General features: G+C 47.8%; 1 protein-coding gene across 1 annotated transcript; it reads right to left on the reverse strand.

Moving 5' to 3' along the window:
- Window positions 1-67,205: 67,205 nt before the first annotated feature.
- Window positions 67,206-210,508, reverse strand: BAALC (BAALC binder of MAP3K1 and KLF4). Its single transcript, XM_075353027.1, has 3 exons — window positions 209,725-210,508; window positions 102,392-102,540; window positions 67,206-70,561 (listed from the first exon to the last, which is right to left on the reverse strand). The coding sequence occupies exons 1-3, from the start codon at window positions 209,915-209,917 to the stop codon at window positions 70,451-70,453; spliced, it is 453 nt and encodes a 150-aa protein (XP_075209142.1). The 5' UTR covers window positions 209,918-210,508; the 3' UTR covers window positions 67,206-70,450.
- Window positions 210,509-288,358: the final 77,850 nt, after the last annotated feature.

Genomic DNA, 288,358 nt, shown 5'->3' on the forward strand with positions numbered 1-288,358 from the left:
TACAATATTACAAAACAATCTGAACGGGCAAACAATTGGCAAATCAGGTTTAATGTTGATAAATATAGAGTAATGCACCTAGGACAGAGTAATCCTATAGCTACGTATACATTAAATGGAAGTAAACTCAGGACTACAGAACAGGAGAAAGACCGGGGATTCTGGTTACAAGTAAGCTGAGCAGCAGCACTCAATGTCAGGCAGCAGCTGCTAAAGCAAACAAGATTTTAGGGTGTATAAAAAGAGAGATTAGATTCTGTGATCCCAACATATTGTTACCCCTCTATAAATCACTTGTAAGGCCACATCTGGAATATGGGATCCAGTTTTAGGCTCCACATTTTAAAAAGGAAATTCAGAAGTTAGGAGTACTTTGCACGTTGCGACATCGCTACTGCGATCTCGTCGGGGTGAAATCGAAAGTGACGCACATCTGGCGCCGGTAACGACGTCGCAACGTGTAAAGCCTAGAAGCACCGATAAACGATCGCAAAAGCGTTGAAAATCGTTGATCTATGTAGTGTCGGTCATTTCCATAATTTCGCTGCAGCGACAGGTACGATGTTGTTCCTCGTTCCTGCGGCAGCACACATCGCTGTGTATGAAGCCGCAGGAGCCAGGAACATCTCCTTATCTGCGTCCCGCCTGCAATGATGAAGGAAGGAGGTGGGCGGGATGTTTATGTCCTGTTCATCTCCGCCCCTCCGCTTCTATTGGCCGCCTGCCGAGTGACGTCGCTGTGACGCCGCACGACCCACCCCCTTAGGAAGGAGGCGGTTCACCGGCCAGAGCGACGTCGCAGGGCAGGTAAGTGCGTGTGAAGCTGCCATAGCGATAATGTTCGCTACGGCAGCAATCACAAGATATCGCATCTGCGACGGGGGCGGGGACTATCGCGCTCGGCATCGCTACAATCGGCAAGCGATGTCACAGCATGCAAAGTAGCCCTTAGAGTCAATTCAAAGACGGGCAACTAGACTACTACAAGAAATGGAGGTCTCCCATTTGATGAGATGTTGGAAAATTTGGGCTTGTTTAGCTTAAAAAAAGATGTCTCAGAGGAGATCTCAATTATATGTATAAATACATGTGTGGTCAATATAAAGGACTGGCTCATGACTTATTCCTTCTGAAGACAATACTAAGGACCAAGAAGCAGTCGCTACGTGTGGAAGAAAGGTGATTCCAGCAGCTAAATAGGAAAGAGTTCTTTACAGTTAGAGCAGTCAGACTGTGGAATGCCGACCACAAGAGGTAGTAATGGTGATACTATAACAGCTTTTAAAAAAGGGCTGGATGATTTCCTCAGCAAAAATGGCATTGTGGGTTATAGTTTAGTGATAAAGAATGTATAATGGTGATGAAAGGTTGAACTTGATGGGCCTTGGTCTTTTTTTAACCTATGAACCTTTGTAACTAGATACTGTGGAATTTTATTTCTTGATGATAAAACAATGTTTTTGAGACTTTTCAGATGGATTTTTTTTATTGCGAACTGCAATGCTCATATAATAAAGCAAGTCATGGTGCCAGTACCAGTGCCCAAGAAAGGGGCTCCAAATACCCCATCAGCCATAATGATTTAACGAGGTGGTTCACTACTCTGCAGTAGTGACCACAACCCTGTAAAACTGATAAGGAAGGCTTTTTCTAAATACCTTGATTAACTAATTCTGCCTGTGAGCAGCGCAATCGCGGTCCGCTCTTCTCCATGCAGTGACTCCCGGGCTGCGTGACCTCTGGGATTCGGTGATGTCACATCAACTTCCATTTGACCTGACATCACTGAGGCCGGTCCCAGTCTCCCTGAGTGACTGGGCTGTGGGCAGAGTTTCACTGCTCATCACAGCCCAGAATCTCATGTGCGTTTTGCTTTAATGCGAGCACCGCTAGCAGGAGCGATGCTGGGATGTGACACTGGGCTGTGATGAGCGGTAAAATGCCGCCCATAGCCCAATCGGTCAGGAAGACTTGGACCGCCACGGTGACGTCAGCTGAACAGGAAGTTGACGTGACATCACCGGATCTCAAAGGTCACGGAGCCCTGCATCACTGGGTCAATGCATGGGGAAGAGCGGACCGCAATACCACCGCTCAGAGGCAGAAATGGCTGATCAAGGTATTTAGAAAAAGCATTCACTGTCAGTTTTACAGAGAGGTGGCCATTACTGCAGAGTAGTGAACCACTCCTTTAATAAAGGTGACTACCCCAGTCCACTTTTAGTCATACCAGTCACAAGGACAGACACAGACAGCAAAGTGTTCACAAGCGAGAACAGTATATGGGCCTCTTGGTTTCCAATATCTCATCATAGAGAACCACAATTATGTCCACCAGTAATTTTGACTTATACAGTTCCATAACCTTTATATGCAATCTAATAGACAATGATATTTTTGCTGCTTTCAAAAAAGGGCATTGAGAACATGTTGCACATAAGGCACGTTTGCATCTTAATACAGCAATTCAGTAAACAATATTTCTCCAAAGCCAATAGGCCGCTTTACACGCTGCGATGTCGCTAGCGAGATCGCTAGCATGCATACCCGCCCCAATCGTTTGTGCGTCACGGGCAAATCGCTACCTGTGGTGCACAAAATCGCGCGGATCCTTCACACTACTTGTGGAGACACGGGGGTCAGTGGGTGCTCTCGTCCACTAAAACCCGCCGCCTTTAGAAAGACAGCGTGGCTCAGGGCTCATCCCAACTGAACACCGGCCTCCTTAACCGTGGGCGTAACACTACTCAGACAACACAGGGTGAGGGAACCACAATAATTAGACTTTATTGGATCCCCAAACAATTAACGGCACATAACACATAACCAGCAAAACACACATGTAACAGGCAACAGAGTCTCACCCTTCCACTGGCTCACCAGGGATTTAGAATGTCCATGCCTCAGAGCTTCCAGGGCTATTTACTCCAATCCAGCAGCACCCCGCTTTTGGCGGGCACCCACTGAGAAAGGAATAATGAAAGATTTAGGAAGCTGTCTGAGGTCTGCAAAGTCTGTAACAGGTGACTGAACTGTCCCAACCTGAGTGTCCTCCTTAGGTAGTCCTGGTATGATGTTACAATCCTGGCAGCCGAAGTCGAAATCCCTAGGCTGTGGATATGGTCTCCAACCGAAACCGGAGTCCCTAGATTGAAGCCATAAGATATCCTGATCCTCTAGTCAGCTCCTTAGAGCTTAGACTGGATCCATCAGCATCCATCAACAACCTGGTGGCTTAAAGAAGTCCCTTTTATAGCCACAGCCTTCCACTTAGATACACTGCGTCCTCATCGATTGGTTGGACAAGAGCGCCTCTCCCATTGGATGAATCTCAAGCTGCATGGACAATGTTCATCCAAATGATGTCTACAGAAAGACTGAGGGTATACATGTAGTCTGGGAGTCACCGACTAGACAATGGCTACTAAGGTAATCACATTAGCAATACACAACTACAATACAATGATTACTGGAAAAGTCTGGAGAAACAATACGTCTGGCTTTCAGTGGCCAACACAATTACATGAGTCCAAAAGAGTCTTGTAAAAACAATGAGGGACTTATCCCCCGTCTATAAACAATCTATCATCTTGTCTGGCTGAATGTTAGGAAACTTTAACCCATGAGAGTCCATGTCGTCACATTCCTCCCCCTTCTTAATATTAGCCAGACATGATAGGCTTCCGATCATCCTTCTCCTCTTGACGGCATTGTCCCTTTTAATGGTGAGGTCAGCAACAGAGGCTCGCATCTATACACCTCCCCCTGATTTCCTCCCCCAAGTTGAGCAGCCATATTGTGGACAAGCACTAAGGTGGGGTCCATGAGTTGGGCCTGCACAAATCTCCCACTATCAATCCTCCCCCAGTCAATAGCCACAGTGTGGTTAGGCTTACTCACGGTTCTTGGCTCAGAAGTGGATGATGGAGACCGGGAATGCAAACCATCCCTGGAAAAGATGTTAGAAAGATCCACATCAGGGTCCTGCTTGGCTTGGAGGTGGGTGATGGCTGCTTCAAACTGACTGGATAGTCCTTGTCCTAGGTCATTCTCCAAAATGACTGGTGTGAGCAGGTAATTCACAAGCCCCACTTTCACTTCCCTTTGAGTGGTATCCGAAAAACAGGCTTGGTGGGGCCATCTATGAACCCCACTTCAACTTCCTCCTGGCTAGTCCCCGAAACAACAGGTGTGGGGAGGCTGTCCATAAACTCCATATGGACCTCTTCCTGGTCAGACCCCAAAGTAACTGGTGTGGGGACGGTGTCCATAAGCTCCACATCAGCATTGCTCTGATTAGTCTCCACAATGACAGGTGTGGGGAGGCTGTTCACAAGTCTCACATCAACCTCTCCCTGGTCCTTTCCCGAAATAACCGGTGTGGGGACGGCGTCCATAAGCTCCACATCAGCCTTGCTCTGGTCAGTCTCCACAATGACAGGTATGGGGAGGCTGTTCACAATCCCCACATTGATCACTTCCTGGTTGATCCCCAAAATACCAGGTGTGGGGAGGCTGTCCACAAGCTCCACCTCGACCTCTCCCTGGTCGGTCCTTAGGTCCAACTGCACACATGCCAGAGGAATGTCTGAGTGCTGGCCCTCAGCCAGGGAGATGGATAATTGGGAATCTGGTACAGGGGCTTCTGGTGAAACAATAACTGGGCTTACCAGGGTAATGGAGGAATCAGTGTCTCGTAGCCCCTGGCTCTTGACTGGCTGAGCTGGTAGAAGGGCTCCAAGCATGCGGCCTCGGTTTTGGAGACAATCTTTATCTATATGTCCATGGCGCCCACATGTATAACAGCGCCATAGATTGGGCGAGTCACAGGCCCTGTTTGTAGTCCTTTGTTTTGGCGCAGCTTCTGCTGGGTAGCGGGACCATCCTTCTCGACCGGCTGGTGTTAGCAGTACTGCAGCTGGAATCCCATAAACATATTCCAGAACATAAGCCCTCTCTTCTCTTGAGGATCTAGGCCCCAATGAATCCAACAACGCTGTGGCTTGGGCCATTTTGGACAAAGTTGATTCCCGATTGTCAATAGATCCATGATGTGGCACATAGTTTAAATCCTCTGGGTCAATATCGGCGGGATCCTCATCGTCCTCTGCATCATTCTGGGCATCCCAATGGACTAATTTCTGGGTCAAGTCTGACCGAGTCTCAGCGTTCCAGTGGATAATCTTTCGCCTCTGGCACAGATCCTGTAGCATCCATTTACTGCAGCGGTCGTAACTCCTCTCTTGTCCTTGTCCCATGGCTGAGCTGGTGGGGTTGGACATGGCAGCGTCCGAAACCTGAATGCCTCCCCTATGGCCTGCTGGGTATGCTTATGTGCCTCCCTGGTTGTTGAGCCCTGGACGGTGTCTGAAAACACCAGTCCGCTGCAGCTCTCCTGGGTAAACCAGGCTGAGTAGTATCCCACTGCTGCCGCCAATTGTGGAGACACGGGGGTCATTGGGTGCTCTCGTCTACTAAAACCCGCCGCCTTTAGAAAGACAGCGTGGCTCAGGGCTCATCCCAACTGAACGCCGGCCTCCTTAACCGTGGGCGTAACACTACTCAGACAACACAGGGTGAGGGAACCACAATAATTAGACTTTATTGGATCCCCAAACAATTAACGGCACATAACACATAACCAGCAAAACACACAAATGTAACAGGCAACAGAGTCTCACCCTTCCGCTGGCTCACCAAGGATTTAGAATGTCCATGCATCAGAGCATCCAGGGCCGCTTACTCCAATCCAGCAGCACCCCGCTTTCGGCGGGCACAAACCGAGAAAGGAATAGCGCCAAATTTAGGAAGCTGTGTGAGGTCTGTAAAGTCTGTAGCCAGGTGATCGGATTGTCCCAACCTGAGTGTCCTCCTTAGGTAGTCTTGGTATGATGTTACAATCCTGGCAGCCAGAGTTGAAATCCCTAGGCTGTGGATATGGTCTCCAACCAGAACCGGCGTCCCTAGATTGAAGCCATAAGATATCCTGATCCTCTAGTCAGCTCCTTAGACCTTAGACTGGATCCATCAGCATCCATCAACAACCTGGTGGCTTAAAGAAGTCCCTTTTATAGCCACAGCCTTCCACTTAGATACACTGCGTCCTCTTCAAATGGTTGGACAAGAGCGCCTCTCCCATTGGATGAATCTCAAGCTGCATGGACAATGTTCATCCAAATGATGTCTACAGAAAGACTGAGGGTATACATGTAGTCTGGGAGTCACCGACTAGACAATGGCTACTAAGGTAATCACATTAGCAATACACAACTACAATACAATGATTACTGGAAAAGTCTGGAGAAACAATACGTCTGGCTTTCAGTGGCCAACACAATTACATGATTCCAAAAGAGTCTTGTAAAAACAATGAGGGACTTATCCCCCGTCTATAAACAATATATCATCCTGTCTGGCTGAATGTTAAGAAACTTTAACCCATGAGAGTCCATGTCGTCACACTACTTACCTGCCTAGCGACGTCGCTGTAACCGGCGAACCACCTCCTTTCTAAGGGTGCGGTTCATTCGGCATTAAAGCGACATCACTAAGCGGCCGCCCAATAGAAGCGGAGGGACGGAGATGAGCGGGACGTAACATCCGCCCACCTCTTCCTTCCTCATTGCCGGCGGCCGCAGGTACGGTGAGATTCCTCGCTCCTGCGGTGTCACACACAGCGATGTGTGCTGCCGCAGGAATGACGAACAACATCGTACCTGCAGCAGCAATGATAATTGGGAATAGGGGGGCATGTCACCGATTAGCGATTTTGACCGTTTTTGAGACGATTCAAAATCGCTCATAGGTGTCACACGCAACAACATCGCTAACGCGGTCGGATGTGCGTCACAAATTCAGGGACCCCAACGACATCGCTTTAGCGATGTCGTAGCGTGTAAAGCGGCCTTATGTCTTCAGAAGGCTGATGTTTGAAGCTTAGCGGTTGTTATGCAGTGCAAGGAATGTTTAGAAATTTCTTCAATTAATTCTGCTGACTGTTCAGACATCAACATGCAGAGTAAGCGTCGCTGCTCGGGGATGAAAAACATCAGAAGTGATTATTTCTTCGCTCTGTTGCCTTTCTGTGAGCACAGAACGTGTCACCAGCTAAATCAAATGGTTGGAGAAGTGTGTATGCTTGTATGTGGACATTATGTTTACATATATAAACACACATACACACATGCAACTAAACACATACATACAATAAAACAAATACTCATTCATACACACGGACACATACCTAAATACAAACAAGATACTCGTGTTTGCACAAGTAGCATTCCAACCTAAATTCAAATAGTATGAGAGACTAGTCACTCCCTAGAATGTACATATAATATATTATCACAGCAAAATCTTTGATGGTTTGGTCTTGTCACTCAAGCTAGGGAGCCCTATGCTATCCTTATTCTCAGGGATACCCCTAATGGTGGGGATACCTGAGCCTACTTCCTGGCCCTGCTTCTGACCAGTCCTGATTTGTTTCCCCTTATTGTGTAATCAGACCTTCATCAGACACAGATTGCTGTAGTTAAATGGTGGAAAGAGGTAGAAAGGGCATCAATGGCAGTGTAATACCCTACACTAACATGGGAACACTACACTGCCAGTGCTACCCTATTTACCTCTTTCCACTATCTTACTACAACAATCTGTGTCTGAGGAAGGTCTGATAATACAATACTTAAACATCATATGATTTTTTTTATGGATTGTAATCACAATAAAATCTACATTCTTTTAAAGAGGATCAACCACCAGGATTTTCCTATCTAAACTAAAGCCAGTGCTATACTATCGCTATCATGCTGATTCAATACATACCTTTAGTTGTGAGATCGGGTGTATACTTTCTGAAATACAGGCAAGTAAAGTCTGTGAAATGCACTGTTACTTGAGTGATAGGTGCTGCAGAATATCTAATAGGTGGGTCGGGTTTTGCCAGTTATTCCCGCCCCTATCTGCTGCCTGTCCTTCCACCTCCTGTCTCTGTTATTACAGTAGGAGGAAGGAGGCAGGAAAGACAGGGAGAGGAAGGACAGGCAGGCAGACAGGGGCAGGAATAACTAGCAAAACCCGACCCACCTATTAGATATTCTGCAGCTGCTATCAATCAAATAACAGTGCATTTCACAAACTTTACTTGCCTCTATTTCAGAAGCTTTACATCCGATCTCACAACTAAAGGTATGTATTGAATTAGCATGATAGCGCCAGTATAGCACTGGCTTTAGTTTATATATGAAAATCCTGGTGGTTGATCCTCTTTAAGAACCTAGTCTCTCAAACATACCTAAATACAAACAAACATAAACACAGATATTCCCACGCACATACTTACAGCAACCTATTCAGTTAATCACACAGACATACACATATGTTTTTATACATATATATATATATACAGTTAGGTCCAGAAATATTTGGACAGTGACACAATTCTCGCGAGTTGGGCTCTGCATGCCACCACATTGGATTTGAAATGAAACCTCTACAACAGAATTCAAGTGCAGATTGTAACGTTTAATTTGAAGGTTTGAACAAAAATATCTGATAGAAATTGTAGGAATTGTACACATTTCTTTACAAACACTCCACATTTTAGGAGGTCAAAAGTAATTGGACAAAAAAACCAAACCCAAACAAAATATTTTTATTTTCAATATTTTGTTGCGAATCCTTTGGAGGCAATCACTGCCTTAAGTCTGGAACCCATGGACATCACCAAATGCTGGGTTTCCTCCTTCTTAATGCTTTGCCAGGCCTTTACAGCCGCAGCCTTCAGGTCTTGCTTGTTTGTGGGTCTTTCCGTCTTAAGTCTGGATTTGAGCAAGTGAAATGCATGCTCAATTGGGTTAAGATCTGGTGATTGACTTGGCCATTGCAGAATGTTCCACTTTTTTGCACTCATGAACTCCTGGGTAGCTTTGGCTGTATGCTTGGGGTCATTGTCCATCTGTACTATGAAGTGCCGTCCGATCAACTTTGCGGCATTTGGCTGAATCTGGGCTGAAAGTATATCCCGGTCCACTTCAGAATTCATCCGGCTACTCTTGTCTGCTCTTATGTCATCAATAAACACAAGTGACCCAGTGCCATTGAAAGCCATGCATGCCCATGCCATCACGTTGCCTCCACCATGTTTTACAGAGGATGTGGTGTGCCTTGGATCATGTGCCGTTCCCTTTCTTCTCCAAACTTTTTTCTTCCCATCATTCTGGTACAGGTTGATCTTTGTCTCATCTGTCCATAGAATACTTTTCCAGAACTGAGCTGGCTTCATGAGGTGTTTTTCAGCAAATTTAACTCTGGCCTGTCTATTTTTGGAATTGATGAATGGTTTGCATCTAGATGTGAACCCTTTGTATTTACTTTCATGGAGTCTTCTCTTTACTGTTGACTTAGAGACAGATACACCTACTTCACTGAGAGTGTTCTGGACTTCAGTTGATGTTGTGAACGGGTTCTTCTTCACCAAAGAAAGTATGCGGCGATCATCCACCACTGTTGTCATCCGTGGACGCCCAGGCCTTTTTGAGTTCCCAAGCTCACCAGTCAATTCCTTTTTTCTCAGAATGTACCCGACTGTTGATTTTGCTACTCCAAGCATGTCTGCTATCTCTCTGATGGATTTTTTCTTTTTTTTCAGCCTCAGGATGTTCTGCTTCACCTCAATTGAGAGTTCCTTAGACCGCATGTTGTCTGGTCACAGCAAACAGCTTCCAAATGCAAAACCACACACCTGTAATCAACCCCAGACCTTTTAACTACTTCATTGATTACAGGTTAACGAGGGAGACGCCTTCAGAGTTAATTGCAGCCCTTAGAGTACCTTGTCCAATTACTTTTGGTCCCTTTAAAAAGAGGAGGCTATGCATTACAGAGCTATGATTCCTAAACCCTTTCTCCGATTTGGATGTGAAAACTCTCATATTGCAGCTGGGAGTGTGGACTTTCAGCCCATATTATATATATAATTGTATTTCTGAACATGTTTTTGTAAACAGCTAAAATAACAAAACTTGTGTCACTGTCCAAATATTTCTGGACCTAACTGTATATATATATATATATATATATATATATATATAAAATTTATTTATTCATGCACACAAAAATAGATGTGATATTAGTGGGTGATATAAGTATTGATCACATCACCAATATTATGAGTGAAAAAATTTCTAAAGGTGCTATTGACAGGAAATTCTCACCTGATGTCAGCAACACAACAATCCATTCAATCCACACAGGCAAAGAAATCAAACCATAGATGTCCATAAATTAAGTTATATGTAATTATGAGAAATGACACAAGGAAAAAGTTTTGAACTCATGAAGGAGAGGTGCAAAAGCCTTGGAAAGTCATGACACCTGCTGAAATCTATCAGTAATTTGCAAACAATCCTGACACTAAGGGGTACTTTGCACACTACGACATCGCTAGCCGATTGTGGTGATGCCGAGCGCGATAGTCCCCGCCCCCGTCGCAGATGCGATATCTTGTGATAGCTGCCGTAGCGAACATTATCGCTACGGCAGCTTCACACGTACTTACCTGCCCTGTGACGTCGTTCTGGCCGGCGACCAGCCTCTTTCCTAAGGGGGCGGGTCGTGCGGCGTCACAGCGACGTCACACGGCAGGCGGCCAATAGAAGCAGGGGGGCGGAGATGAGCGGGACGTAAACATCCCGCCCACCTCCTTCCTTCCTCATTGCAAGCGGGACGCAGGTAAGGAGATGTTCCTCGCTCCTGCGGCTTCATACACAGCGATGTGTGCTGCCGCAGGAACAAGGAACAACATCGTACCTGTCGCTGCAGATAAACTATGGAAATGACCGACACTACACAGATCACCGATTTTCTACGCTTTTGCGATCGTTTATCGGTGCTTCTAGGCTTTACACCTTGCGACGTCGTTACCGGCGCCGGATGTGCGTCACTTTCGATTTGACCCCGACGAGATTGCAGTAGCGATGTCACAGCGTGCAAAGTGTCCCTTAGTGAAAGTCACATCAGCTGGTTGGCCTATAAAAAGATGTTTCAATACCAAGGTACCACATAAGAGAAACCTCATGATAGGTAAAACCAGTGAGCCGTCTTCTCAAGACTTTTCTAACCTTATTTTTTCAAAATATACTGATGCCACTTGCTACAGAAGAATTTCTAAACTTCTGAAGTGAGCACTGTTGGGGCCTTTAATCTGGAAGATGAAATAACATAATTTCACCATAAACCAGCCATGACCAGGTGCTCCCAACAAGATTATAGGTAGAGGAGTGAAAAGAATTATCAGAAGGGTTGTCCAAGAGTCACCTGTTGAGGTCTACAGAAAGGCCTGGAATCAGCAGGTACAATTGTTTCAAAGAAAACAAGAAGTAATGCAGTCAACCTCCATGGCCTGTATGCATGCTCACCACACAAAACTCCATTGATGAACAAAAAGCACGTCCAAGCACATTTATAGTTTGCTCTATAACATTTAGACAAGCCTGAGAAATAATGGGAGAATATAGTCTTGTCAGATTCAAAAAAATGGTCGTACAAAATACTAGATGTAATTGTTTTTGATGTTGGGTGTATTCATATTTGCATCAACTAATTTGAGTAAAACTGAAGACTTTGTAATAAGTTATATTATTTATTAACCTTACTTTCATGTTATGGGTTAAAAAATGTTTTATGACAGTTTTCTTAAAATTTTGGAAATTGTTCTCGTGTTCAGTGAAAGATTAAGGGTGGTTTTACACGCTGCGATCTCGCTAGCGAGATCGATAGCATGCGTACCCACCCCCATCGTTTGTGCGACACAGGCAAATCGCTGCCCATGACGCACAAAATCGCGCGGACCTGTCACACTACTTACCTGCCTAGCGACGTCGCTGTGACCGGCGAACCGCCTCCTTTCTAAGGGGGCGGTTCGTTCGGCGTCACAGCGACGTCACTAAGCGGCCGCCCAATCAAAGCGGAGGGGCGGAGATGAGCGGGACGTAACATCCCGCCCACCTCCTTCCTTCCTTATTGGCAGCGGCCGCAGGTAAGGTGAGTTCCTCGCTCCTGCGGTGTCACACGTAGCGATGTGTGCTGCCGCAGGAATGACAAACAACATCGTACCGGCAGCAGCAACGATAATTGGGAATAGGGGGGGATGTCACCGATGAGCGATTTTGAAAGTTTTTGCGATGATTCAATATCGCTCATAGGAGTCACACGCAACGACATCGCTAAAGCGGCCGGATGTGCGTCACAAATTCCGTGACTCCAACGAGATCGCTTTAGCGATCTCGTAGCGTGTAAAGCCACCTTAAAGCCTTACTTTCAAAGAGGGTGAATTCATTTCTTCTGAGCCCTGTACATACCAACACATACTCACCATTACCCATTCATCACACATATCTTGCCTGACCCATTCCTGTACCTGTGTGTGGGCAGGAGATGAAAACCATTTGATATGTAAGCGTCTTGATTTACGTAGACGGAGATCCAGATGAAATAGGATAGTACGTGGTCAGCGCGGCAGAGGCTTTACGGACTTTCAGAACTAATCATTTACGTTTTGCTTTTTTCACGATGTGACATTTATTTGTTCTCTGGTGCAGCGGTGTATTTCAGAGAAGCGATCCCTGTACAATAACCGTTCGTCAGCTCTTACCATCAAATTGTGTTTTTATAGATATTGTACGAATTAGAGATTAGCTGACTTCAATGTCTCAGCTGCTGCTCTGTAAAATGTTTTGTTAGGTCATAGTAGCTTTGAGCACAAATCTTTTAAATGGAATCAATGATCAGAAAATGATCTATTTAACCCCTTAATGACGAAGGCAATTTTTACCTTAACCCCTTAACGACCACGGGCAGTAATATTACGTCCTAGCGGTCATAGTGTTACTGCCCGCGGTCTGCGGCCGGCAGCATGCTGCGATCAGCGCACATCTCAGCTGATTTTCACAGCGGAGATGTGTGCTTGCTAGCCACGAGCAGAATCGTTATCTGCTCGTGCCATTTAACCCCTTAAATGGCGCTGTCAATATGTGACCGTGCCATTATAACGGCATGGGCGGTGAACATTTACTTACCGGCCGATACCAGAAGTCACGAGACGTGATCACGTGACTTATGGTGGTTGTCATGGTAGCACAGGGTCATGTGATGACTCCTGTAGCTCACATGATTTACTTTCGGTTTCACTCGGCCTGGAGCCGAGTGAGGCAGCATATCTGCTGTTTACAGCTGTGTAGCTGTGATCAGCAGATATGGCAGAGTGATCGGACTGTTGATCCATATAGCCCCCTAGGGGGACTAGTAAAATAAAAAAAAAGTTTTAAATAATTAAAAAAACAAAAAAAACTCTAAAAGTTCAAATCACCCCCCTTTCACCCCATTGAAAATTAAAGGGTTAAAAAAATAAAAATATACACACGTTTGGTATCACCGCGTTCAGAAACGCCCGATCTATCAAAATATAAAATCAATTAATCTGATCAGTAAACAGCGTAGCGGCAAAAAAAATTCCAAACACCAACATTATGGTTTTTGGTCGCCACAAATTTTGCGCAAAATGCAATAACAGGTGATCAAAATGTAGCATCTGTGCAAAAATGGTACCATTAAAAACCTCAACTCGAAATGCAAAAAAAAGCCATCACTGAGCCATAGATCCTGAAAAATGAGAACGCTATGGGTTACGGCATAAAACGTGCGCCACTTTTTTCAGACAAACTTCTGTTTTTTTAACCCCTTTTATAAAAGGAAACCTATACATGTTTGGTGTCTACAAACTCGCACTGACCTGAGGCGTCACACCGACACATCAGTTTTACCATATAGTGAACACAGTGAATAAAATATCTCAAAAACAATAGTGCTATTGCACTTTTTTTGCAATTTTTCTGCATTTGGAATTTTTTTGCCGTTTTCCAGTACACTATATGGTAAAATGTATGGTTTCATTTAAAAGTACAGCTCGTTCCACAAAAAATGAGCCCTCACATGACCATATTGACTGAAAAATAAAAAAGTTACGTCTCTTGGAAGAATGGCGAAAAAAAACAGAAAGCAAAAAAATCGGCCGGTCGTGAAGGGGTTAATGAGCAGGCCACATTTTAGTAATCTGATTTTAGAACTTTATAATGTAATAACTCTGGAACCCTTCCTTCCTCAAATCCCGGTGATTCTGAGAAAGTCTTTTTTTCATGACATATTGTACTTCATGATAGTGTCATCATTGAATGGCAGGGGATAATAGTTGACCAGGGCTCCTAAACTGACTCTCAGGCTAATGTGGCCCTAGCTGGCCCTCATCCCAGAGATACGTCTGATGATGATAATGTCTGGGCCGCCTTCCTACCCCTGCTCTGGCCAATACTCCCTTCTTCCTTACCCCAAAAGGGGTTGCCGGGACAGGAGCATGTAAACACCAACAGTAATAGACAAACAGGGGAACCAAAACTCTATCCAAATCTCAGAAATACTTCTGATGGTGACAATATCTGGGCCGCCTCCCTACCCCAGCTCCTGACCAGCCCTGATTTAGTACTCCCTCACTCCATAGACCGCAAATCAAAAAAGGTCTGTGGAGCCTCTGTTAGGAGTCTCGACACAGAAAATAGCCAGATATCCCTCCAGGAAGAACCTAGCCAAGGAGTGGCTCTTTTTAGGAGACCACCATAACCACCATATTAACCCCTTCACAACCACGGGCCGTAAAATTACGTCCTATTTTAACGTGACTTAACGACCAGGGACGTAATTTTACGGCCTAAACTTCATTTGATTGCCGTGGCCATAGCAACGGCTTTCAAATGATGTCCCCTGCTGTTACTTACAGCAGGGGACCTTTGCTTGACCCCAGGGGGGGCGGCATCGCCACCCCCTATCGACGATCGATGTGATTGGCTGTTCAAATCTGAACCGCCAACCACATCGATCGCACTAATTTCGGCAAAAATAATGCCCGAATTAGTGCGATCCTGTGAGATCCAGCTATGAGATGCCGCAGCTGCTGCAGCATATCATAGGTGGACCTCAAACATGCCGCCCCCAGCCCCTGCAGCACTGATTGGAGCGATCGTGCTATGACGCGCAATCGCTCCAATCAGTGTGCAGTGGGGCGGTCTGATCTGCCGGTGGCCGCCCTCCCCAGGCCTGTGCTGGCCTGCGAGCCCTCCCCCAACATGTCTGCAGCGTGCAGTGGCTGGTACTTGTGGTACCACGCCACCGCTGCTGCCGCCGCCGTAGCTGAGGTCACCGCTGCTGCTGCACGTGAGTACTGTGCTCACTTTGCAGCCCGTGCGCGCTCCTGTGGTGCCCCTGCGCGCTACCGTGATAGCCCCTGCCGTGCCCCCCCCCGCGATCTGCTCCCCCCAACCCCCCCCCATCCCGATCTGCTCCCCCCGCGATCTGACTGCCTCCCCCATTATCTCTGTTCTGCTTCTGCAGCTCCCTCTCCGGTCTCCCCCTCTGCTCTACCCCCTCCCCCTCTGCTCCCCCCCCCCGCTCTCAATCCCCCCTCTGCTCTCACCCCCCCCTCTCCCCCTCTGCTCTCCCCCGACGTCCTCTTACCTGTCTTCACCGGCCTGATCACATCTGCGTCCATCGCTGTGTCCTTCCTGGGCATTCTGCTGATCTGCCTGCTGCTCCTGTAAAGCTGTCCATCTCTCTGCCATCTGTTCCTCTGCAGCTCTTCTGGTCAGTGATCCTCCTGCTAGTCCTCTGGGTACTGTGAGTATAACTTTTTTTTTCCCTGTATCCTGTCCATTTTTACACCTCATCCGTCCGTGCGTCCCGCCAAGCGCTGATCAGGGATGCAGATAACGGATCGGCATCCCTGCTCAATTTTTGGCGTGACTTTTTTTTCCGTATCCCCGACGCTTTTTGTATCGCATCCGTCTGTGCGTCCCGCCAAGAGCTGATCAGGGATGCACATAACGGATCGGCATCCATGGTCAATTTTTGGCGTGACTTTTTTCCGTATCCCCGACGCTTTTTGTAACGCATCCGTCCGTGCGTCCCGCCGAGCGCTGATCAGGGATGCACATAACGGATCGGCATCCCTGCTCAATTTTTGGCGTGACTTTTTTCCGTATCCCCGACGCTTTTTGTATCGCATCCGTCCGTGCGTCCCGCCAAGCGCTGATCAGGGATGCACATAACGTATCTGCATCCATGGTCAATTTTTGGCGTGACTTTTTTTTTACGTATCCCCGACGCTTTTTTTTATCGCATCCGACCGTGCGTCCTGCAGCGGCCGATCAGTGCACTGCGTCTGTGCGTTTGAAAAGTCAAATGGCGCTCCTTCTCTTCTGAGCCCCGCCATGCGCTCAAACAATTACTTTCCACCACATATGAGGTATCTGCGTACTCAGGAGAAATTGCACAATACGTTTTATGGTGCATTTTTTCCTGTTACCCTTGTGAAAAAAAAAGCTACCTAGTTGAAGCAACCGTTTTGTGGTAAAAAAAAATATTTTTCTTTTCACGGCTCAACGCTATAAACTTCTGTGAAGCCCCCAGGTGTTCAAAGTGCTCACCAAACATCTAGAAAAATTATTTGAGGGCTCTAGTTTCCAAAATGGTGTCACTTGTGGGGGAGCTCCACTGCTTAGGCACCATAGGGGGTCTCCAAACGTGACATGGCGTCCGATAATGATTCCAACCAATTTTGCTGTCAAATGGCGCTCCTTCTCTTCTGAACCCCGCCATGCGCCCAAACAATTACTTTCCACCACATATGAAGTATCTGCGTACTCAGGAGAAAATGCACAATACATTTTATGGTGCATTTTTTCCTGATAGCCTTGTGAAAAAAAAAGCTACCTAGTTGAAGCAACCATTTTGTGGTAAAAAAAAATTTTTTTCTTTTCACGGCTCAACGCTATAAACTTCTGTGAAGCCCCCAGGTGTTCAAAGTGCTCACCAAACATCTAGAAAAATTATTTGAGGGCTCTAGTTTCCAAAATGGGGTGACTTGTGGGGGAGCTCCATTGTTTAGGCACCTCAGGGGGTCTTCATACCCCACATGGCGTCCGCTAATGAGTGCAGCTAATTTTGCACTCAAAAATTCAAATGGCGCTTCTTGCCTTCCGAGCACTGCCGTGTATCCAAAGATTTGATTTCCACCACATATGAGGTATCTGCGTACTCAGGAGAAAATGCACAATACATTTTATGGTGCATTTTTTCCTGTTACCCTTGTGAAAAAAAAAGCTACCTAGTTGAAGCAACCGTTTTGTGGTAAAAAAAAAATTTTTTTCTTTTCACGGCTCAACGCTATAAACTTCTGTGAAGCCCCCAGGGGTTCAAAGTGCTCACCAAACATCTAGAAAAATTATTTGAGGGCTCTAGTTTCCAAAATGGGGTCACTTGTGGGGGAGCACCTCAGGGGGTCTTCAAACCCGACATGGCGTCCGCTAATGAGTGCAGCTAATTTTGCGTTCAAAAATTCAAGTGGCGCTCCTTCCCTTCCGAGCTCTGCCGTGCGCCCAAACAATTGATTTTTACCACATATGGGGTATCAGCGTACTCAGGAGAAAATGCACAATAAATTGTATTGTGTACTTTCTCTTTTCTCCCTTGTAAAAATGAAAATTTTATGGCTAAAGTAACATTTTTGTGTTAAAAAGTAAAATTTTCATTTTTTCCTTCCACATTGCTTTGGTTCCTGTGAAGCACCTAAAGGGTTAATAAACTTATTGGATGTGGTTTTGAGCAGTGTGAGGGGTGTAGTTTTTAGAATGGGGTCACTTTTGGGTATTTTCTGTCACCTAGGCCTCTCAAAGTCACCTCAAATGTAATGTGGTCCCTAAAAAAAATTATTTTGTAAATTTTGTTGGAAAAATGAGAATTTGCTGATGACCTTTGACCCCTTCTAACTTCCTAACGGAAAAAAAAATTGTTTTGAAAATTGCGCTGATGTAAAGTACACAAGTGGGAAATGTTATTTAGTAACTATTTTGTGTGACATATCTCTCAGATTTATGGGCATAAATTTTCAAAGTTTGAAAATTGCGAAATTTTCAAAATTTTCGCCAAATTTCCTAAATTTTCACAAATAAACGCAAAAAATATCGGCCTAAATTTACCACTGACATGAAGTACAATATGTCACGAAAAAACAATCTCAGAATCGCCAGGATCCGTTGAAGCGTTCCAGCGTTATAACCTGTCAAAGTGACACTGGTCAGAATTGCAAAAAATGGCCCGGTCATTAGGGTGTTTTAGTGGCCGGGGGTGAAGGGGTTAAGTGGCCCTTTTAGTCAATATCCAACTCTTTGACGAGTTTAAAGATATGACAAGGGACATACCAAGGCCAGGTATCCATCCACAGACAGCTGTTTTGGGTTATTGCTCCTCATCAGTGTGGAGTAGGATTTTGGCTAGGTGGGAGCCATGCCTAGTAGACCAGCAAGACAAAACAATCACTGATCTCGGGAGACCAACCAGAGAAAACACTGCTGGCAGCCAGCAAAGGCGCTCAAAACAGTGAATTCCTAGGTGCATTCCCCCCTGGGAAGTATGCAAATCAAAAAAGGTCTGTGGAGCCTCTGTTAGGAGTCTCGACACAGAGAATAGCCAGATATCCCTCCGGGAAGAACCTAGCCAAGGAGTGGCTCTTTTTAGGAGACCACCATAACCACCATATTAAGTGGCCCTTTTAGTCAATATCCAACTCTTTGACGAGTTTAAAGATATGACAAGGGACATACCAAGGCCAGGTATCCATCCACAGTTAGCTGAACTGCATCAGTACAGAACTGGCTGTCAGTCAGTGCCGAGGGTGTGGTTCCAGCCAACGCCCCCCTATGACTGAAAGCCTGAGGCTCTCAGTGCGGCAGCCGCATGATGTCAGATCGATATTTACCTGCATATAAATCCCATATCTGCAGGTTAACATTGAGCATTGATTTCCTGGAATTTTGCATATTTTCTACTTGTTGATGGTGCACAGTACTCGGAAGAATTTTGAAGGCATAACAGCATTAGCATCGCTCATCTTTGCTGCAGAGGTTAGTGACACTGAGTAATAACTTTTAAAAAGTTTTATGGTTTTTGAAAAAAAGGTCTTTTTTTAAAAAAAAAACAAAAAAAAACCCCTGTACCGCTATGTCTATGAATAGTGTCTATTATTGCAGTTCATCTCCATTTAAGGAGAAACTATATCCCTTAGACTCTCCACTGAAAACCTCTTACCCAGTCAGCAGGTGCCCTACTTTGCACTGATAAGTGGCAAAATGCCCAAAACAGCTATCTGAAAAAAGCAGTTTTTTCTTTGCTTTTGGAGAAGATTCTGTCTAGGTTATGTAGCAAAGCTCTTTAAAAGGTCACTATTGACTGATAAGATTGCTATTTCCAACAGGTGGCTCTGGAGACCCTATCTGTTCCTCTGAGATGAAGCTTTTTGCATGTTATTGACATTACATATGACAAGCTCATCCTGCCTGTCTGTTTCCTGGCATTGCTGTATCATTAATGATAGGGAACAGCTTGTTGGAAAAACCAACATTGCACCTATTACTTAGTAACCAGATATTGCTAAAATCAAGCAAATTATCACACTCAGGGTTCACTCACATCAATGTATAAGTAATTGTTACGATACTCATCCAGAAAAGTGGAACGACTGTCATACACAAGACATCCGTATGCAATGTATTTTTAACATCATCTTTTACACCCAAGAATACTCTATGTAAATTCTTGGACTTATCAGAATTAATAACGCAATCAAATATAAACATAGATAGATAGATAGATAGATAGATAGGGAGATAGAAAGATGGATAGATAATAGATAGATAGAGGGATAGATAGAGGGATAGATAGATAGAGGGATAGAAAGATAGATAGATAGAGGGATAGATAGATAATAGATAGATAGATACAGGGATAGATAATAGATAGAGGGATAGATAGATAGATAATAGATAGATAGATACAGGGATAGATAGATAAATAATAGATAGATAGATAGCTAGATAATAGATAGATATGTGACACCCTGGACTAGCCAGGTAGTCACAGGTGACCCCCTGCACAAACACCAGCCCCTAATAAGGTGACAGCAGCCAACCTACAAACCCTTGTCACCTCTCTCAGTGTTCAATGGTCACACCAGGGGGCGGAGCCAGGCGGTTGGTCACGCCCACCAAGGAGCCCAGAGGGCTTGAGACAGGAAACAGTCAGTTCAAGTTGAGTAGTCAGTGCAGTCAGTCAGTACTGTGGTGTGGAGTTCAAGTGCAGCAGGCCTGTGGCGTCAGGTCTGCAGCAACAACACTGACCGGTGTCGTAGCCCTGGTACCGTGGCAAGGAGGCAGACGGTGGTTGCCGCCTGCAGGAGCTGGGAAGACGGCTGGTGGTGTCGCGGGCGGAGGAGGGGACACCGCGCTCTCCCCACTGCTCGGGTCCGGCTGCCGCGGCTGCTGCGGCCTACTGCTGCTCGGTGGCTCGAGCGATGGGCCGGATCCCGGGGACTCTGGCGGCGCTCCTCGCCCGTGAGTGAAAAGGGAGTTTGTTGGGTGTTGGAATTGTCTATTGTCCGTGACGCCACCCACGGTTGTGGTGATTTGTAGACACCACCGCTGCTCTGTATGGGGATCCCGGGAGTGATGGTATGGGGCAGCTGGATGTTAGTCCTCCCCTCCGTGGGTAGGGGGTTGGTTGTCCCAGGGCCCAGTGATGAGGTGGGTGATGCAGGGCTTGGTGGGGTGCAGGGATGCGGGGGCAGCTCTGTGCCTTGCGGCACTGTGGTACTCACTCAGCCTGAGACGATGACACAGTTCTCGGTAAAACACACGGCTGGAAAGACGGTTCCCACGGACGGCTGCACTTGCTTTCCCCAGTAGGTGACGGTCCCTTTTTCCTGCACCTAAGATGATGATGGTTGCGATGGGTTCCCACCGGTAACCCGCTCCCCGGCTTGGATATGGGCCGGAGGAGCCCTACTTTGCCCGCAGGCGCTGGCCCTGAGAAACTGGTGCCCTGGCGGTGGCGGTGTCTCTCTGTAACGGTTGGACTGTTGCCTTCAATCGGGACTTGGTTGTTGGGAGACAGTCGTCCCCTTCACTGACGGATTTGGCAAATTATGGCGACTCCTAGCCTTGCCGGGATCCGAAAGGCCCCTGCCCTGGTGCTGACTGTTCTTCGTATACTGCTCCAGACCGCCGGGTTACCACCCGTCCGCGGTCCTTCCAGCAACCTCCGAGCAGTCCCCCTGCAGACTATCACCGCCGTCTGCTGACCTTGCTGTCACAGTCCGGGGCACACACCCGGACCAGCTTCAGGCTTTCTTAACTGTCACTTCTTTACTCCTTCTCTCAAGCTCCTCTACCACTTCCCTTCCTTCTACTTTCACTTCCTAAACTCATCTGCCTGGTTCTTCCCGCCTCCAGGGCTGTGAACTCCTCGGTGGGCGGAGCCAACCGCCTGGCCCACCCCCTGGTGTGGACACTAGCTCCTGGAGGAAGGCAACAAGGATTTTTGGGTTAGCTTTGGTGTTCCTAACTGGGGTGTAGGGTGTGGTGGTGTGATGACCTGTGACCCCTGGCTTGCCCAGGGCGTCACAGTGGAACCGTAAGAGACCGAGACAGGGTAGTGGCCTGCCGGTACCGAACCGGGGAGCCAACTGGAAGCTGGAGCACCAGGAGGGGTACTCAGACCCAGAACGAGGTCTAGAAGCCACTGGACCACGTCAAATTCACTGATTGAGAAAGACGGCAACAGCCCACCGAGGGGGATAGAAAGCCACCGCACAGGTAGAGAGATCCTACGGGCCAGCGCCTGCTGGCAAACGGGTTCCCCAACACACATCAAGCCGGGGAGCGGACAACCGTTGCTGAAGCATAGGCAGCCAAGTTCTACCACAGAGGTGCAGGAGAAAGGCGGGAACCACCAACCTGAGAAAGGGGCAAAGCGCAGCCAGCTGTGGGCACTGACCACCATCCTTTTTGGTTTACCAGAGACTCCGGTGTATCTGTCATAGTGAGTACAACAGTGCCCTCGGGCTGCGCACCGCACCACACCATCTTGCCCGCAACTCACAACCACTGGGCCCTGGGACCATCACCCCCTGCCCACGGAGGGGTCAACACCAGGCTGCATAACACTGTCCCTGGGAGCCTAGTTAACGGCAGCAGTGGTGTCCACATTCACCACAACCCGTGGGTGGCGTCACGAACTTACACCCTTAAACTCCACGGCCTCGGCCGTGAACCTTCCCCACCGAAATCCCTACACATAGAGCCAAGTTCCTTTCAGAGCGACGTGACCCCCGGGTCCGGGAGGAGCTCGAGCCACCTACCGACGAGCATGGACCCGAGCGGCTCGGCAGCCGGCCGAGCCCCAGGGCGGTACAGATAGATAGATAGATAAAAGATAGATAGATAGACAGATAGATAGATAGATGATAGAGGGATAGATAGATAAATAGATAGATTGATAGATAGAAGATAGACAGATAGATAGATAGATGGAGAGATAAATAGGGCGGCACGGTGGCTCAGTGGTTAGCTCTGCAGTCCTGCAGCGCTGGGGTCCTGGGTTCCAATCCCACCAAGGACAACATCTGCAAGGAGTTTGTATGTTCTCCCTGTGTTTGCGTGGGTTTTCTCCGGTTTCCTCCCACACTCCAAAGACATACAAATAGGGAATTTAGATTGTGAGCCCCAAAGGGGACAGCGTTCCTGATGTATGTGAAGCGCTGTGGAATATGATAGCGCTATATAAAAATAAAGATTTATTTATAAATAAATGATATATAGATAGGTAGATATGTAGAACTAAGAGAAAAACAGTCGCACACTGTAATAGCAAACTAATATAAAGCATTTAGAGGTGTTTGGCATATTAGAATGGCCATTGTAATACTAGCCCAGCAGCCACGTCATGGCATCCTCCTTTGCTGGGTCCTACTCTATACTGCATCTGTCTGGGCTCCTAAAAACCAGTGATCCTGTGTCCTCTATACTCAGGGTACGGAGCAGGATGACCCCAGCTCAGTACTGTACACTGAATAGTCACCGTTCTTGGGTGCTGCAGTTCAGTCCGTATTGAAATGAATGGGAGCTGAGCTGCAGTACCTGAGAATGGCCACTACACCGTTTATGGAACTGTGGTCTTTCCAGCTAAGTAAACACTGTATTTTTTGCTGTCTACAAGACAGGAAAAGAGCCTGATTGCTGGGGATGTTAGGTGTTGTTCCCCCATTGATGTAATATCTCATAAATTAGAAAGATTTTTAAGCTATTGTGGAGTTCTTTAAATACAGTATTTGCAAAACTTGGAGCCAGAAAAATGAAGATCACAGAATGCTGGAAGCAGCCATATACTGCCAGTACATTACAAAAATCTTTATGCTCTATGTATATACCAGTCACCAATTGTGCAAGTTCTCCCACTTATAAAAATGAGAGAGGTCTGTAATTGACATCATAGGTAACCACAACTAAGAGAGACAAAATGAGAAAATAAATCCAGAAAATCACCGCGTCTGATTTGGCAAGATTTTTTTTTTTTAAATTAAGGTGAAAAATAAGTATTTGGTTAATAACAAAAATTAATCTCAATATTTTGTTATATATCCTTTATTGGCAATGACAGAGGTCAGATGTTTTCTGTAAGTCTTCACAAGGTTGGCACACACTGTTGGTGGTATGTTGGCTCATTCCTTCATGCAGATCTCCTCTATAGCAGTGATGTTTTGGGCCTGCCGCTAGGCAGCAAGGACTTTCAACTCCCTCCAAAGGTATTTTATGGGGTTGAGATCTGGTGACTGGCTAGGCCACTCCAGGACCTTCCTATGCTTCTTACGAAGCCACTCCTTCATTGCCCTGGCGGTGTGCTTGGGATCATTATCATGCTGAAAGACCCAGCCACATTTCATCTTCAATGCCCTTGCTGATGGAAGAAGGTTAGCACTCAAAATCTCATGATACATGTAGGATCTCTTAAGACTTGCACCCCGCAGGCAGATGGAATACACTGGTCAGCACAGCTTCCTAGCCTACCAGAAACGTAAAGCTGTTGGACATAGGAGGAGTACGGGCCTTGTGGTGGGTCCCCCATAAGAAAATGGGTATATAATGAGAACCTACTACAAAATAAAGGTTAGATACAAGTGAAACGTGCAATCTGCTAGAAAATGCCCCCATAGAAGAAGCCAACTCTATTGCGTCAGTTTGGTCAGCAGGATAGGCTCTGTCCGCACTTGCTGTCATCAGTACGTCTCCCATGTTGTTTCTCTGCATCCGTGGCTATCTGCCTGTCTGTTGAGCTGTACCACCTGAGCATGTTATTCCAAGTATGACTGTGTACCATTTTTGGCTGCTAATCAAGTAAAGTTCATCTGGTTTACTGCTAAAGTGTCTCCTGCCTCTCCTGTCTCCCTCCACCACATTAACACCATGGGGAATGCTACAGACAATCTATCACTCTTTTACACATGGCGGGTACGTTCAGACCAACAAATGTCTGACGCACAGCAAAAACACCCCACAACAACACTACAAACAAGGGGGACACCAGGAACATAATAACAATGGAAGGCCCTGGCAGTAGTGAGAGGGAAGATGGATACCTCCTGCCTTTACCTGCCGCTGTACTCTGCACTCCTAGTCAGACCCTATGCACGCTCCGCCCCTGTCGCTGAGCAGGAACTTGAAGCCCTGAAAAGATCCAAAAATGGTCCTGGCTAGTGAGTGGTAAAGGCAAGGCTCACTACGGTAGGTCCACCGCTGGACTATTAAAACAAGAGGGTAGGTGAGACAAACTGTCATGTGCTGTCTGGATCCACACACACGGATTACTTCTATGGCGTCAAACTCTGTTCCCATTGCAGTGTCCGACAGGCAACTTGGTGTCTCTTAAGTGCTTGGCTGGGCGTGGGCTGAGTTGTTTCACTGCTTCCAGCCATGCATGAGTTAATCCTTTTTGGAATAGTGTGCTACTCTTCTGAGAGCCAAGTTGCTGATTACATTCCTCAGCTTGTCCCCTCCTATTTAAGGCTGGGGAGTGTAGCTGGAGACCGCCAAAGATAGTTTCTGCTTGCATTTGCGATATCCCAGCGTCCGTGGAAATCCTCCATTTGGTGACCACTGCAAGCAATTTGTTGTCTGCGCTTTATGAGAGCTCCCTGGTGTGATTTTCTCCTTCCCCTTTGGTTTATTCCCTAGGGTGTCTTTTTTTCTCTCCTCTGTGGATATTTGCGGTGTGAGTGAGTTTCAGTTTTACCCCTTTGTCTTGTGAGAGGTGTATTATTTCATGTCCTTCCCAGCTCTGGGTTGGGGGTGTGGGGAGTATTAGGTCAGGGCCCTACAGAAGATCCTGACTACATTCAAGTCTACCATTGAGATAAGGGACAGCACAGGGTCCTCAGTCTTAGGGACAGCCTAGGAGCCGCTGTACCATCCATACTTCCCCAGCAGGGGGATAACAACCAGAATGGAGAAGATACAACTTAAGGACAAATCCACAGCAGCTCCTTCCACAAAAGTGACCAGTATACAAATGGTTTTGTATAATCAGCAAAGATTGCGGGAAATCTTGCTACTGAAACACAAAGGGGTGTGGCTACAGAGCACTTACAGCTGACCTGCACTGCTGGAAAGCAGCTAGCAGCAAAATAGACATTAAATGTTTCAGCACTAACAGAAACAAAACATTTAAATGTAGAGTCATAGATGGAGATGAGAGGATCTCAAGCCATAAAGCTGTCACTAGTCTATAAAAATAGGGAGACGACCCTGCTGTTGCACAGCTTCTAGCTTCCAGTCACAGAAGAAACTTCACTGAGCAGATTATATGGGATAAAAAAGCTTTTACTTCTCAGAACATGAGGTAACATGCATCGTCATGCAGCACTGCAACAAGAAGAAGGAAACAGGAAGTACAAGCACCTTTACAATAGAGTGAATGAGAAAAGCAACACAACATCGCCATCTACTGTCAGATCAGCATAAAGTCCTCCTTCACACAAACAAGTCCACAACTATTGCATATACCAACACCTGACACAACCACTACAGAAAGGGAACAGTAAGGCTGTGCTTATATCAGCGGTATTTTGCCGCAAAATCGGATCCGTCACGAATGTGTTTCAGCTCCTTTCATTTCCTATGGAATCGCGGCAACATGGGGTCACATGCGGTTGCGAAATGAATGGAGCTGAAACGCATTTATGACGGATCCGGTTTTGCGGCAAAATTCCGCTGATGTGAGCGCGGCTTAATACTGCAGCATTAACCCCTGCATTTCCCAGTCGGGCACGGCCATCACTAAAAAATGATATAAGATCTGACCCCTGCCCAGTGTCCTGAGTATACTGTGCTCTGTGTATCACACTTGTCATATCATACACCTTATTCTATGAAAAAAAAGAATATTCCTCGGGCAGAGATTTACAGCTTTGCAGGCAATTCCTTTTGTCTGCCAGCTATATGAGCACAGCATCATTTATCAGTTTGAGAGGCTCTACATCCAGCAGACAACAAACTAATAACATAGGCTCCCGTTAAAATATTTCTCCCTGGAGGCAATTTGAGAAAAACAAATTATCCTTGCCTTTACTGCTGACTCATTTTATAATTTCAACAATATTACATATTACAATGATAAAGATAATGCACAATAGAATTTGTTAAAACTAATAAAAAAAAGGTCGCCTATTCCACCCAGCCTGACTCATACTCTGTACTGCAAAGGCCGAGCTGCATCGCGCAAAATTGTTCCTGCAATCATGATTCAATTGCCTCTTCTGAAAGAGAAAAATAACTCTCAAGAACTTGTTTATGCCGAAAAACATTAGTGCTTTTTTTTCAACCAGATTAGGTAACTATTTTTATCTTTGTATTGTAGTAAGAGGTAAAATAGAGCGATACAAAGTGTATTTATACAAGTATAGCAATGCTTAGCCTATTACGTCATTACAAACCAGACATTCAGTTGGTGAAATAAGTATTGAACACGTCACCAATTTTGTAAATAAATATATTTCGAGAGCTCTATTGACATGAATTTCTCACCAGATGTCAGTAACAACCCATCCAATCCATAGACAAAGAAAGCAAACCATAGATATCCATAAATTTAGTGATGTGTAATAATGAGAAACAACACAGGGAAAAAGTATTGTACACGCTTACTGAAACTTATTTAATACCTCTCACAAAAGCCTTTATTGGTAATAACAGCTTCAAGACACCTTTTGTATGGAGAAACTAGTCACATGCATTGCTCAGGTGGGGTTTTGGCCCATTCTTTCACACAAACACTCTTCAAATCCTGAAGGTCCCATGTGCTTCTTCTATGAAACCAATTGGGTAATTAGTAAACTCTCTTTTTGATCAAAAAAGAGTAAACATCTTGTCACGGTGGGATGGCTATATGCTTTTATGATTAAAATTAGTGTTTACTAAGTAACCTATGTAAATTTATATGCACTATTGCTTTTACTTACTCACAGCAGGGTATATGTCTATATTATTTTGATCTTGGGTTTTGTTTATCTAATGGCCAGTTTGAACATGCTCTTATTACTTGCATGAATACCAACTAATGCTCCGGCTCATTTTTGTTATAATATCAGAATATTGCATTATATAATAAAAATCATGGTTTCCTATGAAGCTCAGTCTCTGGCTGAGCTTCACAGGCAGCTTGAAACACAGTAACAAAAAGGAGACAGTTGCACACTGCAGTGCTAAGTTATGTGTAATAATGAATATGGGAATATAGACATGCATTACTGCTATGAAAAATATTCAACAATTGAGATACTTAGCACACAAAATTGGCCAGATTTGTGTGAGCTCAACAACCAATGGCAAGGCAACCCTTTTTTTGTTGGGTCCCTACCAAACTAATGCCTCTGTCTGGGTTAAACCTTCTGTTTGAGCACTCCTGCTCTTCAGCCTCAGATGATTTTAATTCTCCATTTTCAGGTTCCTATCCGCCCATAAATTGTAGGTTTTTTTTTTAACCCAGAGAGGGGGATTAGCTTGGTAGGGTCCCAACAAAAAGTGGTCGCCTTCAAGCTGGCTGTTGGGCTCATATAAAACAGGCCAAAGCTACTGACCAGTAATATTTTCTGTGCATCTGATATAACATGCTTTCTATGATGCAGAAAATATTCCCTGCGGTATATTGCATCTAATATAATGTGCCATAGTGCAGAGTACAGACTTCCATAATGTGACAGCTTGTACCATAGTGTAGAGTACAGATTTACATAAACAGCTTACGTTATGCACTCCTGCAGAAGAAATCGACAGCACTGCAGGCACTAGTGTAAATGTTTTATATCTTCTCCTTTCTATTATTTTTTCCCTGATAGAGGACAGTGGTATTTGGCCAACTAGCTCTAGAAGCGCAATCTCACGTAACATCAGAAAGAGATTGGTTTTCCATCACATACTCGGGCAGGGTGGATACGGGAAGGTGGTGCTGGCCGAGGATGCTTCTAACCATCAGAATTTTGTTAAGATCATCAGCAAAAGATCCCTGCTCGCTCCTGGCAATGAGGTGCATGTGATGGTGGAGCTCCGGGTCTCACAGCCGGCATCTTGGAGCCCCTTCCTTGTCCACGTAGATTTTGCATTCCAGACCAAGGTACAGTAGTGACCACTTTGTTATTATCTAATGTCCCCACATCCAGGAGCATAGCTGGGGGACATACACAAGTGTGTAGATATAATGAGGATTTGGTAAAGGATTCTTGTCTCTCCTTTTGACTTCTCTGTAACAGATGCCTGCTCTACTTGGGTTGGAATGAATGAGCTGCGGGGACTTCTTTGAGTTCCTAGAAATGAAGGGGAGGCTTGACATTCCCAGTGCAAGGTAAAGTTTTACATAAAAATGTGGCTTCAAACTCCTTTAATAAAAAGTAAATCTTCGGTTATAGTATGTGAGTACTCATTCTCTAGTGGTCCCCGCTCTTCTTCTCCACTTGTTACCGTATTTTCCAGTGTATAAGACGACTTTTTAACGCCTGAAAATCTTCTCAAAAGTCGGCGGTTGTCCTATACTTTTATTTCAGACATTAATGCTACATGTGAAAATAAGCAACTTTTTAATATATCTTATCAGAAAAATCCACTTCTCTCTCCTCTTGAACTGATAATTTATTCTCAAAATTTTCAATTCACAGGTAAAGTTTGTATTCAGTAAAAATAGATTATTGTATAAGTGATATAGAAGATGGCAGCTGCTACTGATAAGCTCCTATCTCAGTAATGTAAAAATATGTCTTCATTGAATACAGATTTTACCCATGAGTTGAGAATATTGAGAATGAAAGATCAGTCCTGGTGAGAAAAGAAGCAGATTTCTCTGATAAGACATAATACAAAGTTTCTTATGTACTATTGATTTATGAAATAAAAATTAAAATGACGGTTAGTTTTACACCTCCTGACGACATTTGATGTAAGTTTACATCATGATCGGGAAAGAGTTTAACCTTACGTCATGGTGACTATGTGGGTTTAGTAGCTGTGCCTGCTCAAACGCTTCCGGGAGCGCGGCGTAAGTGATAGCCGAGCTATGGATGTTACAGCCAGGGACAGTAAATCAGTAAATGCTGCGATCAATGTTGATTGCAGCAATTAAGAGGCTGAGAGAAGGAGTGCGCTTCCTCTACGTTCTTTGCCATAGCAATCCGAAATCAAATCACGACCTCTAGGTCTGCTAGAGATGGTGGCCTATTAGACCATGCCAGGAGCATGGTCTAAGAGGCGTTTTGTCAGAGTAACACTGATAGGTGTAATGTATTGCAATGTATTATCATAGCAATATATTATAGCAACGGCCAGACTAGTAAAAGTCCCATAGTATGACTAAGTAAAAAAGTAAAAAAAAGTTGGCAAAAAAATTATAAAAATCTAAAAATGAAAAAAGAAAAAAAAATACTACTATACACAGTACATGAAGAAAAAACAAAAAAGCTAGCACTAAATATGCACTACAGCACTGAAAATTCCAACTGTACTTATTATAAATTTGAGATTTTTGGGAAAAAATTGCAATTTCTTGAGCCACCCCGCCACTCCACAGCAAATCTCATTTGGGGCAGTCCTAACACTAAAATATTTTTATAAAATGTGCTAAATGGCCTCACATATGAAATAGTAGAACTGCTCTTAGCAGCACTCACCTGGTCTATTTCAATCCCATACCCATCACTGAATCATGGCTGTGGGCGGGACAGGTCCAAGCAAATGCTGCATGAAGTAAAAAGCCTGTGGACAGGGTCTGATGACTGAATGTGAACAGTCACCAATCGCCAAAATCTAGACAGGTGGAATACATCCCAAATTGGGGTGCATAGCAAGGTGGGGGTCAGCCACCGACCAATTCAATGAAGAAAAAACAAAAAAGCTAGCACTCAATGTGCACTACAGCACTGAAAATATATATGTATATATGTAAAGAAAATATATATGTATCTACACGTATGTATATATATATATATATATCCTGTAATATATATATATATATATATATATATATATATATACACACACACACTACCGTTCTAATGTTTGGGGTCACTTAGATATTTCCTTATTTTTGAAAGAAAAGCACATTTGTTTTCAATGAAGGTAACATTAAATTAAACTGAAATACACTCTGTACATTGTTAATGTGGTAAATGACTATTCTGGCTGCAAACAGTCTATTCTTGTTCTTAGAAATGAAGGATATTCCATGCGAGGAATTGCCAAGAAACAGGAGATTTTCTACAAAGGTGTGTACTACTCCCTTCAGAGGAGAGCACAAACAGGCTCTAACCAGAGTAGAAAGAGAAGTGGGAGGCCGCGCTGCAGAACTGAGCAATGAGACAAGAATATTAGTCTCTAGTTTGAGAAATCGATGCCTCACAGGTCCTCAACTGGCAGCTTCATTAAATAGTACCTGCAAAACACCAGTGTCAGCATCTACAGTGAAGAGGCGACTCCGGGATGCTGGCCTTCAGGGCAGAGTGGCAAAGAAAAAGCCATATTTCAGACTGGCTAATAAAAGGAAACGATTATTATGGGCAAAAGAACACGGACATTGGACATAGGAAGAGTGGAAAAAAGTGTTATGGACAGACAAATCGAAGTTTGAGGTGTTTGGATCACACAGAAGAACATTTGTGAGATGCAGAACAACTGAAAAGATGCTGGAAGAGTGCCTGATGCCATCTGTCAAGCATGGTGGAGGTAATGTGATGGTCTGGGGTTGCTTTGGTGCTGGTAAAGTGGGATATTTGTACAAGGTAAAAGGGATTTTGAATAAGAAAGGCTATCACTCCATTTTGCAACGCCATGCCATACCCTGTAGACAGCGCTTAATTGGATCCAATTTCATCCTGCAACAGGACAATGACCCAAAGCACATCTCCAAATTATGCATGAACTATTTAGGAAAGAAGCGGGCGGCTGGTATTCTATCTGTAAGGCCCGTTTCACACGTCAGTGAAAAACAGTGACGTTTTTCACTGGCGTGTAAAACACGCACATGTCCCTGCGTGTGCCGTGAATCATCCGGGCTCCGTTCTCCGTGGCCCGTGATTGCACTTAGAAATCAACTCACCTGCGCCCGCTCCCGCTGTCCATGGTGCTGATCGCTCCCGCGACGCAGCATCCGGCCGGCGGTGACCCCCGCAGCAGCTGCTTCCGGGTCGGCTGTGTCGCGCATAATGAATATGCGCGACAGTAATCAGCCGGCTTAGAAGCAGCAGGGAGAACGGGTTGCAGAGGACATCGCTGGACGCCGGGTGAGTTAAAATGTTTATTATTTTAAATGCACGTTTTTTTCTGGCACGTGTTTCACGGACCACACCACTGCGTGGTCCGTGGAACATCAGTGATGCCAGAAAAAAATGGACATGTCTCCGTGCAGCAATCACGCACACGCGGGTACGCCGCACGGAGACACGTGCAGTGAAAAATCACTGACGTGTGAGCAGACCCATTCATTATAATGGGTCTGCGTATGTCAGTGATTCTGGGACGTTTAAAAAAAAGCACAAACGTACCAGAATCACTGATGTGTGAAAGGGGCCTAATAGAGTGGCCAGCCAGTCACCAGATCTCAACCCTATTGAGCTGTTGTGGGAGCAGCTTGACCGTATGGTGCAAAAAGTGCCCATCAAGCCAGTCCAACTTGTGGAAGGGGGGGGGGAAGCATGGGGTGAAATATCCCCAGATTACCTCCGAAAATTAACAGCTAGAATGCCTAAGGTCTGCAAAGCTGGAATTGCTGCAAAGGAGCATTCTGTGCCGAAAGCAAAGTCTGAAGGAGAAAATTATTATTTCAAGGAAAAATAATTATTTCTTTCTAACCTTGTCAATGTCTGGACTACATTTTCTATTCATTATGCATCTCATTTGATAGATAAAAGTATGATTTTTGATGAAAAAGACAAAATTGTCTGGGTGATCCCATACCTTTGAACGGTAGTGTGTGTGTGTATATATATATATATATATATATATATATATAAAAAATATACAGTATATATATATATATATATATATATATATATACTGTATATGTATATTTATGTACAAAAATACACATACGGTATTTGTCATCGCTACATCCGGACCAACCCAGTTTATAAAACTGCTTTTTCATCATATGACTCAAAGAAGTGAAATAAAATGCAATAAAAAAGTTGTATATAAATGAAAATTATATAGCTGAAAACATCAGCTTATTGAGCAAAAAACAAAACACCACTCAGCTCAGTCAGTGAAAAAAATAAAAAGCTACAGCTCTCAGAATACAGCAATGCAAAAAAAAAATATTTTTCTATAAAATTGTTTTTATGGTGTTAAAGAAGCAAAACATAAAAAAAAATATAAATGTAATATCGCTGTAATGGTACCGACACAAAGAATAAAGCTGTCTTATCAATTTTACTACATGGTGAACAGCATAAAAAATACAACTCCTGAATTGATTGTTTTTGTTCATTCTGCCTTCCAATAATTGGAATAGAAAGCAATCAAAAATTGTTGTATGTCCCAAAATAGTAGCAATAAAATTGTCAACACAACATGCAGAAAACAAACCCTCATATGACTCTGTAAATGGAAAACTGAAAAGGTATAGCTCTCAGAATATAGCGATGAAAAAACTATTATTTTTTCTTTAAAATAGTTTTATTGATTAAAAATGGCAAAATATAAAAAAAAATATCAATCTGGTATCGCTTTAATCACAGTGGCACAAAGAAAAAAGCTGACTTATCACTTATACTGTATGAAGAACAATGTAAAAAATAAATAAAACCAATTTTTGAACTGCTTTTCATTTGTTTATTCTGCTTTCCAATGATCGTAGTAAGGCTCGTCTACATTTATCATGTGCTCTCCGCTGAGTGCTTACACCAGGGTTTCCATGTCAATCTCTGAAATATGTGATTCAGACAAAACCCACAATAGAACATTCAATATAATGTGGCACAGGAAGTAATTTTGGATTCTCTGGACTGTAACTCGGTGGTTACCGGTGGTGTCCGTCTTTTTTGGCGCGCATAAAAGCGGTGTCGACCACAGTTTTGTGCACTTCTGAAAAAACGCACACCGTTAAACAGAAGCCAGATGTAACCCTGAGTACTTATTATACTTATTAATGCCTCAATATAGTGAATGGATCCCTTGGGGGTTTCATCTGATTCACGTCATTCGGAGATTTAGATGAAAACCCAGATGTAAGTGCTCAGTGACAGGAAAAATGTGTTCCAAAAGTTTACATAAAATGCTACTAATAAAAGCATCAACTCAATCAACAAAAAAAAACCAACATGTCCTCACTCAGGTCCATCACTTGTCAATGGAAATTGAGTGAGTTCCCATGGCTTTTGATCCCCGCCGTGACAGAAAACCAATGAATTCTGCACTCCCAAATCCAAATGTCCCCTTCCTTTCAGAGCCCCACAGTGTACTGTAGCAATAAGAGCCCACATCATTTACTGAGTCTGTGTCTCGTGAAGCACGAGCTGGGCGCAATGTTCTGGGCACTACAATGTACTTGAAAACTACAGTGATTGGGTACTACAATGGCAGATTTCTAATTTTCACTTAGCAAGTTGCACTACGTGTTTGTTTCTGGAAATCGCCCATGGAGTCAAAATTGTCATGACACTTGTAGATGAATTCCCAGAGAGGTGTAATTTCCAAAATGGGACCACTTGACGGGGCAATTCTGCTCTTACGGCACTTAGGGGCTCTGTAGAGAGTCTGCAAACTATTTTACAAAAATGTGTTCTCAAAGAGCCAAATCGCGCTCCTTGCCTTCAAGTCTCACCATGTGGCTAAGCAGTACTATACTGCCATGTATGGGGTATTGCCACATTCAGCAAAAATTGTGTGACAAGTTTTGATGCCATTTTTACCCATTCCCGAATGTGAAAATGTAAAATCTGGCAATAAAACAATATTTTTGTGACAAAAATGTAATTAATGTTTGTTCACTGCCCAATGGTATAAAAGTCTGTGATGCACCTGTGATGTCAATATGATCATTCAACCCCTAGATAAATTCATTGACAAATGTAGTTTCCAAAATGGGGTCACTTATGGGGTGTTCTGCTGTTGTAGCACCTTAAGAGCTCTGCCAATGTGACATGACACCCACAAACAATAACAGCAAACACTGCACTACAGTATGGCACTCCTTCCCTTCTGACTTTGCACTGTGCCTCAAAAGTAGTTTTTGACCACATATGGGGTGTAGTCAGGGGAAATTGCGTAACAAATTGTACAATTCATTTTCTCCTTTTTCCCCTTTTTAAAATCCAACACTTTTGACCAAAGCCACATGTTAGTGAAAAAAAAAAATTAAAATTTTTCATTTACTTAGCCTTATGTAAATTAATTTTCTGAGTCGCTTGAGGATTAAAAATGCTCCCTATTCCCCTAGATGAGTTGCTTGAGAGATGTAGTTTCAAAAATCGAGACATTTGTCGGCGTTTATGCTGTTTTGGCATGTCAGGGGCTCTTTAAATGTGACATGGCTTCTGCAATCTATTCAAGCCAAAATTGCGCTCCTTCCCTTCTGAGCTGTGTCTTGTTCCCAAACAGTAGTTTTCCACCACAAATGTGGTATTGGTGTACTCAGGAGAAACTGCACTTGTTTCATGTTCTTCTCTTACCCATGTGAAAATGAAAATTTGGGGGCAAAAGCAATATGTATGTGGGAAAAAATGTTTTTTTTTTTTCATTTTCAAGACTTAATATTATAAAATTATGTAAAGCATCTGTGGGTTCAAGGTGCTCACCACTCTTCTAAATTAATTCCTTGAGGGATCTAGTTTTCAAAATGGGGTCACTTGTAGAGGGTTTGAACTATTTAGGCACATTATTGGCTGTGCAAACGCACATGGCATCTGCTATTAATTCAAGCCAATTTTGAGTTCCAAAAGTCGAATGGCGCTCCTTTCCTTCCAAGCCCTGCTGTGCGCCCAAACATTAATTTTCCACCACATATGGGGTATCATCATACTCAGGAGAAATTGGCAGCAAATTATCTCCTGTTACCTTTGTGAAAATAAAAAAGTTGGTGCAAAAGCAACATGCTTGTGGTAAACATTTATTTTTTCTCATTTTCACAGCTCAACATTATAAAATTCTGTAAAGCAAATTAGGGTTCAAGGTGCTCACCAAACATCTAGATAAATTTCTTGAGGTGTCTAGTTTCCAAAATGGATTCACTTGTGACTAGTTTCCACTTTTCAGGCTCAGCAGGGGCTCTGCAAATGCAATATGGTGTCTGCTATCTATTCCAGCTGATTTTGCATTCCAAAAGTCAAATGGCGCTCCTTTCCTTCCAAGACCTGCTGTGCGCCCAAACAGTAGTTTTCATCACACATGGGGTATCGTCATACTTAGGAGAAATTGCACAACAAATTGTACTGTCCATTTTTTCTTAGGCTGAGACCGCACTTTGCGTTTCCACCTGCGTTTTAGGTGCTTTTTAGGTCCGTTTTGAGAAGCACCTTTTTCATGCCAAAAGGCATGCATTTTGATTTCACAGTAAAGTCTATGGAAAATGGGGATTCCTAGACCGCACTTTGCGTTTCTAAACGCTGCGTTTAATTTGCATATTTTGTGGCAAAAACCATGCGTTCAAAGAAGCAGCATGTCAGTTGTTTTTGCCATTTTGGATGCATTTTGGTAACATTGAAGTCAATGTGAAATGGCAAAAACCAAGATTCCTTCAAATTCCTGCGTTTTACCTGCTTTTTCAGTGCAGAAAACATGCGTTTTGGACTACCAAAACGCATGTTTTTTGGACATCAAAATAATGATTTGATATGTCCCTTTACACACACACATAGTCCGACAATTAAATTTAAGAAAAATATGCATTCATTGCTATTTTAGCGATAAAATGTATATTACCGCTATAATTTAATGAAATATATCTATTTTCATTATTTTTCCCATTAATATAGATATGATCCTTTTTTTTCTCTTTTTTCATTATGTTTGACTGTTTAAACTTTATTTAGCAGTGTCTTGATGTTCAAAACGCATCTGTCAAAACGCAGGGGAAAAAACATGCAAAAAGCGCTAAAAACGCATGCGTTTTCAGCACTAAAGTTCTGAAAAAGGCAACTTTGGTCAAATCAATTAAGCCAAAAACATGCGTTTAGAAATGCAAGTAGCTGTGTTGTGGCGCAGCTAGGTGTTGACCCCTCCGTGGGTAAGGGATGTTGGTCCCGGGGCCCGGTCGGGCTGTGGGCAGGGGTGCAGGGCGCAGTGTTGCAGTGCAGCGCGGTGCCTGATGGCACTGTTGTACTCACGATTAAACCACACAGAGTCACTGGTAAACCAAACGGAGGAATGAACGGGGCCCGCAGCTGGCTGCAGCTTCCTAGTTGGGTTAGCAATGTCCGCCTTTCTCCTGCACCTGTGATTGTAGTGTGACCACTGTGCCTGGGCACTGGTAGTCTGCTCCCGGCGTGTATGTGTCGTGTTGCACGCAGACGCTGGCCCTTGGATCTCTGGCCTCTGGCGGTGGCTACTATCCGGACGGGTTGGGCTGTTGCCTTCAATCGGGACTTTGATGGGAATGAACCCCTGAGGTCCAGACCACAATCAGTTAATCTGACTATGGTGGTGGCATATAGCCTAGTTGGGGTCTGAGTACCCTGCCTGGTGCTCCGGTATCCTGTTAGCTCCGCGGTTCAGTTCCGGCGGGCCACTACCCTGTCCCGGTCCCTTACGGTTCCGCTGGTCGTATTCCCGGTCTCCTGCAGGCGGCCACTGCCGTCTGCCTGTCTGACTGTTTGAACCGTCTGTCTGTACTGACTCACTGTCTGAACTCGACTGTTTTCTGTTTTCCTGCCTCAGGCCAGCAGACTCCTCGGGGGGCGTGTTTTTCCGCCTGACCCCGCCCACCTGGTGTGCCTGTCTAACACTGAGGGAGGTAATCAGGTCTTTGTGGTTGACTGGTGGTACCTTTCTAGTGTGGGGGTGTATGTGGTGAGTGTTGTGACCTGTGACCCCTGGGGTCCAGGGCGTCACACTGGTACCAAGGAAAATAAAAAAAAAAGAGCAGAGCTGTAGAAAAAGACATGAACTGCACATCCAAATCTTAAAGGGGTGGTTCACCCATATTTTTTATTGTCTAGATCGATATTATATTGAGAAACAATGTTTCTCTCAAATACCTTGTGTTGTCAATAGTGCCTGTGAGAGGCGCTATTGCAGACCGCTGTTCCCCGTCCAGTGACGTACCCGTCAAATGCTGCCATGTCACATCCGTGCGGCCAGCTACAGTCTTCCAGACTCTGAGCTGTGAGCGGTGTTTCACCGCTGTCACAGCCCATCTGCTCCCCCCTCCTCCTCCCTCCTAGCACGGCTCATCTCCTGCTCCCCCCTCCCTCCTCCCTCCTAGCACGGCGCATCTCCTGCTCCCCCCTCCCTCCTCCCTCCTAGCACAGCACGGCGCGTCTCCTGCTCCCCCTCCCTCCTCCCTCCTAGCACGGCGCATCTCCTGCTCCCCCCTCCCTCCTCCCTCCTAGCACAGCACGGCGCGTCTCCTGCTCCACCCTCCCTCCTTCCTCTTCGCAGAACGCTGCAAGCAAGAGACGTGCTGTGAGGGAGGAGGAGCAGGGAGCAGATGGGCTCAGAATGTAGCCGGCTGCACGGATGTGCAGCATTGTGAGGCAGCATTGGACGGGTACGTCACTGGATGGGGAGCAGCGGTCTGCAATAGCGCCTTTCACAGGCACTATTGACAACACAAGATATTTGAGAGAAACATTGTTTCTCAATATAATATCGATCTAGACAATAAAAAATATGGGTGAACCACCCCTTTAAGCATTGATCTAAAGCCCGCTTTACACGCTACAATAAATCTTACGATGTGTCGGTGGGGTCACGTCGTAAGTGATGCACATCCGGCATCGTAAGTATGATTGTAGCGTGTAAAACCTCCGTGCAATTGCGATTGAACGAAAATCCGTTCATCGCATGCACGTCGTTCATTCCTCAAAAAATGAATGTGAGGTTATGCAATGTTCCCGAGGCAGCACACATCGCAGTGTGTGACACCCCGGGAACATTGAATGACAGCTTACCTCAGTCCGCAGCTCCCACCGACAATGCGGAAGGAAGGAGGTGGGCGGGATGTTTACGTCCCGCTCATCTCCGCCCCTCCGTTTCTATTGGCTGTCTGCCGCGTGACGTCGATGTGACGCCGAACGTCTCTCCCACTCCAGGAAGTGGACGTTCGCCGCCCACATCGAGGTCGTATGGTAGGTAAGTACGTGTGATGGGGGTGAATCGTCGGTGCAGCACGTTCAACAAATTGAACGTGCCGCACATACGATGGGGGCGTTGCAAATCGCATACGATATTGTATGCGGAATTGCAACGTGTAAAGCAGGCTTTAGACCAAGGGTATGGATCTTAGAACATTCACCTTTCACAAAGTCTGTTACTAAGAACCTTATGTTCAGTTTTATAAATTTTGCTTAAAGGGAACCTGTCAGCAGGTTTGGGGCCTATAAGCTGCAACCACCACCAGTGGGATCTTATATATAGCATTCTAACATGCTGTGTATAAGAGCCCAGGCCAGCATGTAGAACATAAAAAACACTTTATAATACTCACCTAAACGGTCCCTGCGGTGGAGTTGGATCATAAGGGTGTCTCCGTTCTTTGGGCCTCTTCTTTTGGCCATCTTCATCCTCCTTCTGAAGCTTGTGTGCATTACGCGTCCTACGTCATCCACACTCACCAGTCTTGTACAGGCGCACTACAATACTTTGATCTGCCCTGCTCAGGGTAGATCAAAGTGCGCCTGCGCAGGACCTCAATGTCGGTGAGTGTGTGGAGGTGGCCTAAGCTATAGCTTGTTTGTTTAAACGTAATAAGAATATCTGTGTATGTAAATAATCAAAATATAGATGTAGTAGCATAATTATCTGTCTGTCTATGTAGCCATCGCATAGACCCATAATATAATTCTAAGCTGTATAGTCATGAAGGGGTTACCAAGGATAAGTGAACAGATGTACGAAAAATGAACAAAGAAAGTATTTGTGCTTATCAGTAGTTCCACACAAAGAAGGAATGCGCCATCTATGGGATGAAATGTGGGTACCTACACTCCCCAACCCTCCCTATGCAGTTTCAATGTGTGAGAGAAAACAGATTGATACTTTTTGTATATGTCTGAAGGTTGAAATGTAATACTAAAATCTGGGATATAGATTATACGAGTTCAGTTGGTGATGCTGGCTCAATGAGAGAACATGTCTGTGTGGTCATTGTCTGATTCATTAATATCGGCACTGATATACAGCTAATACGGCACTGGTCTCTGGATACCCTGTGTGAAGATACCATTAGCTATCTTTACCCAAAATCTCTACCTTGACAGTTTGGCGCACCAACGTGGAGCCCTTCCATGGACTCATTGCCGACCTGGAAATACCGATGCTTTGGACTTCGCGGACTGAGATCTCCCTCCGCTCCAATTAGACTGATCATCTCCAACTCGGTAGGTGTTACATACTGTGTATTCACTGCCGTTGTGGTTGGCTTGGAGAGGAGGGGGTGACGGGCTGTGTATCCTTATCAGTGTTAAAAGGTATCTGATTGTGACTTGGGGGTGATGCCCGCTGGGGCTCAGTAGCACGATCCCAGCCCTGAGGTGCGGATTGAGTGTCACACGGGATCCAGAGGACGGTTGTTAGGGCAGGAAAGACGGTGGTGGCCGGATATAGCTGGTTAGACTGACCTGGTCTGTAATTAAAGACGCGGGGGGGGGGTTCCCTTGACTGAAGATAGGGATTAGGACATTAAATTTGATACAGTTGACCAGTCCGGAGGTCGGGACATTCTTGTATATGCATGTACATTTTTGTACGTCCTACTCCTTTCATGGGATACATACCTGTGATCGAAGATAAGGATTAGGACAATAAATTGGTGCAGCTGATCAAGTCTGGAGGGAATACATTTTGTACCCCTCCTCCATATCACGGGATACCCTTTTTACTATATAGCTGAGGAAGCAGCTAGTATAGAGGTGGAGCCTTAGGTGCCGGCCGGACTCTAACGCACGCCGCATAGTCATAAATTAGTGTAATCCGGACACCACCAAGATAGCAAAAATGTTCAGACAGAAAGCTGAGAGGCCTGAAGGTAACAAGAAATTGTTAATTGATGCTGAATTGTTTAGCAGAATAACACAGATATTGCTATCAAAAGGATATATTGAGGTTAAAGATGAAGATGAGCAAGGGGATGTTGTGTTTTCATATAGGTCACCCAAGTCTGGGGATGGTTTTAGGAGCACTCGAGAAGGTTTTTTTGTTGCCACTTCGCAGCCTGATCCTGGACAAGTCCTGGAGCTACTCACAGATGTTACAGTCCCATCCCCTGGCCAAAATCCCTTAGGTCTTTCTGTACTGCCCACACCAGCCTTGGTTCCCTCTGTACAAGCATCCACATCACAGTTAGTAGAGCTATCCCCCACAGCCCCCAAATTGACCCTGCCCACTCCTGCCTCTATCCATCCAGAAGTACCAATTGAGAAGCCGCCCCCATACGACTCAGCCAGCTGCACATGTTACCAGTGTGGCTACCAAAACACAGATTGGAGAGATGGTTATCATAACTGTGCAGCCATAAGCCTGTCCCAATCCTCCCTGTTTTAACTCCCGGAGGAGGTTACTATGTGCCTCCTCAGTGTGGATAGCGGAGACACCCATATGACCCAACTCCACCGCAGCGACCGTTTAGGTAAGTATTATAAAGTGATTTTTATGTTCTACACAGCGGCCTGGGCTCTTATATACAGTATGTTAGAATGCTGTATATAAGAGCCCACTGATGGTGGCCACAGCTTATAGGCCCCACAACTGGTGACAAGTTCCCTTTAACTGCAAAGATCAATGTATAGTATTTGGATGTGCGGTTCTTGTTTTTTTTTTTTTCTACAGGCATAGCATTTTGCATTGTCTATCTTCTCAATTTTTTTAAATACTTTGGCGTAGTGTTGGGGCTCTATTGCATTGATCAATTCAGTAGCTAAATTTCTCTTGATTCATATGTTCATGGCAGTCATGGAGATTCCATTTTTCACACATTCACTCTTGCATATAGCTATTGGATTTTTCAAGTCAGTATTCACACAGCAGTTTCTGCTATTTCATGTATTCCCCTTACATAGTCACTGGTGTGCATACCTTATCTCCCCAAGTTCTCTTTAACTGCAAAGATCAATGTATAGTATTTGGGTATGTGCGGTTCTTGGTTTGTTTTTTTTTTCTACAGGCATAGCATTTTGCATTGTCTATCTTCTCAATTTTTTGTTCTTCTTGGTACCAGAACTTCTCCCATTTTGCCTATGTGTTTTAAAAATTAGCAGGAAACTACAAGAGGGATCCTTCCTATTTTGTTCTCAGCTTTTTGTCTTGCAGCATGGGTGCAGTGGGGCACCAGAGTCTCTAACCCTGCTGGTTCAGAATTGCTGAGGTAGTACTTGCAGCATGGTACCCACTAGGAAGTTTGCCATGATGTGGCAGTGGTCTTAATACATTTTGATCATAATGTTAAAGGAAATCAGTCAGCAGGTTTTTGCTATGTAATCTGAGAGTAACCTTAGGTAGACTCAGCCTCGAGTCACTGATTTCAGTAATATGTCACTTATTGGGCTGTGTGCAGGGGCGGACATATCATTGGTGCAACCTGTACGGCCGCACAAGGACCCAAGAGGTAAGGGGGTCAATTTCCACCTCCAAAGCAGGTGAAATTTTGCATTTTTATGAGCTCTTAGGCTGCAAAGGGCCCATGCATTTTTCTTGCACAAGGGCCCTGTTCTGTCTGTGTCCACCAGTGACTGTGTTGACGCCAGGCTGGCAGGCAGTAGTGGCTGTGGTTTCAGGGGTTAATAGGCTGCAGTGCGGCCGGCGGTTAAAGGGAACCTGTCACCTGTTTTACCCTATGCAACTAAAAATACCACCTTCTGCAGCTCCTGGACTGCATTCTATGAAGGTGCGCATTGTTGCTGGCCCCTTTTTCAGACCTCCAAAACAACTTTATAAAATATTACCTTTTCGTATGTAAATTATTTCAGTGGGCCTTATGGGCGGACTCTATTTCTCCTTTGTTTCCCCCTCCTGTCGCTGTACTCCGTCCCTTCTTGATTTGCATTGGTGACGACGTTCTTGTCATCCTCCATGCTGATGCCGAAGTCTAGCGCCGGGGATGTATTTGCGCAGGCACGAGATTATGGGCGGGTATTATCATGACGCTAGTGAGGTGATGCACAGCGCCACCCATAATTCGGTGCCTGTGCAAATACATCCCCGGTGCGCGTGAGGGATAGTTTCTGCAGAGGCCTGCAAGAGAGGATTGGCCCTTAGGGCCCACTAATCCCCTGATGTAAGGCTTCCTCCACACACCTCAGTCAGTCTGTAGGTCTGGGGTGGACTGAGCCTTGCACCTCCTTACAGCTGTGTGGTTTTGTTTCTATACAATGAGAGATTTATCAGCATAAGATTATTGACTGATCATGCCACCAACACTGATTAGCAGCTCACTGTCAATAGACAATGTACATAGAAATCTATAGTGTGGGCGGGGTTTGCTTTCTGATCTCTGTTACATACTACCTCTAAGAACTGTAATTGGGTAGCAACTATTGAACACAGTAAGTGACACATCGTTGGATTCAGGGTTTCTTTAGCTACCTTATGCTGCTCTCAGATGAGGTAGCAAAAACCTGCTGACAGATTCCCTTTAACTAAGAACCCTATGTTTAGTTTTTGGAAATTTTGCTTAGCTGTAATAGATCAGTCTATACAATTTAGTTCTGCAGTCCATGGCTTCTTATCTACAGCTATAGCATATTAAAAATAATTTTGTTGAGAAATCAATATTTTGCTCATTTGTTGGGTGATCGGCAGTCTGTTTTCTAGCATCGTTTATGCCCAAGAATAGGCCATAATGGTCATGTCAAACACAAGGACAGCGACGACGACGTCGCTGCTAAGTCACCATTTTCTGTGATGTAGCAGCGCCCTTGCTAGCGATGTCGCTGTGTGTGACATCCAGCAACGACCTGGCCCCTGATGTGAGGTCGCCGGTTGTTGCTGAATGTCCTGGACCATTTTTTGGTCGTTGCTCTCCCGCTGTGAAGCACACATCGCTGTGTGTGACAGCGAGAGAGCAACGAACTGAATGTGCAGGGAGCAGGGAGCCGGCTTCTGCGGACGTAAGTAACCAAGGTAAATATCGGGTAACCAAGCAAAGGCTTGGTTACCCGATATTTACCTTGGTTACCAGCGTCCGCAGCTTTTTGAAGCCGGCTGCCTGCTCCCTGCACTCGTAGCCAAGGTACACATCGGGTAACTATAAGCAAAGCGGTTTGCTTATTAACCCGATGTGTACTCTGGCTACGAGTGCAGGGAGCCAGCGCTAAGCAGTGTGCGCTAGTAACCAAGGTAAATATTGGGTAACCAAGCGAAGCACTTTGCTTGGTTACCCGATATTTACCTTAGTTACCAAGAGCATCATCGCTTCCACGCGTAGCTGCTGGCTGGGGGCTGGTCACTGGTCGCTGGTGAAATCTGCCTGTTTGACAGCTCACCAGCGACCATGTAACGACGCAGCAGCGATCCTGATAAGGTCAGATCGTCGTCGTGATCGCTGCTGCGTCGCTACGTGTGACCTAGGCTTTAAGGGAAAAAGCTAAAAAAGTTATCTTTATCTTATCTTAACACTTTATGCAATGACTGGAGAAACTCCAAAAACCACAAGGTAGAGTACAAGAAGATTTATTAAAATATCAGAAAAGCCTTATTTAATAGCAAGGATTGCATCTGTAAAACAGAAATACAGACTGGATTTAGTTTAATGCCTAGAAGCCCTGTAACGCAAGGAATAAACTTCTGCGGATGAGAATCTTTGGAGAAAACAATGACATTACACATCATACAAAAGGAACTGCGGAGACGTCCGCAGTGCAAAAATAACATACAAAAAGCAAAAAGAAATCAGACGGGAAAGGTTTTACCATAAAGGGGTGTTTATATCCAGACATTGCAGTAGCCCTTCATAAGAGTAACTTCATCCCCTCAGTGCAGGACGGGGCATAAAGAGATGTGTAGTAAGTCCGGGAGGAGTAATATGTCGGATATCTATTCAACTTCAACGGATCCTTCGTATGGACCTGACCAACCAAGACTAAAACCTCCCAATAGTAGTTTATAATGTCATCTTATAAATAATATGCAAACAGACATATCAGAGAGATATTCTGAAATGCCGCATGGTTAGATTAGACCTGAGTGAATTGGTAGGTTTAGGGCTGGATATAGAATAGCTGGGGAAAGGTCCCCGTCCGTTGCAACGCTGGCGAATGAAACAATGGCGGCACAGTATGCAGCATTTCTGTTTTAGGGTTTGGAATTCAACCAGAACACAAGAAGTAAATGATGTCTGAACTCGCCAACAACAACAGAGATTAGTCCATGATCTCATGTGGATGGGTCCTGATTTCTGACACTGAATGGCAGGAATTGGGCATGTTGGATTTTAACGGGAACCTGTGACCAGATTTGGCCCAAATAAGTTGCGGCCACCACCAGTGGGCCCTTATATACAGCATTCCAGAATAAAAATATGTAAAAACCCAGGTCGCACTGTATAACGTAAAAATTACTTTTATTATACGCACCTAGGAGGCGGTTCGGTCCGATGGGTGTCACTGCTCCCTGGTCTGATGGGTGTCACTGCTCTCTGGTCCAGCGCCTCCTCTCTGCGTCGATTGCTGTCCTCCTTCTACTCCAATTCATTCATCCTATGTATTCGACACAGGCCAGCATTGCAGTCCTGCGCAGGCGCAATTTGATCTGCCCTGTTGAGAACAGAGCAAAGTACTGTAATGCGCAGGCTTGAGGAAAGATGAAAGACCGCCCGTGCATGCACACTATAATAATTTGATCTGCCCTCAGCAGGGCAGATCAAAGTTCGCTTGCACAGGACCGTAATGCTGGCCTGTGTGGATGACGTAGGACATGTCATCCATACTGGTCTGGGAAGAAGAAGGATGGTGATTGCCCCAGAGAGGAGCCGCCGGATCGGAAAGCAGCGACAACCATTTGACCGAATCACCCCCTAGATGAGTATAATAAATCCTTTTTTTTACGTTATACAGCGCGGCCTGGGCTCTTATATACAGTATTCTAGAATACTATATATAAGAGCTCACTGGTGGTGGCTGCAGCTTATAGAGGTTAAATCTGGTGACAGGTTCCCTTTAAGATACCATAAGCACAGTGGCTGTATTTCAGGTGCACTCACCATTCAACATAAACCTTTCCAAACTTGCCAAAATTACAAGCAGCAATATTTTTCCTACATTCAGTATTTCGCAAAAATGGAATCTGCGCTAAATTTCTTGCATCTATTCCTTATGCAAATTTAGGATTCAGATACCCATCTTATCAGGAACTGTATTTAGTTACAGTATAACCAAGACACCCCATATATGTACATTATTTCCCCTAAATAATCTCAATTTTATACATTTCCAGGTTGGACATGCACCTAATTATAATGTCTTCATGGGCTTCTCTCATCTATTGTCACCTATGCTTCCTAATGATCAATATTAACACATTGGTTAATGATGTATTAATCACCATCTTCCCATTAACACTATGTTATAAAAATGTAAAATACTGGTCACCAACTTGATACCATTTTTTAGCTAACACCCTAGTGGTGACTTTCCATCTAACCATAAAAACTGGATTTTAATATTATTTTATATACCTGAAAAATAGAGAGAAGCCATGAATACAAATTATATGAACAGATTGGCTATGTCTTGATTGGAATTCCCCATTAGGTCAGATCGACGTAAAGGGGTTCTCCGGCCTTATGATATTAATGATGCAGGATAGGCTATCAATTTCGGATTGACGGGGTCGAGACACCGCAAACTTCCACCAATTTGCTTCTATTCAAAATAATGGGGGCTGGGGAGTCCAAAATGGCCGCGGTCAGCAGCAGACGTGCATGAAGGAGCTCCTGACCATCTGAGAGCATCCAGACCCCCAGCTGTTAATAGTCAGCCTAAGACCCTCCACCCATGCTGCGGAGACTAGGCGGACAGAAGGTGACCTTAAATTAAACAGCTGCATTGGTGCTGGGACCCCGTGGAGGCTCCTGGAGGCTGAGGCTGGGAACCACGCGTCAGGCCGCAGGGCCTAAGAAGTAACGCTACTGGGGGCGAGGAGTGCCTGGGCAGAGGCGATCCAGACGGCGGCAGGGGACCCAGGCAGAACAGATTGGGACCGCACTGAACCGCTGCATTGCCCCTCAGAATCGGCCTCACAAACCAGCAAATCCGGCAGTCAGAGTGAAGGAGGAGGGAGACCGCCGCCATCTTGGAATCCAGAACCCCCCCTCCGGATCCCGCAGACCAGAGGCAGGTGCGACTAACACGCAGCTGCGGACCACGGACTGGGTGATCACCAGGGAGCGGAGAGGAGACGGCAGTCTGCCCGGACGTCAGACTGGAAGGGCCGGTGCGGGGAGGGCGGTGAGACGCGTCGGGTCCTCCGGAGGCCGCTGGGAGATCCGAGGTCCCGACCGGAAACCCCGCGATAGCTGACGGTGGCGCTCTGAAATACCCTGCCGGGACCGGAGAGGAGTTCGGGGGGTAAGTGACCATCTCAGCGACTTCGGACGTCCTCTCGCGCCCGCGCGCCCACCCAGGGAGCCCCAGGAGAGGCCGAAATATAACCCGCCATGACCTTTATACACCGGGTCGGCGTCTCTCTTCTCCCCCCCCACCCCCGCTCCCACAGCAGAAAGCCGCACACCTGCCAGGGAGTCAGAAGGTTGCCAGACCTGGGCCCGTGGTGAAGCTGCACACAGGAACCAGATAGGGGAGCCCGGGGGACTCCTGAACCGAAGGCCCCCCTCTCACAGCATAAGGGACACATTCATAACGTATCAAGAGGCACCCCACGCCTTTATCCACCACCAGAGGGTCAGCCTGGGATGAGACTCTTGTATTAAGGGCCACAAACAGGGCTCTCTAGTAATATTCCCAGACCCGGAGCTATCTTCCTGGACTCAGGGGCTGCTGACGGGAACATACAGAAGAGAGTGCACAGAGGACACCCAAGTGGTCCCACATATAAAAAAGCACAGTCCTTCTGATACTCCCCCCCCCCCTCGCAGGGGCATGTAAAGTGGTGCACCCCACACTGCTCAGAGGGAGCGGAGAGACCGGACCCCCATTATACTTGAAGTAATATAATATCATAAGAGCTGACTTCGACATGGTCAAATTCGGTAATAAAATGGCCAGTGCTCTGCCTAAACCAGCGGCGACCACGACCCAAGCAGATGTTGATAAGTTTCTCAAAAAACATCTCCTGCCAGCGGAGGTAGGAACTGACTGTCTTCAAAATTCATCTGCTAACACCACACAAGAAACGGAGGATGACGCCAGTGACGCAGAAGACATGGACTCTAGCAAAAGCCTCCCTATCTCCAGGTCCTTTATCAAACGGATTCTCAACAAAGCCTTGGAACCGGTAGTGAAGGAGCTCACTCACATCAAACAGGATATTGGCCAGATAGGACACAGGGTGGAAACGCTGGAAGCTTCCCAGGCCACGATCACCACAACATCCAACGCCATCATCTCCTGTCTTCACCAACAAGAAGATAATGTCAACCAAATACATACTATTTTGGAGGATCACGAAAATAGGGAGAGGCGGAACAATCTTAGAATAAAAGGCCTGCCAGAAACGGTAGTAAATGAAGCCCTGACCCCAGCCCTTCTAAGCATCTTCTCTGATCTGATGGACACTGACCCTGCACCACAGATAGAGTTGGTCAGAGCTCATAGATCTCTGAGACCTCGTCCTAGGCAAGGGGAACCATCAAGAGATGTCATCTGCCGTTTCATGGACTACCGTATTAAGGAGCTCATTCTCAAAAAAGCAAGGGAAGCTGGCACCGTAAAATATGAAGAATCCGAAATTAGGATTTTCCAAGACCTAGCTGCCACCACTCTGACCAAGAGGCGAATACTGAAACCCTTCACAGAAGAGCTACGCCAACGCCAATTCCCATACCGCTGGCTATATCCATTTGGCATTGCAATAACAGCACAGGGGAAACACTATCAAGGCAAAACATCAGGCGAAATTAGGCGAATCTGCGAGGACCTGGGGATTACCTTGGAGAAGTATCCTGAATTGGAAATCCATAGTTCAGCATCTGCGCTCCAGCATCTTCCAGAGCCGTCACCCTGGCACAGCGTCATACCGAAGGCCCAAAGGCCTAGACGCAACGCGGCACAGAAGCTCCAGATGAACTCAGAAAGCAAGGCCTGTGAGAAGACCTAGGCTCCAGCCTACTATTGCCTAACATTGTTTATGCGTGTTGAAAGAATGAAGTCACACTAGGGGCTCTATACTTTCTGCTCCCTCTTGATGCGTATCTACTCTTATATAGATGTTGAAAATGTTGTTATTGTTGTCTTTAACATTTTGTTCTTTATCTGATCTTTTCTCCACCTCCCACCTTTTCTGCTCCCCTCTTTCCCAGCTCGGTCGTTGGTCTGGTCCATTCATCCCACCGGAAAAAGAGTCATACTTCTGCAACCGTCACTATGCAGACACAACATAAGGTATTTAATGTGACAAGCTTTAACGCTCATGGGTTGAATTCCCCCATACCAAGGGCACAAACTTTATCTAATTTTCACAAGAAACATATTGACATTATCTTTCTACAAGAAACACATTTTTGCAAAGGCAAAATTCCTAATTTTGAAAAAGCATACTATAATACGTGGTTTCATGCCCCCTCTCCAAACAAACGGACTAAAGGGGTGTCGATAGCGCTAGCCATTTTTGTTAAAGGCCTATTAGCGGGATCAATGGTAACGATGGGAAGTATTTATGCTCCAAATGTCAAGCAGGTGAGATGGCTGCTTTCCACACTCAAAAAATTCAAGACCTTTTCGGAAGGCATTCCAATACTCTGTGGAGACTTTAATGTAGCCCTGGAACCAAAATTAGACTCAACCTCAAAAAAGAGCCACATATCACTCAGGGATCTTTCTCGAGTCAAAACTGCTCTCCTCTCTTTATCCCTGACTGATGTCTGGCGACTACAACACCCAACAACCAAAGATTTTACCTTCTTCTCACACCCCCACAAATCATATCACAGGATAGATTACATTTTTTTACCTAGGTTTATACTACCTAACGTCACTGACACAATAATCCAATCTACGCCACACTCTGATCATAGTTATGTCACGGCAAGTTTCACACTACAGAAGGCATACCTGATTCACCGTACATGGAGGTTAAATGAGTCGGTTCTCTCCTCAGAAGACAACAGGAAACGTATTTCTGACTGTCTCCGCAACTATTTTGCGGAGAATAAGACACAAGACGTCAAAGCACCACTTCTGTGGGAAGCACATAAAGCGGTCATAAGGGGAGAGCTGATTTCCATTTCCTCACACCTCAATAAACAGAGGAAACTAATCTTACAAAATCTATATGAAGATATAACCATTTTGGAAACCCAACACAAAAAATCTCTATCTCAGCAGACTTTAGAATTATTGACTGCCAAACGGGTGGCACTGAGAGACATACTCAACAAACAATCGGCCAAGTTACACTTAAGTTGGAAAAATCGCATATTTGTACATGGGGACAAGGCCTCCAAACTTATGATGTCACTAATCAAAACAAGACAAGCCCGCACGTTTATACATACACTCAAGACGCCACAGGGACACCGCACTCAGGATTACTCACAAATTTCAAATGAATTTTTACAATTCTATAAGAGCCTATATCAATCCCGGCCAGAAGAGTCAACAACAGACAACGATAGGAGGAAACGCGGCATACATAACTACCTAACTAATCTAAACCTCCCGACACTTTCCAAAGCACAACAAGAATCCCTGGTAAAGCCATTTACTCGTGCTGAGGTTCAGTCCACCTTGTCCAGATGCCCCATGGGAAGAGCGCCGGGCCCAGATGGCCTACCAACCATATATTACAAAAAATTCTTTGATATCTTGGGGGACCACCTCCTGGCAACATGCAATGCTCTACTTCTGGGTGATTCTATTCCCAAACAAGCTCTGGAAGCTCACATATCATTAATTCATAAGGAAGGGAAGGACCCGGAAAGCTGTGGAAGTTATAGGCCCATCTCGCTTTTGAATGTGGACCTAAAAATCTACGCAAGTTTAATCGCTAACCGGGTTGCGGACATCCTTCCTGACCTTATATCTCCGGAGCAATCCGGATTTATACGGGGAAGAGAAGGGAAGGATAATGCGCTACGCTTACTTCATCTAATGCAATATGCTAGGACTAGGAGCTTGCCCCTTGTGCTCTTGGGAACGGATGCCGAAAAGGCATTCGATAGGGTGGACTGGACTTTCCTGCGGGGCACGTTGGAGGCTTTTCATTTTCCCCAGACTGTCATACATGCAATACTACAGATGTACACGTCCCCCACAGCCAGAATCAAAATAAACAACACGCTGACTGACCCCTTCGACATCAAGAATGGAACCAGGCAGGGCTGCCCCTTGTCCCCCCTACTCTTTGTCATGGTAATGGAGCCATTGATATGCTCCATCCAACAAAATCAGGGAATTGAGGGGATTAACCTACAGGGGATTCACCACAAGTCTGCCGCCTTTGCGGATGACTTGTTGGTAGTAATGTCCAGACCGGAAAGAGGCTTCCCTGCCCTCATGAACACACTAGAAGAATACAGCCAATGGTCCAACTTTAAAATCAATCTCTCTAAATCCGAAGCACTGAGTCTAAACATCCCGAGCAATGTCATCAAACATCTCCAGAAGTCGTTCCCATTCAGATGGCCAAAAAGCCACATTACCTATCTCGGCATCAAAATAGGGAAATCCCCCAAATCACTCTTTGACCTAAATTATAAGTCTCTCCTTCCCAAACTCACCACACAAATGGCCTCATGGAAAATGGAAAGCGCCTTTTATCTCTTGGATAGGCCGGAAAAATCTCGTTAAAAGCATCGTACTTCCAAAATTTATATACCTCTTTCAAATGTTACCTATACTAGTCCCCAAATCTTTTCTTTCTCAGTGTAATTCTTTAATTTCCAATTACATCTGGAACAAGCACAAACCAAGAATTAATTTCCATACTTTATGTCTCCCCAAGGACAAAGGGGGAATGGGACTCCCTAACATATCCATATATTATAAAGCTGCTGTCCTCTCTAGAGCAGTAGACTGGGTCAGATGCCCTCCGAATAAGCTGTGGATGACAATAGAGGAACACCTGGCCCCCTCCCCCTTACGAGCTCTTTTATTCGCCCCCCCCTGTCAGGGAAATAAAAGATTCTGTACCAACGAACTGACTAGAACACTTCTAGACAACTGGAACCGAAACATAGAGCTCCTGGCCCCTCCTCTTTCACCTCTTACCCTAATCTCTGATATACTAGACTCCAGCCTGAATCTCGCCAACACCGCGAAATCTCCATATAATAATAATGCAAAGATCCCAGCGATAGATCTCCTACAAGACGGTTCTTTGGTCTCGAGGCAGGAGATGGGTGAGATCCCCCTCCTCTCCAAACTCACATTCCTCCACTATATGACAATAAAACGCACAATTCAACCATTATTGCCACAGTCCAACCTCACTAGACCCTTAACCACATTTGAATCACTTTGCTCGCAAACAAGGCCTCCTAAAAAAGTCTTGTCTCGCTTATACAACACTTTACTTACAAAGGAATTGGTAGTAAAAAGAGCTTATATATTGAAGTGGGAAAAAGATCTGAACACCACATTTACTGACGCCCAAACGAGCCAAATTTATGGTTCTTCACATGGACCTTCATGTTGTGTGAGGGTTCAAGAGAGTTCCTTCAAAGTAGTTGCGAGATGGTACATAGTCCCGGACACAGCTGCAACTTGGCAATCTGCCTCTTCAGGCCTCTGCTGGAGGTGTGAGGGGGATAGAGGAACGTATCTACACATTTGGTGGACGTGCCCTCGTCTCCAGATATTCTGGAGGATGGCAATCCAGCTAATTCTTGATCTTACAAACAAAGGGGAGGGCCCAGAACCCATGCATCTGCTACTAAATTTCCCACTGTGGCCTAATGATAAGGCCAACTCGAAACTGGTGTCTTTTGTGAGCTCAGCCTGCAAACTGCTGATTGCCCAACTGTGGCGCACGACTAAGATACCCACCATATCGCAGCTGTTGCTGAAAATTGACCAATTATACTACGCGGAGGAGCTCTCTGCCCTCTCACGACAACAATTATTCTTCTTTGGGCAAGTTTGGAAGGCCTGGAAAGACTACAAATCTAAACCTTCCTTTCTGACGGCGGTGGCGCAGGAGACGCCATAAAGAAGCCTGGGCCGTCTTCTCCTCCCCATTAGGGAACCGAGGGAGATGATGGCCTAGTTCTGATGAATATAGACATATGATGAATGGACCCTAGACCAACACCCTCTCTCTACTCCATCCTCCCCCCCCCCACCCACATTTCTTCTTTCCTTCTCAAATCTCTTAGATCTTCTATTTCCCTTCCTAGGGGTGGACGGTGGGGGCTGAGAGGCCTTTTTCAGAACCATCAGTGGTTCCCCCCCCCCCCCTTCTACTTTCTGGTTTCCTCTGTACGTTCTCCCCCTTTTTCTTTTCTTTCTCCTTTCAATAAGAAAAAAGTTAAAACTGTTCCTCCTTTTTATAATGTCATGAGAGCAAGGCATGATATGGCTTGCCTTTCACTGTTTACCAGATATAATGACCTTTAATAGATCTGAGATTGTATCCAGCAGACGATATTTCGCTTGAAAGGCGGTGTAATGTGATTTAATGTAAGGTAGTTTAGATGCAATGCTAATAATGTCTAAGCTCTGTGATATGTGCATTCATTCTGTTTTTATTGGTTCAATAAACAAAATATTAAAACAAACAAACAAAATAATGGGGGCTGTTCTGCAGTACTGGGCCACCGGAGTTGATGACAACTAGTCATTGGGGGATGCCGGGTATCAGAACCCCACCAATCCGATCCTAGGCATAGGTCATCAATATCATATGAGGGGAAAACACCTTTACAGGGGTTGTCAACCTAAGAGGACATTTTTTTCATAATATTCTTTTTTCTTAATTGCATGTATTTGAGGCTAGGAATCATTTTTGCAATGAGGTTTCATTAGAAAGTTTGCACCGTTTTGGCGATTACAGGCTCTTTGTTACCCTGCGCATTCAACTTTGATATGGTCTGTGATAATAAATCAGCCAAGTGGAGCTAAAAAAACAGATGAGGGTTAGAAACTTTCTCACCTAACCATCAGAATGAGCTCATTAATAGAATCTCGCAATAGACAGTGCACATAGAGCTTATAGGAAGCAAAAGATGCAGCAATTTTAATGAAACCCAATTTAAAAAAATTACATTTTTAGGCAAAAATATATGCATTTCTGGAAGAAAAAAACCAGAGGCTATAAAATGCCAATGGTGCAATATTTTTGTGAAACCTAATTCTTAAAATTGTTGTTAGCCAAAAATGCATGCCTTTGCAGAACAGAAAAAAAAAATGACTCAAAAGATAGACAACCCCTTTAACTAATGTAGAACCTTGTCATAAAAATCTGACTCTTTTTAAAAAAATACATCATATCGCCATAAAATCAGTAAAATATTTATCTTTTTGGTTCCTGTTGTAAACATGGCTATTGGCTGAATCAAGATTTATATATCCCATTTTAACTAGAGGTGAAATGTTCTTCACCCAAAACTCAACTTTTTGAAGTTTTTTCACCCTAACCACCACTCATGGAATTCAAAGGAGCGCTGCTCTGAGGTGCTCTGACCAGTACAACTAGAGGAGTGAAAAAGCTCCGTTCGGCTTTGGCCACAAGGTTACGCTCTTTTTGTCCTGTTTAGACATTTTAATGGCTTTTTGAATGACCTGTCAGAGCATGAATCCTATTCCAAGGTGTTCAACAATATCAATAAATATATTCTTTAAGTAGAGCAACCCTTACAGACAAGGACCACCATCAGCGTAATACAACTGGTACTGCTGTAAGGGGCCTGAGTGACATGATTAAATAAAGATTATGCATGATCTTTAACCTGAGGAAGAGCATAATATGTTTGTGTCTACTAAATATTTGACAAAAGTTTATAAGGGTTACAAAGATATTTTCCTCTCCATACCCTGCTTTTACAGGGGGTAGTACAATATAATGTCTTTCTCTAAGGAGGGAAATTACGGGATTCATCAAATCTATAGTAATAGCTGGGTCCCAAACCAAGCAATTTACTATGCAGAAAACACTCCCATAAAAGTGCAATACAGTTAGATTTTTTCAGTTAAAAAATATTGAATCCCAAAATGTATTATAATATTTTGTGGACTCTATTTTAAAAAGAACCTGTCACTTGCTGAAAAACAATTGTTAAATACCTTAAAAAATCTATCCCTATTCTCCCCTAATTCTAACGCTTTTTTCAGATTTGCATTGGGCCAATCCATTGCAGAGATATTCACATTTGTTGCTTCGGAGAGCAGTATGGGAAATCTCTGCTTACAGACCAAGTGGGTCTTTCTTCAGAGTCCTTTCTAGGGGCTTGTCCCTCTCTCACAGCTCAGTAGTGTCTGAGATTTGTAGAAGGCTAGATTAGATGCTGAGTTGTGATTGGCATCTTCTGGGAGGAAGGGGTAAGAGTGCACGCCCCCCAGAGAAGACTCTAAAAAAAACGCTCAGTTGGACTGCAAGTGTGGCACCCGTGCGACCTCAGGCGCCACAGGGTATTGCACCCACTTAAGGTGTAATGTCTTCCTGAACTCCAAGGAACCAGTACCAGTATGCACAAGCCAGACCAAATTGCCCACCCCTGTTCAAGAGCAGGGGGGAGGAGTCAGTCTGGGGGACAAGAGTAGGAATACACAGGGGTTGAGGGCTGGAAGTCAAGCAGTTAGGAGCCCTCCTGGCTACCTCTGTGGACTGTGAGGAGAAAAGTGAACGATTGCTGGTGGAAGTCAGACAGAACTCCCAGAATCGTGTGTGCCAGGTGCAGAAATCTAGACCAGGGAGAAGTTCCAAACCCCTGGTAAATCTGCAAAGGGGAAGAGAAGGACAGAACGGAGTCTGCCCCATCAGAAGCCTGAGACCTAGCTGCAAGAGAGTGAGCCTGGGTAGAGAAGTGAGGAAGCTTACCCCAGAGAGATTCCCTGCTGCAGGCCAGTACTAAGATCAGTACAGGAATTGTCCCCCAAGAACCAGAGGTCACAGGGACCAAATTACTAGGACACAAAGCAGAAAGAGTCTGCAGGGAAGAATACCGATGTCGGAACCCGAGGACAGAGGGATCCTGAGGCCCACTTTGGTGAAGACCAGCCGCCGGGGCCCACCAACACTCCCAGTGAGTAAAAAGACTTTTAAACAACTTCCCTGTGTTGTCCCAGTGACTTTCGTGCACACATTTACACTGTCTACTACTCTCATCCTCCACTGGGGCCAGCCCTACCCACGGCTTACAAACCTGCTGCTCATAACACTGGCCCCAGCAGGAGTGAAGCACAGCAGCGGTGGCCATTCCACCTGGCCACACTACCGTGGGTGGCGTGACGAACTTTCCCACTTAAACTATTCTTTTTTTTTATTGTGAAGCCACCCTAGGGCACAGAACTGGGCACTGCCACCAGTGACCTGTTAAACTCAGGACCGAGTGACTATCCCTGATCCCTGGGACACGCCCCCTTAATACCGCAGGGCGACACACAAGCAGAGCTTTCACATAGTTCATTCCAAAGGCAACAAATGTGAATATTTTGGCAATGGAATAATGCTACTCAAAATGGAAAAGAGAGGCAGAATCAGGGGATTGCAGGAATTTTTAACCTTTTCGTATCCTGAATTCCCCCGGGGGGGACAATTCAAAAATTCCGTTACACTCCTTTGTCGGGCCACTGCCTTGTTTATCATTCACATGTGAATAAATTGATTTCCTGTTGATTTATTTTACAAAATTCATTCATATTGCAAAATTCTGTTTTGATGTTTTTTCCCAATTATAATAGGATTTCAATGGGCAGAACAAAATTTTATTGGATAGGAAAAGGTTAAAAATATATATTTGATTAAACTCTGCTATCTGTATCCATCACTTGTTTGATTACGATGAGAAAGTGCACTGTAGTAAGGGATAGGTATAGTATATTTAGAGTGTAAATGTGGGCACTTAATGTCTCCTGTATAAGCTCCAAATAAAAGTTCATATTATTGTACACCACTTTTATCTATCAGAGGATTTGGTTGGGACTTTAGAATAACTCTACAAGCATGGATCATACACTGTGGCACATAGCCCCTACAGTTCCACACAGACTCACCTCTAGTAAGAAATTATGGCACAAAACAATTGGAAAAGGTAAAGTCCTGTCAATTTCCAGTTGGCAAAACTATTTACAAACTATGTGCAGAGTTTGTTTAATCTCAAAGATATTACACTTGCTGACTATAAATATATAGATAAATTTGTTAACTTGCTGATGCAATATAGATGAAGCCTTGTATTTTTGTCTGCCAGTTCACCAAGAGATTTAGTTAGGCATTTAACATATTTGCCAAATCACATGTAACATCCTGACTTGATATGAGTGAACCCAAGGTTCGGTGTTTGTACTAAACACAGACTTTACAAAAAAACAGAGTTCATGTTTGGAGATTGGGCGATTTTGTCACAAGTGGAAACTGCACAGATGATCTAAAATCATCCAGCAACTGTGGTTTTAAGGCTACAGCAGGAGATAGGAAGTATCTGTGGCGCCCCTGACCTGGTCAGGCACCACTGAGTACTGCACCCATGCTGGGGACAGTACAATACAGGTAATCCAGAAGGCTGACCGAGGTGTGACTATGTGGCGCCCCTGACCTGGTCAGGCACCACTGAGTACTGCACCCATGCTGGGGACAGTACAATACAGGTAATCCAGAAGGCTGACCGGGGTGTGGAACACAGGCGCATAGTGATCAGGTCTCACACATGTACCCATGAGAGGACCCCTGGGGATCCCAGGAGGGGGAAAAGCCTTGACCTTCACTGGAATAGTGGAGGGGGCCAAAAGCCTCCATCTCCTCTCAAGGGGTGTGGTAAGAGAATCTGGTTGCTAGGTGGCGTAGGCAGGCACAAAAGGGAAAAGAGAAGGAGGAGTAAACAGTCGAGAGTCTGCAGCAGAGTGTGGAGGAGTGAGGAGCAGGAAAGTGAGGCTCTGACAGGAGCAGCAGCAGTGAAGGTCCCAGATGTGAGCCGGTTCAGAGCAGAGTCCAGGGAGCTCTGAGGAGAGCTGACCCCTTCCCCTGGGCTGCTGTAGTCTGAGAGCGTCCGCGCAGTGGCTACCGACGGGGGAGAACGGTCAACTAGGAGTGCTACCCGAAATCCATCTTCAGCTAGAGAGAGAGCAACGGAGTGGGAAGTAAGGAGACTGCTAGAGAGTACCAGGCCCAAACGGGCGGCAGATCCCGAAGCGGAGATAGATCCAGCTTTCTTTTGCTAAACCTGCCGGTGTGGGTCTCTCAAAGCCCACGCCACAACACCACAAAAAGCCGCAGCCACGTAGCCACAGTTAGGGCCCATAGCTCACAGGAGGCAAGAAGCTGGAGTGATCTGGCCCAGGCAACAAGCACACGGCAAACGAAGGGGAGTGAGGCTTCAGCAACTTCCCTGGGTGACCCCCATAGGGACTCAAAGTCGGGGTCACCCCAAACCACCAAGGGCTAAGGAAGGCGAGTTAGTAGTCACCCTCACAAGTCAGCCTGAAGGACACCTGGTTCCCGCCTGGTTCATCCCAGCTACGCCCGGGTTACTCACCCTGCCACCTGAAGTGAGTAAAAACCCTGAAAGACATTCTGCCTGTGTGGAGTTATTCTGCGCCTTGTGGTACTACGCACCTACACAGGGCCCTGGGGCTTGCCTCACTCTCAGGAGGCTATTCCAACTAACTGCACTCACCATCAGCCCCAGGCGTCCCTCAACCTGCAGTGGCGGTCCCTACTGGCCGCAATACTGAGAGTGGCGTCACGACAAGAAGAAGATCTCCTACCTGTGACCAGATCCAGCTGAGTGGAGTCCCTGAAGGTAATGCACCGACACTACACCGGTGGGGCTTCACATCTGGCGTCACGAACAGGATAAGGACTAGACCTGTTCAGACAGGTGACCATGTGCCTGGGCGGTCCGCTTGGAAAATTGGAAGCGCCGCCATATTGCCACCATGAAAAGCGCGCTGAAAAACAACAGCAGCCCGCGCTGGGAGAAGTTACCGCCCACGAAGAGGTGTGGCTACCCAGAGATCCCCTGCAGAGTTCTGACCTCGCTTGTGAAGAGAGCGGAAGCGTCCAGAGACGTCGGGACAGAAAGGGAGCCAGAAGCCTGCTGCTGGGAGAGGAGCTGCTGAAAGAGGCAGAGCGGAAACTGAACAGCTTGCTACTAGAGGCAACGGCGAGTCCACTGCTGGGAAATCGTGCAGAAGAGGGCGCAGAAGAAATGGCGTCTGACCGCAGAAACCCAGAACCGGGCTCCGCTGCCTGGTGGTATCGGGAGCTGGCCCAGTTCTGCGACCGACTGGAGACCCGGGTCGTGGAGCAGATCAGGGAAGAACGCATGGAACTTCTGGAGATGGCTGCCGCGGTTCAGGCCTATGAGAGGGGAACCGCACGACGAGTGCCAGACCGGACGGCGACGACTCAGACCCCGATGCTGCCACCGATGGGTGAGTCCAGTATTACCCCTGCCGGCCCGGATGCCCCGACCCCTGCTGCCACGCCCGCGGTCCCTGAAGAGGCGCCCGGCGCGGCGACGCTGAGCCAGGCCGCAGCCACGCCAGGTGCGGCCCGCCAAGCTCAGGCCGCCGCAGCGATGCCCTGCTCGGCCCGCCAAGACCCGGCCGCCGCAGCGATGCCCTGCTCGGCCCGCCAAGACCCGGCCGCCGCAGCGATGCCCTGCTCGGCCCGCCAAGCCCCGGCCGCCGCAGCGATGCCCTGCTCGGCCCACCAAGACCCGGTCCCTGCAGCGACGCCCAGCCCAGCCTGCACAGATCCCATCGCAGCTGCGACGCCGATCCAGGCCGCCGCCATACAGGGCGCGGCCCGCCAAGACCAGGCCGCCGCCATACAGGGCGCGGCCCGCCAAGACCAGGCCGCCGCCATACAGGGCGCGGCCCGCCAAGACCAGGCCGCCGCCATACAGGGCGCGGCCCGCCAAGACCAGGCCGCCGCCATACAGGGCGCGGCCCGCCAAGACCAGGCCGCCACCATGCCAGGCGCGGCCCGCCAAGAGATTGCATCACCATTTACCCCGGCCTGCAAGGCCAGAGCAGACACCGCTCCCCAGTCCAAAGAGGTCCCTGCTGGAAAGCCCACGCTGGGGGAGGACCCCGCATACTGGCAGCTAAAGGCTGACATGGAGGCCAAGTTTCCACAATGGTTGGTGGACCGGTACATGCTCCCTCCGCATACCCCCAAGAGGATTCCAGCAACCCCTGCAGTAACCACGCCAAAGAGTCCCCCGCCTGGGCCTGCTGAAGAAAGCCCATCCCCAGCACTGCCACCAAAGGAGTGCCAAGAAGAACTAAGGGGGAGAGGAGGCCAGGAAACTGAGGAGCTGACTCAGGAGCCACCAGCAGTGGATCCATGCCCCGAGCCAGAGATGCTGCCGTATTCCCGCTGGGACGAGGAAGACCTGACACCTTCTGCTGAGGAAGATCTGCCCCAAAGCCTCACCTGGGAGCTGGTAAGCTGCACCTCGCAGAATCCAACCCGCAAGATACAGCGCCGCAGTAGAACCCAGTCTTTCCCTGCACCGCCATCCCCAGAGCAGAGAGAAGTCACGGCCAGAGACCTACAAGAAAAACGGTTCCTGAGAAGGTCCAAAGCCCAGGTCAGAGGACCCCTTTGTAGAGGAGTAGTGGAGGACTTCAGCCTAAAGTCAGGATACGGGTTCATTGTTGCACCTGGTATCAAAGAAGGTATCTTCGTCAACAGAAGAGACGTCAGAGCTCATCTGCCCAGAGGACACCCTGGCAGAAACTTAAAAATGGGAGACTCCGTACAGTTTACCCTGCATCAAGGCGAAAGAGGCTGGTACGCGCTAGATGTAGTGCCATGTCCCAAAGAAGAAAGGAAAGACAGTAATAAAGAAAGAAAAGACCAAAGACCTAATGATGAGACAACTACAGATGAAGAAAAAGGTCAAGAAACCAACAGGTGCCGCAGCCCTACAGGCCCAAGCCCTGGTGAGGAGGAATCTGCATAAGTTTAAGTAAAGTACAGCAAGTTTTGACCAGTTTGGAAAGTTTGTTTTGCAACGTTTTAAAGTTCAAGAATGTGCCCACAAAAACTATTGTGAGAAATAAACCTTAAGGCTATGAACTGGCTATAGCCACAAACTCTCGCAGTGTAAATAGTTACACCAAAAGGGCACCACCACCACCAGAGTCAGCCTGTTTAGGGGCTTGGCTCGTCTGCAACCAGGAGGAGCCCGTCCGTATATAGGGCCTTGGCTCACCTGCGACCAGAGAGCATGCCTGTTTATGGGGCCTGGCTCTCCACCACAAAGAGGGTACCTGGTCAGCACCAACTGTGGAGGCCGCCTCTGCATCCTGCCAGAAGAGGCTGAAGGCGCGGATCCACCAGGCCAGGTATACCCTGAAACCACCAGCCCATGTAAGCCGCCTCTACATCCTGCCAGAAGTGGTTGAAGCCGCGGCCAACGTGAAAGGGTTTTGGGTGGGTTAACGGACTTGTGGGTGGAGGGTGGTGATGTATGGTACCTGGTGCTTTTAAAAATGTTTTACATGTTTTAATGTTTTATGCATTTTAAAATGTTGTCTTGCAGCCCGAGGACGTGCTGGTGATAACTAAGGGGGAATGTGGCGCCCCTGACCTGGTCAGGCACCACTGAGTACTGCACCCATGCTGGGGACAGTACAATACAGTTAATCCAGAAGGCTGACCGGGGTGTGGAACACAGGCGCATAGTGATCAGGTCTCACACATGTACCCATGAGAGGACCCCTGGGGATCCCAGGAGGGGGAAAAGCCTTAACCTTCACTGGAATAGTGGAGGGGGCCAAAAGCCTCCATCTCCTCTCAAGGGGTGTGGTAAGAGAATCTGGTTGCTAGGTGGCGTAGGCAGGCACAAAAGGGAAAAGAGAAGGAGGAGTAAACAGTCGAGAGTCTGCAGCAGAGTGTGGAGGAGTGAGGAGCAGGAAAGTGAGGCTCTGACAGGAGCAGCAGCAGTGAAGGTCCCAGATGTGAGCCGGTTCAGAGCAGAGTCCAGGGAGCTCTGAGGAGAGCTGACCCCTTCCCCTGGGCTGCTGTAGTCTGACAGCGTCCGCGCAGTGGCTACCGACGGGGGAGAACGGTCAACTAGGAGTGCTACCCGAAATCCATCTTCAGCTAGAGAGAGAGCAACGGAGTGGGAAGTAAGGAGACTGCTAGAGAGTACCAGGCCCAAACGGGCGGCAGATCCCGAAGCGGAGATAGATCCAGCTTTCTTTTGCTAAACCTGCCGGTGTGGGGCTCTCAAAGCCCACGCCACAACACCACAAAAAGCCGCAGCCACGTAGCCACAGTTAGGGCCCATAGCTCACAGGAGGCAAGAAGCTGGAGTGATCTGGCCAGGCAACAAGCACACGGCAAACGAAGGGGAGTGAGGCTTCAGCAACTTCCCTGGGTGACCCCCATAGGGACTCAAAGTCGGGGTCACCCCAAACCACCAAGGGCTAAGGAAGGCGAGTTAGTAGTCACCCTCACAAGTCAGCCTGAAGGACACCTGGTTCCCGCCTGGTTCATCCCAGCTACGCCCGGGTTACTCACCCTGCCACCTGAAGTGAGTAAAAACCCTGAAAGACATTCTGCCTGTGTGGAGTTATTCTGCGCCTTGTGGTACTACGCACCTACACAGGGCCCTGGGGCTTGCCTCACTCTCAGGAGGCTATTCCAACTAACTGCACTCACCATCAGCCCCAGGCGTCCCTCAACCTGCAGTGGCGGTCCCTACTGGCCGCAATACTGAGAGTGGCGTCACGACAAGAAGAAGATCTCCTACCTGTGACCAGATCCAGCTGAGTGGAGTCCCTGAAGGTAATGCACCGACACTACACCGGTGGGGCTTCACAACTACACAGGCGCATAGTGATCAGGTCTCACACATGTACCTATGAGAGGACCCCTGGGGATCCCAGGAGGGGGAAAAGCCTTCACCTCCACTGGAATAGTGGAGGGGGCCAAAAGCCTCCATCTCCTCTCAAGGGGTGTGGTAAGAGAGTCTGGTTGCTAGGTGGCGTAGGCAGGCACAAAAGGGAAAAGAGAAGGAGGAGTAAAGGAGTCTGCAGCAGAGTGTGGAGGAGTGAGGAGCAGGAAAGTGAGGCTCTGACAGGAGCAGCAGTGAAGGTCCCAGATGTGAGCCGGTTCAGAGCAGAGTCCAGGGAGCTCCGAAGAGAGCTGACCCCTTCCCCTGGGCTGCTGTAGTCTGACAGCGTCCGCGCAGTGGCTACCGACGGGGGAGAACGGTCACCTAGGAGGGCTACCCGAAACCCATCTCCAGCTAGAGAGAGAGCACAGAGTGGGAAGTAAGGAGACTGCTAGGGAGAACCAGGCCCAAACGGGCGGCAGATCCCGGAGCGGGGATAGATCCACCTTTCCCTGCTAAACCTGCCGGTGTGGGGCCCTCAAAGCCCACACCACAACACCTAAAAGCCGCAGCCACGTAGCCACAGTTAGGGCCCACAGTTCACAGGAGGCAAGCAGCTGGAGTGATCTGGCCCAGGCAACAAGCAAACGGCAAACGAAGGGGAGAGAGGCTTCAGCAACTTCCCTGGGTGACCCCCATAGGGACTAAAAGTCGGGGTTACCCCAAACTACCAAGGGCTAAGGAAGGCGAGTTGGTAGTCACCATCAGAAGTCAGCCTGAAGGATACCTGGTTCCCGCCTGGTTCATCCCAGCTACGCCCGGGTTACTCACCCTGCCACCTGAAGTGAGTAAAACCCCTGAAAGACATCCTGCGTGTGTGGAGTTATTCTGCGCCTTGTGGTTCTACACACCTACACAGGGCCCTGGGGCTTGCCTCACTCTCAGGAGGCTATTCCAACTAACTGCACTCACCATCAGCCCCAGGCGTCCCTCAACCTGCAGTGGCGGTCCCCACTGACCGCAATTCTGAGAGTGGCGTCACGACAAGAAGAAGATCTCCTACCTGTGACCAGATCCAGCTGAGTGGAGTCCCTGAAGGTAATGCACCGACACAACACCTGTGGGGCTTCACATCTGGCGTCACGAACAGGATAAGGACTAGACCTGTCCAGACAGGTGACCATGTGCCTGGGCGGTCCGCTTGAAAAATTGGAAGCGCCGCCATATTGCCACCATGAAAAGCGCGCTGAAAAACAACAGCAGCCCGCGCTGGGAGAAGTTACCGCCCACGAAGAGGTGTGGCTACCCAGAGATCCCCTGCAGAGTTCTGACCTCGCTTGTGAAGAGAGCGGAAGCGTCCAGAGACGTCGGGACAGAAAGGGAGCCAGAAGCCTGCTGCTGGGAGAGGAGCTGCTGAAAGAGGCAGAGCGGAAACTGAACAGCTTGCTACTAGAGGCAACGACGAGTCCACTGCTGGGAAATCGTACACAAGAGGGCGCAGAAGAAATGGCGTCTGACCGCAGAAACCCAGAACCGGGCTCCGCTGCCTGGTGGTATCGAGAGCTGGCCCAGTTCTGCGACCGACTGGAGACCCGGGTTGTGGAGCAGATCAGAGAAGAACGCATGGAACTTCTGGAGATGGCTGCCGCGGTTCAGGCCTATGAAGGGAGAGCCGCGCGCCGAGCGCCAGACCGGACGGCGACGACTCAGACCCCGATGATGCCACCGATGGGTGAGTCCAGTGATGCCCCTGCCCGCGCGAGTGCCCCGACCCCTGCTGCCACGTCCGCGGTCCCTGAAGAGGCGTCCGGCGCGGTGACGCTGAAGCAGGCCGCAGCCACGCCAGGTGCAGCCCGCCAAGCTCAGGCCGCCGCAGCGATGACCTGCTCGGCCCACCAAGACCCGGTCCCTGCAGCAACGCCCAGTCCGGCCCGCAAAGAACCGGCTGCCACCGCGACCCTCATCCATGCCGCGGGTGTGACGCTGACCCAGGCTGCCGCCTTGCTAGGCCCGGCCCGCCGAGACCCCACCGCAGCAGCAACGCTCGTCCGCGCCGCAAGTGAGGTGCTGAACCAGGCCGCAGCCCCGCCAGGTGCGGCCCGCCAAGCTCCGATCGCTGCAGCGACGCCCAGCCCAGCCTGCACCGATCCCATCGCGACAGCGACGCCGATCCAGGCCGCCGCCATGCAGGGCGCGGCCCGCCAAGACCAGGCCGCCGCCATGTCAGGCGCGGCCCGCCAAGATAAGATGGCATCACCATTTACCCCGGCCTGCAAGGCCAGAGCAGACACCGCTCCCCAGTCCAAAGAGGTCCCTGCTAGGAAGCCCACGCTGGGGGAGGACCCTGCATACTGGCAGCTGAAGGCTGACATGGAGGCCAAGTTTCCACAATGGCTGGTGGACCAGTACATACTCCCTCCGCATACCCCCAAGACGACTCCTGCAGCAATCATGCCAAAGAGGTCCCTGCCTGGGCCTGCTGAAGAAAGTCCATCCCCAGCACTGCCACCAAAGGAGTGCTCAGAAGAACTAAGGGGGAGGGGAGGCCAGGAAGCTGAGGAGCTGACTCAGGAGCCACCAGCAGTGGATCCATACCCAGAGCCGGAGATGTTGCCATACTCCCGCTGGGATGAAGAAGACCTGACACCGTCTGCTGAAGAAGATTTGCCTAAAAGCCTCACCTGGGAGCTTGTAAGCTGTACCTCGCAGAATCCAGCCCGCAAGACACGGCGCCGTAGCAGAAACCAGTTGTCACCTGCTCCGCCATCCCCAGAGCAAAGAGAAGTCACGGCCAGAGACCTAGAAGAAAAACGGTTCCTGAGAAGAGCCAAAGCACAGGTCAGAGGACCCCTTTGTAGAGGAATTGTGGAAGACTTTAGCCTGAAGTCAGGATACGGATTCATCGTAGCACCTGGTATAAAAGAAGGCATTTTTGTCAACAGAAGAGACGTTAGAGCTCATTTGCCCAGAGGACATCCTGGAAGAAACCTGAAAATGGGAGACTCCGTACAATTTACAATGCATCAAGGAGAAAGAGGCTGGTATGCGCTAGATGTAGCACCATGTCCTAAAGAAGAAGAAAGGAAAGACAGCGATAAAGAAAGAAAAGACCAAGAACCTACTGATGAGACTACCACAGATGAAGAAAAAGGTCAAGGAAGCAACAGGTGCCGCAGCCCTACAGGCCCAAGCCCTGGTGAGGAGGAATCCACATAAAGTACAGAAAGAAGCATAGAAGTTACCAGTTTGAAAAGTTTTTGCAACGTTTTACAAGTTTAAGAATGTGCCCACATAAACTGATGTGAGAAATGAACCTTAAGGCTATGAACTGGCTATAGCCACAAACTCTCGCAGTGTAAATAGTTACACCAGAGGGCACCACCACCACCAGAGTCAGCCTGTTTAGGGGCTTGGCTCGTCTGCAACCAGGGAGCACGTCCGTATATAGGGCCTTGGCTCACCTGCAACCAGAGAGCATGCCTGTTTATGGGGCCTGGCTCTCCACCACAAAGAGGGTACCTGGTCAGCACCAACTGTGGAGGCCGCCTCTGCATCCTGCCAGAAGAGGCTGAAGGCGCGGATCCACCAGGCCAGGTATACCCTGAAAACCACCAGCCCATAGAAGCCGCCTCTACATCCTGCCAGAAGTGGCTGAAGGCGCGGCCAACGTGAAAGGGTTTTGGGTGGGTTAACGGACTTGTGGGTGGAGGGTGGTGATGTATGGTACCTGGTGCTTTTAAAAATGTTTTACATGTTTTAATGTTTTATGCATTTTAAAATGTTGTCTTGCAGCCCGAGGACGTGCTGGTGATAACTAAGGGGGAATGTGGCGCCCCTGACCTGGTCAGGCACCACTGAGTACTGCACCCATGCTGGGGACAGTACAATACAGGTAATCCAGAAGGCTGACCGAGGTGTGACTACACAGGCGCATAGTGATCAGGTCTCACACATGTACCTATGAGAGGACCCCTGGGGATCCCAGGAGGGGGAAAAGCCTTCACCTCCACTGGAATAGTGGAGGGGGCCAAAAGCCTCCATCTCCTCTCAAGGGGTGTGGTAAGAGAGTCTGGTTGCTAGGTGGCGTAGGCAGGCACAAAAGGGAAAAGAGAAGGAGGAGTAAAGGAGTCTGCAGCAGAGTGTGGAGGAGTGAGGAGCAGGAAAGTGAGGCTCTGACAGGAGCAGCAGTGAAGGTCCCAGATGTGAGCCGGTTCAGAGCAGAGTCCAGGGAGCTCCGAGGAGAGCTGACCCCTTCCCCTGGGCTGCTGTAGTCTGACAGCGTCCGCGCAGTGGCTACCGACGGGGGAGAACGGTCACCTAGGAGGGCTACCCGAAACCCATCTCCAGCTAGAGAGAGAGCACAGAGTGGGAAGTAAGGAGACTGCTAGGGAGAACCAGGCCCAAACGGGCGGCAGATCCCGGAGCGGGGATAGATCCACCTTTCCCTGCTAAACCTGCCGGTGTGGGGCCCTCAAAGCCCACACCACAACACCTAAAAGCCGCAGCCACGTAGCCACAGTTAGGGCCCACAGTTCACAGGAGGCAAGCAGCTGGAGTGATCTGGCCCAGGCAACAAGCAAACGGCAAACGAAGGGGAGAGAGGCTTCAGCAACTTCCCTGGGTGACCCCCATAGGGACTAAAAGTCGGGGTTACCCCAAACTACCAAGGGCTAAGGAAGGCGAGTTGGTAGTCACCATCAGAAGTCAGCCTGAAGGATACCTGGTTCCCGCCTGGTTCATCCCAGCTACGCCCGGGTTACTCACCCTGCCACCTGAAGTGAGTAAAACCCCTGAAAGACATCCTGCGTGTGTGGAGTTATTCTGCGCCTTGTGGTTCTACACACCTACACAGGGCCCTGGGGCTTGCCTCACTCTCAGGAGGCTATTCCAACTAACTGCACTCACCATCAGCCCCAGGCGTCCCTCAACCTGCAGTGGCGGTCCCCACTGACCGCAATTCTGAGAGTGGCGTCACGACAAGAAGAAGATCTCCTACCTGTGACCAGATCCAGCTGAGTGGAGTCCCTGAAGGTAATGCACCGACACAACACCTGTGGGGCTTCACATATCCAGCAGTGACCCAGGGGATGCTGGGAAGCAGTGAGTGTGTATTTGCCTCTCTGCAAAAGGAAAAAGTGTTTGTGTCTCTCTGCAAAGAAGGAGCAGTACTCAGATATTGTAGTGTGTGTATCCTGAGAAGAGTCAAACTACAAAGGCCAGCCAGTCCACAAAGAGACTGTCAGGAGTGGAGAATAGCCAGGACAGTTCAAGAGCAAATTCTGTTGAGCAGAAGTATAGAGGAGAGAAGTGACCAAGTACAGAATTCACCCCTCTCCCCATCACCTCACTGCATGATAAGGTATAGTGTTCTGCTCTGTGTACATCCACTGTGTAAGGAGAAAGACTCTGTGTAAGGAGAGAAGATAATCTGTTAACATACTGTTATGTATGTTATGTAAGCCCTGTGTGAAGATTATTAAAGCCTTCCATCTACTACTTTCTGGATCAGTGTTATAAAGCAGTGTACTTGCTGGAAACTGTTACATCACCTCATGTATAGAAGATGCAGGTTAAGTGTGCCCTGATTTAATCCTCCAAATTTAAAAAAAACACATTGGCGAACATACAACACTTTACAAATGCAAACCATTCGTGCGAGCATCGCTGTTCTCATATACACTCGGTGTTCAGACCAGTGCGAGCCACTTGTAGTGTTTGATCCGCTCGCACTGGAGATGACAACATGTTATCGGATGTGTGCACCAATCAAAAAAAATTTGAAAAACCCCACCAACCTGCCCCTGGGATTGTTCTATTTATGGCTGGCTGCATGTGGGCGGAGACCCTAACTGCCCAATTAGTAACTTTCATTGAGGTTCAGGTAAAGTCCGAGTCCGATTAGGGCTGGTATCTGGGGCACATGTATTGCCAGACTCTCCCCATCTATGCCCCCACCATAGGCCATTATAGGACCATATTGTAACTTTGTGGTCACCTTTGATCTTATTCCAAAATATTTCACAAGATACATCATAATATCTGAGAAAAAACAACTTTAGCCATGTTTCATTACATGTATTATGAATGTATTTCCCCCTAGACCTACAACTTCTAGAGAACATGGTGATTTTCAGGGGTACTATACGGCAAAACAAAAGGGCCCATATTATGTGTAGAGCTGTCTTGGGACGAGAAAGGCTCTATTTGAAACTGTAGGGACTATATGCCACAAAACATGGATCATGCTAATGCTGTGCCAACCAAATGTTCTAATTTGTAGAACTGTGCAATAACCTGACCTTTTTTGGAGGCTATATAGAAGCTTCCAAATTTACTTTATGAACCTCTCCTTGATTAAAATGCATTTTCATGATAGACAAACCAAGGGCGGACACAGGCATCGGAGAACTTCTGTACACTATATGGGTCAGTAGTTCTCAAAATGTGTAGCTTTTAACATTCCCTTCATGTCTATGAATGTCCAAGGAAATTATTTTGAGGAAACCGACGGATAGCCTAGGTCTTGATGCCGCCATAGAGAAAGATGATTCCAGATATATTAATGAACGTGATAGGTTTCTACGCGTTTCAGAGCGCAAACCCCTCCTTCTTCAGGACAAAGAAGAAGGAGATGTTGGCTCTCCAAAACGCGTAGACATATATCAGTTTCATCATCTGGAATCATCTTTCACTTTTCACTACAGCAGTGCGGCATCAACACCCAGTCTCGACATTGGTTTCCTCTACTGACATGTGTAGCTGCAGCAGCCATGTGATCCATACTTTGTGCTGTTGGTTGGGACTCGCACAACCCTCAAAGGTGAGACCTCCTAGTGTCGTTTATCTCCTATACTCCTCGGATAAGACCTGATTTGCGCTCCCTCTTGTCTTCCAGCACTTTACAATTTATGAAATTATTTTGCTTGATCTCTTACATACAATCTAATATACAGTAGTAAATTATATTTTAGGGCCACAATGGACCTTATTCTCTACAGAGCCCCTGTGCATCTTTACAAATAGAATATCTGCCTCTAGGTTGAACATCTTAAAAAGAGCCATCACACAAAAAGCAAAAAGTTTCATGTCATCGCCCCTGAAGATCTAGAGTCACTGACGGAGATATATGATGTTACCATGAACCTGTATGTAGAAAAATTGGCTTAGCATCTAAATATCAAATGTTGTTAGTTATTGCATGCAGTGTCCAAGCCATTGGTAAGCACACATCCACTAATAGGAGTAGTAGTAATATAATCACGAAACACAGGCCTCCGTTTAGGTTACAATATATAGGAGAGACATTTTACTATCGGATTGAAAAGACTCGAAATGTTTTCAGATGTTCTGAAGAATAAACTCACGCCCAGACCCTGTAGATGGAGGTTCATACTAGGTATTAAATTGCGTCAAATGCTCTTAATATGATTCAGAAATCAAATTGTCCACATGATTTTCTACACTTCCATCAACGTGGCGTTCAACCTAATGCTCAGACGCTTTACTGAAGGCACTCAGCACCAAACTTCTGTGCCCAAATTTTTTACTTCCCGTTACCTTTGGCTCATTTATCTGCTTCCATAAAACATTTTTTTAAGAAAATAATCAGTCTTAGAATATTACACTTTTCTTCGCACCATTCAGCTCCTTCATTAAAGTGTGCAAATTGTTTCCAATATGCCCCCAGTGAACATCTTCCTCTTCCAGACTAATTAACGCAGTTCTCAGCAATTCGTCCATCGCTGTCTATTGGTCTTATGGTTTTTGATAAGTTGATGGTGACTTCTTTTTTGGGCATCCTCTTGCTGTCTCTTTTGCCCTGTTGAAAATAAGGTAGAAAAGAATATGAGCGCCACTTTTGCTTCGGCGAGTAGCACAATCTGTCAAAGACATGGCAAAAATTAGAGTTTGGCTCAGGCATTTAAAGTAAACTTGTCAGGTGCAAAATGCACCCAGAACCACGAGCAGTTCTGGGTGCATATCGCTAATCCCTGCCTAACTGTCCCTGTATCTAGTAGCATAGATAAAGACATCTTTAGAAAAAGCATTTCTAAAGATCCTTTTATGATATCTTAATGAGACCAGGGACTATTTGCAAAGGCGTTACTTACCTTGGCTAGTCGGCCCCCTTAGCATGTTAGTACGCCCCCATTGGCGTGCTAACATGCTAATGAATGCGCAGCATCAGAGGCATGGTCGCTTTCACCTCTGGTACCGCCGCTGGATTTCGACTCAGTGCGCATGATCAGAATGTCCCCGAACTTCCGGTCATGTGCACTGCACTAGTTTGAAGCCATGGCATGTACACCCAGCTTCATAGTATACAAACATGACTTGAAGTCTGGGACTTCTGATTATGTGCACTGAGCAAAAATCCAGCATCAGGTGTGGTTTCAACAGAGAGGTGAGCACGACCATCCTCTGACGCTATGCATTCATTAGCATGTTAGCACGCCCGCACGGGCGTGCTGACATGCTAAGGAGGTCGACTAGCCAAGGGAACTAACGCCCCTGCGACTAGTCGCTAGCCTTATTAGCATATGATAAAGGATGTTTAGAAATACTTTTTCTAAAGATCCCTTTATCAATGCTACTAGATACAGGGACAGGGATTAGCAATATGCACCCAGAACTGCTCGTGGTTCTAGGTGTATATTGCACCTGACAGGTTCACTTTAACTACTTTGCAGAAGAAAAATGCAATTTGTAAAGAGGTGAATGATATTAAATAAAAATTGGAGAGTTTAGAGTTTCCCTTAAGCAGCGGTAGCCCAATTACCACTTTATGGGGAACTCAGATATTTCATTTGACTTAAAGTGGTTGTCCGACTAACAGTATTTTTTAAAAATAATTGAACAAAGATTAAAAATAAATAAAATTCGAATCACCTGCTTTGATCATTCACCATCACTCCAGCACAAACAGGCCTGACTATATACTCAGAAGACGAAGTGATCGTGTTCATCTGTCACCTGAATGCTGAGGCATGTGATTGGCTGTAGTGGTCAAGTGACTGGAACAGGACTTCTCATTTGTGCATAACTTGACATCCATTTCCTGTCAGCTGACTACAGCAGCCAATCACTCATAGGTCTCAAGATATCATCACTTCCTCTCCCGGGAAATACCACCAGACCATCGTGTGCTCTGGAATTATGGGATAGAGGTGGTGACTATACCTTCTTTATTACTTTATAAAACTACCTGAGTTTGTTAAAAAAAAACAAAAAACTTTTTGTGAATTGGACAACCCCTTAAATCTGAGCCACACATCACATTCATCAATTTTCAGTGGAGAGGGCACTGCATACGTTTTTTCCAGTTGCTTTACATGTTAGTCTTATGTGGGCGTCACACGATACGATCTATCGTGCGATAGCACGAGCGATCGTACCCGCCCCCGTCGTTTGTGCGTCACGGGCAATTAGTTGCCCGTGGCCCACAAAGTCGTTAAACCGCCGTCACACGTACTTACCTGCTGAGCGACCTCGCTGTGGGCGGCAAACATCCACTTCCTGCAGGGGGTGGAAAGTTCGGCCGGCCAATAGAAGCGGAGGGGCAGAGATGAGCGGGACGTAAACATCCTGCCCACCTCCTTCCTTCCGCATAGCCGGCGGGAGCCGCGGGACGCAGGTAAGCTGTGTTCATCATTCCCGTGGTGTCACACGGAGCGATGTGTGCTGCCCCGGGTACGATGAACAACTGGCGCAAAGAAAAGTAAACGATTTTTTAAAAATGAGTGACGTGTCAACGATACACGATTTGCGAACTTTCTGCGTCGCTCATAGGTGTCACACGGGACGACGTTGTAAACTATGCCGGATGTGCGTCACGAAAACCGTGACCCCGACGACATATCGCACGATAGATCGTCTCTTGTGACGCCCGCATTAGGGTGATAGAATTCTCCTTGAGACTATGTTTTTGTGACTTTAATGTATTTTAATACTAGTTGGTGCAAATCGATTAACAGGAGCTGGTTCAGCGGCCACAGTTATCTGTGGCCACTGGAGGGAAGCCCCAAGAACCTTCTCTGACTTGATGACATACAGGGCTCTTATTTTAATTAGCCGATCCGGCCTGACGTGATCTCTGCGGTGTGATGCACATGTGATGTAGTCATGCCAGCCAATCAAATGAAGAAGTATGGATACTAGGAGGTAGGAGGCAGTTCTCAGGGCTCCATTTTCCACAGATTACTGATGGCAAATTACTGGACCAGGTCCTGCAAATGGATTGCTAATTTTAATGCATTTTACTATATAGACAGTATCTGGCACGGTGTTCAATGCTGCCTTCGTGTTCTTTTGCCCTCAATACATATTCTGTTGGCAAGGAAAAAGATTAGGTTGACGATGAGCCACAGATGTCTGCAGGGTCCATAATAATGGCATCGTAGATCACTATAGGTTATAATAAGTGTGTGTGGTATCCATGAAAAAAATGGATTCCACATGTACATGTAAAGGCGATCTTAAGCAGTGCCTCTCTCTGACTGGAAATGCAGTCAAGCAAATTTCCCATACTGAATTTAGTGAAAGGTACCATTTTCCCATTCTGCATAATGTGGATAACTAAGGCAGATAGTTTTTTGAGGGGATAACATGTGTCACTGGATATATGGAGACAATAAAGGGGCCCCTAGGCTGGCCCTAAGACTCCATCCTTCACTGTCTCTTATCTCGAAGGTAGGTTTGATGGTAGCCTGGTCTGAGCCCCCAACGTGACCCTGACTCCTGTACAAACCCTGATCTTACTCCTCCTCTACCACACCCTCAGGTCGGACAGGAAAACACAAATACAGAACCCCACCAAATGACATGGACAAGGGAGAACGCACAGGAGAGACCATATGTGAACTGGGGAATAACGAAAAAGGGGAGGAAGTAACGCACAACAGGGAAACACTCACACCACTCAGAATTGCAGCACAAATCACCATAAACAGGAGTAACAACAAGACCATGCTTGTAAAAGCTATCATCGGCACAAAAAGTTTGAAAGGCCTGCTTAATATAGGGATGAGACAGGTGCACACTGCAATCAGCAATCTGAGCACTTAGGTCAGGCTCACCAGTCTGCAGGGGTTAACTCCTGCAGAGCTGAAGATCAATGAACCTGAACCAGCCGACGCCCGGCTCTGGCTGAACATTCCAGAAACCTCAGGTTGCTTGTCAGACTCTGCAGTGTGAACAGAGTCTGAGGCCAAAGTGCTAGCATGTGTGTGCAAAGCTAAACATCCCATGACAACATGATTATTATGACTCACCCACCCCAGGGCTCTGGGACACCCGGTGCCGGGCCGGACTAGTCCGGGGGTAGTCAGTGGTGGTAGGGCCCAGCTCCATTACCCTGGCGGGGTCAACGAATATGGCGACTGCTGGGGATGGCGATTATAATAAAGTTTGTGGAAATATATTCGTGATGCCACCTGTGGATTGCGGCTATGGAGCCGCCGCTGCTGGATAGGGCCTCCAGGGCTGATGTAATAGCACCTGGGATGGTTCTGCTCCCCACAGGTGGAGCGGTACCCCGGGGCAACCGTTGGTGCTTATGAAAGTCTATGCAATGGTGGTGCAGTGTTGAACAAAAGGGAGGCGACACCAGGAGTTGCAGTTTCAAGGTTGCCAGGGCTGCAGCAGACTGGTTGCCGTTGGAGTGCTGGAATTCACTATCCGGTGCCTCCACCGATCCCAGGTAATTCTTAGGGTTAATACCGGTGCACCACTTTTAAGTCTCTTTCCTTGACTGACTTCTTAGCCTCAACTTTGGTAGATAAACTAGTCTTGGCCTCTGCCCAGAATCTGGTCAAGAGGACTTGCCTTACAGGACTCTTGACCTCTTCCCAGGGGATCTATGGCAGGAGGTGGCCCTTGGCGCTTGCAACCACCCTGGGCCTTCGGTGTTACTTTATGAGGAAATGTCTTTCTTCCCTCTGTCTAGGGACCATCCCCGAATGCAGCCAGACCCCTCCACCTGATCTTCCTGTGGAGCAGGCCACGAGCAAATATGCCCTTCCGTGGCCCTGGGATCCTCTCTTCTTTGTCTGTGGTGTCACCTGGGCCTAGCTGGGCCCCAGGATCTCCACCAGGAAACTTCTCTCTCTGTCACTTTCTCTTCACTCTGCTGAGGTAACTACCTCCTTCTCCTTCTCCCTCTCACTTCACTCACTGACTTCAAATTCCTGTTTCTACTCTCCCTTTCTAGTTGGCTTCTCCCACTTTCCTTGTTGCTAGGCCCCCACCCTATGGGAGGAGAGATGGGTCTTACAGCCCCCCGGACTATAGCACGGGGGTAGCTGCCACTATCTCCGGTCCCAATATATGCCTGACAATAGGTGTAGTGTGAATTTGCTTGTGAACCGGTACGTACCCTTGTCCTTACCCAGGATGGGACATCATACCTCTGGCTGAGGTGCAATGTCTCTGTGGCGACGGAAGCCTCAGGGGCGCCACAATTACCCATACCACATTCTTTTTTTCAACACAATTAACCATCTATATCCCATATTCGTCTTGTATGTGCCCTGTAAATGTGCATCTAGAAGCCAAGTCTCATGGCCATCCAAGACCTGTGTGATGGCAAAGGAAGAGTTGGGGGAGCTCCATCATGCATCTGGGAAACTTGCCAACACTTCTGGGAGTCTGGAACATCTCTTGGACCCTCTTGTAAGTTTTGGCATGAATCTCATAATATCCCCTCTTTCACTTGCACAATAAATCATAGATGTAGCTTATAGGAAGTGAAGGAGGGATATATTTATATATATTCTTTCAAGCCCTGATATTTGGTTGGTTTCTGGAAGACCGAAGAATATTTGGGTCCACTCCAGTTCATTTATTAGTTTAAATTCTGGTGTTGGTGGATGCCACCAAACAGGCAAGGCTGGGGCTCTTTTTTGGCTTATGCCTCTTACTACTGGGCCTTAGTTTGGCTCTGATATATAGCACAAATAAACAATTGGAGAAATATATAACCAGGCCACTTTGTTTCCAGCACGGTTATATTTCCTTGCTCAACATCCTTGTTAGGAAATGTTATAATCTTGATAACCATGAAGATTTGCAGTATTAAGGATATTATTAACCCAGAGTACTCAACTTTGATCCACTTCGGTCTCCATTACTTTTAATAGTTTATTTCTAATAGATTGGGTTATAACCACATGCTGGTGATGGGGAGGACAATTATGCTAATGGTATGTGTACTTGTAGGAGCGGACATACACAGGGCAAGTCTAGGAGCTGCTCTTGTTGATTAGGAGACATGTAAGATGCATTTTCATGGAGGCATAAATTAACATATTTATTCTGTTCTGCTCAAAGCATCTAATTCTCGATCGTTCACCTCATCCTCAGCCGAGTGTGAAATGAAGAACTGAAGATTAAATCTGATGCTAACGAATGTGATGGTGAGGTGTAAATTCTTCCGCACATCCAGATGTACTGTACCATGCAAAATACAGCAGCTGAAATATTTACAATGAGATTCTGTATTAAATTAATAAAGGCAATTTTTATGTCTGCTTACGACCAGTGCTGGAAAAGTCCTCGAAGTCGAAATCAGTCACAAAGAAATACCATTTTTTCCAGTTTGTAAAACACACTTTTTCCTCCCCAAAACTGGGTAATAAATGAGGGTGCAACTTACAAACTGCATATGGCTTACCGGCAGTGGTGGCAAAGGGTCGGTGATACTGCTGGTTCGTGGGGTGTCACGGCGGCGGGCGCTATTGATCTGACGGCGGGCTCGGCGGAGGGGGTGTCGCAGCTCAAGAAGGTCAGTGTGCGGTAGCGGAGGGTCGGCAAAACTGCAGGCTTGTAGGGTGTTGCGGCGGCAGGCGTCATTGGTCTGTGTGCTGCTTTGAATTGCTCGCTGTTGACGAGATGGACTTCAAGAAAATGGCTGCGGAGGCGACACAAGTGCAGATAGGACTCTGTGGCCATTTTCGTGAAGTCCATCGGGTCTGTCTGTGCACACGCCGCCTCCACTGTCATTGTCTTGAAGTCCACCAGCGATTCAATGAAGCCTGCAGTCTGCCAGCAGATCAATTGTGCTCGCCGCCGCGACACACCATGAGCCCGCAGGATCACCGACCTCTCCGCCATCACACACTGACCCTCTTGAGCTGCAACACCTCCTTTTCCTCCGAGTCCGCTGGCAGACCAATGCTGCCCAAAGCTGTGACACCTCACGAACCTGCAGTATCCAAGACCCTATACACACTTATCCTCTTGAGCCACAACACCCCCTCTTCCAGGCCCGCAGCATCTCCTACCCTGCCTCCAGTGACCTTCCTGAGCCGCTCCACCACTGTGATTTCCCCTGGTGAGTTAATATAAGACACACTAGGATTATAAGACGGATGCTAATTTTAGCAGTAAAAATTTATTTTAGTGATTTTGATATCAAGTTTTCTTCTGAGGTTTTACATTTGTAAAATGGGCAGGGGCGGTTGTCGTAGGCGAGGTACTCATGTACCGCCCCGCGGGCTCGGCTGCGACCGCCGAGTCACTCGGATCCGTGCTCGTACTGCGGATGGTGGCTTGAGCCTCTCACAGACCCGGGGGTCACGTCGCTCTGCAAGGGAGTTGGCGCTACACGCGGGGATTTGGGTGAGGAGGTCTGTTCTGTTGTTGTGTCTCTCAGTAATCACACTCAGTGGAGATGTTCAGGCTATTTATTAGGTGGTATTGTCAGCCATTGCATCTCTCCCTGCTGCCTGCACTCTGTCCCCAGTACCAGCGAGTTCCCACTTGCTTGTGAACACATACAAGAAGAGAGACCCCTAGAGGCCCCTAGGGGACATACAGCATATACATATTGCTACATCCTTTCTCTTTAAACAAGAATAACATTCAAACTTAATAAACACAAGTTAATCTGACCAAGTAAAAGAGAATTATACAATATATACAGTTAGATATAATCCTTGAGGTGCGCAGGCTTTCTGATCATTCTGCTGGCCCTAGTAACATAAGAAGAGTCAATGTCCACCTCTGGTAGTTGTTCTGATTCTGGTAATGTGCCTTCTGATATTGCCTGTCTCTGGTTAACAGTCTCACCCTGATGGTCAGCAGTCACTGTTGGTACTTGGCTTGGACTTGCTGCCTCGTTATCTTGGGTATCAGGATATTGTTCAAAAGGCCATAAATCATCTTGTTCTTGTGTTTTCCTCAAATATCTCCTATTTCTCCTTAGGCTTCTTCCGTCTTCTGTTACAATTTCGTAGGACCAAGGTCCTAGTTTCTGGACAATCTTTGCCTTTTGCCAGTGTTTGTCGTATTTGCTGCTTGGCTGCAGCCGTATGTTGTCATTCCTCTGGAGATCTGGCAGATCCTTTGCAGATTTATTGTAATAGAAAGCTGCCTATCTTGATTTTTCTTTAGTTGAGCTTTGATGTTTCCCACCAACTTTGGCTTTAACAGATGACTAGCGGTTGGTATGAGTGTCTTTGTACGTCTACTCATGAGCCTCTGTGCCGGACTGCTGTCTATGCCTTCGGTGGGTGTGTTTCTATGATCCAGTATAGACAGATGTACATCAGTACCTGCCTGTTTTGCTTTTTTAAGGAGTCTTTTGGCCGTTTTTACTGCGGACTCTGCTTTGCCATTACTCTGTGGATATCTTGGAGACGACGTCTGGTGTTCAAATTCCCATCTCTTGCAGAAATTTTTAAACTCCTCTGAAGTAAACTGAGCAGCATTGTCAGAGAACACGATATCTGGAATGCCATACCTGGCAAAATGGGCCTTGAGTTTTTTAATCACTGTTCTCGCCCTTGTGTCCTGTAACAAATAAATCTCCCAAAAGTTAGATAAATAGTCCACTGTAATCAGGTATTCTTTGTCATTCCATGTGAACACATCTGTTCCAATTTTTGTCCAAGGCCTCTGTGGAATTTCATGAGGTTGCAATGTCTCCTTTTGTTGCTTATCACTGCAGGATGCACATATTTCACATTGTGCTATATAGTTTTTAATGTGGTCATTCATTCCTGGCCAATAAATAGATTCTCTTGCTCGCCGTAGACATCCTTCCCTGCCTAAGTGCGAAGAGTGCAGTGTTTCCAGTATGTCTCTCCTGAGTGCTTCTGGTATAACAGCTCTGTCTCCTTTAAAGATGATTCCTTGCTGCACTGACAGTTCATCTCTTATGTGGAAGAATGGAGAAACTTCCCTAGGTGCATGCTGCTTGTATTTTGGCCAGCCCTGCAAGATGACAGTCTTTAAGATCTGGAGTATTTTATCCTTCTCTGTACAAGTCTGTATTTGCTTAAACTTGTCTTTTGACACCGCCAGATAGTCACACATATTGATGGTTTCAATTTCATTCTCCTCATCATTTGTGACAGGTAGGTATGCTCTGCTTAGAGTATCTGCAATCAGTAAGTCTCTTCCTGGACAGTAACAGATGTCAAAATCGTATTTCTGAAGTCGTAACAGCATGCACTGTAGTCTCTTTGGAGCATTTAGTAGTGGTTTCTTTGTAATGCTCTCCAATGGCTTGTGATCAGACTGCACTGTTACTCGTCGACCATAGGTGTACTGGTGACACTTCTCCATCCCAAATACCACAGCCAGTAACTCCTTCTCAATCTGAGCATATCCCTGCTCTGTTGTTGTTAGGGCTCTGCTTGCAAACGTGATTGGCTGTTTGTTCTGCATTAGTGTAGCTCCAAGGCCTTTTTCTGAAGCATCACATTGTACCACCACTTCTCGATCTGGGTCGAAATACTTAAGGGTTGCTGCATCTGCAATAGCCTTCTTTACTGACCGGAAAGCAGTTTCCTGGTTTTCTGTCCATTCCCAGAGCACATCTTTGTGGGTTAGCTGTCTCAGTGGCTCACACATATCTGACAGATGCTTGCAAAACTTGGAGAGATAATTTACCATGCCCAGAAATCGTTGTACTCCACACACATCAGTTGGGGTTGGCAAATCTTGAATTGCTCTCACCTTTTCTGGATCCACTTACACCATTTGAGGTCAGAAGATGTCCAATATATGCAACTTCTGTCATTTTCAATTTGAATTTGTCCACGTTCAGCTTTATTTGTTTTGCTCTACATCGGTCCAAAAATTGTATCATCTTCTGATCATGATCCTTGATTGCAGATTCCATATCTTCGCCTTCTCCCACTATAAGGATATCATCTGCTATTGTTTTTACTCCAGGAAGTCCTTCCTGGAGTAATCTTCAGGTTTTAGTCCCATGGGCAGTCTCAGCCATTTATAGCGTCCAAATGGTGAAGAAAATGTTGTCAATAAACTTGATTCTTCAGGCAGTTCCACATGCCAGAATCCATTTTTGACATCACATACAGAAAATATTTTAGCCTTTGATAGATCTGGGAGAACATCCTCCAATGTTGGCATCGGGTAATGATTTCTTTTCAGAACCTTGTTGAGTGGCTTCGGATCAATGCATATTCTTAACTTGCCTGATGGTTTCTGCACTATGACCAAACTGCTGATCCAATCTGTACTCTTCTGGACTGGTTCTATCATGCCTCTTTTCTGTAAATCTTGTAGCTCTACTTTCAGTGGTTGCATAAAAGCTACAGGCACCCTTCTTGTAGGTAATCTGGTAGGCTGCACGGTTTTATCAATTTCTAGCCTGTATTTACCTTCAAAACACCCATCACCTTCAAATAAATCAGCATACTCCATTTTTATTTTTTGAAAGTCCAAATTGCGCTCTGCATTTAGTTTGGGATTTGGTATATCCTGGGAAACCTCAACAGACATAATGTTCTGCGACTGTACTTTTATTAAGTCCATTGCCTGCACTGCTTTTACTCCCAGTATTGGTACATGGTTCCCACCATGCAGCACGGTAAATTCAGCTCTGTAACTTTTCCTGTTACATGGGTTCCGTATTTTGAGCTTACATGTCCCCATAGGTTTCAGAACACTTTTGTTGTACATCACCAGTACCTTGTCCGTTGGCTCAATGGAAACCTGTTTGTTCAGCAGAGCACTTGGAATTACATTGCAGCTTGCTCCACAATCCAGCTGAAATCTAATGGGCTTCTCATCCGACAGGAAGGTTGCATAGAGCTGCTTGGCATCCTTGACTATGGCTGCCTGATTACATTGATATTCTGTGTTGCAGGTTGCAGCTGTAGCCATGTAATGTTCTCTGCACTGTCAGTATCTTGTGTCACAGTGTGGACCTGTCTATGCTGTTTGCTTGTTCCCAGCCTGCAGACAGCTGAGAAATGATTCTTCTTGCCACATAACCTGCAGGTTTCGCCATATGCTGCACACTTGGTCTTGTCTCTCTCATGTCTCTTACCACAATATTTGCAGTGGATCGTGCTTATAGGGGAGCTTGGTCTTGTCTTTCCTCTCATAGATACTGCATGTACCTCATCATCATCATCATCATTCTCACTGGTGCCTGCCATCATCTTCAGGCTGCGCTTTGTCAGCTCTGCAGCCCTGCAGATTTGCATGCATCTCTCTGAGGTCAGCTCTTCGTCTCTGAGTAACCTTTCTCTGAGGCAAGTGTCCATAATGCCACATACAATTCTGTCTCTTATGAGGCTATCTCTGATTTCCCCAAAGCCACACGTTGCAGCCAATGTCCTCAGCTCTGTCACATATCTGTCTACATTTTAACCATCTGCCTGCTGTCTTGTGAAAAACTTGAATCTCTCCACAGTCTTATTTCTCTTGGGGTCACAGTGCTTATCAAATCTTGATGCTTATTGATGCCAATTTTTATTCATGCAAAGGTCTGTGCTATTATGACGTTTCGGCCATACAATTTTGGCCTTTATCAAATAAATGTACACAAGAAACGTACTTACGTTTCTTGTGTACATTTATTTGATAAAGGCCAAAATTGTATGGCCGAAACGTCATAATAGCACAGACCTTTGCATGAATAAAAATTGGCATCAATAAGCATCAATATTTTCGTTTTTTCATTTCTTTGAGTGCCCGAGCTGACTTTCTGCACTACTGACTTTTTCTCGGTGGCACCTAACTCATATTTGTGAGCCAGATTCTATACTATATATATAGTGCTTATCAAATGTCTCCACAATCTCTGCTAGGACGAGGTGGTCTGTGTCTGGCAGTAAGGTCTGGGCTAGTTCTCTGCCTTTTTCCCCAATTAAGTAATAAAAGAGCTTTACTTTACGTTTGTCATCACGGGGGGCCACTGTCAGATCCACATACAGAGTAAATTCCTCTTTCCAGTGTCTCCATGTCTGGGATAGATTACATGATGAGACATCCAGTTTCTGAGGGGGCTTCAGACCAGTCTCCATCTTGTATAATGACAGGAAATCTGTGCTCACAGTTGCTATGATGTTCTGTACAGTCCCAGTCTCACACACACGCTCTGAGGATTTGCAGGTGTCACATGAAGGTTCTGTGCCCAGCTGCCACCATGTTCTGTTGTTGTGTCTCTCAGTAATCACACTCAGTGGAGATCTTCAGGCTATTAGGTGGTATTGTCAGCCATTGCATCTCTCCCTGCTGCCTGCACTCTGTCTCCAGTACCAGCGAGTTCCCACTTGCTTGTGAACACATACAAGAAGAGAGACCCCTAGAGGCCCCTAGGGGACATACAGCATATACATATTGCTACAGAGGTCCACGGCTGGGGCCACGGTGGTTTGGTTTGGGATGTAAGTTCGTGACACCACCCACGTGGTTGTGGTGATTGTAGACACCACTGCTGCGGTGAAGGTATGGGGGCTCCCGGGAGCGGTGTAGTGGCGCAGCTAGGTGTTGACCCCTCCGTGGGTAGGGGGTGTTGGTCCCGGGGCCCGGTAGGCGAGGGCCGGGGTGCAGGGTGAAGTGTTGCGGTGCAGTGCGGTGCGATGCCTGATGGCCTGATGGCACTGGAGTCTCTGGTAAACCAAACAGAGTGATGAACGGGGCCCGCAGCTGGCTGCAGCTTCTCCCAGAATAGGTTGGTGGTTTCCGCCTTTCTCCTGCAGATGCTGGCCCTTTGGGTCTCTATGCCTTGGCGGTGGCTTTACCCTGTATGGTTGGGCTGTTGTGGGATAGGGGCTTCGGTGGGATAGGTCCTTAAGTCCAGTCCGCAATCAGTTGATTCGACTCGGCCCTGTCGGTTCAGGGCTTTGTACTGGATCTGAGTACCCTGCCTGGTGCTCCGGTATCCAGTTGGCTCCCCGGTCCGGTTCCGGCGGGCCACTACCCTGTCCCAGTCCCTTACGGTTCCACCGGTCATCTTCCCGGTCTCCTGTAGGCGGCCACCACCGTCTGCCTCCTTGCCAATGGCGACTGGGCTCCGACCCAGCCACCTGGTAGTCTCTTATCAGGGCCCGGACACAGGACTGTCCGAGACCTTGACTGCTCTCCACTCGTACTCGAACTTGACTCCTCTAGAACATGAACTTGACTCAATGTTTTCCCGCCTCCAGGCCTGTGAACTCCTCGGTGGGCAGAGCCAACTGCCTGCCTCCGCCCCCTGGTGTGGACATCAAACCTGGAGGGTGGTGACAAGGTTTTTAGTTTGACTGGTGTTACCTAATCGGGAGGGGGTGCGGTGTTGTGTGTGACTACCTGGGATGACCTGACTAGTCCAGGGCATCACACTAATATTCCACACCCTACCATGCTTCAGGAAAATGGGGGTCCTGGCTGGGTGTATGTGCGGTTGATATCTTGGCGATATACCTCTGTAGACTGCATACTGCTGCTGAGTGTGGCAGGCCAGAACCAGATTGTGATGCTAGTCACTACTTACGGGTAGTACAAATGGTAGAATAGTCAGGAAAGCCAGGGTCTAGTAATTGGAGGACACGTATGGACACAAAGAGTACACCGAGGCGTAGTCAGGTCAGAATCTGAGAGTCAGAATTACGGGAAGGCACGTAATCGATTCAGGGAGAAAATTAAGACATTGTCAGGTAATGATCCAAGGTCAAAAGCCAGGAGGTCACGACAGGAACAGGATGTGGGCAGAGAGGAGTCAAACAACAGTTCGGGGTCAGGAAACAAAGATCAGAGCACAGGCAGGAACACAGGCCAACAGCACAGCAACATAACTAGAAGTTCGACTGGCAAGGTTTTGGGAGAGCATGCTCACTAAAGAAGCAGAGCAATTACCCAAAAGATGGAACACCTGAGCAATCCGCACCTCCCAGAACCAGCATGAAAGCCTACACTGTCAATCAACCTGCCAGCTCAGTAGCCCAGGAAAACACAGCAGAGCATCTCCTAGTGTGCATGATGCTCTGCGCAGAGGAATCGTGACACAGATGGTAAAGAGATGAATAAGGCTGCTTTCACACATCCGGTTTTTCCTGTGCGGCACAATCCGGCACTTTTCAGGAAAAACTCAACCGTTTTTTTTTGCTGCCGGTTGCGTTTTTCCTGCATAGACTTTAATTAGTGCCGCATTGTGCCGCATGGGCTTGCGTTCCGTCCGGTTTTTGCCGCATGCGGCAGATTTAGCCGATGCGGTGGCCGGATGGAACGTTGCCTGGCACTTTTTTTGTGCGGCAAAAAAAAACCGCATCGTGCCGCATCCGGCCGATGCAGCGCATTTTTCAATGCATGCCTATGGACGCCGTATGCGGCGCGATGCGGCAAAAAACGGACGGGCCGCATGTAAAAAACTTATGCAAAGGATGCGGTGTTTTCACCGCATCCATTGCATAGGTTTCACAGCCGGATTGAGCCGCATGGCTCAAACCGGATGTGTGAAAGCAGCCTTAGGGAGACAAAAGTCCAAACAAACTTTTTACTGAACAACTTGGTGCATTGTTGGACATGTCGTATTGGCTCTTCTTTCAAGTGATAGAATATGAAAAAGCGTGCCTGCCACCCCTTCCCTATTACAGGTTCTTCCACCTTCCATATGTCATTTACAATATTGGGGAATTATGTGGCTGATAGTAAAGGCATCAGGACCCCGGACCAGGTGAGACAGCCATCTCTGTAAACCCTGTAACAATTTGCGAGAAAATTTTTATTTATTCTGCATGGGTTTCAGCTGCACGGCAAGAGCCACAGCTTAATAGTTGCATCTGAATAGACCCAATTAGCTAAATCTATGTGTATAATAGACTGATTCATTGTAAGTAAAGGAATTGGTGAATCACCAAATTAAAGACAACATTTTACTCTTTCAGCTTTAAAAAACTGACGATAGATTTTCCCATTATCATGGGCAGTTAGATTGTTGGATCACAGCCTCGGACATTTAAAGCACCACTCCAGCGGGTTTTTTTTCATTTTACCACTGAAATGGTGCTTTTAATCTAAGTTGACCGTATCCAGTCTTAAGGGTGCGTTACACGCTGCGACATCGCTAGCGATGGTTGGTATAAACAACAGTTGAAGGACTTCTTTATATGTGTAAAGGAGGACTTTATGCTGATCAAACAATAGATGGTGATGTTGTGTGAAGTTTACTTACTCACTGAATTGTAAAAAGTCTCTTGTTTTTCTTTTTGGTTTCACTTGCTCTTCCTGATGCAATGCTGTATGACTGTGCTTATCATTACTTCATATTTTCTCAGAAGTAAAGAGTTTGTTATTCCATGTAATCTGCCCCGTGAACTTTCTTCTGCAACTGGGAAGCTAGAAGCTGTGCTGTGCAACATCCACGGCAATAGCAGTCCTGGGAATCTTCCAAGGGGAAAACACCATGGTGAACATGAATCTAGGAAGCCAGGACTAAACTGGAGATGTTGGATTGCGGGCACGTTTGCCTTGTTTATGTGGTTAATTACTGTTCCGGTTCTGTTGCTATACATCCCTGGACTGCCAGCATCAAGGAAGGGAGAGGCTGCTGAGCCGGACAGCGACAGGACGATGTTCCCCAGTTGTAACATTAAAGATGTTGCCCGGGGAGAATGACTTGCTCCCCGAGAACTTACACAGCAGTATTTTTGGTTGATTTTTTCATTTTTGATGTGGTTTCGGTGGGGCTATATGCCCAGAAGGAAAGTTCGGCCTTAGAGGTCCTGTTCCAGTGTTATTTATTAAAAGTTTATTGCATTGATTTGTCTGCAAATGCTATGTATGGAAATGTAATGAGAATCTTTAGTAGGAAGAGTATTTTGTGTCATTTACAGGACCCAGCAGCAGAGGCGGTGACCTGGACCCCTGAAACAGTGTGAGAAGACTACTCGGTAAGCAGTGGGGGTGTCTGCTGGGTGGATTTTTATATATAGATTTTTGTAATTTTTTCACATTTTTTTTTTGGTAGTTTTATAGGAACAAAAGAATCTGACTTTTTTTCCTTCACCTACATAGAGATACAGTATATCTATAGCGCTATGTTGCTGAATAATCTGTTACTAGTTTCTCTGCTTGCAATACAGGTCAAGATTACCAAATCCTCCTATGCCAATTAGTACAGGCAGTGGCTCAATGGTAGAGCTGGACAAAGAGCTCACAGTTTCATGAGTTCTAGTCCCATCTGGAAAATCAGAGCAGATGAGAATTTAACTTATTCACTGCATTGAGAGGAGGAGCTGGGACAAGAGCAGTGAACACTGTGACTGCAGGAGTGAGCTCTCAAATCAGGACAGTCCCGTTGAATTTGGGACCGTTGGGAGATATGGTCATAATCAGCGGTTGCAGAGACCAAACTACTCGGGGCTTGGAACCACAGGGTAAGAACCTACAGATAATAATGTTCCGGATGAAACGCAAGCAAAAGACTGCGCCACCAAGGTTGAGAAAGAATTAAAGAGCAAGCAGCGAGTGTGGAAGTGAAAATCAGACATATACTGGAAGTAAAACATCACAAGAAAAAGTAAGTGAATAGAAAGTGTAAAGTAATTGTTTGACAATGCATACCAGAAATGAGTATAAATGAAAGTTGTAAAGATATGATCACAAATAAAATCTTAGTAAATGGCCAATGATTCTATCCAAATGTGATCGTGATATTTTTGGTAGATAGTAGTTATATCAACTATTAAACACGATTTTGCTCTAAAGTACCACTCCAGCGGTTTTTTTTTTAATTTCAGAGCAGCATGTACGTCTCCTGCTCCCCATCTTATACTCACCTGCCACCATCTTCATCTAGTTTCACTGTTGCTCCAGTCAGCCTTTGGCAGTTTGTGACCTGCTGCTGTTCCAGTGTTTCATGGAACACGTCGGAAGTCAGTACAAGACTATGAGAGCCTCGGTCTGGCCTCGATCTTGCTCTCATAGAGTTGTAATGAGTGCTTGTGTACCGCCCCTGCAACAATCGGACTGCTCGGACCTAGGGTTGCTGTGGCTCGAGGGTCTCTGGACCCAGTGGGGCTTATAGCCACTCGAAAATAAAAGGGGGACTATTTCCAGGGGATTAGTGTTCGTGACGCCACCCGTGGTTCACGATAAGGGTAGTACCGCCACTGCCGATGGGAGTACCTGAGGGAGATGGAGCGGGGCAGCCAGATGACGTTCCCTCCACGGGTAGGGTAGGCCCTAAGACTCTGGATGATGGAGATGTAGGGGAGCGTGGTGCAGGCAAGGCGGGGAGATTCAGGGGAGAGCAGCGTACTCAGGTCGTGTGGATGTTGGTGCGACAATTAAGCAGACTCTGACACAGGAGTAAACCAAGTCTCTGGGTGCCGCTGCCACTCGGGGGACCTCGTCCGGAATCCGTCCCCGTTGGTATTGCTGATGGTTCTGGACCTGCCTCCATGCACTATGTTTAGACGGTTCTGAGTGACCTCTTGGCCTGAACATTTCGGGGTCCCGCACCCTACGATTAAATAGAGGAGTAGGGATTTTAGGGATTTCGGTGGGGAAGGTTCACGGTCAAGGCCGTGGCGTTTAGGAATGTAAGTTCGTGACGCCACCCACGGGTTGTGGTGAATGTGGACACCACCGCTGCCGTTAACTAGGCTCCCGGGGACGGTGTTATGCAGTCTGGTGTTGACCCCTCCGTGGGCAGGGGGTGAGGGTCCCAGGGCCCGGTGGTTGTGAGGTGCGGACAGGATGGTGTGGTGCGGTGCGCGGCCCGAGGGCACTGTTGTACTCACTATAACAGATACACCGGTGTCCGGTATACACTCGGTAAACCAAAAAGGATGGTGGTCGGTGCCCGCAGCCGGCTGCGCTTTGCCCCTTTCTCAGGTTGGTGGTTCCCGCCTTTCTCCTGCACCTCTGTGGTAGAACTTAACTGCCTATGCTTCAGCAACAGTAGTCCGCTCCCCGGCTTTCTGTGTGTCGGGGAACCTGTTTGCCCACAGGCGCTGGCCCGTGGGATCTCTCTGCCTGTGCGGTGGCTTTCTATCCCCCTTGGTGGGCTGTTGCCGTCTTTTGGGTCTTGGGACGGGAAAGGACCTAAGGTCCAGACCTCAATCAGTGAATTCAACGTGGTCCAGTGGCTTCTGGACCTCGTTCTGGGTCTGAGTACCCCTCCTGGTGCTCCGGTTTCCAGTTGGCTCCCCGGTTCGGTACCGGCGGGCCACTACCCTGTCCTGGTCCCTTACGGTTCCACCAGCCGTCTTCCCAGCTCCTGCAGGCGGCAACCACCGTCTGCGTCCTGGTCACAGGGAATCTGGGCTCCTACCCAGATCCCTGACAGACGTTGACTCAGTGCTCCTACTCTCCTTTACTCCCTAACTGATCTGTTTGTGTTTTTCCCGCCTCAGGCTCTCCGAACTCCTCGAAGGGCGTGGCCAACTGCCTGGCTCCGCCCCCGGGTGTGAACTTCAAGACCTGAGAGGGGTGATTCAGGGTTTTTAGGTTGGCTGGTTACACCTTTTTAGCGGCTGGTGTTTGTGCAAGGGGTCTACCTGTGACTACCTGGCTAGTCCAGGGCGTCACAAATACACCTGCCGGAGGCGACCGGCCACTGACAATTTGGTTTACCACTGGACTTTGTGTGCAATTCTTTGGACCTGGGAGTACACCATCCATCCCCGGTCCACCCCTGCATGTCAGTCTCCGCAACCATCACTCCCGTTCACCTGGGCCCCGGGACTACACCTCCCCTACCCGTGGAGGGGATCCCACCTTGCTGCCTCGCTCCATGAGCCCCGGGCGTCCCATCACCAGGCAGCGGCGGTGCTACCAACTCTCACCGCAACCCACGGGTGGCATCACTGACAAACCAAAATCCCCTGTAAATACCCCCTTTCCTACGGTTGTGAGGACGGACGGCGTTGTGAGGACGGACGGCTGTGCGAGCCCGGGTCCAGCTACCGAGCAGCCCCTGCAGCGGCCCGGCCCCCGTCTGCAACACATAACCTAAACTTCTGTCAGGGACTGTATTTATATATATATTTTTATATATATATATATCTATATATATATATATATACACATATACATATATATCAGCAACCTGGAAAAATCCATGGGAAACAAATTCTGAACAAAATGAGAGCCTGGTGGAAACACCAAAGGCTCACAGCAGCTCAAAACACATTGCAAAAACAGGAGAACCTGAGCAATTTGCTGAAAAACAGTTTAAAGTTTTTATTGCACAAAAATATCAAAAATACAAGTATAGTACAATTAATCTCATTAATAGTCATACAAAAAATGGAGGACAGATGGAAGGCAATTAATAACAAGCAAAACAGTGGCCTGGTACGGACACCAGGGAAAAGTGTTCCAAAAATGAACTTGTAAAACCCTAAATCACTGGCTTGCAAGCATAGCAGATAAATTTCCCCCAAATCACTGGCATGTAAGCACTATAGAGCTATTGTGAGGGAATATATCCGAATGCATAGCCCTAAATCACTGGCACGTAAGCATAATAGGGCTAGTAAAAAAGGGGGGGGGGGTGGGAGGGAAAACTGGTGGAAGCATCAGACTTGGAAAAAGCTGGGCAATAATAACCCCGAGAGGGAGCAGACTTGACCCCAGTCCACATTGGCCAGATGTAGGCGATGGGGAAAGAGAGAATCCCACTCAAGGGTAAAATTCCCAGTAAATGTGCAGTAATGTTAGAATAAATCAAAAAATCCCAAGCAATGATGCATGTCCCAGTGGATAAGTAGTAATATCAGAGTGAGTAAAAAATGTTTTCCCAGATAGGAATGCACGACCTGACTCACTGTCCAAAAGGGCTTAGCCCCTGTTAGTGCCTGCTACAATTTGTGCACGCTTGGGCAACCCCATAAAAGACATCATTAAGTAAGAAGGCTAATGCTCAAAGTGAATGTGGGTGCCCAGCAAACCGCAAAGATATAATTTACATGGCAGCAGGACTAAGGATGATAAAGGGGTGACCAGTGCCCGGAAGCACTATATTGCAGATAAGCCCCCCTATGGAGGGTATGGGGGAAAGAGGGGAACCAAATGGCGGTTCGACCTCGGGGAAGGAACACAAATTACATGGGTGCGGTGGTGGAGAAGGCCGTGCATTCCTATCTGGGAAAACATTTTTTACTCACTCTGATATTACTACTTATCCACTGGGACATGCATCATTGCTTGGGATTTTTTGATTTTTTGATTTATTCTAACATTACTGCACATTTACTGGGAATTTTACCCTTGAGTGGGATTCTCTCTTTCCCCATCGCCTACATCTGGCCAATGTGGACTGGGGTCAAGTCTGCTCCCTCTCGGGGTTATTATTGCCCAGCTTTTTCCAAGTCTGATGCTTCCACCAGTTTTCCCTCCCACCCCCCCCCCCCTTTTTTACTAGCCCTATTATGCTTACGTGCCAGTGTTTAGGGCTATGCATTCGGATATATTCCCTCACAATAGCTCCATAGTGCTTACATGCCAGTGATTTGGGGGAAATTTATCTGCTATGCTTGCAAGCCAGTGATTTAGGGTTTTACAAGTTCATTTTTGGAACACTTTTTCCTGGTGTCCGTACCAGGCCACTGTTTTGCTTGTTATTAATTGCCTTCCATCTGTCCTCCATTTTTTGTATGACTATTAATGAGATTAATTGTACTATACTTGTATTTTTGATATTTTTGTGCAATAAAAACTTTAAACTGTTTTTCAGCAAATTGCTCAGGTTCTCCTGTTTTTGCAATATACATATATATATATATACGGTATATATATCTATAGCAATTAAAAACATACGCAACCTTATCTAATTGTGTAAACCTGTAGGAAAACTCATACGATATGTTTGTGTAGTGGTGGAGGATACATTGGCAGTGTCAGCATCCTTCCACAAGGGCCTCGTGGGGCGCTACACTGGTGATAAGACTCCCTGGTAGGGCTGGGGAGACAGGCAGTTTCTGGAAGGAAAGCAAAACCTGAGAGCCAGAGATCTCCATGATATTCTTGAGAACACTGTGCCCCAAAGTATGCAAACTGTCCTGTTTCACCGGTGTGTCGAATACCTGTGAAACGGGAACTGTTTGTGGAGCGTTTGCTGTGGTGAGACTATTCTTGGGGTGGCTATGGACTATTGTGGAGTTGAATCCCCTCAAGTTTCTTCATTAACTCGGCTGGAGGAATCACTAGTAGCTTGACAGAAGACGACCGCCGTGTAAAACGAGTTATGTAATCCAGCTCGATTCCACAGTTCACGGATGAGCATAAGATCTGCTGAACTCTTCCCCACGTAAGTTCTGAGCTGAGGCCCCGCCACAGACAACACTGGCGGGAGGCATGCATTCGAAGATAGTGTTTGGTGCCAAACCAGGTTAAATAGACTAAAGCCCTTGTAAGAAGAACTAAATACCTAAACCTACAACTTGTGGTTAATGTTTATGTTTGATGCCCAGGCATTATTTTGCTGTGTTCGGGTTCAAGGGGGGAAGGTATAGAGTTTTGTATATCTTTGTGAACTGCTGTGCCATTTCTACACGCCATCACAGTAGGTTGTGCTCTCCTATACTAGGCAGGGTGTACCATAGGTAAATATGCTTCTCACTTCCTGTAACATCCTGGGTCAGTGTCGTTAGGGCAGCATGGTGGTCCCGGTCAATCCATACTGGGTGCATGTTATGTATTTTTGGTGTTTTTTCTGGTTGCATTGTCAGAGATCCCCGTCTAATGCCCTTTAGGGAAAACATCCTAGTTCCCCTAAACTTTCAGGTCTCATTTCTGATCCGTGGCCCGTTGTATCCTAATACGTATCTCCCGGCACTGAGCTTACATGTTTATGAATGCAAAGACTTCAAGAATGCTGTAAAAATAGGATCTTTACAGCAAGTTCCTCATAAAAAGTAATTTACTTTAATAGCGTTTTATATGAGCCAAGTTGTGCTTTTAAAGCATTCAGAGTGACATAACGATGTTGAAAATTAATCGGTTTTCTTGCTGCAGTAGCTTTCTGTTATCTTACAGTGATTACGGAAATTCATACTAGGATGGAATAAATTAAATGTGAATGGTACCATCAATAAATTTTGCATAAATCAATTGCATAGGCGCTTAAAATAAATTTTCTAATCTATCTTATTGAAGAAATCTGCTTTTTTCCCACTTATTAGCCACTTCTTCCATCCTGCATCCTTACTTAAAGCACCACTCCAGTGTTTTTTGTTTCTTAATTTCACCACTGGATTGGTTCCTTCTAATTTAAGTCCTCTGCCCCCTGTCTTAGGCCATGTCCGCACGTGTGCTTTTTTCCTGCATTTTAGCACCGTGTCAATGACAAAATGCATGCGTTGTGCTTCCCCAGCAAAGTCTATGAGAAGTCAGAAAATTCCATGCGCACAATGCTTTTTTTTAGGCAGTGTTTTGTTTGTTAAATGTTTGTCAAAATCGTTGCCTAAAAAAAGCAGCATGTCACTTCTTTTTTGCGTTTTGGTTGCATTTTCCACCCATTGAAATGAATGAGGTGTGTCAAAACGCAACCAAAATGTTTAGCTGTGCGTTGGCACTGTATTTTGGTTGCATTTTGGATGCGTTCTTGTCAACAAAGACGCAGGTCTTTCGGTTTCTCTCTCTCTGTCGGTGTTGGTCTCTCTCTCTCTTTCTGTTGGTCGGTCTCTCCCTCTCCCCCTCCTTCATATTCACCGATCACCGGTGTGGCGCTGCACGGCTGTCACACTGCTCTCGCGGCTTCTCATCTCATATTCACTGCTTCTCCCGCCCACCGGTGCCTATGATTGGTTGCAATCAGATGAGCCCCCGCCCTGAGTGACAGCTGTCTCACTGTAACCAATCACAGCCGCTGGTGAGAAAAAAACGGCTCCAGCAGTTGATCAACCAACGAAAGTATTTTACTTCAATATGTGTATGAATGAAACCAGAATAGAGGAAAACACTCATGGAAAATCCAGAGTCACTAAGCCATGAGGCAGAGACCCTTGTGCTGTACAGTGTCGCTCCCTATCATATCTGTCAACTATATTCACTAAATACAGGCATACAGTGATAATACAACTGCCACCTCTCTATTAATACCCTTGAACCTAAAACAATTGTATGGGTGTGTAATTCGAGCCACCAGCGGTACAGCGCAACAGTTTCCAAACTTACGATAAATTCACTCTATTCCCCAACTGAATATTCCCCTGCCCCCCGTATAACTACAGTGAACATTGATGGAGGGTCATTCCTCAGATTCACCTGAAATGACGGAAGAAATTATTATATGCAACTGCTGCATAGCTAGATACAGAGTATAAAACCTTGAGCAAATAGCACATACTCATATTGTTCTTCACAAGCTCACTCCTGGATGAGCTGAAATATGGCTTAAAGTCTGTTACAGGCCTTGGCAACAACTAGATGAAAGATCTTTGTGTTCAACACAGGATCCTCAATGGTGAAGAGATGGTGATATAGCAGTGGAAACAGTGGTCCCAAATGGTAATCAGGGCAGTAACTGGGGCCTGACACAGTAACTATGCCTACCTAAACTAACTACAGGCCCTGCCTCAGTGTCAAGTATTTTGGTGCCAAACTGTTGAGAGGTGCATGCCTGGTTAACCCACCCAGTGGGCTTTAGTTATCTTAGCAACCTCAGTCTGTTCTGGACAATACAACTGAAGTGCGCAGACGGATGAAAGGCCTCTCCAACAGACGAGCAGTTCAGCTGGCAACTGTGGCTTGACTGCTTGGTGGCGTTCTGTCAGCAATTTGCTCCCATCTTGTAAGGATTTGGATATGGACAGGGTCAGCTCCACTCTGTCACGGCTCTGCTCTAGGTGAGAATCTTCTATGCGTAGATATTATTGACTCACTCTACTGCACATCCTATCTCTTTGTGTTCAGTAACTGCCAATTGCCCCCAAGATGGCTGCCGTTTTACTCCGCTTTAGCTCGGAGGAGGTGGGGAGCAGGGACTCCCATAGAGGAACTGTCTAGGTGACAGACGGTGGTCTGGGCCTAGAGGAGTTGGACCTTCGGTCACAGGGGATCGTGGCAAGGGGCTCGGATCTGCCGAGCAGGACAGCCGGCGGCCCATCACCGGACTGGGATCAAGGCACGACGGGGTACGTGGACCCTAGGTCGGGGAGTAGCTGCATGCAACCGATAATTTACCTGTGGAGAACGGAGCCTTCAAGATTCGTTCCCAACTGCTCCAAAATCGGGGCACTAGCACAACGAGGGGGATAGGACTTTCCATCCAAAACGGTCTAGAAAATCCCAAGCGTGAGCCCTGAGAACAAGCTCCCATACTTAGCCACAGTGGGGAGCGGGACCTGGCAAGTTTCACACTACCGGGACCACCAGAGAAGTAAACTTAGTGCCAGGAGGCAGGTCACAGATCACCAGGCAGAACCATTGGGGATAGGACCCAAACTAACTGCCCTCAGTGGCAGTGGTGTCCAGAGACTTGGTTTACCCAGTTGTCGGTGTCTGCTTATTGGACTGAGTGAGTACAAGAGTGATCCCTGCATTCCACGGCCTTAATCCAACACAGGTAATCTTATTCTACATAGCAGGTTCCTACGTGCCCATACACAGGAGGTTTTTAACCCAGAGAGAGGCTTTAGCATAGCGTTAGGGACCCAGTTACGAGATATGCCGTGAAGGGGCAACTGGGCAGATATACAAATGGCCATTTATATATGCTAAATATCTCATTTTTCTTAGATTTTCCTTAGCAGTAATGCAGGTCCATGTTCACACATTCATGGTTTCCATACTTTAGCATTATCAGAGTGCAAACTGTCTCTTTTTGTATTTTATGCCATGTTCAGTTATGCACCTGTTCACACCTCAGTTCAATGCGTGTAGTCAGTCTTTTTTGTCTGTCTTAATCCCACACCGAGTCCTGGGGCATTCTCCCTACCCGTGGACGGTTCTAACACTTTGCTGCCCTGTTCCATCATCCCCGGGTACTACCAACTACAGTGGTGGTACTCCTACTTACCACACACCACGGGTGGCATCACAAACTCAATAATCCCTTGTAAATACTCCCTTCATTTGAGTGGCTGCACGACCCCCGGGTCCGGAGACCCTCGAGCCACTGAGAACCCGGATCCGAGCAGCTCGGCTGCTTCCACGGGGGTGGCACACATGCAGTTGGTAAACATACAATAAGCATGATGTTCACACTTATGCAACATGCAACAAAAATGTGTACATCTAAACCATGCTGGTGAGATAGTACAGGGGCTTGCTATCTGCATCTTTAACCAGGTACATATTTCTGGCCAGGGGCAATGGGGGCTGTTTCCCCATCTCACACAGATACAGGGGTCATCAGCTGACCCCTGCCTGTCGTGGTAAGGTAACCCAGCAACACCCTATGATCACATCACATCACTGGAGCACAGATGGGAGTGGGAATGATGTACTCGCCACGCCTGCAGAAGTGGCCAGCACACAGAAAGGTGTATTATATATATTAATTGGTATTGTGTATTTTGGTAAATGGCAATGTGGCTTAGTGATGGCTGTCCTGGCATCTACTTAGGTAGGAAAAGGTTTAAGTGAAAGGAGGAGTATAGTGTATATATAGTGCAGGATGTAGAAGGAGGGCAGGAGAGTCCCCAGTAGGAGAAAGAGAGAACAAGCCCAAAGATTTAATTATAACAGATCCTAGGTCAACCCTTTGACACTAGACACGTGGGGTCCTGCTCTTAAGAGGACTGTTGGAACTGCGTCCCCAGAAGAGGGGTTTAGTCTGGTCGGTCAGGGTGGCGTCCATTCTTTCCTGGATTGAAAATCCAATGAAATCCGCTGTGAGTCCGAAGGTTAGTGGGCTCTTAAAGAAGAAGAGTAGGTCCTGGCCAGAAGAACGGGCAGAGGAGTGCTGTCATAATTAGCCCCTTCAATAGTGTCAGCTAAATCCCTGTGGGTGGGAAGGCGTGGCTAAAAGACTTTTTGAATCGGCTAGTGCAGTATGATATCAGACGGGAGAATGAAGGGCCTAGCAGTGTCCGGAGGAGCACAGGTGCCAGTAAAGCGGTCGGCCGGTAAATTCTATTATGGAACGAACTCTGGAGTGAACCCCGTCGAGGTCAGAAGCGGCGCCTGTGTCATGTGAGTTGAACATATCCCTGTAATGAAATCAAGTAAAGTTCCGCTGTTTGAAGAAAGTATATCTGTGTCTGATTTATTGACTCAGTGGAAAAATGGACTGTGGCGAAAGCTTCCATTCAGTGGAGTCGTGACTGGGAGACAAGGGGTTACCGAGCGCTGCGCTGTGGCCTGACAACCCCTGCACACATGGCTACTACTGCCTGCCCCGTCCCCTCTACAATCGTTTATAAGCAGGACCTGCCATGCCAAAAACAATGTGGACTAAAAGGTCCATTACAGCATCTGCAACAAGGTTAGTGTGACGCCCTGGCCGGGCCAGGTAGTCACAAACAGGACCCCGCATTACACCTTTCCCTCACAGGTAACACACAGCCAACCCTAAAACCCTAGTCACCCCCCTCAGGGCTTGATAGACACACCAGGGGGTGGAACCAGGCGGTTGGAAGACGCCCACCGAGGAGTTTAGACAGCCCGAGGGCAGGAAGCAGTAAAGTCAAGTTCAGAGACAGATCAGTGTGGAGTTCAAGGAGAATGGAGGTCAGGCCTGTGTCTGGGCCTGAAGGCAAACTGACAGGTACCAGGGTAGGAGCCCTTTGGCTAGGAGGCAGACGGTGGTCTCCGTCTGCAGGAGCCGGGAAGACGGCTCGATGGAACCGAGGTGGACCGGGACAGGGTTGTAGCCCGCCGGTACCGACCCGGTGAACCGACTCGGAAACCGGAGCACACAGGGGGATACTCAGACCCTGAAGCTAGGTCCAGGAGCGACTGGAACTGGTTAATTAACTGATTGAGGCCAGGACTAGAGGTCCTGTCCCACCCAAAGTCCCTAATAGAAGACAACAGCCCACCGAGGGGGATAAAAGGCCACCGCCACGGCTCAGAGATCCCATGGGCCAGCGTCTGCGGGCAAGGGCTCCATAGGCCACATCCAGCCGGGAGCGGACTCCTGGAGTTGCAAGCACAGGCAGTCCACTGTTCTAAAACAGGTGCAGGAGAAAGACAGAGACCACCAGCCAGGTGGGGGAACCAGAACGCAGCCGGCTGCGGGCACCGACCACCATCACCTTGGTTTGCCAGAGACTCGTGTGTTTTCTTAATAGTGAGTACACCAGCACCCTCCGGTCGCCCCATCTCCTTGCACCGCCAACCCCAACGGGTCCCGGGCCCTGCCCACGGAGGGGTTAACAACTTGCTGCACAACATCTCCCCTGGGTGCCCTGTAACTGCAGCGGTGGTGTCCAAACTCACCACATACCGTGGGTGGCGTCACGTACGGTCCAGCCTGTACATATATGTCCTACATCCACCATCCCATCACTCCCCTTTTTACTTGAAGTGACCGCGAGACCCCCGAGTCCGAGACCCTCGAGCCACCCACAGAAGGACCGGATCCGAGCAGCTCGGCTGCCGAGAGCGGGGCGGTACATTAGCATGGGCAAACAGGCTATTAAATAATCTCCAACTGGCCATCGCACAATGTTAATGGGTTAATGGACTCCTATGCTTTCCTCGTTTGCTGCACATCACTTGTCCCACTGGCGGACACAGACCGAAAAGGGCCCCTCTGCAAGAACAATATGTGGGCCCTTTGCAGCCTAAGACCTCATAAAAATGCAAAATTGCAACTGCTTTGGAGGTAGAAATGGGCCCCCTTATATCTTGGGCGCCTGTGCGGTTGCATAGGTTGCACCACTGATATATGCGTCCCTGACGTGTTCCACTACTTGCACTTATCATACATTTTTATTTACAGTTCCTCTCTGTTCACCATCACTGCATATTTACCCAATTTTCATTCTGCACTCTTCACACTATGTACAGTATGTTTTCTTATCTTCTCATCGTGTACTGGCACACATCATTATGTAGGCCTTGTCTGGTCACCCTTTAATCACAGTGTTACCCTTTTCACTCTAGTTTTGCTGCGTCCACTCACCGTTTTCCTACTTTGATACATGGGTTTGTGTTCTATACTATTTGTGCCCTTAGGTTCTTTTCCCCCGTGTGGTGCCTTGTATTTTGCCATCAGATTGTGAGTATGCCTATTGCCCTTATTGTTGGCAAACCTGGGATGTGACACTGTTGCTATCACACTGTTTGCTGACACCAGCCTGCTTCCAATCATATCATCAGTGATTTGATATTCAGTACGCAGATAAGATCTTTGTATAGAATCAGTGACCATTTACTAAGTTGTTTTTGAAGTTTTTGGTAGATGTTCTTATTTACAGTGGGGAAAATAAGTATTTGATACACTGATGATTTTGCAAGTTTTCCCGCCTACAAATAATGGAGAGGTCTGTAATTTTTATCGTAGGTACACTTCTACTGTGACAGATAGAATCCCCTCAAAAATCCAGAAAGTCCCATTGTATGATTTTTAAATAATTAATTTGTATTTTATTGCATGAAATAAGTATTTGATCACCTACCAACCAGCAAGAATTATGCGTCTCACAGACCTATTTTTTTTTCTTTCAGAAGCCCTCCTACTCTGCACTCATTACCTGTATTAATTGCACATGTTTAAACTTCCTTCCATATAAAAGTCACCTGCCCACACACTCAATCAATCACACTCCAACCTCCCCATCGCCAGGATCAAAGAGCTGTTTAAGGACACTATGGACAAAATTGAAAATCTGCACAAGGCTGGGAAGGGCTACAGGACAATAGGCAGGCAGCTTGGTGAGAAGACAACAAATGTTGGTGCAATTATTAGAAAATAGAAGACACATAAGATGTCTGTCAATCTTACTAGGTCTAGGGCTCTATGCAAGATCTCGCCTCATGGAGTAAGGCGGGCTTTGCACGCTGCGACATCGCAAGCCGATGCTTGCGATGCCGAGCGCGATAGTACCCGCCCCCGTCGCAGGTGCGATATCTAGTGATAGCTGCCGTAGCGAACATTATTGCTACAGCAGCTTCACATGCACTCACCTGTCCTGCGACGTCGCTCTGGCCGGCGACCCGCCTCCTTCCTAAGGGGGCGGGCCGTCCGGCGTCATAGCGACGTCACATGGCAGGCAGCCAATAGCAACGGAGGGGCGGAGATGAGCAGGATGTAAACATCCCGCCCACCTCCTATCTTCTCATTGCAGCCGGGACGCAGGTAAGGAGAAGTTCCTCGCTCCTGCGGCTTTACACACAGCGATGTGTGCTGCCGCAGGAACGAGGAACAACATCGTACCTGTCGCTGCACCGGCATTATGGAAATGTCGGAGACTACACCGATGATACGATAACAACGCTTTTGCGCTCGTTCATCGTATCAAAAAGGTTTTACACACTACAACATCGCAACTTGACGCCGGATGTGCGTCACTTTCGATTTGACCCCACCAACATCGCACCTGCGATGTCATAGTGTGCAAAGCCGGAAAGAAAAAGAGAAAGTTTAGGAATCAACCCAAGAACTACACAGGAGGACTTGGTCAATGACCTGAAGAGAACTAGGACCACAGTATCAAAGATTACCGTTAGTAATACACTATGCTGTCATGGATTAAAATCCTGCAGGGCATGTGGAGCACCCCACTGGGCCTTGGAAATGCCCGTCACCAGGCTGGTGAGGGTCAGGGGATGTCATGGGTGGCCCTGCCCGGTTTTGTTACCCAGAGGTGCCCAGGAAAGGGATGGATGGTGTGATGATGGTGGGGAGATGAGGGTGAAGGAGTTGAGGATGTTGGGAGTAGGTTTTTGTTGTCTCGTGACGCCACCTGTGGTTTGCAGCCAGGGATTAGCCACCACTGAGGGTGCTGTCCTCTGGGGAAGATAGTGTCGAAGCTCGGATGCTTCGGCTCCCCACAGGTAGAGCCAGGCCCCAGGGGAGAATGATGGGGGTGGCAGTGGCCGGTGGCGCCGGAGCGCGGGGCGACGGCACTGGCAATGATGGGCTGACACAGTGGATGCGGGTCAAGGTGTTTTACCCACTATTAAGTCATCACACTCAGAGTGCCGGTTTCCACCGTGATAGGCCCCAGCCGATCCCGGATAGTTCAGAGGCCACCACCAGTGTTGTGGAGTGTGAGACCTTCCTTCCTTGTGTTCTGTAGTGTGGATCCCCATGGCGTGAAGCTACTTGGGGACTTCAGTGTCCTTGGGTTTAGCTCCCATCCCGTTCGCAGGCAACGCAGATCAAATATGGGCCCAATCGTGGTCTTGACTTCTCACTCTATATTCTGCTGTGCCCCGGAACCTCTGTGGTGGGCAATGGGACATGAAATCCCCCTTCCCGGCAGATTCTGATAGCGCAATGTGGAGTGTACGTCACCCTAGGGTTCTGCACCCTGATTGCGCTGGTGCTGAGGGAGTTAGTGAACTCTACCTCCAGCTACCGTGTTGCTCCTGTGTCTCACCAACTCCACTAGTCGTCTCCTGTTTTTTCCAGTCGGGCCGGCCTTAACTGAGGAAGCTTTAAAGCACTCTCCTCAGTGGCCATGTTCTTCTGTGTCCCAGACTATTCTGAGGTAAAAGTCTGTGTTCCTCACTTCACTCATGCTGCCCCCACCTTCCTGATGACTCACTAGTGCTGGGGAAGTCCCGTTGCTATGGTGACCATCTCTAGTCCAATTCCAGTGGGAAAGCACCAAAGCTGTGTGTTGTGTAAGTGAACACCAGTGATTAACCTCTTCCTTAGCCAGGATGAGTACTGCACCTTAAGTGAGATGCAATACCCTGTGGCGACTGAAGTCTCAGGGGCACCACACATGCAGGGTCCTCTTGCTCATGCCAGCACATCTCCAGGCCTGGTTGAAGTTCACCAATGACCATCTGGATAATTTAGGGGAGGCATGGGAGAAGGTCATGGGGTTAGAGGATACCAAAATATAACTTTTTGTTATCAACTCCACTCGCCGTGTTTGGATGAGGAAGAAGGATGAGTACATTTCCAAGAACGCCATCCCAACCGTGAAGCATAGGGGTGGAAACATCATACTTAGGGTTTTGCTTTTCTGCAATGGGGACAGGATGACTGCACCGTATTGAAGGGAGGATAGATGGGGTCATATATACATATTTTATGTTACACTTACTGCATTCCATGCACTAGATAATATGATGGGTGTTTCAATTAATTAAATCTTTAATGGGATAAATGTTCCCTTGAGATTATGTAAAAAGTGATTTTTTTTATTATTAGCATAGATTCAGACTTGCCAGAATTGCCTGCACATTTGTAGAAACCTTTGAAGTCTAACCAGGTATGTTGAATAGTTTTAAATATAAAAAAAAAACTTTAAAAATATAAGACTTAAATATTTTATGGCTTGATGTACTCATATATAGTTTGGTAATTTTTAGTTATTTATATATTGGAGATTGCACTTATGCTTATTTGCACATATTTATATTCTGTCCATATCCCCTGTTAATTGCTGCATTGTTCCCACACTAGAGGTCTTTATAATTTTTTAACATATTGATTGATAAAATATTGCTCGTTATTTTACTTCAGTGTTCATCTTTTTCATCTGAGGTCAAAAATTCACAGACCTCAGTTCTTTTGGTTTTCTGAGTTTAAGGGGGCATTGCACACTTATTGCGGATTGGCACCTCTTAAGGGCGCTTTACACGCTGCCAGACCGCTAGCGATGTCGCTAGCGATCGCACCCGCCCCCATCATTTGTGCGTCACGGGCAAATCGCTGCCCGTGGCATACCTTATCGGTAGTGCGTGTCACACGCACATACCTTACTAATGACGTCGCTGTGGGCGGCAAACATAGTCTTTTCTTAGGGGGAGGGTCGTGCGGCGTCACAGTGACGTCACACAGCGGCCCACCAATAGAAGCGGAGGGGCGGAGAACAGCCGCATTAGCAACACTCCCATCTCGTTGCCGGAAGACGCAGGAACGCTGTTGTTCGTCGTTCCCGGGGTGTCACACTTAGCGATGTATGCTGCCTCAGGAATGACGAACAACCCGTGTCCCAGAAGATCAACGCATTTGGAAAATGAACGACGTGTCAACGATCAACGATTTTTGAGATAAGTGAGATAGTTAGCGGTCGTTCGTAAGTGTCACATGCAACGACGTCACTAACGATGCCGGATGTGCGTCACGTGACCCCAACAATATCTCGTTAGCAATTTCGTTGCGTGTAATGGGGCCTTTATTGTGAATTATAGTTTCCATGCAAAATCTCCAATTTGGCTTTCAGTATGGCACGTGATGGTGGCAAGACGGTAGCGACATCTCAAATATGAGGGCCTCAGGGTCACCTCTTTTTTTGATGTCACTAAAATCAGTCACTGCCCTCCAGTATTGCACAATTTCTGCACTATTTGCAGTTAACTTGTACACTTGTAGGAATTGGATTGGTACCTCTGAAGTCCGGCACACGCTCTTCGGTTTCTGCGCTTTCGTTCCTGTGGAGTAGACTGTTGGCTTTCCGCATTGTGTTCCTGAATTGGTTTTCTTTAGTGTTTCCTTGCCAGAGGATGTCTGAGTTGATTTCCCATCTTCCATAATACCTAAAACAAAAAGAATTAAAAAAAAAGTTTTAGGTAACTTGAGATAATATAGACATAATATAATAGGACCTCATGCTAACTGGGTAGTGACTTTTACAGTCTGAATCTGCGTGGTTTCAAACGTATCCGGATCCGGCAACTCAGGAAATAAAACAATAAAGGAAACATTTAAATAAAGCAAGCGCTTTATACTAACAAAGTCTCTGACACGGTTGTACCTATTTCTGGGCCGTTCCTACTTTTTCCGGGGCCACTCATTTACCTTCATGCATATGCACTGCTTCACCCGCCCACCGGAAGTCCTGGCAACTGTGATTGGTTGCAGTCAGACGCACCCCCAGCCTCTGATAGTGTCTGACTGCAATAACAGACTGTCTGTGGGTCACTGTAGTTTGTAGTTAAAATAAAGAAAAAAATTGGTGTAGGATCCATCCATATTATGATACCCAGCACAGATAAAGGAGACGGCTACAGGCTGCAGGGTCCAGCTGTGCACTTATCATGGCTGTATATTAAAATAAAAGGAACTGCATGCAGTTTTAAAAAAAATATTTCTTTAAATATTTATAAAAAAAAAAAAAAAAAGCTACATGTGGTTCTTATTTTGATACACAGCCAAGATAAGCACACGCCTGTAGCCATCTGTTTATCTGGGCTCGGTATCATAATATGGGGGACCGTACACCGTACGCCTTTTTTTTTTCATTTATTTTTATACCATGATATAGACCTGCAGACCAGGTCTGTGATTGGATGCGTCAAACACGATGCCCCTCAGGGTGGGGGTGTGTCTGACTGCAACCAATCACAGATGCTACTGGGCAGGGAAAGCAGTAAATATGTATGAGGCTAATGAGCAGCAGAAGTAAAATAAGCGGCCGCAGGAGCAGATGCAGCCAGAGACTCATTAAGTACAGCCCACTTGATCATATCCTCCTATCCCTTCTACCACCATTTTTAAGTGCCAGATTTGATTCTGGCCCTCATAGACTTATACGGGGACTGGCATCTGGCCAGATATCTGGGATCATTTCCGGGCCGGAACAGTTTTTTTCTAACCCGGGTAGATCTGCCAACCCCGGTGTGATGGTGGAATATGGGGGTTTGTGTATAATTTTATGTAGGGTTGTATTTTAGGCATGGTGCTCTGTCTATTCTGTGTACATTGTCCTGTTAAGTTAGGTTAATCACCCCCTGCCGGGCTTTTGTTCCTAAGTCTGGGGAGGGGGGCCTGGGATCCACCTAAACTCTCTGCTTACCTGGAAGATTATTCAGTCAGGCTGGGAATTTCAACAGACAAGCAGGAAGATTCATCCTCTGGGGGGAGAAGCTGTGGCTACAGGCAGCACCCCAGACAGCCGTTGAGAAACCCCAATTTCCCCGGAACAGGACAGCTGGAGGATTGTAACTGATTTATCCTCTGTGGGAGAATCTGAAGCTCCCCAGAAAGACCTAGACATTTAACCCTTACTGGACTCTATCCGTGTTTCTGGACTATTTTACCCTCTGTGTGATGGAATTATTTTATCAACCTTCTGGATTGCATGGAATAAAGGTTCTTTGGGTTGCTCACTCATCTCTCGCTGTTGATTGTGTGATATTGGACAAAGACCCCGTGACACCCATCTATCTGTAAGTCTGCCCATCACTATAAATGTATGATATGCATCTGGAGGTCCATCCACAGAAGATAACCTTTTATGCCCAGTAAACTTTCTGACTAAGTCCATAATTCAGTTGGTTAGAAAGGATCGTTCTGTTACTCTGGAGTCATAAATCCCTAATTTTCATTATGCTGGAAAATGATATCAGCTGTCAAGAGATAGGATGGACTCATATTAGCAAACTGATTAACCTAACCTAGCGCTGAAATATCCCTCTTGATATTTTCCCTTTTAATCCTTTGACTTTAGCAACACCCTTAAACAAGGTCACAACCCTTGTACTATACTGTTACGAACAAAATGAATATTTTCCGCATGACAAATCACACATTTCTTTGAGGCGATGCGAGTGCAGAAACGTAAGTACAAATTATTGCAGTAAAGAAATTTTTGTCATGAAAAATAAAAGATTCTGCCAGAACATCAAAGGTATTTTTTTCCAAGGTCAAACATTCAACAACCTCTGTGAAGCAAAGTAATTAGAGAGAAAGCATCGGGCGAATGGCTCCACTTATCAAGTGCGTAACAGTAATGTACAAATAATGGTAGAGACAATATGGAAGTAACATGTAAAATGTAATCATATCCTTGGAATGAATAGAAGGTGCTCTGGTCGGAGTCTAAGTGATCATGCACATATGGTAACCATGGCAGGCTATGTAGATATACCTTTTTCTCTGCCCCTATAATCGGCAAGCTCCATGTCTTAATACCTTAGTGAATTAGATGTTTAAAGGGATTTCCAGTTTTAGGAAAGTGGACCCCAAACACTCTATAAAAGTCAAAATAACAAACAGAGCAGGTAAGTGCCCTCCCCAGGTCCAGCAGCGGCTCCGCGTCACTGCTCAGCTTTGGCTGCATCAGTGACGTCACATCAACAACACACATAACCGCTGTAGCCAATCACTAAGCTATCGACTTCGGCACAGGGCTGAGCTCAGTGATTGGCTACATCGGTGCTGCAAACTGTTGACCCGATATCACTACTGCAGTTAAAACACAAAACCCAAGCAGCAGCAGAGGAGTGTTGCTGGACTCAGGGAGGAGAAGCATTCATTCTATTTTAGCTATTTTAGAGCATTTGGGGTTCACTTTAATGAAAGTGGGAAAATCCCTTTAGTAGTTTGTAAACAGGGGATGAAATTGCACTTGGGCGATGAAATCTATGATGCTCAAAAGGTCCCTTTAGACGATACACTGTGTGCAGAATTATTAGGTAAATGAGTATTTTGATCACATGATACTTTGTATACATGTTGTCCTATTCCAAGCTGTATAGGCTTGAGAGCCAACTACCAATTAAGTAAATCAGGTGATGCACGTCTCTGTAATGAGGAGGGGTACGGTGTAATGACATCAGCACCCTATATAAGGTGTGCTTACTTATTAGGCAACTTCCTTTCCTTTGGCAAAATGGGTCATAAGACAGATTTGACAGGCTCTGAAAAGTCCAAAATTGTGAGAAGTCCAAAATTGTGAGATGTCTTGCAGAGCGATGCAGCAGTCTTGAAATTGCCAAACTTTTGAAGCGTGATCACCGAACAATCAAGCGTTTCATGGGAAATAGCCAACAGGGTCGCAAAAAGCGTGTTGGGAAAAAAAGGTGCAAAATAACTGCCCATGAATTGAGGAAAATCAAGCGTGAAGCTGCCAAGATGCCATTTGCCACCAGTTTGGCCATATTTCAGACCTGCAACATTACTGGAGTATCAAAAAGCACAAGGTGTGCCATACTCAGGGACATGGCCAAGGTAAGGAAGGCTGAAAAACCACCACCTTTGAACAAGAAACATAAGATAAAACGTCAAGACTGGGCCAAGAAATATCTTAAGAATGATTTTAAAATGTTTTATGTACAGATTAAATAAGAGTGACTCTTGATGGGCCAGATGGATGGGCCAGAGGCTGGATCAGTAAAGGTCAGAGAGCTCCACTCCGACTCAGACGCCAGCAAGGTGGAGGTGGGGTACTGGTATGGGCTGGCATCATCAAAGATGAACTTGTGGGACCTTTTTGGGTTGAGGATGGAGTGAAGCTCAACTCCCAGACCTACTGCCAGTTTCTGGAAGACAACTTCTTCAAGCAGTGGTACAGGAAGAAGTCGGTATCGTTGAAGAAAAACATGATTTTCATGCAGGACAATGCTCCATCACATGCATCCAACTACTCCACAGCGTGGCTGGCCAGTAAAGGTCTAAAAGATGAAAAAAATAATGACATGGCCCCCTTGTTCACCTGATCTGAACCCCATAGAGAACCTGTGGTCCCTCATAAAATGTGAGATTTACAGGGAGGGAAAACAGTCCACCTTTCGGAACAGTGTTTGGGAGGCTGTGGTGGCTGCTGCACACAATGTTGATCGTAAACAGATCAAGCAACTGACAGAATCTATGGATGGTAGGCTGATGAGTGTCATCATAAAGAAAGGTCTCTATATTGGTCACTAGTTTTTTGGGGTTTTGTTTTTGCATGTCAGAAATGTTTATTTCTAAATTTTGTGCAGTTATATTGGTTTACCTGGTGAAAATAAAGAAGTGAGATGGGAATATATTTGGTTTTTATTAAGTTGCCTAATAATTCTGCAGAGTAATAGTTACCTGCACAAACAGATATCCTTCTAAGATGGCCAAATCTAAAAAAATCCCACTCCAACTTCCAAAAATATTAAGCTTTGATATTTATGAGTCTTTTGTGTTGATTGAGAACATAGTTGTTGATCAATAATAAAAAATCCTCTAAAATACAACTTGCCTAATAATTCTGCACACGGTGTATGAGAAGACCAGGTCTATTATATTCTGCCATGTTTTGTTATCATCATTGAAGCCAGTAACTGGATGCAACAGTCACGCGAATGTAGTACTGTATGTGATCAGTGCAAAAAGTTACCTCCAGAGCAGAGGAAGAAAACTGGAGACGAGAGAATCGGTTAAATGCGAGAAAACAATTATGTCAATGGTGACAAAATTATACTACAATGTAAAAAACTGACCAGCACCTTCAAACAGAATAAGACAAGTGTGAACAGGTGCAAGACTAGAATTCAATACGACGAAAAACACTAGCTGCTCACTGAAAAGCTAGAACATGCAAACATTGAATATTGGAATTAGGAATTGCATTACTGCTATTGAAACTATTTTTAAAAATTAGATACTTGGAACATAAAATCGGCCAATTAAAGAAAGCCCAACAGCCAGCGACAAGGCATATCTCTTTGTTGGGACTGTAATATATTATAATATTGTGCTTCACCAGGGCTAACAGACTACAATTTTATCGGCAGGCAGCATCTGAAACGCCCGCGCCGGGGCCTGCATGGATGGCACAGTCACCAGGCCGGTGGTATTCGGGGTCAGGCTGTGAGTGGCCCGACCCGGCTTACGTGACCCCGGCGGGTTTCAATAAAGGGAAAGTCCGACAGTCAATCCGGTGTGACAAGGGGAAAGGAAGGAGGGTGACGGGGTTCCTGGGGAGCATGCCATCGGTCGCAGTGGTCACTGAGGTCTCGGCCTCCTCTGCCGCAGCTCTCTCCCAGGAAACGGTATGGGAAGGGGACGGGGGTGCTAGCAGCACCACCCGTGGTATGCGGCCAGGTGTTCAGCCGCTGCTGCACAGTCTCTCTCCAGGGCAGGTGCTACAGGCAGCCAGATGGAATCGCTTGCCACGGGTAGAGTGAGACCCAGGGCAACAGTCCTCAGGGACACCGGGGGCACAGGGCGGTAGCATTACTCACACCAGTCACAGAGTGCGGGTTCCAGTTTCTCTTTATTTACAGTCCGTTCCACATCACACCTGGGTGCTGGTCCTCGCCGCCTCTAGCCTCTGGTCGGTCCCGGGCAGGTGGGAGGAAGGGTCCGGTGAGGTGTTCTGGGGGTCTCTCTCTTTCGTGTGTGTTAGTGCCATCCCCATGGCATAGAGCATCTTGGGGCCTCCCCAACATTCTGTCTCTCTCTTTTGCCCGGTAGCGTAGTACAGAACCGCTACCAGGTACAACACTCTCAAAGATCCCAAATGCCCGGCTCCATTCCCTTCCTCTAGATGTTATCAGCCCTGGTCTCGTGGCATCTCTTCAGCAGGAGCTGTTTCCCTGAGGTCTGTGCTCTGTCACAGCCTCTGTCATTCTGCTGAACTTCCTGTCTGCTCTGCACTGTACTCACTCCTCATTCAGGCCCCTCTCCCCTTAGGTTGTCATGGGGACCTGCACACCTGCTCATTTAGGAGACAGGATGAGTCATGCAGGCTCAAACTACATACTGAAAAGCTTTTAACTTCTTCCTGTCAGTGTGTGTGTGTGTGGACTCCACTCCTCCTGCCCGGGAAAAATGGGGGTAACATTCAATACCCTGTAACGACCCGGCTGCAGGGGCATTACAGATCCAGCATTAATTGAAAACTCCTTAGGCTGACAGGAGTTGTGCTTAGAGAGCAGTGAGGGAAGGAGTGCTCATTTAGAGAGCCCTGATGGGAGGAGTGCTTAGTCAGAGTGCACTGATGGGAGGAGTGCTAAGTCAGAGAGCACTGATGGGAGCAGTGTTCAGTCAGAGACCATTGATAGGAGGAGTGCTCAGTCAAAGAGCACTGTTTGGAGGAGTGCTCAGTCAGAGAGGACAGATGGGATGAGTGCTCAGTCAGAGAGTACTAATGGGATGAGTGCTCAGTCAGATAGCACTGATGGGAGGATTGCTCAGTCAATGAGCACTGATGGGAGGAGTGCTCAGTCAAAGAGCACTGATGAGAGCAGTGCTCAGAGAGCACTGATGGGTGGAGTGCTCAGTCAGAGAGCACTGATGGGATGAGTGCTCAGTCAGAGAGCACTGGGTGGAGGAGTGCTCAGTCAGAGAGCACTGATGGGATGAGTGCTCAGTCAGAGAGCACTGGGTGGAGGAGTGCTCAGTCAGAGAGCACTGATGGGATGAGTGCTCAGTCAGAGAGCACTGATGGGATGAGTGCTCAGTCAGAGAGCACTGATGAGAGGAGTGCTCAGTCAAAGAGCACTGATGGGAGGAGTGCTCAGTCAAAGAGCACTGATGAGAGCAGTGCTCAGTCAGAGAGCACTGATGGGTGGAGTGCTCAGTCAGAGAGCACTGATGGGATGAGTGCTCAGTCAGAGAGCACTGGGTGGAGGAGTGCTCAGTCAGAGAGCACTGATGGGATGAGTGCTCAGTCAGAGAGCACTGGGTGGAGCAGTGCTCAGTCAGAGAGCACTGGGTGGAGGAGTGCTCAGTCAAAGAGCACTGATAGGAGGAGTGCTCAGTCAAAGAGCACTGATAGGAGGAGTGCTCAGTCAGAGAGCACTGATGGGAGGAGTGCTCAGTCAGAGAGCAGTGATGGGAGGAGTGCTCAGTCAGGGAGCACTGATGGGAGGAGTGCTCACTCAACCTAAGGCATGGCAATTGCCCCATTTTGCTTCCTTTTGCAGCTCCCTAGCCTTTACTATGACCATTTTACAGCCATTTTACAGCCATTTTACAGCACCTATGTTCAGGTCCCCACTAACTTATATGGGGTTTAGGGTCCAGGGTCAACTTTGTGTCAAGTCCAAGTCCCATGTCCCAAACCAAACTTTTAACTAAAATTCATCCAACCTCGGTGAATCCGAAATCCATGGGTCCGCTCATCCCTATTATTAAAAGTTCTGCTATTGCTTTGCAGGGATTTCCAGAAGAGGAAGAGTTAACAAAACATAAACAGTTTCAGTATAATGAACAAGGAACATGGAAATGTGAACATGAAGGATTAGCATAACGAATGGGAGCAAAAGTCAAGTCTGAAACTGCTAAGGATTATACAAATGTGCTCTATGGGGGATGACGGTTTACATGAAAAATCCCATAGGACAGAAGCGTACCGCTACTGTAAACTCTGATTAGTCGTTTGATGACAAGTCTCCAGTTTATATCATTTGATTATTCTTATATTATTAAAACTGCTGAATTGCAACATATTTATCTGGAATTTGTCGACCTTCAAGGGGTATTCCGAGTTCAGTAAATGATGGCATATGACTAAGGGGTGCTTCACACACAGCGAGATCGCTGCTGAGATCGCTGCTGAGTCACGGTTTTTGTGACGCAGCAGTGACCTCATTAGCGATCTCGCTGTGTGTGACACTGAGCAGCGATCTGGCCCTTGCTGTGAGATCGCTGCTCGTTAGGGTACCATCACACTTTAGCGACGCAGCAGCGATCCCACCAGCGATCTGATCTGGTCAGGAACACTGGTGCGTCGCTACATGGTCGCTGGTGAGCTGTCGAACAGGCAGATCTCACCAGCGACCAGTGACCAGCCCCCAGCCAGCAGCGACGTGCAAGCGACCCTGCGCTTGCACGGAGCCAGCGTCTGGAAGCTGCGGACACTGGTAACTAAGGTAAACATCGGGTATGGTTACCCGATGTTTACCTAAAGGGGGCTTTACACGCTACGATATCGCTAATGTGGAGTCGTTGGGGTCACGGAATTTGTGACGCACATCCGGCCGCATTAGCGATGTTGCTGCGTGTGACACCGATGAGCGATTTTGCATCGTTGCAAAAACGTGCAAAATCGCTCATCTGTGACATGGAGGTCCATTCTTGATTATCGTTACTGCAGCAGTAACGATGTAGTTCGTCGCTCCTGCGGCAGCACACATCGCTATGTGTGACGCCGCAGGAACGAGGAACCTCTCCTTACCTGCCTCCCGGCCGCTATGCGGAAGGAAGGAGGTGGGCGGGATGTTACGTCCCGCTCAGCTCCGCCCCTCCGCTGCTGTTGGGTGGCCGCTCAGTGACGTCGCTGTGACGCCACACGGACCGCCCCCTTAGAAATGAGGCGGTTCGCCGGTCACAGCGACGTCGCCGGGCATGTAAGTATGTGTGACGGGTCTGGGCGATGTTGTGCGGCACGGGCAGCGATTTGCCCGTGTCGCGCAACAGATGGGGCGGGTACCCACGCTAGCGATATCGGGACCGATATTGCAGCGTGTAAAGTAGCCTTTAGTTACCAGCGCACACCGCTTAGCTTAGCGTGTGCAGGGAGCAGGAGCCAGCACTGGCAGCGTGAGAGCTGCGGAGGCTGGTAACTAAGGTAAATATCGAGTAACCACCTTGGTTACCCGATGTTTACCTTGGTTACAGCTTACCGCAGGCTGTCAGACGCCGGCTCCTGCTCCCTGCACATTCAGGATTGTTGGTCTCTCGCTGTCACACACAGCGGTGTGTGCTTATCAGCGGGAGAACAACAATAAAAAAACGAACCAGGGCTGTGTGTAACCAGCAGCGATCTCACAGCAGGGGCCAGATCGCTGCTCAGTGTCCCACACAACGCGAGATCGCTAATGAGGTCCTGCTGCGTCACCAAAACCGTGACTCAGCAGCGATCTCAGTAGCGATCTCGCTGTGTGTGAAGTACCCCTTACACACAGCCCTGGTTCGTTTTTTTATTGTTGCTCTCTCGCTGATAAGCACACATCGCTGTGTGTGACAGTGAGAGAGCAACAATCCTGAATGTGCAGGGAGCAGGAGCCGGCGTCTGTAAGCTGTAACTAAGGTAAACATCGGGTAACCCAGGTGGTTACCCGATATTTACCTTCGTTACCAGCCTCCGCCACTCTCACGCTGCCAGCGCCGGCTCCTGCTCTCTGCACATGTGGCTGCAGTACACATCGAGTAATTAACCCGCTGTGTACTGTAGCTAGGAGAACAGGGAGCCAGCGTTAAGCAGTGTGCGCGGCTCCCTGCTCTCTGCACATGTAGCTGCAGGACACATCGGGTAATTAACCCGATGGGTACTGTAGCTAGGAGAGCAGGGAGCCAGCGCTCAGTGTGCGCGGCTCCCTGCTCATGTTGCAGCACAGCGACGCTTGTGGTTATGATCGCTGCTTCGGTTGCTGTGTTTGACAGCTAAGCAGCGATCATAACAGCGACTTACAAGGTCGCTGTTACGTCACAGAAAATGGTGACGTAACAGTGACCTCGTTGTCGCTGTCACTTAGTGTGAACCAGCCCTAAGATACGTCATCACGGGGGATGTCCAGGACTATGATATTGATGACCAGACAGATCTATAAGCCTGCACCCCCATGATAACCTGTTACAAGGTCTCGTGGTGGCTGAAAGTGGAGAGTGTATAGAGCAAAGGCATAGTGCCCTTTGATAGCTATTGTAGGTCAGCTACCCTTGAAGATAAAATGATCAATGTATGGCACCCAAAAAATGGGCGCTACACAGTATATGCAGAGCTGTCGTTTTGCACTTTCATAGACTGTGTACTTCCAGCAGCCTCAGTTATTATTGGAGTTGCAAAGAGTTTGACACCAAGATGACATTGATGACCTAGCATCAATATTTAGTCCAGAACAACCCATATCATGAATACTGTGGTTTTGACCTTTGGAACCTCCATCAATTGTAGTCACAATTCTCTGCAGACTTTTCCTCTTCCCTTCACGTATGTCCTCACTTCAATGGACCGGCCATGTAAAGGTATTGCTGGACTTGTCTTTGAAAGAGCTACATGTGCATATACACGGTCCGTGGTGTATGTACTTATGTCCATATGTGTGTGTGTTCCGTGTGCTATTCGTGTGACATCAGGATTAAAAATAATTTCATTTTACCTTATGGCTTATCATAAGGTAAGCCATGAGTGCTAAATAGATGCCAATCCTGCCTCTGGGACCTGCATCTATCTTGATAATGAGCCCTCATCTTGCATTCCTGTAAAAAGAGAGGTGGTAACTCATGAAAACCTCTCTCCACTCATTTTTTTATGGGTGTTCTGAAAATACCACACACACTTCCACTAATGGTGAATCAGCATCTAAGGGTTTACTCACATCTACGTATAAATATTCGATCCAATAGTCATCCAGAAAAGCAGGACGAGTGGTATGCATATGTCACTTTGTATGTCACGCGAGTGCTATGCGATTGGGCAAAAAGCGGAATGTGGACCACATCTGGCCTTGTGGCTGTTCCAGTCTGGCCCCCGAACCGAGACAGCCGAAGGGCTGAAATCAGCGGCCCAGAGGCCACACCATGCCCTTCGCTACCACCAATCTGCCGTCGTTGCTGCTCATCACATGATATCACCACAATTTGCATTCACAGGTTGCAGATTGGTGGAAGATGGAGCCACTGGCTTCATCTTCCAACAATCAGCGTGAGGCACAGCAGACGCGATGACATCACATCATCGCTTCTGTTGTGCGGAACAACAGTGCACCTGAGGCTGGAGCAGTGCGCTAGGGGAATGGGAGTGAGTGGAGTATGTGGTGTTTTTTTTCATGTGTATAGAATGTTTGCTCGTATGTAGGGGGCTATGTGGGGACTCATCCTGTATATAGGGGCTATGTGGGAGCTCATACTGTATATAGGGGCTTTGTTGGAGCTCATACTGTATGTAGGGGCTATGTAGGGCTCATACTGTATATAGGGGGTTATATGGAGCTCACACTACATATAGAAAGGCTATGTGGGGGCTCACACTGCATATAGATGGACTATGTGGGGCTCGCCTTGTATATAGAGGGGCTATGTGGAGGCTCATATTGTATATAGAGGAGCTATGTGGGGTCTCATACTGTATATAAGGAACTATGTGGGGGCTCATGCTGTTTATAGAGAGGCTATTTTGGGGCTCATACTGTATGTAGGAGGCTGTGTGTGACCTCATAATGTATACAAGGGGTTATGTAGGGCCCATCCTATATGTAGAGAGCTATGTGGGGGCCAATACTGTATATAGGGGGCTGTATGGGGTCCTGAGTTCAAATCCCACCAAGGACAACATCTGCAAGGAGTTTGTATGTTCTCGTGTTTGTGTGGGTTTCCTTCCACACTCCAAGGACATACTAATAGGTAATTTAGATTGTTAACTCCAAAAGGGACAGTGCTGCTGATGTTTGTAAAGCACTGTGGAATATGTTGGCGCTATATGAAAATAAAGATTATTTTTTTTATTATTACAGTGGAACCTCGGTTAACAAGTACCGTAACTCAGTTAACGAGTATTCCGCTTAACAAGCAAAGCTTGCTCTAAATTTGTAACTCACTTTACGAGCAAGCTTTGCCGTACGAGCAAAATACTCACCGAACACACTTCCGGTTCCGTACATCCACCGCGCTCTGACCCGCTCTTACAGTCAGCACAAACACAAAAACATGCACAAACATGCACAAACATGCACATATTATGCTCACCTTACATTGCGTTCCATCGCTGGCCTCACGGTTCTTGAAGTTCGCCGCTACAGGATGTGTATCGGTAACCATCGCAATGAGGGAGGAATTTCCGCTGTCAGACGCTACTCAAAGGCAGTGCGCTGACCAAACAGAGGCAAGCAGCCCCTGCCTTTGACGTCAGTGCTCTGGCAGCAGAAGGTCCTCCCTCGTTGCGATGGTTACCCGATACACATCCTGTACCGGCGAACTGCAAGATCCAGGAGGCTGGTGATGGAACGGAAGGTAAGGTGAGCATAATATGTTTGTATGCGTGCGTGTTTGTGTGTGTTTGTGTGTGTTTGTATGTGTTTGTGCGTGTGTACAATGGCAAAATAGGGGACCAGGATGGGACATTTAACAAGTTGTGGAACGAATTGTCTGCATTGCATTGTTTCCTATGGGAAATCTTGCTTTGCTGGACGAGTAACTTGGTTAACAAGCACACTCTCAGAACGGAATGTTCTCGTTAACCAGGGTTCCACTTTATGTAGCAGGTTATGAGAAGGCTCATACTGTATATAGGGAGGCTATGTGAGGGATCATACTGTATATAGAGTTGCTATGTGAGGGCTCAAACTATATATAGGGAGGCTATGTGAGGGCTCACACTGTATATAGGGAGGCTATATGAGGGCTCATACTGTATATATAGGGTATCAGCAGTCTTAATTTTGCTCAATATTAAGTGATACCATTAACATTAGGATAAAACAATAACTATAATTAATGTTAGTATTTATATTGAGCAGAAGTAATTTTAGCCTATTGGTTCAGCCCTCTCTCATCTGGCCACTTGGGAAAACTAGTTGTACACCCTTCCCAGTTTAAAAATACCAGTCCCAGAAGTGGTGTATCACATAAGATGTGCAAATTCTGGTGCTTCGTCTCTTCTTTTCCCCAGTGCCCTGGTGCATTGGCAATAAGGGTAATATATATCGATTCTATCTCTCACATATCTTTCTGTCACTTATCTACAGCTGTATGTGTATATATATATATATATATATATATATATATATATCTGAAAATTAGGTAAAGAAAATTCAACAAACATTTTTGCGAAGGACGTATGAATCATGCCGCACACAAGGTTATCCTGGAAAAACAGTTGCTTCCTTCTGCTCAGGCAATTCTCCCCAACTCTGAGGACTGGTTTTTCCAGCAGGACAATGTGCCATGCCACACAGCTAGGTCAATGTGTGGATGAAGGATAGCCACATCAAAACCCTGTCATGGCCAGCCCAATCTCCAGACGTGAACCCCATTGAAAACCTCTGGAATGTAATCAAGAGGAAGATGGATAGTCACAAGCCATCAAACAAAGAAGAACTGCTACATTTTTCCGTCAGGAGTGGCATAAGGTCACCCAAAAGCAGTGTGAAACACTGGTGGAAAACATGCCAAGACGCATGAGAGCTGTGATTAAAAATCATGGTTATTCCACAAAATATTGATTTCTGAACTCTTCCTGAGTTAAAACATTATTAGTATTGTTGTTTCTAAATGATTATGAACTTGTTTTCGTTGCATTATTTGAGGTCTGAAAGCAATGCATTTTATTGTTATTTTGAACATTTCTCATTTTCAGAAAATAAATACAAAATTTATTGCTTGGAAATTCGGAGACATTGTCAGTAGTTTATAGAATAAAAGAACAATTTACATTTTACTCAAAAATATACCTATAAAGAGAAAAATCAGACAAACTGAAAATTTGGAAGTGGTCCCTTAATTTTTGGCAGAGCTGTATATGCACGCACACACACACACACACACACACACACACACATATATATATATGTATATAATTTTTTTTACTTTGAGATTTGTGCTTAAAAATTGGATGCCACATGCATGATCCGTGCACCCCTCGCACCCCTAGACTTTCATTGGGGAGTCATGGCCATATGTAGCAAGCTGTGATTTTTTTTACATCTGAGAAAAAACTCGCAGTTGAACAGTGCCTCAATTAATTAAATTGGTGTGAGCACAATGCAATGTTTTCTCGCATTATACCCACCATTTATTTTTTTTTAAACATCTTTTTTATTCAAATTTTTAACATAAAAAAAATTAAACAGACACTTAGGACACGCTGTAATCCGGCCAGGGCAGCTATGGGAAGGCGGGATGTTAAAGCCATACAGCGCTGTGTGCATGAGCTTGAAATAAGTCTCCCTCCATCTCTCACACAAGATGGATTTTCTCACCCGTTCCCACCCTTGTAATATTGTCTTCGCTATCTCCTCATCTCCTGTATACTCAACATTTTTAGCAGTTTTTTTTTTGCAGATGTATACCCTAAAAGGTATAATGGGATTTATATCTTTTTATGGGTAGTCATTAATGTTTCTTTTTATTTATTTTTTTATTTTAATTAGCTTTTTTCCCCCCATTTCCTGTTTTAATATTCACAAGCTCTTAATGAATTGAGAGTATTGTTTGAGCGAATTAAATGTGCATTATCTCAAAATACATGACAGGTAGGCTGAATGCCGCCTCGCTCAGAGACACAGATGAAGGGAATGCTATTAAAAAGACTTAAGCCATCTGTGCTGCAAAGACTTTGATTAGTAACATCCACTTTTATAGACATATGGCTGAGCAGATACGTCTGTTTTCCCCATACTATGTGAATTCTATGACTGTTGTAGTAATAGATTCATAATTTGACAAAATTAATCTTAACGTTCCACAACAGGCTTGTACATTTTACTAAATATTATATAACTGCGCAATATGTTCACGGTCTGGAACTGGGATCATTCCTACTTGGCTGAATGGCTTTGCTGAGAAACAGCAGTGGGGTCAGTCACAAACATGGAGTCCATCGATATCAATGCTGGTGTTTCGAACAGTTTACGCTCTGAGCAGTCTAGTGATGTCCATGTAGAAATGTTCCCATTTTACAATATGCTACCATCAAGAAGCCTTTGCTTTCTAATGAAGTTGTACCAGACTGCTTGCTTCTAAAAATAATGCTGCACCTCTCCATGGGTTGTATTTGGTATTGTAGCTCATTCTCATAAACCTGAAAAGGTTGACTTTGATACCCAACACAACTAATGGACGTGCTCGCCTGCCTCCCTCACCCCCAGGGCCTGTGCAATTGTATCTATATTGGGGTTTAAATACTTTTTACTATTCAGGAGACCATCTATTTAATAACATTGTGATGTTAGATTTTTTTCATGACTTTACATGAACGTTTGTACATTGTCTCATTATGAGTTTTGTATGAATTTTTTGCCCAGGAATTTTTTATCATTATCCATTTTTGTTCTGATTTTAATGATACATGTATGTGTGTCTAATAAAATGAATTATTTATGATATTTCGGGTCAATTGATTCTTTGGAGTTCTCTGTATAGGGACTGAGTGCAGGTGCGGTGCGTTGTCTCCCTGTAGTAAGTTTTCTCGTGTTTCGTTAGCCGTGTGTGAGAGAGTTTACATACATAACAAGCCATGGAGGGTGAGTGCATTACTTATTGTTTTCCTTGAAATAATTGTACCTGCTGATTCAAGGTCTTTCTGTGACTCTCCATAGGTGAGTTTTGGCTCTTGGACAACTCTTTTGATAATTATTTTCACTCCTTTGTTAGAAGCACCTAGTTATGGCCAGTTTATGGGGAAATTATGTTCTTCCCACTTCTGGATTATAGCTCCACAATGCTCATTGAGACCTTCAGTAGTTTAGAAGTTATTCTGTAACCAATGCTATCAGCATGTTTTGAAACAATAAGGGCAAAAAGTCTTGTGACAGCTCACTAGTTTTACCCTTCTTGAGATGTTACATGTATGACACCTTGGTAATGAGACACCTTTTTAGAGGCCATCAGTTGATCCAGCTGATTTTTTTCAGTAAGTGGCAGGATTGCTTTCTAATTACTGATAGAGTTCAGCTGATGTCATTACTTTCCATGGCTTTTTTCACCTCTCTTTATTTCATGTGTTAATACCCTTTGCCTGGGTCATTTCTCATTATTACACAAAACTTAATTTCTTTAGTCTTTTTTCTATGGTTTGATTTCATTGTCTGTGTGGATTGGATTCATTTTTACCGACATTTGGTGAGAAATTCATTTCAATAGCATCTTTAGAAATATATTTAGGCTATGTGCGCACTAGTGCGTTTTGCCCGCGGATTTACCCGCGGATTTGCCGCGGAAATTTCCTGAGAAATGTCTGCAATCTTTGTGCAGACATTTCCCAGCAAATCCTATGTGAAAAAAAAATAGCTGTGCGCACACTGCGGATTTTTCTCAAGAAATTTCCTTGAGAAGAATTTCTTGAGAAAATTTCTTGAGAAAATGAGCATGTCAATTCTTTTCCGCAGGTACCCTGCGGATTTCTGCAGTACAGCCTGCAAAATCCGCAGGGAACAACCTGCGGGAAAATCGCAGCAAATTCGCGGCTAATCTGCGGATTTTTTCCAGAGGTCCGGAAATCTTCTACTCCCAGAAGTTTCTCAAGAAATTTTCTTGAGAAACTTCACAGTTCTAGTGCGCACATAGCCTTACTTAGAAAACTGCTGACCTGCTCAATACTTGGTTCGTCAACTGTATATGGAAACAGAAACTTGCTGCATGGGTATAGTTAACGACAGACTAAGAAGGAACTGGTATGCAATCAGGAATTGCAGTGTAGTTGGTGAAAATCACCACTATTTAGTAGAACTGGGTTTGTTATTAGCGACCTTGTTGCAGACGATTTGAAGGTGTGAACAATACAAATTTTAAATAGACCCAACTAGGAAATAGAATGTTATAAGCAGGCAGTGGTTGCGGAGAGGGTAATTAACCAGCTGCCTAAAGCAATGCCTACATATTAACCAGCTTCCTAAAGCAAGGCCTGCAAGTTACCAGATGCTTAAAGCAAGGCCTGCAAATTAAAAAGCTGCCTAAAGGCCCCGTTACACGCAACGACGTATCTAATGATGTATTGCCGCGGTCACGGATTCCGTGATGCACATCCGGCATCGTTAGCGACGTCGTTGCGTGTGACACCAACGAACGACCATTAACGATCAAAAATACTCACCTTATCGTTGATCGTTGACACGTCGTTCATTTTCAAAAAAAATCGCTAATTGTTGAGGACGCAGGTTGTTCGTCGTTCCCAAGGCAGCACACATTGCTACGTGGGACACCTCGGGAACGACGAACTACAGCTTACCTGCGGCCGCCGGCAATGAGGAAGGAAGGAGGTGGGCGGGATGTTACGTCTACTCATCTCCGCCCCTCTGCTTCTATTGGGCGGCCGCTTAGTGATGCTGCTGTGACGCCGCAAGAACCGCCACCTTAGAAAGGAGACGGTTCGCCGGCAACAGCGACGTCGCTAGGCAGGTAAGTCCGTGTGACGGCTCCGAACGATATTGTGGGCCACGGGCAGCAAATCGCCCGTGACGCACAAACGACGGGGGCAGGTGCCATCGCTAGATATCGCTGCATGTGACGGGGCCTTAAAGCAATGCCTACAAATTAACCAGCTACCTAAAGCAAGGCCTGCAAGAGGATAAGACTATCTTCTCCAAAAGAATAAGTTACTATACTTTCATGAATACTCAGACAACTGAAAACTGTATGAGCTAGCCTTAAAAGGTTACCAGAAAGGAGGACTCAGCCACGTGCCGAAAGGGATGATACCACTGTGCAGGGGGAGCGGCAGCCACATGGTGTAGAGTATGACATCGCCAGAAAGGAGGAGGAGGTAGCAATACATCATCGATACTGCAAAGACTTTTCATGGCTCTTCCTCCTTGACCACTTTGTCCTTGTTGTGACTGTCCAAACTAATAACACATAGCATAGTGTAAACTCTTCTCTCTCAAATTTTTCAGTACTGTAGAGCTTTCGGACTATTTATAGAGAAATGGTGGGTAGGAAGATAGGAAATACAGGCTGCTAGGAGTGAGGAAAAGAAGTCCACTTCAATAAGGGAATGCGAGATGATTTTAAAAAAACATCAGATGCAAATCACAAACCAAAAATTCACAATAAGCCCCTAATTAACCTGAGAGAGCCTGGAAGCATCTGCAAAAGAAAGTCCAATTAAGTAAAGGACTCTTTGAAAAAGGAAGTGCCCCAAATAAAATTTATGGGAAAAAAAAAATATATATAAGCAAAACGAACAAGTACGGCAAGATAGCAAAATAAGTCAGTTGTAAAGAATTCTGTTAAGAAAAATTTTCTTAGAACCTGAAAATGTCACGTGCTGGTGGAGAACATGAAAGTAACAGCACTTAAAAGGATGTGTGGTACAATGTGATAACTACATGTCGGCTCTGTGATACTGCAATCACAGAACGGCACCGAGCTGGCATGAGTAATGCCGCTAAATAAAGAAAAGGCATATAAGAGGTTTTACACATTCCGACAATCTTGCAGAATAAATAGTCATACATTGATGTGATACTACGTTAATATTCTGATGTATATGGTAACTCACAATTATGGCATTTTAGATTTTATAACCAAAATGCAAAAGAATTAGTGTACCAACAGATATTTCCCAGGACTGTGTTCATACCATGCCCAGGGTGCAACCTCGGTGTATGCACCAGGAAATGTGTTTCTAGCAGGTCAGTTGATAAGAATGAATAAATTTGGTGACTCTTTTGGTCGTTCATATGTCAGAATCAGATATCTACACCAGCTAGCCAGCTAGTTCTGCTATAGTTCAAGCCACTTCTATTCAATCAGGTGGGCAGTCGTGGGTGCAGCTGCGGGGCCTCACACGCTTTTTAGAAATAAACTAGTGCTGTCTTATAAATGGGGCTAAATATTTGAGAAACTACACATTGCACAAAAATTGGTGACTTTTGAACAGCGGTTTTCTGGCATAAAAGTCATGAATACATGTAGATTATAGAATGACATATACCAGTAGTATACAGTGGGGCCAAAAGGGAACTGGGGAGGAGATTCATTCTAGGGGCTGCAGCCTGTAGCCATGTGCTTTATCTATGCTGGGTATCATGATATGTGGGGACCCTACGCCAATTTTTTTATTAATTTATTTATCAATCTAGACGCAGACAGCACTTCTGACTGGTTGCAGTCAGACACACTGTTACACAGGCTGGGGGTGCTGTCTTACTGTAACCAATCAGAGGTGCTGGGACTGCCGGTCGGCAGGGGAAACCGGGCATATGCATGAAGATAATGAGCAGCCCCGGAAGTAGAGTGAGCAGCTTTGAAGCAGTGTACAGCCACGTCGAAGACCGATAAGTATAAAGCTCCTACTCTAATCCCTCTATCCCATCTCCCACCATTTATAACCATCTGATTCAGGTCCCCATCACTTTTATGGAGACCTGCGTTTGGCCCAGGGCTGTGGAGTCGGTAAGCCAAACCTTCGACTCCGACTCCTCAATTTCTCTTGCACTGACTCCGACTCCTACATATATTGCTTATAGTTAGGTGAAAGATTTATTGTAGTACATGAACATGTGTATGTGAACATCAGACATTTAATAATTTTTATGATACAATAATCAAGATATTTGGATAGAACATAAAATATATTTATTGGAATACAACTTTAGAACACAAACAACTGTAATAAATTGTAAATATGCAATACACTATGTAATATATAGTAGCAGTAGATTACATATATAGCTTGTGTGTGTATATATATATATATATATATATATATATATATATATACAGTTAGGTCCAGAAATATTTGGACAGTGACACAATTTTCGCGAGTTGGGCTCTGCATGCCACCACATTGGATTTGAAATGAAACCTCTACAACAGGATTCAAGTGCAGATTGTAACGTTTAATTTGAAGGTTTGAACAAAAATATCTGATAGAAATTGTAGGAATTGTACACATTTCTTTACAAACACTCCACATTTTAAGAGGTCAAAAGTAATTGGACATATAAACCAAACCCAAACAAAATATTTTTATTTTCAATATTTTGTTGCGAATCCTTAGGAGGCAATCACTGCCTTAAGTCTGGAACCCATGGACATCACCAAACGCTGGGTTTCCTCCTTCTTAATGCTTTGCCAGGCCTTTACAGCCGCAGCCTTCAGGTCTTGCTTGTTTGTGGGTCTTTCCGTCTTAAGTCTAGATTTGAGCAAGTGCAATGCATGCTCAATTGGGTTAAGATCTGGTGATTGACTTGGCCATTGCAGAATGTTCCACTTTTTTGCACTCATGAACTCCTGGGTAGCTTTGGCTGTATGCTTGGGGTCATTGTCCATCTGTACTATGAAGCGCCGTCCGATCAACTTTGCGGCATTTGGCTGAATCTGGGCTGAAAGTATATCCCGGTACACTTCAGAATTCATCCGGCTACTCTTGTCTGCTGTTATGTCATCAATAAACACAAGTGACCCAGTGCCATTGAAAGCCATGCATGCCCATGCCATCACGTTGCCTCCACCATGTTTTACAGAGGATGTGGTGTGCCTTGGATCATGTGCCGTTCCCTTTCTTCACAAAATTTTTTCTTCCCATCATTCTGGTACAGGTTGATCTTTGTCTCATCTGTCCATAGAATACTTTTCCAGAACTGAGCTGGCTTCATGAGGTGTTTTTCAGCAAATTTAACTCTGGCCTGTCTATTTTTGGAATTGATGAATGGTTTGCATCTAGATGTGAACCCTTTGTATTTACTTTCATGGAGTCTTCTCTTTACTGTTGACTTAGAGACAGATACACCTACTTCACTGAGAGTGTTCTGGACTTCAGTTGATGTTGTGAACGGGTTCTTCTTCACCAAAGAAAGTATGCGGCGATCATCCACCACTGTTGTCATCCGTGGACGCCCAGACCTTTTTGAGTTCCCAAGCTCACCAGTCAATTCCTTTTTTCTCAGAATGTACCCGATTGTTGACTTTGCTACTCCAAGCATGTCTGCTATCTCTCTGATGGATTTTTTCTTTTTTTTCAACCTCAGGATGTTCTGCTTCACCTCAATTGAGAGTTCCTTAGACCGCATGTTGTCTGGTCACAGCAACAGCTTCCAAATGCAAAACCACACACATGTAATCAACCCCAGACCTTTTAACTACTTCATTGATTACAGGTTAACGAGGGAGACGCCTTCAGAGTTAATTGCAGCCCTTAGAGTCCCTTGTCCAATTACTTTTGGTCCCTTGAAAAAGAGGAGGCTATGCATTACAGAGCTATGATTCCTAAACCCTTTCTCCGATTTGGATGTGAAAACTCTCATATTGCAGCTGGGAGTGTGCACTTTCAGCCCATATTATATATATAATTGTATTTCTGAACATGTTTTTGTAAACAGCTAAAATAACAAAACTTGTGTCACTGTCCAAATATTTCTGGACCTAACTGTATATATATTACATATTGTATTACATATTTACAATTTATTAGTTTTTTGTGTTCTAAAGTTATATTCCAATAAATATATTTTATGTTCTATCTAAATATCTTGATTATTGTATCATAAAAATAATTAAATGTCTGATGTTCACATTGTACTACAATACATTTTTCACTTAAATATAAGCATTATACTAAATGTTATTATTTAGTGAAATATTCGGCACATTCTGCATTGCACTACTGTCCCCAATTTATTATATATTTTAGGAGTCGGAGTCTGTGCATTTTATACCTACTCCGTCTCCACCAAAATGAGCTCCAACTCCAACTCCGACTCCACGACTCCGACTCCACAGCCCTGGTTTGGCCAGATATCCGGGATCAATTCCAGGCCCGAAACAGGTTTGTTTTTTTTACATCCAGTTGGACCTGCCGATCCCAGGTATCTGTGAGTCCGCCAATCACTATCCTTTAGTACTACACACCAGACTAGGAAGTGATAGGAACAACGTGGAACTGACAGGAGGCAATTACACTATAACTAAGGGTACAGGTGGGATAAGAACAACACAGCACATAGCTGCCATTTATACGTAGTGTTTTTACTGCCAAGAGTGAAGATCTTGGCTGTACAATAAAAAATCTACAACAATTCCAAGTATGAATATAGACTTATTGTAAACAAATGATCCCAATCTGTAAGTAAAAGAGAGTTCTATAGTAAATACTCTATTGTATATGGTAGTAGTATGAGCAATAGTATAGTAAGTATGGGGGCACTATAAAAGTGTGTTAATTCAAACCTGTATCCGCGCTATAGAAGGCGACTAGAGGTATACTGGAAGCCTTTTTATGCTCAGCAAAGAAGACTAGGTAAGAGGCGTTATGGATTGATAGCTGCAGTTACACAAGCCTGAAAGAATACAAATCAGAGGTGAGGACTATAGATCAGAATGGTAAAAGCATCAGACGTCTTGTTTCCTTGTTCGATTGACTTTCCTGACTGCAATTTCAATTGCACCAGTTTTTTAAACTCATGAATTTTTGGAGCAGATTCATGACCTAATTAGTTGATAATGATCAGACAAGTCACAGTAGTGTGTCGCCCTGGTCAAGCCAGGGGTCACAGGTCACAACACCACCACACCCCACACTCCAGGTAGGCACATCACAGCTAACCAGAAATCCTTGTTGCCTTCCTCCAGAGGCTGATGATTCACACCAGGGGGTGGGCCAGGCGGTTGGCTCCGCCCACCAAGGAGATCACAGTTCTGGAGGCGGGAGAAACCAGGCAGATTCGCCCGGGTAGGGCAAGAGTGAAGTCAGCTCAGGAACGAGCTTGAGGAAACAACAGAGTCTAGTCAGGGAGGAGGAAGTGGAAGGAGTGGAGGAGTAGCCCAGGCAGGGCTAAAGTAAACAGCAAGTGGAAAGTGAAGGAAGGAAAAGTGGAAAAGGAGGAGAGCAAGAAGTGGTGACAGAGCAGAGAGCGTGCAAAGCCTGAGGGCCCAGCTTTGTGTAGGGCCAGAACAGCAAGGTCAGCGACGGCGGTGACTGTCTGGAGGGGGACCGTTTGGAAGTTCCTGGAAGGACCCCGTTGGCTGTGTGCCCGGTGGTCTGGAGCAGTGTTCCGAAGGACAGTCAGCACCAGGGCAGGGGCCTCTCGGACCCCGGCAAGGCTAGGAGTCGCCAAATTTGCCGAATCCGTCAGTGAAGGGGACGTAGATCCCCCAGCAACCAAGTCCCGATTGAAGGCAACAGCCCAACCTGAAGCAGAGAGACACCGCCACCGCCACGGCACCAGTTTCTCAGGGCCAGCGCCTGCGGGCAAAGTGTAGAGCTCCTCCGGCCCAGATTGCAGTCGGGGAGCGGGTAACCGGCGGGAATCCACCGCTACCATCAGTCAAACATAGGTGCAAGGAAGAGGGACATCACCGTCACCTACCGGGAGTGCAGGTGCAGCCGTCTGTGGGACCGTCCTACCAGCCGTTTGGTTTACCGTACAAACTGTGTCCGTGTCTCAGGCTGAGTGAGTACCACAGTGCCGCAAGGCACAGCGCTGCCCCCGCGTCCCTGCGCCCACCAGGCCCCGCACCTCACAAACCATCACCGGGCCCCGGGATCACCAACCCCTACCCACGGAGGGGCAACACAACAGCTGGCTGCTCCCCATCACCATCCCCGGGATCCCCGTCCAGAGCAGCGGTGGTGCAATCACCACAACCGTGGGTGGCGTCACGAACTATAACAATCCCCCACACCCAACCAACAATCCCCTTTCACTCACGGGCGAGGAGTGTCGCTCGAGAAACCCCGGGATCCGGCCCACAGCTCGAGCCACCACTGAGCAGCTGCCGGACCCGAGCAGAAGGGGTGAGCGCGGTGTGCTGACACCCTCCTCCCCGCCCGCGACAGTAGCATCACTACTTTCCAAAGAGCAAATCTTTACACATCATTATTTTAACTAGTGGAAATGCCAAGATTCATCTGATTTTTTTTTTCTATTGTTCCTGCGCCTCTCCATTTCTCATATATGGCCTCTTCCTTTGTGTATATATATATATATATATATATATAATATATATATATATATCCAGTCTTATTAGTCAAGGAGGTGTTGGTTATCTTAAACATATTCACAGAAAAGAGATGAGACTCACGACCACTAGGATATAAAGACTACATTAAAGGGAAACAGTCAGGTCCAATATAGACTAGTCGGGGGAAATAATGATCTTGTGACTAGTCCCTGCGCTCATTAGCATATCATAAAGGATCTTTAGAAATACTTTTTCTAAAGATCTCTTCATCTATGCTACTAGATACAGGGACAGTTAGGCAGGGTTTAGCAATATGCACCCAGAACTGCTCGTGGTTCTGGGGGCATATTGGACCTGACAGGTTCCCTTTAAAGGGAAGGTGTCATAAAAAAAAGAAAATCAATAACTGAAAAAATGTAAAGTATTAATGTTTTGTTTAAATATTATTTGTTTTTAATTGAGCAAAATATATATATTTTTTTTTTCAAAAGTTTGATATTTTACACTCTTAAACACTAGGGGGAGCAGCTGCTGAAAACCTACTGTAGAACTAGCTCACATTACAACTGCAGTAAAAGTGGGCAGAATCTGCTCTCATGTGTGTGATGTCAGTTTCCCCGCCCCTTCTGGTCACATAGGTATGACATCAGCAAAGGTCCTTCTAGCCACTTAGTAAAACGGTTCTATAATATAATTAGTATAAATAACATAGAGGGGGAGGCACAACATGTAGGGGGCAGGAATCACTATTAAAACTCACCCCAGCTATCAGCTGATCGGCAGCTGTTCCATTAAAAAAGCTGCTTATTTTACAATCTTTACTTGCTTGTGTTTCAAAACCTATACATCCGAGCTGACAACTAAAGGTATGTATAGAATCAGCCTGATAGTGCCAGCATAGCACTGGCTTTAGTTTATATAGGAAAATCCTGGTGATTGGTGCACTTTAATCTATTTTTTATCTCAGCTGGAAGCTATCTATTGTATATGGGTTCTTTTAGTTAATCCCTTAGTGCATATGAAGGTATCATTATATCAGCACCAGGGTCCTCAAGTTTGGAGCGATCTCATTAACTGAGCTCCCTTCACATGCAGTAAAGTTAAGAAAACGGCATCTGTCTCAAACAGCTCCGATTGCTGGTGTTAACCATTTAGATGCCACTGCTAGCCTCTGACAGCGGCATTCAAATTGAAATATCTCTGGTGAGCATATATCCTCTACCATCATCATTCTCAAGGGGTTACCATTTCAAATAAGACATAATTTTTATTCCAATAAAAATAAAGCAATTAAAAAATAAAAGCGAAATATATTTGCTATTGCTGTGTCTGTAAATGTCTGGTCTATTAAAAAAAATTAATTTAAAAGCACCACTCCAGTGCTTTTTTTTTTTTTTAATTTTAGCGCTGCAGTACTGCTGCTTTAAGGCTATGTGCGCACGTTGCGTTCTCTGCAGTGCGGAAAAGAACGCACCCTCTGGCAGACTGGACACTGCATTTATAAAATGAAATGCATCCACAACGCATGCATTTTGGATGCTTTTTCCATGCGTTTTGCATGCGCTCTGGATGCATTTTTGACAGTTCATTCCCCCGGCAATTCAGCTCTGCTACATCTCGGCTGACAGCAGACAGAGTCGCGCGATGAGAATGAACTTGAGTGAACTGCACCCGATTTCATTGTCATACCTCGGCTCTGTCTGTGTGTGGAGTCCTGATTATCATCTTCACCGCACACACCCTGACATTACCGCTGACATCACCGCACACACCACGACATTACCGCCGACATCCCCGCACACACCCCGATATTACCGCCGACATCCCCGCACACATCCTGACATTACCACCTACATCACCGCACACATCCCGACATTACCGCCGATATCCCCGCACACATCCCCACATTACCGCCGACATCCCCGCACACATCCCGACATTATAGCCTACATCCCGACATTACCGCCGACATCACCGCCGACATCCCCGCACACATCCCAACATTACTGCCTACATCCCGACATTACCGCCGACATCCTTGCACACATCCTGACATTACAGCCGACATCCCGACATTACCGCAGACATCCCCGCACACATCCCGACATTACCGCCGACATCCCCGCAAACATCCCGACATTACCGCCTACATCCCGATATTACCGCCGATATCCCCACACACATCCCGACATTACCGCCGACATCCCCGCACACATCCCGACATTACCGCCTACATCCCGATATTACCGCCGATATCCCCACACACATCCCGACATTACCGCCGACATCTCCGCACACATCCCGACATTACCGCCTACATCCCGACATTACCGCCGACATCCCCGCACACCCCTCGACATTACCGCCGACATCCCCGCACACATCCGGACATTACCGCCTACATCCCGACATTACCACCGTCATCCCCGCACACATCCCGACATTACCGCCTACATCCCGACATTACCACCGTCATCCCCGCACACATCCCGACATTACCGCCTACATCCCGACATTACCGCCGACATCCCCGCACACACCCCGACATTACCGCCTACATCCCGACATTACCGCCGACATCCCTGCACAAACCCCGACATTACCGCCGACATCCCCGCACACATCCCGACATTACCGCTTACATCACCGCACACATCCCGACATTACCGCCGATATCCCCGCACACATCCCGACATTATAGCCTACATCCCGACATTATCGCCGTCATCCCCGCACAAATCCCGACATTACCACCGACATCCCGACATTACCGCCGACATCCCTGCACACATCCCGACATTACCGCCGACATCCTCGCACACATCTCGACATTACCGCCTACATCCCGACATTACCGCCGACATCCCCGCACACCCCTCAACATTACCGCCGACATCCCCGCACACATCCCGACATTACCGCCGACATCCCCGCACACATCCCGACATTACCGCCTACATCCCGACATTACCGCCGACATTCCCACCGACATCCCGACATTACTGCCTACATCCCGACATTACCGCCAACATCCCCGCACACATCCCGACATTATAGCCTACATCCCGACATTACCGCCGACATCCTCGCACACATCCTGACATTACAGCCGACATCCCGACATTACCGCCGACATCCTCGCACACATCTCGACATTACCGCCTACATCCCCGCACACATCCCGACATTACCGCCGACATCCCCGCAAACATCCCGACATTACCGCCTACATCCCGATATTACCGCCGATATCCCCACACACATCCCGACATTACCGCCGACATCCCCGCACACATCCCGACATTACCGCCTACATCCCGATATTACCGCCGATATCCCCACACACATCCCGACATTACCGCCGACATCTCCGCACACATCCCGACATTACCGCCTACATCCCGACATTACCGCCGACATCCCCGCACACCCCTCGACATTACCGCCGACATCCCCGCACACATCAGGACATTACCGCCTACATCCCGACATTACCACCGTCATCCCCGCACACATCCCGACATTACCGCCTACATCCCGACATTACCACCGTCATCCCCGCACACATCCCGACATTACCACCTACATCCCGACATTACCGCCGACATCCCCGCACACACCCCGACATTACCGCCTACATCCCGACATTACCGCCGACATCCCTGCACAAACCCCGACATTACCGCCGACATCCCCGCACACATCCCGACATTACCGCTTACATAACCGCACACATCCCGACATTACCGCCGATATCCCCGCACACATCCCGACATTACCGCCGACATCCCGACATTACTGCCTACATCCCGACATTACCGCCAACATCCCCGCACACATCCCGACATTATAGCCTACATCCCGACATTATCGCCGTCATCCCCGCACAAATCCCGACATTACCGCCGACATCCCGACATTACCGCCGACATCCCTGCACACATCCCGACATTACCGCCGACATCCTCGCACACATCTCGACATTACCGCCTACATCCCGACATTACCGCCGACATCCCGGCACACCCCTCAACATTACCGCCGACATCCCCGCACACATCCCGACATTACCGCCTACATCCCGACATTACCGCCGACATCCCCGCACACATCCCGACATTACCGCCTACATCCCGACATTACCGCCGACATTCCCGCACACATCCCGACATTACTGCCTACATCCCGACATTATCACCGACATCCCTGCCCACATCTCGACATTACCGCCGACATCCTCGCACACATCTCGACATTACCGCCTACATCCCGACATTACCGCCGACATCCCCGCACACCCCTCAATATTACCGCCAACATCCCCGCACACATCCCGACATTACCGCCTACATCCCGACATTACCGCCGACATCCCCGCACACATCACGACATTACCGCCTACATCCCGACATTACCGCCGACATCCCCGCACACACCCCGACATTACCGCCTACATCCCGACATTACCGTCGACATCCCTGCAAAAACCCCGACATTACCGCCGACATCCCCGCACACATCCCGACATTACCGCTTACATCACTGCACACATCCCGACACTACAGCCCTCATTATTACCGCACACACACCGGCATTACCTCAGTGACGTCCCCGCTGACAGCGCAATTCACTTCAGTTGCTGCATGGATCTGACAGGAGCAGCGGTGTTCTACTGCCGCTCCTGTCAGTTTCATGTAGCAGAGCTGGATGCGTCGCGGGACCTCTGGATTACGCCGGACCTGGAGGGGTATTTGAGGATTTTAATAAAGTGGTGAAACAGGGTGTTTTTTTGTCTTTTATTCCAAATAAAGGATTTTTTCGGGTGTATGTGTTTAATTAATTTTACTCACAGGTTAATTATGGAAGGTATCTTGGGGAGACACCGGTCATGATTAACCTAGGACTTAGTGGCAGCTATGGGCTGCTGCCATTAACCCCTTATTACCCCGATTGCCATTGCACCAGGGCAATTCGAGATGAGCCGGGTTAAGTCCCAGGACTGTTGCATCTAATGGATACGGCAATTCCGGGCGGCTACTGGATGATATTGTTAGGCTGGGGGGCTCCCCATAATGTGGCGCTCCCCATCCTGAGAATACCAGCCTTCAGTCGTGTGGCTTTATCTTGGCTGGTATCAAAATTGGGGGGCACCGCATGTCGTTTTTTTTTAATTATTTATTTATTTTACTGCACGATATAGACCCGCCCACCGGCGGCTGTGATTGGTTGCAGTGAGACAGCTGTCACTCAGCGTGGGGGCGTGTCTGACTGCAACCAATCATAGGCGCCGGTGGGTGGGGAAAGCAGGGAATACGAGATTGAATAATGAGCGGCCGGCATTTTCAAAAGAGGAAAAGCCGCCGGAGCAGTGTGAACGCCTACAGCGCCGCGCCGGTGATCGGGGATCAGTGAGTATGAGAGAGGGGGAGAGACTGACCGACGGACAGAGAGAGGTTCAGACAGACAGAGAGACCGACCGACAGAGAGAGAGAGAGAGAGACAGACAGAGCGACCAACTGACAGAGAAAGAGACCGACTGACCGACAGACAGAGGGAGATTCACCGACATCCACAGACAGAAATTGACCGACATTGACAGAGACTGAAAAGACCTGCGTTTTGCTTGTCAAAAAAGCATGCAGAACACAACAAAAATGCAGTCCAAGTGCATTTTGGTTGCGTTCTGACCCACATCATTGATTTCAATGGGTGGAGAACGCAGCTACAACGCACAAAAGAAGTGACATGCTGCTTTTTTTCAGCAGCGATTTTGGGCATCCAACACGCTGCGTTTACAAACGTGTGCATTGATTTTTCGGTTTTCTTATAGACTTTGCTGGGGAAGCTGAACGCATGCAGTTACACTGCAGTTCAAAAACGCAGCGTTTCCGCGGGAAAAAACGCAACGTGCGCACATAGCCTAAATGTAAGCCCTGTGCCCCCTGTCTTATACTCACATATCTATATTCCCATATTCAATGTTCCAGATATCTTAGCACTACAAAGTTACTATGTTTCATGTTCCATTTGTACCTGTTCACATTACAAAGATAATGGCACCCCTGAGGGTCCAGTCGCCACAGAGGTACTGCACCTCAGCCAGAGGTGTGGTATTCCATTGCCGGGTAACAAGGAGCACACAGATCACAGCACACACACACTCTTAGTATAGCTGTAATCCATCAGGCCATCATGGTTAGGGCAAGATTGCTCCTTGGGGAGAGCATAGTCCCGGCGCCAGTCTGGAGGTGAAGTTAGTTAGTGGGAGGACACTGAGAACAGTGCTAGAGAGAGAATGAAATAGGACGTGGAGAGGAGAGGTCCCGGGAACTGGAGCTGGAGTAGCTCTTCCCAGGACCAGGTGGAAGATCAGAAAGAAAAGGAAGAAGGGGTTCTAGAGCCACGGGAAGTGAGAGATCCACCGGTGGGCTCGCATCAACAGCCAACTGACCAGTGTGGAGGGACTTGGCCGCAAGGGGGAACCGGCCCCTACACTAGTGGAGAACAGCCAGGCTCAGCTATGACACCAGAGGCTGAGGTGTCTTTATGTGCCAAAGCTACTACTACACACAAATCCGCTGGAAGGTGACCAGATAGGACCAGGGGACAGAGCAAGAAGCCACCCAGAAGAGAGTCCGCAGGCACCGGTTTAGGGCACTATATGTGAGGTGTGGGGCAGGCGGGAGAGGCCAGCACAGGAAGATGACCAGGAAAGGCTTTTACAAAAGGGGACACTGGTCTTGTGCTCCGAATTACCTGGGGATCGGCTGCTTCCCGTCACAGCAGGACCCCGCACTCCAAGGGCAGTGTGAAATCGTCCATGATAATCTGGAACTGACAACGTTGAGTAAAGAACTAATACCTGCATCCCGCAGTATCCTGGACTCATTGCCTGCACCGCCAGCCCTGCGCTGTCCCAACATTTCACTGGCTAACAACTGCCTACGGTTGCCCTGGGATCCCAGCTTTACCTGTAGGGAGCTGTACCATCGTTACTGCGTCACCATCTGCCCCAGCGGTCCCGTCTAAGCAGCGTCGGCCATACTTGGCCAAATACCACAGGTGGCGTTACGATTCATCATTTCCCGTATCTTTAATTTATAAACGACACCACCAGGGTCACAGAGTCGGGCTCTGCTGCCGTGACCTCCAAACAGAATCGGCCTGATTCCGAGTGTCCCATGGCCCTTGTGGGCATGTCAGATGTGCCATCAGTCTTTTTCCTAGATTAAAGGGTTATGCCTTCTGATTGAGCACTCCTGCTCTTCAGCCTCAGGTGATCTTAATTCTCCATTGGCAGGTTCCTGTCCGCCCATAAATTGTAGGATTTTAAGCCCTGATAGGCATTACTTTGATAGGGACAAAAGAGGTCGCTTTGTCGTTGGCTGTTGGGCTCAAATAAAACTGGCCATTTTTGTGTGCCAAGTATCTCCATTTTTACATGTTTTTTCATAGTGACAATGCATGTCTATATTTCCATATTCATTCTTCCACATATCTTAGCACTACAGAGAGCAACTGTCTCCTTTTTGTTACTATGTTTCATGTTCAGTTGCACCTGCTCACATTAGAAAGATAGGATGTGCCATCAGTCTTTTTCTTAGATTACAGGTTTCTGGCAAAGCGATGCGTGAAAAATGGCTGCGTATTGCAATTTCCAGAGATAAGTAGTGGTAGGAAAAAGTTAGCACGGAAAAAGGAATAATTAACGTCTATGACCACAGAGAAGGTCTAGTGGGTCACTTGATTTATTTGTATTGTATACGTTCATACAAACTACCTGTATAGAACTGGTAACTACCACGATATGGCCACTGTATGGTTAGTTTTAATACAGTGTGTTTTGTTATTGATAATTATGGTTGCATTATTCTGTCACTACTGTGTATGTTGGTGTTGGTGATATCATTTGTCCATTATATTGCACTATTCAAGGGCATTCTGATCTCAGTACAGTGATTTTTATTATTGGACAGTATGGAGGCATTATTTGTTCACTATTTGTTAGTAATATTTGCTCATGATATGGTGGTAAAATTTTTCTCTTGTATAGTGCTATTATTAGTAATATTTGGCTTTGTATATGATGAAGAAAAAACAAAAAAGCAGCACCAAATGTGCACTACAGCACTAAACATTCCAAACTGTACTTATTTTAAAAATTTTTGAGATTTTTGGCAAAAAATTGCAATTTCTTGAGCTGCTTCGCCACGTCACGGCAAATCTCATTTGAAGCAGTCCTACACTAAAATATTTTTATAAAATGTGCCATACGGCCTCACATATGAATAGTAGAACTGCTCTTAGCAGCACTCACCTGGTCTATTTCAATCCCGTACCCATGACTGAGTCATGGCTGTGGGCGGGACAGGTCCAAGCAAATGCTGCATGAAGTAAATAGCCTGTGGACAAAGCCTGATGACTTAATGTGAACAGTCACCAACCGCCAAAATCCAGACAGATGGAATACATCCCAAATTGGGGTGCAAAGGGATGTATTCCATCTGTCTAGATTTTGGCGGTTGGTGACTGTTCACATTAAGTCATCAGGCTTTGTCCACAGGCTATTTACTTCATGCAGCATTTGCTTGGACCTGTCCCGCCCACAGCCATGACTCAGTCATGGGTACGGGATTGAAATAGACCAGGTGAGTGCTGCTAAGAGCAGTTCTACTATTCATATGTGAGGCCGTATGGCACATTTTATAAAAATATTTTAGTGTAGGACTGCTTCAAATGAGATTTGCCGTGACGTGGCGAAGCAGCTCAAGAAATTGCAATTTTTTGCCAAAAATCTCAAAATTTTTAAAATAAGTACAGTTTGGAATGTTTAGTGCTGTAGTGCACATTTGGTGCTGCTTTTTTGTTTTTTCTTCTTTGTATATGATGATGTTGCTTTCATCTGGATCTGATTCTATCATGTAATAGTATATAGTCATATTATTCATTCTGTAAATGTGACATTCAGCCACACTGTATCTCACATTCACCACACTGTGCGCTTTCAATTACGATGGCCGAATTTCAGTTCCAGTCCTTCCCTGTATCCAACAATCGCCATCTTATTAGACTCTCGCATCAGGGTTGCCAGCGTGACTGTCTATTTTTTCTGGACAGGTTATAAAAAAAGTCACGACCAGCCAACAATTTTTACAGACGCATTAAAAAACCATAAGAAATCATTACAGTAATAAGGGAACCATGTCTGCAGCCCATCATTCTGTACTCACTTTAACTGTAAAATTTAAAGTCAAAATAATCTGTATAGTGTAAAGGTTAATCCCATCTCCAAGATCCTATCCCAATATGTAGTAGGTGTAATAATAATAATATTAGCAAATACCTTCAAGTAGAAATGTAGTATAGTTCTCCTGATATAGCCATGTCTCTTACCTCATGTGCAGGGCATTGCAGCTAAGGGCGGCGTCACACGCTACGATATATTGGGCGATATGTCGTTGGGGTCACGGATTCTGTGACGCACATCCGGCATCGTTAGACATATCGTAGCGTGTGACAGCTACGAACGACTGTGAACGAGCAAAAATACTCACCTTATCGTTGCTCGTTGACACGTCGTTCATTTTCAAAATGTCGGTCCTCCTTCTGTGCTCTAGTTGTTCATCGTTCCCGGGGCAGCACACATCGCTCCATGTGACACCCCGGGAACGACGAACACAGCTTACCTGCATCCCGCCAGCAATGCAGAAGGAAGGCGGTGGGCGGGATGTTACATCCCGCTCATCTCCGCCCCTCCGCTTCTTTTGGCTGGCTGCTGTGTGACGTCGCTATGTCGCCGAACGTCCCTCCACCTTCAGGAAGAGGATGTTCGCCGCCCACAGCGACATTGTCTGGGAGGTAAGTGCGTGTGACAGGGGGTTAACGACTTTGTGCGCCACGGTCAACTAATTGCCCGTGACGCACAAAAGACGGGGGCGGGTGCGATCGCTCGTGCAATCGCACAATAGATCGTACCGTGTGATGCCGCCCTTAGGTATCCATAGTTATGACCCTGAGCAACGAACTTACTAACACTATATGAGTGGACATAGCAATGGATACCTGAGCTGCAATGCCCTGCACATGAGGGAAGAGAAATGGTTAATCAGGAGAACTATACTACATTTATAATTGGAGGTATTTGTTATTATTCTTATTATTACACCTACTACATATTGGGATATGATCTTGGATGTTGGAATACCCCTTTAAAGAGGACCAACCACTAGGATTTTGGGATATAAAGTAAAGGCAGTGCCACACTGGCATTACGATGCTGAATCCAGACATACCTGTTATAGAACGATCGGCTGCTTGGTGGCAGAAATATATGTAATCAAAGTTGCAGAACTGCACTAACTTTGATAGACAGGTGCAACGGGGGCGGGACCTTGTGGGTCGGGTCCTTGCTGTAAAGTCCTCCGCCAGCTTCCTCTATGATGTGCTCCCTTTTCTTTATTTGAATCACAAGCCGCGCCGCCATTGCTGTTGTTAGCAGTGCGTGCGCATTGACACAGTAACTCTGTCTTCATTAAAATGGCACCGGAGCACGCACATGCACGAACCGCAATCTACGGCGCCACTTTATTGAAGACTCTGTGGTGAAGACTGAGCGCCAGGTCATGTGCACAGATGTAAAAAAAAAAAAAAATACACACGCGCCGATGCCTCTCATAGTCTTCACCGCAGTGTCTTCATTAAAATGGCACTGGAGCTCATGGTTCACGTGTCGCGCCCAGTGTTGTGGGGTACTCGGTCCCGGGCAGTGTATAACGGGAATGCCACTTTGGTGGCTGTTGCCCAGTCCCATGCCCTGGGCCCTTGTTGGAAAGGGGAAATATTTATGGGGGATTAGAATAATGTTCACATGTGACGCCACTTGCGGTGTTGCGGCCAGATCCTGGGAAGGTGGCATATAGAAGGAAAATATCCACCCCACCAATGCCTAAAAACTCATGCTCCATATGAGAGATGTCTGCAGGAGCCTCTATCAGATGGTGCTCATCTACATGTCCTCTTACAACCACCCAAACGTCTATGTGATCCACATGAATATATAAAGATAAAAGACTTCACCCTCTGGAACCTCTTGTATTATAAATTATTCTTGATGGTACTCCTTCCATCCTGCTCCATTATTTTCTTCTAATCTTCTGAAACAGCCCTCTTGTGGAGCGACTGTACATGATAAAGGCCGTTGGGCTGAAACGTCCACCATCTTTTGTCGCCATCAAATAAATAATCACTTTTTTTGCAAAGAAAAAAACTTTTTGTCTTCATTTTAACAACAAGAGAGTGCAGTGTCCATTATATAATACGTTCTGGGACTATTGACCCCACGCTAGCACCTCTAATGAAACCTTATTTCAGCTGAGTGCATACCAATACCCTATAACCTTTATAACTGGGGAATGTCACTTTGGTGGCCGTTGCCCGTTCCCGTGCCCTGGGCCCTTTTTGTAAAGGGGGAATATTTACGGGGATTAGAATAATGTTCATACTTGACGCCACTTGCGGTGTTGCGGCTATGTGGATGGAGCCGCCGCTGCACAATGTCTGCTACTGGGGCTGGTGTTAATGGTAGCCTGGTTAGTAGGCCCTCCGCAAGCAGGGCCGAGCCCCAGAGGGTAGGTGATGTGACGGGTGTCGGAAGAAGGTAGTCCACACAAAGGGTTCAGTGCAACTGGGTTTTTATTCACTTTTGCTGGTGGTAACTGGTTACCCGAGGCCGGCTGGTTTCACCTCCAGGTTTCCTTAGTCCCAGTGCCATTTTAGTAATCTGGTGCCTTTTTCCCCTGCACCTGTCTCTGGTTGGTGGGTCTCCATGGCGTAGAGCATTGGGGGGTCCCCGTCTGGTGGTGTTTCTTTCCACTGCTGTCCACCTGACAGTAGCGTGAACCCTGTGGGGTTGGAGTCTCTGGTTCTAGCCCTGGCTTTCCCTTTGCTACTGAGTCTCGGATTCTTAGGGTTGGCGAGGTCCTTGATGGTCCCCTCACTGTGCAGGTGTTACCAGGTCTTCCTGGAGCTTCTGCCTGTCCTAAGGTCCTGTACCCCGGCAGTGCGTAGTTCTGGGAGTACTCCACCGGCAACTACCCTCCAGGGCACCAGGTTACTGTCAACCCCGTGTCAGTGCGTCTCCTCCTGTCCACCTTCACTCCTCGACTCCCTCAGACTATCTTACTGTCTGTCCTCAGTCCGCCCCTCCCAGCTGGTCAACTAGTGGACTGGACTGGCTCCACCTGTAGGCGGCCATCCATTGGTCCGACCCTAGTCCTGTACCATTGTATGGGGGATTGTTGGGGAAAACTGGGATTACCTGGAGTGTTTGTGTGTGATCGGCACTGGTCTTCCGGGTCCCTAGGGGGTAGGCCCTGCATCCTGTTGAGGATGCAGAACCTTGTAGCTCCCTGATAGTTGCAGGGGTGCTACACAGGCATGTTCGGACTCCAGCGCCATTTTAATGAAGACAGAATCACTCCGTCAATGTGCATGCACCACCAAGAACAGTGGTGTGATGAGCATGGTGGTGCAGCATGGCACGAGATTCCAATAAAGAAAAAGGGACTCATTATAGAGGAAGCTGAAGGAGGATTTTACAGCGAGTACCCGACCCACAAAGGCCCGCCCCCGTTGCACCTGTCTATCAAAATGCAGTGCATTTCTGCAACTTTGATTAAAGATATTTCTACAACCAAGCATCCGATCTTTCTATAACATGTATGTCTGGATTCAGCATCTTAGTGCCAATATGGTACTGTCTTTACTTCATATAGCAAAATCCTGGTGGTTGGTTCCTTTTAAGCTTCAAAAAAAAAAAAATCATGGACAGCTTACATATTTTTATGGACGGGGCAAAAAAGTTCCCTATTTTTACAGACTGTCTTGGAATTTCTCGGCTGATTGCAACTCTGATTCACATCAAGAAGAGCTCCTTATCTTCTGATTCTACCAACCCACAACCCACACAAAGATGCCCCTTACCAAAATTCAAACATTCTGCTTCTTGTTTGCCTTTTATATTTTCTTGGACCTTTGTGTATCATGTATGTTTTAACAAAGGGCAGATGCTCTTGAAGAATAGTGCGCTCATTGTGATTCCCCAAGATATTATAAAGGCAGCACTTTCTAAAGAAACAAGCTGTCTTGTTTCCTCTAAGGGTTTGGATGTGTGCTCGGCACCTTTCACATGATACACAAGATTCATTCTCCCAGTTTTCTTTTTAGATCAAAAAGAGGATTGGATTCTCCATTCTATTCTGTTGAGATTTGACCCCATTTGATCCAAAGAGACGTTACCTGTCCTCCTACATTGTACACACCGGCAAACTAAAAAAAAACCCTTGCCATTGAAGATAATGCAAAATTAGAGATGTCATCAGAAAATGGCCTATTATTTTAGTCAGGTTCTTTTTTTAAGTCTTCTGTAATGGGATCAGCAATTCAGACTTCATTATTAATGTAGAAATGGATTTGAATACTGTTTCAGCAATTGCCCACAAGGGGGCAGTGTCAGACTGTGCAATCACAAATACAGAGCTGGGAAATCCCCTACTGCAGCTTGTGTGTGAAAACCAGGAAGAAAAAAAAGTGTGGGAAGGTTGTTCAGCTCCAGAGGTCAGCCAGAGGAGAGCTGCGTGTGGTCTCCCTGAACAGAGGGCTCTTTTGCCACCGGAGTCTTGGAGGAATCACCCTGTGGAAGTGGTTTCTGCCATTCCCGGTCTGCAGGACTTTGTTTTCACCAAGGATCTAACCGGACTGCAGAGCATCGCAACCAGATTGTAAGTGCAGGGGCTGTGACCTCCCTTCTTCTGCTCGGCGTGTCCCGGGACTAAAAGACTGATTAGAATCCGTTACCAGCGGGGGGAAGATCAAAGGAAAAGACCGAGGAGCTGCATCCCTTCAGCGCTGCACCGGGACCCATCATCGTGAGATCCCAGGCCTGCGACGTGGGAGCGGCATCTTCTTCCGGGATAGACTGGTACGTGATTGTAGGGAAAGTTAGGGAAAGTTGCCGCCATTTCTTTGTTGTTGTTTTTCCTTTCTTCTTGCTGCGTACCCGGAAGGAGTGAAAATCCAGGGACTCCACTATACTCATGTGCGCAGATAGTTCGGTTGATTGTATTATAAATATGTTTCCTAGTAAAGAAATGTTACTACCGGTAAAATCTGAGTATGGGGATTTTGTTGGAATAGAGCATACACACACACCCGCGGCCCTACCACCGGTCGCTTCATGTGGCGTAGTCGGCAGGATGTGTGACCAACAAAATCATCCCCCGGTAGTAACTTATAACCGGACAGCTCCCCCGCCGTCTATTGTCAATCAGGTGAGAAAGTTTGACGGACGGAACTATCCTGTAACTGAATGGACTGAACAACTTAAGATAGTGGGGGAAATGTATAACACTGATCCTAAGACCTTAGCAGAAATGGCCATGCTAACATTAGAAGGGGAAGCGTGGACGACAGTCAGGCTGGAGACGGTTAGGGGCCAGCGTACGTTGGATGACTTGGTGCGGGTGCTGTAGAACACCTATGGGCCGACCACATATGCGGGAACATTGCGCTATATGTTCTTCCGGCGTACTCAACTTGAGTCGGAGGACATTCCTCAATATGCCAATGCCCTTCAAGTGCTACTAGAACAAGCCTGTAGAAACGAAGAACAGATAGCTAGTACGGGTACCCGTGACCTGGTGTTGAGAGATCAGTTCGTGACCGGATTGAGAGACCCGTACCTTAACCGCTCATTGCAAGATCTACTCCGGATAAATCCGGCCTTTACGTTCGCTGAGGCCAAACAAGAAGCTATAGAACGTTCAAGGGGACCTGTCGTGGAGACACAGACATATACCGCGGCTTGCAGGTCCATATCTGGTATCGGGACTCCGAACAGCAACACGGAAGAACTGAAACAGATGGTGGCAGAGTTGCAGAAACAGGTGTTACAGCTCACCTTAGACCAACAGGCGGGCCGGCAAGCGAGACAACAACCCAGCCGGCCGATGGGAAGATGCTGGACATGCGGTGATCCCCGCCATAGAGCCAACCGTTGCCCCCAGAACTTTCAAGCTCATCCACAGTCCGATCTACCAAAACCAGCAAGTCATGTCCCACAACAGTGGCCGCCTTTAAACTAGACGCCCCTGCCAAAGAGGCTCACTCGGCAGGGGATGCCAAAGAGAGGGGTGTAGGAAAACAGAGCCAGCCACGGAACAAACTTGCATCAAATAGCTCCACCCTGGAAGTATTACTGGAAGGGATCGCCGTACAAGGGTTAATGGATACTGGGTCTCAGGTATCCACCATCTCCGAGCAGTTCTACGAAGAATGTCTAAAGCCGCGGGTTGCCTATGACCCTGATACCGCCATCAAGATCAAAGCAGCCAATAATCTACCCATTCCGGTGACGGGAGTTGCCTGGATGAACACCGAAATCTGTGGCCAAGATCTCGGGAAGAGAGGGATAATCGTGGTCAGGGAAGGCTTTGGATCAGAAACGCCCATGATTATTGGGATGAACATCTTGAAAGACCTGAATCTGGTGTTGTTTACCAAGAAGGGGCCCAAGTACTGGCAAGAAGTGACCGCACATAGGGCCACCCGCCGTGCCTTTCAGCAAGTGGTCCGGACCTGCAACCTCCAGCGAATGACAGAAGAACAACTGCCGCTGGCCACGGTCACCGTACCCCGCCATACTAGGATCACCTTACCAGCTGGGAAAGAGACAGTTATCTCACTACCCCTTAGCACCATGAGACAGCTTGAAGGTGTGGAGGTGCTGATTGAGCCGCGCTCCCCGAAAGAAGGGAAGCTGAATCCACTAGTCGCTCGAACTCTAGCAGTAGTGAGAAAGGGAAGAATTCCTGTCAGGCTGGGCAACACGGCTAACGTGAGCGTTGACCTAGAAGCCGGGACACAGCTCGCCCGAGTCTACGCTCTAACCGAAGAGGTGAACCCTCTGAGCCCCCTCCAGTTTGTACCGTCTACAGAGGGAGATTGGACAGTGACGGTCTCTGCCATGGCCGCTGTCGCGGGTGACACCAACGCGGGGCGAGAACTACGAGAGAAGTGTCAGTTGGACGTATCCCAATACTCCAAACGGGAGGTGTCCCAGGTGGAAGAGCTACTTCAAGAGCATCAGGCGTCCTTTGCCCGGCATGACACCGACTTTGGGTGCACCACCAGTATCAAGCACGAAATCCCCACCGGTGACACTGCTCCTATCCGGGAAAGGTACCGCCAAATTCCTCCCCAGCAATACCAAGAAGTGAAAAATCTCCTGAATTCCATGTTACACGCGGGAGTGGTACAAGAAAGCCAGAGCCCCTGGGCGGCACCGGTAGTGTTAGTCAAGAAGAAGGACGGATCCCTGAGATTCTGTGTGGACTACCGCCGTTTGAATGCTTGCACCATCCGGGACTCGTACCCTTTGCCAAGGATCGAAGAATCCCTGACAGCCCTGAAGAAAGCCAAATACTTCTCTTCGTTGGATCTGGCCAGCGGATATTGGCAGGTACCTATGCATGAGAAAGATAGAGAGAAGACTGCTTTCATCTTACCCATGGGCCTGTACGAGTTCGACCGGATGCCCTTTGGTCTGAACAACGCGCCGGGGACTTTCCAGCGGCTGATGGAGCGCTGCTTGGGAGACTTCAACTTCGACTTCACCCTCATCTACCTGGACGACATTGTAGTCTATTCGGCCACATTTGAAGAACACCTGCAGCAGCTGGGCCGTGTGTTCAGTAGGTTGAGAGAACATGGCCTGAAGTTGAAACCCAGCAAGTGCCGTCTTCTGCAGCCCGAGATCAATTACCTGGACCACCGTATCTCAGCCGAAGGTGTCCAGCCATCTTCAGAGAAGATAGCCGCCGTACGGGATTGGCCGCAGCCCACAAACGTCAAGGAGGTCAGGGCTTTCCTGGGGTTGGCCGGCTACTACCGCCGGTTCGTCAAAAACTTCGCCCGACTTGCTGCACCCTTGCATGACCTGCTTCGAGGGACCACCAACAGCCCCAGAGGACGACCCATCAGCTGGGGACCCAGCCAGGAAGAGTCCTTCCAAGCCCTAAAGGGTGTCTTAACGTCTCCCCCCATCCTGGCATATGCGGACTACAACCTGCCCTTTCAACTACACACCGATGCCAGTCTACAGGGTCTAGGGGCAGTACTCTCACAGGTACAAGAAGGCAAGGAACGGGTCATAGCCTATGCCAGTCGGTCCCTACATGAGGGCGAGAAGAACCCCACCAATTATAGCTCGTTCCGGCTGGAGCTGTTGGCCCTAACGTGGGCTATGGCGGAGAAATTTGCAGGGTACCTCACGGGGACCGAAGTACTAGTCCTGACCGATAACAACCCGTTGGCCCACTTAGAAAATGCGAAGCTCGGAGTCATGGAGCAGCGTTGGATGGCTCGGCTCTCCAAGTTCAATTACAAGATCAAATATAGGGCTGGAGCTGAGAATCAAAATGCGGACAGCCTGTCTAGAGTGTCATACCCCTTACTCAACCGAGACCGGGATGAAGAATTAGAAGGGGACGAGACGCCTGACTTTGCAAAGCTCGCCCAACAGATGGTGGATTACCGCCAGTTCGTTGTGGGCGAAGCTGGAACTCCAGTGGGAGTCGCCTTGCCACCCCAGGAGTGGTGCAGGATCCAGGACCAGAACCCTGAATGGGCTCTACTCAAACAATGGGTGAAGCGGCAGCAGAAGCCTCCCGCCGATATACGGGCACGACTGTCTACCGGGACCTTGACCCTGCTCAGTCAGTGGGACCGGCTGATTCTGAGAGAAGGAGTGCTATACCGGAAGGTTCTCTTGTCGCACATGCTGGAGGAATGCACACAAGTTGTGGTGCCTGATCAATTGGCCCGTGAGATGGTGGCCCAAGCCCACAAAAGGAATGGACACTTCGGAATAGACAAGACCTTTCGGTGGATTCAACAGTCCATCTATTGTCCGGGGCTCCGCAAGCTGGTTGAAGACATCTGCCAGACCTGTCGCACCTGCGAACTACACAAGTCCCCTGAGCAGCGTGCACCTGTTCAGACAATTAAAACATCCAGGCCCCTTGAGCTGTTGATGGTGGACTATCTGCTGATTGGGACGGCGAGCAGTGGCTATCAGTACTGTCTAGTCATGGTGGATCACTTCACAAAATTCACTGTCGCTGTCGCTACCAAAGACCAGACGGCTGAATCGGCTGCTCGGGCCATCTGTCGACAGTTCATCCACGTCTACGGGTGCCCGGAGAGGTTGCACTCCGACCAGGGGGCTTGTTTCGAAGGCCGAGTCATCGAAGAGTTGCATCGGATGTATGGGATCCAGAAGTCGAGGACCACTCCTTACCACCCACAAGGGAACGGTGCATGTGAACGCTTCAACCGGACCCTACTCCAGCTGATCCGCACCTTGGCCGATGATAAGAAAGACCAATGGCCCCAATTCCTTCCTGATCTAGTATGGGCCTACAACAACCAGGTCCACTCTGTGACTGGCTACACCCCACACACCCTTCTCTTTGGCCGCCCCGGAAAAGGGGTCCATGACCTGAACCTATTCCGCCCTGGAGATGATGTCTGCCATAACTACCCCTCTTGGCTAAATGCTCACCGACAGAAGATGGAGACTGTACACCGGCTGGTGAGCCAACAAATCCGGGGCCAGATACATGCTGACCCACTCCCCGTGCAAGAGCAGCCCTTGAAGTTGGGACAGCTAGTCCTGCTCCGTATCAAGAAGCCCCAAGGGAAACTTCGAGCCAAGTGGGAGACTGAGGTCTACCGGGTAATCGAACACCCCTACCCCAACGGGCATGTATACCGAGTGCGGGGTGAAGACAGTCGCAGCATCCGCACTGTGCACCGAAATATGTTGCGTCCCTGCCGATCCCAGCCTGACTCCCCTACCACAGTACCCGGAGGGGGTGACGCTACCAACATGACTGACGTCACGGACGTTTCCCAGCATAGTGATCACATTGACTCTGAGATCGGTGACCCACCTACACAACCCAGTTCTTCCCCCGGAGTGCTGACTGAAGTGGGGCGTAAAGACAGTGACAGGGAGGGGAACAACCGACCCTTGAGACGCACTGACCGCACCACTGCTGGGATCCCGCCCGGGCGGTCTTACAGGGACCAGTATGTATGGCCCACTTCTCAACCAACCCCTGTGACATCTGCAGTCATCGCTGCCTGGGAACCGACGGTAGTTGACAGGGACTGCCAACCTTTAAGTGGGGGGGTATGTAATGGGATCAGCAATTCAGACTTCATTATTAATGTAGAAATGGATTTGAATACTGTTTCAGCAATTGCCCACAAGGGGGCAGTGTCAGACTGTGCAATCACAAATACAGAGCTGGGAAATCCCCTACTGCAGCTTGTGTGTGAAAACCAGGAAGAAAAAAAAGTGCGGGAAGGTTGTTCAGCTCCAGAGCTCAGCCAGAGGAGAGCTGCGTGTGGTCTCCCTGAACAGAGGGCTCTTTTGCCACCGGAGTCTTGGAGGAATCACCCTGTGGAAGTGGTTTCTGCCATTCCCGGTCTGCAGGACTTTGTTTTCACCAAGGATCTAACCGGACTGCAGAGCATCGCAACCAGAGTGTAAGTGCAGGGGCTGTGACCTCCCTTCTTCTGCTCGGCGTGTCCCGGGACTAAAAGACTGATTAGAATCCGTTACCAGCGGGGGAAGATCAAAGGAAAAGACCGAGGAGCTGCATCCCTTCAGCGCTGCACCGGGACCCATCATCGTGAGACCCCAGGCCTGCGACGTGGGAGCGGCATCTTCTTCCGGGATAGACTGGTACGTGATTGTAGGGAAAGTTAGGGAAAGTTGCCGCCATTTCTTTATTGTTGTTTTTCCTTTCTTCTTGCTGCGTACCCGGAAGGAGTGAAAATCCAGGGACTCCACTATACTCATGTGCGCAGATAGTTCGGTTGATTGTATTATAAATATGTTTCCTAGTAAAGAAATGTTACTACCGGTAAAATCTGAGTATGGGGATTTTGTTGGAATAGAGCATACACACACACCCGCGGCCCTACCACCGGTCGCTTCACTTCTATTTACAGTGGGTACAGAAAGTATTCAGACCTCTTGAAATTTTTCACTCTTTGCTTCATTACAGCCATTTGGGAAATTCAAAACAGTTCATTTTTTTTCTCATTAATGTACACTCTGCTCTCCATATTGACAGAATAAAAACAGAAATGTATTAATTTTTGCACATTTTTTAAATAAGAAAAACTGAAATATCACATGGTCATAAGTATTCAGACCCTTTGCTCAGAAAAACCTGCTGTGTTTAATTAAACTGATAGGACTTGATTTGGAAAGGCACACACCTGTCTATATAATACCTCACAGCTCATAGTGTGACGCCCCTGGACTATTCAGGTCGTCACAGGATACTGCACAAACTGCCCTCCCCATGCAGTAGTCAACCCCCCATGGTTCTGGGTCTTTATCCTACAGTACTGCCTCCACCAGCATTCACAAATCCTAGATACACCTTGCACCATGCCTGTCAGGCACACCAGTGGGCTGCTTAATCAGGAATAGGTCCGCCCACCTAGGGGTCAGACAAGGAGGTGGGAGGTGTCAAGTCAGTTGAGTGGTAGCCCTCAAGCTGTGAGGAGCTCTGAGGAAGCTGGGAGTTGGAGCTCCCAGGGAAGAAGTAAATTAGGTCACAGACGGTGGTCTGGACCTACAGGAGTCGGACACCCGGTCACAGGGGATTGAGGCTAGGTGCCTGGGACCCATCAAGGAGGACGGTCAGTAGCCTGGTCCTATCACTGGTCCGGGACCGAAGGCACGACGGGGTACACGGACCCTAGGTCGGGGACTAGCTTCAGGCGACCCGACAATTAACCTGCGGAGAACGGGGCCTTTATGGACTGTTCTCACCAGCTCAGAGATCGGGGGCACTAGTGCAATGAGGGGGATAGGGCTTTCCTAGCAAGCAGCCCACTGCGTGACCCCTGAGAGCAGGCTCCTCCACTTAGCCACAGTGGGGAGTGGGGGCCTGGACAGCTCCAAGCTAGCTTAGTGCCAGGAGGCAGGTTACGGACCACCGGCAGTACTGTAGGGGACGGGATCCGGCCATGCTCCACTCGAGAGGCAATGGCGTTCAGAGACTTGGTTTACCCTGTTGTCAGCGTCTGCTTCATTGCTGAGTGAGTACCCGAGTGACCCCTGCACTGCATCCCCGCATCATCCCACCAGAGTCCTACCCCTACCCGTGGAGGGCAACGTCACCTAGCTGCCCCACTCCATCACCCCGGGTACTCCCAACGGCAGCAGCGGTACTTCCAATTACCGTACACCACGGTTGGTATCACAAACTATACCAAATCCCCTGTAAATACTCCCTTTTCATTTGAGTGTGGCCCCTAAGCCCACGGGTCCAGAGACCCTCAAGCCATGAACTATCACCACCCCCCGGATCCGAGCGGTTCGATCCGCTACAGGGGCGGCACAATAGTGCATGTCAGACCAAATGAGAATCATGAGGTCAAAGGAACTGCCAAAGTAGCTCAGAGACAGAATTGTGGCAAAGCACAGATCTGGCCAAGGTTACAAAAAAATTTCTGCAGTACTCAAGGTTTCTAAGAACACAGTGGCCTCCATAATCCTTAAATGGAAGACGTTTGGGACCACCAGAACCCAGAACTCTTCCTAGACCTGGCCATCCAGCCAAACTGAGCAATCATGGGAGAAGAGCCTTGGTGACAGAGATAAAGAAGAACCCCAAGATCACTGTGGCTGAGCTCCAGAGATGCAGTAGGGAGATGGGAGAAAGTTGCACAAAGTCAACTATCACTTCAGCCCTCCACCAGTCAGGCCTTTATGGCAGAGTGGCCCGATGGAAGCCTCTCCTGACTGCAAGACATATGAAAGTCCGCATAGAGTTTGCATTAAAACACATAAAGAACTCCCAGACTATGAGAAATAAGATTCTCTGGTCTGATGAGATGAAGACAGAACTTTCTGGGGATAATTCTAAGCGGTATGTGTGGAGAAAACCAGGCACTGCTCATCACCTACCCAATACAAAGAGTGAAAAATTTAAATGGGTCGGAATACTTTCTGTACCCACTGCATTTCTTTTTTTTATTTTCACATCACAATATACAAAAAAAAAAATCAGAAATCTCATCATTTTCCAACTATGACTTTGAGCTAATACTAAGACTCCTTTTGGGAATATGGACATTATTAATAATAATAATAATAATAATAATAATAATAGTAAAAAAGTTTATTTATATAGCGCCAACATATTCGTCAGCACTTTACAATCCGGTGGGGGGTTGTATAGACAAAAACAAAACAAAATAGTACATAATTCAACAGCTAAAGTAGGAATGAGGGCTGTGCTCGAAAGCTTACAATCTATGGGACATAAAAGGGAACCTATCACCTGTTTTTTTGCCCTATAAGCTGCTGCTACCACCAGTGGGCTCTTATATACAACATTCTAACATGCTGTATATAAAAGCCCATGCCGCTGGGTATAACATAAAAAACACTTTATAACACTCACTTAGGAGGTCGCTCCGATGCACAACGGTCGGATGGGTGGCGCCATTCTCTGGGACCAGTGCTTCCCTTTTCGGCCATCTTGGTCTTTCTTATTTTGAAGCCGCGGTGCATGACGTGTCTACGTCATACACACTGTGCAGGACCTCAATGCCGGCTCGTGTGTATGACGTAGATGCGTCATGCACCGCGGCTTCAGAATAAGGAAGACCAAGATGGCCAAAAGGGGAGGCGCCGATCCCGGAGAACGGCGCCACCCATCCGACCGTTGTGCACCGGAGCGACCTCCTAGGTGAGTATTATAAAGTGTTTTTTTTATGTTATGCCCAGCGGCCTGGGCTCTTATATACAGCATGTTAGAATGCTGTATATAAGAGCCCACTGGTGGTTGCCGCAGCTTATAGGACAAAAAACTGGTGACAGGTTCCCTTTAAGCGGACTCTACTCTCATCATAGCAAAGATGATTGTACAGGAGGAGAAGAGGTAAGCTGTGAAATCACCTACTGTGATTGGTGGATCTTGTGTTATCTACTGTATATATAGGTTTTAGCTTTATTTTGAATCCTGCATGTGATGATAATAAGACTACTGAAAAATCTTTGGTACAGAACAGAAAATGTGAGTCTAATATTAGGCCTAGCGGCCAGTCTGAAGAGCATGATTTCTGAATTTTTTATTTTTTTTTTACAGATAATGCATTTAATTAGCATAAAAATCTTATTTAAAACAACAATAGATCATTTTCTTATTACACATTCCCTTTAATTGAATGTCTAACCATTCGACAGTCCTTGGAAATGACCAGGGAAATAAATTATTCCAGATTGCAATCCAAAAGTAAGAGATCCATCTGTACACATCATTCAGGGGTTTTGCCCCCAGTGTACTGGTTTGACGGGTTAGATGTGACCTTAGGGGGAATGTTTTTCTTAGGCAATGTGTACATCGCATCTTTTGGACACAGTCGTTAAATTTTCACAACGAAAGTCTCTTTACAAAACCGTTTGGTAATTTTCCTAAAGTTGCTCCACCCCGGCTTCTTTAACTCTTTGCTGTTAAGTATAGAGTGGGTGACTTCTGAGAAGAAGCCGCCCAAAGAATGGGAATGTCACTTCTTTCAACCGCTTCAGGGTTTACAAATCATAAGGCGACTAAAAGAAGTGACATGAGATAGAACATGTGCGCAGTGTCGTTTCAACATTGCTGTGCTTTCTGTTCATTTTATGGGACACTTTTTGAGAGAGATTCTGGAGTGGAAGCTGCCTGAAAAAGATGTTGTGTGTAGGGATGAGCGGACCTGTGGAAGTTGGGGTTCGTCCAGACTTTAGTTAACCGGACTTGACAGAAACTTGACCCCAAATCCTATATAAGTCAATGGGGACTTGAACTTTGGTGCTGTAAAATGGTTGTAGTAAGAGCTAGGGGGTTGCAAAAGGAATAATCAAAATGTGTGTAAAAGCAGGATAATTGCCCTGCAAACATGTGGATGGGGAATAAATAAAAAAAATGTGGTGGGGTCCCCCTATTTTTAATAACTAACACAGGTAAAACATTAATTCCTGGGCTTGATGACAGCTGTCAATTCCCAGCTGACATCAACTCCAGAAGTATTACTATGATTGACAATGCACCAGTGCAATAGGGAAGAGCCAGGCAAAGTGCCAGAATTGGCGCATCTACTGGACATGCTACTTCTGGGGTACCTGCATGCTGCTATTTTTAGGCCGAGAAGAGCCAAATAACCATGGATCTTCCCAGTCTGATAATTCCAGCCCCCGGCTGTCTGTTTTACTTTAGCTGGTTATTAAAAATAGGAAGACCCCATACTGATTTTTTTTTTTAATTATTTGAATAAATGGCATGGGATCCCCTTTATTTTTGATAACCAAAAGTTTGGACACACCTTCTGATCTCTAGAACAACTGTTAAGAGGAGACTTTGTGCAGCAGGCCTTCATGGTAAAATAGCTGCTAGGAAACCACTGCTAAGGACAGGCAACAAGCAGAAGAGACTTGTTTGGGCTAAAGAACACAAGGAAAGGACATTAGACCTTTGGAAATCTGTGCTTTGGTCTGATGAGTCGAAATTTGAGATCTTTGGATCCAACCACCGTGTCTTTGTAGAAAAGGTGAACGGATGGACTCTACATGGCTGGTTCCCACCGTGAAGCATGGAGGAGGAGGTGTGATTGTGCCGCCCCCATGCCAGCAGCCGGCGCTGCTTGGGTCCGGGCCTTCTGGGGTGGTGGCTCGAGGGTCTCCGGACGAAGGGGTCTCGCGGACATGCCGAATAAAAAGGGGGCAGATGTTGTGCAGCTGGTTGTTAACCCCTCCGTGGGTAGGGATGGTGGTTCCGGGAGCCGGTGTCTCTGTGCAGGGTATGGCGACAGCAAGGGGTGTTTGTGTACTCACAGTTAATAAACCACCAAGTCTCTGGTAAACCAAGGGGCTGGTGGCCGGTGCCACGGCCGGTTGCATTCTGGTCCCCCACTCGGCTGGTGGTCTCTATCCTTTTCTTTGCACTGTTTTGTGTAAGGTGGACTTCCTAGCATGAAACTCAGGAGTCCGCTCCCGGCTGGATGTGGCCTAAGGAGCGCAGAAGCTGGCCCGTGGTATCTATGGGCCCTCGCGGTGACCTCCTATCCCTATCGTTGGGATGTTGTCTTTTTATGAGGGACTTTGGGTGGGACAGAACCTCTAGTCCTGGCCTCAATCGAATTAACCAGTCCGCTTGTTTCCGGTTCTGGCTTCAGGGTCAGAGTACCCCACTTTGTGCTACGGTTTCCAGGTCGGTTCCCCGTGTCGGTACTGGCAAGCTACAACCCGGTCCATCTCGGTTCTGCCGAGCTGTCTTCCAGTCTCCTGCTGACGGAGACCACCAGCCCACACTGCTCTCCAAACTAAACTAAACTGCTTTTTTTCCTGCCCCGGGCTGTCTGGACCCCTGGGTGGGCGTGTACCAACCTCCTGGTCACACCCACTGGTGTGTCTGTCTTTCCCTAAGGGGGGGTGACTAGGGTTTCTAGGTTGGCTGTGTGTTTCCTAGTGAGGGAAGGTGTTATTCGGAGGCCTATTTGTGACTACCTGGTTTTGCCAGGGCATCACATGATGGTGTGGGGGTGCTTTGCTGGTGACACTGTTGAGGATTTATTCAAAATTGAAGGCATACAGAACCAGCATGCCTACCACAGCATCTTGCAGCGGCATGCTATTCCATCTGGTTTGCATTTAGTTGGACCATCATTTATTTTTCAACAGGACTATGACCCCAAACACACCTCCAGGCTGTGTAAGGGCTATTTGACTAAGAAGGAGAGTGATGGGGTGCTACGCCAGATGACCTGGTATCCACAGTCACCAGACCTGAACCCAATTGAGATGGTTTGGGGTGAGCTGGACCGCAGAGTGAAGGCAAAAGGGCCAACAAGTGCTAAGCATCTCTGGGAACTCCTTCAAGACTGTTGGAAAACCATTTCCGGTGACTACCTCTTGAAGCTCATCAAGAGAATGCCAAGAGTGTGCAAAGCAGTAATCAAAGCAAAACGTGGCTACTTTGAAGAACCTAGAATATAAGACATATTTTCAGTTGTTTCACACTAAGTATTTCATTCCACATATTTTAATTCATAGTTTTGATGCCTTCAATGTGAATCTACAATTTTCAGAGTCATGAAAATAAAGAAAACTCATTGAATGAGAAGGTGTGTCCAAACATTTGGTCTGTACTGTATTTCTAGGTGGATTACATGACTGATGGACTAGTGAATTGCGCTCCTGGTAATCTAATAAATAAGACACCACACACTGCGTGACATGGATTAAAATTTTGGCCACAGCAGCCCTTTATTTTAATAAGAAAAAACATCAATAAGAAAAAACAAGATTATCGGCCCAGAGATGTGGTTGTTATAAATCCCAGCCCCATATCCCCCTCCGCCGTGTACACCTAGCTCAAGGGGGAATCTGGGTATACCCCTTGATCATTTTCCTTGTGTCCGCTGAGCTCCTCCCCAGGGACCCATCTATTCCACTGTCCACTGAGCTCCTCCCCAGGGACCCATATTCCACTGTCCGCTGAGCTCTGGCCCAGGGACCCCATTAAAAACATAATTCTCCAACCAACAAAGAGGGGGTTTAAACAACCACATCCCGCCGCCGCCAAATGCTGCTGTAACATACAATATTAAAATGTTAATACAATATTAATATGTTGATATGACATTGTCAATTTGGATACATTACTGATAACAATTGATACAATACGATACAATACTAATAATGTTGATAAAATACCGATGATGTTGAATACCAATAACATTGTTAGAATATTGACAGTGTTGCAAAGTCCTGATATTGATACATTTCCCTTTATTATAGGGAGGGTGGGTGGGACAACTGCTTGTTCAGTCTTTAAGTCCAGGACAAAGGAATGACACCTTAACATGGGACCTATTTCTTATATGGCCCCTGCCCCCATCTCTCCTCCTGCTCGCCCACCACCACATTCCTTAGGTAAAAACCCCCATCCCTTACTCCTTAACCCTTTCCTGGATCTATCACTGCCTCAGTCATGTACGTTACGGCTATCTGCCTTCACTCTGCTTGACTGATGGACTAGTGAATTGCGCTCCTGGTAATCTAATAAATAAGACACCACACACTGCGTGACATGGATTAAAATTTTGGCCACAGCAGCCCTTTATTTTAATAAGAAAAAACATCAATAAGAAAAAACAAGATTATCGGCCCAGAGATGTGGTTGTTATAAATCCCAGCCCCATATCCCCCTCCGCCGTGTACACCTAGCTCAAGGGGGAATCTGGGTATACCCCTTGATCATTTTCCTTGTGTCCGCTGAGCTCCTCCCCAGGGACCCATCTATTCCACTGTCCACTGAGCTCCTCCCCAGGGACCCATATTCCACTGTCCGCTGAGCTCTGGCCCAGGGACCCCATTAAAAACATAATTCTCCAACCAACAAAGAGGGGGTTTAAACAACCACATCCCGCCAAGACTCGCTCTTGTGACACCTTACAAGAGTGAGTTCCTCCACAACTTAATGGCTCGTTCTACTCCTTCTTGTATTCCCAACATCCATATATCAATGCCAATGTCATTAAGATGTACCTTATCATCTCTCCAAAAATGTTCCTTTGTATTTTCCAGCATCTGGTGACGTATGGCCACCCCTCCGTTTTCCAACACAAATTTTGTTATTTTTTTATTAACCTTTATCCTTGTATTATTGATGCGAGCCACTGATCGCGCTGTTCTCCACATTTGTCTAGCTACTATATCCGACCAGACCACCACTGTTTCTGGGTAAGACCTCCATAAATTCAACATATCAAGCTTTATGTTCCTAACTAAATGTCTTGATGTTCTTATTGCTAAATCATTACCACCTAAATGGATAAGTAAGACGTCCGGGGGGCGGTAGAACTCCACATGATACTGGATTTCTTTTAACAGCTGATGCCACTGCATTCCCCTCTTTCCTATCCATGTCACCCGTGCCAAGGAACTGGGCAACCCCAACTGTTTGCCATTAGGCCTGACTGCTGCACGTAAGGCCCCCCAAAAAACAAATGAATGTCCCATGATCCAAACCAGGCATTGCTGTTCAGCTAAAACAAAAAACAAAAAACACAATTATCACACAATTGTCTAAATGAAGACACAACTACTATAAGATTACCACAATGTACACATATATATACATGTACGCCATTTATAATAAATGTAATCGAATGTAACTCTTAAATCTGCTCGATTCCCATCTCCCGATTTTTTTAACTATGTCAGGCTCTAAGCCCCATCTAGCAGCTTCTGTGGCTGCTCCTATCCTAAATGAGTGTGAAGTGAATGCATTTGGAGACTCTCCCAATATTGTCAGGCATTTTTTAAGAACTGCTGTGAATTGAAATTGTGACAATGACTTACAATCCTCATGAATTAGTAATGAACCTTGGATATTTGGCCTTCTTGAGACATAGTTTCTAAAACAGATGACCGGGCAGGCCCTGGAACCGCTTAAAGGAAACAATGTGATCCATTTTCCTCTACCCTGTTGATCAGTTTTTGACTTTGCCAGAAAACATTCTAATCTGTCTGTGTACTGATGCACGTCCTCGTCTTGTAGACCCCCACTTCTGGTGGAGCTACTCGCCACCAACTCGCTGATTCTAAAAGCGCCAAAAAAGGCCAGTGTGAATGCACAACTAAAGAGAAACACTTCAAAGGGACTGCTACAGACTCGGCCTAGTACACTCAGCATCTGCTGCAATAACTGGAAAGAAATCGGACGCCGTTTATCTCTGGTCTTCTTACAACTTTTCCTGTAACCCTTTAGGGCCTGCTTAACTAAAAAATGCTTTGTGTAATCAGTGAAGTCGTGCAACTTAAACCAAAAAGCTAATCCAGACATTTTACTATCAATACTGGACAATGAAGTACCATCCACAAAGGCCCTGCTAATGTAAAATAACAACAAGGAAACATTGTCATGTAACCTGGCATCATGTCCCACTAGAGCACACAAGTCTTCCCATTCCCTCCATGCTGACTGGTACCTCTGCCATGTGCTTACACCCACAGACCGTTCTATCAGAGCGTATGCGGTGTCACTGGCAGTGACCACAGAAAATCCGGACACTTCTTGCCTTGTACCTCTGCCATCGGGGCTAACGAACGGAATCTGTCCCACTGAAAACGAGACAGAGCATCAGCCACAGAATTGCAAACACCGGGGACATGCACAGCTGTAATCTGACAATTTGACTTTAAACAGCGCAGCACTAGATGACGCAGCAACGTAACAACAGGCAGGGAAGAAGCTGATTGTCTGTTGATGACTTCTACCACTCCCAAGTTATCACAATGAAATCTCACTTTTCGGTTTTGGAAAATATTGTACCAAATTTCACAAGCAACCACTATGGGGAACAATTCAAGGAGTACTAAGTTTCGTGTTAACCCATTGTTTCTCCAACTCTCTGGCCACCTATCTGCACACCACTGTCCCGAACAATATGCACCAAAACCAGTTGACCCCGCTGCATCAGTGTGGATGTCTAGATCAAAATTTGAAACCGGTGGTCTGATCCACAATGACCTCCCATTAAACTCTATTAAGAACTGTTCCCATACCGCCAGATTGTCCTTTAATGTTCTAGCCAGCCGCACAAAGTGATGTGGAAAGGTTATGCCTGAGGTAGCTGCAGCTAGGCGCCTACAAAAAACTCTACCCATTGGAATAATGCGACACGCAAAGTTCATTTTCCCTAACAGCGATTGTAGATCCTTTAATCTGATCTTACGGTGAGATCTAGCTTCTCTGACTGCCTCCAGCAGATCACTGACCTTGTCATCCGGTAATCTGCACTCCATTGCTTCACTGTCAATCAAAATTCCTAAAAACTTGATAAGTGTAGACGGGCCTTCTGTTTTATCTGATGCTAACGGTACTCCAAAACACTTAAAAACCGACTGAATCGCTGCCAATAATGAAGCACAAACAAATGACTTTGGTGGACCAATACATAGGAAATCATCTAGATAATGCAGGACAGAACGCACGCCGGCTTCCTTCTTTACTACCCACTCCAAAAATGTGCTAAATGATTCAAACAAGGAGCATGAGATGGAGCAGCCCATCGGTAAACACAAGTCTACATAAAACATTCCCTGCCACTGACAACCCAAGAGATGGAAGCTTTCTGGATGGACTGGTAAGAATCTAAAGGCAGCTTCAATGTCTGTTTTTGCCATTAAAGCTCCTCTGCCGTACTTCTGTACCCATGCAATCGCTGTATCAAATGAAGTATACGAGACTGTGCAAAGTTCCTGATCGATTCCATCATTAACTGAGCTTCCATGAGGGAAGGACAGATGATGGATCAGCCTAAACTTATTGGGTTCCTTCTTTGGGACCACCCCCAATGGAGAGACCCTTAAGTTTTCTATTGGCATTTTGGGGAATGGGCCTGCCATGCGGCCCAGGTCAATTTCTTTGTTTAGTTTTGTGGAGACAATGTGAGAATATGTATAAGCTGAAGCAAGGTTACGAGAACAGGTTAATGGGCCTGAAGTAGATGGGATCTTAAAACCTTCTGAGAAACCCTCCCCCAGCAATTGTGCTGCTTTTCTATCTGGGTACCTGCTTAGATAGCCCACCATCTCCCCGAGTCTAATTGGGGTTTCCCCCTTTTTGGTTAATCTCTGCTGTTGGGGTGTTATTTCGTTTAAAGCATTTTGATAGGCTATGGTTTCCACTACAGAAGCTGCATTCATGTTTGTACCTGCATGTGTTTCCGAATCTGCACTGGCTATCATTGAACTGCCAGCAGCAACCTTTTCTGTTTGCTGCCGACAATCCGATTGCTGATGAGCCCAAATCTTCTCCCTAACCTCCTGTTTCAAATGAATTCCTAGAGGACCCTCAAAACATACATATAATTCTCCTTTTGCTGCATCAGATAATGGAACCCCTTGTGAAATTACTGCGTCCTCCTGTGTCTCTGGATCAGCACACGACTGACTTACCACCTCCGATGTCCGGCGACCATTCCCGCACCATGCAGCAATAGGAGAAGAGGTTATGGGTAAGCTAGACTGACTCAAAGCCTCCTTAACCCCGGACACTAATTGCTGTACTACTGAATTAAGATCCCATCCTACATTGCCGGGACCTGTACCCCAAACTGCGCCCACTGGATTCATTACAGGTGTTGTTACACTAGATATAGGACAAGAAAAAGTGTTCTCACCAATACCTGGCTGCGTCCTAGGTTGACCAGCCGTCCGTGACGTATTAGTTATAGTCTCTACAGCCCCTCCATTATTGAAGTGCTGCGTGCTGCTGCCCTCTAGTGGGCAGTCGTTATCTGTGTCATAGTCATTGTCTGGAATCTCTTCTGAGTCTTGTAGCTGTAGATTTCTTGCCGGACTCATATCCTGAGCCGGCCGAAGAAGTCTTTGTCTGGTTAAAGTACTTTTGCGCAGTTGTCTTTTTGGATTCCTGCCACTCCTCGTGTAATGAGAACCCGGATCCGGAAATGTTGTGTGTCCTAAGCCCATCCCCCCGTGTTGGTTTATTTCCTGGGGTGAGGCCGTATGATGTCCTCTGTAATGATGCAAAGTTTGTTGAGGAAGTTCTATGGATTCATGGTGGGCTGTGGTCACGTCAGTTGTAGCTTGTGTGGCTGCTTCTCTGGCTGGCACCTCAGTAGAGCTGGACTTTCTCCTTGCACTTCTTGGAGTCTCTCTGGTTAGATGGTCGGGCTCTTTTCTCTGTCCCTTGTTATTCTGGTTCTGTAGTTTCCTTCCTGGTTTGTAAGCAGGATCAGAGGCCGTGCTGCGCTTTGCTCTTTTCCTAGAAGTAACGGAAGGACTTATGATCCTATTGTGAGTCCTATTGGCCATTTCAGAAGTTAGTCTCTCAGGAGGTCTTGATCTTCTTAGAGTTTGATGTTCAGAAAGTTCAGAAGGGACAGATGCTGTATCCCGGGCATTCTTCAGCAATTCGTCTAGCTGGGCCTGAATCCATTCGGGCCTACATGTCAAAGCCGCGGCCTGAACGCTCTTCAGCAAGGCATCCATACTGCTTGTTCAGTCTTTAAGTCCAGGACAAAGGAATGACACCTTAACATGGGACCTATTTCTTATATGGCCCCTGCCCCCATCTCTCCTCCTGCTCGCCCACCACCACATTCCTTAGGTAAAAACCCCCATCCCTTACTCCTTAACCCTTTCCTGGATCTATCACTGCCTCAGTCATGTACGTTACGGCTATCTGCCTTCACTCTGCTGGAGTTCTAGCCCTATAAGGGATCTCTTTAGTGGTTTGTTCCTTTGAGATATAGGCTCAACAGCCATAGTGTCTTATTCTCTTTTTGGTTTGTTAACTAAGGGATTTTGCCTGCTTGTCAGAGACCACATGTATTACTGCTCTGTGTTTGCTCATTTATATTTCCAACACCTATCCTTAGTTCTCAGTTAGGTTGATGGGAGCTTTCCTTTGCTTTCATTTATTATACTTCTTTTTCCCCTTTGTGCACGTGCTTTAAAGTTTCCTCGTCTTGGGTTCCCGTTTACCTCTGCACACTCTCCTTCACTTGTTTAGTTGTACATTGTGGCCTCCCGTCTGGTTTCTTAGGAGGTACGAGAAACAGCTCAATGGCCTTTCAGGCAGTCAGATCTGAGTTGGTGGTTTTATTTGTACAGGTAGGGAGCTTCTAGTCTGTACAGGAAACAGTGGGGTGTAGGTTTGGCTAATGTGTTGTAGACTTTATTTCTCCCTTTACCCGTGTTTAAGTTAGGTACGTGCATAACAGGTCGACACCAAGGTGTATCGGGGAAGGATGGCTGTCTGGACATGTGCCCTGTGTATGTGTATAGAGAATGGCAAAACTAAGTTTGGTGGGGGGGATGGTGGGGGTGGGGGGTGATTATGGTGGGGGGACCAAACAGAATTTTTGCCCTGGGGAAAGAAAGCCTTATAACGTGATTTGAGCCTTATTTTGTTTGTTTGCACTAAGGCTTTTATTTCAGAAATACAATTTCCCCAGGCTTTTCTTAGATCTAATGTTCTGCTCATAAAATACACTGGAGACGACCTCTGCGCACAGATGTTACTCAGCAACAGATCTTGAATAGGTATAAAATGTGGTGTAAATGATATTTGTTGATTATGTATCTTACCACACAAGCAATCATCAGGCAATCTTTACAACCAATTTATATCGTATTTCATTTCCTATTGATGTCATGACCTCTCTGCAACGTGAAAGAGACATTTAATTCCGTCTATTTACTTAGCTCTATCCCGAGATTTGCGTTAATTAATACAGACTGAAAGCTCGTGTACCATTCCGCAATAATTACAAAGTCCATTTCTTTGACACATTCAGATGTTTTTAGGTTGATGCATTTCTATCATTACATTCAATTATTACTACAAAGCTGCTTTTCACATTAATGGGAAATATCTTGAAACACGAAATTGGAAGCTACATTTTCACTCGTAGTGGAAAGCTTCATCAGAAAATGGCATATTATTTCAATTAGGTTTTATTACAGATTTGTTTTATTTATTTATTTGTTTTACTTTTGTTGGTATTTTAGGAATAAATATATAAATATTCACATCAGCCACTGGAGCACACATACTGTATGCTCAAAATTAATGCTTTCTGCAGTCACATTTCAGCTTTGCTGTGTAGACTGAGACGGATTCTTTTCTCACGTAGTGGAAAGTTTAATCAGAAAATGGCATATTGTTTCAATTAGGTTTTATTACAGATTTCTTTTATTTTTTTACTTTTATTCGGTATTTTATAAATAAATATAAAAATATTCACATCGACCACTGGAGCACACATATGCTCACCATTAATGCTTTCTGCAGCTCACATTTCAGCTTTACTGTGTAGACTGGGATGGATTCTTCTCATTATAATCAGAGGAAGATCATGTAGAGAGATGGCACAAAATTAGGATCTGACATATGACAAATCCTGACAATAATGGTGCCATAGAATTGATGTAGCATTGCGCCTCTTTCACTATTTTCCTTGCAAAATACATGGAAAGGGACCCTAAATCAGTTTTGCAGCCCATTCATTCTCAGCTTTGATACCATTATGTTATAATGGAAGAATAACACTTTGCATTGTGCAATCTGGTGATAAAGCCATTTTAAAGTGCAAATCTGATGAATCAGGTGTAAGAACTAGGAAAATCCAAACCCAGAATAGCTGTAACTCAACCCACCTATCTTGATTGTAAGCTCTTCAGTGTCCCTCCGCTCTGCTGCTGCGGAGATCTCACACTGCTCAGTAGAAGCTGCTGCAGGACACTTGGACTTATGAGCTTTTTCACTCTTTTGCTGGACTCATAAAATGCTCATCTTAATATCAGGATTCTACAGGTGTTCCGACATGGATTTTCAAAGTAGGAACATCTGCCATCAGGTCCAAAAGATCTATTTAATAATGTATGTAGTTTGACATGTGACACTTTGATGACAGGTGACAGCTCTTTTGTACTGCTGTAGATCTATATAAGCAGGATATTAACAATATACAGGGTAGGCCATAAGTATGGATGCACCTTGATAAAATGGAAGTGGTTGCTGATATCACCTTACCGTTTGTGGCATATTAGTACATGGGAGGGGCAAAACATTTGAGGCCGGGTGACGCCATGGGTTTGTCAGGATATATCCATACTTATGACCCACCCAAGGTGTATTTATACTTATGGCCCACCCTGTACAATAGCACAAGGTTCTGTGTGCACCTTTCCTATGGGGTCTCTGTGGGCGGGCACTGTATATTTCTCAGTTATTGTACTGTCAAACATGCACATCCTGCTTCACTGCCTATGCAGAGAATACAGAAAGTGAGTATGCCTCAAATATGGCAAACCGCAAGGAAAAAGTATTTAAGAATTTGGGGGTACACACCTTAATAAACCAGCCCCATAGTGTTCCCTATTTTGAAATATAGCATGGTTAGATGATGGTGAAAATAAACTAAGCATAACTTACCTACTGAAGCCCAATTTGTTCACAGTGCTAATGTCGCAGGCGGGGAGGAGGCCGCCGCTGTGCTCTCGCTAACGCTCGGGTCCGGCGCTGCTGCGGCTGCTCGGTGGCTCGAGCGGTGGGCCGGATCCGGGGACTCGAGCGGTGCTCCTCGCCCGTGACAAAGGGGTGTTTGGTTTGGGGGATTTAGTCTGTGACGCCACCCACGGGTCGTGGTGAAGATGGGCACCACCGCTGCTGGTGACGGGGATCCCGGGAGCGATGGTAGGGAGCAGCTATGATGTTGTTTTCCCCCTCCGTGGGTAGGGGTATTTGGTGGTCCCGGGGCCCGGTGAGGTGACGGGGAAGGCAGGGTTGGGGAGGTGCAGGGTCGCGGGGGCAGCGCAGTGCCGGACGGCACGGTGGTACTCACTCAGCCAATGATGGATACAGAGTCTCCGGTAAAACAAACGGCTGGATGGACGGGTCCCGCAGCCGGCTACTGTGGTTACTCCCGGTAGGTTGGTGGTGGCTGCCTTTCCCTGCACCTGTTGTGTATCTTCGGTCCCGATGGCTTCCCACCGGTAACCCGCTCCCCAGCTTGGATATGGCCGGAGGAGCCCCTTTTGCCCGCAGGCTCTGGCCCTGGGAATTCTAACTGTGGCGGTAGTTGTGTTTCCCCTTCTCGGTTTGGACGGTTGCCTTCAGTCGGGTCTTTGTTGCTAGGAAACCCCGGAGGTTCCGGTTGCTAACGGATTTGACTAGTTTAACGGCGACTCCAAGCCTGGTCGGGGTCCGTAGGCCCTGCCGGTTTGTGCTGGCTTCTCTTCGCTCCCCGGTTCGGTACCGGCGGGCCACCGCCCGTCCCCGGTCCTACGGTTCCGCGTCAATCGGCCTCTCCTGCAGACAGCCACCACCGTCTGCCAACCTTGCTCTCGGTGCTCGGGCCACGTACCCGGACACGGTCAGTTTTCTCCTCACTTTCCACTTCACTCCTACTCCTTCACTCTCCCTAACTACACTCTAGCTCTGCCCGAGCTTAACTGACTTCCTTTCCCGCCTCCAGGACTGTGAACTCCTCAGTGGGTGGGGCCAACCGCCTGGCTCCACCCCACCCCACCTGGTGTGGACATCAGCCCCTGGAGGGAGGCAACAAGGATTTGTGTGTGACTGGTGTGCCTATCTCGGGGTGTGGGGTGTGTTGTTGCAGTACCTGTGACGACCTGGCTTGTCCAGGGCGCCACACTAATGTGGCCTCAATATTCTCATGCTCTCTATGATGATATGGGCCACTAAATTCAAGAAAGTACATTTTTTGCTCCAACAATCTGAAATAAAGCTTGCAATACATGCTCATGGTTAACAGACTTGTACCGCCCCGCGCTCAGCTACAGCAACAGCGGGGGTCACGTCGCTCTGCAAGGGGTTGCTGGTGATCTCGATGGGGGTGGTTAGGTAGGTGTACGGCCGGAGCCGTGTTTGAGTTTATGACGCCACCCACGTGACATGGTAAAGGTGTAGACACCACCGCTGCAGTTACGGGGGCACCCGGGGGAGATGGTTGTGCAGCAAGATGTTAACCCCTCCGTGGGTAGGGATGGTGGCCCCGGGACCCGCTTGGGAGAGTAGTGGCTGGGCGGTGCAGGGCCGGATATCACTGTGGTACTCACGATTATTGACACACAAGTCTCTGGTAAACAAAGTTGATGGTGGTCAGTGCCCGCAGCCGGCTTCGTCTTGTCCCTCACCCGGGTTGGTGGTCTTGGCCTTTTTCCTGCACCTCGTTATGTTTGTGTAGACTGCCTGTGCCTCAGCAATGGGAATCCGCTCCCCGGCTGTGTATGTGTCGGTGGAGTCCGTTTGCCCGCAGGCGCTAGCCCGTGGGATCTCTCTGCCTGTGCGGTGGCTTTCTATCCCCCTCGGTGGGTTTTTGCCTTCTGTCGGGACTTGGGATGGAAAAGGACCTAAGGTCCAGACCTCAATCAGTGAAATCGACATGGTCCAGTGGCTTCTGGGCCTTGTTCTGGGTCTGAGTACCCTCCTGCTGCTCCGGTTTCCAGTTGGTTCCCCGGTTTGGTACCGGCGGGCCACTACCCTGTCCCGGTCCCTTACGGTTCCACCTGGCCGTCTTCCCGGCTCCTGCAGGCCAGGCCACCGCCTGCCTCCTAGCCAAGGTGTGCGGGCTACGACCCTCACACCTGTCAGTTTTTACTCTGCTTACATCTTAGAGGTAGCAGGCACACAGGAACACTTTAATTTAAAAGTCCAGCAGGTTTATTTTGTCACACAAACTCCACTGCCGGTACATAGCACAAACATGGTTTTTAGTCTGTTACACACGTGATACGCCTGCACAGATTCGGATACACTTTTCAAGTAGTCCAATGAAGCTATCTCAGCCTCCACTCACTGACCCTGGTCAATATACACATCGCTCTCCAGAGGTACCTTCCAGAGGTTTCACAAACCTCCATACACTGATCCCGGTCAGATGAAGCAAACCCTCTTTTTCCGTCGAGGATCTCTCAGAGGCTTTGCAGCCTCTATAGGACAAGCAAATTCTCCATTCTATCAGAGGATTACTTCTTGGAGAAATCACAGTCTCCCCACACTGACCATATGCTTAACAACCAGTCTCCATCTTAACAGATGAGACACACCCATGGGTGGAGACATGTGGATAGCCAGCCAGACCTGCCCTCTCTCCAGCTCTCCATACAACTGTGGCGCCCCTGACCTGGTCAGGCGCCACTGAGTACTGCACCCATGCTGGGGGCAGTACAATACAGGTAAACCAGAAGGCTGACCGAGGTGTGATTACACAGGCGCATAGTAATCAGGTCTCCCACATGGACCTTTGAGTGGACCCCTGGGGAATCCAGGAGGGGGCGTGGCCTCCATCTCCACTCAAGGAGTGTGGTAGAGAGGCTGGTTGCATAGTCAGGCACAGTGGGGATGGAGTAGTGAGCCAGTTAGTGAGTGCAGCTCAGGGAGCAGACCCTGGAGTCTGGCACAATCTGACATCGCACGTGCAGTCACCTGGGAGTGCCACCCAAAAACCACCCGAGGCTGGAGGCAAGCGGTGGCTGAGTAAGGGGACTGCCAGGGAGGTACCAGGCCCGTAAGGGTTACAGGTCCCAGTGCAGAGATTCATTCAATTTTCTCCTGCCAAACCTTCCGGAGGGGGCACTTCAGACCCCCACACAACACCACAGAGTCCGCAGCCACATAGCAACGAGGGGGCCCATAGCTCACAAGAGGCAAGCAGCCGGAGTGACCTGGTCCAGGCTACAAGCAAACGGGCCGAAAAGAGGGGAGAACAGGCAGCAGCAACTTCCCTGGGTGACCCCCGTAGGGACTTCAAGTCGGGGTCACCCCAAAAACATCAGGGCTAGAGAAGGCGAGTCAGTAGTCACCCTCAAAAGTCAGCCTGACGGAGTGCCTGGTTTCCTCTAATTAATCCCAGCTACGCCTGGGTACTCACCCTGCCATCATTGTGAGTAAAAACGTTAAAAGACTGTCTGGACTGTGCCTGAGTCATTCTGTGACCTGTGGTTCCACACACCTACACAGGGCCCTGGGGCCTGCCTCACTCTCGGGAGGCCACTGCAACTAACTGCACCCAACATCAGCCCCAGGTGTCCCCTTACACTGCAGTGGCGGTCCCCACTGACCGCAATACCGAGAGTGGCGTCACGAAATTCCTAAAGAAGCAACCTACCTGTGAACAGACTGTTCCTCCACGTGGAGTCCCTGAAGGTAATGCACCGACATAACACCTGTGAGGCTTCACACAACCTGGCCCTGGCTAGTCCTAACAAGACTTGCTCGTCTCACTACAAGTATCAGAACAGACATCCAGGATTACATCACTTCTGTGATCTGTGATACATATTTGCTGTCATGTTAAAATATAACTTTTTTTTTTTTTATTTATTTAGCATAAAATACTGGCATATATGTACAAAAGCCAAGCAATGGTATGTGGTGTGATTCAGCACAGTGGTGAGCATTCATGCGGACCATCACATATCCAGTACTTACTCACTAATGAAATCCCACACTCTGCCTAATCATAATTTCTATGGCTGGATGAAGGAATGGCGTTGGTTTCACGCCTTGATCTTCGCTATGATATTTAAAGCTTGGTCACATCTGTCACTTGTAAGTTTCATCAATCAAGTTAAAAACAAAAAGTAACGTGCTGGGGTTTTCCAGCAGACAGTTAATTATATCAGTATTGCGCCACAAGATGCTTTCTGTCACTGCTCGGAGTGGCGGACCACATGGGGCCGGTTCTCCAAGGAAGAGGAGGATTTCAGTTCCAGATGAATGAGAAAAGACTGACATTTTCGGGGAATCGTTAGTTACAGCTGAATATTCTGGTGTCTCACAAATGTCTTGCAACCTCCAACTGCGTTTGTAAAAAATTCAGACTTGAAAGGGTTCTCTGGTATCGTACATTGGCGGTCTTCCATGTTTTTAATGTATCATTCAAAAAAAAACCCCAAAAAAAACAACAAAACCAAACCATGCTAGTGTTTTATATCTAGTTACTCTTCTACATTTACCATAGTGTTAAAAAAATGATATTTTGATAGTGTGAGGTAAATCCGGAGATATGACGATAAATCATGATATTCAAGTTATGTCAGGAAGCCCTCTCCTGGTGTCACCCCCCCTTTCCTTCACACAACTCCTTCAATCAGAAAATTTACCACAGGGATAAACGGTTTGTTTAGCAGATAGGTGTCAAAGGAACTGGTCTGTGTTCCACTTACACCTCCATGGCCATCTCCTGTGATATGGAGATTAGATGATGTGGGAACAATGGACACAGGATGACTCCCTGCCGTGACCCTGTGGTAGGGGCTGCTATCTAATTAGCAAGCTTGGAAGTATCCAGACAGAACGACTCCAGTAAAATATGGTTCATATCTCGCAAGCCATCTTTCCGATAAATATGGCAACCATAAAAATGGTGTCTCTGCATGCGGACGATGCTGGCACACCTTTTTTATGGGAGTAGGACATTGGGAAGTACCCCAGGTGTGATATCAGCCAATGGGGAACTAGTAGACAAGTCATGAGTCCTCTCGTTCTGTAGCTAAATTCATAACTGTCACAATGAGAGCGTTGGCGTCCGCCTACGACGCTCCCAGGCAAAGTTATGGCCCATATTCCATGTTGTGGATATTGTCCATAACTCCAGCCAGGGGTGGAGCAGTGCTCCCTCTGAGGTCACTAAGGTAGGAGGGGACCTGGATTTGCCCAGGTTGATAACCCTACTTCGGCCATTTTCCAGTGTTCTTTCGCTGGGGGTCACGTGTAGGAAACATCTGTGGGAAGGATCCTAGAAACCTGGTTCACGGCGCCCCCCTGTGGCCAGACGCACAAGGTAACTGCTGGAACTGTGTATGCCTGTTTGTAACCCATGCTTTGATTGTAACTGTACTCTGACCTATGTATATTCTGTAGATTCCCTATTGTATATATTGTAGTTTCTAGTGTGCTTTAGGCTGATTAAATTATATAATTAATCTTGGGCTGTTCTGTTATCTCGATCTTGAATCCCACGTCCGTGTGTTCGGCTAATAGTTACCGTGAAGCGGTTGGTGGCAGCGAGTTGTGCCAAGGATTATTGTGGGGAGGCCAGTGAGATTCGGGGAGGTTTTATATATTCCGCCCGCGGAGGTCGGGGGAATATATACCCTACTCTCACCGGGGACCCTTCAATAATCGGCATAAGTAGTATAGCGGCCTCCTTGCTTATTGTCGGGCAATTCCATAATTGGCCTGACTATAAGAGGGGCGCTAGAGAGCGCGTCACGTGCTCTGTCTGTCGGTCGGGAGGTATAAAGGAGGGGTGACCCCCACTTGTTACCCCCCGATTGTGACGTACTGGTAGCCAGCGCGGGGGATTTCTGAGTGACCCCCCCGGTGGTTCGTGACATATTGGTGGCATAGCGGTGGGATCGAGATAATAGTGTGTGTGAGTGTGAGACCCATACTCCCAGACACTAAAGACTGCCTGCAGCAGCTGTGGCTGCCGGGGTCTTCAGACCAGACCAACACTAGAGTGTCAGAGTGCAGATACTGTAAGGTGTGTGGAGGCATCAGGTGGCAGTTCTGTGTCAGTGACCAAAGTCTGCAAGAATGGCTGATGGCACCAGGAGCAAAGCCAAAGGAATGGCCGATGCTCAGGCCAGAGACGATGAGGAGGTTGTCCACGAGCCCTCCAAGAGCCCGACGCCAGAGAACAGCTCTGCAGAGGACATTGCACAACCTGGCAATTATGGACAAGATGAGGAGCAGCTCACCCAAGGGTCCTCAACGAGCCAGATGCCAGCCCTCCGCTCTGCAATGGACAGTGAATCACCAGGCTCCGCAGCGGGCCACAGATCACCACGTGCCATTTCACCGAGCCTGGGAGGCTCGGATAGCCTTCTTCAAATGGCTATGGCCCTACTCCAGGCTGGAGACCGGGAGGGCTACAAGGAACTCATGGCAGAGCGCAGGGCAGAACGTGAAGCTGCGGAGCGCAGGGCAGCATGTGAGGCTGAGGCTGCGGAGCGGCAGGCAGCGCGTAAAGAGCGAGAGCGCCAGGCAGAGCGTGAGGCTGCGGAGCGACAGCAACAGGCAGAGCGTGACTACCAGCTGCAGCTAGCTCAGCTCCGGCCCTCATCAGCCACATGTGACCTTCAAAACACCAAACTTCCAAAGGTCCGTGTTGAGGACTTCCCAGTGCTGGAGAAGGATGGAGACTTGGACTCTTTCTTGACTGCTTTTGAACGGACTTGCCTGCAGCACCATCTGGACAAGGATCAGTGGGCCAAATACCTGACCCCCCGTCTAAGGGGTAAGGCCCTGGATATCCTTGGGGACTTGCCTGCTGAGGCAGATCAGGGCTACGACACCATCAAGCGGGCCCTGATCCAACAGTACAACCTCACTCCGGAGTCCTACCGCAAGAAGTTCCGGACCCTGCAGAAGGGACCAAAGGACTCCTGGGCTGACCACCGGCGGGCACTTGCCCGAGCTGCCGACCACTGGACCCAAGGCCTGCAGCTTTCCACCGGACCGGAGATCCTGGACTTGTTCATCACGGAGCAACTCTTGTGGAACTGCCCTGAGGATCTCCGCCAGTTCATCCGAGACCAGAAGCCAAAGGGGTCCACGGCTACAGCTGCCCTGGCCGATGACTACACCAACAATCGGGCTCCTGAGGCCAGGAGAGCAGCCACCAGCAGCACCTGGAGAGGGGGTAAGATGAATTCTACGACTGCCCCACCTGCCCCTAGACTGCAGGGGGTGTCCCCCTCAACTCCCCTCTCCAGGCCCGTGGCAGAGCCAAGACGGTGCCACCAGTGCAACCTACCTGGACACTTCAAGGCCATGTGCCCTCAGCGTCCCAAGGCCCCGGCTCCGTCCCCGTCCCAAGGGCCGCCCAAGGTGTATTGTGTGGGTGGGGGTGGTGGTAGGTCCCTGGACAGCTTCCAACCTGTCACCGTCGGCCGGTCTGTGACCATAGGACTGCGAGACAGCGCCTCGGAGGTGACTCTGGTGCGGCCTGAGATGGTGTCCCCCCAAGACTTGATACCTGGAAAAACCCTCGCTGTCTCCGGGATTGGAGGCATTGACCCGGCGCTGCCTGTTGCTGGCATTTATGTGGACTGGGGCGCAGGGCGAGGGGTGAGGGAGGTGGGGGTAACTGATCGGATCCCCGCAAACGTGCTACTTGGGACAGATTTGGGGCAGATAACCTCCCAGTTTGGGCCCCCCCCAAAGGCTGAACCTTCAGCCAGTACTGACATGACTCCTGACAATGTTAATGTGTTCTCTATGAATGATGTAAGGGAGGGGGGAGTGAACTCTGATATTTCTGCTTGCATAGACACCATAGACACACACTCAGCTGCAGCTGTGACAGGGGAGGGGGTCAGAGAAAGGTGTGACAATGCCTCTACAAGTGATCAGCCAGTGAGCTGGGATCTGTTGCCCTCTGCAGGGATAAGCAGAGAGCAGGGTGCTGCAGGGGGAGGACCAGTGTGTGGGGTGGGGGCTACCACAGCAAATGTGGGGTCCCCAGAGATTTCACAGCGGGGTTCTGTTGCTGCAGGGGGGGAACAGGCAGGTGAGATTGGGGCCGGTCCCGGAGCGGAAGTGCTCCCAGGTAAGATCTCGGTGCAGGGTTCCCCCACAACCGGGGTGTCAGGAAGCCAGGTAGGTCTGCCTGAACCGGCGACTTGGTCAGGAACGGAGGAGGAGCAGGCACGACCCACGGTCGCAGCAGCTGTGGCCGCTGTCACCCGCAGTGGGAGTGCTGGAAGCCAAGGGGCCTCCCGGAGGTCCGATAGCTCTTCCCCTTCTGACCAAGTGGCAGCCGAGTCAGGGGGAGGCCAGGACACAGGTCCCGGGGTACTGACCGAAGATGTGACAGTCTCGTCGATTCTGGCCACATCTAGTCAGGGGTTTCAGGCAGCGTTAGAAGCTGACGACAGCCTGAAAGCTCTAAAGGAGCAGGCGGCACAGCCTCCCTCGGACTCGGACCCGGAGCGAGTGGTCTGGGACCAAGGACGGCTGTACCGGGTCACGGTCCAGCAGGGTTCACCGGAGGCGTGGCCCAGGGACCGAGAGTTGGTGGTACCCTATCCGTTCCGGACGGAGTTGTTGCGGATCGCACATGAGATTCCGATGGCCGGACACCTAGGGATCGCTAAGACCAAGGCCAGGTTAAACCAGCATTTCTACTGGCCAAAAATGGGGGCCGATGTGGCTGCCTACTGCCGTTCGTGTGAAACCTGTCAGAGAGTGGGGAAGGCGGGGCCACACCCCAAAGCCCCACTGGTATCTCTGCCCATCATCGATGAGCCTTTCAGGAGGGTGGCTGTGGATCTGGTCGGCCCGCTGGCCATCCCCAGCAGCTCCGGGAAACGCTTCATACTGACGGTAGTGGACTATGCCACTTGGTACCCAGAAGCAGTGGCCTTGTCGTCCATTCGGGCTGACAAGGTGGCCACCGCATTGCTGGAGATTTTCTCCCGAGTGGGTTTTCCCCAGGAAATGCTCACTGACCGGGGGACCCAATTCATGTCCCAGCTGATGGAGGCCCTCTGTAAGCAAGTCCAGGTGCGACATCTGGTGGCCAGCCCGTACCATCCACAGACTAATGGCCTGTGCGAGCGGTTCAATGGCACCCTAAAGCAGATGCTTAAGATGTTGGTCGACTCCCACGGGCGTGACTGGGAGCGGTATCTCCCACACCTGTTATTTGCTTACCGGGAGGTTCCACAGGCCTCAACGGGATTCTCACCGTTTGAGCTCCTGTACGGGCGACGTGTGCGGGGCCCCCTGGCTCTGGTGAAAGAGGCTTGGGAAGGGGATTTGGCCACCCCTGGAGTGTCGGTTATCGAGTATGTCATGCGCTTCCGGGACAAAATGCAGGCCTTGACGCAACTGGTACACGACAATATGGCTCAAGCCCAGGCCGATCAGAAGCGTTGGTACGACCAGAACGCTTGTGAGAGGACCTACCAAGTGGGTCAAAAGGTGTGGGTACTGGTCCCCGTACCACAGGACAAGCTTCAGGCAGCCTGGGAAGGCCCATACCTCGTGTACCAGCAGCTCAACCCTGTGACGTACCTGGTCACCCTGGACCCTGCCCGTGGAAGGCGGAAGCCCTTCCATGTGAACATGATGAAGGCACATCATGAGCGGGAGGCATGTGCGCTCCCCGTGTGCAACCTGCCCGAGGAGGGAGAAGCGGAAACCCTCTTGGATATGCTAGCCCAGGTTAGGGCAGGCGGATCCATTGAGGATGTGGAGGTTGGCCACCAGCTCTTGGAGGACCAACGGTCCCAGCTGTGGGCCACCCTACACCCCTTCCGGGGGTTGTTTACCAACCAGCCCGGAAGGACAGACTTGGCTGTCCATCACGTGGACACTGGGGATCATCCCCCGATCCGGCGTTCAGCATATCGGGTTTCCCTGGAGGTGCAGCAACACATGCGCCAGGAGATTGACGAGATGCTGAAGCTGGGGTGATCCAGGCATCCAACAGCGCTTGGGCCTCGCCTGTAGTCCTCGTCCCTAAGAAGGACCGAACCACTCGGTTCTGCGTGGACTACAGGGGGCTCAATGCTGTCACAGTCGCCGATGCGTACCCAATGCCACGCATCGATGACCTGCTCGATCAGTTGGCCGGGGCTCAGTACCTGACCATCATGGATCTGAGCCGGGGATATTGGCAGATCCCCCTGACTCGCAAGGCCAGGGGACGCTCTGCCTTTATTACCCCATTTGGACTGTACGAGTCCACGGTGATGCCATTCGGGATGAGGAATGCCCCTGCCACTTTCCAGCGGATGGTCAACACCCTGCTCAAGGGACTTGAAGGGTACGCGGCCGCGTACCTGAATGACATTGCCGTCTTCAGTCCCACCTGGGAAGATCACCTAGAGCATCTAGCACAGGTGCTCAGGCGGATCCACCAGGCAGGTTTGACCATCAAGCCGGGAAAGTGTCAGCTGGCCATGAGCGAGGTCCAGTACCTCGGTCACCGGGTAGGCGGGAGAACACTGAAGCCCGAGCCTGAGAAAGTGGAGGCCATCGCGTCCTGGCCCACCCCCAGGACCAAGAAGCAGGTGATGTCCTTCTTGGGGACCGCTGGGTACTATAGGAGGTTTGTTCCATGCTATAGTAGCCTGGCAAAGCCCTTGACGGACCTCACCAAGAAGAAGCTGCCCTCTGCAGTCGATTGGACAATGGACTGCGAGACAGCCTTCCGGGCCCTAAAGGACGCCCTGTCCAGCCCGCCCGTGCTACAGGCAGCCGACTTCACGCGGCCGTTTGTAGTACAGACCGACGCCAGTGACTTCGGCCTCGGTGCGGTGCTCAGCCAGGTGGACTCTGCGAGCCAAGAGCACCCAGTCTTGTACCTGAGCAGGAAGCTGTTACCAAGGGAAGTGGCCTATTCCACGATGGAAAAGGAGTGCCTGGCCATAGTGTGGGCCCTGCAGCGTCTGCAACCCTATCTATACGGGCGCCACTTCATCGTGGAGACGGACCACAATCCCCTCAGCTGGTTACACACTGTCTCCGGGACGAATGGCAGGTTGTTGCGATGGAGCCTGGCGCTCCGGCAATACAACTTCACCATTCGACACAAAAGGGGCCGTGACCACGGTAACGCAGACGGGCTGTCCCGACAAGGAGAGGTCGCGGACGGGCGCACGGGGGAACACCGGAGTGTGCTGCCCCTAGCGCCCTCAAAAGGGGGGAGGTGTGAGCTAAATCCGGAGATATGACGATAAATCATGATATTCAAGTTATGTCAGGAAGCCCTCTCCTGGTGTCACCCCCCCTTTCCTTCACACAACTCCTTCAATCAGAAAATTTACCACAGGGATAAACGGTTTGTTTAGCAGATAGGTGTCAAAGGAACTGGTCTGTGTTCCACTTACACCTCCATGGCCATCTCCTGTGATATGGAGATTAGATGATGTGGGAACAATGGACACAGGATGACTCCCTGCCGTGACCCTGTGGTAGGGGCTGCTATCTAATTAGCAAGCTTGGAAGTATCCAGACAGAACGACTCCAGTAAAATATGGTTCATATCTCGCAAGCCATCTTTCCGATAAATATGGCAACCATAAAAATGGTGTCTCTGCATGCGGACGATGCTGGCACACCTTTTTTATGGGAGTAGGACATTGGGAAGTACCCCAGGTGTGATATCAGCCAATGGGGAACTAGTAGACAAGTCATGAGTCCTCTCGTTCTGTAGCTAAATTCATAACTGTCACAATGAGAGCGTTGGCGTCCGCCTACGACGCTCCCAGGCAAAGTTATGGCCCATATTCCATGTTGTGGATATTGTCCATAACTCCAGCCAGGGGTGGAGCAGTGCTCCCTCTGAGGTCACTAAGGTAGGAGGGGACCTGGATTTGCCCAGGTTGATAACCCTACTTCGGCCATTTTCCAGTGTTCTTTCGCTGGGGGTCACGTGTAGGAAACATCTGTGGGAAGGATCCTAGAAACCTGGTTCACGGCGCCCCCCTGTGGCCAGACGCACAAGGTAACTGCTGGAACTGTGTATGCCTGTTTGTAACCCATGCTTTGATTGTAACTGTACTCTGACCTATGTATATTCTATAGATTCCCTATTGTATATATTGTAGTTTCTAGTGTGCTTTAGGCTGATTAAATTATATAATTAATCTTGGGCTGTTCTGTTATCTCGATCTTGAATCCCACGTCCGTGTGTTCGGCTAATAGTTACCGTGAAGCGGTTGGTGGCAGCGAGTTGTGCCAAGGATTATTGTGGGGAGGCCAGTGAGATTCGGGGAGGTTTTATATATTCCGCCCGCGGAGGTCGGGGGAATATATACCCTACTCTCACCGGGGACCCTTCAATAATCGGCATAAGTAGTATAGCGGCCTCCTTGCTTATTGTCGGGCAATTCCATAATTGGCCTGACTATAAGAGGGGCGCTAGAGAGCGCGTCACGTGCTCTGTCTGTCGGTCGGGAGGTATAAAGGAGGGGTGACCCCCACTTGTTACCCCCCGATTGTGACGTACTGGTAGCCAGCGCGGGGGATTTCTGAGTGACCCCCCCGGTGGTTCGTGACAGATAGATCGGACTTAAGTGGAGTTGGAGATAACAAACCTGTTTATTTTATTATAGTTTAATTTTTATTTTTTTTTTAAATTGTGAAACATGAGGGAACTTTCATGTTTTCCTTTACATTTTTTTTTAGATTTTTAATAACTTTTTTTATTACTTTTAAGGTTTTTTTTGATTACCCCTTTTACCCCAGGAGATGTGATATTATATTCTCTCATTATATTGTGACATTAAATGGAACCTGTCACCAGGTTTTTCCCTTATGAGCGGTGGCCACCACTAGTAAGCCCAGCATTTTAAAATACTGTATATAAGAGCCCAGATAAATCCGTATAATGGATAAAATGCCTTTATTATACTCACCTAGGGAACGGTCCGGTCTGATAGGTGTCATTGCGCTTGGTCTGGTGCCTCCTCCATCTTGTGCGATCGTTGTGCTGTTCCTTCCTGTTTTCTTTAAAACCTTTAATGTTATATCCATTGTTATATACGTTCATGCTTGTCCTTTGCTGCCATCTACTTGTCAGGCCCTTCTGTTCCCCTGGTTCTTTTTAATCCAGCCTGCGGGAGTGTTTTCAGCCCTATATGTGACCCCACATCCTGCCTCCATCTTAGTTTCACTGTTAGTCAGTGCATTGTGAGGAGCACATCTCTGTCCTTAGGGCTTCAGAAAAGCAATGTTTTTGACCAGTAGCAGCTCTAGGACAATCACCACAAGACTACCACAGTTACAGCCACTTGAACCTCTGTACTGCTGCACGTTTTCGTTCATGGAGGAAAAAAACCCCCACAGTTTCTTCACCTCAGCGTGTGTAGGTTTGAATCCATCCACCCTGGAGTGCTCTGGTCATGTCTGCCTCAGCTAGTGAAAATGAAGGTAAGACTCCTCACACCTCTACCAAACTACCTGCCTTCAATCGCCTCTAAGTGGGGACAGAACAATCGTCGTCCTCCTTCTACCCAGCCCAGTGTGGATGATGCGTCCTACATCATTCACACAGAGGCCGCCATTGCGTTCCTGCACATGCAAACTTTGATCTGCCCACTGAAGGCAGATCACAATGCTGTAGTGCATATGTGCGGGCGTTCTTTGACCTTTTTTGGTGCCTGCACATTACAGTACTTTTATTTACCATCAGGGGGGCAGATCAAAGTGTGCATGCGCAGGAACACAGTGCGGCCTCTGTGAATGAAGTAGAACGCGTCATGCACATAGGGCTGGGAAGAAAGACAGCGATCACACAAGATGGAGCAGGCACCGGCCAAGAGCAGCCACATCCAACGCACTGGACTGCCTCCTAGAAGAGTATAATTAAGGTGTTTCTTATGTTATACAGGTCGGCCTGGGCTCTTATATACAGCATTTTGGAACACTGTATATAGGGGCTCACTGATGGTGACTGCATCTTATAAGGGAAAAACTTGGTGAAAGGTTCCCTTTAATGATTATCATAAAAGATGGCGGAAACGTCGACCTTCAGTAGGAGATCGAGTCACAGCATGGGCCAGTGGAGTTCTGAATCGATGAGTTAGAAATTAATAGCACCATACCTTATTCAAGATAATGACCAGATACTAAAATAGTAAAAGCAGAATTCAGGGGTCTGCAACATCTTAAACCAGTGTCATGATGGATATCTCCATACACAGCTTTATAGTAAGTTATCTGGTCACAAACAATTAGATTTCTTACCTGATTACTATGAACGGTGAAACCTTTTCATCACCCAAACCTGCCGGGACTTGCTATAATCCTATCTTATCTCTATGAAGCAGAATACGGGTCATTAACACACCACGGTCACTAGATTTTATAGCAATTTGTGCGGGATAACAAGGGCTCCTGACAGCGGAGTTCAGTGGGATATTACATTTCAATGGAATATTTCCAACCCTTGTAGTCAAATGACCTCTCACAATCCTTTACATGTTCCAGTTTCTATAGATCAGTTATATTTTTCAGTAATAAAATGTAGTTATTAATTATCTCCCAGTGATAAGATATGACTTGTAATATGGAAATATGTCATCTGGAATCACTGATTGTTTAAACAGGTTTTTTTTTATGTTAAAAAATAACCGTTATATCAATTTTTTTATTTCACAAATCAATAGTACACATGAAAATAAGTAATTTGGTAATATATCCTAGGGAAATCCTCTTTCTCCTCCTGGTTTGATTGATCACTCTCACAGATTATCACACTACTGAAATAGGAAAAGGCAGTTGGTGCTTATAAGATTCTATGGAGGGAGGAGCTAGAGGCAGAAGAAAGGGCTAGAGGCAGAGGGAGGAGCTAAAAGCAGAGGGATGAGTTATATGCACAGGGAAGAGCAGGAGGCAGAGGGAGAAGCTATACGCAGCGGAAGAAGCTAGAGGCAGAGGGAGGAGCTAGAGACAGAGGGAGGAGGTAGAGGCAGAGAGAGGAGTTAGGGGTACTTTGCACGTTGCGACATCGCTAGCATCGGCTAGTGATGCCGAGTGCGTTAGTACCCGCCCCTGTCGCACATGCGATATCTTTTGATAGCTGCCGTAGCGAACATTATCACTACGGCAGCTTCGCACTCACCTGCCCTGCGACGTCGCTCTGGCCGGCGACCCGCCTCCTTCCTAAGGGTGCGGGTCGTGCGGCGTCACAGCGACGTCACACGGCAGGCGGCCAATAGAAGCGGAGGGGCGGAGATGAGCGGGACGTAAACATCCCGCCCACCTCCTTCCTTCCGCATAGCCGGCGTGAGCCGCAGGACGCAGGTAGGAAATGTTCCTCGCTCCTGCGGCTTCACACACAGCGATGTGTGCTGCCGCAGGTGTCGCGGGCGGAGGGGACGCGCTCGCCACGCTCGGGTCCAGGGCTTCTGCTGCTGCTGCTTGGTGGCTCGAGTGGTGGACCGGACCCGGGGACTCGAGCAGCGCTCCTCACCCGTGAGTGAAAGGGGGGTGGTTTGGTTAGGGAGAGATTGTTCGTGACGCCACCCACGGGACGTGGTGATGATGGCACCACTGCTGCTGGTAACGGGGATCCCAGGAGAGATGGTAGGGTGCAGCTGAGATGTTGTACCCTCCGTGGGTAGGGGGTTGGTGATCCCAGGGCCCGGTGGTGTAACGGGGAGGCTGGATGGCTGGGGTGCAGGGTTGCAGGGACAGCGCGGTGCGGTGCCTGACGGCACTGGTGTACTCACTCAGACAATCACTGACAAAGTCTCTGGTAAACCAAAACGGTCGGATGGATGGGTCCCGCAGCCGGCTGCAGTGTTGTTGTTGTGCTCTCCTCAGACGGCTGATGGTGGCTGTCTTTCCCTGCACCTTTGAGAATGTTCTGACTCCTGTGGTTGCCCACCGGTAGTCTGCTCCCCAGCGTATATGTGCCGTAGGAGCCAGTTTTGCCCACAGGCGCTGGCCCTTGGATCTCTAGCCTGTGGCGGTGGCTGTATATCCTCTCTGGGTGGATGGTTGCCTTCAATCGTGACTTTAGTAGTTGGGAAACCCCTGGGGTTCCTGTCACATTCGGATTTGACTATTGACGGCGGCTCCAAGCCTGATCGGGGTCCAATGGCCCTGCCTGTGTGCTTAGCTTCACTCCGTTCCCCGGTCTGGTACCGGCGGGCCGACGCCCGACCCCAGTCCTTACGGCTCTGCGGAGTTCCACTAACTCCGGCAGACGGCCACCACCGTCTGCCAACCTTGCTGTCAGTGTCTGGGCTCCGACCCAGACACCCAAATGTTCACTCCTCTCACTTTCACCTCCAAACTCTAACTGACACTTTTCCCGCCTCCAGGCCTGTGAACTCCTCGGTGGGTGGGGCCAACCACCTGGCTCCGCCCCACCTGGTGTGGACATCAGACCCTGGAGGGAGGCAACAAGGGTTTTGTGCTTGGCTGCTGTAACTGCCTAGGGTGGGGGTGTGTGTGTTGGTATGTTTGTGACTACCTGGCTAGTCCAGGGCGTCACACAGGAACGAGGAACAACATCGTAACATCGGTATTTCCCAATTCATGGAAATGCAGGACCCTACACCGATGATACAATAACAACGCTTTTGCGCTCGTTAATCGTATCAAAAAGGATTTACACACTACAATATCGACTGCGACGCCGGATGTGCGTCACTTTCGATTTGACCCCACCGACATCGCAGCTGCGTTGTCGTAGTGTGCAAAGTGCCCCTTAAAGAAGAGCAGAGATAGAAAATGGCACACTTAAAGGAAATCTGTCAGCAAGTTGTTGCTACTTCATCTGAAAGCAGCATGATGTAGGCAAGGAGACCCTGAATACAATGATGTATCACTTAGAATCCTGAGTGCAGCCATTCTGCAGAATCAGAATTTTTAGCTTTAGCCATGTAGCAGAGCTGAGAGAACTGTCCCTGCCTACACCAGGCTCGCAGTTGTGATTATACATTGACAGAGAGGTGCCAATCATAGCAGACGGCGTGTCAGACTGCTGTGCCTGCGACACTGTAGTCCACGCAATAATATGCAGTAGGACTTAAACAAACATAGCAAAAAACAACAGATCGGATCTTGACAAGATAGGCATCCCTGAATTCTATGTCTTAACCCTTGCAACATGCTTTCTTCTTCAGCTTACATTGAAAAAACCTGCTGAAAGATTCCCTTTAAATGTTTGTCCCCGCCTTGATGCGGAGGATTAACTTCACCAATATAGCCAGAAAGTCAGATGTCCAGGACATACTGGCTGTGTCAGACAGCATGCACTGCTGCAACAATGGCAATGGAAGGACAGTTAGGTCTACTATTAAAAAAGTGGTTCACCCATATTTATTATTGTCCACAACGATATTTTATTGAGAAACAAGGTTTCTCTCAAATACCTTGTGTTGCCAATAGTGACTGTGAGCGGTGGTATTGCGGTCCGCTCTTCCCCATCGCCTGACCCCCGGGCTGCGTGACTTCGGGGATCCGGTGATGTCACGTCAACTTCCTGCTCACCGGGCACTACCCCAGTTTCCGTGAATCACTGCGCTGTGGGCGGGGTTTCACCGCTCGTCAAAACTTGCAACATCTGTGGCATTGTGCTGTGTGATAAAACTGCACATTTTAAAGTGGCCTATTATTGTGGCCAGACTAAGGCACACCTGTGCAATAATCATGCTGTCTAATCAGCATCCTGATATGCCACTGTGGCGCTCTGTGCATGAGTTGCAGCAAAGAAGGGCTGCATGTATATTTCAATATGTATAACATGTATTGTCAGCGTTAATGAGATATGGTTTTCTCTGCTATTTACCACGTACACACATTTGCCCATACTCCCTTACTGGGGATGTTCACCTGAGCTGATAACAAAGCTTGTGTATGCGCCCTAGAAGGAGAAAGGGGAGGAGCTTAAGTGTGAGATAAATTCAGACTGTGTAAGTTGAAGTTGATGTGAGGTGAAGTGAGGAATGTAAAATGGAGACGTTCCTGTCTGGAGGTAACTGTTGAAACCTCCGGAGGAGCCAGCTGCAAATTGGCAGGGTATCAGTCCCTAGGCCACCTGGACTTTCAAGGTCAGTAGCAAACTGAGAGATTGCTATTAGCCTTTTCATGAGGAGTAGAGAATATGTCCAGGAGCCCAGTGAAATGACTGAGCCTGGAAACTTCCAGAAGAAACAGTGAGTTTTCCCTCAGAATGCAAGTCGCCTGCTCGCTGGAAGGGATTAAAGATTAAATATCTGAACAAATTTGTATTGAACTTCAGAAACTTTCCTGTCCGTAAGAACCGATATCACCGGTCCTGGCTGCTGTGAACTTAGACCACCTGGGGCTGCGCCTGACAATACCAGTATATGAGTTAGCTCGAGATTACCTTCTCCAGGGGAGTCCAGCGTACAGCCCAATGGGTCCACTCCCGGACGCTCGCTGCCCCTAGGCGACCGAAACAAATCCCATGCCACTGGAAATCAACTTTGGAGGAATGGTTCATAGAAATAGCTTTAATTCATCACATGGCAAGGCTAATATACTGAATTAATTACTAATAGATGGTTCCATTGGGAGGCTTTCCTGACGAGTCCACCCTGCCGGGAAATACTGTGATGTTCCCTTTTGCTCGAATGTCCCTCCTCTTTTCTCTTGCCATGATATCTTCTAGGATTAGAATTGGTCCCTGTGGTCTTTGAGTGCTAGAATCCTCTAGTACTCCACTCCTTGTTTGTCTTCCTCATCCTACCTTTCCCTGTCTTCCTGTTTTCTTTTTCTTTCTGATATCCAATGTTCATGCAATTGTCCTAAATATGTTGTTTTATGTCAACAGCCTTGTCCTGATTTGTGACAATTGTTCCTTGTTGTCTATTGCGTATATAAAACTTTAAATTTGAAAATAAAATGTGTTGGAAATACAGGACTTGTTTTCCAAAAGCCAGGGCCAAATCTAGTTCTTAGTCACTAGTGACAAAGCGTCAAGTTCAGTTATTTAGGAGAAGATCTAATCTGATATTGAAATGACAATTAACTATAGTAAAGGCCACTTTACACGCAGCGACATCGCTTACAATGTCGCTGCCGATCTCACCCGCCTCTGTCGTTTGTGCGTCACGGGCAAATCGCTGACCATGGCGCACAATATCGCTAGATCCCGTCACACGGACTTACCTTCCTAGCGACGTCGCTGTGGCCGGTGAACAGCCTCTTTTCTAAGGGGGCGGTTCGTGCGACGTCACAGTGACGTTACACAGCGGGCGTCCAATAGAAGCGGAAGGGCGGAGAGCAGCCGCATGAAAGTCACGCCCACCTCGTAGCCGCAGGACGCAGGAACGCTGTTGTTCATTGTTCCCGGGGTGTCATGCATAGCGATGTGTGCTGCCTCAGGAACGACCAACAACCTGCGTCCTGAACCAGCAACGACATTTGGGAAATGAACGACATGTCAATGATCAACGATTAGGTGAGTGATTTTGATATTTAGCGGTCGCTCGTACGTTTAACACGCAATGACGTCGCTAACAAGGCCGGATGTGCGTAATGAATTCCGTGACCCCAACGACATCTCGTTAGCGATGTCGTTGCGTGTAAAGCCCCCTTTACTTTACGTGAGATAGTTGATGGATCCATCACCTCCGAGTCTTTTTCTTCACTTCGCATTGTTTTGCGCTGTAATTTCTTACATCGTACATATTACAAATTATTATATCTGCTTATCTTGACAATAAAAGTGACATTGAAATTTTGTAACACCCACACAGACAAAAGAAGTGTTATAATCCAGGACTGTGTACACGATATCATTTCTATGACTAATGGGGGTGATGAATTCACGACACGGAGGACGCTGTAATGAATGTTTTTCTCAGTGCTGACAATTACAGGATATCAGTATAAAATGGTGATGATGTGTGGACAAATCACATTCGAGGCAGCAAACAATGCATTGTATACTGCCAATGATATCCTCTATATAAAGGGGTTGTCTACATATTGGAACAATTTGTTTTTCTTTCTTAAACACATGCATGTCTGATTAAAAATCATTTTTGCTCTTGGAGTGTGCGTAGGGGTATGAATGATTTCTGGAACTGAGCTGCCTGCACCTGCCATTGACAGCCGTGAACCGAGAGAACCGAGACCAACTCTGGTTGCTGCTGTTTAAAGGGGTTGTCCAGGACTTTTTCTTACTTTTTTTTTGCCACATAGTAACAAAAAAAAAAAAAAATCAATCTGTATAAAGGGGACTCATAATGACTAAGGACGATAGTCCAAAACGCGTTTGGTCGTTTTGCATGCATTTTTATTATTTCCTTTTTTAAGGAATGTCACTGTTATGCGATGTTCAGGTCCACATCTGCGGGATTGCGCAGCGGCGTTGGACTCTATTCACATGGCAGAGTCCGGCAGGCAACCTGAGGTCTTCTGGTTGCTCAGCATCAGCCAGGGGTCGGCTGAGTCTTTTCCTCTACTTTCCACTTCCTTTGGAGTGGAGTGTGGCTATTGGAGACTCAGGTTGCTAATTCCTATTCTGCTGTCTACTCCCTATTTAAGGCTGGGCGTCCATTTGTTTGCTGCCGATAATAGCGTCAGCTTATGCTCCTGCGATCCCGGTCTTGGTAGCGAACTTATTTGTGGTGACCTGTAGTTTGCTGTTTGTGTGGTGTGGAAGTTTCCCCACTGTGCATTTACTTCCTTCCTTCCTTATACTTTATTCCCTCACATACACGTATTGCCTCTCCTTTGTGTTTGTGTGCAGTGTGTATTGTGAGTTTTGGATGTTTTCCCTGTCCATGTTGTTTGTGGTGCTTGTTTAGTATGTCTAGCCTACCCCCAAGGGTTGGGGAGAGGGGGAGTAAAAACAGGGCTTGGTCAGGGTCAAGCTGGGGGCTCAGACCTAGCTACCATCAAAAAGAAAAAAAAAAAAGAAAAAAAGGGAACCAGCACGATCTGAAATTGGCATGCATCATATAAAAAGTGAAAATTCACAAATTTATTCCAACTGTACTATAATAAAAAAATGAGATTTTTAGCAAATAATTGATCAATTTTTTGAGCCACCCCTGCCAACGTCACGGCAAATCTCAATAGGGGGGTCCTACTCTACATTCTGTATTTCATGTGCCATGCGGCCTCCTAGATAAAGTTAAAAGCAGAACCATAATGGAGCACACATACCTGCAACCTGTATATAGCCGCTTCCATGTTGCAAAAAAGGCACTTGTGGATAGAGACCAGCCCAGGTCCCAGCATGTGGAGCAAGCCCTACACATACCAGGACTATATCAGAACTGATCCTCCCAGTGTCAAAAAGCAACCATTGATAAAGGCGGACCAGATCCAAGAATGGTGCTTAATTAGCATTGCCTGTGGAAAGGGGTGAGGTAACTGAGTCTGAACAGCTACCAACAGGAGGAATATATTGCAAGCCAAAATCAGGCGTGCATGGTATGGTGTTGGTCAGACACCAGATTTGTAGCATAACTACGGTCAAAACAGAGAAAAAAAGGGAACCAGCACGATCTGAAATTGGCATGCATCATATAAAAAGTGAAAATTCACAAATTTATTCCGACTGTACTATAATAAAAAAAATGAGATTTTTAGCAAATAATTGATCAATTTTTTGAGCCACCCCTGCCAACGTCACGGCAAATCTCAATAGGGGGGTCCTACTCTACATTCTGTATTTCATGTGCCATGCGGCCTCCTAGATAAAGTTAAAAGCAGAACCATAATGGAGCACACATACCTGCAACCTGTATATAGCCGCTTCCATGTTGCAAAAAAGGCACTTGTGGATAGAGACCAGCCCAGGTCCCAGCATGTGGAGCAAGCCCTACACATACCAGGACTATATCAGAACTGATCCTCCCAGTGTCAAAAAGCAACCATTGATAAAGGCGGACCAGATCCAAGAATGGTGCTTAATTAGCATTGCCTGTGGAAAGGGGTGAGGTAACTGAGTCTGAACAGCTACCAACAGGAGGAATATATTGCAAGCCAAAATCAGGCGTGCATGGTATGGTGTTGGTCAGGCACCAGATTTGTAGCATAACTACGGTCAAAACAGAGAAAAAAAGGGAACCAGCACGATCTGAAATTGGCATGCATCATATAAAAAGTGAAAATTCACAAATTTATTCCGACTGTACTATAATAAAAAAATGAGATTTTTAGCAAATAATTGATCAATTTTTTGAGCCACCCCTGCCAACGTCACGGCAAATCTCAATAGGGGGGTCCTACTCTACATTCTGTATTTCATGTGCCATGCGGCCTCCTAGATAAAGTTAAAAGCAGAACCATAATGGAGCACACATACCTGCAACCTGTATATAGCCGCTTCCATGTTGCAAAAAAGGCACTTGTGGATAGAGACCAGCCCAGGTCCCAGCATGTGGAGCAAGCCCTACACATACCAGTTACCTCACCCCTTTCCACAGGCAATGCTAATTAAGCACCATCTTGGATCTGGTCCGCCTTTATCAATGGTTGCTCTCTGGCACTGGGAGGATCAGTTCTGATATAGTCCTGGTATGGTGCAGAGCTTGCTCCACATGCTGGGACCTGGGCTGGTCTCTATCCACAAGTGCCTTTTTTGCAACATAGAAGCGGTTATATACAGGTTACAGGTATGTGTGCTCTATTATGGTTCTGCTTTTAACTTTATCTAGGAGGCCGCATGGCACATGAAATACAGAATGTAGAGTAGGACCCCCCTATTGAGATTTGCCGTGACGTTGGCAGGGGTGGCTCAAAAAATTGATCAATTATTTGCTAAAAATCTCATTTTTTTTTATTGTAGTACAGTTGGAATAAATCTGTGAATTTTCACTTTTTATATTATGCATGCCAATTTCAGATCGTGCTGGCTCCCCTCTCTAGCTACCATCAAGCCTACCTCTGAGATAACGGATTAACATATGAACCAGCTCTCACTGCTTGCAGTATACTCAGGACAATTACCACTAGATCCTACATGGAAAACCCTAGGTCAGGATGTCCATAATTCAAAAGGAAGCAAAACTATCCAGCGGATCCAGGCATTTTTTTGCTTAAAATAATTATTTTATTGCGTTACATTAAAAATTCAGAGAAATGGCATCCAGCAGATAAAGATCTTACATCAGATTACACCAACGCGTTTCAACACATTACTATGTCATAATTCATGATCCATGAATAAGACATTATGACATAGTAATGTGTCAAAACGCATTGGATTTAATCTGATGTAAAATATTTATCTGCTGGATGCCATTCCTATGAATTTTTAATGTAACGCAATAAAAGAATTATTTTAAGCAAAAAAACGCCTGGATCCGCTGGATAATTTTGCTACCTCTGAGATAAAGGCCGCTTTCCACGCAACGACATCGCTAACGAGATGTCGTTGGGGTCACGGAATTCGTGACGCACATCCAGCCTTGTTAGCGACGTCGTTGCGTGTGAAACGCAGGAACGACTGTTAACGATCAAAATTACTTACCTTATCGTTGATCATTGACACATCGTTCCATTCCCGATTATCGTTGCTGTTGCAGGACGCAGGTTGTTCGTCGTTCCTGCGGCAGCACACATCGCTACGTGTGACACCTCAGGAACAAGGAACAACCTTGTACCTGCGGCCGCCCGCAATGAGGAAGGAAGGAGGTAGGCGGGATGTTCGTCCCGCTCATCTCCGCCCCTTCGCTTCTATTGGGCGGACGCTTAGTGACGTCGCTGTGACGCCGAACGAACCGCCCCCTTAGAAAGGAGGCGGTTCGCCGGCCACAGCGACGTCGCTAGGCAGGTAAGTATAGTGTGACTGTTCCTAGCAATGTTGTGTGCCACGGGCAGCGATTTGCCCGTGACGCATAACCGACGGGGCGGGTACGCTCGCTAGCGATATCACTTGCGATATCGCAGCGTGTAAAGTGCCCTTAAGGGACAGCGCACAGCAACCGTTTCTACAGATTGATCTTTCTACTGACAAGCACTGTCTAGCTTACGAGCATGGCTTCCTATGGATGGGTGAGCTGACCATTTTGACTTTATTTTTTCTATAGTAACAAAAAACAACAGGTAGGAAACTGATAACAAAGGCAACTGTCTGTTGTACCCGACATTGGCATAGAGCAGTCACTTACTGCTGCTGCTGACCATCTAGCTGCAGCCTGTCAACAGAGCAGCTCTTTTTCTTCAGGATGGGACTGCCGGCATCATGCTCACTGACAGTGGGCTTCCCCGAGTTAGGCAGCAGGGATCCTGTTGTCAATCAGCATGACGTCGACAGTCTTGACTCATCAACAGAGCAGAGCGGAAAAGAAGCCATTGTCTTGTAGGCGTGACGTGAGCAGAAGCCGCTGAAACGCAGGCAGGATCCATCTGTGCCAACGGATAACGGCGCTGGGCACAACAAACAGTTAGCAACTACCTAAGTGCTTAGGCACATCGTGAACAAAATGTAATAGTCCAGGATACACCCAATGTCATAAAATATAAAATGACAAATTACTGGCACAATTGCAAGTGTCATAGAGTCGGACCTGCTATGGCTGTCAGGGGTTTGTTGAATCTTGAGCTTCATAGAAAACCACAATTTTTACTATTGTTACACCCCCCACCCCACCCGAAAAAAAGCCATGAAAAATCGTATGATCCTTAAAATCGTACGAAAAATCTACAACTTGACATGGCAAAAGAAAGCTCCTCACACGGCCTCATCGACAGAAAGATATTTATCTTTGACAATGGTGATACAAACCAAACTTTTTTTGAACTTTTGAAGGTATTAAAAAAAAAAATAAAAAATAAAGTTGTTTTCAATACATTAAATGGTAAAGTGAAAGACGTCATTCACAGCTTGAATTCATCCCCCCCCCCAAAAAAAAATCCTATCGTATGGCTAGGTCAACAGAAAAAATAAAAAAGCTCAAAAGCTCGGGCTCTTCGTAGAATTGGAGGAAAAATAACTAAATCACAAAAGAAAAAATTTGCTGTGTGATTAAGGAGTGAAAGATCAAAATCAACAATGCAAGTCTAAAGCGGGCTTTACACGCTGCGATATCGCTCAAGCGATCTGGTTGGGGTCACGGAATTTGTGACGCACATCCGGCCGTTTTAGCGATGTTGTTGCGTGTGACACCTATGAGCGATTTTGAATCGTCGCAAAAATGTTCAAAATCGCTCATCGGTGACATGCCCCCCTATTCTCGAGTATCGCTGCTGCTCGGTGTACGAAGTAGTTTGTCGCTCCTGCGGCAGCACACATCGCTATGTGTGACACCGCAGGAACGAGGAACCTCACCTTACCGGCGGCCGCCCGCAATGAGGAAGGAAGGAGGTGGGCGGGATGTTACGTCCTGCTCATCTCCGTCCCTCCGCTTCTATTGGGCGGCAGTTCAGTGACACTGCTGTGACGACGCTGTGACGCTGAACGAACCGCCCCCTCAGAAAGGAGGCGGTTCGCCGGTCACAGCAACGTCGGTAGGCAGGTAAGTACTGTGACGGGTTCGCGCGATGTTGTGCGCCATGGGCAGAGATTTGCCTGTGTTGCACAACCGATGGGGGCGGATACGCACGCTAGCGATATCGGTCATGATATTGCAGCGTGTAAAGTGGCCTTAAAAGTCCATGGGTCTATGGAGGGCTGTGATGAGCGCTAGCCAGTGGGCTGTTTCACACATGCAGTACCTCCTCCCCTCTCACAGCACAGACTTATGCACATGTAGGAGGTGGCCAAATCACTCCACTCCTACAATATACAGTTAGGTCCAGAAATATTTGGACAGTGACACAAGTTTTGTTATTTTAGCTGTTTACAAAAACATGTTCAGAAATACAATTATATATATATTATGGGCTGAAAGGGCACACTCCCAGCTGCAATATGAGAGTTTTCACATCCAAATCGGAGAAAGGGTTTAGGAATCATAGCTCTGTAATGCATAGCCTCCTCTTTTTCAAGGGACCAAAAGTAATTGGACAAGAGACTCTAAGGGCTGCAATTAACTCTGAAGGCGTCTCCCTCGTTAACCTGTAATCAATAAAGTAGTTAAAAGGTCTGGGGTTGATTACAGGTGTGTGGTTTTGCATTTGGAAGCTGTTGCTGTGACCAGACAACATGCGGTCTAAGGAACTCTCAATTGAGGTGAAGCAGAACATCCTGAGGCTGAAAAAAAAGAAAAAATCCAATCAGAGAGATAGCAGACATGCTTGGAGTAGCAAAATCAACAGTCGGGTACATTCTGAGAAAAAAGGAATTGACTGGTGAGCTTGGGAACTCAAAAAGGCCTGGGCGTCCATGGATGACAACAGTGGTGGATGATCGCCGCATACTTTCTTTGGTGAAGAAGAACCCGTTCACAACATCAACTGAAGTCCAGAACACTCTCAGTGAAGTAGGTGTATCTGTCTCTAAGTCAACAGTAAAGAGAAGACTCCATGAAAGTAAATACAAAGGGTTCACATCTAGATGCAAACCATTCATCAATTCCAAAAATAGACAGGCCAGAGTTAAATTTGCTGAAAAACACCTCATGAAGCCAGCTCAGTTCTGGAAAAGTATTCTATGGACAGATGAGACAAAGATCAACCTGTACCAGAATGATGGGAAGAAAAAAGTTTGGAGAAAAAAGGGAACGGCACATGATCCAAGGCACACCACATCCTCTGTAAAACATAGTGGAGGCAACGTGTTGGCATGGGCATGCATGGCTTTCAATGGCACTGGGTCACTTGTGTTTATTGATGACATAACAGCAGACAAGAGTAGCCGGATGAATTCTGAAGTGTACCGGGATATACTTTCAGCCCAGATTCAGCCAAATGCCGCAAAGTTGATCGGACGGCGCTTCATAGTACAGATGGACAATGACCCCAAGCATACAGCTAAAGCTACCCAGGAGTTCATGAGTGCAAAAAAGTGGAACATTCTGCAATGGCCAAGTCAATCACCAGATCTTAACCCAATTGAGCATGCATTTCACTTGCTCAAATCCAGACTTAAGACGGAAAGACCCACAAACAAGCAAGACCTGAAGGCTGCGGCTGTAAAGGCCTGGCAAAGCATTAAGGAGGAAACCCAGCGTTTGGTGATGTCCATGGGTTCCAGACTTAAGGCAGTGATTGCTTCCAAAGGATTCGCAACAAAATATTGAAAATAAAAATATTTTATTTGGGTTTGGTTTATTTGTCCAATTACTTTTGACCTCCTAAAATGTGGAGTGTTTGTAAAGAAATGTGTACAATTCCTACAATTTCTATCAGATATTTTTGTTCAAACCTTCAAATTAAACGTTACAATCTGCACTTGAATTCTGTTGTAGAGATTTCATTTCAAATCCAATGTGGTGGCATGCAGAGCCCAACTCGCGAAAATTGTGTCACTGTCCAAATATTTCTGGACCTAACTGTATATATTATGTTTATTAAAGTAAATGGGTTGGTAAGTGACTCGCCCCAGGGCTATGGGGTACTCGGTCCTGGGCCAAATATGTACGGGGACAGTTCACTGGGTGGCCGTTGCCCGGTTCCGTGACCCTGGGGGTCGCTTAAAAGGGGTTATTTACAGGGGAGAAATAATAAAGTTTTTGTCGTGACGCCACTTGCGGGTTGCGGCTAGGTAGATGGAGCCACCGCTGCACAGTCTCTCACCACTGGAGCTGATGTTAATGGCAGGCTGGATGTTAGGCCCTCCGCAAGTAGGGCCGGGCCCCAGGGGAGGAGGTGATGGAGTTAGGCGTGGAAAGAAGGTAGTCCATACAAGGATTGTAGTGTAACTGGTTTTCTTTACTCACAGCAGTTTGGTCTTCCAGGTTCCTGGGGGTAGGCCCTGCATCTTTGACAGGAAGCAGTACCTTGTAGCTCCTGATAGCTTCAGGGGCGCTACATAAGCAATACAGGCCAGGAAGAGAGTTAGTTCTGCAGAAGAAGTTCTAGATGAGTGGACACGCTCTGTACTTGGGTCCGTCACAAAACCTGGAGGTACCCTCCAATGGTACGAAGGTTAGGGCTCACCTCAGGACAGGCTTAGAAGAGTCCAGGGACCAGTTAGGCATTGGGATAAGTCTAACGCTGGCAGGCCCATATGCAGAAAGAGAGACTAGAAGCCATCCAAGGTAATGGAGTGGACCAGGGAAGCCAAGGAGACGGGAAAAGCAGAAGTTTAGACTCGGCTGCTGGAAGGCTAATACCCAGGGTGTGGGCTAGACAGGAAAAGTAACCAACAGAACAGCAGCAGCAGAACAGGATTTCATGGCCATGTCTGTCCAGAAGATTGAAGAATGAATATATCACTTGTTGTTTTGTAAAGAGTCTCTCTGTGTGATATGTTGCCGCGCCACGTCTACGATGGTGACCGGCTGTGGGAAGGTGGACGCACCCCTGAAGATGGAAGTAAATGTCGCACCTTCATCCGGGGAGGATCACAAACACAGGTTCAGTCTGGAGAAGTAGAGCGGAGCCCTGCCGGCCATCCGTTGGCTCTCCTCTACACATACAATAAGTAGTAGGGAGGCTGCAGCATCATATCCTCCTAAGGGGCTACATGAAAGTCAAGAAAATGTTACTATCTCCTACTCCGCTATATTAGAAATATTGTACATAAAAGTTATATGTTATATGTGTTTTAAACTAGGCTCATACGCCTCCCTAAAAAACAGAATATTCCTAGTACGGTCTGTAAATGATCACTGGTTTTTTTGTAGTAGTACTTGTGCTACTCCACCGAGTCCTAATGACTACCACTTCCTAAGAGAGTAAGCATGGTTCGGCTTCATTGAACTTTTATTGCACTTTCCTGCTGACAGAAGCTTATTACACAGATCTGTTTCCTCCCTTGGGTTGCGCTAGAGACTTGACTTTTATTACAAAATGTTAAAAATAGCCACAATCTAAGAAAAAAAGTTTGGATTTTAGTCCACAATAATCAACACCTTAACCTCCAATGGGTATAACCAAATATCCTCCATATGATTGCATCTACAAATTATATACAAGTGCATCTCAATAAATTAGAATATCATCAAAAAGTTCATTTATTTCAGTAATTCAATACAAAAAGGGAAACATATATATACATAGATACATACATATTATATAGAGTCATTACACACAGGGGGATCTATTACAAGTGTTTATTTATGTAATGTTGATGATTATGGCTTACAACCAATGAAAACCCAAAAGTCATTATCTCAGAAAATTAGAATAATTACCACAAAGCATCTAAGCGTTTAAAATGATCCCTTAGTCTGGTTCGGTAGGCTACACAATCATGGGGAAGACTACTGACTTGACAGATGTCCAGAAGGCAGCCATTGACACACTCCACTAGGAGGGTAGGCCACAAAAGGTCATTGCTAAAGAAGCTGGCTGCATAGTCTGGTATACAAGTATATTAATGGAAAGTTGAGTGGAAGGAAAAAGTGTGGCAGAAAAAGGTGCACAAGCAACCGGGATAACCGCAGCCTTGATAGGATTGTTAAGAAACGTGATTAAAAAAGTTGGGTGAGATTCACAAGGACTGGACTGCTGGTGGAGTCAGGGCTTCAAGAGCCACCACACACACAGACATATCCAGGACATGGCCTACAACTGTCCCATTCCTTGTGTCAAGCCACTCATGACCAATAGACAACGCCAGAAGCGTCTTACCTGGGACAAGGAGAAAAAGAACTGGGCTGTTCTCAGTGGTCTAAGGTGTTGTTTTCAGATGAAAGTAAATTTTGCATTTCATTTGGAAATCGCGGTCCCAGAGTCTGGAGGAAGAGGAGAGGCCACAATCCAAGCTGTTCGAGGTGTAGTTTGAAGTCTCCACAATCAGTGATGGTTTGGGGAGCCATGTCATCTGCTGGTGTAGGTCCACTATGTTTTATCAAGACCAAAGTCAGTGCAGCCGTCTACCAGGAAATTTTAGAGCACTTCATGCTTCCCTCTGCTGACAAGCTTTTTGGAGATGGAAATTTCATTTTCCAGCAGGACTTAGCACCCGATCACACCTACAAAAGTACCAATACCTGGTTTAATAACCACAGTATCACTGTGCTTGATTGGCCAGCAAACTCTCCTGACCTAAACCCCATAGAGAATCTATGGGGTATTGTCAAGAGGAAGATGAGAGACACCAGACCCAACAATGCAGATGAGCTGAAGCCTGTTATCAAAGCAACCTGGGCTTCCATAACACCTCAGCAGTGCCACAGGCTGATCGCCTCCATGTTACTCCACATTGATGCATTATTTCATGGAAAAGGAGCCCTGACCAAGTATTGAGGCATTTACTGTACAGACTTTTCAGTAGATCAATATTTCTGAGGTTAAAATCAGTTTTTCAGTTGGTCTTATATAATATTCTAATTTTCTGAGATAATGAATTTTGGATTTTCATTGTCTGTAAGCCATAATCATCAACATTAACAGAAATAAACACTTGAAATAGATCCATCTGTGTGTAATGACTCTATATAATATATAATATATATATATATATATATATATATATATATATATATATATATATATATATATATACACCAATGCATCACAGGCAGCCGGCGCACTGCAGCAGGGTGAGAAACAACTAGCTCCCGGTCCCGGTCGGCCGCATATGCTACCGCCGGGTGAAGCTTCGGACCGCCGCCCGCATCAGTCAGTCTGACTGCGCCCCCCTGACACTTGCGCCTGGGGCACATGCCCCGCCAGCCCCCCCCTAGTTACGGCCCTGATATAATATATATGTTATGATTCTATTGAATATGTACGTTTCACTTTTTGTATTGAATTACTGAAATAAATTAACTTTTTGTTGATATTATAATTTATTGAGATGCACTTTTATATCTTATCAGACAAACCTGCTTCTTTCTCTGCCAGAATTGATCAGTCGTATCAAAATTCTCAATTCTGAGGTAGAATCTGTATTCAGTGTGAGTTTCCCATTACTGAGATAGGAGATGGCAGTTGTTACTGATGAGGTTTTTTCGGGGATTTGCAGCAGTTCATGTAAAGAACATACCTACAACTATGAACATTTGGGTTTTATTTTAGCAAACAACAAAGACAAAATAACTGAAAACTTCAGGGTGCATAACTATTCACCCCCCTAAAGTCGGTACTTTGTAGTGCCTCCTTTTGCAGCAATTACAGCTTTTGTAGCAGCAACGATATTAAGGAAATGAACGACGTGTCAACGAGCAACGATTTTTCACGTTTTTGCGATCGTTGATCGTCGCTCATTGGTGTTACGCGCTGCGATGTCGCAAACTGCGCCGGATGTGCATCACTAACGACGTGACCCCGACGATATATCGTTAGCGATGTCGCTGCGTGTAAAGCACCCTTAAGACATGGCCTTCATGTAAGGATTACAGAGGCTTCTTTCACTTCCACATAGGGAGTTGAGAAGCAAATTTTTGGGGGGCTTGGCAAATATGCCATACTTTTTTATGGTGTTTTTTTTTTTCAAAATCTTTGTAATTTTTTTTGGCATTTTTATCTTTAGTAAATATGTGGAAAAACATCAGGAAAAAACACCTTTCATATAGAGTGATTGTCATTGTGAAAAAGCTGACGTAAAATGTTCCAAAATGCCAGAAAAACACCAAAATCCAAACGTTTTGTATAGGTTTTATGTTTCATTATGCAATTTCATTTTAAGGAGCTATCCACTACTAGGACAACCCCTTGTTATTCCACATGCTTCCCCCTGGTAAATTAAAAATACTTATACTCACCACCTCTGGTAGTAGCACCGTCCCAGCAGTGTCGGTGCTCATGTTCATGGTGCTCTCGTGTGATTGTGACGGCACGCGAGCCCCGCGACCAATCAGTCCTGACTTCTCTCTTCCCGCCTTTCGAAATATGAGTTAATCAACAGGAAATGAGCTGCTGCATGGAAATACCGTACATGCTCGAGGTCAGGAGAGCAGATGGCAATGTGATCCTTGGGCGAGTAATACGGCGGTCTGACTGCAGCCAATCACTGATACCGGTCCACAGGGTGGGCGGGATTATGGTCGAGCAAATGGGTGAATATTCATTTTGAATATTAACAGCCGGCGTGTGACTTACAGCAACACAACGGGGCAACATACAGCAATAAAAGTTACATATCCTGAAAGGGCTGCACAAGCTCTATTTCAGGAGACTATTATTATGGCACGCAAAAATGAACCGTCACTGGGGCTATTTTTAGATTAGCACTTATATTTTAAGGATACTTCAAAAAAGACCGAAAAATTATTTTTGGTGTAGGTCTTTTTTTTTTTTTTCAGGTAAACATGGTAAAAATTGCAAAGTGTAGAGTGTGAAATTTTTGGAAGAATTCTTAAACTTGCACCTTGAATCATTAGGCAGTGCTCATACACAGATTACATGCATACGTCCAAGAACAGCAACACTCGAGCAGCTGCGGTCTGTGGACTCCTTGATGTAGAAATACTTAATTTAGCTGGAAAACAGCTGTTTCACCCACTGCAGCTGATTGCAAATATCACACAGTTTAGTGGGTAAAAGAGTTAGTTCCCTGCTAAATTAAGTGATTCTTGAACTAGAATTTAAAGGACCACAGTGGCTCAGCACTGCTATGGTCTCTGGCTGCAAGCTACATACACTGACAAGCAAAAGGGTAGCTGTTATGAAGTATAAGGGGATTACCAGGGACCAGGGCTCCAAAACTGGCCCTCATGCTAGTGGAGCCCTATCTCACTTATCCCAGATGATGGTGATGAGGTCTGGACCGCCAACCTAGCCTTGCTCTTGGCCTGCCCTGCTCTAATACCCCATGTCCCCCAACCCCAGGGGAGGGTCGGGAAAGGAGTATCTATATTACAAAAGGGGAAACCAAAACTCACAGCAATCGCACACAGAGGTATAGGACAATACGTGATAAGGAGGACATAAAAAGCAGGGAGGGAATAAATGGATGACAGGGGAATTCCCACAGCACACTAAACAGCACTCAGTAGTTCACCAGCAACTGGATCACAACAGCACATGGACCGGTATCGCTTAAAGCTATAATCGGCACAGGAAGCAATTTTCCACCATCTTAAAAAGGCGGGAAGAAGCTGTGATAGGTTTCTCATAGCATGTGATCCTAGAGGTAATCAGCAGGCTAGAAAAGATTAACTCCTGCCAGCCAGATCACATAAATGGTTGATGCCCAAGCCTGCCTGTGCAACTCAGAAGCCTCAGAGAAACCACAGTGTGGAGTGTCAGAGTCTGTGGTGTCAACAGCGCCAGATATCACCATGACACTCAGCGAGTATCGAGCCAATAATTGTGTGACAGTAACAGGCGCAGAAGGATCCAGGCAGTGATAAAATTCAAAGGTGGATTTAGAAAATACTAACAAAATAATAAAATTGAAAATTCTGATTTTTAGGAGCAAAACAGTAACAATGCAGTAACATGACAAGAATCTGCATAACTAATCATATGCTAAATAGTTGCAAGTCAAATTTATGTATGAGATAGCCAAGATGATTGTCTATAAAATGAAGGTAATCTCATGCGCAAAGCTGTAGTGGATGGGGAGATATGGAACCTGAAAGTCAAAAGTTCAAAACATTGTTACCCTTTTGCTTGTCAGTGTATGTTCACAGCCAGATGTAATGCCCCGGGGGTGAGAAGCTGAATGTTATGTATTGGAGGTGAGGAGCCGGATATTATGTACCGGGGATGAGGAGCCGGATGTTATGTACCAGGGGTGAAGGGCCGGATGTTATGTACCAGGGGAGAGGGGCCGGATATTATTCAGCGGGGGGTGAGGAGCTGGATGTTATGTACCGGGGGTGAAGAGCCAGATGTCATACACCAGGGATGAGGGACCAGATGTTATACACCTTGGGTGAGGAGCCAGATGATATATACCGGGGGTGAGGAGCCAGATGATATGCACCAGGGGTGAGGAGCTGCATGTTATACACTGGGGGTTAGGGGCTGGATGTTATGTACCAGGGGAGAGGGGCCTGATGTTATACACCGGGGATGAGGAGGCAGATGGTATACACCGTGGTTGAGGGGCAAGATGATATGCACCAGGGGTGAGGGGCCAGATGTTATACACTGGGGATGAAAGGCTAGATGTTATGTAGTGGGGGTGAAGAGCCGGATGTTATGTGCTTGGGTGAGGAGCTGGATCTTATACACCAGGGGTGAAGGGCGAGATGCTATACACCGGGGGTGAAGGGCCAGATGTTATGTAGTGGGGGTGAAGAGCCGGATGTTATGTGCTTGGGTGAGGAGCTGGATCTTATACACCAGGGGTGAAGGGCGAGATGTTATACACCGGGGGTGAAGGGCCAGATGTTATACACCGGGGGTGAAGGGCCAGATGTTATACACCGGGGGTGAAGGGCCAGATGTTATACACCGGGGGTGAAGGGCCAGATGTTATACACCGGGGGTGAAGGGCCAGATGTTATACACCAGGGGTGAAGGGCCAGATGTTATACACCAGGGGTGAAGGGCCAGATGTTATACACCAGGGGTGAAGGGCCAGATGTCATACACCAGGGGTGAAGGGCCAGATGTTATACACCAGGGGTGAAGGGCCAGATGTTATACACCGGGGGGTGAAGGGCCAGATGTTATACACCAGGGGTGAAGGGCGAGATGTTATACACCGGGGGTGAAGGGCCAGATGTTATACACCGGGGGTGAAGGGCCAGATGTTATACACCATGATGTTATGCATTTGGTGCAATGGGACTGGATTAGAAACTTGAATTCATTGAGTGAGAGGTCTGCCCCAATACATTTGTCTATATCTGAATCTCTTCTGATTGCCATGTCGTGCTGATGAGTAATAGTGCGCCCATAGATAAGTGTTTCATTGTGCCTCGATGTCGTACGTGCCATGCCGCATATTGAAGGCTCTCACTACCAGAGGAGAATGTGATGTCTAATAAATGCATTATATGGCACATAGTTTGCTTGTAATACTTTACATAGGAAGCCTCCATATTCTTTCCATCACTCTCACACAGAAGATAAAAAACATTATTCTACCGCATTTTACTCTGTCAGATTTCCTGTATATTACATATATTTTCCATTTACATGTACATGCGGCACACTCCGGATATAATGCACAGTGGAGTTTTCCTTTCCTGTACATAGCCTGGGGCCGTTAAAAATAAGAGAATTTCATTAATACGCTGCTAAGCGAGCAAGCGATGCTTTCCTGCTGCCTGTACAGCATTCATCACAGCATAACAGACGCAGCAATGGGGGCGACAGCAGCGATCGACTGGAACAAGCTAATATTGTTCCTTCATACAAGCAGAAACATAAGTGTATAGATAACAAATCAACAGGGTATGAAGATTTAAAGCCTGTCTCCAGCGTACGTAAGTTAGAAATTACATCACAAGGTCTCATTATAAGTCTATAAGAGCCAGAACGAGGCTCTCATAGACTTGTAATGAGTTGTGACCTCCAGCGCCCTTTATGAAACACTGGAGCTGCCAGCAGGTCACAAATCACTGGAGACTGACCTGAGCAACCTGGAAACAAAGGATGATGGTTGGAGATAAGTATCAGACCGAGGGGGGTGGGGGGGATGGGACTTAGATTTATGGCCCCACTCCTGAGGAGTGTCCACCCTAGGATATATGACAACGTGGTGGGCTCCCGAGGGAATATCATGAGGTGGCATCATACAGAAATTTACTATGTATGTAATGCAGGGACATAATGTGGATTTTGGGAAAACCAAGTCACAAACATTCTCATGCCTCTTCTCCTTCACTAAAAGAGGGGGTTAAATTCTAATCATCTTAAGTAAATTATAGGCATCTTGCCCTTCACATTAATTTAATAAATCTTTATAGTAGACACAGATTCTTGCTAGGCTTATATACAGCAGTCAATATAAGAAAGAAGTGCTGCAGTGTAAAGCATGGGAGAAGAGAGGATGCAACTTTCAGACTGTATCAGAACCCTAACAGCACTACAGTTGTCGTTGATCTTAGCTTCATAGTCCACATCGAGGAATAATTTCAGCAAATTGCTTAAAATACAATACGTGACCCAATTTTTAGGTATCAAAGAAGTTAGAGACAGCGGCCAAAAAACGATATATAGAAGGATATAGGAGGTACGTGGGCCAATAAAGGCTGTGGATGTGTACGAAGTCCATGGTGTCAGCAATTCTAGTAACCAAAAGGTATAGGGAAGAAATAATATGCTGAAAGTGCTGCTTTAGACCTCGTTTACATATTTAGTTTTTTTTTCTGGAGGATAAAGAAAAAGGATTGATTTTCAGTGAAAATAGACAGTACTCAGAGGGTGTTCATGTGCTGTCCAATTTCTTTATGTTCCCAATTACTAAACTGAGGAATTCAAGTTTAGAAGAACCATGTTCAAAGATCATCATTATCTCTAGCCTGGCTTGTCTGGTCTAAATCTGCAAGTCTGCAGTCATTCTATGAGTCACTGTATGTGACTGCAGACTTGTGGATCCTCACATTGTGCACACTGCGCGCTGTGGAGACTCTCCAGTGTTAGAGCCGGGAAAAGCGGTCACGTGGCCACTAGTATGTGATATGTAGACTCCTGGACAGAATCTGACCAGAAGGGTGAGCCCTTGCTCAATGTACCCTCATGAATCCTTACAGCGTGCATTAGGTACAATGTTATGAATCATAAGTCTGCAGAGTAGACACAAAGAGCGATTGCAGACTTATGGATCCTCACATTGTGTGCACTGTCCACTGTGAAGATTCTCCGGTGTCAAAGTGTTCCCCACTTTGACACTGGAGAATCCTCACAGTGGACGGTGCACACAATGTGAGGATTCACAAGTCTGCAGTCGCTCTATGTGTCACATGCCTGCGAGTATGCAATATGCAGACTCCCTGCCAGAATCCAACCGGAGGGGTGTGGACTCACTCTATGCACCTATGTATGTGGATTCTGTCTGGGCGTCTGCATATCACATATTCGTGGCCTGTTATGACAGCAGCGAATCCTTACAGTGTGCACAATGTGAGGATCCAGAAGTCGGCAGTCACATAGAGTGACACATAGAAGGGCTGCAGACTTGTGAATCCTCACATTGTGTGCACTGTCTACTGTGAGGATTCTACGGTGTGAGAGTGGGGAATGGTGGTCACATGGCCACGAGTATGTGATATGCAGACTCCTTGACAGAATGCAAACAGACTCGCTCTATGCACCAATCTATGCCGATTTTGTCTGGATGTCTGCATATCACATAATTGTGAGCAGCTCTGACACCAACAAACCCTCACAGCGCGCAGTGTGCACAATGTGAGGATCCCACAAGTCTGCAGTCACATAGAGCGACACATAAGGGTGCTTCACACACTACGGCATCGCTAACGATATATCGTCGGGGTCACGTCGTTAGTGACGCACATCCGGCGCCGTTAGCGACATCGCAGCATGTGACACCAATGAGTGACGATCAACGAGCGCAAACGGGAAAAATCATTGCTCGTTGACACGTCGTTCATTTCCTTAATATCGTTGATGCTGCAGGTACGATGTTGTTCATTGTTCCTGCGGCAGCACACATCGCTATGTGTGACACCGCAGGAGCGACGAACATCTCCTTACCTGCGTCCACCAGCAATGAGGAAGGAAGGAAGGAGGTGGGCGGCATGTTCCGGACGCTCATCTCCGCCCCTAAGCTTCTAATGGACGACTGCCGAGCGACGTCGCAGGGAAGGTAAGTCCGTGTGACGGGTGTTAGCGATGTTGTGCGCCACGGGCAGCGATTTGCCCGTGACGCACAACCGACGGGGGCGGGTACGCTCGCTAGCGATATCGGTACCCATATCTCAGCTTGTAAAGTACCCTATAGAGTGACTGCAGACTTGTGGATTTAGACCAGACAACCCCTTTAAGAAGCCAGGTGTCCATATCTAGGCTAGTGATAATGATGATCTGTGACCATGGTTGCTCTATACTTGTTTTTCTCAGCCTTTGGCTTTTGTATTGATCCAAACTAGAACTTTTTACATTATAGGAATTATAGTTTTGCAACAGATGGCAAAAGCCTAATGGATGTCAATATAGTAGCTTTGATTAAAAAGAAACTGAAAACCTTATATATCAGGGAAGAAAATCAATTGATGCAACAAACAAAAATCATTAGCTGATGTTCCCACTGTCATGATTGTCAATGATTCGTACACAGACACATTTATATCTATCAGTGCAGATGTCAGATCAATAGCAATACACAGAATCAGGGCTCGCTCACACTGGCGTATAATTCAGACGAGGGCAACGCAAGAAAAAAAGGGATTGCACTCGGACCTATGTTACTCAGTGCGGCAGAGCAGATCTGCGATATTTTTCTCAGCTATATTCGGCCTGAAGAAAATTATTGTAGTATGCTGCGAGTGGAGCCGTAAATCGGACGAGGGTCATCTACACGTGCATCTCAATAAATTAGAATATCATCAAAAAGTTAATTTATTTCAGTAATTCAATACAAAAAGGGAAATGCATATATTATATAGAGTCATTACACACAGAGGGATCTATTCCTATATATTATATAGAGTCATTACACACAGAGGGAGGGATCTATTCCTATATATTATATAGAGTCATTACACACAGAGGGATCTATTTTTATATATTATGTAGAGTCATTACACACAAAGGGATCTATTCTTATATATTATATAGAGTCATTACACACAGAGGGATCTATTCTTATATATTATATAGAGTCACTACACACAGAGGGATCTATTCTTATATATTATATAGAGTCATTACACACAGAGGGATCTATTCTTATATATTATATAGAGTCATTACACACAGAGGGATCTATTCTTATATATTATATAGAGTCATTACACACAGAGGGATCTATTCTTATATATTATATAGAGTCATTACACACAGAGGGATCTATTCCTATATATTATATAGAGTCATTCCACACAGAGGGATCTATTCCTATATTTTATATAGAGTCATTACACACAGAGTGATCTATTTCTATATATTATATACAGTCATTACACAGAGAGTGATCTATTCCTATATATTATATAGTCATTACACACAGAGGTATCTATTCCTATATATTATATAGTCATTACACACAGAGAACTATTCCTATATATTATATAGTCATTACACACAGAGGGATCTATTCCTATATATTATATAGCGTCATTACACACAGAGGGATCCATTCCTATATATTATATAGAGTGATTACACACAAAGGGATCTATTCCTATATATTATATAGAGTCATTACACACAAAGGGATCTATTCCAATATATTATATAGAGCCATTACACACAGAGGGATCTATTCCTACATATTATATAGAGTCATTACACACAGGGACTCTACAGGTACAGCCCGGGAGACTGGTCCAGCAGATAACGTAGGTCCAGTCAGCCTGGAAGCAATTGAGGGGATCCATCTAGCCAGGTGGGTTCAGAGGCCTTCCTGCTTGCGCTGTGATGTGTATGTCCCTGCAGCTTGAAGCTATGCTGAGACCCTCTTCTTTGTGTAGGTAGTGATTGTCACCCATATGGCAGGCAGTGCGAGTCGTTTACTTGTGCTGCTTCTTCTATCACGGCTCCTGGCTCTACTATGCTGCTGTGCCCCGAGCACTCTGTGGGCCAGAAGACCTGCAGTCTCCTACCCTTTCGATTCTGCTGCGGGGACATCAGTCCCCACGCAGCCTCGGATTCCGATGTCCGGTTCTATGCGCTCGGCCCTAAGGATGCTATTACTCAGCTCTCTTCTCAGCGACAGTCCTCTCTCCACTCCTGACTTGTTCTAATCAGTTTCACTTTCTGTCTGTGCCTAACTCCTTCTCCAGGCAAGAATGCATAGGGAAGCTCCACTCAAACTGGGTTCTTGAGCTACCCCTTCTGGTCCGGAGTAGGAAGTGTTGAGTGCTAGTGTAGCTAGCATGGGAGACCCCCCATTTGCTTCCAGGCATAGCATCGCCCCCTGTGAGGAGGGCAATGTTACTATGGCAACCGGACCACAGGGGTGCCACAAATGCGGCGTGGCATGGAGGCAATCAGCCTGTGGCACTGCTGAGGTGTTATGGAAGCCCAGGTTGCTTTGATAGCAGCCTTCAGCTCGTCTGCATTGTTGGGTTTGGTGTCTCTCATCTTCCTCTTGACAATACACCATAGATTCTCTATGAGGTTTAGGTCAGGCGAGTTTGCTGGCCAATCAAGCACAGTGATATTGTGGTTATTAAACCAGGTATTGGTGTTTTTGGCAGTTTGGACAGGTGCCAAGTCCTACTGGAAAATGAAATTCCCATCTCCAAAAAGCTTGTCGGCAGAGGGAAGTATGAAGTGCTCTAAAATTTCCTGGTAGACGGCTGCGCTGACTTTGGTCTTGCTAAAACACAGTGGACCTACACCAGCAGATGACATGGCTCCCCAAACCATCACTGATTGTGGAGACTTCACACTAGACCTCAAGCAGCTTGGATTGTGGCCTCTCCACTCTTCCTCCAGAATATGGGACCGCGATTTCCAAATAATATGCAAAATTTACTTTAATCTGAAAACAACACCTTGGACCACTGAGCAACAGTCCAGTTCTTTTTCTCCTTGGCCCAAGTAAGACGCCTCTGGCGTTGTCTGTTAATCATGCGTGGCTTGACACAAGGAATGCGACAGTTGTAGCTCATGTCCTGGATATGTCTGTGTGTGGAGGCTCTTGAAGCACTGACTCCAGCAGCAGTCCACTCCTTGTGAATTTCCCCCACATTTTTGAATGGCTTTTTCTTAACAAGCCTATCAAGGCCACAATTATCCCGCTTGCTTGTGCACCTTTTTCTACCACACTTTTCCCTTCCACTAAACCTTCCATTAATATCCTTGGATACAGCATTCTGTGAACAGTCAGCTTCTTTAGCAATGACCTTTTGTGGCTTAACCTCCTTGTGGAGTGTGTCAATAGCTGCCTTCTGGACATCTGTCAAGTCAGAAGTCTTTCCCCATGATTGTATAGCCTACTGAACCAGACTAAGGGACCATTATAAACGCTTAGGAAGCCTTTGCAGGTGTTTTGTGCTAAGTATTCTAATTTTCTAAGATAATGACTTTTGGGTTTTCATTGGCTGTAAGCCATAATCATTAACCTTAGCAGAAATAAACACATGAAATAGATCCCTCTGTGTGTAATGACTCTATATAATATTTATGTATCTATGTATATATGTGTTTCCCTTTTTGTATTGAATTACTGAAATAAATAATTTTTTTTATGATATTCTAATTTATTGAGATGCACTTGTATTCAAGTTTATGGGTGCAAGCCACACCACATGGATTATCTTAGTGGAATCCGTTTTTACGGATACATTACCATTCTGTAGCATAGAACACTGCAAATGATTGCAGAATAATAGTTGCCGAGAAAAAAAATGCATGTGATATGGATGCAGGGTGAGAAAAAAAAAAAAAAATCACACACTCACAATGCACTCGCATGACTTACGGAGTGACATATGTATGACACTCATCCAACTTTTCTGGATGAGAATGGGACCGATGTTTCATATGCTACTGTGCGTGAACCCTAAGGCTATGTGCCCATGTGGTGTTTTTTTGCGTTTTTCCTTGCTTATTTTAATCAATAAAAGTAAGGACAACTCACTCCAGCAAATGAGAATCCTGACTGGCTGCTTCTTTTTTCCTTGCAGATTTTGTTGCTGAAAAAAGAAGCAGCGTGTCAATTGTTTCTGCATTTCTATAATCCCCTGCAATGCTTTATCACTATAGTGGATTATAGTGCAGCACTTCACCTCACACACAATGTATACAGCATGGTGTGTGAGGCTCTCCATAGCTCAGTAACCCGGAGTAGTCATAATGACAACCCAGGGTTATTATGGCAGTGATCGGGTCTCTGTGATCACATTACAGGGACCTGATCGGGAGAAGTAAGAGATGCCTCTCCCTGCCTCCTGAATGCTGCGATCACATTGATTGCAGCATTTAGGGGGGTTACACTGCTGGGAGTGGCACGTGCATCACTCCGGGCAGCGAGAGTTGGGTCCCGGCTGTAACATCAGCCGGATACCCGTCGGCCATCGGGGGGGGGGGGAGTACAGTGCAGAAACCCCCGTGATCTCCATGACTAATAAAATCACAAAAAGAAGCGAGAAAAAATGTATATGAAAAAACGCACAAACGCAATGAAAACTGTGTGCTTTTTCTGCTGCATTTTCCCTGTCAAAACATGCTTTATGTGCAGAAAAGAAGCACTTAAGAAAGCAATGTGGGCTCACAGCCTAAGGCCGGTTTCAGCCATCCGTGTTTATTCAGGTACTAGTCACACCCATGGTCATGGTCATACGTGTGACATCCGGAGAAAACACGTGTCTGTGAAATAAAAAGATTTTCCATATTTACCTGCTTTCTTCGACTCTGCTGCCTTCCGCTCCTGACCCCCGCTCATTATATTCCATTGATTATTCACTGCACTCAGGACCTGGAAGCTGGAGCAGCACTGGAGAGAGCACCGCCGAGGACAGCACCGCGGGGCAGGTGAGTATCCTGCCAGCAGTGTGTGCAGCGATATCCAGGAGGTCATCGGAGTTCCCAATGAACTCTGATGACATCGTGATGAACCCCCCGCGACACCCGTGCTACAGCTTCACGGGTTCATCAGAGTTCATTGGGAACTGTGATGAGTCCCCGATGCTGTCCCCGCGATACCAGGTCCTCACTACACAGACACAGACACATTCACACATATGTATACACACATAGCAGAAATGTGACGCCCCTGGACTAGTCAGGGCGTCACAGGGTACTGCATGCTCTTTATATCTTAGTACAGGACTCAACCCCCCATGGATCTGGGTTCCCAACCTATGGTGCTGCCTCCATCCGCAAATCCCAACCACACCTCACAACACAACCTGTCAGTCACACCAGTGGGTTGCTGAGCTGGAATAGGGCCGCCCACCTAGGGGTCATGCAGACTGGTGGGAGGTGACAGAGTAGTCGGCTCCAGGGGAGCAAAGGGAGAGGAAGTAGAACAGAGCAGTGTTAGCCCTTGAGTAGTGAGGAGCTGGGGAGTGTGTGGCTCCCTGGAAGTGAGAGGTTGGGTCGCAGACGGTGGTCTGGGACCGGAGGCGTCGGAGACCCGGTCGCTGGGTATTGAGGCTGGGTACCTGGACCCGGCTTTGGAGGACGGTAGGCATCTGAGTCTAATAACCGGTCTGGGCCCGAAGGTACGGCGGGGTACTGGACGCTAGGTCGGGGAGTAGCTTTAGGCAACCCGGCAATTAACCTGCGGAGGATAGTGACTTTATAAACTGTCCCCAAGAAGCTCAGAGATCGGGAGCACTAGCGCAACAAGGGGGATTGGGCTTTCCAAACCAAGCAGCCCACAGAAATCCCAAGCGTGAGCCCTTGAGAGCACAGTTCCACTACCAATAAGTGGGGAACGAGGCCCGGACAGCTTTATGCCAACAGGCCACGAGAACACTTCTAATTTGTGCATGGAGGCAGGCTCCAGACCACTCGGCAGTACTATAGGGGACGGATACCCGGACGGGCTCCCCAAGAGGGCAGCGGCACCTAGAGACTTGGTTCACCTTGTTGTCAGAGTCTGCTTTGCTGCCACATCATCACCAACACTGCCTGAGTGAGTACATGGTCCTCCCCTGCTTGCAATCCGCACCACGCTCCCCAACACCACCATCCAGCGTCCCGGGGTCTCCCCTACCTGTGGAGGGAACATCATCTGGCTGCCCTGCTCCATCTCCCCCGGGTACTCCCATCGGCAGCGGCGGTACTCCCCTTACCGTGAACCACGGGTGGCGTCACAAACTCTTATCCCCTGTAAATAGCCCCCTTTTCATTTGAGGGTGGCCGCGAGACCCCGGGTCCGGAGAGCCTCGAGCCACAGCAACAGCAGCCCCTGGATCCGAGAGGTTTGACCGTTGCAGGGGCAGTGCAGAAACACATGGATACACTGAGCACATACACACACTGTTGTATATGTCGCGGGCGGAGGAGGGGACACTGCGCTCTCCCACTGCTCGGGTCCGGCCGCTGGTGCTGCTGCGGCTGCTGCTCGGTGGTGGCTCGAGCGGTGGGCCGGATCCCGGGGACTCAAGCGGCGCTCCTCGCCCGTGAGTGAAAAGGGGGGTTTGGATTGATGGTGGGGATTTATTGTCCGTGACGCCACCCACGGCTGTGGTGATAATGGTAACATCACCGCTGCTCTGGACGGGGATCCCGGGAGCGGTGACAGGGAGCAGCTTTGTTGTTAGTTCTCCCCTCCATGGGTAGGGGGTTGGTTGTCCCGGGGCCCGGTGATGGGGTAGGGATGGATGGCAGGCGGGTTACGGGGCCTGGCGAGGTGCAGGGTCGCAGGGGTAGCGCTGTGCCGCATGGCACGGTGGTACTCACTCAGCCCAATGATGAAGACACAGTTCTCGGTAAAACACTCGGCTGGATGGACGGGTCCCACAGACGGCTGCGGTGTTGTTTCTCCCAGCAGGTTGATGGTGACTGCCTTTCCCTGCACCTAAGTACGGTTGATGGTTCCGATGGGTTCCCACCGGTAACCCGCTCCCCAGCTTGGATATGGGCTGGAGGAGCCCCTCTTTGCCCGCAGGCGCTGGCCCTGAGAAACGGTTGCCTTGGCGGTGGCGGTGTCTCCCTCTGTTGGTTGGACTGTTGCCTTCTGTCGGGACTTGACTGTTTGGAAACCCAGGAGGTCCCCTTCATTAACGGATTCGGCAAATTCACGGCGACTCCTAGCCTTGCCGGGGTCCGAAAAGCCCCTGCCAGATGGTGCCGGCTTCTCTTTGTGTACCGGTTCGGTACCGCCGGGCCACCGCCCGTCCACGGTCCTTACGGTAACTCGGATAGGCCACTCCTGCAGACGGTCACCACCGTCTGCCAACCTTGCTGATCCGTCCGGGCCACACACCCGGACCAACTTCAGGCTGCTCAACTACTACTTCCTTCTGCTCACCTTCACTACCAAACTCAATCTGCCTGGTTTTCCCGCCTCCAGGACTGTGAACTCCTCGGTGGGCGGGACCAACCGCCTGGCCCACCCCCTGGTGTGAACATCAGCCCCTGGAGGAAGGCAACAGGGGTTTTGTGTCTGACTTCGGTGTGCCTGCTGGGAGTGTGGGGTGTGTGGATGTTGTGCTCTGTGGCCCCTGGCTTGTCCAGGGCGCCACATATACTCACCCAGCGATGCTGTTCCCGGCACTGAAGTCCCCAGCGCTGTCCCCGCTTCCAGCTCCTCAGAGCACTGAACATTGAGTGAGTATAATGAGCGGGGGGTCAGGAGCGGGAGGCAGCATCGCTGGAGAGAGTTAAATATAGAAAATCTTTTTATTAAAAAGACCTGTGTTTTCTCCAGTATGTGTCACATGGATCACATCAGTGTGCGATCCGTGTGACACTCGTGCTGCCGGAGAAAAAAAACGGTATGTTTCCGTGTGTGCGTGCGGGGTCATGAGAGGTCACATGATCCATGTGAAAACACGGACGTGTGAGTAACAGCAAATAATATGGGTACGTGTGGCATCTGTGTTAAAAACGGACGTCACACGTACCTGAAACACGGATGTCTGAAACCGGCGTAAAACTCACTGCTACTAAAAGCACCAATACATACTAAAGTCAGAAAACTGTGCCTACAAAGTAGCAGAATTCAGTTTGTCAGTTGCTTTGATATAACAAATAGTGGTTACAATGCTGTTAATTAATCACCAGACAGCACAGGTTAACTCTGAGATAGATAGAGGGATAGATAGATAGAGGGATAGATAGATAGATAGATAGATAGATAGAGGGATAGATAGATAGATAGAGGGATAGATAGATAGATAGATAGATAGATAGATAGATAGATAGATAGATAGAGGGATAGATAGATAGATAGATATAGATAGAGGGATAGATAGATAGATAGATAGATAGAGGGATAGATAGAGGGATAGATAGATAGAGAGATAGATAGAGGAATAGATAGAGGAATAGATAGATAGAGGGTTAGATAGATAGATATAGATAGAGCCATAGATAGCGGGATAGATAGAGGGATAGATAGAGGGATAGATAGAGGGATAGATAGAGGGATAGATAGAGGGATAGATAGAGGGATAGATAGATGTGCCTGTCTTTCTCATGTGGTATGAGAGTTAGTGGCTAGGTAGAAGACATTGCGGGGGACAGACTTGTATGATGTGAATCATCCCCATAATAATACCCTATGTGGTCACAATTCTTTCTACTGCCCCTTATGTGAGTGTCACATAAATCACTTTTTACAAATTTTCAAGATTTTACTATTATTTATGGAAACACACAAGAGGATGCAAAAGAACTAACCCTTTCATTTCACAACAAATGACACAACCACCTGCGCTAGAACAGTCTACAAATATTTCATATCATGAATATGAATGTTTCTTTGCATCCTTACAGTGAATCTGTTAGCAGGATCAACCCCACCTAAGCCGTCTATATGGACATGTGGGTCATAGAAAGTTATATAAACTGAAACCTTGATATCTGTGTTCTGATGTCTGATACCAGAGAAATCCACAATTTTCTTAAAGGGAACCTGTCACAAGATTTGTCCCCTATAATCTGCGGCCACCACCAGTGAGCTCTTATATACAGCGTTCCAGAATATTGTATATAAGAGCCCAGGCCGCTCTATATAACATAAAAATAGCTTTATAATACTCACCTAGGGGCCAGGCCCATTCAATGTGTGTCGCTGCTCTCGGTCCAGCGCCTCTCTGCTCTGATCTCTTCCTTCTTCCCAGCCCTCTATGGATGGTATGTCCTACGTCAGTGAGTAGGCTGTCAATAAAGATGACGTCAGCTGTGACGCCCCATCAAAAGAGCAGAGCAGAAGAGAGGGAACTGTTCTGTTGACCTGACATCCCAGGAAGTGGGAGTATTGCCGGCAGGAGAAGTGTGTCACCACTCTCACGGCTGAACAGGCAGGTAGTTAATAATTACCTACCAATAAGTGCTTAGCGCCGTAGCAGTACAGACAGGTAGTTAGCAACTACCTACCTATAAGTGCTTAGCGCCATAGCAGAACAGACAGATAGTTAGCAACTACCTACCAATAAGTGCTTAGCCCCACAGCAGAATAGGCAGATAGTTAGCAACTACCTACCGATAAGTGCTTAGCGCCATAGCAGAACAAGCAGGTAGTTAGCAACTACCTACCAATAAGTGCTTAGCGCCATAGCAGAACAGGCAGATAGTTAGCAACTACCTACCGATAAGTGCTTAGCGCCATAGCAGAACAAGCAGGTAGTTAGCAACTACCTACCAATAAGTGCTTAGCGCCATAGCAGAACAGGCAGATAGTTAGCAACTACCTTCCGATAAGTGCTTAGCGCCATAGCAGACCAGACAGGTAATTAGCAACTACCTACCGATAAGTGCTTAGCGCCATAGCAAAACAGGCAGGTAGTTAACGACTACCTACCGATAACTGCTTAGTCTCATAGTAGAAAAATAAAGTCCGACAGTGATAACTACTTTAACACAATATTTTGGAGAACTGATGTAAGCAATTCATTGGTAATTACAAAATAATAATACAAAAGAAACACTTGCAATGAGGTTTGTGTAGTTGCAAGACTAAAAATATATCAAAAGGTCATGTGTGGGGAGGGAAACGGTGCCACGGTCTGACAGCTAGCAATTATGGCTGCCATGTCATCCAAAAAGGCAATAATGGGTCATAACAGCTGATAAGTAGTGCAAATACTCCAATAGTGAGATATCCTACAAAATAGCCTATAAAATAAAAAATGAGGCATAATCTGGATTTATGTTAAATAATCTGTACTAATGATACTAATATATACAGTATAGTGTTTATTCTGTATATCTAAATTGTATAATTTACAAAATAGAATCTATTAAGGTAGTAGGTTCAAATCCCTCAACATGTGGGACACATTCACTAATAGTCATGGGTTATTGGGTCATATATATGTATAGATAGATAGATAGATAGATATTAGAGACACCAATGTCCTACTTTTGTAGAAGTTTGGGACACCATGGCAATAAGTTGGAATGAAATGTATCTACAGTATCTATCTAGATCAGTGTTTCTCAACTCCAGTCCTCAAGACCCACCAACAGATCATGGTTTCAGGTTTTCCTCAATCAGGTTTTCAGGATTTCCTTAATGTTGCACAGGTGATGGAATTATCCCGTCTAATATTGAGGAAAACCTGAAAACATGATCTGTTGTTGGGTCTTGAGGACTGGAGTTGAGAAATACTGATCTAGATGGTGGTGATGATGATGATGATGATGGGGTGACAGAGTGACTTGTCTCACCAGGATGAAGGGATCCTCTCTTTTCCCTCACACCTGACTCTGTTGAGCCATGGTCATCTTGGCATGCATGTCCCAGTCCCGCTGGTGGGACCTCAGTATCAGTGCTGGTCAGCCAGGTGGACTCAGTCTCTCTTGTCCAGCTCTCATAATAACGGGGTTCAATGGCATCAGCTCTGCTTCCTCCACAGCCCATAATCTCCTCAATGTAATGGAGAATGTGGAAGAAATAAGATGCAGATCTGAATCCTTCTCCACCTGCAGAACTATAATAAGCCCTTTAGATGTTGAGGAGCCCTAGTAGGTGGTAGATCCTTGTGAAAACCAGGACTCATCAGATCCTTGTCCATCTCCTGTGAGCCCCTGGGAGGCACATGTTATTAAGCTGTGTGCAGGTTATAAGAAGGACAATGTAGAAGTGTAATAAAGGCTTGTAATGCTACAAAGTAGCCTCATTGCTTCCTACAGTCCATTGTGCTGCTTTTTGTGTCTGCATTGAATAGACTCTCCTGCATCCTTTTCCTCCTGGTTTGTATCCTCCTTGTACTCAGTGAGCTCAATCAACAAGATCCCCCCCTTGATAGCACAGGAGACTGAGGTTTGCTGACGTCTGTAGCTTTGGCTCTGAGAGCTCCCAGAAATGCAGGAGGAGGTGATGCCTTCAGAGCTGGCTGCAGCCTGTGGATGTGATGGGGATGCAGGAGCTCTTTGTGCTGGTGTCACAGACATAATGTGGGGAAAGTGGAGTTTTGTGGATTGTAGCTTTTCCCAGGGAAATGTAGCAGAGCATTGACCCTGTGTGATGTCATTACACACTCATTGCAGCGGCTACACGTGTGCTGGAAACACCTCTCCCCCTGCAGAGATCGAGCTGCTGCTGCCCTCCCTATTGTGCTGTCTCATTGATTCCAGGCTCTGAAAAAATGTACTCATAGGTAATCCCCAATGTAAAGTCATCCCATACATCAAATCATAAATGGTCTACACAGCCCTGTACTGAATCTGTAGACACATCGCCGGTATTCGAGTCAGTACACATCATCCGTTACATATTTAAGGCCTTATTCACACACTGCATTTTTACACGCGGTTTTTTTTTGCGTTCTTGCTGCAGAAATTTCTTGAGAAAATGGTTGTAACCTTTCTGCCGACAGTCCCCAGCAAAACCTATGGAAAAAAAAAATAGCGGTGCGCACACTGCGTTTTTTTTTCTCAAGAACATTCTTTCTGCAGAATTTCTTGAGAAAAAGAATGAGCATGTCACTTCTTTTCTGCAGGTACCATAGATAATGGTAAAAAAACCGCAGGGACAAACCTGCGGAAAAAACGCATCAAAAACACACAAAAATGCGGTGAAACCGCATGCTGTTTTCGGTGCATTTTTTGACCGCAAGTGCGCTAATCTTTCAGACTCTCAAGACATTTCTTGAGAAAAATCATTTTTCTAGTGTGAACAGAGCATAATGGTTAATAGTTATCTAAAATAGTGTATGTATACAGTAGTTTTATGTTGATATTTTGGCTGTGACTCGCCCACCCCAGGGCTATGGGACACCCGGTGCCGGGCCGGACTAGTCCGGTGGTAGTCAGTGGTGGCTGGGCCCGGCTCCGTGGCCCTGGTGGGTGTCAGTTGAATATGTGGCTGATGACTTTAATGTTTGTGTTCGTGACGCCACCTGTGGTATGCGGCTATTAAGCCGCCGCTGCTGTGTGAGGCCACCGGGATGATGTTATGGCAGCAATGTTGGTACTGCTCCCCACAGGTGGAGCAATGCCCGGGGCACAGTTGGTGCTTGTGGAAGTCTATGGTGCTGCGTGACTAACACGGTGCAGGGCCGACAAGCAATGAAAGAAACAGGCACAAACAGTAGTCTCTTTACCTTCTCCTCTTTTACTCGGCAGAAACTTAGTCCAGGGAGACCGTCACAGATGGTATAGATGATCCGGCCGGCCTGGAAGTGCCTGGGGTGATCTTTGGCCAGTTGAGTATGAGGCCTACTCCTTAGTCTTTCGCTGCTGTTTTAGGACACTGCACTTTGGGTTCGCAATTGCCCTTTTGCTGCTGGGACTTGTTGTTCGTCCCCTCTTCTGTGTGGTAGACTGCGCAGGCCCTCTCTGGTGCTTCTCTGCTGGAGCCCACACCAGGCCCTTGGGATGCAGTTGTACCTTCAGATTGCTTCTGGGGCAGGGGGCTTACAGCTCTCCTGCCCTCCGGATTCAGCTACCAGGGATGGATTTTATGCCCTGGCAACTACAGACTCCGATGTCCGAGTCCCTGCTGTGCCTCGCTGCTCCCCTTGCTTCACTGGGCCAAGCTATCCCAGCTCTAGGCCCCAGTTTACAAGGCAGCACTACTCTGCGTCTGCACTCTTTCACTCCTGTCTCCCGACTAACTAACACTTCCTCCTTCCAGCCAGACTTAAGGAATGCTCCCTGAAGTTCCAGGTTCAGAGCTCCCCCTGCTGGCCGGAGGGAGAACTGTGTTGAGTGTTAACTTACTGGCCAATAGATCTCCCAATTACCTCCAGGCTCAGCATTAACCCTTTTGGGAGGGCAATGCTGTTGTGGCGACCAGGTCCTGGGGCGCCACACTCCCCCTTAGTTAAATTCAGTACTCCCGGACTGTAGAGACAAACATGACACGTTAGAACATTTCATCCCATTATGGGAGGCGCAATTACTTTAACGTTACAACCTTAAACATTACTATAAGAGTCCAGTGTGGCTCCCTGCCGGGTGTCCATTACACTGCTCCATGGGGGACCCGCCGCGTTCAAACCCCCAACGTAGGCTCTGGGCGTGCGTCAGAGCATTGATGACCCCACTCTATGCACGCCGGACGGGTTTTTCTTCAGGGGTGTTGAGCACACTGGTGCTAACTATGAACAATTTAGGTGTTGGCCACCCATAGTCCAGTGGCCCAATTGTCCATTTTCGCAATCAAAGAAAAAGAAAACATTTTGTACACAACATGGCAGACATTTTGCATAACTATTTACATCCTAATAAGTACTCTTTCCCTTATACAGTTGACTCCCTATACCTTAGAGGGGGTTGTCCCCGAGTGCTGCGCTGGGACCTACGTAGCTCTGGTGTTTGCCCCTGACTACGTGGTGCGTCTTCTATCTCAGCACTACAGGTGGGCCTAACCCCCATAGGTAAGCGTGATGGTTGCCTTTGTGATCTAGGAGTCGCCAAGGGTATGACAGGTTCACCACTGACAGGGGGTTGATCCTCCTGCTCCACTGCTGGCGTGTCATCTCGTGCCGGAGCGGACGATTCTTTAGGTGGATCCGGAACCTTTTCTGTTTCTGGCTCGACCAACTGCGGAAACGTCAAAACTGGTACCACTATGGCATTGTTTATTCGGGTCCAAGTTTTGGGGAACTTTCCAAGGATGGTTTGAATCATCTCCCCTCCTTTCTCTTGACTTTGGGGACTTCCTTGTACTCCTTCCATTTCTCTTTGGATTCTGCACCGTTCAGGGCACGCTTTCAGGCGGTCTCGGGAAATTGCTTGATAGGTCTTGCCTTCATCTTTGCTTATGAGGCATACCTTACTATTGTCAAAGTTGGAGGGGATAATGGTGTAGGGCTCGTTTTCCCACTGATCATCCAATTTATGCGTCTTCCGCTTCTTCTTGAGGACTTGTTCTCCAGGTGCTAAGGGAGTTGCTGGGGCTGTTTGATTGTAATGCTGTTCTTGCCTCGTTCTTGCTTGAGACAGGCTCCTCTCTACGCACTCCTGGACCTTACGGTACCGCTGCTGCCGTTCTGTATCCCAATCCTCTATTTCTTGAACCGCCTCAGGCGACACAGTCCCCCATCTCAAAGTCTACAGGCAACTTGCCTGGTCTGGCTCGCATCAGGTAAGCGGGGCTGCAGTTGGTCGAATTCACTGGGATGTGGTTGTACAGGTCTACCAGATCTGGCAACTTTTCTGGCCATTGGTTCCTTTCCTCCAGCGGTAGGGTCTTCAGCATATCAATAACCACATGGTTCATTTTCTCGCACAGTCCATTGGTTTGGGGGTGGTACGGTGTGGTTCGGATTTTCTTACAACCGTACATGTTACAGAACTCTTGGAACACTTCAGCCTCGAATGCAGGACCCTGATCAGTCAGTACCCTTTCCGGATAGCCGTGAGGTCGACAAAAGGATGCCTGGAACGCTCTAGCTGCTGTCCTGGCTGTCTGGTCCTTCACAGGCACTACTACCAGGAAACGAGAGTAATGGTCCACAATGGTGAGGGCGTACACATAGCCTGACCGGCTTGGTGTTAACTTCACGTGGTCCAGGGCCACCAACTCCAGGGGCTGCTTTGTGACAATTGGCTGTAGGGGAGACCTTTGGCTGGCATCGTCTTTCCGCCTCAGGTTACACGGGCCACAGTCTCGGCACCACTTCTCGATCATCTTTCTCATGTGCACCCAATAGAACCGATCACGGAGTAGGGCTTCCAACTTCTTCCACCCGAAGTGTCCTGCGTTATCATGATATGCTGCTAGGACCATTGGAGCATCTCTCTGCGGAACCACTATCTGCCAGACAAGTTCATTTGTTCGATAGTTGACATATCTCTTGCAGAGCTTGCCTTGGTAGGTGAACAGTCGTCCCCTCTCCTTCCACAGCTGCTGGGCTTCCTCTGGAGCGTCTGGGCCAAGATGGGTCTCAGCTTGCACTAGCTTCTCTTTGACCAATCGCACGGCCGGGTCACCGTTCTGTGTTTCTTCCCAATTATGGTGGAGTAAGGGGTTGACCGAGACCCCGTGCTGGCTTGAGCGCTTCACTCCTACAGCATGCTCACACTGGGACACACCTTGGTGATGGAAAGCCGGTAACTCTATCTCTTCGAGTTCATCCATGTCTTCTCCAGACTCGGGCAAGTGAGGCATTCTGGACAGCGCATCAGCATTGTTATTCTTCTTGCCAGCCCGATACTTGATGGTAAAGTCAAAGTTAGACAGCCGGGCCATCCATCGCTGTTCCATCGCACCTAACTTGGCTGTTGCCAGGTGTGTCAACGGATTGTTGTCCGTGAAGATGGTGAACTTGGCCGATGCCAGATAGTGCTTGAAGCGTTCAGTCACTGCCCAAACAATAGCGAGGAACTCCAGCTTGAAGGAACTGTAGTTTTCTGGATTCCTTTCTGTGGGCCGAAGCTTCCTACTGGCGTACGCTATCACCCTCTCTCTGCCTCCCTGTACCTGGGACAGAACTGCTCCCAGTCCCACGTTGCTGGCGTCTGTATACAGTACAAACGGTTGGCTGTAGTCAGGGTAGGCCAGAATTTCTTCTCCCGTGAGAGCCCCTTTCAGCCGGACAAAGGATGTTTCCAGTTGGCTGCTCCATTCAAATGGAGGGCTCTGCTTCTTAGCCTGCTTTGGCTGGCCCACCAGGAGATCTTGAAGGGGCGCTGCTATCTTGGTGAAACCATCAATGAACCTTCGGTAGTAGCCCACCAGTCCAAGGAACTGCCGCACCTCCTTCACTGTGGTGGGTCTTGGCCAGTCCTTGATTACAGTGACTTTCTCCGGATCAGGTGCCACACCTTCTGCGCTGACCACATGACCCAGGTACTGTACCTTTGGCTTCAAGAGGTGACATTTGGACGGCTTGATCTTCAGGCCATATTTCGACAAGGATTCAAACACTTCTGCTAAGTGCTTCAGGTGGTCCTCATAAGTCTTGGAGTAGACTATTACGTCATCCAGGTACAACAGCACGGTTTCAAAGTTGTGATGGCCCAAGCAGCACTCCATCAACCTTTGGAATGTCCCTGGGGCGTTGCAGAGCCCGAATGGCATACAGTTGAACTCACAGAGACCCATTGGTGTCGTGAATGCAGTCTTCTCTTTGTCCGCCTCTGCCACGGGAACCTGCCAATACCCACTGGTGAGATCCAAGGTGGAGAAATAGTTAGCTGACTTTAAGGCTGTTAGTGACTCCTCTATTCTGGGCAGTGGATAAGCATCTTTATGTGTAATGCGGTTAATTTGCCTGTAATCTACACACATTCTCATTGTACCATCTTTTTTCTTTACGAGCACTAGTGGAGCTGCCCAGGGGCTACAACTATCTCTGATAACCCCAGCCTCCTTCATTTCCCGTAACATTTCCTTGGCACACTGATACTGTGCGGGGGGTACAGGGCGGTATCTCTCTTTAATGGGATGATGATCACCCGTGGGGATTTGATGTTTAACCCCTTTCACCTGCCCAAAATCTAGGGGGTGTTTGCTGAAGACCCGCTCGTACTCCTGTACCACCCGGTAAACCCCATGCTTTTGGTGCGAGGGGGTGGAGTCGGTGCCTACATGTAATTTTTGGCACCAGTCTTCCGGCTGCCCCTTGGAGCCATTGTCTTCCGCCTGGTCGGACGGGATCAAGGGTTCCACTGCTTTAATGGTATTGTTACTGACAGTGTACAGTTTTGCTACAGTGGCGTACCGGGGCAATTTGGCCTCCTCCTCCCCACAATTCAGGACACGGACGGGCACTCTCCCCTTGCGGACGTCCGCTACCCCTCTGGCTATCAGGACTCCAGGCCTACTGTCTGAATACACTGGTTCTACCAAGGCATGGTAATCCTGACCCTTGAGGCCTATTGCTGCCCGACACCATATCAACATTTCACTTCTTGGGGGTATTACAATGGGGAGGGGGTCACTTACCCTCACACTGCCAATTTCTCCTCCGGCTAGCTCTACTTGCTGCCTCCTCATCAGGGCTCTGATCTCCCTCTGTAGGACACGCTGCTGCCCGGAGCTGGCAGTTTCAGACGCCTGTTGCAACAAAATTATCACTTCGGCAATACAATTTTCTATCACATTTGTACCAAGGGTTAGCAGTGGGTCAGATTCTTTGCGATCAATATCTACAATTATCATCCCCTGACATGGCAATTCCACCCGCCCCACTTTAATGGTTACTTCTTTGCACCCAATTTGAGGTAAGGGCTGACCATTACTGGCCACAATCGTTAAATCATCATCTGGGCCATGGTCAATGTCTGAATCAGCCCAATATCTTTTGTACAGTTTGTGGGGGATGGTTGTTACCTGGGACCCCGTATCCAGGAGGGCATTCAAAGGGATCCCATCCAGCACAATGGGAAGGACCGGTCGTCCTCCCACATACTTGCTGCGGCTGGGGTTTGAGCCGGGCTTCCTCACACCTGGGGGTTGGCTCCTGGCCCCAGGCTCAGCCCGTTTAAAGGACAGCGTCGTGCAATGTGGCCCGCCTGGTTGCAGTGGCGGCAGATCGGTTGTCCTGTTGAATCATACCGGTCTGTGTCTCTGCCTCGGGTCGGCGGAATCCTCCTCTGTCGCATCCATGGGACGTCTTCTGGGCTGGAGGCCAACTCGATTTTTGCAGGCGAGGGGGTCATTTGTAGAGACTGCACGGTCTTGGCAAGGGCAGCCACAGTCTTGGTCAGCTCCTGGAACTGCTGTCTGAGCTCTGCCATGGGATCCTTATCCAGGGACTGCGCCTCAGCCCCTGCAGTGGCTCGTGTTGCAGGCACCACCCCGGGGTACGTGATAGCAAGAGGCCGGAGGGGTACTGGGTCATTCGGTGTAGATTCTCTCAGTACCCTGATGGCCTGGTCCTTAAACTTTGCAAAGTCCAGAGCAGGGTTCTGCAGGACCATGATACGCAGCTGTGTCCTGTGGGCGTCTGACAGGAGCCCCTCTATGAACTGCTCAGTTAGGAGTTTGTCTTCTTCACGTACACTCTCTGGGTCCACCTGTTTAACTGCTTTCAGGGCCTCCTGCAAGTTTAAGGCATAGTCCCTTATGCTGTCTGTGGCCCGTTGCTTGCACCCAAAGAATCTCATCTTTATCTCTGCTGCGGTGCGGGTGTCAAAAGTGCTCTTTAGTTTGGCCAGTATCTGGGCTGCTGTCCCTTTATCTGTATCAGGCCAGGACTTCGCTTCACGCTGGGCTGCGCCGGCTAGCTGTCCCATTAATATGCCCACCTTCTGGCTCTCAGTCAGAGGATACACCCGGAACAAGCTGTGCAGGCTTTCTCTGAAGTCACTCAAGGTATGGGACTCCCCGGAGTACTGCGGCAGCCATTCTGCTCCTGGTATGTACGGCATGGTGATCGGCATTACCGGCGCTATAGTGGGGGCTGGGGCGACGGCGACTGGGACTACTTCGGCCGGTGCTGCGGCGGCCTGGGCGATGGCAGCCACCTGCTCTCCCTCGGAGTCGGACATCTTCCTCCCCCTTAGTGAACCTTACCAGGCTCCGTTCACTTTTCAAATTTTCTTCCGGGTCGCGCGGGGTTAACAGCGCTCTGCTCTGATGGCGCGCTCCCTTCGCGCTCTTTGTCAGGCACGCCCCCCTTCTTCCTGCGCTCGGCGCGGCTAATGGCGGCGGCAATTTACAACCAGTACACAGTCTTTTACACAGTTCTTCAGGCGCACAGTACCCGGTGTGACCGGGCACGAAATCCTGTTCGTGACGCCAAAAGTTGACTCGCCCACCCCAGGGCTATGGGACACCCGGTGCCGGGCCGGACTAGTCCGGTGGTAGTCAGTGGTGGCTGGGCCCGGCTCCGTGGCCCTGGTGGGTGTCAGTTGAATATGTGGCTGATGACTTTAATGTTTGTGTTCGTGACGCCACCTGTGGTATGCGGCTATTAAGCCGCCGCTGCTGTGTGAGGCCACCGGGATGATGTTATGGCAGCAATGTTGGTACTGCTCCCCACAGGTGGAGCAATGCCCGGGGCACAGTTGGTGCTTGTGGAAGTCTATGGTGCTGCGTGACTAACACGGTGCAGGGCCGACAAGCAATGAAAGAAACAGGCACAAACAGTAGTCTCTTTACCTTCTCCTCTTTTACTCGGCAGAAACTTAGTCCAGGGAGACCGTCACAGATGGTATAGATGATCCGGCCGGCCTGGAAGTGCCTGGGGTGATCTTTGGCCAGTTGAGTATGAGGCCTACTCCTTAGTCTTTCGCTGCTGTTTTAGGACACTGCACTTTGGGTTCGCAATTGCCCTTTTGCTGCTGGGACTTGTTGTTCGTCCCCTCTTCTGTGTGGTAGACTGCGCAGGCCCTCTCTGGTGCTTCTCTGCTGGAGCCCACACCAGGCCCTTGGGATGCAGTTGTACCTTCAGATTGCTTCTGGGGCAGGGGGCTTACAGCTCTCCTGCCCTCCGGATTCAGCTACCAGGGATGGATTTTATGCCCTGGCAACTACAGACTCCGATGTCCGAGTCCCTGCTGTGCCTCGCTGCTCCCCTTGCTTCACTGGGCCAAGCTATCCCAGCTCTAGGCCCCAGTTTACAAGGCAGCACTACTCTGCGTCTGCACTCTTTCACTCCTGTCTCCCGACTAACTAACACTTCCTCCTTCCAGCCAGACTTAAGGAATGCTCCCTGAAGTTCCAGGTTCAGAGCTCCCCCTGCTGGCCGGAGGGAGAACTGTGTTGAGTGTTAACTTACTGGCCAATAGATCTCCCAATTACCTCCAGGCTCAGCATTAACCCTTTTGGGAGGGCAATGCTGTTGTGGCGACCAGGTCCTGGGGCGCCACAGCTGTGACCGACCACCACCCACTAAAAGATGAGATTTGGTTATTAAATCTCCAAATAGAGTTCTGATGTATATACCTGAGTCTGATTCTTCATTGCATGGGACAATCAGTTATGGGTTTGTTGGGGTCTCAGCAGTCTAGTGTATGTATGGTATATAACTGTAACCTGGTTCACTTTCCTTATCAAACCCATTGTGACGGGGAATGCGGCAGAGCAGTAAGGGACCCCAGGCCAAGGAACAATCCAAAGGGCTTTATTGGAACCACAAAGATAAAGCACCAAACAAATATAAATCCTTAAAGTCTGCAAGGAGTCCACAACAAAACAAAAGATCCAGGGGCGCCTCCAACACCAGGGAAAATATGGCAATGGTCCTTATATGAGTTCCTTGAGTCCACCAGGGTGAACGACAAAATCCCACGTGGCCACTGATCTCCAATCTGTAATAGTCCATACATAGGCTCTAGGATCCAGCCTCAGATATAGATCCTAGTCCTTCTCCAGCCGAGATCCAACTAACTGAACTAATATGGGTCTCATTGTTCTTCTCTCCTGTGATCAGCTCCTTAGGTGGGCAGAAGAATCCAACTCCGCCTGGACACTTGATACATGAATGGACTTTAGAAGTCCTGGCTCTTTCTTGTTTACCAAGTTGTGGATTGGAGAAGTCCCATGCTGAGAAGAACAAACAATTCCCCACCAGTAGTACATACAGGACAGTCAAGGAGAGACAGACTATTACACCATGAGCAAAGGCGGAAGAGGGACACACTGTTACACCCATGTACTTGTCATTTTTATATCTGAGCATATAGTATAGCACATCTAATATACAGGAGAAACTGTCACCATGATAATGAGGTCCAATCTTCAGGTATATTGGTATCTGTCACGCTAGGTATTGGGAAGTACCAAGCGAGCCGGTGGTAGGTAAGGGGAAGGGGAAGATGGTGACCCCTGACCAAACCTACAGCTGGTGTATGGGGTCCGTCAGCACCCTAGATAGGTTCAACACCTATGCGCCGAGCCGGATACCTGACCCTAGGTATCCCTAGTGCTGAACCATAAATAGGGAATGGATGAGATGAGCTCTTCGTCAACCCCACTAAACGCTATAGGAAAACACAAGGGGGACACACAGGGGAAAATGCATGAACTACTTATCCACAGATGACTCAGGTAGAAGTTCAGCAAAGCTTCAGCAACAATACTACAGATGACAGCAAGCCACCTGCTTGCAACCAGAGCTAGAATGAACTGAATAGTATCACTAGCACCAGTCCAGGGAAGAAGGGAGTATTTAAGCACCAAGAGAATACTGATGATGAGCAGCTGGGTGGAAGGCAAGCTCCTGCTGGGTCCAAAAGGGGAATAGATGAATCCAGCAGCAGGAACAATGGAAAGTCAGGGAGCATTCTGTGTAGCCAAACGCTGTGACCTTCTTTGGCCAGACATCACATGACTGTCTGTCACCAGTGACACACCCGTGACAGGTATAGAGTAGATTGATATCTACTTTTCTGAGAAACGATTCATTATAAAACCTGTTTTAATAATTTAAACACTGGCGGACAGAGACAGAAAAGGGCCCCAGTGCAAGAACAATATATAGTGCACAATGCTATCTGCTTTGTTAGAGGAAATGAGCGCCTATGTGGCCGCACAGGTTGCACTAATTATATGGCCGCCCACGAATTTAAACCTCTGCCATTTTTGGGATTTTGGGTCTAATGGGCGGTCCAATCAGTGATTGACAACTATCTAAGTGTTGCGGGCGGGGGCCGCTGCCGCTTCTCTCGGGGGGCCTGCTCGGATCCGGGTTCGCTGCTGCAGCTCAAGTGGTGACCGGACCCGGGCTCGCACAGCCGCCTGTCCTTACAACCGTCGAAAAGGAGATTTTCACAGGGGAGGTGTTGTGTCTGTGACGCCACCCATGGGTTGCGGTGAGGGATGGTGGCACCGCCGCTGCCTGTTGGTGGGGGGCTCGGGGCTGATGGAGCAGGGCAGCAGAATGGGAGGGGAGGTGTAGTCCCGGGGCCCGCAGCCTGAACACGGGAGTGATGGCTGCTGGAGGTGGCGTGCCCGGCTGGACTGGGGGTCAATGCTGTACTCACAGTTCAGTAATTTCACACAAGTCCAATAGTAAACCAAGTTGCCAGTGGCCGGCTGCCTTTGGAGTGTGTATTCGGGTCCCGCACCCAGGTTAATGAACAGGTGTCCCTTCCTCCTGCGCTCTGTGTTTGTCTTTCCTTTTGGACGACTTTGCATGGAACGGAGTAGTCCACTCTCGGTTCTGTGTGTCTTTGGGAGCTGTGGCCTGCGAAAGCTGACCCTTGGGATCTCAGTGGGTTCTGACGGACACCCTATCCCCTGCGTTGGGCTACCGTTTCGCTCTATCTGGGCAGTTAACGGGACAAAGTCTGGGACCTTGTCCCCAGCTGGTTAATTGGAGAGGGGATTGCAACCTTCCTCGCCCTAGGGTCCAGGCAACCTGACTGTGCACGGCCTCCGGACCGGATTCCCGCAGTCGGCACCGGCGGGCTACAACCTTGCCCCAGTCCACTTAAGGTTTCTCCGTCGCCTGTGGCCCTGTTCACTGTCTCCCACCTAGCCGGGTAGTCCAAGGGCTTCTACCCCTGACTACACTGCACACTTCGCTCCTCTCACTTCAACTCTCAAAACTTGTCTGCACTTCACTCCTGTCAGAATCTGACTGTTGTGTTACCGCCTCTGACACCTCAGAACTCCAAGGTGGGCGTTCTCATCCGCCTGATCCCGCCCACTGGTGTGTCCTTATTATCATGATGGGGTGGCTAGGGTTTAATGGCTGTGTGTTGTACCTGAGTGTGGGTTTCTGGTGGTTTCTGGTGGTAACAAGGAGGATGTACACTTTCGTGACTACCTGGTTTTGCCAGGGCGTCACACTCCCCCTTGGTTGAATACAGCCCGTCCACGGGCTGTCTGGCCACTGATATTTATTTTTGCAGCAACTAAAAGTAGAAAAAGGTAACAAAAATATATAAAAACATTATAAAACTTTCATCCATTACAGGAGGCACATCACTTGAACGTTGCAATAAACAAAACATACATCTACTTCTCCCGCTTTCACCCGCCACCCAAAACACCTGAACCCACCCTTGGTGCCACCGCTCATCTCAAGTGCACACCGTCCCGGGTTCCGCCCATGTTCTTAGCAGCGGGGCTTAAACTTCGCGCCTTTTTTGGGGAAGAAGATGACTGCGTTGTTGTTTTGGCGCCAAAGATGGCGGGCAAGATGGCGGCAGTTCAAAATTTTGAACAGTTCACGGAATTCAAAGCAAAGCGCACGTCATCAAAGTCTATAGATGAGGTAGGAATCCTGTTTGTGATGCCAGGTTCAAGTTGTTGAGGGCGGGGGCCACTGCCGGTTCTCTCGGGGGCCTGCTCGCATCCGGGTTCGCTGCTGCAGCTCGAGTGGTGACCGCACCCGGGCTCTCACGGCCACCCGTCCTCACAACCGTCGGAAAGGGGATATTTACAGGGGAGGTGTTGTGTCTGTGACGCCACCTGTGGGTTGCGGTGAGGGATGGTGGCACCGCCGCTGCCTGGTGGTGGGGCGCCCGGGGCTGATGGAGCGGGGCAGCAAGATGGGAACCCCTCCACGGGTAGGAGAGGTGTAGTCCCGGGGCCCGCGGTCTGAACACAGGAGTGATGGCTGCTGGAGGTGGCGTGCCGGGCTGGACTGGGGGTCAATGGTGTACTCACAGTTCAGTAATTTCACACAAGTCCAATAGTAAACCAAGTTGCCAGTGGCCGGCTGCCTTTGGAGGGTGTATTCGGGTCCCGCACCCAGGTTAATGACCAGGTGTCCCTTCCTCCTGCACTCTGTGTTTGTCTTTCCTTTTGGATGACTTTGCATGGAACGGCTGGTTAATTGCAGAGGGGCTTTGCACCTTCCTCGCCCTAGGGTCCAAGCACCCCGACTGTGCAGAGCCTCCGGACCGGATTCCCGCTGTCGGCACCGGCAGGCTACAACCCTGACCCGGTCCACTTCCCGCTACCGGATCTCCTGTTCACTGTCTGCCACCTAGCCGGGTAGTCCAAGGGCTCCTACCCCTGACTACACTGCACACTTCGCTCCTCTCACTTCAACTCACAAAACTTGTCTGCACTTCACTTCTGTCAGAACTTGACTGTTGTGTTCCCGCCTCTGACACCTCAGGACCACTAGGTGGGCGTTCTCATCCGCCTTATCCCACCTACTGGTGTGTCCTTATTATCATGAGGGGGTGGCTAGGGTTTAATGGCTGTGTGTTGTACCTGAGTGTGGGTTTCTGGTGGTAACAAGGAGGATGTACACTTTTGTGACTACCTGGTTTTGCCAGGGCGTCACACTCCCCCTTGGTTGAATACAGCCCGTCCACGGGCTGACCGGCCACTGATGTTTATTTTTGCAGCAACTGAAAGTAGAAAAAGGTAACAAGAATATATAAAAACATTATAAAACTTTCATCCATTTCGGGAGGCACATCACTTGAACGTTGCAATAAGCAAAACATACATCTACTTCTCCCGCTTTCACCTGCCACCCAAAACACCTGAACCCACCCTCAGTGCCACCGCTCATCTTAAGTGCACACTGTCCTGGGTTCCTGGGGGCATCCTCAATGTCCGGGTATGAGTCCCTCACCCGCCAGTCCACCCCAAGAGTTCCATGGTCCGGGAACCCTTGGCCTGGAAGTGTCCTTATTATCATGAGGGGGTGGCTAGGGTTTAATGGCTGTGTGTTGTACCTGAGTGTGGGTTTCTGGTGGTAATAAGGAGGATGTACACTTTTGTGACTACCTGGTTTTGCTAGGGCGTCACATAAGTATGCACACATATGTGGCGCCCCAGGACCTGGTCGCCACAACAGCATTGCCCCTCCAAAGGGTTAATGCTGAGCCTGGAGGTAATTGGGGGAATCATTGGCCAGTAAGTTCAACATCCAATGCAGTTTCTCCCTCAGGCCAGCAGGAGAGCTCTGAACTTGGAGTTCCAGGGAACATTCCTTAAGTCTGACCTGAGGGAGGAGTTAGTGTTCAGTCTGTAGAGAGAAAGCAGAGAAAGCAGACGCAGAGTAGTGCTGTCCTACGGACTGGGGCCTGGAGCTGGAATAGCTTGGCCCAGTGAAGCAGGAAGAGCAGAGAGGCACAGAAGAGACTCGGACATCGGAGTCTGTGGCCACCAGGGCCTAAAATACTCCCTGGTAGCCGAATCCGAAGGGCAGGAGAGCTGCAAGCACCTGGCCCATAAACAGCCCGAAGGTACAGCTGCATCACCAGGGCCCGGTGTGGACTCCAGCAGAGAAGCACCAGAGAGGGCCTGCGCAGCCTACCACACAGGGAGAGGGACGTACCACCGGTCCCAGCAGCAAGAGGGCCATTGCTAAGCCAGAGAGCAGGGTCCTATAACAGTAAAGAAAGAACAGGAGTAGGCCTCATAATCATCTGGCCAGAAAGATACCTCAGTTACTTCCAGGCCGGCCGGAGCCCTCTACCACCTGTAACGGTCTCCCAGGACTAAACTGTTGCCAAGTAAAAGAGGAGACGGTAAAGAGACTACTGTTTGTGCCTGTTTCTTTCACTGCCTGTCGGCCCTGCGCCGTATTATTCACACAACATCACACCATAGACTCTCACGAACACCAACTTTTGCCCCGGGGCACCACTCCACCTGTGGGGAGCAGGACCATCCGAGCTGCCATACCACCAGCCCCGTAGGCCTCATACAGCAGCGGCGGCTTAATAGCCACAAACCACAGGTGGCGTCACGAAAATACAAACTTTAATCAACCCCACTGAAGCCATAATTAATTGACACCCACCAGGGTCACAGAGTCGGGCCCAGCCACCACTGACGACCCCCGGACTAGTCCGGCCCGGCACCGGGTGTCCCATAGCCCTGGGGTGGGCGAGTCACATATACAGTGTATGCACGGCAGAGGACCCCTGCCTCGCTGTTGAATAAAATGCATCCACCATTCAGCCTGCACCTGTGAGGCAGAGACTCCATGTACTGCAGGCATGATGACATCACTACATCTCACCTCCTGTGCACAAGCTTCAGAGCTTAGACTACACAAACTCGAGCGGTGTGCCGGGGGAACAGGGTAAGGTGAGTAGTGTTTTATTTTATTTTATTTTTCTTTTAATGTTTGTAGTTGTAGGGGGCTATCTTACTGAGTAGGGGGCTGTGGGGACTCGTATGCTGAGTGGAGGATTGTATTGCTTTTATATTCACTTGGGAGGAGGACTTTGGGGGCCCTCATGCTGAGTGGAGTGCTGTGGGGACCATGATACTGAGTGAGGGGCTGTTGAGGACTTCATACCGAGTGCGAAGTTTTGGAAGCCATCATACTGTGTGGGGGAACATAATACATGACACTGTTTAGGGGCTGTGGTGGTCAAAATACTGAGAAGAGGGCTGTGAAAGATATCAATCTAATTGTGGGGCTGTGGTGCCATCAAACACCATCGGGAGCAATGGGGGTTATCATACAGCATAGATAGCTGAGGTGGATATCATACTGCTTTTGGTTATTATACTGTATAGGGTGCTGTAGGGGGTCGTCAAACTGTGTGAGGGGCGGTGGGGACCATCATGCGGAGTGAGATGCTGTGGAGGCCATCTTACTGCGTGGGGGTTATCATACTGAGTGGGTTTGTCATACTGACAGGTCATCATACTGTGTGGGGGGAAGCTATAGGGACATCATACTGGTGAGGTGGGCACTTTAGGGGCATCATACTGTAGAGGTATTATACTGCGTTGGTGGCACTATGTGGATACCATGCTTTGCTGGAGGCAGTGTGGAGTCATCATACTGTACGTGTCGGATGAAATTGTAGGGGGGATTCACTATGGGGATGCCATACTGATGTGTGTGGGTGGGGGGATGGTGATTTTTGGAAACATCTTACTCTAATTGCCATGAGAGGGGTATCATGGGTGAGAACACCAAGGGGTCTATAGGGACATAATCACTGTGTAGGTACCACAATATATGGCCTTCTTCCTATTTATAAGGAGTAAAGACAAAATCCCTTTCGGCGCTTCCGGAGGATAAATGGATTATCAGTGCAAGTTTGCAAAAACTTCAAGAACAAGGGTTTATTAAGGGTTCAATAAAAAACGGACAATTACGGACAACGCGTTTCAGCTAACAAAAGCCTTCATCAGGTGTAGTTTGCCTATCTACACACATCTACACACATCTACACTTAGATTTGGCGCCCCGTTGTTCTCTTCTTTTTTTCTTTCCTTTATCCTATTTATAAGGGTTAAGGAACATGACACTGCTGATGTCGCGGGTGGAGGAGGGGACGCTGCGCTCTCCCACTGCTCGGGTCCGGCCGCTGCTGCTGCGGCTGCTGCTACTCGGTGGTGGCTCGAGCGGTGGGCCGGATCCCGGGGACTCGAGCGGCGTTCCTCGCCCGTGAGTGAAAAGGGTGGGGATTGATTGTGGGGATTTGAGATTGTCCGTGACGCCACCCACGGTTGTGGTGAGGTTGTGACACCACCGCTGCTCTGGACGGGGATCCCGGGAGCGAAGACAGGGAGCAGCCAGTGTTAGTTCTCCCCTCCGTGGGTAGGGGGTTGGTTGTCCCGGGGCCCGGTGATGGGGTAGGGATGGATTGCAGGCGGGTTACGGGGCCTGGCGAGGTGCAGGGTCGCGGGGGCAGCGCTGTGCCGCACGGCACGGTGGTACTCACTCAGCCAATGATGTACACAGAGTCTCCGGTAAAACAAACGGCTGGATGGACGGGTCCCACAGACGGCTGCGGTGTTTCTCCTCCCGGCAGGTTGATGGTGACTGCCTTTCCCTGCACCTGTGTAGTGTGTACGGTTCCAATGGGTTCCCACCGGTAACCTGCTCCCCAGCTTGAAGGTTGCTGAAGGAGCCCTTTTTGCCCGCAGGCTCTGGCCCTGGGAACTTTAGCCTTGGCGGTGACTGTGTTTCCCTTTCTCGGTTGGACTGTTGCCTTCTGTCGGGACTTGGCTGCTGGGAAACCCAGGAGGTTCCCTTCGCTAACGGATTTGGCAAATTCACGGCGACTCCTAGCCTTGCCGGGGTCCGTAAGCCCCTGCCGGATGGTGCTGGCTTCTCTTTGCGTACCGGTCCAGTACCGCCGGGCCACCGCCCGTCCACGGTCCTTACGGCTAGCTCCAATAGGCCACTCCTGCAGACGGTCACCACCGTCTGCCAACCTTGCTGATCCGTCCGGGCCACACACCCGGACCAACTTCAGTCTGCTCTTCTACCACTTTCCTTCCTCTCACTTTCACTTCCAAACTGAACTCCTCACTTTTCCCGCCTCCAGGACTGTGAACTCCTCGGTGGGTGGGACCAACCGCCTGGCCCACCCCCTGGTGTGAACATCAGCCCCTGGAGGAAGGCAACAAGGGCTTTTGTCTGACTACGGTATGAACAATATTTTCATGTTACATGACAAACTTAAATATATTTTATTGGGTTTTTATTTGAACACTAATTATTAATCTGGCAACCCTGCACTTCAGGCGCCACAGGGTACTGCACTGTAGTACTCATCCTGGGACCAAGGAAGGTCGAGGTCGGTTTACACATATACGAACATACAGCTAGTGGGTTGCCCTCCCCAATGGGGATCGGGCCAGGGTCGGGTCACAGTAGGGGGCCACTACAGCGGTGGTTTTACAGGACGCTACTGTACCGCCCCGCGGGCTCAGCTGCGACCACCGAGCTGCTCGGATCCGTGCTCGTACTGCGGGTGGTGGCTCGAGCCTCTCACGGACCCGGGGGACACGTCGCTCTGCAAGGGAGTTGGCGCTACACGCGGAGACTTGGGTGAGGAGTTCCACGGCCGGGGCCGCGGTTGTTTGGTTTGGATTGTAAGTTTGTCACGCCACCCCCGGGTTGTGGTGAATGGATGGACACCACCGCTGCCGTTAACTAGGCCTCCCGGGGACGGTGTTGCGTAGCTTGGTGTTGACCCCTCCGTGGGTAGGGGAGCGATGGTCCCAGGGGCCCGATGGAAGTGCTCAGGCGGGGGAGCAGGTTGGGCGCTGGTGCGGTGCAGCGCGGTGCGCGGCCCGAGGATACTGGTGTACTCACTCTGACACAATACACTCGAGTCTCTGGTAAACCAAACGGAGTGATGAACGGGGCCCGCAGCCGGCTGCAGCTTCTCCCGGTATAGGTTGGTGGTTTCCGCCTTTCTCCTGCACCTCTGTGTGTAAATGTTTGACTCCTATGCCTAGACACTGGTAGTCCGCTCCCCGACTTGTATATGCCGTAGGAGCCCATTTGCCCACAGACGCTGGCCCTTTGGGTCTCTATGCCTTGACGGTGGCTTTACCCTGTATGGTTGGGCTATTGTCTTCTAACGGGTCTTGTGTGGGATAGGTCCTTAAGTCCAATCCGCAATCAGTTGATTTGACTCGGCCCTGTCGGTTCGGGGCTTCGTCAGGGTCTGAGTACCCCTCCTGGTGCTCCGGTTTCCAATCGGTTCCCCGGTTCGGTACCGGCGGGCCACCGCCCGACCCCGATCCCTACGGTTCCACCGGCTGTAATCCCAGCTCCTGCAGGTGGCCACCACCGTCTACCTCCTTGCCAAGGGTGACTGGGCTCCGACCCAGCCACCGGAGTAGTCAATGGCAGGCCTGGGTGCAGGTCTGCCCCTGGACTGAACCTCTCTCCTTCACTGTCAAAAGTACTCTGCACTGTCAACCTGAACTTGTGTCTGTGTTTTCCCACCTCCAGGCCTGTGAACTCCTTGGTGGGCGGAGACAACCACCTGGCTCCGCCCCCCTGGTGTGGACATGAAACCTGGAGGGTGGTGACAAGGTTTTTAGTTTGACTGATGTCACCTAATCGGGAGGGGGTGTGGTGTTGTGTGTGACTACCTGGGATGACCTGACTAGTCCAGGGCGTCACATTACTGCACCAGAGGCTCCCCAGATCCACTGGACTGGGGACTCAGGGCCAGGGAGAAACAACCACCAAGGGGAGTCAGGAGCACAGTGGGAAGAGGAGGTTGACCTAGTGAGAGTAGTGAACCAGTCGGTGGCAGCGGCTGGGGGGCAACAGTTCAGACTACCCAACATAACTACAACAGGCGTTCAGCTTCAGACACAGCAGAGTGGACATGCCACGAGCAGCTCTGTGGGCCAAGGCGTTCAACACAGTCGCTGGAGAGAAGCAGGGCAGCTGCTTCCACAGGACTGACGCTGTCGGGATACAGAATCCTAGGGCAGGCATACTTCACATTGTCTACCATCTCTGCACGGGTCGCGGGGAATGGCTACGGAAAATCACCGGACCGTCACATGAGCCTGCAACAAATAGCATATAGGATTCGGGGTTCAGGACTGGCCCCACACTATCAGCATTTAGAACAGGACACACTTTACTGTCACCGGGACCCTCAAGTGCTTCACGCCATGGGGATCCAATATTTAGTGCACAAAAAGGAGGAGAGAGCTCACAAGCTGACACACACACCGGACTTGACCTTTCACGGATCCGGGATCGGCTGGAGCCCATTGTGGCAGAGAACGGTACCTAAGGCAGCGTCTGAAAGACCTGTGAATAAAAACACCTGCCTCTGCCTCTCCTTTACCGGCGCCGGCGCCCAGCGCTGCGGCACCAACGGGGACTACCACTACCCCCGCCATCCTCCCCGGGATAATCCCGCTCCGCCTGTGGGGAGCGACACCATCCCGGCTGCACCCTGACATCTACCACTGTGAGAGACCCTGCAGCGGTGGCCCCATCCCTGGCTGCGTACCACAGGTGGCGTCACAATCCTAATAGACTTTCCTAACCTCCCAACTACAGTCATGGCCAAAAGTTTTGAGAATGACACCAAAATTATATTTTCACATGATCTGTTGCCCTCTGGTTTTTAATTGTGTTTGTCTGATGTTTACATCACATACAGAAATATAATTGCAATCATATTATGAGTACCAAAAAGTTATATTGACAGTTAGAATGAGTTAATGCAGCAAGTCAATATTTGCAGTGTTGACCCTTCTTCTTCAGGACCTCTGCAATTCTCCCTGGCATGCTCTCAATCAACTTCTGGACCAAATCCTGACTGATAGCTGTCCATTCTTGCATAAGCAATGCTTGCATTTTGCCAGAATTTGTTGGTTTTTGTTTGTCCACCCGTCTCTTGATGATTGCCCACAAGTTCTCAATGGGATTAAGATCTGGGGAGTTTCCAGGCCATGGACCCAAAATCTCTATGTTTTGTTCCATGAGCCATTTAGTGATCACCTTTGCTTTATGGCAAGGTGCGCCATCATGCTGGAAAAGGCATTGTTGGGTGCCAAACTACTCTTGGACAGTTGGGAGAAGTTGCTCTTGGAGGACATTCTGGTACCATTCTTTATTCATGGCTGTGTTTTTAGGCAAGACTGTGAGTGAGCCGTTTCCCTTGGCTGAGAAGCAACCCCACACATGAATCGTTTCAGGATGCTTAACAGTTGGCATGAGACAAGACTGGTGGTAGCGCTCACCTCTTCTTCTCCTAATAAGCTGTTTTCCAGATGTCCCAAACAATCGAAAAGGGGATTCATCTGAGAAAATGACTTTACCCCAGTCCTCAGCAGTCCACTCCCTGTATCTTTTGCAGAATATCAGTCGGTCCCTGATGTTTTTTCTGGAGAGAAGTGGCTTCTTTGCTGTCCTCCTTGAAACCAGGCCTTGCTCAAAGAGTCTCCGCCTCACAGTGCGTGCAGAAGCACTCACACCAGCCTGCTGCAATTGCTGAGCTAGCTCGGCACTGCTGGTAGTCCGATCCCGCAGCTGAAACAGTTTTAAGATACAGTCCTGGCGTTTGCTGGTCCTTCTTGGGCGCCCTGGAGCCTTTTTGGCAACGGAAGCTCTCTCCTTGAAGTTCTTGATGATGCGATAGATTGTTGACTGAGGTGCAATCTTTGTAGCTGCGATACTCTTCCCTGTTAGGCCATTTTTGTGCAGAGCAATGATGGCTGCACGTGTTTCTTTAGAGATAACCATGGTTAACTGAAGAGAAACAATGATATCAAGCACCAGCCTCCTTTTAAAGTGTCCAGTGGTGTCATTCTTACTTAATCATGACTGATTGATCGCCAGCCCTGTCCTCATCAACACCCACACCTGTGTTAATGGAACAATCACTAAAACAATGTTAGCTGCTCCTTTTAAGGCAGGAATGCAATGATGTTGAAATGTGTTTTGGGGGTTAAAGTTCATTTTCTTAGCCAATATTGAGTTTGCAAGTAATTGCTGTTAACCTGATCACTCTTTATGACATTCTGGAGTATATGCAAATTGCTATTAGAAAAACTTAAGCAGTAGACTTTGTAAAAATTAATATTTGTAGCATTCTCAAAACTTTTGGCCATGACTGCTTCTGTGACACCCTGGACTAGCCAGGTAGTCACAGATAGGCCCTGCATAACACCTGTCCTCCTAAAAAGGTAACAGCAGCCAACCACATTAAAACCTAGTCACCTCCCTCAGAGCTTAATGGTCACACCAGGGGGGCAGAGCCAGGCAGTTGGCCACGCCCACCGAGGAGTCCAGAGGGCCTGAGGCAGGAGAAACAGTAGTCAGTCAAGTTCAGTAGTCGGTAGTGGACAGTGGAGTTGAGAGGAGGCGTGTGCAGCAGGCCTGTGGTGACAGGTCTGCAGCGGAAACTGACAGGTGCCAGGGTCGTAGCCCTGGTACCTTGGCTAGGAGGCAGGTGGTGGCCTGGTCTACAGGAGCCGGGAAGACGGCCAGGTGGAACCGTAAGGGACTGGGACAGAGTAGTGGCCCACCTGTACCGAACCGGGGAACCAACTGGAAACCGGAGCACCAGGGGGGGTACTCAGACCCAGAACGAGGCCCAGAAGCCACTGGACCACGTCGAATTCAATGATTGAGGTCTGGACATTAGGTCCTTTCCCATCCCAAGACCCGAAAGAAGGCAACAGCCCACCGAGGGGGATAGAAAGCCATCGCACAGGAATAGAGATCCCACGGGCCAGCGCCTGCAGGCAAACGGACTCCACCAACACATACACAGCCGGGGAGCGGACTCCCGCTGCTAAGGCACAGGCAGTCTACACAAACATAACAAGGTGCAGGAAGAAGGCCAAGACCACCAACCCGGGCGGGGGACAAGACGCAGCCGGCTGCGAGCACCGACCACCATCAACTTTGTTCATCAGAGACTTGTGTGTATCAGTAATCGTGAGTACAACAGTGCCATCCGGCCGCGCACCACCCTGCACCGCCCAACTGTCACTCTCCCCAAGCGGGTCCTGGGGCCACCATCCCTGCCCACGGAGGGGTTAACATCTTGCTGCACGACCATCTTCCCCGGGTTCCCCCGTAACTGCAGCGGTGGTGTCTACACCTTCACCACATCCCGTGGGTGGCGTCACGAACTCAAACACGGCTCCGGCCGTACACCTACCAAACCACCCCCATCGAGATCACTAGCATCCCCTTGCAGAGCAACGTGACCCCCCGGTCACCAAACGAGCCCGGACCCGAGCGGCTTGGCTGTAGCCGAGCGCGGGGCGGTACACATCGACTCTTCTGGCATCACGAACAGGATTTAATCCATTCACTTACCCAGTGAAGTGCGCCTTGAAGTTGAAGTCAGCGGTGATCCGTTGCATAACTTGGAGAGTCCGCCATCTTGCCGCCATCTTTTGGCGCGAAGATTCCCGCCAGAGTCTTCTTCCCCACAGAAAGGGTGCGAAAGCGGAGGCCCCGCCCCCAGAGAATGCGGCCTTGTAGAGAAAGTGAGCAGTCGCAAAGCGAAGCTGCCCAGCGGAAAAAGGGAAGGCCGTGAAAAGACCAAGAGGGAGCGGGTGAATCGCCGGCTGCTGATGACCGTGGGAGAGGAAAAGGATGTCGGCGTTCAGGGAGGCGAGCGGAGCGGTGCCTGTCACCGGAGTGGCAGGACCCAGAAGCGGCAGAGGCGGAGTAGCTTTTGATCTGGAGGACCATCACCCGAACGAGCTCCCCGCAGGAACCGCTGCTTGGTTGGAGCGGGAGCTGAGCCGATTCTGTGTCCGGGTAAGGGCACAGACTCTGCAGCAGGTGCTTGACTGGAAGGCGGAGGTCCGGAGGATGGTGGCTGTGGTGTGAGCCCGTGAACAGAGGGTCTCAGCCGCAGTGCCGTGCCACGACAAAGCCATACAGACCCCCATGTCGTCCCTCATCAGTTGGGAGCTGGAGCCCGCCAGTACCGTGACAAGTGAGCCCGGAGTAGCGCAACTCATCGAAGAAGAGGTACCATTTACACTGCCCCCGCCGCCGTTCCCGATGGAGGTCCATAGTCCAGGGATCTATTGCACCTGGAAGGGGAGCCCGATAACCCGTCCGACGATGGCGCAGTGTGGTCCCCTGCAATGGTGAGAACTACCGCAAGTTAACCTCCAAAGTTTTAAGGTTTTACAGTTAAATGTTTTAAAGTTTTAAAAGGACCTGCTCCAGCAAAAAGACTCCTACCTTTGTTGAACGTCCCCATGTTCCCGGGAGACGCCATCCAGCACACGGGTGGAAGGAGGAGGACCTTGCCATACTTGTTGAACGCCACTGCGGTCGGAGCCGCAGAGGGCGCCATCAGGGGTCGGAGCCCCCGGTGGAGGAAGGCAAGTGAGTTAAGTTGGCGCGAGGACAGTTCCCGTTACAAAGCCCGGTTACCGTACCTGCACTGCAGGCAGTGGAAGACGGGGTCTTTTTGGACAGTCACCCGTGAGTGAAGTGGCATTGGGAACCCGTGCTGCCCTGTGGTGGACTGTGAGAAAGTAGCTGGAGAAGGCAGCATCGGCAGCGGAGTAACCCTGTTTGTAAATAAGTCCCAGACCACCCTTTCTGGTCCCACAGCCTCCGGAGAGGCAGGCTGGAGGAAGGGCCTGCGGGAATGTGATGGCCGAGGCCCTGTCACCAATAAAACCGGTGACAATCCTCCGGGTCAGGGGTCCCCTGGACATGGGGCCTCTGGAGAGACTGCCGGGTATGGAACTTTGTACCCGGCCTGTTTGGGCAATACCCGGACCCGTTCCTGTTTCCTGGACTGGGGAAAAGGGGTGCTGCCTGTTTCTTAGAGGCAGCATCAAGGGGCAGGTTTGCTTGGGTGGGTGACTGAAAGGACCCGGTCCCGTCCCGTTTCCAGTTGTAATAAAAATGTTAGCAACGGTTCAAGCAAAATGCCTCCTGCAAGGGAAGAAACCTCACATATACTTGAAAAATGAAAATAATGTTATTATAATTGTATGTTTTCTCTTTTTATCTTTTTCAGTTAAAATAAACGGTGGTGGTCGGACAGCCCGCGGACGGTCTGTGATTAACCAAGGGGGAGTGTGACGCCCTGGACTAGCCAGGTAGTCACAGATAGGCCCCGCATAACACCTTTTCCCCTAAAAAGGTAACAGCAGCCAACCACATTAAAACCTAGTCACCTCCCTCAGAGCTTAATGGTCACACCAGGGGGGCAGAGCCAGGTGGTTGGCCACGCCCACCGAGGAGTCCAGAGGGCCTGAGGCAGGAGAAACAGTAGTCAGTCAAGTTCAGTAGTCGATAGTGAACAGTGGAGATGAGAGGAGGAGTGTGCAGCAGGCCTGTGGTGACAGGTCTGCAGCGGAAACTGACAGGTGCCAGGGTCGTAGCCCTGGTACCTTGGCTAGGAGGCAGGCGGTGGCCTGGTCTGGAGGAGCTGGGAAGACGGCCAGGTGGAACTGTAAGGGACCGGGACAGGGTAGTGGCCCGCTGGTACCGAACCGGAGAACCGACTGGAAACCGGAGCACCAGGGGGGGTACTCAGACCCAGAATGAGGCCCAGAAGCCACTGGACCATGTTGAATTCACTGATTGAGGTCTGGTCCTTAGGTCCTTTCCCATCCCAAGACCCGAAAGAAGGCAACAGCCCACCGAGGTGGATGGAAAGCCACCGCACAGGCAGAGAGATCCCACGGGCCAGCGCCTGCGGGCAAACGGACTCTACCGACACATACACAGCCGGGGAGCGGACTCCCGTTGCTAAGGCAGAGGCAGTCTACACAAACATAACAAGGTGCAGGAAGAAGGCCAAGACAACCAACCCGGGCGGGGGACAAGACGCAGCCGGCTGCGGGCACCGACCACCATCAACTTTGTTCATCAGAGACTTGTGTGTGTCAGTAATCGTGAGTACAACAGTGCCATCCGGCCGCGCAACGCCCTGCACCGCCCAACTATCACTCTCCCCAAGTGGATCCCGGGGCCACCATCCCTGCCCACGGAGGCGTTAACATCTTGCTGCACGACCATCTCCCCCTGGTGCCCCCGTAACTGCAGCGGTGGTGTCTACACCTTCACCACGTCCCGTGGGTGGCGTCACGAACTCAAACACGGCTCCGGCCGTACACCTACCTAACCACCCCCGTCGAGATCGCCAGCATCCCCTTGCAGAGCGACGTGACCCCCGGGTCCAGAGGCGCTCGAGCCTCCCACCAAACGAGCCCGGACCGGAGCGGCTCGGCTGCAGCCGAGCACGAGGCGGTAGACTTCCTGTACTCCTCGGGACAACGGAACCGGGCCAGGCCACCCAGTGACGACACAGAGGATCTGCACCCCTGGCCCGGTAACGAGTAGGTTAAAAAACCCTGCCCCGTGGGGCGCTACTGTGCCACCCTGGTGTAGACCGGGGTGCTCGGATCCGGGGTGGTCGTGGCTCAAGGGGTCCAGACCCGGGCTCTGCAGACACTCCGATCTTTGAAAGGGGTTTATTTACAGGGGAGAAGTTTGTGACTCCACCTGCGGGTTGCGGTAATCGGAATACTGCCGCTTCTGGAAGGAGTACCAGGGCAGATGGTGTGGAGCAGCAATGTGTCAGTCCCTCCGCAGGTAGGGAAATCCCCGGCCTCTGGGGTTTTGGTGCGATATTTGGGAGCGCAGGGTGCAGGGGAACCAGGGTACTCACTGTGGGTAGTAGTGGTTCTGGATGAGGATTATAAAGCAGACACTCACACTGAGGATAAAACAGAGACTCTGTGCATCACAGTCACTACGGGCGAGCCTGTCCAGGTGTCCGCGCCCACCGGTGTCACTTGGTAATCCGGAGCCGCCTCCATGCACAAGTTAGTTCTCTGTTGTGGCCCCCTGGCTTGAAGCTGTTGGGGCCGCGCTCATTAAATTTTTAGCGTAGCTGTGCTCTTGATGGCTGGCACTTGGGATTTTAGTGGGCTGCTTTACTGGAAAGCCCTATCTCCCGCGGTGTTCTGTCACTTTCAATCTCTGAGCTCTTAGGGAAGTTTATAAAGATACTCTCCTTCCCAGGTTAATTATCAGGTCATTGAATCTGCTCCTGACCTAGGGTTCTGTACCCCGTCATACTCAGTATCGGTCAGTTCTTTTGGGTTTCTGATGCTGACACTCCTCCTAGACTAAAGCAGGTTTTACACGCTGCGACATCGCTAGCGATGTCGCGAGCGATAGAACCTGCCCACGTCGGTGGCGCGTCACGGGGTGATCGCTGCCGCAGCGAACAATATCGCTACGGCAGCATCACATACAATTACCTATTCACCGAACAATCTCTCATTGTATCACCTGACGCATCAGCTGATCATAATTCTCACGGTGTCGCCGGCTTTTTAGTGCCCGGCCGGCTTAACTTATCAGCTGATCCTGCCGTCAGGAGACTTCATCAGCTGATTACCGGCAGCTCCTGCAGCGATGGGACAGGATCAGACTCCCGTCCGATCGCTCCAGGAGCTGCCGGTAATCAGCACGGAGGTGACTCAGTATTTTTTTTTTTTTTCTACTGATGCATCAGCTGATTGTACAATCGGCTTTTATACAATCAGCTGCTGTGTGATGTGATTCACGTCCTTTAACCTGACATCATCAGCAAACCGATCAGATGATATTGGATCCGGATTGGATGGCGCGGGACCCTTGACCCAGGATTACTGCGGAGGAGGGTTCTTTATTTCAATAAAGATGGAGTCACTAATTGTGTTGTGTTTTATTTCTAATAAAAATATTTTTCTGTGTGTTGTGGTTTTTTTTTTCTTTACTAGAAATTCATGGTGGCCATGTCTAATATTGGCGTGACATCATGAATTTCGGGCTTAGGGCCAGCTGATAATATACAGCTAGCCCTAACCCCATTATTACCCAGCGAGCCACCGTCACCAGGGCAGCTGGAAGAGTTGGCTACAGTGCCAGAAGATGGCGCTTCTATGAAAGCGCCATTTTCTGGGGCGGCTGCGGACTGCAATTCACAGCGGGGGTGCCCAGAAAGCATGGGCACCCTGCACTGTGGATTCCAATCCCCAGCTGCCTAGTTGTACCCGGCTGGACTCAAAAATTGGGCGAAGCCCACGTCATTTTTTTTTTAATTATTTCATGAAATTCATGAAATAAAAAAAAAAGGGCTTCCCTATATTTTTGGTTCCCAGCCGGGTACAAATAGGCAGCTGGGGGTTGGGGGCAGCCTGTACCTGCCTGCTGTACCTGGCTAGCATACAAAAATATAGCGAAGCCTAGGTCATTTTCTTTTTTTTCTTTTGGGCAAAAAACTTTTGCATACAGTCCTGGATGGAGGATGCTGAGCCTTGTAGTTCTGCAGCTGCTGTCTGCTCTCCTGCATACACTAGTTCTGCAGCTGTCTGCTCTCCTGCATACAATGAAGAACATATTGAAGAAGGAAATGACATCAGACCTTTTTTTTTTTTTTTTTTCATCAACAATCTTTAATGGCATTTGTTCACTGAAAACCTGGGCATCTTTACATAAGGCCGGGAATTCCGGAAATCCTGGCTTTGAAAGGTTATGGCACATGTCGTGACGTCAGTTTTAACGTGACCTTACAATGCACATGTGCAGAGATGTCCTCGGCCTAAAATCAAATTCTAGGCCAGGACTACTGGGGCTGGGACTTCTGGGGTCACGGCCAGAAGTCCTCACCTAGCGTGAAGATGTTCGGGGTTTCAGCATTTGATGGCAATAAGAAGAGATCAACAGAGAATTCTAGAGAGGTGAGTGCTGAGGAGAGCATTAGTAATATCATGCTGCAAATTCAACTGCCATTTTGCTGAATTCACAAGGAGCAAATTGCAAAAAAATCCACATTTTGGAGAATCTGGGTTTTTTTTGTCAAATTCGAGTAAAATTCAATTTTACTCTAATAAATTTGCCCAATTCTATAACTAACAGTTTAAAATATCTGGAATTTTCAACTTGTTTGTTTGGTCCCAATGTGGCGCCCTGACCTAGCCAGGTCGTCACAGATAACACGCAAATACCCCACCCCCATTAGACAGGGACACCAGCCAAACACAAAACCCTTGTTGCCTCCCTCCAGGGTCTGATGTCCACACCAGGTGGGGCGGAGCTAAGCAGTTGGCTCCACCCACCGAGGAGTTCACAGGTCTGGAGGCGGGAAAAGTGACAGTTTAGTCTTGGAGGTTGAAGTGAGAGGAGTGAACACTTGGGTGTCTGGGTTTGTGGCCCAGGCACTGACAGCAAGGTTGGCAGACGGTGGTGGCCGCCTACAGGAGTGGTGGAGCAACGCGGAACCGTAGGACCGGGGTCGGGCGACGGCCCGCCGGTACCGACCGGGGAGCGAAGTGAAACCAGCACACACAGGCAGGGCCATCGGACCCCGACCAGGCTTGGAGCCACCGACAATAGTCAGATCCGAATGTGACTGGAACCCCAGGGGTTTCATAACAGCAAAAGTCCCGATTGAAGGCAACCGGCCACACCGTGAGGGTATACAGCTACCGCCTAAGGCTAGAGACCCAAGGGCCAGCGCCTGCGGGCAAACAGGCTCCTCCGGTACCCATACACCGGGGAGCGGACTACCGTTGGGGATCCATAGTAGTCAAACGAGAACACCAAGGTGCAGGAAAAGACAGCCGCCATCACCTGTCCGGGGAGAGACACTGCAGCCGACTGTGGGACCCGTCCATCCAGCCGTTTGGTTTACCGAGGACTTTGTACCTTTCTTACTGAGTGAGTACACCCATGCTATCTGGCACCGCGCCACGCTGTCCCTGCAACCCTGCACCTCACCAACCCTGCCTCCCCGTCACATCATCGGGCCCCGGGACCACCGACCCCTACCCACGGAGGGGGAAAACAACATCCCATCTGGTCCCTACCATCGCTCCCGGGATCCCCGTCATCAGCAGCGGTGGTGCCCATCTTCACCACGACCCGTGGGTGGCGTCACGGACTAAATCCCCCAAACCAACCACCCCTTTCACTCACGGGCGAGGAGCGCCGCTCGAGCCACCGAGCAGCAGCCGCAGCAGTGCCGGACCCGAGCGTTAGCGAGCACAGCGCAGTGGCGTCCTCCCCGCCCGCGACACCAACACCACACCGGCTTTCGTCTTCTTACCTCTACTGCCTTTATGAAGCAGCTGGATGTACCAGTTAAGGATGGGCAGATACTGTATGCATGTTCCTCAGGCTACAATTTGCACGCCCAGTCCATGTCAATATGTTAGTCCTGGAAAACATTTACCAAACATTATTTATGCTCTTGTGAATTTCTTATATCAGATGCACATATATAATTGATTGCCTTTTTGCATATAAACTGTTGCTGATATTAACCGCACATCACTGGTTACCTCCCGTATATAGATATATCAATTACATATACATACCTATAATCCACATTATTAATGTAAGAAAAACATTCGTTATTGCCTATATGCACTTTATTGATTTATTGTGATAGGTTCTGCGCATATAATCAATATTATTATATATAAAATAGCGCATCACCTACAAAGATTATATGTGAGCATTACTATAGTGTAAAAATAGCACATGAGTATGTAATATATGATCACAGTGGGGACTTATATCTTTTTCTTATATCAATACTAGTTGTAGCACTCGGCATAGTAACTGTTTCTCTGTCTCTCTCCCAGTCTCTGTCTATCTCTCTCTCTATTTTTTTTGTCTGTCTGTCTCTTTCCCTGTGTCTATCCCTTTCTCTGTCTGTCCATTTGTCTGTATTTGTCTGTTTCTGCCTGTTTTTCCCTGTCTGTTTCTTACCCCGTCCGTCTGTCTCTTTCCCCGTCCGTCTGTCTCTTTCACCGTCAGTCTGTCTCTTTCCCCGTCCGTCTGTCTCTTTCCCCGTCCGTCTGTCTCTTTCCCCGTCCGTCTGTCTCTTTCCCCGTCCGTCTGTCTCTTTCGCCGTCCCTCTGTCTCTTTCTCCGTCCCTCTGTCTCTGTCTGCATCTATGCTCTTTCCCTGGCTGCATTGTGAGATGCCAACAATCTTCTGAAGTTCTGGCTGCATTGTGGCTTCCAGTTCCATTGACTTTAATGGAGGCAGGTTTTTTGGCGAATAACTGTAAAACATGGGGTTAAACATTTCCCCTCAAAACATAGTCTATGACGTTCCCTTAGTCAAATGGGGTGTCTGTGCAAAATTTCGTGATTGTACATGTGACGGTGTGGTTTCCTTAAGCGGACACACGCACACACACACACACACACACACACACATACATTCAGCTTTTTATATTAGATTGCCTTTTAATGCATGTATTATATTTAATAACGAGAGATGGGCAAATCCAGAGAAGTTCAGGTTCAGCAGGTCCAGCCGGATGTAAGCAAAAAGTATGGTTCGGTACCGGACATGAACCCGAACATCTGTCCTTACACCAAACCCAATATAAGTCTATGGGGACTCAAACATTGTGCTGTAACATATTGGTAGAAACAGCTAGGGGGATTAAAGCAGGACAATTATTCTTACGGAGTCTCCCATATGACTGTCATGCTACTTCTAGGTTTGCTCATTAGATCTGATGCATATTCACTCCTTTCCCCATCAAGTATAATTCTTTTGCTTCAATCTTTATTTTGCTTTCTTTTAACTAGTTTTTTTTATCTGGGTGGCCAAACCACAACAGTAACGTGGACTTCCCAGCACGGACACCGAATTTTATGGTTTGGATTCCCCCATTATGATTAATAATATAAAGTTATGATTTTACAGCTTCTGTTATAGCATGTCCATATTAGTCAGGCAATTTTACAATTTAAGGGGCTTAGGCGGGCTTTACACGTTGCGACCGATATATCGTCGGGGTCATGTTGTTAGTGACGCACATCCGGCGCCGGTAGCAACATCGCAATGTGTAAATCCTAGGTGCGACGATGAACCAGCGCAAAAGCGTAAAAAATCGCCGATCTGTGTCACATCGTTCATTTCCATAATGTCGTTACTGCTGCAGATACGACTTTGTTTGTTGTTCCTGCAGCACCACACATCGCTGTGTGTGAAACCGCAGGAACGACAAACATCTTCTTACCTGCGTCCACCGGCAATGCGGAAGCGAGAAGGTGGGCGGGATGTTATGTCCCGCTCATCTCCGCCCCTCCGCTTCTATTGGGCGGCCACTTAGTGATGTCGCGGTGACGTCGCTGTGACGCCGAACGCACCTCCCCCTTGAAGGAGGGATTGTTCGGTGGTCACAGCGACGTCGCCGACCAGGTATGTGCGTGTGACGCTGCCGTAGCGATTATGTTCGCTACGGCAGCAAACACCAGATATTGCATGTACGACGGGGGCGGGTGCTATCGCGCTCGACATCGCTAGCAATTGCTAACGATGTCGCAGCGTGTAAAGCCTGCCTTAAGATTTGTAAACTCTCATGGGCAGGCTAACTACGGGTTATTGGGCAGTTATTATGTGTCACTCAAAGCCTGAAAGCTGGCACCCTCCCAGTGCTGAGAATGGATGTGTCCTGGCTGTCTAGGTGACTACATATTTGTGTTCGCTGCTCTTGTGCAATTAGTACATGCAATGATTGGACCAGTGATTGAACTATATATTGACAGCTCATGACTACCTCTGAAGGCCATTATACAGGACAATCTAGCAATCATGGGATTCTTTGCAGTTCTCATAGCAAATATAATGATTGGGAACCTGCTGTGCCAATGTCAAAATGGTCTCATCAGGGGTCTGCATAACTGGCACTGCACTACTATGCTTTCTTCTTAAAATCTCAGTTATTTAGAGTACGTGTAACTGTATTTAGGTATTTTTTATATTTTTGTTCTGATACTTTTTGAGTAAGCATTTTTTTATTTTCATTTTAACGGCCTTCAGCTTGATCTCGAGCCATGGCGACTTGATGGATGAACGCTCTGTAGGAAGGTCGATTTTGTGCAGCCTAGATGTCCACCAGGGTCATCTCTGCTTGACGCATCTATAAGGGATAAGCAGGTTACCATACAAAGCACCCAACCATATCTACCTAAAATAAAGACTCGAACCACGACTTTATTGCAGGAATGGCCACAGTTTTATTTACCGTATATATGTATACCAAAACTCGTGGCTCAACATGCCACTCAATTGTTACTTAAACCTTATACATATATACCCGTATAACCATACACACCGATAGATCCGTCCGAGAGGCCAACCATCCTTCATAACCCCCCGGCCGTAACCTCCAAACCGGCCCAGAGGACCACCTCGGCCGTAACCACCCGGCCCAAAGGTGAGGGGTAACAACGTTCCATCGTTAATTACCCCTTCCCAGAACCTGCGGGACCTCCGCCCACAAGTTCCCATCCAATCCGAAGCCACTCCCCTTGAGCGACTTCGTACCAACCAACCAACTGTCGGTACTCCCAACCTCTCAGACGGACCTATCCCCCCGCTGTGACAAAACAACTTGGCAAATCAATCTTATATTCTCCAGTCTTTCCTTTTTTTTTTTTTTTTTTATTTTTTACACAATGTTTTCCTCTTTTTCCTTTTTTCTTTTTTTTTTTTTTGTTTGTTTTTATATACATAACATCAGGGCGGGCGGGTGGGACACAACTTTCCAGCGACGAAAGGGGAGGTAATCAGTCCACCCCCCTCTCTTATACCTCCCACAACCCCCCACCCCTTCCCTGCTCCCCTCCAATCCCCCTACATCTTCCTTCCACCAATCCAATAGCCCTAACTATCCCCTATCCCAGTTCAACCAATTAACCCCTTCCTAACCTTGCACCCTCACGATGGTCATGGGGTCCATTCACCCCTATGGGGCTCACTGCCCTTCTTGACGCATCTATAAGGGATAAGCAGGTTACCATACAAAGCACCCAACCATATCTACCTAAAATAAAGACTCGAACCACGACTTTATTGCAGGAATGGCCACAGTTTTATTTACCGTATATATGTATACCAAAACTCGTGGCTCAACATGCCACTCAATTGTTACTTAAACCTTATACATATATACCCGTATAACCATACACACCGATAGATCCGTCCGAGAGGCCAACCATCCTTCATAACCCCCCGGCCGTAACCTCCAAACCGGCCCAGAGGACCACCTCGGCCGTAACCACCCGGCCCAAAGGTGAGGGGTAACAACGTTCCATCGTTAATTACCCCTTCCCAGAACCTGCGGGACATCCGCCCACAAGTTCCCATCCAATCCGAAGCCACTCCCCTTGAGCGACTTCGTACCAACCAACCAACTGTCGGTACTCCCAACCTCTCAGACGGACCTATCCCCCCGCCACAGACCGGCCAAGTGACCCCCTTACTTGGCCCGGGCCCCCCACACCCCCAGCGCTTGCTCCAGGCCATCCCTCAAACCCAACATCCATAAATCGAGACCCACCTCGGTCAGATGAACCCCATCTCTCCTCAGATACTGTTCCGTGTCCTCCTCCAATTCTCGATGCCGCACCACCAACCCACCATTTCTCGCCACAAACCTTCCAATTGCCCGGTTCAGCTTGCTCCGAGCCCTATTGATACGGTCCACCGACCTGCCAAAACGCCACTGCGTCCGAGCTATAATGTCCGACCAAACAATGACTATGCCCGGGAACGCCCTCCACAAATGTAACAGGTCCAGCTTTATGTCCCTTTTCAATTCCCTCGCCGACCTTACTCCCAGATCGTTCCCACCCACGTGCAAAATTAACACATCAGGGTCACGATCCATACGGCTAAAGTAAGCCACCTCTGGGCGCACTCTACCCCAGGTCATGCCCCGAATTCCGAGCCACTTAACTCGGGCTTCCGACACCGACACTCCGAGCTGCCGACCGTCACGACGCACATCCGCTCGCAACGCTCCCCAATACACGTAGGAGTGCCCGAGGAGCCACACAAGGCATGGACCTACAAAATATAAAGAACCACGAATAAAAACAGCAACAGCCAAGTAAATTGTCACATAACCGCATCAACGCAAACCAGGAATCCCCCACTCCTGCAACATCACCTGACCAAGTGAGGCCTAATGTACAAGCGAAACCTGGAAGACTCCCACCTCCCAATCCGCCGGATACAATCCTCATTCAAACCCCACCTGGCGGCTTCCGTTGCCGCCCCAATCCGGAAGGAGTGAGACCCGTACTCACTGGGCTCCTCCCCCACCCGTGCTAAAGCCGTCTTCAGCACCGCAATGAATTGGTAACGCGACAAGGCCAATCCGTCCGCATGCCGCAGGAAAACGCCAGGGTAACCTCCGCGCACCTTTAAGAACTCCGAAACCTGTACCACCGGACACAGTTGGTGCCCCGGTAACGCAAACAACACCACTAAGCGCCCCCGTCCCCTCTGATCCGTCTTCGAAAAACGAAGCCGACATTCCACTCTATCCTCCCCCAGCATTACATCCTCCATCATCAAACCACCCATCGCTTGCTTGGACAGGCTAACCAACTCCCCAATGCGAAAAGCACCAAAAAACGCCAATACAAAAGCTACCGAAAACAACACTCGCTCAAAAGGAGATGAACACAATTCCCCCAAACATCCCACTAAACGCCCCAACAATGGCAATGACACCGGCCGCCTCATGTCACGCGACTGGGCCCCTTTCCGAAAACCCTTCATTGCCTGCCGCACCAGAAAATCCTTAGTCGCGTCCCGAACCCCTTGCATCTGAAATAAGAAGGCCAACGCCGCCAACTTGCCACCAATCACCGAAATGGACCGACCTGCCGAAAAATCCCCACTAATGAACACCAGGACCCCCAACACCCGGCCCTTGTAACCCGACTCCATAAAATCTCCCCTTTCCAACTCCGCCCATTCCTTCCACACCGCCTGATATCGGCACCAAGTAGCCTCAGCCACCGATCTCCTAATCCCCTCAAATGCTACACCGATGCCAGGTCCCACAGCCATTCCAGACAAGGTTCTCCATCCGCGTCCGCTCCCGGCACCAGCTTCCTGAACCTGCAAAACTGAAATCGTGATAGCGCGTCAGCCACCTCATTTCGAATCCCCGGCACGTGCCGGGCCACCACACAAATGTTCAACTCCAAACACCTCAACACCAAGTGCCTCAAATACCCCACAACCGGCGGGGATTTTGCCGACAGCGCATTAATGGAATGCACCACCGCCATGTTGTCACAATGCATGCAAACCCTTCTTCCTGAAAAAACGGGGCCCCATAACTCCACTGCTACAATGATGGGAAACAATTCCAGCAGAGCCAAATTCCTCACCAGACCTGCCTCCACCCAAAGCCGTGGCCACTTTCCAACACACCAGTGCGTCTGAAAAATTGCCCCAAAACCGGTCGCTCCAGCCGCATCCGTGTACAACTCCAACTGGCTATTGGACAAAGCCTCGCTCATCCAAAGGGTCCGACCGTTGTACCGGTCCAAGAAAATCTCCCAAACCAACAAATCCCCTTTCATCACTTTGGTCACTCTGACAAAGTGATTTGGAGCTTTCACCCCCGCGGTTGCACTTGCCAGCCTCCTATTAAAGATCCGCCCCATCGGCATAATGCGACAAGCGAAATTCAATTTTCCAAGCACTGACTGCAAATCCCGCAACCGCACCTTCTTGGCCTGATACAAAACCCGCACCGACGCCTTCAAATCCAGAAGCTTCCCCTCCGGCAATCGGCATTCCATTGCCAGTGTATCAATTTCAATCCCTAAGAAACATAGGGCCGTCGCCGGCCCTTCTGTTTTTTCCTTCGCCAACGGAATACCTAGGCTCCGCGCGATCCGCTCTAACGTGAACAACAACAAGGAGCAGACCGAAGAGCCCGCCGGACCCACGCAAAAGAAGTCATCCAGATAGTGAATCACAGAATGGACTCCTGCCACATCTTTGACTACCCATTCCACAAAAGTACTAAATGCCTCAAAATGAGCACACGAAATGGAACAGCCCATCGGCAGGCAGCGATCAACATAGTATTCACCATCCCACATGCACCCTAAGAGATGAAGGCTCTCTGGATGCACCGGGAGTAAACGAAAAGCTGCTTCCACATCCGCCTTTGCCATCAGGGCCCCCCGCCCGGCAACCCTTACCAGCTCCAAAGCCTTATCAAAAGATACATAAGAAACTGCCGACAACTCTGGCGATATCCCATCATTCACCGACAATCCCGCCGGATAAGATAAATGATGAATGAGCCGAAATTTGTTCGGCTCCTTCTTAGGCACCACCCCAAGGGGGGAAATCCTTAAATTGGAGAATGGCGGGTCCTGGAATGGACCCGCCATCCTCCCCAATTCCACCTCCTTTTGCAGCTTTTCCTTCACCACCGCCGGATGTTCTTTTGCGGACCTCAAATTCCCCGGGCGAAACACCGGCGCCTCAGATTCAAACGGAATCCGAAAACCTTCCGTAAAACCCCTTGCCAACAACTCCGCCGCCCTAACATCCGGATACCTATTTAAATAGGGAAGCATCGCCTCTACTCTCACTGGCGTCCTCCCTCTTTCCAGACCCCTCCCCCGCCTTTCCTTTTCCTTTTTTGAAGCACCTGGCCAAGGGGTGGGACCCTCCACATCCGGAACACTCGTGTTTAAACCGACACGAGGCCCCAAACTTACACTGTCCCTCGTTATACTGCCAACAAGCCCCCTTTTTCTGTCCAGCCGAGGACCCGCCGCTCGCACCCGGGCTCCCGGCACCCCCTCGAAAGGGCTGAGCCGGAGCCGTCATTAACCGCATCCACAAAGAAATATCCTTGTGGCCCCACTGGACACCCTGCCGCAGAGCCTTCCGTTGCCGGAACTGCTCATCATATCTTAGCCACCCTAAACCGCCATACACTCTATACGCCTCCCCAATCGCGTCCATATAACCAAATAGGGCGGAACAATGCTCCGGCTCCTTTTCCCCGATCACGCTGGCTAAGATCGCAAAGGCCTGTAGCCAGTTAGTGAACGTCCTCGGGATCAATCTATACCTTCGTTTTTCCTCATCCTCTTTCTCCTTTTTTGTATCACTGGGTTTCACCTTATCCAAATTAAACTTCTCCAAGGGAAGCAAGGAAAAAATTTCCACATACTCCCCCTTCCAAATCTTTTCCCTCACCTCCTTCTTCAAGTGAACCCCTAACTGCCCTTCAAAACACACGTAAATTTCACTCCGTGCCCTATCATCCAACCGCACAACCTCATCCTCCTTTTCTTTTTCCTTTTCCGCCTCCTTGCTCGCACCCACGTCAGCCGTCCCACTGGCCGCCGTTCCCGCACCCACCGCCGAGGCAGGGTCCCGCACCGACACCCCGCTCACCGCCGCCTCAGTCTGCACCACCTCCGTGGGGCCCACCCATGCCCCCACCGGAGCCCCCGGCCCGGTCCGACTAACCCGCTCCGCCGACAACCCCTGTAACGCCCCCAAAAGTTGCCCCCAAAACTCCGGGCCCGGGAAACCAGCCTGCCCGACCACACTCGCCCCTTGAGCCACACTGCCCGCGACGGAACCCCCGCCCCCACTACACACAGCATTAAACATGTCAGTCGTCTGCTCACCAGGCTGCCGTGGGACCGACGCCGGCACAGCCGTACCACGATCGTCCTGCCGCCGTTCTGCCCGACCTGCCGCTGCCGCCGCTCCATCGTCACTGCCGGAATCTGACGTGCTGCCGAAGTCTTCAGGGGGGACCAGCGAGGGGACAGCCTGCACCTGGCGGCCGTCAACCCCCACGGTCACCGCACCCTGCTCCTCCGGGCGCCTCCTGCTCGACCTTTTTCGTTTCTCACGCCGTGGCGCCCTGCCGCCGTCCTTCCTCGCTGTCTCCATGGGCGCCTGCTGCGCTGCTGTGGTTGCCGCCGTCCTCAGTGGGCTCCCTCCCTGCCGACTGCAGGAAGGCCGTGCTGCATCTGACCGGCGCTGGGAACCCCCCCCAGCCCGATCCTTGCTGGCGGGGACCGTGACTGTGGACCTCATCCGTGCCTCCGGGCCACCGTACCCCTCCTCCAAGCTCCTCACGTCGCCGCTCCCCACATCACCCATCCGCCGACCTGTCGCTCTCCCCTGCCGTCTGCAGGGAGTCTCCGTCCGTGATACACCTCGACGAGCGCCACCCCCAGCCGGCACTTCACTGGGGGCTGCTGTGATCGCTGGTCCGGTCCTGGACTGTGCTGGCCGCGGACCGGAAGTGGGCCCCGCCGAGGCTCCGCCCACCCCCGACCCGCGGGATCTCCGTCGAGGATTCCTCCTGGCGGCCGGCAGCTCCCCCTGGTCAGATGGAGGGCTCCGCTGTCCCGGAGGGTCCCCGTAGGGGCTCCTAGATCTCTCTCTCCCCCTCCCACTGGGGGAGTAGCGCTCCGGCGGTCGCGCCCGCCGAGCACGTAGCTGCGGTCCGGGCGCAGGAGTAGCAGGCTGTACCGCTCCAGCTCCACAGACCGCCACCAGCTGCTGCCGCAGAACTTCCACGCCGAGGACCTCGGAGGCCCCCCGCACCATCTCTAACAGGGCATGAAGGTCAGTCATAGCAGCAGGCAGCACGTCCTGGGGACACAACTTTCCAGCGACGAAAGGGGAGGTAATCAGTCCACCCCCCTCTCTTATACCTCCCACAACCCCCCACCCCTTCCCTGCTCCCCTCCAATCCCCCTACATCTTCCTTCCACCAATCCAATAGCCCTAACTATCCCCTATCCCAGTTCAACCAATTAACCCCTTCCTAACCTTGCACCCTCACGATGGTCATGGGGTCCATTCACCCCTATGGGGCTCACTGCCCTTCTTTTATCTTGATAGTATCAAGCCATTAGGTTGCTGGCCATTTATGTATATATTCATTCAAGGTTTGGATTTTTTTCTAAAATGTGATAATGACCTACAAAATGTGCAAGAGAAACGTACAAGATATCTGACTATAAACCCGTCTCAGCTATTCCTGGTACTACACACACACACACACACACACACACACACACACACACTTCTGTTGTATTAAAATATCTGCCAACTTGTCTTTGTTATTCCAGAATGCGGCAACGCTCCTGCATCAAGGTGCTAGATTACCTACACTACTCTTCTGTTCCTGTCTACTACTGCACTCCCGTAACAAAATGTCTTATTACACTTTTCTACATATTTTCACAAGTTGTCAGGTTCAGTTATGAATTGAGCCATTTCTTAATGATTTTGACCTGAAATTGAATCTGACATTTTTTACTTGATTCTTGTTTCTATGCTCCATATAATTTCTGCATAAACGTTTCAGTGCTTTGAAACATTATTATTTTTGCAAATATAAAGATGCAGAATATTTTATGCCAATTTTCTGATTTTGTTTTTTAGAGGAAACTATCAATAATTCAAATAACTAAAACTTGTCTAAACACTATTGCAAATTAGAAAAAATTACAGAAATTGGGCTACAAGATTTGCTCCACATTCAGTGACAACTCTTTTCTCTCTTGTCCTCCTGTATTGAATTAAAGTGATGAACCGAGGGCCCTCCGCTCTGCAGAGCAAATCAAGGGATCAAATGGATTAACGGACAAACCAGGGAGAATGTTTATTTACAAGGAATAACAAATGCAAGCTGCCGAGCAGTGGGAGGGGGAAAAAGGAGTAAAGGCGGGAAAACACCCCTCAGTACAAAGTATCCTATTTAACTGAAGCGGCTGACCAGGTCGCCAGTACTAGTACAACATACAATACAGTTTTAACAGCAGTACAGCGATATGCATTTATTCAATATTAAACAATCCTGCTCTGTCCTCTATCCTAACTGGTCTCCCCTAAAGAGTCCGTGCGGATACTGCACTCTGACTGCAGAGGCCTAATATAGTTGCCTAACCGCCGCACCCGGGTGTACACTCACGGCTCCGTCCACAAGATCGTTCTGCTCTATTGCTTGACGTTACGGTGGTATGCACTTAACTCGAGGAGGGTGTTGCAGGACCTCTGTTACCACAATTCTCTGGGCAGCTGGGCTCATCAGGCGCCGTCTACTAGCAGGCCGGATACCGACACTACTGTGTGCGTCCCTCTGCACGCCCTGGAACTCTCGCACTCTCTTCCACTTCCTGTTCTGCCTGCACTTTTCACAGGGCAGACCAAATAAACACACAGCAGCAGGGGAGATGTGGATCATTCCATTGTGCTCTGCAGGGAAGCAGTCTTTTAAAGCCACAGCACAACAAAGTCTTAAAGTAACAGTAAAGCAACATCCTTAGTAGGGTCTGCACACCCCTACAGAATTATCTCTTACAATTGTCCAACAGTAATCTGCAGGTGTAGCGCCCTGGACAAGCCAGGGGCCACAGGTAACAACACACACACACACCCCCACCCCCAGCAGTTTCACAGCAGACATCCCCAGTGAAACTTGATTCCTTTCCTCGGGCTCAGACTGACACACCAGGTGGGCGGAGTCAGGAGATGGAGACGCCCACCCAGGAGTTAGCTGGCCTGAGGCAGGAAACAAGCCCAGTCAAGTTCAGGCGGAGGAGGAGAGAAGAGGTCTGCAGAGAGGCAGACGCAGACTGGGGCCTAGGATTGGAGCCTAGGGCTCTCGCGCAGCAGAGAGTCAGGCAGACGGTAGTGGCCGTCTGCAGGGAGCCGGGGAGACAGCTGGTGGAACCGTAGGTAGCCGGGGCTGGGCGGTGGCCCACTGGTACCGAACCGGGGAGCCAGCTGGAAGCCGGAGCGCAGGAGGAGCGTGCACGAAGGTGGAAGAAAGGACTTACACCACCAAACTGGGTCAGGGGAGAAACAACAACCGCAGCCGTCTGTGGGCACCCGTCCATCCAGCCGAGTGTTTTACCAAGGGCTGTGTCGTGATTACTGGCTGAATGAGTACCCCGTGCCGTGCGGCACAGCGCTGCTCCTGTGACCCTGCACCTCACCAGGCCCCGTAACCCACCTGCTACCCATCCACCTACCTCACCGGGCCCCGGGACAACCAACCCCCTACCCACGGGGGGGGAGAACTAACATCTAGCTGCTCCATACCATCACTCCCGGGATCCCCGTCCAGAGCAGCGGTGGTGTCACAACCTCACCACAACCGTGGGTGGCGTCACGGACAATCTCCCTTACCAAATCCCCTTTTACTGTGGAGCCTGGGATCACAGACCGGGTCACGCTACCGTGATACCCACAGAAGTGACCTCGTGGCCCGGATCTGAGTAACCCCTGGTCCCCGGGCGACACACAGGCATTGATAGATTCCATTTTACTTGATATCTTTTCGCCATAGCTGCAATATCATGAAATCTCTCACCATTCTTATCGTTCACTGCTCCGCAGTTTGATGGAGAAAAGTCTAGATGCGAATGTAAGAAATTAATCTTTAAGGACGTGTTACAGCCAAGATCTTTATGTTTTGAGGAGATTTTCCACCAACTCTTAAAAGTTATCTGCTCTTGAGTTTCCCAAAAACTTAGTTACCACTAAAGCGACTGCTACCCATGAAGACTTTTCCTTACCCTGAAACAAACAGAAACTCCTCATCTTGAAGAAGCTTACAAATCTGAGGTCCAATAAAGACTGCATCCTTTATCTTTACATCACTCAACCTTGGTATTTTATCAGTGAAATAGTTGAATTCTTTTGCATTTTTATTTAATGTCTTTCCAAAGTTCTTCATTAGTCCCAACTTGATGTGCAATGCGGGTAAGGCTAAGCCCCCACTTTGCGTTTCCACCTGCGTTTCAGGTGCTTTTTAGGTCCATTTTGAGAAGCACCTTTTTCATGCCAAAAGGCATGCGTTTTGATTTGACAGCAAAGTCTATGGAAAATGGGGATTCTAGACCCCACTTTGCGTTTCTAAACGCTGCGTTTAATTTGCATATTTTGTGGCAAAAACCATGCGTTCAAAGAAGCAGCATGTCAGTTGTTTTTTGCCATTTTGGGTGCGTTTTGCTAACATTGAAGTCAATGAAAAATGGCAAAAACCAAGATTACTTCAAATTCCTGCATTTTACCTGCTTTTTATGTGCAGAAAACATGCGTTTTGGACTACCAAAACGCATGCTTTTTGGACATTAAAATAATGATTTCATATGTTCCTTTACACACACACATAGTCCGACAATTACATTTAAAAAATATATATAATTTATTGCTATTTTTGCAATAAATAGTATATTACCGCTATAATTTTATTCAATATTTCTATTTTCTATATTATTTCTAAAAATGTATGTTTTCTTTTTTTTTCTCTTTTTTCATTGTGTTTTACAGATTAAACTTTATTTAGCAGTGTCTTGATGTTCAAAACGCATCTGTCAAAACGCAGGTGAAAAAGCATGTAAAAAGCGCTGAAAACACATCTAAAACGCGGTAAATACGCATGCGTTTTTAGCGCTAAATTTCTGAAAAAGGCAACTTTGGTCAAATCAATTAAGCCCAAAACGTGCGTTTAGAACTGCAAGTTGGAGAACGCAAAGTAGGGTCTTAGGCTAACAAAATCTTATGCGGGCCAACAAGTGTTGGCTGCAGGCCATTTTAATCTCTGGCTGAAGTGAATGTTGGAGAGGCCGATGTCTTTTATTGTAGTGATATTTTCTTGCACGACTATCCCACTCATACAGAAAGCAGCAGTACATTCTGTATCCACCATGGAAACCGAGAGAGAGGATAACCATCTTAACCCCTTCATGAGCTATGACGTACCCATAAGTCATTGTTTGGGAAGAGGTTCCTAACCTATGATGTATGAGTACATCATGGCTATTGATCTGGGCACGCTGATTATATTATAGCCGAGCTCTGGCTGTCAAAGTCAGAGATGGTCCCCGCACCACCCCTGGCTGTTTAACCCCATAAATGCTGCAATTAATAGTGATTGCAGCATTTTGGGGCTGGGAGAAGGAGTGCGCTTGGGACAACCACGGTGGCCCAATTGCTGAAATGACAACCCGAGGTTGTTATTACGACATCTGACAACCACCGGGTCAGGCAGCTACAGCAAGCGTCTTAGACCATGCCAAGAGCAAGGTCTAAAACACTTGTGTCGGTGTCTCACTGACAGGTATAATGTATTGCAATACATTATACCAGCAATCAGACTAATAAAAATTAATGTTCCATATAGGAACTAAGTTAAAAAGTAAAAAAAAAAAAAATTAAAGAATTGTAAACTATTTAAAAAGCCCCCCATAAAATAAAGAACAAAAAAATGAAAAAACAATCAAAATAAAATATTATAACAATAAATGCGTATATTTAGGTAAAAACAAAAACATTCCAAAAAATACACAAATTTTGTATTGCGGCATCCAGAAACAACCCACTTTATAAAACTGCCACACTAGCTAACCCCTTCAAGTGAGCACAATAAAAAAAAATAACAAAAGATAGCAAAAACTGTTTTTTCATCATACAGCTGACAAAAAAGTAGAATAAAAATTTATCAAAAAGTCATATATACATAAAAATGGTACCAGTGAAAATGTCATATTGTCCTGCAAAAAAACAGCTGCCACACAGCTGCATCAGCGAAAAAATAAAAAAGTTATAGCTCTCAGAATACATAAGCAGCAAAACACAAAAAAATGCAGTATTGCTGTAATTGTAGTAACCCAAAGAATAAAGCTGTCTTTTCACTTTTACAACATGGTAATTATTGTATATTAAAATAAAAAATCCTGAATTTATGTTTTTTCTTGATTCTGCCCCACAAAAAGCAGAATAGAAAATGATCAAAAAATATTATGTGGCTCAAAATGGTACAAATAAAAATTCCAACTCGTCCTGCAAAAAAGAAATCCTTACATAACTCTGTCGGCAGAAAAATAAAAAAAACTATAGCCTTCAAAATTCAATGATGCCAAAAAACATTTTTTTGTAAAAAAGCAGTTTTTAGTGTGATAATAGCCAAATCTGACAAAACCTATATAACTCTATTATCTCTGTAATCGTACTGACCTGGAGAATTAAGTCACCTAATTACTTATACTGCACAGTGAATTGCAAAAAAACAAATAAAACAAAAATAATTCTTCAACTTCTGTTGATTTGTTCATTCTGACTTCCAAAGATTGCAGTAAAGCTCAGGTCACATTTATCCTGTGCTCTACGCTGAGCGCTTACAACACGGATTATGTGTCAATCTGTGAAAAATGTGATTCAGACAAAATTTGCAAAGGAAAATTCACTGCAACGAGGCAGAGGGAGTCACTTTCAACTCCTGCCTGACCTGTGGTACGACGGTGTCCATCTTTTTACTCGTCTTTTTAGGCATGTGCAGGAAACAACAGTTTTGTTCACCTTTAAAAAGAAGGACACTGCTGAACAAAAGCCATACAGAGTCTAGATTAGAGGATGCTTTACACCATGGGTCCCCAATTCCAGTCCTCAAGGGCCGCCAACAGTGCATGTTTTCAGGATTTCCTTAGTATTGCACATGTGATAATTTAATCACCTGCACAGTTGATGATTCCAACACCCATGCAATGCTAAGGAAATCCTGAAAACATGCACTGTTGGCGGCCCTCGAGGACTGTAGTTGGGGAACCCTGCTTTACACGCTGCGACATCGCTAACGATATATCGTCGGGGTCACGTCGTTAGAGACGCACATTTGGCGCCGTTAGTGACATTGCAACGTGTGACACTGTTGAGGATAAAGAATTGAGTATCCAAAAATACTTAATTCAGCCATTTCATAGACTCAGTTATATAGTTCAGTAGATGTGAACTAACACACATATTTGTGAATGCTTTTGTTTCTTACTAACATGTATATATGTATATTGCATATTCAGTGTATTTTCCTTAGACACAGTATATACCACCACATGTAACTGTAAAGATGGCTGCTATTTCCTGTTCTCCACCCAAGACAGATAGACAAAGAAATTCCTGAAGTCTGGACTGACCAATCCAAGAAGGATATGCAGATCTCTCTACGTCATGAAGCCCTGACCTACGATACCTGATTGGAGTAAAACTTTTGTTCACACCCCCTTACTGTTTGGTCTAGAGTTTCTTTCAAACAATAAAGAACCACTTGGTCAAGAGCCAGTCATGGAGATAGACATAACTGACTTGCTGTGCAGTTATTTTTCATTCTCGTGTGCACACATGACATTTTTAATTAGAAGCAGCAGCCGGATATCGAGAGATCCTTTGAGTCTCATCATCATCGTCATTCTGACCTTGACAGTTGGCGACCCAGATGGGACTACCGAGAAGGGTGAGTCAGAGCTTCCACTTTCCGGACATCTGGGGCTACTCCACAAGTATCCAGGTGTCGCTCGATAGGATTGATCACCCTTCATTTCGCGGTAACCATCATATACATTGTGTGTGCTGTTTTACCTGTGGTTCAAGAGACACCTGGCGAAAGGGGGTGGTCACTAGTCCGGAGAATGGTAGTGCACCGGAGACCTAACGGTGTGACTGTCACTCGCCGGTGGGCTAGAAGGACCCAGCTCCCATAGGGGCTAGGTGTAGGTTTTAAAATATCCGGCTGTCTGTATTTCTTATTTGTATAAGTGTATGGTTGGTCGGGCTTGTGGTTTCTCTGTTTGGTTCTCGGAGAGTTGGTTGTCTGTTGTTGTTCACTGGAGGGAGAGAGGATGGGGGCTGGGGATGCGGCTGCTGTCTTTGTTCTGTGGAGAAGGAGGGGGGGTTGTCGATCGCCCACTGCCTGCAGTTTTTTTCTTCTTCACTGAGAGCGAAGAGGCAGACTACGGGGGTCTGGTGGAGCCCAGGGATATCTATAACAGTCTTTCTATTGAGAACAAAGAATGCGAGAGGGGGGAGCAGCTACATCCTTACATTCTTACACTCAGAGGAAGCAAAAAGGTGGGGGCCATATGTCCACCAGCTGCTTGAGGCAGAGCGGAGATCAAATTGCATAGCTATGTCCCTGCTGTCCTTTAGCTGAGAAGCAAGGGGGGTGGAGGGTGAAGAGGCAGATACCGGGGGTTAAAACAGCGCAGCTCTTTGGAGAGAGGAGGGGTCAGTGGAGGTGGCTGCAGCCTTTGACAAGTGTTATTTTGGTTTGGATTAGAGAGAAATTAATGCGTTTTTCAGTCTTTTTAAATTGTTTGTTTTTGAACAGAAGTATGAGAACTAGCGATTCCCCTGTGTTGCGGATAACACAGCCACTGTTTGTTAGATATTAGATATTAAATATTGAATATTAAATATTAAATATTGAATATTGGATATTGAATGTTGGATAGATAATAGACGAGGCGGGAAGGGTTCTGTTAACTTAAAGTGGATTTAGCGTATTCCCCTGCGGTTCAGGCGCATGTCACTGTCTGCGTGGCAGACGAGGCGGGAAAGGAACTCACTTTAGTTAAGGTAAAAGTGTCGGAATTAGCGTATTCCCCTGCGTATTAAACGTGAGTCACTGTTATGAAGGGGTAGGTCTTCATAACGAGACGGGAAAGAATTTCGGTTGGAGCTGGCCGGTCCAATTAAGCACTGTATACTCTGTTCAAAAGATAAATATGTTGTTTTTAGTAAAAGCTGAGAACGCTGTCGCCCTCGTTATAAAAAAACGGAAAAAATATAAAAGATTGCAAAAAGTTGTGTAAAATCGTTGGACTACCACTAGATGGCAGGCTGCAACCCATGTACTGAAGTTCAGATTAATCTCCAGTGAGAGTATACTGGAGAACAAAGACCTCATTCACTGTCTGTTGCTGTTTGTAGAATCACTAAATGTTTTTCTCTAGCGGTGCCTCATTGTTCTGCTCTAGAAGTCATTATATCTGGTGCTAATCATATCTCTCCTTTGTATGCTGGCATGCAAAATTACAGGCACTAAAAGTATCCCTGGTTTACTACGTAGTTCCAGCCACTCCCAGTACACCCAGGGAGTCACAACATGGATGCTGCACCCGGAACTCAGGTGCATGGAACTTCCTGTGGCAGCCGTCTTGCTACACCCACTGATGGCAGTACACCTCATAAGCCACACCCCTCGCAATGGCTCTTTGTTCAAAGCTCTCCACCCATCCCCGGTGGGAGGTGTTCTGTGGTATAAATGACTAACACATTTGAATAAGTATAAATAGTATATTTGTTTACTCAGTTATCCCATAAATGCAAGTCAAAGATAAGTAAGTGAAACTTTTACAGAATTGATGTGGAAAGATCTGTTCACATAAAATCAATTGGTATTTTAGAAGTCCTGCAGCATTATATCATAAAATAAAATAGAGGAAGGTAAATATATATATCTTTGTACTGTGTTAGTTACTTTAAAACAAAAATTGTAAACGACTTACCCCTACTGATGTCAAAATGTATCAAATACATTTGTAAAAAGGAATTAAGAAAAATGTATAATGTATCCAATGTAGATATGGGAAATGGATGTGTTCACTGCTACGTCTTTGTTATAACAAAGGATGAGTTTTTTTTCTTCTTCCTCTCTCGCTTTTAAGAGACAGGGATGGAATGTGTCTTGATGGAATGTGTCTTTCCCCAATAGTGACGTAAGTTTGGTTTAACCCTTAGAGTTCAGGATTTCCCATTTTTAGTTTGCTGTTTATACCTGAATAGGGAATATTAAATTTTATGGGATGTGCGATATAATTTGTGTTGTTTTGTTTTTAATGGCGATTTATTTGAACAATATATTTTTATTTTGTGACTCTATCGCCTTTTCTGTTTTTACGATTATTTCTAAACCATTTATATATTTTTGCAAGTTAGTCGCCTAGTCACAGCTGTCATTTCATCATGTCTCAGTCGTTTCTACTATGAAATGTTTTTCTTTTCTTTATGGATAGTGTTTATTGTAAGGTTTTTAAAATTTCCCAGTAATGTGTAGTGTTGTGAGATGTACGTTATTTTCAGTGTTTGTTCATTTTAGGTTTTAGTATGTGGCTAATTTATTACCTGCTGTTTTATTTTTTCTTTTAGGGAATACCAGTATAAAAATGCTGAATTTTGCCATATTGGTAAATAAACAATTAAACAAGGGGGGAATAAGGTATTAATTATATTCTCCAGTTTCTTGGAGGGCGCAGCAGGTATATTAGATAGGTTTTGAAGCTGACCTTTTTTCCCATAGGTTATGATTATTAGATTACTATGAGGTATATCTGTTAACTGAAATAGGAAAGTCTTGTCTTATATGTTTATTTGTTTATTTGTTTGTTTATTTATTTAGTATTCTCAGTCATGTAAGGTATAGATGACCACTAACTGTATTATGATCAGAGATGAAGTTATAAGAATGATCTAATGTATATTTTTTTTAGTTTTTGTTTTTATAGATGAAACCAGATGGTGGTCGATTCTGCACTGGATATGCTGCTGTTTACACCACATGAGGTAGTCTAAATTCGACCACTCCCTCCAATCCTATTGATACAGGAGACAGTGATGCATTAAATGCCTCTCTTGATGGGTAGAATAGGAGTGGGTAAGAGTCTTTAGAGGTGTATGTAGGTTGTAGATTTTTTCCTGTTGTCAAATGAATTAGGTATGCCGAAAAGAAAGTCTAGATCTGAGCTGATGGATTCGGATGGAGATCCTCGCACAGGTGCAGCTGACCAAGAAGCAGTAAACGGGCCTAGAGTTGAGAGTCTTTCACCAATACCGACCATGCCTTGGTGACATTGGTCACGTCAGTGACTTCTGTCACTCATTGTGTTCTTAAATCCCTACAGGAACAAGCAAAACAACAAGGAATGGAGTGTGACATGCAGGGAGTCAGCTGACTGAAGAAGGTCTGTGGACAAAGGGTGGTAAGCTTTCTCTGCCATGAGAGCTCTTCTTAATGATGGCCCAGGTAACATCTGTGAAAGACAATTGTCAGTGTGTGCTTTGGTGACACCGGGTTCAGTACCCAGGTGGGCAGATTCACCCAGTCTTGTGAGACAAGTGCCTAGAACGAAGTGAGAAAAAACTGTAAAGAGTCCGTGGAAACACCGTGCACCTACTCTACCCATTCTTAGAGACTCCAAACTGATTATAGATGTATATCATGAGCACGTTGTATGCAAGTCTGTGCGTGTTGTGTAAATCTCTCTCCAGGTTTGGTCAGAGGCATTTCAGTGCAGAAAACGATATTATTGTTGAGAAGCACATGAAGGTGGTATGTAAAGAAAAATGTGTTTACAAAAAGTGTATATTTTATAGAAAAGTGGAAACTAGTAAATCGTGTACAAAATGTATATGTTTTGTTTTCTTTTTGTAATAAACAGGTCTTTATGTAAGATGTTTTTGGTTTAACATAGACATGTATATTTTTATATAATTGACTGAATAGTGTTATAAACAGGTGTATTCTCTAATTCCAGATCTTAAATCAGAGCTATTAGCATATGGTCTCCAGTCAGGAAACTGATTGATCCTAAAGGACAAGCGAGAAAGATCCATGAGTCAACACTAGAGGAGCTGATCCAACCATAGAAACATCTATGGATCCACACCTCGCATTGCAGAAGGGTTGATCAACCAGAGTTGCACTGAGCATTCTGCTCATACTTATCCTTTTCAGAAAACCCTGTACAGTCTTAGACCAGCATTGCCAGAACAGTTAGAAGAGAGGACTTAGAGAACCTTGAGACATGGAAAAGTCCAACTACAAAGGGTGAGGACTCGCCTAGGAGTCCTTGGGCTCAAACCGGTGAAGAAAACCCCTTTCCCCTTTCCACCCATGTTTCAACGTTCAGTTAGGCAGGTTTTTCAACAGATCTTTCTACCTCTCTTCCTAAGGGAACACAGTACCCTTAGAATTTAGAAATGGCAGAAGTAAGTCTTTAGGGGGGACTGTTGAGGATAAAGAATTGAGTATCCAAAAATACTTAATTCAGCCATTTCATAGACTCAGTTATATAGTTCAGTAGATGTGAACTAACACACATATTTGTGAATGCTTTTGTTTCTTACTAACATGTATATATGTATATTGCATATTCAGTGTATTTTCCTTAGACACAGTATATACCACCACATGTAACTGTAAAGATGGCTGCTATTTCCTGTTCTCCACCCAAGACAGATAGACAAAGAAATTCCTGAAGTCTGGACTGACCAATCCAAGAAGGATATGCAGATCTCTCTACGTCATGAAGCCCTGACCTACGATACCTGATTGGACTAAAACTTTTGTTCACACCCCCTTACTGTTTGGTCTAGAGTTTCTTTCAAACAATAAAGAACCACTTGGTCAAGAGCCAGTCATGGAGATAGACATAACTGACTTGCTGTGCAGTTATTTTTCATTCTCGTGTGCACACATGACATTTTTAATTAGAAGCAGCAGCCGGATATCGAGAGATCCTTTGAGTCTCATCATCATCGTCATTCTGACCTTGACAACACCAATGAGCAACGATCAACGAGCGCAAAAACGTGAAAAATCGTTGCTCGTTGACACACGTTAATTTCCTTAATATCATTGCTGCTGCAGGTATGATGTTGTTCGTCGTTCCTGCGGCAGCACACATCGCTACGTGTGACACCGCAGGAATGACGAACATCTCCTTACCTGCGTCCACCGGCAATGAGGAAGGAAGGAGGTGGGCGGCATGTTCCGGCCGCTCATCTCTGCCCCTCCTCTGCTATTGGACGGCTGCCGTGTGACGTCGCTGTGACGCCGCACAAACTGCCCCCATAGAAAGGAGGCAGATCACCGGCCAGAGCAACGTTGCAGGGCAGGTAAGTCCATGTGACAGGTGTTAGCGATGTTGTGCGCCACGGGCAGCGATTTGCCCGTGTCGCACAACCGACAGGGGCGGGTACGCTCACTAGCGATATCGGTACCAATATCGCAGTGTGTAAAGTACCCTTAACTCTGCTGCCTCATAATAGTGAATGAATCTGTTCAGGCGTTTCACTTGAATCACGTATTTCGGAGAATTAGATAGAAACCCTGATGTAAGTGCTTACCATAGAGCACAGGATAAATGTGAACTAATCCAAAATGTTCTTTTCCCCAAATTGCCACCAATAGCATTCAACTCAACCTACAAAAAAAGTCCAAACTCATGTCCTTTATTTGTTAACGGAAATATAGGGGGCTTCCACGTTACTGACAGCACAAAGACTGTAAAAGCGCTATGGCTCCTCTGCAAAAAAAGAAATCCAGCTAAATTTTCACTCCCAAATCCAAATGCCACCTTCCTTTCTAAGCACCACAATATGCCTAAACCACAGTTAACGTCCACATGTTTGGCATTTCTGTAGTGAGGAAGCCTGCTTAATTTACAGTGTAGATGCTATTTTGCAATTGTTCATTCTGCAACATGCACTGCGTTTGACTCCACAGGTGTTTTCCAGAGACAAAATCATCCTTACACGTGTAGATGAATTCCCAGAGGGGTGTAATTTCCAAAATGTGGTCAATTGAGGGGTTTTCTGCTGTTCTTCCACTTAGGGGCTCTGCAAAAAGAGCCTGAAAATTATTCTAGGAAAATCTGTGCTTCAAAGCACTACTTCCCTCCCTAGTTCTGCCGTGTAGTCAAATGGCACTGTACAGCCACATGTGGAGCACTGCCTTGTTCCGGAGATATTGTGTAACATATTTTGGGTATGATGGGAGAACATGCTCGCCACTGCTGGTTTATTGATCAATCCTCGAGCATGTGAGTTTGAAACTGCATAAGTTTCCCATTGGCTTACATTATGCTTGGTACTCGGGCCACGCTGGCCCAACCCTAAGCTCGATCAAGTAACCAGCAGTGGTGAGCACATTTTCATATCACGAATTATGGGGCCATTTTTAGCTATTCCCCTTGTGAAAATTGGAAATCTGGGACTAAAAAAACATTCTAGAAATAAAAATGTAATTATTTTTCATCACCGCCCAATAGTATAACATTTTGTGACACACCTGTGGTGTCAATATGCAAACTGCTCCCCCATATTAATTCATTGAGGAGTGTAGTTTGTAAAATGGGGTCACTTGTGGGGGATTTCTGCTGTTCTTGCACCTCAGGGGCTCTGCCAAATAGAGATGAGCCACCCCCCTAGAGTTCGAGTTCGGTTTGGTTCGCCGAACGGTGCCCCGTTCGACGAACCGTTCGTCGAACCATTCATCGAACTCTCGAACCCCATAGGAAACAATGGGAGGCAATCACAAACACATAAAAACACATTATAAATGTACACATACAGTTAATAAACATTGTCATAACACTTACCTGTCCCCACGATCCGTCCTGCACTCTGTCTCCCGCAGCTTTTCCATCGGTAACCAGCAGTGATGACAGGACCTATCGTGACGTCAAAATAGCATGTGACCAGTCACGTGTCTATTATCTCATTGGCTACAGACTGGTCACATGGCTTGGACGTCATGCTAGGTCCTGTCATTGTATCTCTCCGGTACACGGTGCACGTTTGTGTATCGCCGTGTACCGGCGACATGCTCTGGTACACGGTTGACTCCTCGTTCTGCTTCCCCGTTCCGTTATTGACTGGCTGACACAGCCGGTAAATAACGGAGATCACCGTTGCCATAGCAATGCGCCTGTTAGCGGTGACGTCACCACTAACTGCCGCAGTGGCACCGGGAGCACCGTTGCTATGGCAACCCGTCTGTCAGCGGTGACGTTACCGGTAACAGCCAGCAGCACTGATCACTCATGGAGTGAAAAGCCTGCACGGGGAGCAGCGTCTTTCTCCCATGCAGTGCTGCTGATGGAGCAGAGCTGCATGTGTTGAAGGAGAAAGAAGACAGAAGACCATGGATCGTGGAGGGATAAGAGGGAGTAATAAACATGGAGTCTCTAAGTGTGTCTGTGTATTTATTTCTATTAAAGTATTTTTTCTCTGTGTGCTGTCTTTTTTTTAACCCTTTATTGGAGATTCTTAATGGCCAGGTCAAACTTGCCTGACATTAAGAATCTCTGGCTTAATACTAGCTAGTAAAACAAAGCTAGTCTTAACTCATTATTACCCAGCAAGCCACCCAGCTTCAGGGCTGATGGAAGAGTTGGATACAGCGCCAGATGATGGCGCTTTTATGAGACTGCCATTTTCTGGGGCGGCTGTGGACTGCAATTCGCAGCACAGGGGCCCAGAAACCTCGGGCTAACCTGTGCTGCGGATTCCTATCCCCAGCTGCCTAGTTGTACACAAAAATGGGGCGAAGCCCACGTGTTTTTTTTTTTTTTAATCATTTCATGAAATTCATGAAATAATAAAAAAAAGGGCTTCCCTATATTTTTAGTTCCCAGCCGGGTACAAATAGGCAGCTGGGGGTTGTGGGCAGCCGTACCTGCCTGCTGAACCTGGCTAGCATAAAAAAATATGGCGAAGCACACGTCATTTTTTTTGTAGTTTTTTGGCAAAAAAAATAAAAAATGCTTCCCTGGATTTTCCATTGCCAGTGAAGGTAACACCAAGCAGTGGGGGTTGGCAGCCAGTAGCTGCTTGGATTACCCTTAGCTAGCAATACAAAAAATGCAGCGAGAGACCATATATATTTTTTTTAATTATTTATTTAAATAACTAAAAAAAGGGCTTCCCTGTATTTTAATTGCTGGACATCACAGTGCTGTAAAAATAAATCTTTAAAAAAAAGACGTAGTGCTCCGCGGTATTTTTGATTCTCAGCGCAGATAAAGCAGACAGCTACGGGTTGCCACCCCCATCTGCCTGGCGTTACCTTGGCTGGCAATCAAAATACAGGGAACCCCATTAATTTTTTTTTATTTAAAAAAAAAATGACGTTGGGTCCCCCCATTTTTGATAGCCAGCTAGGGTAAAGCAGACGGCTGTAGCCTGAAAACCACAGCTTGCAGCTTTACCGTGGTTGGGGATCCAATGTGGAGGTCACCCCAGGCTCTTTTTTTATAATTATTTTATAAATATTAATAATTACAAAAAAAAAAAAAAGTAGGGTCCCCCCCAAATTGGATCACCAGCCAAGGTAAAGCGGACAGCTGTGGTCTGGTATTCTCAGGGTGGGAAGGTCCATAGTTATTGGCCCTTCACAGCCTAAAAATAGCAGGCCGCAGGCGCCCCAGAAGTGGTGAGTCCACTAGATGCACCAATCCTGGCACTTCACCCCAGCTCATCCCGTGCTGTGGCAAACGGGGTAATAAATGGGGTTGATACTAGCTGTAAAGTCACCTGACATCAAGCCCAGCAGTTTGTGATCTCATGGCGTCTATCACATAACCGACATCACAAACTGTCAGTACTAACAAAACAAATAGACAAAAAAAAAATGTATTTGAAAAAACACTCCCAAAACATTCCCTCTTTCACTAATTTATTGTAAGGAAAAAAAGTAAGGGGGTCCCACGATGACTCGGGATCATCTAGAATATGGGGGGACACGCTCAGGGAACGTATCCCCCATTTTCTAGGAGTGCAGACCCTCCATGTGAGGAGTGTGGGTGCAATGAATCTGCACCCACTCTCCCCGGGTACACAGCAGCAGAGTCCATGTCGTAACTGTTGCTACCAAAGCTGCAATGCCCTGGTCATGAGGTAAGGGCATGCCTAATCAGGAGAACTAGTCTACATTTCCAAATATTGGCATTTGCTGATATTATTGCTATTCCACCTACTATGTATTGGGCATAGGATCTTGGAGATGGAATACCCCTTTAAGCCCAGTTATCCAGCTGAATGAATACTAAACAACAGAGCTCGCTATTTAGACATGTTTTCTTGTGGCGTATAACGGACTCTTATGTTTGGTAGTCGTTCAGCAAGGCAACTATAAAATCAAATACCTCCATTTGGAAATGTAGTAGAGCTCTCCTGATCAACTATGTTCCTTACCTCATGAGCAGGGCATTGCAGTAGCTTACAGATGCATAGTTACCACCACTCACTGTGTCTGAGCACAGGAAACTGAGCTGACAGCCGCTCTGTGCATGCGCCAGCGTCTATTGTGAAGGAGGGGGCCATGGGGGATCAACGCTGCACAGGTACTGTGGGGCTCCGGGGAACACCGGTGGGGTTATAGGGGGTGACCTGGCAGGGCCTGGGGAGGAGTTTTCTGTCGCATGTGTCATGGCACATGCGACAGAAATCAGAAAAGTAGGGTGAATGTGGCCGGCACGCTGCTGTGCGCATGACCATCTTGGATTTCCGGGAGAGGGTCGGGGGGGGGTGGGGGCACTTTGGCGACACCGGGGGACCGGGGAGGAGATTTATCTCCCATCTGACATGTTTGTTCATGCCAGATGGGAGATAAATAATTTTTTACCGACACTGTCATTTCCTGTAACGTGATCATCGGTATACGGTGTATACCTGTGATCACGTGAGCGGGGACCGGAAAAAACGGCCTGAATCATGATCTCCAGGGTCTCAGCTACCCTCTGAAACCCCAGAGATTTTCTGACGCTGGAGGGCGCTATTCACTTATTTCTGCCTGCTGTTTATAAACGGCAGATTAGAATAAGGCTTCATTCACACGACCGATCCGTTTTTGCGGTCTGCAAAAAACGGTCCGTTTTTTTCACGGGTGCATCCGTTTGGCATCCGTTTGCGTTCCGTAGACGGTCCGTATGTCATCCATTTGTCATCCGTGTGCCTTCCGTTTTTTTTTTTGCATACTGTAAAAAAACTGAAGGAGAGGAAATACATAAATTTACCCAGGATCCATAGCTTCATCCTACATGAGGCGGTCACATGTTCACTCCAGTGCCAGTTTCTACTGCTTTTCACAGCGTAGAGCGCTCTGGTGATTTTCTTGTGCTTGTGCACTTCATATCAGTCTTTTCTGTCATTATAATGGCAGAAAGACACATCATGTCCCACTCTCCTGCATTTTGTAATTTTGCACCCTTTGGTGCCTTTCATGTGACACTAAGGGGTGCTTAGCCTTGTATTTACCAAAAAAAAAAAAATGACGTGGGGTTCCCCCTATTTTTGATAGCCAGCGAGGGTAAAGCAGACGGCTGCAGACTGCAGACCACAGCTGTCAGCTTCACCTTGGCTGGTAACCCAAAACTGAGGGCACACCACGCTGTTATTTTAAATTAAATAAATAATTAAAAAAAAAAAAACACGTGGGGGTCCCCCCAAAATTGGATCACCAGCCAAGGTAAAGCGGACAGCTGGGGTCTGATATTTTCAGACTAGGGAGGTCCATGGTTATTGGACTCTCCCCGACTAAAAATAGCAGGCCGCAGCCGCCCCAGAAGTGGCGCATCCATTAGATGCGCCAATCCTGGTGCTTCGCCCCAGCTCATCCCGTTGCGCTGGTGCGGTGGCAAACGGAGTAATATATGGGGTTAATACCAGATGTGTAATGTCACCTGGCATCAAGCCCTGGGGTTCGTGAGGTCAGGCATCTATCAGATACCCGACATCACCAACCCAGTCAGTAATAAAAAAAAAATAGACGACAAACACATTTTTATTTGAAAAAACACTCCTCAACACATTCCCTCTTTCACCAATTTATTAGAAAGAAAAACAAATCCAAGTCTGCTGTAATCCAAGGGGTTCCCATGACGATCCATACCATAGCCACTGCCCCAGTCAATGAAGAACAGAATGTTCCCCATTGGCTGGGAGAGCAATGCAGTGACCTCAGCTAACATCAATGGGTCAGCCCAGGTCACTGCAGGACATGACAAGTGCTGCTGTCAGGAGCGAGGTACATTACCTGCGTGACAATCTCCTGCACTGCTGACAGCAGAGATGTCACTGACTTCAATGACCGCCGCCTTCACAGCCAAGTATCGCGGGAGCCTGTGACGTCACCGCTAGTCACAGTCTTGGGTCGGCAGAGAGAGGAAATGTGAAGTGGCAGTCATGGAGGACAGTGACAGCGCTGAGGTCGGGAGGGCAGGACTTCATCACGACAGGTAAGCCGAGCGGGGTCATGTGTGCGGAGTGCGACGTGGGTGGAGCTAAGCGGGGTAATGTGTGCGGAGTGCGAGGTGGGTGGAGCCAAGCGGGGCCATGTGTGCGGAGTGCGAAGTGGGTGGAGCCTAGCGGGCCCATGTGTGCGGGCGGCGGAGTGCAAAGTGGGTGGAGCCTAGCGGGGTCATGTGTGCGGTTGGCGGAGTGCAAAGTCGGTGGAGCCTAGCGGGGCCATGTGGCGCTGAGGACGTCAGTGCCGGGGACTGCATGGCTGGGGACGTGTGAGTGTGAGTGTGTGTGTGTGTGTGTACATGCCACGTGCAGGAGGGGGCGGAGCCCAGTGGGGAAGTGTCGGCTCCCTGCACACGTAACCAGGGTAAATATCGGGTTACCAAGCAAAGCGCTTTGCTTGGATACCCGATATTTATCTTGGTTACCAGCTTATGCAGGCTGCCAGCAATGGCTCCCTGCACACTGTAGCTGTAAAAAGCCCTGCTTTTGGTGATCGAGCCGTTCTCGAACGTAACTCGAACTGTCAAGCTTTTAGCAAAAAGCTCGAGTTTGAGTTCGATCTCGAGCACCCCCCCAAAATCACTCAAACATGAAATTGGCGAACCTGGAACTTCGAACATCGCTCATCTCTACTGCCAAAGTAACATGGCACCCCAAACCATTTCAACTGAATCTATACTTCAATATGGTGCTTCTTCCCTTCTGAGCTTTTCACTGTGCCTCAAAAGTAGTGATTGACCACATATGGGGTATTGGCAAATTCAAGAAAAAATTTGTAACAAATTGCATATTTCATTTTCTCCTTTTACGAAGCAAAACAACATTTTTTTGTATTCACAACCCATTAATATACAATTCTGTAAATCACCTGAGCGTTTAAATTGCTCACTACATCCCCAGATGAATTCCGCGAGAGGTGTAGTTTCCAGAATGGTTCACTTATGGGGGCTTTCTGCTGTTTTGGAATGTCAGGGATTTTCCTATGTGACATGGCGCCCACAATCTATTCCAGGCAAAATAACGCTCCTTCCTTTTTGAACCCTGCCCAGAGAATAGTTTTCCACAACATGTGGGATACTCTGGAGAAATTGTACAACAAATTGTATGTCCACATTTTTCTGTTACCTTTGTGAAAATGAAAAAATTGGGATTAAAGCAACATTTTTGTGGTAAAAATGTATTTTTTCATTTTCACGGCTCAACGTTATAATATTCTGTGAAGCACCTGTGGGTTCAAGGTGCTTACCACATCTCTTTGAGGGATGTAGTTTCCTAAATGGGTTCATTTGTGGGGGGTTTCCACTATAAAGGTACATCAGGGGCTCTGCAAATATGATATGGCATTCGCTAATGATTCCAGACAATTTTGCTCTCCAAAATTCACATAACACTCCTTTACTTGCTCTCATCCCCCTATCCCTTCTACCAGCATTTTTAAGAACCAGATTCTGGTCCCCATAGACTTATATGGGGATCGGCATCCGGCCAGACATCCGGGATCAATTCAGGGCCGGAGCCTGGTTTTTGGTTAGACCCGTGTGGTGCCCCTGAGGGTTCAGTTGCCATAGAGGTACTGCACCTCAGCCAGAGGTGTGGTACCCCATTCCCTGGTAAGGAGGAGGGCACAGGCCGTTGCTCACAAATACACTCTTACTATAGCTACACTGCTTCAAGCCAGGGTTAGGTCAAGATTGCTCCTGAGGGAGAGCACAGTCCCGGAGCCAGTCTGAAGGTGGAGTTAGTTAGTGGGTGGAACAGACACTCAGATAGAACGGAGTGGGAGAAAGAAGTTGAAATGGTGGAGAGAGGTCCTGAGGGCTGGAGCCGAAGGAGTCCTCCGTCCTTGGATAAGGAGGAGGAAAGAGAGGAAGAAGGGGTCCCAGAGTCACGGGCAGTGAGAGATCCACCTGTGGGCTCGCATCCACATCCGAAGCACTAGGCCGTAAAGGGGAACTGGCCCCTAAACTAGTAGAGAACAACCAGGCTCAGCTAGCAAACCAGAGGCTGAGGTATCTTTATGTGCCGAAGCCGCTACCACACACAAATCCGCTGAAAAGGTGACCACAGAGGGCTAGGGAACAGGGCAGAAGAGCCTCCCAAGCAAGGCCCGCGGACACCGGCTCGGGCAACTGTGTGTGAAGCGCAGGGCAGGAGGATGAAGCCAGCGCAGGAGAACGACCAGGAAAGAGATACAGAAAGGGACACCGGTCCTGTGCCTCCAAACTACCTGGGGATTGGCTGGATCCCATTACCGCAGGACTCAGCATTCCAAGGGAGCTGTTAGACCAGCCCGCCGTGATAACTTGGAACTGGCAATTGTGAGTAGAAGAACTAATTACTGCATCCCGTTGTGTCCTGGAATCATTGTCTGCGCCACCAGCCCCGCGTTGTTCAATCACTTCATCTGCTAAAGACCACAAATGGCTGCCCTGGGGCCTAGCTTTACCTGTGGGGAGCTGTACTATCTTAGCTGCGTCTCCATCTGCCCCAGCGGTCCCATCCAGCAGCGTCGGCTATACCTTGCCGAATATCACAGGTGGCGTCACGACTCATTATCCCCTGTAAATATTCCTCTATCTTTAGAAACGACACTGCCGCCGTGACCTTCCCAAACAGAACCAGCCTAGTTCCGAGTGCCCCACAGACCTGGTGGGCATATCACCCGCTGATCCCAGATATCTGCAGTCTGTCCATCACTACTCATAAAGTGACACTGGTCAGAATTGAAAAAATTGGCCTGGTCAGGAAGGTCAAAACAGGCTGGGTGGTTAAAGGGTTACGTTATTACAGAGGAGCCACAAATATTGGTCATAGTTCAGGCACCTCAACCACTGTTTCATGTCATCATAGCTTTATTTCATGTGAACTGTATAACCAACCGGAAGCGAAGGTAGTGCATTGCCATTAAGCAGCAAGGCGGCTTTTATGCTTGTTTTAGATGAATCGATAAGGAGTCTCCATTCCTTGAGATTATGACTTATCTACAGAGCTTCCATTACACTGTTGATGTTGTTGCGTGCAACAAGCTCACCCTCCATGAAGAAGTATTGCTCAAAATCTTTATCATGATTCTGAAACAAAGGAATCTGATAATCGCCACTAGGAGATTCCACTGCTCTAGGCGGGAACCTAAGATCTCAGCCTTAAGGTTGCTTTACACGCAGCGACATCACTAGCGATGTCGCTGGTGAAAGCACCCGCCCCCATCGATTGTTCGTCATGGGCAAATCGCTGCCCGTGGCACACATCGCTAGGACCCGTCACACGTACTTACCTGCCTAGCGATGTCGCTGTGGCCGGCAAACCGCCTCCTTTCTAAGGGGGTGGTTCGTGCGGCGTCACAGCGACGTCACACGGCAGCCGTCCAATAGAAGCGGAGGGGCGGATAGCAGCCGAAAGAAAGTGACGACCACCTCGTTGCCGGAGGAGGCAGGTAAGGTGTTGTTCCTCGTTCCTGGGGTGTCACACGTAGCGATGTGTGCTGCCTTAGGAACGACGAGCAACCTGCGTCCTGCAACAGCAACGACATTTGGGATTAGAACGACGTGTCAATGATAAACGATTAGGTGAGTAATTTTGATCGTTAGCGGTTGTTCATACGTTTCACACGCAGCGACGTCGCTAACGAGGCCGGATGTGCATCATGAATTCCGTGATCCCAACGTCATCTTGTTAGCAATGTCGTTGCGTGTAAAGCCCGCTTTACTCTTTGGCAGATCCAAATCTTACAAGACTGTTCAGTTGACTTTCTGTTATAGGTTGTGGTTCATTTGAGGTTACTGATAGAAAGTCTGGGCTATGAGAGATAGATTATTCATGACAGCAAGCGTCCTCTTCTTCCTTACTTGACTCTATGTTTTTGGTGTTTTTGGAACCGGCATTTCTTCTGTATGTGGCACTGGGCGTACTGCAGATGGAATGTGTGGATGAAAAGTCTACTTCTTCCTCCTTGAAATTTCTTTCCTAATGGGGATACCATACAGAAATAGCAATTGCTAATGTGATAAGTTGGCTACTCCAGATCATTGGGATGTGATGTGATGCACATGTGCCGCCCCCGTACCAGCAGCCGGCGCTGCTCGGATCCAGGCCTGCTGGCATAGTGGCTCGAGGGTCTCCGGACCCGGGGGTCTCACGGACACGCCGAATAAATGGGGGTATCTTAGATGTACGGGCTAGGCCGTATTAAGTTCGTGATGCCACCCACGGTGTGTGGTGAAGTGGGACACCACCGCTGCTGTTGTGGGGCACCCAGGGGAGATGTTGTGGCAGCTAGTTGTTAACCCCTCCGTTGGTAGGGATGGTTGCCCCGGGGCCCGGTGTCTCTGTGCAGGGTATAGCGGCTGGAGGGAGTGTTTGTTTACTCACAGTTAATAAACCACACAAGTCTCTGGTAAACCAAGGTGCTGGTGGCCGGTACCGCGGCTGGTTGCATTCGGGTCCCCCACCCGGCTGGTGGTCTCTATCCTTTTCCTCTACACTGTTTTGTGTAATGTGGACTTCCTAGTCTGAAACTCAGGAGTCCGCTCCCGGCTGGATGTGGCCTAAGGAGCCGTGCCTGCAAACGCTGGCCCGTGGGATCTATGGGTCCTAGCGGTGACCTCCTATCCCTATCGGTGGGCTGCTGTCTTCTATGAGGGACTTTGGGTGGGACAGGACCTCTAGTCCTGGCCTCAATCGGTTAATTAACCAGTCCTCTTGTTTCCGGTTCTGGCTTCAGGGTCCGAGTACCCCCCTTTGTGCTACGGTTTCCGGGTCGGTTCCCCGTGTCGGTATCGACAGGCTACAACCCTTTCCCGCCCCACCTCGGTTCTGCCGAGCCGTCTTCACATCTCTGCTGACGGAGACCACCATCTGCCTCCTAGCCAAGGCACCAGGGCTCCTACCCTGGCACCGTTCACCTTGAACTTCCTCTGCTGGAGCTACCCTTAGCTCCAGCCCACACTCCTCTCCAAACTGAACTACAAACTGCTCTGCTTGTTTTCCCGCCTTGGGCTGTCTAGACCCCTTGGTGGGCGTGTCCCAACCACCTGGTCACGCCCACTGGTGTGTCTGTCTTTCCCTAAGGGGGGTGACTAGGGTTTCTAGGTTGGCTTTGTGTTTCCTAGTGAGGGAAGGTGTTATGCAGGGGCTTATCTGTGACTACCTCGTTTTGCCAGGGCGTCACACACATCTATAGCAGCATATGTGTGGAGCCCAGCTCTTGGCCTGATCTATTCTGCAGCCCAAATACAGGTTGTAGGCTTTCCCTATCATGGTAGCCAAGTTTTACCTTTGTGACGCAAAAGTGACTTCTCCACATATGTAGCAAAAACGCAGTTTTGTTAATGCAACAACAAGGCATATATGAAAAAAACATATAGAAATACATCAATGTGCTGAGAAACTATGCTAAGAAATCCTAAAACTGTAAACCTTACACAGAGAGCATTTGTAAAAGTAGGTGATGCAAATGTAATTAGGAGCTCAGTTGACGTTTTTTGATTTGTCACCGTAAGTTGATAGAATACTGAAGGCTCAATAGACTAAATAGAGGATGTAATAGACTAGCAATGATGATGATGATGATGATCAAATAATAAAGACGCATTTTGTCTATAAGCCTGCATGAAATAAGTATGATAAGTAATTACAACATCCTCTGGATCTTGAAAAGAGCCAATCAGCAAATTTAAGCATCATATTTGTTTTCAGGACCATAAAATTAGTTGAGTTTAACTGTTTTCGTCTCTGAACCATTTTGGCTGTAGACCAGTCTTACCTATTCAACTCTTCTGTTCCTGTACAGTCTGCACATTGGACTCTGATGATGGATCTAGTACTCTAGTCTACCTGCCATCCTGTATATCCAGCTGTATTGATCCTTGCTGTTCCATATGTCATCTGACAAGGAAGCCCCACTGCATCAATGAGTTTACATTCAGTATGAAAATAGAAAAAAATTTGCACTCACCGGTTTTTTGCTGTGCATGGTGCCGTTTATTCAATGGTGGAGGTTACATGTGTGGAGAGGGCTGGTGGGGGGAGGGAGTACACGCCGTACGTGGCAGACGACGGCCGTTTCGCACCTGTCCGGTGCTTCAGCTGGAGCTGGACCAGCTGAAGCACCGGACAGGTGCGAAACGGCCGTCGTCTGCCACGTACGGCGTGTACTCCCTCCCCCCACCAGCCCTCTCCACACATGTAACCTCCACCATTGAATAAACGGCAGCATGCACAGCAAAAAACCGGTGAGTGCAAATTTTTTTCTATTTTCATACTGAATGACAACTGACCTCTATATACATGCACCCCGGTCCTGCATTGATTCTAGCCTCTGAACAAGAGACTCTTTTCTTAATGGACATAGTGCGTGTTGAGTAGTGCCCTGGACCCTCCTCATAATTTTTGGAAGCATCAATGAGTTTAGTTTCTGCTGTTCACACTGACCCACAATTTATTGAACCAATTTCACCTTGAGAGCCCATAACGTTTAAGTCCAATGCAGAGTTTATTCCTTTGAGGCTGATCCTTTTCAACAGATATGTTAGACCCATTTAATAGGTTTTTCTTTCTGTTTTAATACTCACTAAAATTGTATGACTAATTGCCTTACTGTTTGTTTTTTTTGGAACTTATAATATTTGTACCCCATGGTTAACTCATTGATGGTCTTCTTAAAACTATGTATTGTTGCCCTTATAGAGTTTACTATGTTTTCTCTGTTATTATGTTTGTAATATGTATTTTTGTTCTTTTTATTCTCCCGCAGAAGAACGACATAATGTGTCTTGTAATGGTGAGAAAAAGTCACTTCTAGGGTGCAGCTTCTTATTCACTGGCTGTATAATAGATTGATGCATTAAGTCCCCTTGTATAAGTAGATTATAGGGACTCCCTGGGAAAAGATAAAAATAAATACATATTTTTCGCTTTATAAGACACACCGGATTATAAGATGCACCCCAAATTTAGAGAAAAAAAAATTAAAAAATAATATATGGGCTTCGTCTTATAATCTAATGGTGTCTTACCGGAGGGGGGTGGCAGCGGTGGTGGAGCGAGGTCGGAGGAGGCAGGGGTGGTGTTGGAGTAGGGTGATGCTGTCATCGGTACAGCGGGTGTCCCAGATGCTCGCTGCAGACGGCGGCGCTGAGAGGTTCTGCTGCGGTGCGCTGTGGGGTCTTCTGCACTGAAGGCGGGGAGGCAGGGGCCACCATCCTGAATGTCGGCGGTGTGACCGTCATAGAAATGGCTCCCGGAGTCGGCGCATGTGCAGATTGAGCTATCGGCTCAATCACAAGCCTAGATCTCATCTCCGCACACGCCACCACTGGGTAGACTTTTTCCTTAAATCCGCTGCTGGGAGATCAATGGGCCAGAGGCGGCTGAGAGTTCCATCTCTGTACGCGCTGACTCCGGGGGCCCTTATTTGAAGCCCGTACCGTCGACATTCAGGATGGCAGTCTCTGCCTCACCGCCCACAGTGCAGCAAAGCCCACAGCGCAGTGCAGCAGAACCCACAGCGTACCGAAGCAGAGCGCATAGTGTACCGCAGCAGAGTCCACAGCGCACCTCCTGTAGTGCAGCCCAGTGCACAGCACAGCGCCCACAGCATCACCCCTGCCTCCTGTGACCCCTCCCCAGCACCCCACTATAAGCTATATTCGGCTTATAAGGCGCACTCCTCATCTTCCTTCCAAATTTTTATAATCCAGCAACTAAAGGAAATGTTATAGATTTCTAAATACAGTTAAAGGGAATCTGTCAGCAGATTTTTGCTACCTCATCTGAGAGCATCATGATGTAAGCAAATAGATTCTGATCCAACAATGTGTCACTTACATTACTGGATGCAGCCGTTCTTACAGAATCAGAATATTTAGATTTAGCCATGTAGCAGAGCTGAGTGAGCTGTCCCCGCTCACACTAAGCACTCTATGAACATTGTACTTTCACAGTGAGTTGTCAATCACAGCAGGGCGTGTAGAGGACTGCTAAGAGTGTAAGGCTATGTGTCCACGGGAGAATGTAGCTGCGGATTTTTCTGCATCAAAATCCGCAGCTTTCCTGCAAAATACGCACCTTTTTAAAGGTGCGGATTTGCCGCGGATTTACCGCGGAATTGCCACGGATTTGATGCGGATTTTGGTGCGGATTTTTTTTTTTTTTTCCAATTTTAAAGCCAAAATCCGGATGAAAATCCGCAACAATAATTGACATGTTACAGATTTTTCCGGATCAAAATCCGCACGAAATCCGCTGCAGAAAAATCCGCAGCGTGGGCACAGCATTTCCAAAATGCCATAGAAATGGCTGGGAAGTGCCTGAGCTGCAGATTTTCGGGAAATCCGCGGCTTTTCCGAGAGAAATCCGCGGAAAAATCTGCGCATTTTCCGCAGCGTGGGCACATAGCCTAAAATGCAAGCAATGAGAAGTTCTGCTGTTTACACTAACATAGCAAATAAACAACGGATCGGGTGTTGACAAGACAGGCAGCACTGAATTCTATGGTTTAGACCTTGCAGTATGCTGTTTTCAGCATACATAGAAAAATCCTGCTGACAGATTCCTTTTAAATAACAAAATACAATCATTTTTTCTATAGAGGTAACCACTATAGAATTAAAAAAGCATATTAGGACATACTTTGTCTTCATTTTTTTGGGGGGGCCACTCAGTCCACAAAAAAAAGGACATGGCATCAGCCCCATAAATTAATATGGCTAAACAAGAAATATAGATAAGAGACGTATTTTAAAAGCAGATGTTTGAATTTGACTTTAAAGAGGACTTTTCACCAAATCTTTAACTGGATATGTGCCGCCTCCGTGTCAGCAGCCGGGCTGTTCGGATCTGGATCTGCGGTGGCTCGAGGGGTCTCTGGACCCGGGGGTCAGGGTCGTGCGGTCACTCAAATAAAAAGGGGGGGTATTTACATAGGGCTGTATGGTTAAAGTTCATGATGCCACCCATGGTGTGTGGTAAAGTGGAGTACCACCGCTGCAGCTGTGGAGATGGAGTGGGCAGCCAGGTGTTTAACCCCTCCATGGGTAGGGGGGATGCCCCGAGACTCGGTGATGGTGACGGGGACGTGCCATTGGGTTGAAAGGTTCACTTGCGTACTCACTCAGTCCATAAAGCTGACACCGACAACTTGATAAACCAAAGTTCTGGACACCTCTGCCACTGAGGGAAGCACGTTTGGGTCCCGTTCCCGCTGGTGTTGCCTGATGATCTGTGACCTTCCCCTTGGCACACTGTTCTCTTCTTAGTGGGCCCCTATAGCTTGAAATTAGTCGGGTCCCGCTCCCCAATCTGGCTAACTGAGGGAGCTTGCTCTCAGGGTTCACGCTTGGGATTTCCTGGACCGTTTTAGTGGAAAGTCCTATCCCCCTCGTTGCGCTTTTACCCCGATTTTGGAGCGGGTGGAGAGCGGATTTTGAAGGCTCCATTTTCGTCGGGTCAATTGTCAGGTTGCCTGAAGCTACCCCCTGACCTAGGGTCCACGTACCCTGTCGTGTCCTGGTCCCAGCCCGGTAATGGTACAAGGCCGCCGGCTGTCCTCCTCGACAATACCGTGCCCCTTGTCATGATCCCCTGTGACCGGGGGTCCAGCTCCTACTAGGCCCAGACCACCGTCTACTACCTAGTTACTTCCAAAGAGCCCACCTCCTGACCTCCTCTCACTTCCTGTCTCTGACTCTGACTGACTGACTCCTGTCACTCCTGACCTCCCCGTAACCAACCCCCCAAGTGGGCAACCCTATTCCAGTCAGGTCATCCACTGGTGTGTCTGGTGGGTGTGGTGCAGAGTGTTCCTAGGATCTAATTAGCTGGTTTTGGCAACACCATATAGTTAGGGACCCATAACCAAGGAGGAGGTGGATATTGCACGGAAGGGCACAATACCCTGTGACAACCTGATAGGCCAGGGCGTCACAGATACACAAATGTAATAGCGGCTGAATAAAACATGTTATTTTTTGTTTATTTGTTGTTTACCCCTTCACCCTCCGGCGATCTTCTGTTTTATATTTTCGTTTTTCATCCCCTTATTCCAAGAGCCATAACTTTTTTATTTTTCCATCAGTATTGCCATATGAGGGCTTGTTTTTTGCCGGACGAGTTGTACTTTTGAAAACGACACATTCATTCTGTACTGAGAAATGGGAAACGAATTCCAAGTGCGATGAAAATGCAAAAAAGGTGCATTTGCACAATAGAATTTTTGGGGTTTTTATTTACCATGTTCACTATATGATAAAAATGGCATTTTGATTCTCCAGGTCAGTACAAATTTGTAGATACCAAACATGTCTAGTTTTTTTTACTAGTTTTATCTAAGTGGTGAAAAAAAATTCAGAATTTTGTAAAAAAAAAACCAACAAAAAAATAACGCTTTTGTCGTCATTTTCTGAGACCTGTAGCATTCTCATTTTTCGGGATCTGGTGCTCAGTGATGGCTTATTTTCTATGTCTTGAGCTGACATTTTTAATCATACAATTTTTGAATAGATGCAACATTTTGATTCCTTGTTTTTGCATTTTAATGACCAAAAAAACCCACAATTTTTCTGTTTGGAATTATTTTCTTGCTACACCATGTACTAATCAGATTAATTGCTTTTATATTTTGATAGATAGGGAATTAATGATACCAAATACAGTATGTGTATTTTTTTATTGTTTAATTTTCAAAGGGAATGATTTGAACTTTTAGAGTTTTTTTACAATTTATAATATTTTTCAAAACTTTTTTTTTACATTTTTAATTGATGTTACTAGTCCCTCTAGGAGACTTTATGACTGCACATTCCGATCGCTTCTCCTAATCAGAGCGATGCTGCAGCATGGCTCTGATCAGCAGAAATGCTGTATTCCTGTGAGTGCCGGCGCTATGTCGTCTTCTATGGGAAGTGAAATCCACAGAGGGAGAAAAAAAAATGGTGGCACTAACCCTTTTTTTTTTCTTTTATTTCATAAAAAAATTAAAGACACATACAGGAGGGGGATGCTGGATACGTCTAAGGCTATGTGCGCACGTTGCGTACTAGCCCTGCAGAAATTTCTGCCGCGATCTGAAGAGCACATGTGCGCTTCAAATCGCTGCAGAAAATGTCCGTAGAGAAAAAAAAAAAGCCGATTCCATGCGCTCTGCCTGCAGCTCCTGCCATAGACAGAGCAGGAGCTGCCGGCAAAGCGCACGGAAGAAGTGACATGTCACTTCTTAGAACGCAGCGCTTCGGGCAGCAGCCGAAGCGCTGCGCTCTAATACGCCACGTGCGCACGGCCCCTGCACAATCTCCATAGACTGTGCAGGGGACGCAGGACGCATGCAGTTACGCTGCGCTACAAAGCGCAGCGTAACTGCATGTATTTACGCAACGTGCGCACATAGCCTAAGACGCAAGGCACGCCAAGATGACGGCGACCATTTCGTGCACCTAGGCGCTTTATCGGATGGATAAAATAAAAGAAGATTTCTACTAAGGGTGAGTGCCACCATTTCTTTTCTCTCTCTGTGGATTTGGGCTGTTGTGGAGCACCTCCCTGTATTTTGGATGCTGGTATCACCTCAGCCCTGTCTGTGCCTGTCTGGAGACTATTAAGTGGAGCTAGGTTTGGAATTGGTGCCCGACCTGCATCTCCCTTTTGAATTTTTTTCTCACGGGAAGTGACTCATTGGCAGCGATAAGAGTCATCATCTACCCCCCCTCCCCCCCGCTGCCATGCCAACACATTGGCGCCCCATGATCACGTCACGAGGCCGCCGATCGCGGCGGGGACTGGTGCGATAAGAGTTTAATACTTTCAGTACTTTAATTTTTAATATCTGCACAACAAAGATGGAAAATGTATAAAAAATACACCAACATTTTTTTTTACTATTCTGCTGTGCAACCATTATTACTTTCTGCATCCAGTTCAACATTAAAAATTTGCCGAGGGTAACAATTATTCGGTCAACCTTTATTCAATGGTCTGTATTCTATCAGTTTCACCGGTCTGCAGAGACAGATGATGAATGATGAATCCCATAGGGACATAGAAATCTATACACATACAATACTCGGGGAAGCAAATATTGACTTATCCTATCCTACCACCTATTGCTTATTAAGGACTGAAGGTGAGAAGAATAGACTGTAACGTTCAGTTTTATCCAAGCGAGTGAAGCACAGCATTACACTATAATCCATTGCAAATATACATTGGCACTTATGTTATTCATGGGTTATTTTTTTCCAGTCTGCGACGCAGGTTGTTATGGTAACGTGCGTTGGTTTGCTAACCCTGAAGGGATTTCCCATTGCCCAATCAGTATTGTGCTTTGCAGGATATTAATGACACACAAGGTCTGGTCTTTCCTCACTATTGGCTATGAATGGTCTTGTTTTCCTTGGTCTTATGGAAAATATTGATTCCTAGGAAAAAAAAAGCACAAAAACCTAATAGGTCAAACACTACATAGATGGCAAATGCTACATACGCATGTAAAGCACACAACAGAAGTATATAATATGCAAGACCTGACATTTTTGCATTATATAAAGAACAGGTATTTGCAAAATTGACCTCCCCCTTATTTTCCTTTTTATATAGAATGAGTACATAGCGGATATATATATATATATATATATATATATATATATATATACCCTTATGGATAAATAAAAGAAAATAATGCAGCCACTGTCAATTATTAGATGAAGTTTGGGATGAGCAAAGCCGAGCTGGATTTGAGCTAATGCCAGCCAGACCCCTAGTGTTCGGTGCTCAAATCCAAACACTAACTTATCATAGAAGTTTGTGGTCGCGCTCGGATTTTGGATGAAGTTCGGATGCTGAATAAAGTTTGCTAAAGGCTACAGCACAGCCAATCAACAAGCTTTTCGGCAGTGGGCACTTTTGAAGCCATCACAACCATGCCGAGTATTGGCATGGCTGTGATTGGCTGGTGTCGCGGGCGGAGGGGCCGCGCTCGCTACGCTCGGGTCCGGGGCTTCTGCTGCTGCTTGGTGGCTCGAGCGGTGGGCCGGACCCGGGGACTCGAGCAGTGCTCCTCGCCCACGAGTGAAAAGGGGGTGGTTTGTTTGGGGAGATAGTTCATGACGCCACCCACGGCTCGTGGTGATAATTGACACCACCGCTGCTGGTGACGGGGATCCCGGTGAGCGATGACAGGGAGCAGCTAGGATGTTGGTTCCCCCTCCATGGGTAGGGGTTGGTGATCCCGGGGCCCGGTGGCGATACGGGGAGGCAGGAAGGCTGGGGTGCAGGGTTGCAGGGGCAGCGCGGCGTGGTGCCGGATGGCACTGTTGTACTCACTCAGGCACAGATTCACAGAGTCTCTGGTAAACCAAACGGCTGGATGGACGGGTCCCGCAGCCGGCTGCAGTGTCTTTGCCCTCCCCGGACAGGTTGATGGTGGCTGTCTTTCCATGCACCGTTGTGTATGTATCGACTCCGATGGCTTCCCAACGGTAGTCCACTCCCCGGAGTATATGTACCGTAGGAGCCCGTTTTGCTCGCAGGCGCTGGCCCTTGGATCTCTAGCCTATGGCGGTGGCTTTTTATCCTCACTGTGTGGACTGTTGCCTTCTGTCGGGACTTGGGTGTTAGGAAACCCCTGGGGTTCCGGTCACTCTCGGATTTGACCGTTGTCGGCGGCTCCCAGCCTAGTCGGGGTCCAATGGCCCTGCCTTTGTGCTTGGTACAAATCTGCTCCCCGGCTCGGTACCAGCGGGCCACCGCCCGTCCCCGGTCCTATGGTTTTGCTGACTTGCACCACCTACTGCAGACGGCCACCACCGTCTGCCAACCTTGCTGACAGTGCCTGGGCCCCTACCCAGACACTAACAGTTTCTGTCCTCTCACTTTCAACTCCAAAACGAATCTGTCACTTTTCCCGTCTCCAGGCCTGTGAACACCTCGGTGGGTGGGGCCAACTGCCTGGCTCCGCCCCACCTGGTGTGGACATCAGACCCTGGAGGGAGGCAACAAGGATTTTGTTTGACTGATGTAGACTATCCAGGGGAGGGGGTGTGTGTGATGTTATGTCTGTGACTACCTGGCTAGTCCAGGGCGTCACACTGGCACATCACATGACACCCCTGTATAACTGCCAGATCACGTGTGGTGCTGTTATTGTGCTCTGACTAGCATAGGGACAAGACACTGCTTCAGAAAGGGATAGTGTTAGGTTACGTCTCTTACTCCTCTCTCTGCATATTCACAAAACAGGTTCTGTTGGGGCACTATGTACCAGGCTCTGGGACTACTCCTTAAAAGGCTCTGTGAGGGTACTCTTAAAAAAGCTTCTAAGGGGGTACTCTTAGAAAAAGGACTCTGTGGTGGTACTCTGAAAAAAGGCTTTGCGGGGGCACTCTGAAAAAAGGCTGTGTGTCGCCATTCTGTACCAGACTATGTGGGAGTATTCTTAAAAAATGCTCTGTGGGGGTACTCTGAAAAAAAAGACTTTGTGAGGGCAATCTGCACAGGCTCTATAGGGATAATCTGAAAAAGACTCTATGGAGTAATCTTAAAAAAGGCTCTGTGGGAGTACATTGAATAAAGGCTCTGTGTGGGTGTACTCTGAAAAAAGGCTCTGTGAGGTTATTCAGAAAAAGGGCACTGTGGGGAAATCTGTACCAGACTCTGTGGGGGTTCTCTTAAAAAAGGCTCTGTGGACATTGTTATTCCTTCTCCTCTTCCTTCTCCTCCGCTTTGAAGAAAAGACTCTGTGGAGGTACTCTTAAAAAAAGGTTCCATGGGGGTATTCAGAAAAAAGGCACTGTGGGGCAATCTGTACCAGACTCTGTGGGTATTCTCTTATTAAAGGCTCTGTGGGAGTATACTAAAAAAGGCTCTGTGGGAGTACACTGAAAAAGGCTCTGTGGGAGTACACTGAAAAAGGCTCTGTGGAAGTACACTGAAAAAGGCTCTGTGGGAGTACACTGAAAAAAGCCTCTGTGGGGTTGTTCAGAAAAAAGGCACTGTGGGGAAATCTGGACCAGACTCTGTGGGGGTACTCTTAAAAAAGGCTCTGTGGACATTGTTATTCCTTCTCCTCCTCATCCTCCAAAACTGTCCCCTGGCTGTACAGTTGTGTACCTGGCCATTGTTGATACAGGAACCCACCTTCCAAGCCATGTGTGGGCGACTGACCTGATAATTGTGTGAATGGCCCCTGTTTCTTTTCCTCCTGTGCCAACACCTCATCCATCATTGCCTGAAGCATTTTCTCAAGGAGGCATAAGGCATAGAAGTGGAATAGTAACACTGATGATGGTGTCATCAGCGCTGGCCATGATCGTGGAGTAGTCAAAGTAGTGCAATACAACACACTTGTCCCACATGGCGGCCCACTCGGTGGTGAAGTGATGCTGATCCACAGAGAAAGTCATCCATGCGTGCTGCAGCTGAAACTCCACTATTACCTGCTGCTGCTCGCATTGTCTCTTCAGCATATGCAAGGTGGAGTTTCACATTGTGGGTACGTTGCATATGAGGCGGTGAGCTGGGAGCAGATGTGATGCTGGAGCGCAGACAGTCGAGCAGCATCAGGTTGAGAACACCAAAAGTGCGCACTTTTGTAACACCTCTGAGATTTTGGGGTAATTTTCAGGAAGTTCTGCACCACCAAATTCAGCACATGCACCTGGCAAGGGATGTGCATCAAATTGCCTGGGCCCAGAGCTTCTATGAGATTTCACCCATTATCACACACCACCAGGCCAGGCTTGAAGTTCAGCGGCACCATCCACTCATTGGTTTGTTGTTTGATCTCCATCCACAGCTCCTGCTTGAAGTGGGATTTTTTTCTCCAAACAGATGAGTTTCACAACAGCCTGCTGTCGTTTCCCCCTGGCTGTGCTGAAGTTGGTCGTGCAGGTGTTACCCTGACCAATGAAGAGACGGTAGAGCAAGTGGAGTAGAAGGAAGTGGCAACATAGACAAAGAAATGTCCAACAATCCTTGGTGGTGGTAGGACATGTGTCAAAATGCTTTCTGCCTCAGGCCAAGCCGCCACTACATTTACGCAGTGAGCAGTTAGATAGATATAACTGTGACACCCTGGGCAAGCCAGGGGTCACAGGTCATCACACCACCACACCCTACATCCCAGTTAGGAACACCAAAGCTACTAAAATCCTTGTTGCCTTCCTCCAGGGGCTGATGTTCACACCAGGGGGTGGGCCAGGCGGTTGGCTCCGCCCACCGAGGAGTTCACAGCCCTGGAGGCAGGAAGAACCAGGCAGATCAGCTCAGGGGGAGCTTGAGTGAGGAAGGAGTAAACAGTGAAGTGAAAGTGAAGTAGTAGTGGAGCAAAGAAGAAAAGAGTAAAAGTGAGAGTAAAAAAGCCTGAAGTTAGTCCAGCTGTGTGCAGGACAGAGTCAGCAAGGTCAGCAACGGCGGTGATTGTCCGGAGGGGTGACCGTTTGGAAGTTCCTGGAAGGACCGCGGACGGGTGGTGGCCCGGCGGTCTGGAGCAGTGTACAAAGGACAGTCAGCACCAGGGCAGGGGCCTCTCGGACCCCGGCAAGGCTAGGAGTCGCCATAATTTGCCAAATCCGTCAGTGAAGGGGACGTCTGTCTCCCAACAACCAAGTCCCGATTGAAGGCAACAGCCCAACCATTACAGTAGAGACACCACCACCGCCAGGGCACCAGTTTCTAAGGGCCAGCGCCTGCGGGCAAAGAGTAGAGCTCCTCCGGTCCAGCTTGAAGCCGGGGAGCGGGTTACCGGTGGGAACCCATCGAGACCATCAACAACATTAGGTGCAGGAAAAGGGACATCACCGTCACCTACTGGGGAAAGCAAGTGCAGCCGTCCGTGGGAACCGTCTTTCCAGCCGTGTGTTTTACCGAGAACTGTGTCCACGTCTCAGGCTGAGTGAGTACCACAGTGCCGCAAGGCACAGCGCTGCCCCCGCGTCCCTGCGCCCACCAAGCCCTGCATCTACCCACCTCAACACTGGGCCCTGGGATCACCAACCCCTACCAACGGAGGGGCAACACAACAACTTGCTGCTTCACACCATCACTCCCGGGATCCCCACACCGAGCAGCGGTGGTGCTAACAGATCACCACAACCGTGGGTGGCGTCACGGACAATAGACTATATCCCAAAACCCAATCCCCTTTCACTCACGGGCGAGGAGCGCCGCTCGAGAACCCCCGGGATCCGGCCCACCGCTAGAGCCACCACTGAGCAGCAGCAGCCGGACCTGAGCAGAGGGGGGAGCGCAGTGCTGACACCCTCCTCCCCGCCCGCGACATAACATCCCTTCCTGTGCTTACTTGTCCACTTATCAGTGGATTTTGCCACTGATGGCATTGCGCAGTGCACACCTGATTTTGGCTGCAACATGTTCAGACAGGGCTGGGATGGCCCACCTGGAAATGTAGTGGTAGCTGGGAACCATGTACTTTGGAACAGCTGTGGCACCCCTGGGATTCAGGTGCCACAGGGTATTACACCACTTTTATGGGGTAATATCTATCCCGGGTCAGCAGGCGGTTAACCTGCCGGTGCCTTCACAAAACAGACACAAACAACAGCAGGTGCTTACTCACAGGGGGTTGGACTAGGGCAGACAGGGGAGCCAGCCATCATGAAGCATGGGACTTCCCCAGTCGCTAGGACAACCACTAGGGGCGGGCACCACATGGGATAGAAGTAGGCGCAACCATCACACTTTAGACAGAACCTTCCTGGACACAGCTTGGAATAACTTCTAGGACTGACAACTGGAGTTAGTGTTTCTCTCTCTTCGTGGGCTCGTGGCTTAGAGCAGGAGGCTTGGCCTGGGTTCCGGACAGCAACCGAGGGACACTTCACTAAAAGACTTTCATGCGCACTGGTGGTGACCGCCAACGGATCCGGGATCGGCTGCAGCCCATCGTGGCAGAGGACAGTACTCTGGGGCAGCTCCTGAACAACTTGTAAGTAAAAAGACTTGGAACCGCAGCCCCTGCCTCTGCCTCTCCTTTACCGTTGCCGTCGCCCAGTGCTGCGGCACCAATGGGGACTACCACCACCCCTGTCATCCTCTCTGGGGTAATCCCGCTCCGCCTGTGGGGAGCGAAACCACCCGGGCTGCACTTAACATCTTCCCCAGCGAGAGACCTTGCAGCGGTGGCCCCCATCCCTGGCCGCGTACCACAGGTGGCATCACGATCACCTTAAAAGACTTTCTTAACCTTTGGCTACTACCTTCATCCTCCCTGCCACCCTCCAATCCTCCTTTCTGTATGCCTCGCAGTAACGGAACCGGGCCAGTCCACCCCGTGACAACGCAGAGGATCTGGATCCTGGAGAGGGCAGCGCACTCAATGACGTCGGCCACAGCAATCTGCCCGGCCGCAGCAGAGGCTATGCCCGACCGGAAGTCAGCAAAGACGCTCTCCAGTACCTGGTCCCAGCTGAGGTGCAGCCAGGATGCTCCTGCAGGGCAGCAGAGCAGGCCACGGATCAACAGAGCCTTCTTCCACTTCACGTGAGCCCGGTTGTAGCCGACAGTGAGGGCGTCCGGATGGTCCAAGCCCCTGAGCAGGAGGCAGCAGAGTGCGGAACCCATTCTCCGTATTGGGTGCGGCAGCGGCAGCAGTTGAAGACGGAGATTGCATCCAGGGAGAAGCGGAAGGCCGAAGTACTGAACAGGACAATCCGGGAGAAAGATAACCTCTGGCAGGCAACTTTCCGGGTGCGGGGCCCAACGTTCCAAGGATAGGTCCGGCACTTTAACCCCCAGAAGGGATGGGGCTTTATTTATGAGCCGGGCCTGGAGGCCGAGTTTTTGTATCCCGGAGGGATGTGTCCCCTCATTTGCCTACAGGTCACCCGGATCGTGACCTGGAGCCAGGAGAGCTGGTCTCCTATACACGGCACTGCAGAGAGAGGGGGTGGTTCGCCCTCGACGTGAAAAAGTGGGGGAAGATGGATGAGAAGGTGTGCCTCCACCCCCCCTCCGCCATCTTCAAGCCAAGAAAGTTATTAAGGTAGCGGTTCCTGGCTACCCCGTTAACCCCGTTACAAGTTTTTTACAGCTCATGGACCATGGCTTTGGACTGGAAAGCCAACCCAAAAACTATTGGGCCTTGTAAATAATTCATGGCTACCTTTCTTGCTCACGGCAGCCACTGGAGTGGCAGATTGGAGGAAGGGCCTGTGGTGGAGTCGGCCGAGGCCCAGTCACTACCATAACCAGTGACTAACCTCCAGGCCAGGGGTCCCCGGACTTGGGAACCCGTGACAAGGACTGCCGGGTAAGGAACTTTTTACCCGGCCCGTGTGGGCGTCACCCGGATCCATTCCTGGACTTGGGAAAAGGGGTGCCAACCAGTTCTTAGAGGTGGCACCAGGGTCAGGTTTGTTTGGGTGGGAGCAACAAGAAGGTGGCCCTGTCCGTCCCGTTCCGTTTAAATGTGCAACGTTTAAGATTTGTGCCTCCGGTAAGGGAAGACATTGTAAACATGGTATTATAGTTGTAAATTTGTTTTTCTACGTTACAGTTCCCGTTAAAAATAAATGGTGGTGTCGGACAGCCTGCGGACGGTCTGTATTCAACCAAGGGGGATTGTAGCGCCCTGGAAAACCAGGTAGTTGTACATGTAGGCCCCCGCATAACACCTATCCCACAAAGGGTTAAATCAGCCGACCTGAAACCCTAGTCACCGCCCCTCAGGGAAGGATGGACACACCAGTGGGCGGGACCAGGCGGATAGAGAACGCCCACCTAGGGGTCTGGAGAGCCCGGGGCTGGAAAACAGTCAGTTAAGTGATAGTTGAAGTCTGGAGTGGAGGTGCCAGCTGACAGGTGCCAGGGTCAGAGCCCTGACACCTTGGCTAGGTGGCAGACGGTAGCCAGAGTCTGCAGGAGACGGGAAGACGGCTGCCGGAGATCTGAGGTGGACCAGGATGGGGTTGGAGCCCGCCGGTACCGACACCAGAGAACCGACCCGGAAACCGTGTGCACAGAGGGGGTACTTGGACCCTGAAGCCAGGACCGGCACCGACGGCCTAGCTAATTAACCAATCGAGGGCAGGATTTTAGGGCCTGTCCCAACCTAAGTCCCGAAAAGTAGACAACCACCCACAGAGAGGGATAGGGCCACCGCCAGGGCCCGTAGATCCCAAGGGTCAGCGTCAGATGGGCACAGCTCCCAACCAAAGGACCGTGAGCGTACTCCCGTGTTTCACACCGGGAAGTCCTACCTACAACACACTGAGTGCAGAGGAGAGAGACTTTGACTACCAACCTGGGTGTGGGATCAGATACACCCATCTGCGGCAGCCGGCCACCATCACCTTGGTTTACCACAGGACTTGTGTGCTTTATTCGACCGTTAGTAACATCCCCGGCCCCTGCACTCACCATCCTCAACATAGAGACACTGGGTCACGGGACATCCATCCCTGCCCACGGACTGGTTAACATCCAGCTGCCAGCTCAACATCCCCGGGAGCCCCGCAAAGGCAGCGGTGGTGCTACATCTCACCACACACCGTGGGTGGCGTCACAGACATTTTACAACCAATCCCGTATAAAGACGTCCCCTTTTCATTCGGAGTGTTTGCGCGACCCCCGGGTCCGAAGAGCCCCTCGAGCCATACCGTAGATCTGGATCCGAGCAGCTCTGGCTGCTGGCACGGGGGCGGCACACACAACGTGTAAACAAATGATGGCGCCCAGAGTCAGCGCGTGCGCAGATGGAGCTCTTGGATGAGAGCTCCATCCGTGCATGCACCGCTCCAGGCGCCATTTCTTTGAAGCCCGGACCACCGACAGAGCATCTGGGACACTCACCGACTGGCCTGCTCCACCACAGAACCACCTCAGCTTCCGCTGCCTGCATAAACCCGCCGCCGCTGCCAGTGTCGCGGGCGGGGAGGAGGGTGTCAGCACACTACGCTCACCCCCTTCTGCTCGGGTCCGGCGGCCGCTGCTCAGTGGTGGCTCGAGCTGTAGGCCGGATCCCGGGGGTTTCTCGAGCGGCACTCCTCGCCCGTGAGTGAAAGGGATTGGTTGGGTGTGGGGATTGTTTATTGTCCGTGACGCCACCCACGGTTGTGGTGATTGCACCACCGCTGCTCTGGATGGGGATCCCGGGGGATGGTGATGCG

This window comes from Anomaloglossus baeobatrachus, chromosome 6 (genome assembly GCF_048569485.1).
Source record: "Anomaloglossus baeobatrachus isolate aAnoBae1 chromosome 6, aAnoBae1.hap1, whole genome shotgun sequence".
In the NCBI taxonomy this organism is placed as follows: Eukaryota; Metazoa; Chordata; class Amphibia; order Anura; family Aromobatidae; genus Anomaloglossus; species Anomaloglossus baeobatrachus.

What these genes read in the sequence shown, in the direction of transcription:
- BAALC (XM_075353027.1), bottom strand. Translation starts at nt 209,917, where the DNA reads ATGGGCTGTGGAGGAAGCAGAGCTGATGCCATTGAACCCCGTTATTAT. An exon ending in GAGAGGATCCCTTCATCCTG is followed by an intron (nt 102,541 to 209,724) that starts GTGAGACAAGTC and finishes TTTTTGTTTTAG; the next exon opens with GTATTATGGAAGATGGGAAA. An exon ending in GCGTGTGCCGGACTTCAGAG is followed by an intron (nt 70,562 to 102,391) that starts GTACCAATCCAA and finishes TATTTTCAACAG; the next exon opens with GGCAAAAGAGACAGCAAGAG.